At 53.3% G+C, this 229140-nt stretch overlaps 76 protein-coding genes across 76 annotated transcripts; 33 read left to right on the forward strand and 43 right to left on the reverse strand.

Annotated features, from left to right (window-relative positions):
• Positions 1-2136: 2136 nt before the first annotated feature.
• Positions 2137-4090, reverse strand: JN550_007978 (uncharacterized protein; the record flags this gene model as incomplete). The annotated part of the gene is made up of 3 exons (XM_049319889.1): positions 2137-2328; positions 2389-3781; positions 4032-4090. 3 exons carry the CDS (start codon positions 4088-4090, stop codon positions 2137-2139), a joined length of 1644 nt encoding a protein of 547 aa, XP_049170045.1.
• An 889-nt stretch (positions 4091-4979) lies between these two features.
• JN550_007979 (uncharacterized protein) lies at positions 4980-6399 on the forward strand (the record flags this gene model as incomplete). Its single annotated transcript, XM_049319891.1, has 2 exons — positions 4980-4995; positions 5384-6399. The coding sequence occupies 2 exons, from the start codon at positions 4980-4982 to the stop codon at positions 6397-6399; spliced, it is 1032 nt and encodes a 343-aa protein (XP_049170046.1).
• A 1117-nt stretch (positions 6400-7516) lies between these two features.
• JN550_007980 (uncharacterized protein) lies at positions 7517-8851 on the reverse strand (the record flags this gene model as incomplete). The annotated part of the gene is made up of 3 exons (XM_049319892.1): positions 7517-8415; positions 8468-8606; positions 8657-8851. 3 exons carry the CDS (start codon positions 8849-8851, stop codon positions 7517-7519), a joined length of 1233 nt encoding a protein of 410 aa, XP_049170047.1.
• A 580-nt stretch (positions 8852-9431) lies between these two features.
• On the reverse strand, positions 9432-11148 carry JN550_007981 (uncharacterized protein; the record flags this gene model as incomplete). The annotated part of the gene is made up of 5 exons (XM_049319893.1): positions 9432-10075; positions 10162-10291; positions 10366-10606; positions 10682-10916; positions 10968-11148. 5 exons carry the CDS (start codon positions 11146-11148, stop codon positions 9432-9434), a joined length of 1431 nt encoding a protein of 476 aa, XP_049170048.1.
• Positions 11149-13218: 2070 nt separating this feature from the next.
• On the forward strand, positions 13219-13964 carry JN550_007982 (uncharacterized protein; the record flags this gene model as incomplete). The annotated part of the gene is made up of 2 exons (XM_049319894.1): positions 13219-13255; positions 13324-13964. 2 exons carry the CDS (start codon positions 13219-13221, stop codon positions 13962-13964), a joined length of 678 nt encoding a protein of 225 aa, XP_049170049.1.
• A 1822-nt stretch (positions 13965-15786) lies between these two features.
• JN550_007983 (uncharacterized protein) lies at positions 15787-17666 on the reverse strand (the record flags this gene model as incomplete). Its single annotated transcript, XM_049319895.1, has 6 exons — positions 15787-16167; positions 16228-16331; positions 16414-16909; positions 16969-17283; positions 17345-17502; positions 17579-17666. The coding sequence occupies 6 exons, from the start codon at positions 17664-17666 to the stop codon at positions 15787-15789; spliced, it is 1542 nt and encodes a 513-aa protein (XP_049170050.1).
• A 2006-nt stretch (positions 17667-19672) lies between these two features.
• On the forward strand, positions 19673-20543 carry JN550_007984 (uncharacterized protein; the record flags this gene model as incomplete). The annotated part of the gene is made up of 3 exons (XM_049319896.1): positions 19673-20176; positions 20237-20375; positions 20428-20543. The coding sequence occupies 3 exons, from the start codon at positions 19673-19675 to the stop codon at positions 20541-20543; spliced, it is 759 nt and encodes a 252-aa protein (XP_049170051.1).
• A 721-nt stretch (positions 20544-21264) lies between these two features.
• On the reverse strand, positions 21265-22110 carry JN550_007985 (uncharacterized protein; the record flags this gene model as incomplete). Its single annotated transcript, XM_049319897.1, has 2 exons — positions 21265-21732; positions 21799-22110. 2 exons carry the CDS (start codon positions 22108-22110, stop codon positions 21265-21267), a joined length of 780 nt encoding a protein of 259 aa, XP_049170052.1.
• Positions 22111-23670: 1560 nt separating this feature from the next.
• Positions 23671-25501, reverse strand: JN550_007986 (uncharacterized protein; the record flags this gene model as incomplete). Its single annotated transcript, XM_049319898.1, has 2 exons — positions 23671-25290; positions 25364-25501. 2 exons carry the CDS (start codon positions 25499-25501, stop codon positions 23671-23673), a joined length of 1758 nt encoding a protein of 585 aa, XP_049170053.1.
• An 848-nt stretch (positions 25502-26349) lies between these two features.
• On the forward strand, positions 26350-27837 carry JN550_007987 (uncharacterized protein; the record flags this gene model as incomplete). The annotated part of the gene is made up of 1 exon (XM_049319899.1): positions 26350-27837. One exon carries the CDS (start codon positions 26350-26352, stop codon positions 27835-27837), a length of 1488 nt encoding a protein of 495 aa, XP_049170054.1.
• A 1629-nt stretch (positions 27838-29466) lies between these two features.
• Positions 29467-31836, forward strand: JN550_007988 (uncharacterized protein; the record flags this gene model as incomplete). Its single annotated transcript, XM_049319900.1, has 1 exon — positions 29467-31836. The coding sequence occupies one exon, from the start codon at positions 29467-29469 to the stop codon at positions 31834-31836; it is 2370 nt and encodes a 789-aa protein (XP_049170055.1).
• A 2058-nt stretch (positions 31837-33894) lies between these two features.
• Positions 33895-34413, forward strand: JN550_007989 (uncharacterized protein; the record flags this gene model as incomplete). The annotated part of the gene is made up of 3 exons (XM_049319902.1): positions 33895-34025; positions 34092-34207; positions 34271-34413. The coding sequence occupies 3 exons, from the start codon at positions 33895-33897 to the stop codon at positions 34411-34413; spliced, it is 390 nt and encodes a 129-aa protein (XP_049170056.1).
• A 1315-nt stretch (positions 34414-35728) lies between these two features.
• On the forward strand, positions 35729-36516 carry JN550_007990 (uncharacterized protein; the record flags this gene model as incomplete). Its single annotated transcript, XM_049319903.1, has 2 exons — positions 35729-35948; positions 36032-36516. 2 exons carry the CDS (start codon positions 35729-35731, stop codon positions 36514-36516), a joined length of 705 nt encoding a protein of 234 aa, XP_049170057.1.
• A 1154-nt stretch (positions 36517-37670) lies between these two features.
• JN550_007991 (uncharacterized protein) lies at positions 37671-38537 on the forward strand (the record flags this gene model as incomplete). The annotated part of the gene is made up of 1 exon (XM_049319904.1): positions 37671-38537. The coding sequence occupies one exon, from the start codon at positions 37671-37673 to the stop codon at positions 38535-38537; it is 867 nt and encodes a 288-aa protein (XP_049170058.1).
• A 241-nt stretch (positions 38538-38778) lies between these two features.
• On the reverse strand, positions 38779-40770 carry JN550_007992 (uncharacterized protein; the record flags this gene model as incomplete). The annotated part of the gene is made up of 1 exon (XM_049319905.1): positions 38779-40770. The coding sequence occupies one exon, from the start codon at positions 40768-40770 to the stop codon at positions 38779-38781; it is 1992 nt and encodes a 663-aa protein (XP_049170059.1).
• Positions 40771-41152: 382 nt separating this feature from the next.
• On the reverse strand, positions 41153-56164 carry JN550_007993 (uncharacterized protein; the record flags this gene model as incomplete). Its single annotated transcript, XM_049319906.1, has 2 exons — positions 41153-51155; positions 51243-56164. The coding sequence occupies 2 exons, from the start codon at positions 56162-56164 to the stop codon at positions 41153-41155; spliced, it is 14925 nt and encodes a 4974-aa protein (XP_049170060.1).
• Positions 56165-56557: 393 nt separating this feature from the next.
• JN550_007994 (uncharacterized protein) lies at positions 56558-57252 on the forward strand (the record flags this gene model as incomplete). The annotated part of the gene is made up of 2 exons (XM_049319907.1): positions 56558-56764; positions 56929-57252. The coding sequence occupies 2 exons, from the start codon at positions 56558-56560 to the stop codon at positions 57250-57252; spliced, it is 531 nt and encodes a 176-aa protein (XP_049170061.1).
• A 1000-nt stretch (positions 57253-58252) lies between these two features.
• On the reverse strand, positions 58253-59922 carry JN550_007995 (uncharacterized protein; the record flags this gene model as incomplete). Its single annotated transcript, XM_049319908.1, has 3 exons — positions 58253-59029; positions 59210-59667; positions 59748-59922. The coding sequence occupies 3 exons, from the start codon at positions 59920-59922 to the stop codon at positions 58253-58255; spliced, it is 1410 nt and encodes a 469-aa protein (XP_049170062.1).
• Positions 59923-60275: 353 nt separating this feature from the next.
• Positions 60276-61812, forward strand: JN550_007996 (uncharacterized protein; the record flags this gene model as incomplete). Its single annotated transcript, XM_049319909.1, has 4 exons — positions 60276-60339; positions 60449-60686; positions 60888-61454; positions 61584-61812. The coding sequence occupies 4 exons, from the start codon at positions 60276-60278 to the stop codon at positions 61810-61812; spliced, it is 1098 nt and encodes a 365-aa protein (XP_049170063.1).
• Positions 61813-64030: 2218 nt separating this feature from the next.
• On the reverse strand, positions 64031-65666 carry JN550_007997 (uncharacterized protein; the record flags this gene model as incomplete). Its single annotated transcript, XM_049319910.1, has 3 exons — positions 64031-65253; positions 65307-65582; positions 65648-65666. The coding sequence occupies 3 exons, from the start codon at positions 65664-65666 to the stop codon at positions 64031-64033; spliced, it is 1518 nt and encodes a 505-aa protein (XP_049170064.1).
• A 958-nt stretch (positions 65667-66624) lies between these two features.
• Positions 66625-68050, forward strand: JN550_007998 (uncharacterized protein; the record flags this gene model as incomplete). The annotated part of the gene is made up of 4 exons (XM_049319911.1): positions 66625-66657; positions 66717-66733; positions 66790-67782; positions 67855-68050. 4 exons carry the CDS (start codon positions 66625-66627, stop codon positions 68048-68050), a joined length of 1239 nt encoding a protein of 412 aa, XP_049170065.1.
• An 851-nt stretch (positions 68051-68901) lies between these two features.
• JN550_007999 (uncharacterized protein) lies at positions 68902-69763 on the reverse strand (the record flags this gene model as incomplete). The annotated part of the gene is made up of 2 exons (XM_049319913.1): positions 68902-69440; positions 69625-69763. The coding sequence occupies 2 exons, from the start codon at positions 69761-69763 to the stop codon at positions 68902-68904; spliced, it is 678 nt and encodes a 225-aa protein (XP_049170066.1).
• A 1138-nt stretch (positions 69764-70901) lies between these two features.
• JN550_008000 (uncharacterized protein) lies at positions 70902-73068 on the reverse strand (the record flags this gene model as incomplete). Its single annotated transcript, XM_049319914.1, has 3 exons — positions 70902-71138; positions 71189-71268; positions 71379-73068. 3 exons carry the CDS (start codon positions 73066-73068, stop codon positions 70902-70904), a joined length of 2007 nt encoding a protein of 668 aa, XP_049170067.1.
• Positions 73069-73382: 314 nt separating this feature from the next.
• On the reverse strand, positions 73383-73889 carry JN550_008001 (uncharacterized protein; the record flags this gene model as incomplete). The annotated part of the gene is made up of 1 exon (XM_049319915.1): positions 73383-73889. One exon carries the CDS (start codon positions 73887-73889, stop codon positions 73383-73385), a length of 507 nt encoding a protein of 168 aa, XP_049170068.1.
• A 6139-nt stretch (positions 73890-80028) lies between these two features.
• JN550_008002 (uncharacterized protein) lies at positions 80029-80424 on the forward strand (the record flags this gene model as incomplete). Its single annotated transcript, XM_049319916.1, has 1 exon — positions 80029-80424. The coding sequence occupies one exon, from the start codon at positions 80029-80031 to the stop codon at positions 80422-80424; it is 396 nt and encodes a 131-aa protein (XP_049170069.1).
• Positions 80425-81953: 1529 nt separating this feature from the next.
• JN550_008003 (uncharacterized protein) lies at positions 81954-83933 on the forward strand (the record flags this gene model as incomplete). Its single annotated transcript, XM_049319917.1, has 4 exons — positions 81954-82842; positions 83002-83299; positions 83354-83496; positions 83557-83933. 4 exons carry the CDS (start codon positions 81954-81956, stop codon positions 83931-83933), a joined length of 1707 nt encoding a protein of 568 aa, XP_049170070.1.
• Positions 83934-84225: 292 nt separating this feature from the next.
• JN550_008004 (uncharacterized protein) lies at positions 84226-87525 on the reverse strand (the record flags this gene model as incomplete). Its single annotated transcript, XM_049319918.1, has 7 exons — positions 84226-84904; positions 84966-85235; positions 85950-86646; positions 86709-86879; positions 86936-87050; positions 87106-87287; positions 87345-87525. The coding sequence occupies 7 exons, from the start codon at positions 87523-87525 to the stop codon at positions 84226-84228; spliced, it is 2295 nt and encodes a 764-aa protein (XP_049170071.1).
• Positions 87526-88252: 727 nt separating this feature from the next.
• JN550_008005 (uncharacterized protein) lies at positions 88253-89558 on the reverse strand (the record flags this gene model as incomplete). The annotated part of the gene is made up of 5 exons (XM_049319919.1): positions 88253-88361; positions 88415-88591; positions 88657-88742; positions 88793-89367; positions 89435-89558. The coding sequence occupies 5 exons, from the start codon at positions 89556-89558 to the stop codon at positions 88253-88255; spliced, it is 1071 nt and encodes a 356-aa protein (XP_049170072.1).
• A 526-nt stretch (positions 89559-90084) lies between these two features.
• Positions 90085-92411, reverse strand: JN550_008006 (uncharacterized protein; the record flags this gene model as incomplete). Its single annotated transcript, XM_049319920.1, has 3 exons — positions 90085-90234; positions 90314-91827; positions 91886-92411. The coding sequence occupies 3 exons, from the start codon at positions 92409-92411 to the stop codon at positions 90085-90087; spliced, it is 2190 nt and encodes a 729-aa protein (XP_049170073.1).
• A 6081-nt stretch (positions 92412-98492) lies between these two features.
• JN550_008007 (uncharacterized protein) lies at positions 98493-99632 on the forward strand (the record flags this gene model as incomplete). The annotated part of the gene is made up of 1 exon (XM_049319921.1): positions 98493-99632. The coding sequence occupies one exon, from the start codon at positions 98493-98495 to the stop codon at positions 99630-99632; it is 1140 nt and encodes a 379-aa protein (XP_049170074.1).
• Positions 99633-100270: 638 nt separating this feature from the next.
• Positions 100271-101423, reverse strand: JN550_008008 (uncharacterized protein; the record flags this gene model as incomplete). Its single annotated transcript, XM_049319922.1, has 3 exons — positions 100271-100293; positions 100356-101001; positions 101226-101423. The coding sequence occupies 3 exons, from the start codon at positions 101421-101423 to the stop codon at positions 100271-100273; spliced, it is 867 nt and encodes a 288-aa protein (XP_049170075.1).
• Positions 101424-102089: 666 nt separating this feature from the next.
• On the reverse strand, positions 102090-106464 carry JN550_008009 (uncharacterized protein; the record flags this gene model as incomplete). The annotated part of the gene is made up of 4 exons (XM_049319924.1): positions 102090-104055; positions 104118-104281; positions 104651-105274; positions 105325-106464. The coding sequence occupies 4 exons, from the start codon at positions 106462-106464 to the stop codon at positions 102090-102092; spliced, it is 3894 nt and encodes a 1297-aa protein (XP_049170076.1).
• Positions 106465-107139: 675 nt separating this feature from the next.
• Positions 107140-108487, forward strand: JN550_008010 (uncharacterized protein; the record flags this gene model as incomplete). The annotated part of the gene is made up of 2 exons (XM_049319925.1): positions 107140-107180; positions 107245-108487. 2 exons carry the CDS (start codon positions 107140-107142, stop codon positions 108485-108487), a joined length of 1284 nt encoding a protein of 427 aa, XP_049170077.1.
• Positions 108488-108904: 417 nt separating this feature from the next.
• JN550_008011 (uncharacterized protein) lies at positions 108905-109538 on the forward strand (the record flags this gene model as incomplete). Its single annotated transcript, XM_049319926.1, has 2 exons — positions 108905-109379; positions 109438-109538. The coding sequence occupies 2 exons, from the start codon at positions 108905-108907 to the stop codon at positions 109536-109538; spliced, it is 576 nt and encodes a 191-aa protein (XP_049170078.1).
• Positions 109539-109742: 204 nt separating this feature from the next.
• JN550_008012 (uncharacterized protein) lies at positions 109743-110570 on the reverse strand (the record flags this gene model as incomplete). The annotated part of the gene is made up of 2 exons (XM_049319927.1): positions 109743-109851; positions 110164-110570. The coding sequence occupies 2 exons, from the start codon at positions 110568-110570 to the stop codon at positions 109743-109745; spliced, it is 516 nt and encodes a 171-aa protein (XP_049170079.1).
• Positions 110571-112665: 2095 nt separating this feature from the next.
• Positions 112666-113264, forward strand: JN550_008013 (uncharacterized protein; the record flags this gene model as incomplete). Its single annotated transcript, XM_049319928.1, has 2 exons — positions 112666-112894; positions 113005-113264. The coding sequence occupies 2 exons, from the start codon at positions 112666-112668 to the stop codon at positions 113262-113264; spliced, it is 489 nt and encodes a 162-aa protein (XP_049170080.1).
• A 192-nt stretch (positions 113265-113456) lies between these two features.
• Positions 113457-114287, reverse strand: JN550_008014 (uncharacterized protein; the record flags this gene model as incomplete). The annotated part of the gene is made up of 1 exon (XM_049319929.1): positions 113457-114287. One exon carries the CDS (start codon positions 114285-114287, stop codon positions 113457-113459), a length of 831 nt encoding a protein of 276 aa, XP_049170081.1.
• Positions 114288-114931: 644 nt separating this feature from the next.
• JN550_008015 (uncharacterized protein) lies at positions 114932-115960 on the forward strand (the record flags this gene model as incomplete). The annotated part of the gene is made up of 1 exon (XM_049319930.1): positions 114932-115960. One exon carries the CDS (start codon positions 114932-114934, stop codon positions 115958-115960), a length of 1029 nt encoding a protein of 342 aa, XP_049170082.1.
• Positions 115961-116716: 756 nt separating this feature from the next.
• Positions 116717-119114, reverse strand: JN550_008016 (uncharacterized protein; the record flags this gene model as incomplete). Its single annotated transcript, XM_049319931.1, has 4 exons — positions 116717-117304; positions 117360-117445; positions 117505-118712; positions 118762-119114. 4 exons carry the CDS (start codon positions 119112-119114, stop codon positions 116717-116719), a joined length of 2235 nt encoding a protein of 744 aa, XP_049170083.1.
• A 932-nt stretch (positions 119115-120046) lies between these two features.
• On the forward strand, positions 120047-120536 carry JN550_008017 (uncharacterized protein; the record flags this gene model as incomplete). Its single annotated transcript, XM_049319932.1, has 2 exons — positions 120047-120066; positions 120119-120536. 2 exons carry the CDS (start codon positions 120047-120049, stop codon positions 120534-120536), a joined length of 438 nt encoding a protein of 145 aa, XP_049170084.1.
• A 181-nt stretch (positions 120537-120717) lies between these two features.
• JN550_008018 (uncharacterized protein) lies at positions 120718-124029 on the reverse strand (the record flags this gene model as incomplete). Its single annotated transcript, XM_049319933.1, has 6 exons — positions 120718-120802; positions 120872-121152; positions 121201-121385; positions 121442-121682; positions 121754-123931; positions 123985-124029. 6 exons carry the CDS (start codon positions 124027-124029, stop codon positions 120718-120720), a joined length of 3015 nt encoding a protein of 1004 aa, XP_049170085.1.
• Positions 124030-124918: 889 nt separating this feature from the next.
• Positions 124919-127112, forward strand: JN550_008019 (uncharacterized protein; the record flags this gene model as incomplete). Its single annotated transcript, XM_049319935.1, has 4 exons — positions 124919-125162; positions 125229-126318; positions 126373-126634; positions 126690-127112. The coding sequence occupies 4 exons, from the start codon at positions 124919-124921 to the stop codon at positions 127110-127112; spliced, it is 2019 nt and encodes a 672-aa protein (XP_049170086.1).
• A 98-nt stretch (positions 127113-127210) lies between these two features.
• JN550_008020 (uncharacterized protein) lies at positions 127211-127797 on the reverse strand (the record flags this gene model as incomplete). The annotated part of the gene is made up of 3 exons (XM_049319936.1): positions 127211-127372; positions 127426-127505; positions 127578-127797. 3 exons carry the CDS (start codon positions 127795-127797, stop codon positions 127211-127213), a joined length of 462 nt encoding a protein of 153 aa, XP_049170087.1.
• A 965-nt stretch (positions 127798-128762) lies between these two features.
• JN550_008021 (uncharacterized protein) lies at positions 128763-129307 on the reverse strand (the record flags this gene model as incomplete). Its single annotated transcript, XM_049319937.1, has 2 exons — positions 128763-128914; positions 128974-129307. The coding sequence occupies 2 exons, from the start codon at positions 129305-129307 to the stop codon at positions 128763-128765; spliced, it is 486 nt and encodes a 161-aa protein (XP_049170088.1).
• Positions 129308-132152: 2845 nt separating this feature from the next.
• JN550_008022 (uncharacterized protein) lies at positions 132153-133326 on the reverse strand (the record flags this gene model as incomplete). Its single annotated transcript, XM_049319938.1, has 4 exons — positions 132153-132434; positions 132505-132699; positions 132786-133063; positions 133125-133326. 4 exons carry the CDS (start codon positions 133324-133326, stop codon positions 132153-132155), a joined length of 957 nt encoding a protein of 318 aa, XP_049170089.1.
• Positions 133327-133828: 502 nt separating this feature from the next.
• On the forward strand, positions 133829-136413 carry JN550_008023 (uncharacterized protein; the record flags this gene model as incomplete). The annotated part of the gene is made up of 8 exons (XM_049319939.1): positions 133829-134236; positions 134291-134436; positions 134498-134643; positions 134694-134891; positions 134938-135299; positions 135347-135643; positions 135693-135814; positions 135870-136413. The coding sequence occupies 8 exons, from the start codon at positions 133829-133831 to the stop codon at positions 136411-136413; spliced, it is 2223 nt and encodes a 740-aa protein (XP_049170090.1).
• A 1049-nt stretch (positions 136414-137462) lies between these two features.
• On the reverse strand, positions 137463-138133 carry JN550_008024 (uncharacterized protein; the record flags this gene model as incomplete). Its single annotated transcript, XM_049319940.1, has 3 exons — positions 137463-137817; positions 137879-137980; positions 138030-138133. 3 exons carry the CDS (start codon positions 138131-138133, stop codon positions 137463-137465), a joined length of 561 nt encoding a protein of 186 aa, XP_049170091.1.
• Positions 138134-138842: 709 nt separating this feature from the next.
• JN550_008025 (uncharacterized protein) lies at positions 138843-141578 on the reverse strand (the record flags this gene model as incomplete). The annotated part of the gene is made up of 6 exons (XM_049319941.1): positions 138843-139402; positions 139462-139478; positions 139678-140620; positions 140668-140989; positions 141056-141090; positions 141176-141578. 6 exons carry the CDS (start codon positions 141576-141578, stop codon positions 138843-138845), a joined length of 2280 nt encoding a protein of 759 aa, XP_049170092.1.
• A 693-nt stretch (positions 141579-142271) lies between these two features.
• JN550_008026 (uncharacterized protein) lies at positions 142272-147277 on the reverse strand (the record flags this gene model as incomplete). Its single annotated transcript, XM_049319942.1, has 12 exons — positions 142272-143644; positions 143696-143811; positions 143864-143935; positions 144001-144124; positions 144185-144411; positions 144466-144541; positions 144590-144752; positions 144817-145550; positions 145610-145846; positions 145909-146191; positions 146251-147009; positions 147068-147277. The coding sequence occupies 12 exons, from the start codon at positions 147275-147277 to the stop codon at positions 142272-142274; spliced, it is 4374 nt and encodes a 1457-aa protein (XP_049170093.1).
• A 1175-nt stretch (positions 147278-148452) lies between these two features.
• On the reverse strand, positions 148453-150234 carry JN550_008027 (uncharacterized protein; the record flags this gene model as incomplete). Its single annotated transcript, XM_049319943.1, has 2 exons — positions 148453-148979; positions 149046-150234. 2 exons carry the CDS (start codon positions 150232-150234, stop codon positions 148453-148455), a joined length of 1716 nt encoding a protein of 571 aa, XP_049170094.1.
• Positions 150235-151871: 1637 nt separating this feature from the next.
• Positions 151872-153198, reverse strand: JN550_008028 (uncharacterized protein; the record flags this gene model as incomplete). Its single annotated transcript, XM_049319944.1, has 3 exons — positions 151872-152311; positions 152376-152835; positions 152917-153198. 3 exons carry the CDS (start codon positions 153196-153198, stop codon positions 151872-151874), a joined length of 1182 nt encoding a protein of 393 aa, XP_049170095.1.
• A 1792-nt stretch (positions 153199-154990) lies between these two features.
• Positions 154991-156279, reverse strand: JN550_008029 (uncharacterized protein; the record flags this gene model as incomplete). Its single annotated transcript, XM_049319946.1, has 2 exons — positions 154991-156034; positions 156142-156279. The coding sequence occupies 2 exons, from the start codon at positions 156277-156279 to the stop codon at positions 154991-154993; spliced, it is 1182 nt and encodes a 393-aa protein (XP_049170096.1).
• Positions 156280-156874: 595 nt separating this feature from the next.
• On the reverse strand, positions 156875-157810 carry JN550_008030 (uncharacterized protein; the record flags this gene model as incomplete). Its single annotated transcript, XM_049319947.1, has 4 exons — positions 156875-156991; positions 157050-157109; positions 157263-157574; positions 157643-157810. The coding sequence occupies 4 exons, from the start codon at positions 157808-157810 to the stop codon at positions 156875-156877; spliced, it is 657 nt and encodes a 218-aa protein (XP_049170097.1).
• Positions 157811-158971: 1161 nt separating this feature from the next.
• Positions 158972-159786, reverse strand: JN550_008031 (uncharacterized protein; the record flags this gene model as incomplete). Its single annotated transcript, XM_049319948.1, has 2 exons — positions 158972-159532; positions 159604-159786. 2 exons carry the CDS (start codon positions 159784-159786, stop codon positions 158972-158974), a joined length of 744 nt encoding a protein of 247 aa, XP_049170098.1.
• A 1212-nt stretch (positions 159787-160998) lies between these two features.
• On the forward strand, positions 160999-161563 carry JN550_008032 (uncharacterized protein; the record flags this gene model as incomplete). The annotated part of the gene is made up of 2 exons (XM_049319949.1): positions 160999-161116; positions 161223-161563. 2 exons carry the CDS (start codon positions 160999-161001, stop codon positions 161561-161563), a joined length of 459 nt encoding a protein of 152 aa, XP_049170099.1.
• A 1878-nt stretch (positions 161564-163441) lies between these two features.
• Positions 163442-166275, reverse strand: JN550_008033 (uncharacterized protein; the record flags this gene model as incomplete). The annotated part of the gene is made up of 2 exons (XM_049319950.1): positions 163442-164108; positions 164168-166275. 2 exons carry the CDS (start codon positions 166273-166275, stop codon positions 163442-163444), a joined length of 2775 nt encoding a protein of 924 aa, XP_049170100.1.
• Positions 166276-169122: 2847 nt separating this feature from the next.
• JN550_008034 (uncharacterized protein) lies at positions 169123-170245 on the forward strand (the record flags this gene model as incomplete). Its single annotated transcript, XM_049319951.1, has 4 exons — positions 169123-169171; positions 169221-169264; positions 169328-169708; positions 169766-170245. The coding sequence occupies 4 exons, from the start codon at positions 169123-169125 to the stop codon at positions 170243-170245; spliced, it is 954 nt and encodes a 317-aa protein (XP_049170101.1).
• Positions 170246-171443: 1198 nt separating this feature from the next.
• On the reverse strand, positions 171444-172569 carry JN550_008035 (uncharacterized protein; the record flags this gene model as incomplete). Its single annotated transcript, XM_049319952.1, has 4 exons — positions 171444-171821; positions 171888-171957; positions 172018-172301; positions 172354-172569. The coding sequence occupies 4 exons, from the start codon at positions 172567-172569 to the stop codon at positions 171444-171446; spliced, it is 948 nt and encodes a 315-aa protein (XP_049170102.1).
• An 870-nt stretch (positions 172570-173439) lies between these two features.
• On the forward strand, positions 173440-175407 carry JN550_008036 (uncharacterized protein; the record flags this gene model as incomplete). The annotated part of the gene is made up of 1 exon (XM_049319953.1): positions 173440-175407. One exon carries the CDS (start codon positions 173440-173442, stop codon positions 175405-175407), a length of 1968 nt encoding a protein of 655 aa, XP_049170103.1.
• A 1611-nt stretch (positions 175408-177018) lies between these two features.
• On the forward strand, positions 177019-178409 carry JN550_008037 (uncharacterized protein; the record flags this gene model as incomplete). Its single annotated transcript, XM_049319954.1, has 2 exons — positions 177019-177389; positions 177464-178409. 2 exons carry the CDS (start codon positions 177019-177021, stop codon positions 178407-178409), a joined length of 1317 nt encoding a protein of 438 aa, XP_049170104.1.
• A 1283-nt stretch (positions 178410-179692) lies between these two features.
• JN550_008038 (uncharacterized protein) lies at positions 179693-181573 on the forward strand (the record flags this gene model as incomplete). Its single annotated transcript, XM_049319955.1, has 1 exon — positions 179693-181573. The coding sequence occupies one exon, from the start codon at positions 179693-179695 to the stop codon at positions 181571-181573; it is 1881 nt and encodes a 626-aa protein (XP_049170105.1).
• Positions 181574-183837: 2264 nt separating this feature from the next.
• Positions 183838-184396, reverse strand: JN550_008039 (uncharacterized protein; the record flags this gene model as incomplete). Its single annotated transcript, XM_049319957.1, has 3 exons — positions 183838-184083; positions 184138-184278; positions 184328-184396. The coding sequence occupies 3 exons, from the start codon at positions 184394-184396 to the stop codon at positions 183838-183840; spliced, it is 456 nt and encodes a 151-aa protein (XP_049170106.1).
• A 1965-nt stretch (positions 184397-186361) lies between these two features.
• On the reverse strand, positions 186362-187859 carry JN550_008040 (uncharacterized protein; the record flags this gene model as incomplete). The annotated part of the gene is made up of 3 exons (XM_049319958.1): positions 186362-186855; positions 186944-187184; positions 187323-187859. The coding sequence occupies 3 exons, from the start codon at positions 187857-187859 to the stop codon at positions 186362-186364; spliced, it is 1272 nt and encodes a 423-aa protein (XP_049170107.1).
• A 693-nt stretch (positions 187860-188552) lies between these two features.
• JN550_008041 (uncharacterized protein) lies at positions 188553-189586 on the reverse strand (the record flags this gene model as incomplete). Its single annotated transcript, XM_049319959.1, has 5 exons — positions 188553-188701; positions 188766-189202; positions 189276-189344; positions 189411-189472; positions 189533-189586. The coding sequence occupies 5 exons, from the start codon at positions 189584-189586 to the stop codon at positions 188553-188555; spliced, it is 771 nt and encodes a 256-aa protein (XP_049170108.1).
• A 453-nt stretch (positions 189587-190039) lies between these two features.
• JN550_008042 (uncharacterized protein) lies at positions 190040-191306 on the forward strand (the record flags this gene model as incomplete). Its single annotated transcript, XM_049319960.1, has 2 exons — positions 190040-190064; positions 190288-191306. The coding sequence occupies 2 exons, from the start codon at positions 190040-190042 to the stop codon at positions 191304-191306; spliced, it is 1044 nt and encodes a 347-aa protein (XP_049170109.1).
• A 3840-nt stretch (positions 191307-195146) lies between these two features.
• JN550_008043 (uncharacterized protein) lies at positions 195147-196665 on the forward strand (the record flags this gene model as incomplete). The annotated part of the gene is made up of 3 exons (XM_049319961.1): positions 195147-195329; positions 195403-196491; positions 196576-196665. The coding sequence occupies 3 exons, from the start codon at positions 195147-195149 to the stop codon at positions 196663-196665; spliced, it is 1362 nt and encodes a 453-aa protein (XP_049170110.1).
• Positions 196666-197810: 1145 nt separating this feature from the next.
• On the forward strand, positions 197811-198703 carry JN550_008044 (uncharacterized protein; the record flags this gene model as incomplete). The annotated part of the gene is made up of 4 exons (XM_049319962.1): positions 197811-197850; positions 198140-198264; positions 198336-198457; positions 198595-198703. The coding sequence occupies 4 exons, from the start codon at positions 197811-197813 to the stop codon at positions 198701-198703; spliced, it is 396 nt and encodes a 131-aa protein (XP_049170111.1).
• Positions 198704-201101: 2398 nt separating this feature from the next.
• On the forward strand, positions 201102-202496 carry JN550_008045 (uncharacterized protein; the record flags this gene model as incomplete). The annotated part of the gene is made up of 1 exon (XM_049319963.1): positions 201102-202496. The coding sequence occupies one exon, from the start codon at positions 201102-201104 to the stop codon at positions 202494-202496; it is 1395 nt and encodes a 464-aa protein (XP_049170112.1).
• A 1253-nt stretch (positions 202497-203749) lies between these two features.
• Positions 203750-204891, reverse strand: JN550_008046 (uncharacterized protein; the record flags this gene model as incomplete). Its single annotated transcript, XM_049319964.1, has 3 exons — positions 203750-203944; positions 204009-204106; positions 204156-204891. 3 exons carry the CDS (start codon positions 204889-204891, stop codon positions 203750-203752), a joined length of 1029 nt encoding a protein of 342 aa, XP_049170113.1.
• Positions 204892-205931: 1040 nt separating this feature from the next.
• On the reverse strand, positions 205932-207608 carry JN550_008047 (uncharacterized protein; the record flags this gene model as incomplete). The annotated part of the gene is made up of 3 exons (XM_049319965.1): positions 205932-207322; positions 207405-207409; positions 207478-207608. 3 exons carry the CDS (start codon positions 207606-207608, stop codon positions 205932-205934), a joined length of 1527 nt encoding a protein of 508 aa, XP_049170114.1.
• Positions 207609-208415: 807 nt separating this feature from the next.
• Positions 208416-209695, forward strand: JN550_008048 (uncharacterized protein; the record flags this gene model as incomplete). The annotated part of the gene is made up of 5 exons (XM_049319967.1): positions 208416-208657; positions 208728-208770; positions 208823-208870; positions 208954-209021; positions 209080-209695. The coding sequence occupies 5 exons, from the start codon at positions 208416-208418 to the stop codon at positions 209693-209695; spliced, it is 1017 nt and encodes a 338-aa protein (XP_049170115.1).
• Positions 209696-210687: 992 nt separating this feature from the next.
• JN550_008049 (uncharacterized protein) lies at positions 210688-213003 on the reverse strand (the record flags this gene model as incomplete). The annotated part of the gene is made up of 4 exons (XM_049319968.1): positions 210688-211902; positions 212016-212159; positions 212235-212786; positions 212944-213003. The coding sequence occupies 4 exons, from the start codon at positions 213001-213003 to the stop codon at positions 210688-210690; spliced, it is 1971 nt and encodes a 656-aa protein (XP_049170116.1).
• Positions 213004-216274: 3271 nt separating this feature from the next.
• Positions 216275-218131, reverse strand: JN550_008050 (uncharacterized protein; the record flags this gene model as incomplete). The annotated part of the gene is made up of 1 exon (XM_049319969.1): positions 216275-218131. The coding sequence occupies one exon, from the start codon at positions 218129-218131 to the stop codon at positions 216275-216277; it is 1857 nt and encodes a 618-aa protein (XP_049170117.1).
• Positions 218132-220528: 2397 nt separating this feature from the next.
• JN550_008051 (uncharacterized protein) lies at positions 220529-221041 on the forward strand (the record flags this gene model as incomplete). The annotated part of the gene is made up of 3 exons (XM_049319970.1): positions 220529-220579; positions 220644-220703; positions 220817-221041. The coding sequence occupies 3 exons, from the start codon at positions 220529-220531 to the stop codon at positions 221039-221041; spliced, it is 336 nt and encodes a 111-aa protein (XP_049170118.1).
• Positions 221042-221396: 355 nt separating this feature from the next.
• JN550_008052 (uncharacterized protein) lies at positions 221397-222471 on the reverse strand (the record flags this gene model as incomplete). Its single annotated transcript, XM_049319971.1, has 4 exons — positions 221397-221495; positions 221584-221733; positions 221842-222412; positions 222461-222471. The coding sequence occupies 4 exons, from the start codon at positions 222469-222471 to the stop codon at positions 221397-221399; spliced, it is 831 nt and encodes a 276-aa protein (XP_049170119.1).
• Positions 222472-224096: 1625 nt separating this feature from the next.
• Positions 224097-225293, forward strand: JN550_008053 (uncharacterized protein; the record flags this gene model as incomplete). The annotated part of the gene is made up of 1 exon (XM_049319972.1): positions 224097-225293. One exon carries the CDS (start codon positions 224097-224099, stop codon positions 225291-225293), a length of 1197 nt encoding a protein of 398 aa, XP_049170120.1.
• Between the last annotated feature and the right edge of the window lie 3847 nt (positions 225294-229140).

The following is a 229140-nucleotide window of genomic DNA, read 5'->3' on the forward strand; positions in this document are numbered from 1 at the left end:
ATATAGGATGGTTGCACTGGGTTGTGATTGGCGAATCACTTATAGTGCAGCAAGCGCTACCAATGTACCACCTGAGGAAGGCTATCTAAGGCAAACTTTGTGGTTCGCATCAAGCTTCCCGAATGCCTTTTTACTTTTTTATTCCCGTTTCACAAGGGATAAAGCGATTTCGTCGATGAATTAGCTTCATCCACCTCATTCTAAGGCAACATGATTGACGACGCCAGATACCGGCATCATGAGACCTCGACGGCTCGTTCCCATGATTCCCTGCAAAATATATAGTCGTAAGTCTTAGTAGTCCAGCGACGCGAGCTCATACCGATCGCTGGTCCAGTAGCCTGCATTATTTGGGCCTTTGACGACAACGAAGATAGACATCGCCAAATGCATAGAGCGAATGAGTCGGCAATAATTCAGAACGCACATATCCGTGAACAATGCCAGTCATGTGCAAGGATGGTCCCTATACCATCTGGTCACATGTACGCCTGCCATGTTAGGAGTAAATTTGCCAAGGATCGAGAGGCCGAATATCGCAAGTACAATGACCTCTGAGGTCATATCCAGGAGCGCACTTGCGATGAATGCCAGCACATCCCATTATTTCCCAACGAGGGGAAAGTGACGCGATTCCGTATCCGCAGGGTAGAATCGTCGGACATCGGGACTTCACACACTTATATAAATCGGCTTTAGTATTCACGTGCAGCTACGTGTTATAGGGACACGAAATCTATGGCATATAACTCAGTTAAGAATCCAATCTCGCTATGGAAGCAGTCTTGCGTCTGATTTTGCAATCATGCAGTGTAGCATGGCCAGTATCCTTCTGCCCTCATAGGGGCACGGTGACAAATTACGAACGTTTATCAGTGAGAAAGTATTACGTATATGGCCTGGCTCTCCAGTTGCGGGAGAACATCTTACATTGCTGTCCCCAAACAAACCTGGCACTTTCTCACCGCTGTCCTCCACTGCGATTTTCGGTGCTCATCAAGGCATGTCTCTTCCGCAAGAGTAGATACAGCTGTGGTAAACAGTTAACAAGACAAGTTACCGCGGCCCTATCTGAGTTTAATTGGCTTAGTGCTTACCTGTGTTGGGTTCTGTTCGTGCTGCGCAACTAATTTTCACTGCAATTTTAACCCCCACGAAGTGTCTGAGGTTAGGGTACATGGGCTGCGCAAATACTTGTCACTGCAATTTTAACCCCACGAAGGGTCTGAGGGAACTGCACCTCTCTGGCCTAATGCATAACTAGATCCTGGTCCCAGGTGGGTGCGACTTGGTTTGGTCGTCCACTTTGCGTGCAACAACAACGGTTGGTGCACTTCCCATTGAAAGATTTCGAGGTACACTGTCAGAGCCACGGCCGATGGACCTGGCGAGGATCTCGAGGTCTTATGGCCTTCTCGGAGCGCAAAGGCACAACATCGATACACGTTGCCTCATACCGACAGGCCACGCACCAAGAAGCAGAGCTTAGTGGTGCGCGAAGTCTATTGTCTTCAACTTGCCGGGGGTCCCCGGAGCTCCATCGAGGTTCGCCACTTTGGGGACTGCAACTGCGCCTTCCAAGATATTGGCCAAGGTTAATTCTTCCACCCCTTTCCCGTTTTCACTGCGATTTTAACCCACGCGAAGGGGAGAGTATGGAAGCGAGGCTGAGCATATAGCGGGCCAACCAAAGTCCGCCAATCGATGCACTCCCAAAGCTGTGCTACAAACACACAGTCTTTGCGTACAGCGTCGTAATCAGGTATATGGCTGTCGTAGGTGCAGACTTCAGCTTTGCACTCAAAAGATCGATATACAGCAGTGCTCCCGCACGTTTTAAGTAAAGGGTGCGAGGTTGAGAACGAAGCAACTCGTGGCATAGTGTCAGTCAGTCGATGTAACCCAGAACTTACTATCACCGCGGCGTTGCTCAAATACAGGAGGCCCGGGGGCCAGTATACATGGAATGCCACTGCAGAGCTCCGAATATAAAGATGACGAGAAAATGTGGCAATAGGGACAAGTGGTATTCCATGACCATCTATCTATCAGGTGGTATAACGCCGACCAATTTTTGTTTGCCGCCTGCATGACATTACTTTCTCTAAATCCCATGAACCATCACATATGCTTCCTTCAGTCATCATCCCAGTTGGGGTTGGGGCCCGGGGGCTTGGGCCCGCCGGCTTGTCTTGCTACAATGATCTGGTCGACCGAGAGCACGGTCCGCGCGGCGTCTGTGGCCAGCTTGATGGCCCATGCCTTGGTAACCATGAGGTCGAGGATGCCGTCGTCATTGGCATCGAGGAGACCGGTGCCATCGTCGTTCTGGAGAGGCAGCGTTAGTTTTGTATCACTTTTATGGAGTTTCGAGAGAGAAAGACATACCTCGATATCCACACCGGTCTTCCAGTCGTCCTTCTTGTAGTGTGCCGTGTAGAGTTTGCTGAGAACCTCGGTGGCATCCAGGCCAGCACTCTCGGCCAGTGTCCTGGGAACAACCTCGAAGGCCTCACCAAACTTGCGGATAGAGTATTGCGGCAGACCCGAAGTCTTGTCGCCAAAGGCCTGTATCCGTGCCACCAGCTGGGTCTCTGTTGCACCAGCGCCGGGCACTAACCTGGGATCTCTGGTGATGGCCTTGACGACGTTGACACCGTCATCCACCGCCCGCTCGACGTCGTCCAAGTGGTTCTGGGTGGCGCCTCTCAGGACAATGGTGGCGGTCCGCGTAACCTCGTCCTCCTGTCTGAACACCGTCACACGGTCTCCTCCAATCTCGAGGGTCTCGACGACATCGACGGATCCCATCTCGTCGGGCATGGGGGCTCCCAGCCGGGCCAGGGGCGTGGCGCCGACGACGCGGCATATTCTCCGTAACTCGAACTTGCTCAGGATCTTGATGACCAGGATGCCGTAGCGGTTCAGGTAGTGCATGGCGAGCTCGCCGACGGTGGAGCCGGCAATGACGACGCGCAGGCCGGCGTCGTACAGCTCCTTGATGGCGATGTCGAGCTGGTCCTCCTCGCCCTTGGTGAAGTCCATCATCTCCTTGGCGTTGTGCAGCAGCACGGTGCCCTTGGTCTCGGTCTGGCTGGTGTCGAGGGGGCACGAGAAGACACCGACCTTGGCCTTCTGGACCTTCTTGACGGAACCGTCGGGCTCCTTGGGGAAGACCATGCCCTTGACGACGCGGCTCTGCTCGAGGGCGCCGCCCATGATCTTGACGACGCGGATGTTGTCGACGTTGAAGTTGGCGGGGTTCTTGGGCAGGACGGCCAGGACGGCCTCGGCGACCAGGTCGGCGAGGAAGTCCTCGTTACCGTTCTGCTTGCTGGCAACGACGGTGCGGATGGCCTTGCTCAGCTCCTCCTGATCGCGGATGTTCTCCACCTTGTCGACGACGAGCTGCTCGAGGGCCTCGAGGGCGAACTGGGCGGCGCGCTCGTAGCCGGTGACGATGTCGGCGGTCTTGAGGCCCATGCGCAGCAGGTCCTCGGCCTTGCGCAACAGCTCGCCGGCCAGGACGATGACGAGGTTGGTAGCGTCGCCCATCTCGGCCTCCTGCTGCTGGCTGGCCATGACGAGCAGCTTGGCGGCGGGGTGGACGACGTCGAGCTCCTTGAGGATGGTGGCGGCGTCCGAGGTGAGGATCATCTTCTGCAGGTGGTTGATGACGATCTTGTTGCGGCCGTAGGGGCCGAGCGAGGTCTGGACGGTGGAGGCGATGGCGCGGCAGGCGTCAATGTTGCGCAGGACGGCGCCATCCTCGGAGTCGTAGCTGTGTGGTTCACATGACGGGTCAGCGCTTCTTCTGTCTGTCTCTGCCTGTCTGTCTGCCCGCCTGTCTGTCTGTCTGTCTGTCTGCCTGTCTGTCTGTCTGTCTGTCTGTCTGTCTGTCTGTCTGTCTGTCTGTCTGTCTGTCTGTCTGTCTGTCTGTCTGTCTGGTGTGGTGTGCTTGTGCTGCTGTTCTGCCCGGTGCCGAGAGCGAGGGATGGAAGATATGGCGGGGTGGATGGGATGCAACTTACTTGTTGTAGCCCCCCTTGAACAGGCCCGCGTTCGGGGCGTTGGGGATGTTCAACGACATGCTGGGTCCGTGGCTGCGAAGGCTCTCGCGGTCGGGACGGGGAGAGGGAGCGGGCTGGGGGAGATGTTGGCGACGTTCCTGGAGGGAGGAGGATGTCGTCGCGGCGGGATGGTGGGAGATATCTCGAGCAGCAGAGCAGCCTAGGGGAAAGGCCCAGCGCCTATGGAGCTTCCCCCCTGCCCGCAGGCCGAAGAAAAAAAGTTGGGCAGCTGCCAGGGTCGGCCGGCCCCAGTGTGCGGTAGCGAATAGGTGGGGGCACCACGGCTGGCCGCCAGGTTGCCAGGTACATTGGCTGGTGGTGCCACCCAGGGATTGAACACTGGATCAACATCTTCTGCAGCAGACTGGTATTTCCCGAGGTACGCCGTAGTATTATACCAGACTGTGCACACATTTATCTTGTTTGTTTGTTTGTTGTTTGTAGCTTGTCGTCAGTGGGATGCGGTTCAGTCTCCCTTTCACTTCCAATAGCCAGGTACCTGCCTAGGTGCTTGCAGCGGTGGTTTACTGTACTTACAGCCGGAGCCATCAGCTAACTTGACTTGGTTAGCCAACGTGCTGCTTATCGATAACCGCCCATCAGCCTCGCGGCTGGCTGGCCGTTCCCCCCGGCCCCCAGTCCAGCCCAGCCAATCCATGCGTGGGACCTGCGGCTCCCTGAAGCTATCACCAGATTGCTGACCTGCACTTGCATTCCTCCACTCCAACCGAACACCATCTATTCTTCTCAATTCCCGCGACGGCCATCTCTCGCCATCTCTCGCCGCCTCGCGCCATACCACATCCCTCTACCACACGTCAAACTCACACCCGTGTTCAATCAGCCGCGTGTTCTCTTCCACATCTCCAGTCTTCTGTCGCGACCTCACCCCGGTCGCGCGCGCACACCATGGCGCCATCCAACTGTACGTCTGCTCCCCTGACCGCGCATCATTTGGCCCTGCGAATCCGCCAGTCACACTCGGGCATGTATGAGCATTGCTGCAGTCTCCAGAGTCTTCGTCATACACCGAGTCGAGCTCAGCAGAGGCCAGGTGCTGCCAGTGCAGTCCAGAGAGCCACAGCACACATGCCTCCCTTCCTTCGTCGCTCGTGTCCGCCTTGGCCCATCTCAGCCGTCGCAATACCGCAGAAGTGGCATTGCACGCCTTCATGATCACCCAAGCTACCCAAGCTCGCATTCTAGTTCCCTACCACTCCCCAGCCGCAAATGCGAGCGAGGCCAAGCCCAGGCCGCCGCTGCTGCTCCTGTTGCTGCTAAACCAGTGGACTGACATATCCCCGCCCCGACAGCAAACCCGCCCTCGCTCCCTCCCACGGTAGAGGAGGCTTACCGACGCAAATGCATCCAGCTCAAGCAGAGGTCCAAGGAGATCGAGGATGAGAACGACGCCTACCGCCTGCGCCTGAAGAGGCTCGAGCGCCAGATCCAGAAGGCCCGCCTCGAGCGCGCCTTTCTCCTCGAGCAGATTGCCAAGCGCACGAGCACAAACGTAGAGGATTCAGAGGGCAGCCCAAGCCCCCCGCCCACGGTAAGTGTGTCTGGGTCACCACATCTCGGAGCTCTCGACCAACGTTTCGCCACGCAGCCCGATGACAAGCCCATGAGGCTCAAGCGCGGCCACAAGTCCTCGCACCTCCCCTCGGACCTGGCGTCATCTGGCCCGACCTTCATCAGCGACAACCCCCGCGGCTTCTCCCCGGCCTCCGACACCTACTCCCACGATCAGTACTCCTCCCGCAACGGCGCCAACGTCCTGCCCAAACCCCCCAAGCGGCCCAGCAACGGCTTTGAGATCTACTGCAACGACACCCGCCCCAAGCTGCAGGAGGAGCACAAGGACGAGATCGCCGCCGGCGAGTACCAGCTCGAGCAGGAGCTGGCCAAGGGCTGGAAGGACCTAACCCAGGACGAGCAGGCCGTCTACCAGAAGCGCTACGAGGAGGCCCTCAAGCAGTGGAAGGAGGACCGCGACGCCTACCGCCGCAGCCTCAAGGAGGCCAACAAGCGCGGCCGGAACGGCGGCCGCGACTACGACTCGTACCCCTCCTTCCGCCGCGGCCGTGGCTCCGCCGCCGCCCGCCATCGGTCCCAGCTCGCGCGGGATGACACCGAGGATGTCAGCGTGGCCGACGACCAGGGCGAGGACCAGGATGTGGAGATGGGCGACGCCGACGCTCAGGAGGCAGAGGCGGAAGCAGAAGCAGAAGCTGAAGCGGAGGCAGAGGCCGAGGCCGAGGCCGACCGCACGGCCTACGACCAGGAGACGGAACCCGAGGAGGACGGGCAGGATCAGGTGTCCGACTAGGGGGCGGACGGGCACCCTCGGACGGGCGCGGTGGAACTTCTAGTTGTGTAATATCTTAAGGGCGATGAGGTAATGACTACGGATCATGGGGGATTCACGTTGTTTGGTATTTGGGCGCGCTTTGACTCCTAGCTCTTTCACGGTAGACGGGGAAAAGATGAAGCATTTCTTTCTTAGCTGGTTTGTAAGGAGAGAAAGAATCTGGCGTCGATCGAGCGAGATCCAGCCATGTATACTGTCTGGTCTCTTTGATTGTGTGCTGTTTGACACCAGACCGTTCATTTCACAGTCGCCTTTACCTGTGCAGCATGAAGCACGTACGACGCGTTGAGCTTGAGCTTCTTGAACATTTATCTATCGACTGTGGCTGGACGCCGTGCCGTATCTGATAGGGACCAGATACCACACGAAGCCAATCCATGCGGGGTTCATTCGTCTCAATAAGCACGGACCGGTCTTCAGCTTGACCACAACGTTCTTGCACCGTCCAGCCTCTCTTGAACTCTCAACTCAGTCCCCTTTCCTAACCGACGGCGGTTGGGCTTGATGAGTTTCCTCATAGTTACAGATAAAGGCCCCAATGAACAATTACGTAATACCGTCTCTAGGCTGAGTGGCGCAATTGGCTAGCGTGTGAGATTCCAGTCCCCTGGAGTATCCTCAAGGTTATGTGTTCAAGTCACATCTCGGTCAAGATTTTTTTGTGTCTTTGACTATCTAGGTAGGTAGCCTATCTGTTTCCATTCAGACGGTTCCTTCTCGATCGATCATCACGATCTAGGATACACCTGTAGAAAACTGTCAGGGAGACTGAAATCAACTTTTTGCACTGGAAGATGAGGCGGCTCCTCGTCGCCGACCCGGGGATTGGACAGTACTTCCCCCCCAAGCCAGCAGCCGTGAGCAGATAGGAAGGAAGGCTGTTTCTCGGCTCTAGTTCCTATAAGCACTACCCAAGCTTGGACCAAGATGGGGAGCATCTTCCCTCCCGGACAACTATATCCTGTTGACTAGTCATCTCAGATGCTCCATCATTCCGTTTCTGTCTATCTGCTCCGGCCGCTGTCATTGGTCCCGGGAGGTTGACTGGTATTAGCCATGCAACATGTTTGCTTCGTCACATGCGCGACTTCAACATGCCCATCCACTTATCCTGCACCGTGATCTGGACCCTGCGCGGGCTGGCCTGCCGCCACCTCGAGAAGGCCTCCTGATCCTTCCTCCACCGTTGGATCTCCGAGCCCAGAAACCCAACCGCGGCCTCCGCACACTCGCCCACCATCTCCATCGGCATGAGGTGGCCGCAGTCCAGGTCAATTCGCTCCACCCGGGCCGCCTCCACACCCCCGCTGCCTCCGTGCCCGGACCCCGTACGCCGTACCTTGGCCTCGCACTCTTCGGGGATCGCAAAGGGCGACTTGCGCCCGAAGATGTACAAGACGCTTGATCTCACCTCGGGGAGCCGCTCGTACACTTGCAGCGGCTCAGGGCGATAGAAGGGGTGTTTGGGAAGTGTCTGTGCCGGGTATGCACCATTTAGACCGGAGGTGAGCTCGTTGCGCTCCATAGGCCGCTGGAATGCCACAATCTCCTGGTGCTTGGAGGTAGCGAGTGTGACTGGACGGGAGGCTGGCTCTCCCCCTTTCAAGCCAGACTCCAGGGGATATAGCTCCGTGGGCGCCTCCCTGAGGGCGTGCTCCATCCACCGCTCAAAGACACGAGGGTCCCACGACCGATAGTACGGGTTCCGGCGGAACGCATCCACGGCCGCTTGGCGCGCTGGCCACAGGTCGCGCCGTCGGGCGGACATAGCGGCCGGCATGGCACCGGCGTTGCCCTTTGTGATCACCGGGTCGATGAGCACGAGGGAGCGCAGCAGCCGCGGGTGCATCAAGGCCAGCTGGACCAGCTCCGTGCCGCCCATGCTGTGTCCCACCCCGACGATGGGCTGGGGCATCTCGTCTTGCTTCTGGTTGATGAGACTGAGCAAGTCTCTCGAGTGGTCTGCCCAGCTGGCTGCGCGGGTTCTCAGCACTCCAACGTTGACACTTGCAGGGAAGTGACTTACGATCAAGCCCTAGTATGCCTTCGTTGGCTATTCCGGATTTCCCTTGCGTCCAGGCATCGGCTACCCAGATGCTTCGGATGCGAAGACCCTCTTTCTTGGTTCTTACGTATATGTCTTCCCATAATGGTTCGTATACCTCCTGCGATATGTTATTTCGGAGCCTCCCAAACGAATCTCTCACATGCCTACCTTTGGAAACCCGTTGGCATGTGTGCCGATGATAGTAACATCTCCGGTCTGTGGATTCGCGTTGTCCTTTGGGATGTACTGCTTGACTGCCAACAGAGGGGTGTCCAAGTCGCCGTTCGCAGTGGCCGCAATGTACTCGCGTGTATGCTGGCAGCGGACGGTGTGCTCCACGATGCGGAAGTACTCGCTCGACATACTGACCGATACTTTGAAGATAAGAAAGGAGACAGCTAGATTATGGTGTTCTTGTTCACGTATTTGACATCGCTCGACCGTACGTAAGCTGGAGCCAAGGAAGGTAAGCCGAGGCTGGCTTACAGCTACGCCTCTTCTAAGCAAGGGATAGAGTAATCACGTCACAGCGAGTGGATTAAATTGCACTCGTGCCCCACCTACTTCGAAGGATCTCGAGGTCTAGTGCCAACCAGCCCATCTTATGACTAGTTCGAGCTCATGGATGACAATCTTCTGCTGAGAAGCCAGAAGCCTGAAGTCTGCCGCGGTCAAGACTGGGATGTAATAGTAACAGCATCGCTTGGCCATCAGGAGCTAGTGCAGTGCTAACGCAGTGGATATAGACATGTCACTCCTATGCTCCGATTCGCCCTTGGTAAAAGCTGCTTGTGTACAAGTGACAATAGGAGTGTTTTTTTTTTTTTTTTTTTTTTTTTTTTTTTTTTTTTTTTTTTTTTTTTTACCGATCAACAGTTTCAGAGCCATTGGGAATTTCTCATCCGTGTGTCTCCAATAAGCTAGTTCAGGAAAAGTACCATTTTCAATACTGCTTTTGCATAGCCTTCCGTATTTCAGGAAACTCCGCATCGGGGACAATGACATGCCGATTCCCGTCCTGTCCAGCAACAGGAGGCGGGACGTACTCCTTGTGACTAGCTTTGTGAACCCTACCATTGATGCAGATGACGTTGAGCTTATCGTGGTCCTGGAGCACGCTGATATCGTCCAGCGGATTCCCATCTACCAGGATGCAGTCCGCATAGTATCCCGGCTGGATCTTCCCGAGCTCCGCCGGCCGCCTCATGAGCTTAGCCACGCCCGCCGTGGCGGCGATGACAGCCTCGTGCGGCGTGAAGCCGAGCAGCTTGACAAAGTGCTCGAGGTCCCGCGCGTACGTGCCGTGCGGTGTCCACGCGAAGCCGTAGTCCCCACCAGGTAGGACCACGATGCCGCGGCGGTGCATCTCCCGCAGGGCTGCCACGGCCGCATCGAGCTCCCGCCCGTAGCCCACCTTTTCTGCCTTCTCGTGCGTGTAGCCGAACGCTTCGGCCTCGTTCAGTGTGGTGATCAGCCAGTTGATTCCTGGTACGACGACGTGGTGCGTCTTGGCCTTTTCAAGCATGTCCATGCCTTCCTCGTCAATATATGAGGCGTGATATATGGCCTCAACGCCATGGCGTATACCTGCAATATCCTTAAATATGAGTATTATCATTGTTCGGTACTATACTCGTCGTGCAAAGGTAAAAAGGGGCGTCGTTCAGTCTTACACATTTTGACCGAGTCCCGCGCCCGTGCATGGGCACAGAGCATCCTCCCGTGCTTATGTGCCTCATCTACACAAGCTGCCGTTTCCTCGTCGGTGAAATAGCAATCCTGCGCGGATCTGATCTCAGTCATCTGTAATTCAAGCGATTTGTTAGTGAACGTCACAACGCTTGCAGTACAGCGCGGTGCAGGATGGACCAACACACCTCCTCGCCAGACATGCTCAGTTTCACATTATCGACACCAACGTTTACGTGCTGCCGGATCACTTGCCGCATTTCTTCCGGCCCATCGGCAAAGGTCGTGATGCCACCGACTAGTTCCCCGCCTCGGCGGGCCATCTCTTGTCCGTTGGCTAGGTACCGCGGGCCGGGGATGTCGCCTGCGTTGATGGCGTTGCGGATGACAACATCCAATCTCTCTTTCGCTGATGCAGCACCAAAACACCTACAAATTGTCAGACATATTAGATTTCATAGCATTATCAGTAGGCTGTAGTGCGGAGGTGCAAGTCAGACTTACATCGTATAACCCGAGTCCAGGAAACACTGAGCACTGCGCATCGTGAGAAGCGTATGCTCTTCAATCTTGAGTTCTCCCAGGCGATCGAGATCACCACCATTCCAGCTGAAATGCGCATGGCCATCGCCCAAGCCGGACATGAGGGTCCTGCCCCGGCCTCGGAAGACTCGCACCTTAGGATCACTCTTCAACTCCTCAACATTCGGCACTGTACCAACCGCAGAGATGCGTTCTCCTAAGTATAGTTAGAATGAAATGTATTCTCGACAATATCTTCTTAACCGACCTTCAATGAATACATCTCCACGGTATGGCAGTGCACCAGTTGAATCCAAAATGTTGACATTCAGAAAGATGATCCTGGACTCCGGGTGGGTACCATATATTTCATGCTCGTTACGCATCAAAGAGGTGCTCCATTGCAGCTCGTCTATGTGTTTAATATTGCGCGGGGCGTCGAGCTCCATTCTAGCAACTTGAAAGTCGATCTCCTACAGAATTCAAACTGCTATCTCTGATACGAAACGGGAAGCAATCAGTCTTGGCCCGGCTGAGACTTCAACCAGCAAGTGCCGGTGGTAGAGTACGATATCCAAAAATAGCACTTCGGCGTCGATTGAGATTCCGGAAGCCATTTGAGTGCCCCCAAGCGTCGCAAACTGTTGCTTCTATCTACATTGCCGTGTGGGGAACTTGGGGTCGTATCAAAGATGTTGCTTCTGCAGGTATTGGGAGCAGATGATTCGCAGGCGTGATGGAGAAGCGATCTCGATCTCCGCAGAAATGGCACAGTGAGATCTTACCGTTATAAGTCTGCATTAGCTTACACAGCGTTGTACTTAAGCAGTGGCTTGTCGGCAACGACCTCGCTCTCCTCGGCGGTTCTTTGAGTGGCCACATCAACTTTCAACATCACAGTAAATTTCTAGATAGCTGCCCTTGTAGCAGTTTGGTACACACCATGTCGTACATGCGAAGGTAATATCGCAGACATTACCAGTGGCGCTGGCAGTAATCAACTACCAGCGCTTGGTAACGAATGACCGACGCACAAACATCGGAACCCGCATAACGTCTAAAGGGAACCTGAACACACATAGTAAAGACAGCAGCTCGGGTGGCAGTTTGATTGCATACACCGAAAGTCAGTTTCCTCAGACATTAGCAAGACTTGAACTTCGCACATAGCCCTTGGGACCCCTGTCCTCCTTCACAGACTTTCTGGCTTATTCGTGGAACCATTGCCGGTTGGATGGATATTGTCCTTTCATTCGCTATCAGTACGCTAGATTACTGAAAAGGTCCAATTTCCGCCTCAACCTTCTCATCAAATTTCTAAACACAACCTCCAACTTGCAAGACTCGAGATAAAGTCTAGGGCGCGCTTCCTCTACAACGAGCATCAGTACTATATCTATGAGCAACCCAAACATTGTCTTAGACCCATGCACGACGACTGGTGCCACCGTTGGCTAATTTGAACAAGCCTGAGAATTCAAATATCAGTCGCTATGAAAGTGGCAGTGGGCGTTCACTGCCCTACTTCAACATTGCAACACTGACCTGCGCTGCTTTATTTCTTAAGGCCGCACATTGGACAACAGCCGGCACCGCTGCGAAGGCATGCTTCAGTCTCGGCAGGAGTTCTTTTGTCCTCCATTGGGGCTGCGTTGACACTCATGGCAAGCATGAGGGTGGAAAGAAGGAGCTGCTTCAACTGCATTTTGAATAACTGTCGAAAGACTTTAAGGAGAGAGTTTGAAAGTGGTAAAGATAAAAACTGTGTGGAATTGATAGTGTTCAATGACGATGAGGTGTAGAGCTGGTCGTCAGAAGGAGCTGGCTTTATACTTTTCGTCTCTGCCATTCAACGCAGAGAATCTCTCTGGTGGTTCCCCCCGTATATCAGCTCGCCTGTGCTTGATAGCCTGTTGCGATGATATGATCCAAGACCGAGATGATCAAGGGGTTGAAGCCATCGTGCAGCGTGCCAGGACAAATCTGGACCAGAATCCGTAGGGCGCAGTGAAAGGATAGCAGAAAGTAGCAGTCTAGACCGTCCGTGAAGCTGAAATTCTGTCCTGCCAAGCAATATACCCACCTGCTGTGCCATGAGCTAAGAATTTGTGCCCCAATCGCACATTGATTGTTCCAAATTCCGGCTGGATGACCATGGGTTCTGTTTGGGCAATCTTGATCGCTCTCTTTCCCATCTCCTCTTTGGATCCTCCTGTTTCAATATAAGTTGTAATACTTTCAAGGCTTGTCACATGAGGGAAGTCGTTACAACTTGAATTCTTACTTAGTTACTTAAGGCTCATCATACAATGGCAGCGAACGACCACAATAGATATTCACTTATTCCAGCGGGAGACGGGCCTTCTGGCCATATCGTGACGTGCCACAGCCAAGCTCAATTTGAAACCCCAGGCTTAAAACACAAACTCGCGAAATGGGGGTTGGTCGCGTTTATCAGTGCTTCGAACTTGACAGTGTTTATGTTAAGTGTCGCAGCGTTCCGTGGCTGTCGCAACTCGATGATAGACGAATGGATTCAGAGTACATCGACTTATTGTAAGTGCCTCAGATATGGACGGCAACGTGATAAAAATACTGTGAACTGCTAACATTGTGGATCGCAGCACCAATTCTGAGGGACATGGACATGAAGATTTCTTCGCAGACTTTCAACGGTGCGTTGCGTGACAATACAACAATCTGGAGAAAGCCACCCTCACGAGAAGTTGACGCTGCGTGGGATTTCCTCTCCGCTGAAGACATGCAGCTCATCACAGTGTCGGCGGACGATATTCTTCTGGCGGGCAAAGATCCCTCGAGATCAGTCAAGGCGCCCGCTTCTTGGGGGTTTGGCGATGACGCTTATATCGCTCAAGTCGAGGTCTTCCATCAGATCCATTGCTTGAATGAGCTTCGAAAAGAGATGCACTACGATTACTACTATAGCTCGCCACGAACCGAGCTTCACCTCAGCCACAAGAGCCACTGCGTTCACATGCTGCTTCAAACTCTGATGTGCAACGCGGACGTGGGGATCGTGACTCATCAGTGGGTGCACGATGATGCATACAGCGACCCGAAGACGCGGCCCTTTCCCGACTTTGACGTTGTGAAAAAGTGTAGAGATTTCGACGGCGTGATGCATTGGCTGAGGCATGGCGGTGGCGTCGAAAATTTGGCAGAGAAATTGCCAATGGATTATCCTGGAGGGACACCTGTGATTAACGCACAGGGCTACACACAAAAGCAAGGCAGCAAGGTGTAGAGACAAGGCGAATCTAGACCTCGGGAAGAATTCCGAAAACAACTGCTTGGGCGCCTCCTTGAACTGAACAACAGTGTATTATTGGAAAACGGTCGAGGCTCTGCGATTGGGGAGTGGGGTCATTGCGGCTGCATGTGAATAGTATGCCGGGGTCCACCTGTGGCTGATTTAGCTCATCCGTTAATTGGATCAATCCCCTTCAAAGTTTACTGTGCCAGGCCATTGCATGAGAACCTCGCGTTGAGATTAGGGCCCTGATCTTTCTATTGAACCTCCCGTGAGCTGGGGTAAGCTATTTAGCAGAGGCACAGTCATGTCAGATCATAATCGCAACTAGCTTCGTCTGAGACTTATATTGCCAAGTTGCTTAAGCGCTGGTTCCGCCTCTTCACTAGCCATGGTAGGAAGGACCACGCCAAGTATACTTGGCAGTCATTGGATTCAGATGTCGGTTCCCCCATGCATTCAGCTTCTGATATTGATAACGCTTCAATTGTCTTCTTTCTGTGTAGTCGAGGGCTAGACCCAAGTCCTAAGCTGTGCCTCACATGCCAAGGCGATAGCCAAGACGAACAACGGACCCAAGCTTGGTCGCATCATCATTCACGTGTGGTCGTCCTTATTTGGACGATGTCCCATAATGGAATTTTTGTTCTTGATCCTTCCAATTACTTTCATCAAACCAAAAAAAATCTCGTCTCAATATTATATGGTCAAGCAATTGACCGTCGGGCAGGATGACGGTTCACGAGATTCATTCGTATGTCAATACAAACACTGCGCCGTGTTTCCAATGCCATTGAGACTTTCGGCCATCCTCAGGCTGCTGAGTAACACCCATAGGCTAATATAGTTGGAAATAGGAACGAAGAGTTCGAGCTGGTGATCGCCCAGCACAAGTCAGTGCTGGTAGATTTTTTTGCAACTTGGTGCGGGCCGTGCAAAGTGATTGCACCGATATACGCAGGGTTAGTACCGTTGATCAAGGCTAGAAAGGTTGCTCGTAAGTAAAATAAAGTTGACAATTGTTCTTCGCTAGGCATTCGGAAGACGAGAAATACAAGGATATCTACTTCACTAAGATCGACGTGGATAAGCTCTCGTCCTTAGCAGATGACCTGGATATTCAAGCTATGCCAACCCTCTTATTATTCAAGGGTGGAGAAAAGTCAGAAGTACTTGTTGACCCTAACCCGAAAGCACTGGTTGAACTTGTTGAGAAGGGCGTTTGAAACTTCAGCAGGTTGTGAGCAAAGTGGATGCAAGAGATCCACCGATTTTTATAGTGATGTGCCAAAATACCTTCTATGTGGCCAGTTCATCTGAACGTATAAATGGGGAAAATACATATCATTACAATATTTGAATTTTTTTCTTTAGACATTAGATTCATGGAAATACTCTTAGGTAAACTAGCCACGAATCCAAGTCTTCATCATTCCAACTTCACTCTGCACGTCGCTCGACCTCGTCAGTGGCCACTTATAGGGAACGTGACGGTGGGCAGAGAGTCTGCGGAAGGCACACCCCTGTTGATATCTATCGGTGTGCTATAGTAGTTCCCTCTACTAAGGGAGCAATCGCCGTCGTTTACATAGCACGGGCTCTTCGTTGTTGATACGTTTTCTCCCTTGATAAATCGATATATAGGCCTGTACGTGGCGAATGATACGGTAAGGAAACCAATCATACATTCGACGGGGGTCAGTTAACGAGGGCCAGGGAACACCGCTAAGGGAATTGACAAATTAAGAATATCGATACTGTAAATATCAATTATGGTGCCACTAATCTATTAGAAAGGCTGAACTTCTCTTCAGGCTTAGACGTTTATTGCCCAGTCCGGGTCTTGCCCATCTCTGGGCCTGAGTTGATATGCAGTTGTGTATTGGGGTCCTTCGAACTCCACCAAATATCCAGCTTTGCATTCATCGAAAGAAATTCTTGGAATCTCTCCGTTGAAGAACTCGTCGTATTCAGGGGAAAGTGCAGCCAAGAGTGAAGTAATCCGGCCTGTAGGGTCCAAAGTGCCCCACGGGTCACGGCAAGAAATACCGGAACATGACTTCAACACCATTAAGAGACCATCGAGTCGACTTGCTAGCCTGCTCACCGGTACTGAAGTACCGCGAACCACGATATTAGAGGAGGAATTCGAATTGAAACCATCTTTGAAGACGTTGTTGAGTTGGTAAGGGTCCGACTTAGCAACTGTGTTAGCTAATTACTTGAGAGAGGGTCGCGTTCGATGTGGAGTTCTCACGGTCATATCGTAAAGCTCGTGCTCGTTAGTACACCATACAGAGTAATAGAAACTATAGTCTGTAGAGACTATCCGAAGGCTCTTGTAAGTATTGGCTACTTGGGCTAATGCAACGCGTCAGTACTTTCCCTGCATGAAATTGTTCTGTGGGCTTCCTGCGGAAGAACAGTAGGTTTGATCACATACTTGTGTTTCTTACACCACCTTCTCCAGGTTGAGACAGTCTCCAAAACTCAATGTTAACGTGCTCATGCCTGGTGTTTGTCTTCATTGCGACCTCAGTAAGAGGAATGGCTACCCCGTCAAAATCGACCTGCGGCTGTTTCCCGGCAATTTTGACAAAAGTTGGGGCAAGGTCAGTCATGGACGTTGGGGATTTGAAGCGAGCACCGGCCGGAACACCGGGCCCACGAACGATCAGTGGCACATTGGTATCTTCTTCATATCCACAAGTCTTGCCAGGAGCCATGCGATGGTGGCCGATATGATAACCGTTGTCCGACGTGAAAAAGACATATGTGTTGTCTATAATTCCGTGTTGTTCCAAGCGCAAGAAAAGCTGGTCGACCATTGAGTCAACAGATTGCAATGACTGCAAACGAGACCGATGCCACTTGTCATTGTTTTCAACCTGAGTGGCATTGAGCCGTGGGAGGGTCTTCACCCAGCTGGCCCCCGACGACTATCACAGTTAGTTTCATCAGGCAATATGCCTGGAATGCAGCCAAGAACTAAACTTACAAACTCAGGGTTGAAGTTTGGCGCACGAGGCACCTTGGCGTCTAGAAATAGGTTGGCATGTTCTGGCTTTGGCTGTGGGGCGCTGGTAGAGGATAGTAGAGTAGTGAGATTGGTATCGACTTGTGAATGGGGAGCGATAGGCGCCATTGTTAGGAAGAACGGCTTTCCAGCAGTGACAGCATCATCCAAGAAACCAAACGACTTTTCCGCCAAAAGGTCAGTAACATAACTGCCGTTGTGAAGGACAGGAGCATCCTCGTTCCGTTGAAACATAGGCGAAAAGTAAGAGTATTGATAAGGGTCCAGCAAAAAGTCCTGGTTGTCACAACTCATCAGCTTGAGATGAAGAAGTGGTTGAGTTGGGAAAGAAGCATACAGATCCGTTCCACGCTGCAGGAAATGGTTTGTTGTAGTTCTGTGGATTGTGCGAGTTGAAGAGCTTGCCGATATACCAAGTACTGTATCCTGCATCTTGCAACCAGACAGGTAAGTACCGATCATTGAAACCTTCAGCTACGAACTTGTCATAACCGCCTAGGCTTACAGTCAGCAAATGCGTTTTCTAGATTTTGATGGATCGCGGCCGCTGCAGCTAGAAACCGAAACTCACCATACGGCCCTTTCACGTCGGTTACATTAGTGTTGTGACCCGCCTTTCCAGTGAGTAGACTGGCTCTTGAAGGACAACATAAAGCCATGGTAGCATAATGACTCAGGTATGATGTTCCTTTGTTCACCAAGTGTTTCTGTACTGCTCCCATGTAGTCCAAGCTGCCCATTCGAGAATCCAAGTCGTCTAGAAGGATGAACACTATGTTTGGCCGGCTGGGATTACCTCCGCAAGAGGCCTGTACCACGGTGGAAATGCATGCTGCCCAAAACCCCAAGTAAAGGAGTAAATGCGAAAATACCGGCATCTTGTCAAGGAACAGGACTGTGCGACATGAGATGCGTAAACTTGCAGTCGTAAACCTCATTGTCCTTCTATCAGAGAGGTATCTCTGGTAACCAGTAATATATTCGACAAGACGACTCAACGAATAAAAGGATGCCGATGAAATTTACCTAGCGCGATGGTGTGATCATTGTAACGACGGACTAGCAAATGATGTGATGGTGATTGAAGCTAAGCCGAGAAGGGCCCAGGATGAACTTCCGTTTTGGGTACGCTGTCGTGGGTCAATGTCGTTGACTGCCGCAGAATCAAGCATAAATGGCGCGGGGACGAGCAAACCCGAAGTTTACGAAATAGTACGAGATTCCCGACAAGAAAGTGGGCTGGTAACAATCGACATCTTCTCAACCCTGGCCCTATGTGAAAGAAATTAGGGGCCAGAATGCGCTATAGTTGAGAGCAATGGGGAATGTTCCGTCTTTGTGTGTTGAAATATGTAATAACAACGTGCTATCTCCTAGTAAGAGCGATTCAAGTGCTAGTCCTCCGTATGTGATTGGAAGGAAGCGAATATGGTAGCAATGCCAAGGTGGTCTGTGATTGATCTTGAAAATCTCGATTATTGATCGAGCTGAGTGCGCAATTGATTATCCCGATTTATTTGCAAGCGATCTTGAATTATATTGTCTTTAATAGCATGGAGTATAATGCAACTTCTGTTCAACGACCCGACATGTGGGGCGGGTTGGGCGTGCCACGCCCTAGCTGCCACACTGTGACGTATAGCGCATGAGCATTAGTTACACGGGATGCTAACAATTGCGTTGCCACTAGTTGAGCCTAATAAGTAATGCATTGTATAGAGACGCGCAAATGTAGCGATCCAAGCTACTCGGTTGATATAGGTTGACATTGCAAAAGCTAAGGCTGGAGGGTAGGAGCAAACGATTCAGACCTATGGCTGCGATACCGCAAAGCGATTGTCGAGAAGGAATATCACTTCTTAGGCCAGGCTCACGCGGGACGGGCTGACGACAGTTTCCGTCACTGCCAAGCCTCGTTCTGCTTCGCAATCTTGCCAAAGAAAGCAGAAGGTCAGTTCACGAGCTCACAACCTATGTAATATAGTTATTAGAGAAACAAAGGAAATTCTCGCATTCCGTTCTTAAATACACACAATTGCACTACGCGATTTGTTACTAGGTCTTGGACGATGCAGGAGTAAGCCCAAGCAAGGTGCAGACCCACCGTGGCCAACAGCGCTACCGCGTCAAGACCAACAGTTCGATGTTCTCCGACATGAGCCCAAAGTGGCATGGCTTTATGTGCATTTGCTTTGATGGAGGGAGAGAAGACGTCAAGTGTCATAGATGCAGGCCTTCACATCTAGCCTCCTAATAAACACAGTAAGCAAACATCCTGTAGTCAACGCAGTGGGGCCATCCAATGGGGACAGAGCGTCGAAAGAAGCACAGCCATCTTTTGTACAGCATATGCAGGATTAAGATTCGGGGCCAAACCCGTCTGGTCTTCCCACCGATCCACTACCCCTGCCAACATGAGGTGTGTGGGCGACCGCGTCTGCTGTGGCCAATCACGTCGCTGAGTATCTCGATGCCTAACTGATCTGCGACTTGGAAATCCTTCGACCACGGACCCCATCCACCATCCGCCCCGAAAATGGCAAAGGCTTATATATAATGGCAGGACCGAATGCTGCTGCCTCGCGGCAGCTTAGTTTGATGACTATTCTCAGCTTACTATAAAAATTCCTCAAACAGCCTTCAGTGAGGCTCAAGAGCTAGCACAATGCCTCTTCACAAACCTGAACCCGCGCGCCCGGTCAACACCACGGTGGAGACTCAAACCGACTCCAGCCGACCGCTCTCTGCCACCCCTTCGAAACTGTCAATTTCCGGAACGCGCGACTTCGGTATGAAGTTCATGCCTGGTGTAGAGGACATGCCAGTCAGCACGACTGGCAGTCAGCGATCTCCCGACACCAACACGGAAGCGACTTGGACCAATAGCCCGGTCAACGCACCGCCGACTTACTGGGAAGCACCACACTCGGAAGCCTCGACCGAGCTTGATGACGAAGATGAGGACGAACACCATCCGTATCTGTTGTCCTGGTGGTGGATATTAAAAGGGACAGGCCTCATTCTATTCGGTGTCTTCGCCAACGCTCTGGTTCTTGCGGATGCGATTGCGAAGTTGCTGCATCACACGCCTGTTTTATACGGTGATACAACGGTTCGGAAATGGCCAAGAGTCACCGGCGTTGTGGATGGCTGTGCCGTAGGCGGCAAGGTAAACACCCGTGGACTAACGCCTGTTTTAATGACATTGACTAACACTGCATCTCAACAGTACCTGGGGCTTGGGATCTACGATGGCCTTGCCGACTGGGTCGTCCTGCCATGTAAAGGAGCCAAGGAAGAGGGCGCGTTTGGTGCTTTCAAGGGATTTCTGAGAGCGCCAGGTTCCACGATGTTTAAGATGGCTGCCGGTTAGTAATATGCTCTCTACTGCGTGCATCCCCTGTTTAACATCAATTACAGGCATTGCGGGCATCGTGGGCCATCCTTTCTTTGGTATCTACAAAGACAGCAAGAAAATCCGAATTACGATCAAGCACAAGCGTACTAAGCACAGGAAGGATACCTCTCAAGTGTGATTGTGGAGCATGCTATTACCAGCGAGCATATTGGATTAGGACGCAGGGTTGCAGGTACGGGTATCGGCGAGTGTTCGCTGCTACGGGCCCGCATCCCTTGTATGAAACTTTTACTAGACGAGATATGCAGCGACAGCTTCCTCCTTGTATGAACATGCCGAGACAGGGAGAGAGAAAACCGAAATGAAGATTGCTTCATCTACTGTTATAGCCTTCCCATTCTCGACCTGGGATATTTCTTGGCGTGAATATTTGAGAAAGCTATGTGTGCTCTGAATATAGGTTGCTTTTTTTCACTGGTCGGCCTTTGCAAATATAGTTGGCTCTTCTTGTCAATTTGACATTTCTTGACCTAACAATCGAACGCAGACATAACACAAGTCGAGTGAGAAGAGCATCGACGAAGGAGGAAAGCATCGCGGTACATGCATTACTGTACCATAATACCAAAGTACTCTAGACTATGTACAACCAGCTTCGGTTCATTCTGAATCATGATCATAGCACTTTTAGGTATGGGTCGTGTGAATGGGAGGAGATCTTAGCTCTGTATAGTCAAAGAACCGCTTATATTTGTCTATATACAAGTCTGGCATCTTACATATCAAAACCCAGAGGGAAGAATTTACAAGAATGAAAAGCGGAGGAAAGGCCACAAGCCGTAGTCATCCTCGCATCTGGAGACCATTTCGCTGGAAATCCCATCATACGCTCCAGCACTCTAGGACTGAGTGACGTCGCTCTCGTCGTAGATGCAGTAGGTGCCGTCGGGGCCGGAGCCGTTCTTCACAGGCTCCTCGTCATTGTTGTCGGTGCCGGTGTACGTGACACAGATGTCGTCGACGTTGCTGGCGGTGATGTCGCTGAGGGTTGCGGAGTCGCCGTAGTTGGAGTTGATGCCGGCAAGCTGCGAGCCGGACGAGGCAGTGATGCCGCTCATGATGACATGGCGCTCGTGCATGGTATCGCAGTTTCCACAGCTGCGGTACAGCTTGCCAAAATCGTCGACGGTGAAGTCGCTGATGGACACGGTGCCGGCGCCGTTGTGCTGCACCACCTTGTCCGAGGCGCCAAAGGCACCACCGCCCTTGACGTAAGTTGTGGCACCGCTACTCTGCTCTTTGATGCTGAAGGCATCCTCGCAGACTGCCGACCACCAGACGTTGGTGAGCGTGCAAGCGCCGTTGCACTATCATTGTGAGTTAGCATCATTCTGAGTCAGGGCTGGCCCCGACTGTGCCCAGTATGGACTTACGTGAACACCCTCAATCTGGTTAGGTCCGATGATGACATTGGAAAGAGAAGCACCCTCCTCAAGAAGGAAGACAGCATCGCTACCGCCACCCTCGCCGGAGGTGCAGGATACACCACGGTCGATCATATACATGCCGCCATCGTAAGACTCGCCTGCTGCGATGGTCTGGACGGCGGACAGCTTGGAGGTACCTGACGAGGCCGGAAGGCTGGCGCGAGCTGCGAGCTTCTTGGGAGCCGCGGTGATCTGCGGGCTCGGGGCAGCGGAGACGCCAAGGGCGAGGGAGGCAGCGATGAGGACTTTGTACTGCATTTTGCTGGTTGACGATGTCCAAGAGAGAAAGGACAAAAGTTTCTAGACCTGCTTGAAAGGGGAACAAGGACGAAATTCAAGCACTGCTTGATGAAAGGCAAGAAGCAAGGTAAGTCAGGTTGGCGATGATAGTGAATAGAGAAGCGGTGGATTCCAGGTGAATAACACGAGATTATATAGATCTCAACGCACTAACAGTGCGCCGTCTTCGGTAGTTGGGTGGATAGGGGCATGCACGCTTCCCGTTAGTCGACCAAGAAGCATGGTCACTGGTTGCAGTGGAACTGGGTAAACATGCCATGGTTGGGGATTGAATGACATCGAGGAGTGTTTCTCGCCAAATTGGAACAGGGAAGTAAAAGTCCACCAAACAATAGCTGTGATGAAGTAGTTCTCTCTTGGCAGGAACACCCATGGGGAACATCCACCACGTTCATCGCCAAAGTCGACCAATGAGTTGGACTGCCACGGCAGACCTAGCGGCTAGCTTGGGAGGAGCCTCATCTGATGTCCATATAGCGGCATCGCTTTGATTGCGGACGACTTCGACCGGGGAATGGTAAATCACAATCCCCGGAGAACCTGCTAATCTTTGCCCGAACGACTACCGGGTTGAATACCGGCGGCTGTGCTGGTGAAGATTCACGCATGTAGATGGAACTTCCAAGACAACGTGGGCCGATGTGGTGTGCGGCTTATGGGGGCCTTGGGGTCTTGGGAGCCGTAGCGAGGTACCAGGAACTCGATCAACTCGATTTGGACTTTTCCAGACGCTGAACGGTGGAGAATTATGAATTGTCGTCGGCCAGCGCTGCCAGAACCAGTGTCTGAGGCCGCCTTACCCCATATTTCAGGGAACGATGAAGCACCGCCAAGGATGATCACCAGCTTGGCGCACTACTTGCAGCCCGCGCCATCGGGTACAGCCCGGCAGAGCTACCCTGGTCTTCTTTCGAATATATTAAAGCATTCGTCATGCATTAGCTGGGATCCGGGCTGGTGAGGCTCAAGAATTCTGTTTTCGGTTGCAGCGTGGACATGACTCGCATTGCTATACTTCATGCGCACAGCTCGATGCCCAAGACACCGTTGGTGGCGTCCAATTTCTCCAGCCTTCAACGCTGCTTTGCATGGGGTTAAGAAATATCGGACCATTACATTCATCGGACCATGTGAGACTCCGCTTGTCGACGTAGTGCTGGCAAAATACTTCGATTGTAAACCCTCCTTGACTAGGCAGGGATGGGGCGATATAGTGATGTGCGAAGTAAGCGACTAATTTAGTCTCATCAACAAGTCGCTCCGGAGCGTTGAACATTTGTGAATCAGTAGAATGTGTTTCATGATACGATCTGTCACGTAAGTGTATGTAAGAAGTGATGGCATGTGGAAATCCTCGCTCTTTGAACCGTATGTTCACTGTACAATTCTCTGTATTCTACATCCATGGCTTCATTAGTGTATAGTGTACATGCGGAAGGATATGGTGACTCAAGTATTCTGTTTTTACAGAGACCTCGCCATTCTCCTCATTGAGGCTCTTCAACGGCGACTTTATGTTCATCGTCTTCCAAGTCCCCATCTGTAGATTCTATCCTGAATCTCTTCCCAGCTCAAAGACTTTGCTGATGAGCCGGGCTGCTGAGCCTCTTGTAGAACAACAGTGGGCTGGCCACTGCCGTTGCCAGGGTTCTGCACTAGACCACCTGTGACCTGCTGAGCCACGCGGCGGAGATCCTCGACAGTAAGGGACTCGATCTTGCGGCACATCTCATGGACTGGTACTTTGCGACCGTGGACCTGAACTTGCCGTCCGAGGTCCTCCAATTCGACCATGCGGCTCTCCAAGTTCATAAGGAGGCTTGATCTCAATTGGTTCTTGGCTCGGCTGACTTCGACCTGGCCCAAAGCGGCGAAGCCTGTGCTTAGAGTCAGTGCACGTAGCTCCTGGCACATGACATCAAGCATGGGCTGTGTCCGTCCTGGAATACACATGGCCGAAATTCCAAAAAGGCCGGAATCGGTGTAAGAATGGTTGAACGCAATGCAGGACTCAACCCAGGCGTGCTGGTTGAGAACATTCGTGTACAGTCTCGAGTACATACCCTTGCCAGGGCCACCGGCGGAGAATGAACCGCCACCGCCGAGCAAAGTGTTTAGAGTGGCCAAGGCATAGATATCGTCCGAGGCGATCGGTAAACCTTCAAATGCAAGGTGGATATGAGTGAAAACAGGCTGCAGAGGGTTATATGATGGCGGTTGGGAGGGAAGCGAGACAAATCCACCGGTATAGTGTGCAGGGGCAGTCATTTCCTGCTGCGTGGGGTAGAGTTTGGCCGGATCGGTGATGACGGCTGCGTTGGATGATGCAGAGGTGGAGAGGTTCTTGAAAAGGGGTAGCTTTGATAATATGCTGGGAGATTGCTGAGATGGTGTTGATGACGCGGATGATGCGCTGGACGCAGTGGAATCGTCGGTGCTCGCTGAAACGTTGGACCCAATCGACGTCTCTGAACCCGTTCGCGACAAGGCGGGTTGGTCTGAACCTTCCATGTCACCGAAGAACTGAGTGGCCAGCTGGACAGCCTCATCGTGAGCGACGCCAGCAAAGGCGACCACAGTTCTTTCCGGTCGGTAGAAAGCCTTTCTATACGCCTCGACGACTGACTTGTTGATCTCGGGAATGCGCTCTGCCGGGCACAACAGCGGGTTACCGAGCGTGTTGTCCTTAAAAGCAGCCATGTGCACCAGTTCAGGGAGGATAAGCTCGGGCTTCTTCCAGATCTCTGTAATCTCGTACTCAGCCGTCGCCAGCTCCTGACTGACTTCTTCTTCCGAAATTTGTGGATTTCGTATCGTTTCTGCCAACAGTTCTGTGGCCGTAGGGACGGCAGAGTTGAACGTGGCAGCCTGGTACATCATGGACTCTCTGCTTGAAACGCACTGGATGTTCCCACCCAGCGACTCGACCGTCTCCTGGATCTGTTCGCCGCTTCGCTTGGTCGTCGACGCGAAAGCGAGACGGTCCACGATGTGGCTGACACCACTGAGGTAGGCATTCTCGAAGCGCGACCCGCCTTCGATGTAGACACCAACGCCAGAGAAGGAGCCTGGGAGGGCCTCCGAAGCGACACGGACACCGTTCGGCAGAGTCGTGATGTTATCGAGGTCGGTCGGTTCCTGGTACTGGATATCAGCCTCGGCTGTGGACAGACGGATGGACAAACCGTGAGCGCCGGGACGGGTTGCTTACCTGGGGCGTCGGCACGCTGACAGATGCTAACGTTCTGACTGGTGTGCGGTTGACATGGCGTTTTGCAAGGGAGGCCGTCCGTCTCGCCGGTGACGCCACACCCCTCGTAAAAAGTCTGGAGGAGCTGGCCCGGAACATGGTGAATGCAGCTTGTCTTGGTACCAACCACGGGGGGAGCCACGGTCAATGGGCGTGTCTGTCGTCTGGCGCGTCTCGGTACGGGGATGGGAAAAAGTCGTTATCGGCTTATCGTGGTCGGCTGCTGCGGCATGACCTCATCCGGCAAAACACCGGACCCGCCCTCCGCTCCGTCCGGGCCACCCCCGAAGGCTCCGAGAGCAGCTCGACAGCATCGCGTTGTCGCCTACACATGTGCTGCGATCCTGGGTAGTGGGAGTTGTGAGTCTTTCCAGCCATGATTGAACTGCTGCTGGCTCATTGAACATGCACTGCACGCGTGCGTTCTAAGAGGCTTGTCGCAATTCGGCGATCGCTCTGGACAGGGTCCACTGGCACTGGGTCTTCGTCTTGTTGTCACAACGCTATCGGGGTCTTACTGCCAAACCTCTCCCCGATGGCGGTCTTTGTGACACTCCGAATGGCAAATCTGTGACATGTCTATCTCTCAGCTGGAAATAAGGCTGAGATCCGCCTGACGCTTTTGCTCCCGTCCATTGGTCCTTGGCGGCACAGTTGCTGACCCCAGCTAGCACTAACGAAAACAGAACGCTCCGTTGAATTACCGTCTTAGTCATTCCCTCAATTTGACATCATTCCAATAAAGTCTGCTTCGAGATTGACTTAAATGTACTGTCGATAGGTCGTCAAGGCCAAAATCCCATCAAACCCTCCTCATCACTTTGCTACCATGGCAGGCCGACGCCTCATCAACCGTCAGCTGCTGAGTTTATGCCCACCCTCAGCGAGACACAGTGCTCCGACACATCCTATAAGCTTGGCTCGCTTTGCAAGCGTAGACTCTAGCAATGGAAATGACAGTATGCGTTCGATTCCTCTCCTTTTGTCGAAAAGGCCATTCTCACAGCAAGCAAGAAGACAGGAAAGAGCGCGTCGTCATTCTTGGGTCCGGATGGGCCGGATACGGCTTTGCACGGACACTAGACCCAAAGAAGTACGAGCGTATTATGATATCGCCTCGTTCGTACTTTGTGTTCACCCCATTGCTGGCAGGCACAGCAGTTGGCACTCTCGAGTTCCGGGCAACACTAGAATCCGTCAGGCGGCTAGGACTGGACAGCTTCCACCAGGGTTGGGCCGATGACATTGATTTCACCAAAAAGACGATTAGAGTTGAAGCAAACACCTCTGATGATCTGGCCTCACGGACACATCTCTTACCTACCAAGTCTTCGAAGGTGCAGGCTGAGAAAGGGGTGATGTTCGATGTGCCGTATGACAAGCTCGTCATCGCTGTCGGCTCATACAGCCAGACTTTTGGAATCGAGGGTGTCAAGGAACACGCAAACTTCTTGCGAGATGTCGGCGACGCTAGGAAAATCCGGCTAAGGGTTCTGCAATGCTTCGAAAAAGCAGCGCTTCCTACCACGACCGATGAGGAGAGGAAGAAACTGCTGCACTTCGCTGTGGTAGGCGGCGGCCCAACTGGTATTGAATTCGCTGCCGAGCTTCATGACCTGATTCAGGATGATCTCAAGAAGCTCTACCCAGACGTGATGAAGTATGTGGGCATCACTGTGTATGACGTGGCGCCGAAGGTTCTGCCCATGTTTGACCAGACCCTGGCCAATTATGCCATGGAAACCTTCCACCGCGAGGGAATCAAGGTCAAGACTCAGCATCACCTTACGCGCATCAGACCCGACGACGACACAGCAGGCTGCTTGAAGCTGAAAATTGAAGAACTTGGCGACGAGGAAGTCGATGCGGGGATCGTGGTTTGGAGCACTGGCCTCATGCAGAACCCTTTGGTGCAAAAGTTGGAAGAGAAAGTCTTCCGTCCATCGTTGATAGCTGGTAGCGCTGACCCTGCCCCGGAAGTAAGGCTCCACAAAGACGCGAAGACGGGCAGCTTGCTCACCAACACTCACCTTAATCTCACGGTCGTTCCTAGCAGACTGGAGCAGGCTAAGGATACCTCATCTTCGATCCTCCCCGATGTGTACGCCATTGGAGACTGCGCTATCATTGACGGCCAGGTCCTTCCTGCCACTGCACAAGTTGCCAGTCAAAAGGCAAGTTACTTGGCAAAGCAACTCAACAAGGGCACCGCCGGGACGACAGACTTCAAGTTTCGCAACTGGGGCACCATGACCTACCTTGGAGGGTGGAAAGCGATCCATCAGAGTAGTGCTGATGACCTCAAAGGGTGGGCCGCCTGGGTCTTGTGGCGCACTGCGTATCTCACAAAGAGCATGAGCATTCGGAACAAGATTATGGTCCCTATATACTGGTTCATTTCCTGGGTTTTTGGCCGGGATATCTCAAGGTTCTAGACAAAAGGTTTGTATAATAGACATGGAGGTTGGCCTCGGGGGCGGAACGACGCGAATACCCAATATATAGAGAACGTATGGAATACGATAAGATGTTATTTGTCTTGGACATTGCTCAGTGCTCATTATAATCTTGATTGCTACTGTTTACACAATGAATGTGCTACATGCCAAGCTTTGCCCATAGTACATCGCCTCGTAAGCGGGCATGTCGAAAATGGTTGACTTTGAAAACTTTAAAGAAGCCCTCGCCGCATTCGAGGCGCTCTGGTCTTTACTACATCCTCACGGCGTTTCATAATCAATACTGACCATCTAGTGGACAGCCTAATTTCGATTAATAGTTATGTCTCCTTATTGAGTCTTTCTTCATTGTAGGATCTTGGTCGAAACTACACTGGCTCCAAAATGAGGCTGATTCGAGTCTTGGCTGCATATCGCACCGACTTGAATTCAGATTGGTCCGGCCAATTGAGAGTCACATTCATGCGGTGCCGTTCAAAAGTACCCGGCCCGTAGCAGCGAAATTAAATGTAGACATTGAAGTGGCATCGCGATGCGATCAGCTATATCGGCTTGGCGTGCACTTTTGCAAGAGCCGACATTGCTTGTATTGCTTATGTTGCACAAAGACGGTGCCAAGGTCGGGTTGCATCCGTAGCGGTCTCGGTAAAGCTTGTTCACACGCAGTCTGCCGCCCGAAAGCGCCGGCTCCCTGTCTGCATCGCGCGACATACCAAAACAAGTAGGTCGTAATTTTGTTCACTTCCAAAGGGCTGATGGAGCAGATACAGACACGATAGAGACAAGCGGGGTAAAGTGGGCTCTTGACAGCCCAGGAAGACTATGTAAGTAGTATCCACTAAGTATTGGCTGTCAGCTATATCGAGTACCGTAAGATTTTCTGCGCTGAGTGTGGAGCTGGGACCGTTGTTATCCCCTTATCAACAGTGCGCCAGACCGTCATCGAACAGAGCTGTTTCTGCAGCGAAAAGAGGCGCGCTCGCCGCCTACATGTGGCTTTCCTCATAATGGCTTAAGCATAGCAATCCTTGCAGGTTTTGCATTAGTTGATAGGCACGGCTTCTTGTCCCGGAATCATGGGCAAAGTGTCATTGCTAGGTCGACCGAGATCCGACGCTGTCAAAATAGATGAGGGCCCCACGACCCATGTCCCATCTAGCCCCAGCCATAAGTGATGCCAGACTCGGGTCGCATTGGACCAACGCCGTTACGTGATGATTGGCTACATATCATACTTGAGGACTAACTGCTAGGAAACATGCAACGCTACGTCAAATTATTGAAAAGCTGAATGCAGCAACCCCTGCTTTGCGTAATGGCCAGTCGAGAGATCAATGACAGAATTGTCCAGTAGATGGTGATCAGCAGTCCCGCGTTAGCTCGCATTGGGTATCGTGGGAGTTTACCGTCATTGGGCAATTGAAGACTCTACTGAGGTGTCACAGCAGCTCAGGGGTCATCGCAAGTCAGCGTGTACGGACGCTGGGTTGCAAATCTGCAAAGCTGCCCATCTATAAAGCTCTTGCCGTCGCACCGCTTTGCCTCGGTCTGGCGTGAAAGCAGGCCCAAGCACTTTAAGTGACCACTCTCCTTCTTCAATTAAAGATGAAGTCATTATATTTCCTAGTATTGTCTTTATACACGGCCAGAGGTGTAGAGTCGTCGACTACTCCACCGCTCGGCTTCGAGAGGAGAGCCCTTTTTCGAGATTTCACCAGGCGCGCGGCTGCAGGCTCCAGTGCTTCGACCTCTGGGACTTGTTCTCTCGATGAGAGTGCGCCAACCATTTCTGCCCCCAAGACCAATGTCTGGAGGACGCTTTCGCCGGAAGACAACATTGCAGTCTATAATCTGCTGCATGACCCGGCGTCTGGGTTGAACCTGACTGATGTTTCAACTGCTGGGATCAATGACAACTACCTATTTTATATCGACACGGTCCCGCTGAACAAGTCCGACGTCCTGCCATATTTGGATGCATCGGGGCCAAAGCCAGCACAATACGCGAGAGCTATCATCTTCGAGGGTGGCAAGGAGGAGCCTGTCTCCCAAGAATACATGGTTGGTCCTCTGCCAGTCGACAGTAAGACGACGATCCAGAAGCTGGATTATCTCTACAATGGTGGTAGCGGTGGATCAATCCCGTTCAACGGCAGAACGTTTGACGCTTTGCGGGCTGCAGCGTCGGATACTCTCTTGTTAGAGATCATGGCAAATGTCAGCGATATCACGACTGCACTTCTTGGCGGTGCTTGGTATGGAGACTTCCTGCCAGAGTCCACACTTGAGTCGTCGATTTCTGCTCCTTCCTCATACGATGGAACACAAGCCTTCCGTATTGTGGCGTTCAAGCGCCCCGGTCCTGCGTCGTACTTGCGGCCAGTGGACTTCTATGTTATCTTGGACTGCACCGGAACCGATGCCTCACTTTACAAGCTGAAATCGATTGTTACGAACACTCGAGTGTTCCCGTCGATCGCTGAGCTAAGGGCAGCATTCGAGGCAGGCGAACTGACAGAAGAGAACAAACAACCCGAAGACTACGACTGGGCACTAGTGAAGCCCGATCAGGAGATGGGCAAGCGGGATCTGGAGGAGAAGTTCGCGCCTCAGAGCATTGAGATCGGTGGAAAGAGATACAAGCTTGACAATGAGCAGAAATACGTCGAGTACATGGGTTGGTCCTTCTATGTCTCTCACACCATTAGTCTTGGCGTCATGTTCTTCGACATCAAGTTTAAAGGGGAGCGAATCCTATACGAACTATCAATGCAGGAAGCTGCGGCTCAGTATGGAGGATTCCAGCCGAAGTCTGCTTCGACGCTCTATCACGATACGTATTACCAGATGGGTACGAATTTGTACCCCCTGGTGGACGGATTTGATTGCCCTTTCGGTTCCTCTTTTTGGAATGTTACCTACCACGATACAAACACGACGGTCGTGAGCCCAAACGCCATCTGTATCTTCGAGTCCGATGCTGGTTTTCCGCTCTCTCGACATCGCGCTCCTGGAGGGAACGCGTACGGGTTGACAAACATCGGTGTTGTCAAGGCATCTATGCTGACCCTTCGCTCGATTGCTACAGTGGGCAACTATGATTATCTTTTCGACTACGCCTTTCATGTTGATGGGTCTTTGGAGGTAACAGTCCGGGCATCAGGATACCTACAGTCCTCCTTCTACTATCCGGACCAAGGTAAATGGGGACCACGGATTCAACAGGCAACTCAGGGCTCGCTCCACGACCACGTTCTGACGTGGAAGGCGGATTTTGATATCCTTGATACTAACAACGATTTGGAGGTCACCGAGGTCCGCGCCGCGCCCACGGAACAGCCGTGGTTCCCCGAGTTGGGTGTCTTTGAGCAGCTCGAGTTGAACCAATACAAGATGGACACTGAACAGCGCTTTGACTGGGCCGCTAATGGGCAGACGATGTATTGCGTTAATCATGCGAGTGAGACAAACAAGTGGGGCACCAAGCGCGGATATCGCATCATTCCAGGCCGGTCTAACATCCGGTTGAGCACTCTCGACTCGCCATTTAGCCGACGTAACTCGGAGTTATCCAAGTCACAGCTGGCCGTGACTCGGCAACATGACACGGAGCCGTGGGGAAACAGTGTGCAAAACCTCAACATGCCGTGGAAGCCACAACAGGACTTTGGCAAGTTCTTCAACAACGAGAGTATCGAAGGGGAAGACTTGGTGGTCTGGTTCACCCTTGGGATGCATCACTTCACGCGTGCCGAAGACGTGCCAGTGACGCTGTACTCGGAGGCCGTAAGCAGCATCATGTTTGCACCGCAGAACTTCTTCGATAGAGCGCAGGACGGCGACATCCAGAATCGTAGGTGGATTACTCCTGCGCCGAACTCGACTTCTCTGGTGTATGAGACCTTTGGTATTGAACTGCCGCAGTGCAAGGTTGAGTTGAAGGAGAGGGTGATACAACCCTTTGATTTGTACTAAAAGGGACTTTGGATTGAATTAATGAATTGATCTTAAACTTGATTCACCTCGACAGCATTGTTTGCTAGCATTGCATGATAGCGGACACAATTGGGCTAGATCTTTTGCTCACTTGCATACAGGCTGAAGGGGTACAGCGGCAGTCTTCGCTGTGACCTACAACCATGTTCCCCAAAATATCGATAGAAAAAGGGAGACGGAAATAAGTCCAAACAAACGTATTATAAGACTGTGAAAGCAATAAACCCAGACCGCCTGTTATACAGAACTGCTGTGACAGTTGCTGCGTGAGTGATTAGTCGGTCAATGAACGCATCGGAGGTCTAAAGGTGCAGTTATTATCTTGATTCTCTTTACTTAAGCACGATGCGATCCATGGCAAAGAAACGATGCGAGGAAAATCCCTAGTATGGTAGCTTTCTAATCTTGGATCATATGACGTCAGAGGAATTAAATTGCAAGTGTTGGTGAAGTCATTGGGGCAGAGCAATCCTTTTTGACGAAGCTATTCATTCGTTCCTTCGCGTGTGCTGTAGAGTAGAATGGATGCAAGGATTCGGGCGACTATAACAACTGGCGGGTGTCATGTTCTTCAGTGTACCAGTTCGCAGTAGTACACTCGACGACAACTATGCCGAGTTACCCACAGGACACGTGCATGCGTTGACGATCATATAGATAATGAGGCTGTAAAATCCTGTAGGCTGGTAGAGTTTATGGTAAGCAGCTAAGCGGCTTTGGTGCCGCATTTTCTAGGCGTTATATGCAATCTTCGTTTGTACAACAGATCTTCTCTTACACCTTTGAGGCAGCGATTCAAGATTTGATTGGCAGCCTCAGACCAGTGCTGATCCCCGGATGCACGATTCGTTTACATATGGCATTCCCTGCTCCGAGGAAGAAAAGAACGAGGGTTGCGTGATTCTCACCTAGCTACCACAAATATGGTGTGTTTTACTGTTGCCTAGTTACTTTGCACACACCTTTATTCAGAGCTATTGCCATAGTGTGGCACATCGGGTAACGTAGCTTTGACGTTATAAAGAGACGGCTCAGATGCCCGCGATGTGATCGGTGTAATTGCATTGTGCACTGCAATATTATCATCACAGTTTCCAACTTCTCTCTATTGAATTTCATTGAGTAATGCTTCTTTCTTGTTCTTTTATCAATTTAGCTATCAGTTGAAAGTCCCGAGTGTTGGGCTCCTAATGAATGCGGCCTAGGCGGCGCCAAAGCCAATAATTCCCCATTGAACAAATAAAGTACCCAATCCTATCATACTTCTAGTTGCAAATCCTGCGTGGCGAGGAACTAGGCTACAGTGAAAATGAACTGTCAAAAAGTGAGCCCTCAGTTGATCTCTCCTTGCACAGGTTGTGCTAGCGAGGAGCCGGCTGGCAAAGCCCCATCTTGGCACCCAGCTGAAATTACAGGCATAGGCCAAGAGCGTTGTTGTCGCACCAAAATATACCCAATTAGGCGCTAGGCCAAGTGGAGTTTCATGGATCTTCATTTTGGCACTGCTAGCGCAGTGGTTATTTTGTGACAGTTGTCTTGGTCGATCTCTCAGAAGTTGTACATGTAGACGCCAAGCCCAAATCAGCATGTACATATGCTTCCCAGTCCTCATTTCTTTGGTGGGATTAGTGTGACGTATGAACAACTTACCAAGCCCACATATAATCCAATAGGGTGGGCTTAATTGCATGAGTGACGGTACCTTGGGATATCGTATAATCCAATCAAGGAGAAATTCTTCAATAACGGCATGTATTAATGTAGATCATATGCCATAGAAGAGTGCAACACATTGATAATGCAGATCATTTGATCTTTAGGAGCTGTGGTGTATTCGAAAACTGATCTCGATATAAAAATAGCTCTGAGTGGTTTGGACTGATTATAAAAGGGCAGTTCAATCTCGAGGAAAATGAGCTTGAATCAATAACTAAAGTCATTCCAACTCAGCCCAGCTTCACTACAGCGTCTCTTGCACTTGCCCTAGCTCAATATCACGGTTTTTGCTTCTCAAAACCTCGGCTCTCTCTTTCCAACATGAAGACTTCCTGCGTCATCTTTATCGCTGCTTTCTTGCAGTCTGCGACTGCTCTGCCGTCCGAAGGGGCTGCCAAACTGGAAGCCCGAGCTAAGCCAAAGCTCAACCAATACGCCAGTGTTGAAGATTGGTACGCTGAGCTCTCCGCAAATAGATTCATATGAGATAATACGATTAGCTCGCTAACATTTGGTAGCCAAGCTGACAAAAACATCTTGTATCACGCCGCGCCCGTCACAGGTCGATGCTACGATCTGGACGACAAGACTGGCGCCTTCTTCTCTAACGCTGGAGGTCGATGGTTCCCGACGGGTACGTAGACATCATTCACAATACTGCCTCATACTATGCTCCGCTAATAAGTCATCCTGCCAGTGTACACGGAGAAGGGTTGTGGCGGAGAGAGTTATGTTCTTACAACCATGGGAGAATGCCCCAAGGCAGACCATTGCATGAAAGATGCTACTTGCATCAGCTCGAGCTACTACAGGAACTGGAAGTCTTACAAGGCGGCGTAAGGCAGAGTCACAGTTAAAGGTCTTCAATAATTCCTGGCTGTGACCACATCCATACTCGGATTGATGAATACCGCGCAGTTGAGCGGACTCACGGAGAACCGGCGGTAGGGGTTGGTGGATATTCTGATTTTGGGGGATTTTTCCTATCACGCTCATTATTGCACGCATATTGGCGAGAAATTCTTTGATTTCTTTTTTGGCTTAGTCGTTCGTTCGCTAGATATCTTTCAATTTACCGGATATTTGCAGTAAAAGGTATTGACCAACTTCTGGTCGTTTTCTTGCGTCAGCTTTATCGAAACACCTTTAGGTCGTGGCTGGGTTCAGATGAAGCCACAAGCAGGTGCTCTTGTAGCCTCATGTGGGCGCTCCTGAATGGCTAGCTGTAGTAAGCTCATAAAAGAGCGATCCAACAATCCGCGGCTAACAGTTTGGCTAGCTAAAATAATTTTACTAGCCTGATGATTCTTGCATCTGCTGCAGGTTGCTGCCTATATACAAACATGGCAGCAAATGCAGCTCACCTCACCCACCTCTCCCCCAATTGTTGTGATTGGGAGAAACTAGCTAGAAAGCAGGCTTTCATAGCAATCAAGGTCTGGGTTGCGGCATTGCCATATGCTCATGAAGAAGACTCGAGCGTATCTCTCCCTTAAATCGGGCACCTGACTTTGCCGTTCTGTTCGTACTCGGAGAAGTCGTGTCCACCGCCACTCATCCGCTGCTCTTCACATATCTTCTTCCACAATTCCCAACGAAATTGGTGAGAAGAGGGTTCTGAGCTGGTATTGGATTGTTTGACTCCTTTCTCTACCACATTTTTGACGCTGAGTTGTACTGCATCATTATGGATACCAAAACTTAACCTCTCTTTCACTACGGCCGTGAGAACAAGAACATCCAAGGAGACCAGGTGGCTGGAAGATGAAGGAGTGCGGCGACATTTGCCACTGGACCAGCCGCGAAAGACACTTGGTGAGTGACCACATACTACCAAGCCCCAGAATGTGACTCATGTGTTTCAGCAATTCCCGCAATTCTCAGACGCCGACTATCAGACTCGTAATGATCCCACTATTGAGATTCTGATGAAGTTGTTGCGGTAGCTCGGTGCTGGTGAGATCGCCTCGATCATAACACGTACCACAAGAATGATATGACAGATCTAGTCCTCGAATACGACGTAACAGGCTCGATAAGAGCTCGGGTCATTCAACTCAGGTATCTGTCTTGCAAAAAGAAGGGAAAATAGAAATACCGCGAGATCGAGAAATATGGAAAGAAAACCCAAAGCCAAGATTGAAAAGACTGAGCCATGCATGAGCAGAGAAGTCGAAAACCTACTGATGGCATCCCGAATGGCCAGAGAAGAAGCACCCATAATGCCGAGAACCGCCCCACCACCGAGAGCCCCGAAGGCGAAGACAACAAGGCTAAGTGGTACAAGGAGATGCGGGCAGAATCTAATCGCGAGTTGTGGGTTGGCACGAACCGGAAGGCCCGTGATGAATTACGAGAAGGGGCCTTGAACCAGGGTATTGACTGTCACCTCTGTTGATTCAAATCAAGAAGGAAGACAGAAGTAGATCGCACGACTACTTTTATCAGCACCAAAAAGATGAGGCTACCAACAAGGATCTTTCCACTTACAACACCACCAGCCATGATGTGGTAAATCTTCCCGACAGAGACTCGGAGATTTTGCTCTGCAAGGTCTCCACATTCTTTCAGTTGCTGTTCGGAGATGCCACAGCCACAAATGTCTGCAATGCAATCCGGCGATGGTCGGCAATGCCATCTCTTCCCGTTCCAAAGACGAAGCGCCACATGGTAGACGACTTCACTCGCCAGGAGATGCCGCAGCTTGATCTAGAAAAAGCAAGGTCTCTCAAAGAACTTGAGAAACGGTACCAGTGTGTTGTCCACTATGGAACGTGGGCAATGAAAGGCCATACTCACCCAGATGAAGTATGGCTTACTGAAAATACTGTTCTGGGCAGAGGCCGACCTCGAGCTGTCCATGAAAACTATGTCGGCTTATTGTTCCTTCGATTCAAGCGATACGTGCTGGGATTGGCTCAGAGACGGTACGGCTACTCTTGAGCTCGCTAGCTCCAGTCGAATATCAGGAATTATTGACGTTTTCGATGCGCTGCCTGATGTGCAGAAAGATGGAGATGTCTGAGCCAAACTTTGCCACCCTATTTATACTGGGCTAGAATTCATTCACTGGCCTACAGGGTCAATTTGAGTCTATCACCTCTACACTCTCCATATTTAACATCCACTGATACTGAACAGGACGCTTGCTGTGCTTCCCGGATTTGGCCTCATAGACTTGGTGACTCCTCCAAACAGCTTGAGTAGTGCCTCAGGGATCTGAGCCGATCTCCTATAGTTGGGTTGTTGATTTTGTCTGCGGATTGACCTGACGCAAACAGCTGAAGATATATAGTTCATTGCCTTGAAGTTGCCATATGGTACTTTGATGAGTTACCTATGCGATGCATTCCAGAAGCGGCCAGTATTTGAACGAGTCATTGTTTACTCTATGGGGTATTAAGCAGGATTGTCTAGCCTTGGGCTGTACTACCGAGGTTGAGATTGCTCCGCACCTAAAATTTCAGCGCATGGCAGACCGTTGCTAATTAACATCACCCCTACGGCCATACAGGATATGTGCTAGCTAAGTTTGACTGTGCCATTGAAAACTCTTAGTCACACCGGCGCGCTGCTTCATATTCGCGAGTTGTTGCCGCTGGCAAGGGCTGCTTATACCCGCCGGCTGAATCCAGAGTGGGATCCGCCAGGTACTTACGACGACGGCATCTCAATATACCTTGATAGCTCTCGAAAGTGACTCCAACCCGGCACTTGATATCCTGCTCAGCATAGTCATTAAATACGCAACGTATGCCATGCAACAGCTCAGCTGGAATTCATGCTCCTTATAAGTATTCGTGCTTGGCATGCAACCTTTGAGAACTCTTGGTTACTATTTGCACGAGGGATTCGCAATAACAATGCCCTCCATACTAATTTGGCTGTTTTTGTCAATCTTGTGTTTAGCTTACGCATCCGACATATTTCCAAACCCTGGAAACTTTCGAACCCCAATTGTCCTGGATCGTTCGGGCGGGTTTCAGATTGGCGGAAAGATAATACACAACCCTGTCTTCCCTAGCCAGACTCTCTCCTGCGATCATGGTTATATGGAATACTTCATCCCTCGCACACCGCGTAAGACCTCGCTAGTCATGTGGCACAGCGCCAGTACCCAAATATGGCAGAACCGTTGGGACGGAGGCGAAGGGTTCAAGGACAAATACCTGCGACGGAACTATCCCGTATACCTATGGGATGGACCAAGAGTAGGCCGAGCAAACTGGGCTTGTGAGCCCATGACCTATGTTCCTGAATACCGTGATCAGGGTAATTGGGTGGCGTGGAAGTTCGGACCTAAATTTGGAGTGTGGTACCCGGGGGTCCAGTTCCCGACCTGGAGCCAAGAGGCGTGGCAGCAGGCCACTTCCGCCCGCTACGTGGAAATCGACACTGTAGAGAATGTCGAGTTGCAAAGCGAAGTTGCAGCAATTGCTGCCGATTCGGGCAAGGTTGGGAACAGTATTGTGTACCTCACAAACTCGGCTGGTGGATTAAGAGCAATGATGATGGCTACTAAGGCCAATGGAACTAATATCAAGGGCATAGTGATGTATGAAAGCATCGGATACGTGTATCCCGATAACGCCAACATCACGGCAGGGTCAGGGCCTGGACCGGCTTTCGGCCCATTTGTGGTCCCTCTTGAGCGTTTCAAGAAATTGGCCAAGATACCAGCGATACAGTTCGTCTGGGGCGACAACAGACCGGAAACAGATCCCTGGGTTCAGCAATCGAGACTAACTGCGAAGCTGATCAATCTATATGGAGGCAATGCTCAGGTACTGAATCTCGCCAACGACGCCGGGCTGAAAGGAAGCACCCATAGCGCGTTCGCAGATCTGGATAATGAGAAGGTTGCTGGGGTTCTGGACAGATTTCTAAGGAAAAACAATCTCAATGGCTATCTCTACTCGTCCGGCAATGACTGGGATGATGATGACGACGATGACGACGAGTAGAGAATAAACATTGGGTTGGTCTAGGTACGACAGGTTAGGTATAACAAATTAGTGATCCAGGTAATTCCTATCAACTGATTGTACTTTTATATGAACTACTAAAATTGAGGAATGAACAGACTACTAAAGTCTAATGACAGAAAGCTCTTCCAATTCAACGAAATTAGGGATGAAAATGCTTCATAATAACATACTAATTCGTTTTTATGTGATATGCCCAGACCGTTGATTCTGAGTCCCATTAAGAGCAGTTGATAACATGTTTCAGGCTTGAAGCAAATAAACAAACAACAACGAATGCTCGAATCCCAATCCTCAAGGTAAAAGAGTTAAGGCTGGAGACATTACCCTTGAACATGCTCACTAATGCGATGAACAGAAACGCGTCATTTTGCACCCCGAGGAGTCGCAATAGGGACCACACCAAGAAGAATATCGGACCGAATGTATCTACTAATCTCCACATGAACACGGTATCGTAAGGAGATAACCGAAGGAAGTGGAATGGCCATGAATCTTGGGCGTGCCCCTCTCCCGACACAAGGAGGAAAACGAGCGTTTCCGGAACAGACCGGATAACCCTGGTTGTAATGACTTGACCATTGACTACAATCGCGTCCTTGCCACAACTCCTGGTGGGTTGACGAATACGACCCCCAGGCCAACTCACCGGCCTGGAGTCCGAGGCCAAAGCGAGCTTACATGTCACCTGAGGTGCTTTGGATCCTAACCAATGTAATGATAACATGAGAAGAAATGCATGCCCGTGACCTTTCTCGGAAGATCCAGGACTGCTTTTGACATATATGTAGGCGGACTGTCTGCCAGTCATGGTCATCGTTCGAGGGCCTATGAAGGTAATACTATTTGGCCCCATCGTAAGATCATTTTGCCAACCATCGGAGCCCCCAATGTTCCAGTCAAAGCCTGGTGGGAATGTGATCGACACACTGGGAACCACATGAGGGGTGTTGTGGCGATTAAGGTAGACACCTCGTCTGAAGGACTTGAATTCGATGAAAAGCTTCATATATGCCAAGAGGTTTCGCCGTCCTGGACGATAGCTCGGCAATGGGGTATACTCCTTGATAGAAAACGGATTGGTAATAGCTACGATGGACCGCCCTTGCCGTGACAGAAGACTGCCATCTAAGGGAGGAGAATAGATTGCGAATGGTGTTGATAAGTCCTTTGAGTTGGCGACGCGCAAGTACAGCGACTTCGCGGGATTATTCCTGTCGTAGCACTCGAGCATGGCAAGACCCTTTAAGTTGAAATACAAGTCGATTCGAAGGCCCTTGTTCGTCATCTCGAAGGGGCTGTCTCCGTTTGGGATGATTTCTCGTCGGGGTAATAGAGTGCCTGAGTGAGCGAAGTCTCTTGGAGATCGCGCAAGAATTCCCACACTATCGATATAGGATGGAGCAGGCTCAGTTTCGTCAACAAAGTTGCCCCATGCCAGAATAGTATGGTCGTCATAGTTCTTGATGATTTCCTCTTGCAATCGAGTGAATGCCTTGTCTCCCTCGCCGTAGAGGAGCGCCATATGGACGTCGAAAATCCCAAGCAGACAGTACGCCATATCTTCCTTACGCGTCGTTTCCCTCCAAGCAGCCCACGACATCCTCTGCGAGATGCTCGCATACCTGAGGTCTTGACCATGGAGATATGCACGCGGTATGCCGGTGATAGACGAGATAGTATCAGAGAAAGCAATATCGCTGCCCAGCTTCCCGATAGGCTGCCAGGAAGCATTGAACATTTGCAAATCAGTCGGTGCCAGCAGTTCCTGGAGCGTCCAACCCCTTTGAAACCACCTGCTCTTCCGGAGGCTCTCATTGAAGTTCTCCGAGCCCCCAGGTACTTCGGAAACATCCGTAAGCACAGCATAACATACTGCTGACTGCTTGTACCACTGGAACATGGAGTTAATGGCTTCGGACAGCTCTGCGCTGCTACTTTTGTCGATGCAGCATGTGTCAACCCAAACCCACTCTTGTCCATTTCGCAATGCCTGGTTGCAGCATCTTTCGATCTTCCGGAAACCCGACCGTGATCGGATTGAGTCCGCAGAAGCGTCACCGCTCTCTTTGGGGTGGGCTTGGGTTAGTTGCATATCCCGGAAGCTCACCTCTTCGCCTTCGGTCCATGTGTGCGAGAGTATGGCGTAGACTGGGATTGACGGGCCAGAGAACTCCACCAACTCTTTGGTTTTCGAGTTGATGAGCCGCATTCCGACAGACGAAATACTGCATGCAATTGGTGGGGTGGGAGTCGTCAAACTTGGTAGTAGAAAGATGAAAAGAGCCTGTTGAGGACAGCTGAGATCGAACAGCTGAACTTTGAATCAGGGCTTGCGCTACGCCCCGAATCAACCAATGGAGAATCAAGAATTGAGGGGTCACGGGGACGCTACATAGCACTCGCTGTGGCTTGCACACACGGCACAATCCATTTTGCAATCACTCGTCCATAAGGCGGGCGTCCAAATATAAGGCAAGAAAACTGTCAATTGTGGTATAATCCATCTATATGCAATCAATCACTATGCAACAACTCCTGAAACGCCACCTATGCTTCTTAGCTGCTTCTACTCTGTCTATCTTTCTCCCCTTTTACGCATTGACCTCAGCGAACCAGGATCTCAGCAGTCCTGCCAACGCACCGGGGAGGTCCTCCAGGTTGTGCACGATCAGGTAGTACTGAAAGGGGAAGCTGTCGAGGTAGTACTCCCAGCTGATCTCGCCCGTGGTGTTGCCGAGAGCGTCCTTGACGAATTGCACCGTGCGCAGGTTGAGCACGCTATCGCGCTTCTTGGACGCTGTGTCGTCCATGACGATGAAGACGACCATGATGCGCTCCTCGTGTGCCTCTCTCAGGAGGCGGCGGATGTCCTCGTGCTCCGCAGACGGGGTCAGGCCGTCCGAGAGGACGAGGGCAAGCTGCCAGAGGTCCTCGGAGCCTCGGCCGGGGTTTTGGAGGCGCGCTGTTCGGAAGCGCGAGATCGTGTCACGCACGAGCTGGCGGATGTCGGTGTGGTCCTGGTTGAAGGAGAACTTCTGCAAAACCTTGGCGCCAGCGTCGTGGGAAGCAAATGGCTCGGCGAACTCATGGGCCATGAAAGTGTTGGCACCAAAGCCCAGGACACCGACTTGACCAACCTCAAGCATGGTCAATGCACGCGAGACCATGACAAGGGACTCAAGAGCCAGGGTACCGGACGATGACTCGCCCATGGATTTACTGTCATCGACGCAGAGGAGGATCTGGTAAGATCGCTTTGTGGGGATGGCGCGGCGCATCCAGATCTTGTCGCGTTTGTAGCTCGATGCGATATATGGAATGATGCGCTTGATGTTGAGGCGCTTACCGGTACGGTAAGATCCAGAAAGCTTGGTTGACTGAGACGGAGTGAGGATGAGGCGAAGCTGCGAAGTAAGCGACAGAGACAGCGGGTTCGTCTTGGTCTGGAAGGTGGTCCACTGCTGCATTGACTCGTCAAAGTCTCTCAAGTCCTGCGCAGGACCTGACAAGTGAGTTGACTCAAGCTGGACTGATGCTTCTTCAACGTCTTCTTCGTCGTCATCCTCTTCTAGCTCAACTGCTCCATCCATAGGCGGCGTATCCTCTCGGTCATAAGCACCCTGTCGAGTCGACACTCCCGTCCGAGGTTCATCGGTCTGTGGTTCTTGTTTTGTGCTGGACTCCAACGGTTCAGAAGTGTCCATCTTGTCAGCACTGTCCTCGTCTCGGCCAGCTTGTTCCTCGTCCGGCTGCTGAACTCTACTATCTTGAGCTTGAGTTTCATCGTCAATCGCCATGGTGTCGTCGAAAGGGCGGGACTCCTCTTCGGTAGCAGTCCCGATTGCCTGAGTGTCAGCAGCCGTTTCATCGTCCTGGAGATGTTGGAACTCCCGAGATGCCATCTCTTGTTCGTTCATATCTGGCATAGGCTGCTGCTGTTGTTGTTGCTCAGCCGGATCCTTTCGCGACTCCTTGATATCCCGCTGCTGGCGGTAGAACTTCTCTAACGCGTCACCCAAAGCCTTGAATGGCTGCTCAATAGCCGAGTCCCTGGCATCCTCCATTTCTGACTGGGCTGGTTGTTCCTGGGCTTGGGAGACGCTGCCCTTGTTGCCGCTAGACGTTTCTTGATCCGCAGCACTCTCTCCCATCTCGCCACTCTCGCGCTGAGCGCTATTGTCTTGAGAACCATCCTGATCTTGATCCTCAGTCTGGTTGGCGTCTTGGTCTTGGCCGCCGTTCTGGGCATCGCTTGGCGCCACGTTGTCGGCGTTGCTTTCGTCGTTCATCGGTGCGTTGTCGGCCTTCTCGCGATCCTCAGCCTCGTCATCTTGATCCCGATCCTGGTCCACCTCCTCGTTCTCCTTGATATTGGCGTTCTCCTCGTCCTGCTGTTCTTCTGTCTCCGCATCTTCCTTCTCCTCGTCCGCAGGCACATTCATGTCTGCATCATCGCCATGTTCACTCTCCTTGTCGCTCAGCTCTCCTTGCTCATTCGTATCTTGCTCCTCCACATCAGACAGCTTGTCCAAATCGTCGTCGCTAATTGATGACATATCATCATCGTCATTTCCGTCAATGTCCATATCGTCCGGCAAGGCCAGGGTCTCTTGCTCCTGGACATTCTGGTCCTGATGGTTCATCTCGTCGAACTGCACATCCTCATCCTGCTCGGCGCCGAGATCTTCGTTCTCATCTTCATCACCCTGCTGCTCGCCATCTTCCTCAGGCTGGGCGTCCTTGTCGTCTGGCTTCTGATCGGCAGCCATCTGTTCATCCTTCTTCTGTTGACCCTTGGACTTGTCGCCTTGTTGATCTTTCTCCGCCTCTTCTTCGTTGTCGCCATCCCACATCTTTTCATCAACGGCGTCGGGGTCCAGGTCATCGACATCTCCGGTCTCTTCGTCCATGTCGTTCTCTTCATCCTCTTCGTCACCTGATTTGGACCCCTTTTCGTCGTCGTCTTCACCAGCAACGCTGCCAACTTCGCCCTCAAGGTCCTCGTCGGCCATATCGACGGCATCTTTCTCATCTTCAAGCTCTTCGCCGTCCTTGGACTCCTTGTTCTTCTCCTGAGCTAGTTCAGAAAGGTCTTCGTCAGGTTGGATGTCCTTGCTGATATCGTCTGCGCCTTCTCCTTCGCCGAGGCCTGTGCCGCTTTCTAGCTTGCCGCTGTCACCGGATTCTTCGTCAGACTTTTCTTGAGGCGTGCAGAAGCCTTGGCCGGCGAGTTGAACAAAGCTCTTGCTCAGAGTGTGGGCCATCTTAGAAGTGCTATGATTGAGATGCGCGTAGCTCAAGACGTGAGACCTGCAGATGATATGGTACTGCTCAATGATAGGGCAAGTCACAGCCATGAGCGATGATGCCAGGCTGTTAATTTCAACATCCTCAAGGTTGACTTCGACGAATGAGGACAAGGCATGCTCAAGGGTCTTGATGATCTTATCCATGTGGAGAGCCTTTGTAGCAGTCATCAGAGTTTCATCGTACTTCATCAGCCAACCTGACTCCTCGGACGAAGTGGGTAGGTTCGCCATAGACTTGTTGAATTGCTCGACAGCGACGAGAATGCTGTCACAGAGTTTCTTGATAGCGTTGAGCAGTTTGGTCTGGTTGTCTTTGCCTGAAACAGAGAGCGGAACTTCCTGTTCGTCAAACAAAGTCCACAGTTGTATCTTGTCGAGTATGAAGGCTAGGTCGGGCCTTGATTCGCTCTGAATCTGCAAATCTGCATCCAGGTCCTGAATCAGTCTAGCGAACTCAGTCTCAGCCTTCAAGCGGTCAGCTGAGACGAGCCCACGAGGTAATGTGCCAGATGTCGCAAATCTCCCAGGGATACTCGAGAGTTTGTGACGCCACTCGCTGAGACTACTGAGAATTGAGCTGTTGTCAATCGCTCCAAATTTGCCGTGTATTGCGATCAACTGCGCAGCAACTTCCAGAATGGGCACAATCCAGGCGGATGCCTTCGGGGCATTCGACTTCCTCTTTTCTCTTGCATGGATCTCACCGTGGGTAGCGGCTGCAAGTGTCTGAGCCTGTTGAACCTTGACCGTAAGACTCTCTGTAGTAAGGAGCGTCGCCGAGAGAGTCTGGCGCTGGTTGATGATGATTTGTAGTATGCCCTCGAGAAATCCAATACTTCTGCCAACCTCAGCAGCCGTGAGGTCTTCGTTGTGATCGTGAGCGGCGTTGCGGAATCGTGGGGCCAGGTCGAGGATCTTGTGGAAGTAGTATTCTGAGGCACTGTTGGCGGGAACAAGTTCTGAGATAATTGGGCTCGACCTTGAAAGGACCGCGGCAAGAGAGTCCTGCTTTTCCAGCGCGTCGGTTCCGAGGTTGTAGTTGAATCCCATCTCTCTGACAGCCTTGAATGTCTCGGCATAGAGCTTGCGCTTCCGGGACTTGAGATGCTTCACCAGGTTCTTGTTCTCCTCAGTTAGAGTACCAGGGGTTTCCTTGCGCAATTCGGCTGACAGAGTGTGAAGACTGGTTAAGAAAGACGAAATGCTATCAACAGCGTCGACACCGGAAGCGGGAATGCTGCCCATCTTGACCATAATGTCCACAGTTCGCTGTACGTTGGCAAGTCTCTTGTACTCTGTGGACCAGCCTGAGACATTCTGCTCGCATTGGGCCAGAGCAGCTGCATTTACGGAGACAACATTCTGTGCTTGATTGGGTGGATTATCTGAATGAGTCTCGTCTGGGAGTCCCTGGTCGATAATAGTCTTCATGGGCTGTCCGAGTACATCACGGAACTTCTTGATCAGTCTGAATAGCTTCAGATGGGATTTGCGGGCGCTCTCTCGCAGCGCAGCAATATTGGTGTCCTTCCAGCTCGCAAACAGTAGGACATCTTTCATCTGCTTTTCAATCGGAGTACGACCTCTTTGTAGCGATTCCTGTGCGGCTTTTTCGAAATGAGCGTAGAATCCAATGAAGTTCTGGACTGCGTCGCGGATAACTGATATGGATGGCCAGTCAAGGACCAGAAGCTCAAGTTGCTTGTGCAGTTGTCTCATTAGATCCAAACGAGTGACGAATTGACCGACAGTGGCTGAAGAAAAGTACGTTTCGAGCTCTTTCAACAGGTTCGCAGCATGAGCATGGAGGTCCTCGTCGGATTGGGCCAGGGCCATGGGTCCAGCAACGACTGCTTGATAGGCAACGAACCACCAGGAGTTGGCGTCGTCTTGGGATTTCTTGAACTCCATGTCGAATAGCCGGCCCCAGGTGGATAGCTCCAGTCGGCGCCATGAGACGAGCATGTCTGTCAACCGGTTGTACAATGGCAGGACGGCATAGACCTTGCTTGCCCAGCCTCCAAACTGCCATTCATAGACGAATCCATGTAGTTTCTCGACAACCGTGATAATCTTGGCTAAAGGCTCGGAATGTGGGAGCTCCATGACCTTGTCGCAAGCATTAATGACATCCTGAAGCGGTACCATGTGTCCAATCTCGTCTACTTGTTGCAACTGGCGGAAGCGAATTCGGGTCTCGTTGACAAGCTTGACGAGCTTGCGCACCTCAGGAAGGTTGGAATCCGCGTAGAAGTTATAATTTGGTGAGGTCGTCGTAGCAGTGAGCTCCGCCAACTTTTCATCTAGTACCAAAAGAGTGGCAGGAAGCAGAGTTCCATCTGGTACCCACTCTTTGGTATTCTTTGAAATTTTGCGAATGGCTAGCTTGCAAAAGGCCCTGATACTACCAGAAGCATCGTGAGGCGCCAAGAAGATAGATCGGTGAACTTCAGCCAGTTTGATGGCGAAGGTACGTGCATCCTGTATCTGGGGCTTATGAAAACCGATCGCCTCGGCCTCTTGGTCGTCGTAGCTGGGAAAGAGCTGGTCAAACTCCTCCTTCTCTGCAGCCTCATGTTCGTCGAAGCCACCTCGGTACCGATACATGCTCTTCCTTTGCTCTTCTGCCTTGCGATCGGCTTCGAGTTTCTGGCTCCACTGATCGTAGAAAGAGTGAATCGTCTGGGAGAGCGTGCGGCGCATGGATGCGTTCAGACTTGCGATGCCCTCCACAGAAACAACATTGGAGAAGTAAGACATGAGCTCGAATCCGTCAATATCGATCTGCTTCTTGAGATTGTGACCCGTACCTGCTCCGATGAATGGAACGATATTCAGGAGCGTATTCGAACTGTGGGTATTGACACGTTGAGCTGAAGCAACTTCAGCCAAAGAAAGTCCAACCTCAAGGCAGTGGATGATATTGATCGCAGGAACCCTCAAGTCCTCGTATGCAGAGGGGTCGGAGTATGCTCCCATCCTATAGACGACGAGTGAAATATTCTGACGGATCAGCTGCAGCTGCTGAGTAGCCAGCTCAGAGCCAAAGCAGTGCTGGAAGAAGACTGATGTGATATCAGCGCCAAGAACTGTCTTCAAAAGACTGTTGAAATGTCCCTGTAGATCCTGTAACTTTGTGCTGTGGGTATCTCTGTAAACAGCCACAGGGAATTCAGGGGTAGCGCCGACATGAACGACCTCTTCTTGCACCAAATCGGATCGTAAGCTGGTGGATTGACCTGTGAAGAAGTTCGCAAATTGCTGAAGTGATTTCAGTTGTTCGTTGAGTTGCTGCAGTCGTTCTTCATGGCTTTGTGCCACCATCTGGGGCTTCAGCTGTGGGTCAAACATTTTATCAGGAATATAGAGCTTGACGAGATACAGCCCGAATTGAGTCCATGCGTTGGCTAAGTATGTGCGTCTAGGCTCGATTTCCTTGTTGGCAGCTGATAGGGAGACCATCGCTGGAATAAGATGGTCTGATGTCAGTGTTGTCAGGTGAGGCTGGCCGTGTAGCGCAAAATGTTGCAGAGCGCTCATGCCGTACAAGAGACCACTTTCACTTATGCTGAGTGAAGAGCTTTCGAGGGTCTTCAGAAGCTCAAGCTGAACTTCCCTGAAGGCTGATGCGTACTCGGGGCCCAAAGTCTGAACTACGTCTTGCATCAAAAGTCGCAGCACGTCGGCAAGCTTGTCAAGCGTATCATCAGTGATAGCTTCTGAAGATACTGCCACTTGTCTGGCCAGAATCGGTAGCTCAGCTTCCAGCATATGCAGGGATTTCAGGTCAATTGAGTTCACAGATTCAAGCTTCGACACAATGCTTGCCGAAATGCTCTTGGTCCAAGGGTGATCGACGGGCTTCGAGTGTTCATCCAGGTTATCCGATTGGCGTAGTGCATGGGCGCCCATGAGATATGCGACAGACTGCAAAGGCTGACACGTTGAAGTCGCGGTTTGAAGGCGCAAGTGAGCCTTCATTGGGAGATCCGAGAGAACCACCAAGTCATCGGTTATGATGTCGGCGAGAGACTTCCTAGTTGCGCTGGCCTCAAGAACTATGGCTTGACGGAGAACCTCGAATTCGGCCGACATGTTTGGTCGTGCGCCAGCATCGCGCGCCTCTGCAGTGCTAAGCTTTTCCATCTCTGCACGATAAGTCTGGATGATTTCATCGGCGTTAGGTATGTCGTCTCGCAGGAGGCGGTAGGTCTTAGATAGAGATGCCACGAGATTTCCGATATCAGCAATAGACGCCCCTTTATGCCATTTGACGTTGTCAAACTGGGGTGCGTAGAACTCAAGGGCGTCGGCTCTCTGGCCTATCGAGGCAGTAGTTATTGGCACAGGTCTATAGGCGTGCCACAGCGCTTCCATACTCAACCCTGTAGTGAGTCTGAAACCTGCAATGAAGCTCTCCTCGAGGCCAGTTAGAAGGTACGCTGCGAGTTCGCGAGCAGTGTCATCCTTGGCCCCAGATAAAAATGACATCAAGACTTCGCCTCCTTGGCCAAGATGAGCTTGGAAACGGGCCTCATTGTACTTTCCGAGGGTCTCGTCATTTGTAAGGAGCCTGTACGTCCTCCACCAGAAGTGCATCAAACCGTTTATGAGGAAGCGGCGCTCTTTCCAGTTGCTCGCAGATGTAAGCTGAGCACATATGTAAGTTTCGATTGCATCAAGACTGCCTTCGAGAAACTTGGCAGCTCCGACAGTCGAGTCTTTCGAGACAGCGGGAGCTCTGTTCGCCATGCACGACCGCTGAAGACGGTTGCAGTCTGATGGATTTCTGCCGTTCGAAGAAGTAGCTTGTCCATGTAGAGCAGATCGAGCCTTGGCAACACCCATATAGGTCTCATAGCATGTAGCAACCCAGCCAGGGAGTCCAGTGTTGTACCCTAGTAGCAACGGCAAGATGGTGGTGTTTTGCAAAGGGTGGAAGGGCTGCACATCTCCAAGTCCTGGGAGAGCGGCCGATGTCAATGTACTGCTCATCTCATGTATGGCCGCCAGAATCTTGCCGGGAGTGTTAGAGGTTGTCTGAGTGAACTGAAGTAGTTGATCCAGTGCTGCTTGTCGCGTTTTCTCTGTTCGGTCGAGCGAGTCCCACAGCTTGCGTTTGATCAACTTCCTTCTCGTGTGGCTCGAATACCTCACGAGGTTGGACAAATCGGACCTGCCGAGGTTTTCGGCAGCCAGGTAAGCGAATTGTGTGCTCTTATTAGCATCATCCAATGCAGCAGCACCTAGCATTTCGTATCTTGCCAAGCTCGGTTCGACCTGTGCCATTCTTTGCAGATAAGACGGTCTGCTAGACTCGTGGAAGTCAATGTGAATCTCAATACCACGGTTTCGCATTGCCCTTGAAAGCTCTCCATATCGAGGGTCCATGGTCAGGAAAATCCTGAAGTTGGGATGCGGCGTGATAATTCTAGGCTCGCCATTGGGTCCGCAGTGCTCGTTAATGATTAGGAAGCCATTAGGTTCAAGCAGCGAGTTGAGTCTGTCTAGCACGGAGGCATTGCACAGATTTGCGTTATCGAGGACGAGCCACTGCCCCTTCTGCAGAGCTTGGACGATGATACCATCAAGCCACTCAAAAGTAGGATCGCGAATTCCATTCGACCGAGAAAGCAACGACTGAGACCTATCCAGAAGCTTGGCAAGCTGGGAATCTGAAGAGATTTGGGCTTGAAGTTTCTGAATTTTGCCAAGCAACTGTGATGGCTTGTCAGTCTGGTCACTGATGTTCTCGAGATGGTTGAGCAGGTCAACAGCAGCTTCTGGCGCCGCTTGCGGCAGTAGGCTTAAAACAGAGACTTGTAGAGCCTCTTGGAGTTCCCGCAGGGCAACATTGACTTCCCGAAGGGGGTCACGCTGCTCAAAACCTCCGACGAGATCCATAGTATCGATATCCGCATTCATCGGGAAAGTGATCAGCTCCTTCCCACAGAGTGCCGCTACATGCTGGAGAAGAGCCGACTTGCCACTTCCTGATGGACCTGCCAAGATACAAGGCAGGTTCTGCTTTATGCAAATAAGCAATGATTCGATCTCAGTGAGGCGAACAACCTCACTGATGCAGGGGAACTTTGAAGGCTGAACAAGCTTCTCTCGTTGAATCATGGCAAGTCCCACTTCGGCAACTTGAGAACTTTTGCTGTGAAATAGCTGGTGTTCTTTTGGTGCTGACTGGAAGGCCTCAGCAAAGATACGATCCACATGCTTTCTGTCTCCCGCATTCCGGAATCGTTGACGGATCACGATATCCAGGAAGTCATCAACTTTTCCAGTGCTGAGAAGCGGATCGCCAGACGTGAGCAGTTGCAGCCATCGGAGAGTATCTCGGAGGTTGAACTCCCAAGGTGAGCCCTGGGTACCGAAGGATCTCTCCACAACTACCTGATCATCAAGCTTGGAAATGAAGGAGATCAGATTCTTAACCGTATCGAGGGGAACTGCAGGGAAATTATGCTGAGCAATCAGGAGAAGATCCTCCTCGGTGAACACGTCGGCATAGACCACAATAAAACGATTGACGAAGGAGCTAGGGAGACCCTTTCTGCCGCCACCCTGATGGTGAGGATTTTGTGCGGCAAAGAGACGGAAGTTTGGGTGACGCTTGAAGGTCTGGTCCAGCTCGGAGATGTAAACCTCACCACGATGATCAAGACAAGCATTAAGACCTTCAAGGACCGACTGCGAGGCCAAATTCATCTCATCAAGAAGAACCCACTCTCCGTTCTGCATGGCGCGCAGGAACGGGGCATCTCTCCACGCGAAGTTGCCAGCTCCCGCGCCCTCAACAGGGACATCAGTACCAAAGAGGTCCATCAAATCGGTTTGATCTGACAAGTTGATCCTGGTCAAAGGTTGTCCACAGGCACGAGCGAGCGCGCTGACTAGAGTCGTTTTGCCAACACCGGGACTTCCTTCCAAAAGAATCGGCTTCTGGACTTGAAGAGCACGGATAACGCGCATCGCATTGAGCTTCGTGGTCGGAGCGTGCAACGCAAAACCAGCCTCGAAGTCATCGGTGGCAGCCCGAGCTACTGCGAAATCACCAATTCTCAACTCTTGTAGATTCACGACAAGCTCAAGAGGGGCCCTGTATATGGAGGTAGCATCGGCCTTCAGTAGCTGACTGAGCTTGTCAAGGCACTGTTGGCGTTGCGAGTCCATACTCTTCGGGTCAAGGGCAATGAGTGCAGAAGGGTTGGCGCCGAGAGTATCGATGAAAACCGTTGCTGCACCATGAATGACAGCTGCTGCCGGGCTGATGTGCCTGGTTTCGTTGATAAACTTGACCCAAACCAAGATATCACGGATTGAAAAAGCGCTTGCCGCAGTGGATCTGAACTTCTGCCCAAACCAGAAGGAGAAGTCGACAATGGCTGGTGCACAGGCGTGGAATTCCGACCTCAGTTTGGACCGAATAATTTGGAGGATATCTTCGGTTCCAGATAGCGGCGGGACCCATATCTCGGTGAAACGGTTTCTCAGCGCTGGTGAAAGCTCCTTCTTACCAAAGTCGCCACCGGGGTTCATAGTAGCAAAGAACTTGAAGCTATCGTCAGCCCTGACGAAGGAGTTATCGATACCCTTCTCAGCCAGGAGCAAGGTTCGTGAAGGCTCCAGCACGGAGTTGAGTCGTTCCAGCACGGAATCGTCGGCCAAGGATATCTCGTCGAGAAGGAAGAACTGCCCATTCCGCATGGCATGCACGAGACTTCCATCGGCCCACTCGAACAACGCTTTGCTCTTGACTTCATTCGCGCTGATCCATTGTTGTAAATCGTGAGGCACTAAAGCCAATTGTGAAGAGTCTAGCTGGTGGTATCGTTGCAGCAACTGGTCGGCTTCGCCTTCGATTGCCTGGCCGAGTGAGGCAAATGCCTTGGCAAGATCCTGCTGCAATGTTTCCATGACTGCACCTCTGTTTCGCACAGGGCGTTGGGATCCGATCAAATCACCAGTCTCAGTATTCTGATGTGCATTGACGATATGTAGCTCCTTTCCAAGCGCTTCGGCGAGTAGCTGACACACTGTGGTTTTGCCACAACCAGTCTCACCGACCAGCAGAACAGGCTCGTTATTGGCCATAGCCTGTGCTACTAGGACGTAGAGACGGCGCATGGCACTGTTCCACACCACCCCTTGGGCATTCTCTTGTGACTTCATCTGCGTCAAGTAGGGCGATTTTTGTGCGTCATAGAGCTGGTCGGGATCGATCTTGACTTTGAATACCGTCTCAATAACCTGCTTAACGGCGATACGTTCCTCTTCGTTACGGACTCGTTCGGCAAGAAGCATGAACCCTTGATTGGCAATCTCTTCTCTCGGTGATGCGCCCGGCAACGTGAGAACTCGGGTCTCGGCGCCACGAAGGGCCCATCGAAACAGGTCACGAAGAGTTGCAAAGCTGTCCTTGTTCTCAAATAACCTGCTTGACTGTCGAAGCCGCGCCAGTTCCTTGTACACATCCACGATCCTCTTGCAGTCAGATGGAGCGGTAAACTTGCTGCGATTTTGCAGAATAGTCTGCAGCTCATTTTCCGGGATGTCATCAAAGTGAAGCTCCAAGAAACGATTCCTGAAAGCACGTGATAGTACTTTTCGTCCACCATATAGGCCAGGGGGGTTTTGCGTTGCGAACAGCATAAAGTTCTCATGGGGACGCACAACTTCCTGTGTCTCAGGAATGAGCAATTCTCTATTGTCATCGAGCAAACGGTTGAGGGCTTCAAGAACATCCGTAGGCGCAAGGTTCAGCTCATCAAGTACAATCCAGTGTCCTTCTCGGAGGGCTTGAACCAGAATACCTTCCTGAAAGCGTAGTTTTCCATCGGAACCAGACACGTAAGTACCAAGGTACTCTTGAAGATCGGTGTGTTCGTGGTTGTTGATTCTGACGAACTTGTTGCCGCTGAAGTTTGCAAGATATTCAATCATACTCGTCTTTCCAGCAGATGTCGGACCTTGGATAAGAACAGGGAAGCGCCTCGTGGAAGTAGCCCTCACCAAGTTCAGGAGATTTCTCTCGACTGACTTTGTGATAACGTAATCCTCGTTCTTCCTTGGGGTTTCGACTCCCTGAAGGAGCCAGTAGTGGCGATCCTTATCCTCGTTCTGAAAGCGTACGTACTGCTTGCCATCGCTAGGATGCTTCGGTGGCTGAGATAAGATAGACTTGGCACTGCCACGCTTCTCTAGAAGATGTCGGCGAATCTCAGGTACCAGAATGTCTTCAGAAGCTTTGCTCAATAATGTCAGGAAACCCATGGAGAAGCCTTCATATAGGGATCTGCGTAGACCGTAGAATGGCGAAATATCGTTCACATAGCTGAGCACTCGTGTCAGAGTTCTCAAACTGAAATGTGGCACTTCATTCGCTCCATCGACAAGGCGCTTCTGATCTGCGAGCTCCTTCGTTTTGAGGTATAACCTCGCGATGTCATCCGCCGCCTGCTCGTCTTTGGCGGTATTTCCTTGCAGATATGCCTTGATGATGGTAAGAAGGTCTTTGAGATCTTTGTCCGGGCTGCTGACATATAACTCTGTAAAGCGCGATCGCAGACCAATCGGCAAATCTCGTTTGCCAATATCAGTTGCCGGGTTCATGGCGCCGAAAATTCTGAACTCAGGATGGGCTTTCACTCGCTCGATTTCGCCCGTTTCCGACAAGAGAATCGATGGCTCATCATTTGGACCAGAAGCGAGCAGATCTGCAATGCTCTCCAATGTGTCAGGCGAGGCAAGATTGATCTCATCTAGAAGTACCCAGTCGCCATTTCTGGCGGCCTTGACGATGTTTCCCTCCACGAACGCGAATGCGAAGCTACCAGAGCCTCCTGAGATTTGCACGTCGAACTGGTCAAGGCTTCTATCGAACGCATCCCAACGAGGCCTGAGGTCAAGCAGGGACAGGAGTCTAGACTCTGTTTTCCTCCGTTTCACGGGAGGACGATCTCCAGAATCATCACCATTCGCCGTCCTTGCCTGCCTCTGGAGCTCTTCGACAATCTTGTTGAACATCTTCGGGGCTTCTCGCCATAGCTTAGATACCCTCGTCCACTGGGCCTTCGCAATGCATTTTCCGATAGAGTCGAGATACTTCTGATTCTTTGCGGCGGAGATACCTGTTGAGGCGAAGAGATCCTCGAACTCTTCCTTCAATGGGACGGCGAGAGTGCGTACGTTGACTGGCTTGAACCCTCCAAGAAGATCACTGACCTCGCTCTGCTGGGACAAGTTCACAGCGACAAGCTTGTGGCCCAGCGACTCGGCGAGTTGCTGTACCACCGTCGTTTTACCAATACCAGTCTCACCCACCAGCAAAGTCGGCTCCCGGAGTTTGACTGCTACAGCAATCTGTTCCAGAAGCCGCTTCGCATGGCTAGTGCTTGCAAATGGTTTCTTGGACTTGGTAACCCTATTGCCCCTCATCTTACGACCCAGCACCGTCCGGCCAACTCTGAGACTACTCGGAGCCTCTTCCAGCTGTGGAACATATGCCTGTATATAATGGTCTACCCGTTGTGGGGGCAAATGCATTTGCTGAGCAATGCTACTCACGAGAGCAGCCTTGGCCTCCATATTTGGCACACTACCGCAGAAGCAATCGACTGCCTCCAGGAACATCCAGTCCCTTGTCGTCTCGCTGATGGGCTCATCGCCAGTCTTACATCCGGAAGCAATCAGCAGCTCATGGAGTCGCCTACACCACTTCAGAAGATCTCGAGGCGTGACTGGGCGGTCAGCGATACCTCGTCCTGCCCCAGCTGACCTAGACGGCAGGCTGCACAGTCTGTTGTAAACAGAGATGATGTCGGGTATGAACTTGTGGAGTAGAGGATATGTGCCCAGAATAATTTCCTGGAGTTCGGTGGGCGGGGCCATCCTGGTAGGAACTGAATGCCAGAAACGCTGACCGAGGAGAGTCGGTAGGTTTTCCTGCCCATGCATGCCCCGCGAAGTCCGGACAGTCGCGAACAGGCGGAAACTGCTGGGCGCTACTATCTTCTCTCCTCGGCTGGGAATCAAAAGTTCGCCGCGCTCTACTAGAGGAAGTAGCGTGCTCATGACTTCGTTGGGGGCCCGATCGAGGTCCTCAATCAATACCCATCGCCCTTCTCTCACTGCGGTGGTCAAGACACCGGGCCTCCAGGAGAATGACCCGGGTTTTGAGTCCGTCGAGTAAAGACCAATGAGCATCTTCGCGTCTGTCTGTTCATTCAGGTGGAGAGTCACCATACCGGAGTCCATGCCAAGCTCACGAGCCAGCTCATGCACAACCGAGGTCTTGCCAGACCCAGGTAGACCATGGAGCAAGATCGGTCCAGACATCTGCAGAGACCGAGAGAGCGCTTCTAGATTGACAAGGGTTGTCGATGTGTGAACAAGAGCGGAGGAGGAGGTGGGTGGGCCATGAGGTCGGGGGAGAAGGGTTGTGCCATAACGAATGACACGAGGAGTGAGAAGCTGCAGGGGAAAGCTTGCGGCCGGAACATCAGGAATAGTTCTCAATTCTTGTCGAAGCTCTTCTATCTCCCTGGCCCGCTGCTGCTCAAATAGTGAAAGAAAGGTGAGGTCGAGGGTTTGGCCATCGAAGTCGCCGTCGAGGTTCTTCCCCTTTTCCTCGGCATCGGCTAACGCTTTGCGCTGGGCTTGGTAGTCAAAACCAGGCGCATCTTCGACTGAGACGTGCTCTCGTATCAACTCTTCCAACTTGAGGTCCGACGCCGATAGAAGTAGACAGAAAACTCTGATGGCCACATATCTCACCGGCAGCCGTTCGTGCTTGAACAAAGCCTGCATCTGGGAGGGAAGAACCAACTGGCGATAGGTCCGCCTGTCAAAATTGAGTAAGCGCCACACTGCAATCAGGATTGGCACCAGATCGCCTGCGTGGAGTGAGTCCAAGGAGTTGACCATGAAAATTCGGGAGCCATCTCCATGACATGTCGAGGTTTCTCTCAAGTACTGCTCAAGAAAAACGGAGAGGGAAGGCGCAAATGGGAGGATTCTTGCAAAGGCGGCAATAATTCGGTCCTCCTGGCCTTCGCGGCGAGGCTTGAGAAGCCATCTTGCGCAAATGTCGGCGAAGACGTTCTCAAAGTAGACATAAATCGAGCTGGTCGCCTCGGGGACCAGGGCCGCAGCAGCAACGGCATCAAGAAAGTTCGTGGGGTCGTGACTGCGGATAATCTGCAGTATCTCGGGCGGCAGTTGACTCATGAGATTCTCGTCACTGAGGAGGAACCTCCGGTGCGAGCTCAGGTCGATGGTCGCCATGGCTGCTGTAGGAAACACATGAAAAAAAACTACGTTTTTTTTTCCGTGTGGTGGAATGAGATGTTCAGTCCTGGTGTCGCGCGCGAGTCTTTGCTCTCTGGCGATGGGAAAAGCGACTGGACGGGCTATCGATAAGCAAAAGTTCACGAACTTTTAAGTGGGGCGGCGTCTTTTCTCGGGCCAGCCAATGAGACGCCCCAGGGTGGGACGGCCAATGGGGCCCGGGGGCAGCTTGGGAACTACGGGGCCCCTGCGCTCGCTCCAAAAATCTTTGGAGAGGGCGACCCGAAGATCGCGAGAAGCCTCAACCCCAAGACGTGACCAGTCGCGAACCCTCCACCCGTCTCTCCGCCCGCCGCACACCCGCACACCTGCACACCCGCACCTCTCACCATGTCGTCTCCCTGCAGAATAGCAGCTCGCAGCTGCGCCCGCTCCATCCGCGCCCGCTCCGCCTTCAGACCCTCGACCGCCTTCGTCCAGCGCCGGTGCGAGTCCACGGACGCCGCCGTTAGCACCAACCCCAAGATTGTCGGCATCGTCGACCAGATCAGCCAATTGACCCTGCTCGAGACCGCCGACCTGGTCACAAGCTTGAAGGTAGGTCGCCTATACCAATGTACCGCTCAGCTGCGCCCCGGACGGGCCTCAAGCCTGCTCTGGGCCGGAGCTGTGCCTGGCCCCTGATCAAACCGCCACCCACGGAGAGACCCCTTTTACGACCGCACCATATCGACAAGATACTAACGTCTCCCCCCGTGCAGCAACGTCTCAACATCCCAGACCTGCCCGTCGGCGGATTCGCCGCCGCCGCCCCGGCCGCCGCGCCCGCGGCAGCGGAGGAGGAGGAGGCGGCGCCGGCCGCGCAGGAGAAGACGCTGTTCAGCGTCAAGCTGCAGTCGTTCGAGGCCGGGTCCAAGCCCAAGGTGATCAAGGAGATCAAGAACCTGCTGGGCCTGTCGCTGGTGGACAGCAAGAAGTTCGTCGAGAGCGCGCCCAAGATGATGAAGGAGAGCGTGCCCAAGGACGAGGCCGAGAAGATCATGGCCACCCTGAAGGAGCTCGGCGCCGTCGTCACCATGGAGTAAGACGGACCCGCGGCACGCGAAAGGGGGAGGGAGAGAAGCCGAGCGCCGCTTGCATTGGCCGGCCCCGGAATCGAGAAACACCGTGGACGGCAGGGGACGGCAGCGGCTGGGTTCAGAATCCAGCTTGGCTACTACTGTATCAGACTCGGGCTGGACATGCTAGAGAAAAAGACGCATTTACAGTTCTGAGATGTAAGAACAGGCATTTTAGACAGGACAAGGAAAGGAAGATGGCAAATGTGTATACATGTACCCTACCTTTGTAACAATACACACAAAACTATCAATCATCTCACTCACTCACTCCATTGCGAGGGGGGGCCTTCATCTGGGCCAAAACTAGCCGTGACCATTCACTACTATGTGGTATCTTCAAACCAAACCTATTGTGACCATTCCATCCGTGTCTGTGAGGTATCTCCTGCCTCCTCACGGAGATCACCACCGAAACGGGGTGGTGGTAGGTCAGACTCAAGCTTTTCCCAAGCCATGCTATGCAGAGAACCAACCAGCAAAACGCCCGCAGCTATCCTCAAAGCTGCATGCAGAACAGGCGAATTCATCAGATCCGCAGTATGATGTGCCATGTCGTCCCTCGGCTCGTGCTGCTACCTGCTGAAAGCAGGATTGTCACGCAGCAAGCGCTCCTGCAGCCTGAAGCAGAGCAAACTCTCTATACATCGACCACTTCCGGATCTGACCCATCTCGAAAACGAGAGAGCATGACACTCCCGCAGACGAGAGTCCAAAGGTCGAATACAGCCAGGCTATGCTCGACGACGGCCATGGCTATCTCCACCTATTCCGAGCGCCCGAACTTCTCCGTCGAGGGGGCGGTCCTTTCAGCACTGAGGGGGAAAATCACACCCCTCGACGTGTTGCAAACTTGCAGATCTGGCGAAGGAACCCAAATCCGAGGAAACTCGCAATGTGGCTCGCGCAGCTAGTGCGATAGCGAGTACGGATCATGATGAGAAGAGGAATCCATTCTCTGCTGTCCCTAGCGCGTCGAGTGTCCACGGCGCTCGTACCCGTGGCCGTTCATCCTGAGGTCGCCATCGGGGTCTCTGTCGCGGTCGCGGGCGGTACTGCCACCGCCGTTCCTCTCGGCGTGTTTCTTGCGGTCATCAGTCCGTGCTTCGCGCTCCCGTTCGCGCTCCTCCTGGCCGTCTCCGGTCCCCGTAAGATCCAGATCCTCGCTCTCGTCCTCGTCGCCCTCACGGGTGTCGTCCTCGCCGGCGTCGCTGAGGTCCTCCCAGACCTTGCCGCGGCGGACTTTCAAGGGGCCCTTGGGCATGACCCACATGTTCTCGCGCATCTTCTTGTGTCTCTCTCTGTCCTCCTCGATCCGCTGCTCGATCTGGCGCTTCTCGAGCTTCAGGCGGCCTTTGCTTCCGTCTACAGTGCTCTTGCTTGTTGTCGTAGTTGTAGTGCGGCCGTTCGTACCGCTCGCGGGCGCGGTCGTATCGCCGTTGACAGGGCTCGAGAGCACGTCGGCGTGCGAGGCGGCGGCGCGGTCTCTTAGACATTCCTCGATCTCGGTCGAAGTTTGCTCGAGCAGGAAGCCTTTGGTGACAAGCCCCAGCAAGACTTTGCGCACCACTTTGGTGTTGGCGGCCCCGGAGCCGTCCTCCGGACACACAGCATCTACAACCCTCATAATGTCGCGTTGCATGCGCCTGATGTAGTCGGTACAGCTGCGGTCGCCCTCCTTCTCGGCCATCTCAAGGAAAGGTTCGATGAAGTACATGATGTTGGCGCGTGTGTTCATGGAATTCTGCTCGAGAGGTTGTGTGTCAGCCTCGCATCTCGTCTTCGTTGGTTTTCCTCTGATGGACAGCTTCGCCTGGAATGTAGGGTGCACGACAACCAAAAGTGACAGTACAGGATCCCAGAAGTCCCGTAGCCGATCCCATGGGAATGTCATGAACAAAACTTTGGTACGAAATTAACTTACCCTCTCCAACTGCTCCAGGATACAGCTGTGCAGATCCTCGCTCATGTCGCGATACTTGAGCGCATACTGCGCGGCCTTCTGGGCGCTAACGACGCTGGCGTTGAGGGTCTTCAGCTGGTTGCTAAACCGCATGCGCACCTCGAACGGGTCCGCCATCTTGGCCTCCTCCTGCTCCCTACGCGCCTTGATCTTGCGGTCGCGCCAGACGATGTAAGGGTCCGCGGTCGCCCAGTTGTGCGCGTTCAAGATGCTGTAGAATACCGGTTCCTTGGGTGTGACGAGTGCGAGGAAGTCGAGTAGAGATGACTGGGTTCCACTTGGCTCTGGGAAGTGCGGGCCTCGGTGGCTGATACGGTCGTTGCGGCTGCTGTGGCCGGGGTTGGTGCCGGGTCGAGGTGAATCGGGACGCGGGTCTCGAGCTGTTCGGTGGTTGTCCGCTTTTCTCGCTGCGACCGAAGCTATGTGAACCCTTTTGGTCGTGTGGACTCGGTCCGGACTACGGCGGTCTCGGCGGTCGTGCTCGTCGTAGGTTCTATACCGGTATCTATCGCGGCTGTAGCTGCGACGGCGGCGCGGCGGGCTTCTGTCACGCTGCGATGGCCTCGGACGTGAACGGCGGGATCCTCGTCGAGGCGAGTGGAGCCGAGCCGGCGCCCGTTCTTCACGGCGCGGTCGGTGATGCATTGGTTGGTGGGGGCGGCCGTTGCTCTCATGTAATGGACTAGGCCAAATTAGGGCAGCGGGTGCCCAGAACAGGTTTAGCGACCTCCGGTTTACCTGTGTCGTGGGGGGATCGTCGCAATGCGATCTCGGAAATGCAGAATGTGAAAATGTACTGATGTGACGAGAACAAATCACGAGACCGATAGCGACGTGACAGTCTTGGGCTTCTCCTTTGTCCAGACGTGTATTTACAATTACTGTCCTGTGATTAGAGCCGAATTTCAGCCTTACAAGGCATCGAGTGCTGGCCTATCTTCACTCCTGTCCAAATCCGATACTCTGCCCACCTCCTGATACCCAGCCAACCAGTATAACGTTTAGTACATTGGTATACACTTTCAAGATGCTGGCCCTGCCTTCACGACCCAACGAGGGCGAAGACCTCACCATGGCCGTCCTAGGATGCGGTACGCCTCCATTTCACTCTGCACGCTCACGACGGTTTCAAGACTGCACCTCAGAGAAACGTTATCTTCATGTTCACCGCCACCTAACATGAGATATTTTTCAACGCAGGCAACATGGGCATCGCCATCCTCTCCGGGATTCTCTCCTCAATCAGCGCCCTCAGCGGCCCCAAGCCTCTCCAGACGGACCCGTCTCAACCGGCAGAGGAAATCCCGTCCCGTCTGCCCACCAAGTTCATTGCCTGCGTACGGCGGCCCGAATCTGCCAAGAAGGTGAAGAAGGCCCTCTGGCAGCACACCTCGTTCGTCAAGGTCGTACAGAATGAGAATGTGGCTGCTGTTTCTCGGTACGTATAGGTCGACTCCCATAGGTCTCCTGCCAAATGATGCTCGTTGCTACTGTCACTCCTGGAAGAAAATCCGGTCTCATCCACCTATAAGACCTACGTCGATAAGGATGCCCCCTTCTCCCCCTTTCCCAATAACAGCTTCTCACAGTCCCACAATACCGCATATCATCTTGGACGACTCACTGACACCCATGACAGCTCGGACGTGGTACTGCTGAGCTGCAAGCCCTCGCACATCCAGAGCATCCTGGCGCAGCCGGGCATGGCCGAGGCCATGGAGGGCAAGCTCCTGATCTCGATCGCGGCGGGCGTGACGGTGGAGCACATCCGGGCGACGCTGCATGAGGCGGCCGTGGCCGCAGCCAAGGGCGATGTCAACGGCGCCGGCGGCGACTGCGACTGCCGCATCGTGCGCGCCCTGCCCAACACGGCCAGTCTGATCCGCGAGGGCATGACCGTCATCGCCGACTCGGAGCCCGCCCTGCCGCCCCAGACCAACGCCCTGGTGACGTGGATCTTCCGCCGCATCGGCGACGTCGTTGTGAGTCTCGCCCTTGGGTCGCTCCTTATTGCGGCTTGGAAATCGTACCGGACCCCCCTGGCTTACAGAATGACGCAGTACCTCCCCACCCACCAGATGGATGCTAGCACCGCGCTCATCGGCAGCGGTCCGGCCTTCTTCTCCCTGGTTCTCGAAGCCGCCATCGACGGCGCCGTAGCCATGGGACTTCCCCGCGCACATGCAACACGCATGGCCGCCCAGAGGTAAGTCTAGCCAGCCCAGCCCGGGGCCACCTTGCTCCCCAAAGAGCGACCCCCTCTCCCCTCTATCCTCCCATTGCCTCCATTCAACTCGCATCAAGTGGAGATGAGCTCACGGACCATCGAAAACAGCATGCACGGCACCGCCAGTCTAGTCCTCGACGGCGAGCACCCGGCCCTGCTGCGCGACAAGGTCAGCACCCCCGGCGGCTGCACCATCGGCGGGCTGCTGGTGTTGGAGGAGGGTGGCGTGCGCGGCACCGTCAGCCGTGCCGTCCGCGAGGCCGCCTGTGTCGCTGCCGAGCTGGGCCGCGGCAAGGGCGCCGGCGTCAACGGGACGCGGTTTGTCGGGCGCCCGTAGAGCGCCCGCCCTTTGTCCTTTGATAGCGGGAGAGGAGAGTCGTGAGTTTTGAGAGCCCAGATGGGAAGTGGAAATCTTGCATACAGAAGCTGTCTATTAGTCATAGAGTCGTACAAAGCTTGAAGCTTTTGGTGGAGGAACACGAAGGCTCGTATGCCAAGTGTCACTCAAAAAGAAAGTCTTTTCTCGCTCCTACACCAGATGGCTGCCCACGTCACTGATCAATTGGATGATCAAACCATATTGAAGTGTCTTTTGATGCAGTTCACCTGAAATCCTGCCGGGCTTGCTGAAGATATGTATCCATGGCTGATCCAACACATTCACGAACAACCTTATGGGCCTGGGTTTTGCCCGTGGAATCTCCACACCCCTCCCACTCTCTCTAGCCAAATCTCGTCGTGGTGCCCCTATCTTCTCGCTCATATGGAAGTTCAGCGGACTTGCTAACCGGAAAGAAGGCGCCAATAATGAACAATTACAACAACTCGAATCGCCAACCCTGAACTGGAAATTCACGAGGCCAACTGAGCCCAACGTGGGTCTGAACATCAACATGGAGATCAACATACATCACCGGTCCAATTTCCCTCGTCAGACGTTGGGGACCACTTGGGTTCCGGCCTGAGCTTTCTTATCAGAGACTATTACGATACCGCTCCGTGGCTATGGCCTTGCATGGTTCAGTCCTATCTCACGCTCTTTGCTCTGGTTGGCGTGTGTTTCGCGTACACAAATGCACAAATGTAGGGCTTTTTGTCACAATGGTCGAGTTCTGAATATCCAAATTCCATATATTGTCGTATCTATTGCTGGGCTTTCCCGCGGGCTGCGCAGTTACAATGATAGCCGATCTCAAACAAGACCATTGGTATAACCATTCATCCGGCTGGAAATGGAATCTGTTATTTTGGAGTGGTCTTTGAATCCATGGTGGTTATTTCCTGTCATTTTTTTTTATCTGAGCACTGTATTCCCGCAAGGATCCATGGCGCGATACATAATCCTGCCCTTCTTACTGTATGCTTTCTATGTTCTCTGTGGCTGTTTCGTTCTCCTTGAGGAACGAAATTAGGAGCTATTTGCTTATTCATGGAAGGCGCTAATAGAACACTTTTATGATCATATTCACAAGTGACGCCACTTTGTTAATTTGTATGGGTCATTACTGGTGAATACATGTTTCGAAATGATCTTGTGGCAGTTTCAACTCGCTGAGTCACCTCACCGAATCTAAATGACTACTTGGTTTCTGTAAAGATTCTTTCCAGCTCAATAGTAACGATTAGGATGAGTCAAAACCACCTGAAATACCCCATTATAAAAATATGAGTCTGAAGATTATGTTTCTCGGGCGACAACCATTTTCGTTAATAATTTGTTCGTATAGATGCGATTCCTAGGGTGAGAGTTACAGCGTAATCTCATCTGGCACGAGGTTTTATTATAGATTGCCAACCACTTTCTAAAGGGGGTTTCGCTGCCTTCGAATGGATTCTCACCATATTGCATCCCTCGTACCAGATTCGCCCCTTCAAGTTCGGCGCTACCCACAGCTTGGGACGAAGTAGCTACAGGTTGCTTTGTTTGGTCATCGATTCGGCCAGCGAGCTTTCATGAGCACATAAGTCTCATCTCGGCCACTCGGTTCCAAAAAATGACGCCACGGACAAAGCCCTGCAGGACAAGCGAGACTGTGCACGTTGTCTAGATTTACCGTACGGCCCCGGCCACGAACATCATTAGATGATTGCCAATTCTGTTCGGAGCTTTCGAAACTGGCTTAGTGAGATTCACCCTCAAAATGCAAGGCTTCGCACTTGATGAACCAACGCTGCCTTACCAGCCCACTCAACCGCTCAGCCATAGCACTGCCGAGTGATTCAATAATTTGCCATCAATTACAACATATCATGCAAAAACACGGCCAGCACTATCACAGCGTCCAACGCGGTTCCATTGCAAATTCCCTATAACTATACACTCGATTTTTTGGCGACCCAGCCAACAAAAACGACTCTGGTATCAAATCTCCCTCGGTCCATAAGCATGCAGTACGCCGCGACTGCCCCTCACATGTCATGTACAATAGAAGAGATCAGCGCGTGTCTCTCCTAGCCCCTTTTGATCAAAGCTCCCAGTCCAGATTAGATAGCCTGGAGTTTCGACGAAATCAATGTGGATATCAAAATATCATCCGGCTACCCTCGTGCGTAGCTCAGGCATCCTCCACTCTCGCCTTCTTGCTGCTGCCGCCCGCGCCATTGGTCTCGTCCTCCAGTTTTCTCTTCCCGCTTGCCACGGCGTCGCCGTTCTCCAGGGCGCCGGGTCGAGGCGCATCCAGCCGCTCCAGGATACGGGCGTACTCCCACTCGACGTTCTCCAGGGTCTCGTTGAGCTTGATGATGCGCTCTGTCACCTCGAACTCACCTAGGATGGTGGCGTTGCGGCGGTAAAGCCGTTGCTTCAAAATCAAGCGCCACAGGGTGTACATGGTCTGGTCGGCCGCCGAGGGCTTTCCTTTCGGCGGGCCCATATCCGAGGTGTCAGGTAGGGGGCGCACGGAGAGGGGCAGTTTAGACATGAGATGCATCTCCACCAGACGGGAGAACTGGCGCGGCGCGATCTTGGTGCGTACTCGGAGGGCTTCGAGAGCATCGATATCGAGGATACTCTTGGCCGAAGTGGCACTGTTGGCGTGTGTAATCTGGAGGTTGTGGTGTAGAATTCCGCCCTTCTGCGGGACGGAAATATCCGGGGTGATGGAAAGCTCGGCAAACTCGGGGACGTTCTTGCGCAAGTACTTCATGTCACAAAGGTCACGCAGGAGGTCAAAGGCCTCGTTGGGATCTTCGACTGTGACTTCTTTTGTAGCTGCATCTTTGGACTGGAGTTGGAAGATGGTGTTGTACAGCATGGCACCAGCACCCCTGCCCTGGAAGGGAGGAAGGATGACGAACTGTGATATCCTCGAGCGGTGGGACATCTGCTTGTAGGGCAAGTCCTCTTGGGGGAGCTCCCAGGTGTCGTCCACCTTGGGCTCGATGGGTTTGTTGGTGGGCGACGCAGGGGGCGTCAGAGGCTCAAACAGCCAGAAGTGGTAGACTGTCGAGTAGCCTTGGAAGATGTACTGGGATTGACCCTCTGCCGCAGACTGCTTCTTGTAGAGGAAGTAGACGGACCACCTGGCCAGCGAATAGTCCGGCTCGTCCTGGCCTTCGGGGTCCTGCCCGACGTACGAGCCTCCCTCGATGAAGAAGAGGACGAGGATCTGAATGCGATTCACCAGCTGCTTGACGGCAGCATCCGCCAGGCTGCCCTTCCAGACTTCGTATGTGTCGCCATCGCGTTGTATGGTCTCAATGAGCTCGCCCGGCGGGGTCCAGTCCTTGGGTGTCTGCTTGAGGGCGAGATCGTAGTCGGACTTCTTCTGGAAGGCGACTGGGACCAAGTCAGCGCTGAACGTGGGGGGTCAGGGAGCTTATGCGCCAAACCTTCGGGGAGGAACTCCTTCAGAGTGCCGACGACATCGTCAGCCTGCACCTCGCTGACAGTCTGGAATTTCCTGGCCGACGACACGGCCAGGTTCGGGCGCATGTCACTGGCATTGTAGGAGAGGTTGACCCGGAGACCCTTGTATCCGAAAATGCGCTCCTCCTCGCCGAAGATGGCGTAGGTGAACTTGGGGTTGAAGGACTCGATCTTCTTGGGGCCGGACTCGGTGGGCTGCACCAAGGAGATGGTGACTGCGTCGTTGGCGTCGGCGGTCCCTGGTTTTCTAGAGTTAGCATGCGGCGGGCAATGCGACTAGAGATGGATGGGATGGGTTGCATACACTCTTCGCCGGTCGACATGGTGATGACGGGTGGCGCGCGACCGAGATGGGAAGCAACAGGCAGGTGTATCTCGGGGCGAGGCGGGCGGAAGCAGGCAGACGTCGCCGGTTCTGTGGAAGTGTTGATGCTGCAGAGGCTGACGACTTCGCTCCAGCGGGTCCGAGGTGATGACGAGTCCGGGATGAAGGCTGGGATTGGGAATTGGGGTTGGAATCACATCAATTAACGCGCTGAGGCAGCTTCAAGCGCGTCGCAGTGGTCGACCCGTTGGCGATGCGCGTTTGTGCACTTTGGGACCTTGGACCCAGCGGGCTAGGCCCAGTCGGTACCTGAGGTAAGGGAAAAAAAGCTATGGGGGCCCAGCCAAGGTGAGCAGGACTCCAGCCCCACTGAGGACGACCCCTGCTCCTCCCCTGCAGGTGGCCTGGGTCGCTAGCTACCTACCTAGGTACCTAGGTAAGGCACTGGGCTACTGCTGGCAAGCTGGAATGGGTGCTGGGTTGGAAAAAGCGGCTGACTGTGACGTGAATCGGCAGAGGTACCGGACAGTAGCAGGGGCAGGGATGGCGGTTCCAGGCGGGCAGGCCGCCTGCAAGCCTGGATGCTCGATGCTCGATGCTCGATGCTCGATGCTCAGTGGCCCAGGCGCCGCTCTGGCGCTACTCCGTACTTGGCCAGCTAGACAACTAAACTGACGTTGGAATCGGGGAGGCGCAAGAGTCGACCGTCGAAAGAGTTTTGATCTCTCAGCTTCACGACTTTGACGGCGACGACGACGACGACGACGACGACGACCTCTCCTTACTGCCCTCCTTCCTCTCCTACTCCTGCCGACCCTCGCGACCGTGATTGGACCCGTTGCTGGCCTCGCCCTCGCCCCCGCCCCCCTCGCCCTGCAGTTGTGCCAGATGTATTCGTGACGGAACCGTGTCCTCCCCAAGCTACCGAACCACCGCTTCCCCCCCAAAAAGCCACCATGGCAGGAGTCCTGCTCCTGCTGGCCTTGACGGTACGATCGCAATGACCCTTGCTACACAAAGACCGAATGCTTGCTAATGCTCTGTACAGGCTGTCATGGCGCTGGCGTATGCGATCCCGCCCCGTCTCGAACTGACCACCTCCGACTGACACCCACATATAGCTCCTTCCTGGCCGGCGCCCTCCCGCTGTCCATGGCCCTGTCGCAGTCACAGCTGCGATTAATATCCAGTATCGGTATCGGCATACTCGTCGGCACCTCGCTCATAGTCATCATACCCGAAGGAATCTCGGCCGTGGCAGAGGCCTCTCTGGCGTCGGGCAGCGCACCTGGAGTGGGAGCCGTGAGGAGACATCTGTCTTCCCGAGGCGCCGCCGCCGTGCGTTGGGAACGGGGCACGAGGGACCTCCACACGGCACAGGTCGCCGCGGGGGATGCGCAGGGTGAGTCCCTCGAGCAGACGCTCCCCGTCATCCTCCCCGACCTGGACGCCCTCACCAGCGACGTCGCCCGCGTGGCCTCGCCCGTCGAGGACCCGCCGACCAAGACGCCCTCGGAGCACGCCCCCCACCCCCCGGAGCCCGTGCCCACCTTCTACGTCGGCCTGTCGCTGATCCTCGGCTTCGTGCTCATGTTCCTGATCGACCGCCTGCCGCGCCACGCCTCGGAGAACTTCCAGCCCCCGCCCGCCCCGCGCCACATCAGCCTGAGCAACCTGGGCGGCTCCGCCCTGCCCGGCGACGACCTCGAGGAGCAGGAGGGCTTCCTCGGCGGCCTGGCCCCGACCCCGCGCCAGACCCGCAGCCTGGCCACCACCACGGGGCTCGTCATCCACGCCGCCGCCGACGGCATCGCCATGGGCGCCAGCGCCTCGGGCAGCGACATGAAGCTCGGCTTCATCATCTTCATCGCCATCATGGTCCACAAGGCCCCCGCCGCCTTCGGGCTGACGTCGGTCTTGCTGAAGCAGGGCCTGTCGAAACGCGCGGCTAGGGGCCACCTGATCGTCTTCAGTCTTGCGTCGCCAACCGGCGCCTGGGCCACATTCATTCTCGTGAACCTTCTCGGGGGAGGCGGAGGCGGTGAGGGCGCAGACGGCGAGTGGAATCAGTGGTGGACGGGCATGTTGCTCCTGTTCTCGGCAGGCACCTTTCTGTGAGTATTCTCCTGCATTCACACGTTCGCAGGCTGTTCCTTCTGAGGGCTCTTGGGGCTAACATGAAATAGATACGTTGCCATGCACGCTATGCAAGAGGGCGACTCGGCGGCGCCACACGAGACGGCGCCCACCACCTCCAACGGCTACGCCGACAGCCCGACTCTCGGCCCGCGGAAACAGGCCAGGCCGCAGATGCGGGATACTATCGCCACGGTGGCCGGCATGCTGGTGCCTCTGCTTACGCAGTTTGGACATCACCACTAGAAGATTTGCAGGGCAATATGGGTCATGATGATTTTGTGGTTATTATGTTTTGCTTGTGTGGGCTCAATATATAGATAGGCAGGATGGGGAATGGGGGTAATCTCGAGCGTCTCTACGCCGGACGGGCTTTGCCTTTGCTTTGGGCCCCGCCCAGATCTATACTCAGATGTTCTATATGGATGATGGCGCACGACCTCGGGGGGCCAATCAGCTGGCGCTTGTATTCTTAACGCTGTATGAAACGACAACCACGAATGTCGGGACGAACTTGATCCAGGAATCGACACGACAAAGCGCAGGTTGGGGTGAAGTGCTGTGAAGTGAGCTGAGATAAGATGGGGGTTTGTGTATACATAGTACCATTATACCCCTTAATTGATTTTGACTGAATTTCAAGATGCCGTGCCGGTGCTTACTGTTCAAGCTCGCGCCCCTTTTTGGTTTCGTCCTACGGATGTGGGTGCTGGCACATGAAACTTGTCTTAGACATGACTTCGGTTACGCTGCATTTGCGTATACACATATACGGTAGTCATTGTCACATACTTTCCCGCTTTGGCTCTTGGACTTGAAGTCAAATTGTGAACTTCCTGCATTATATACGACTATATATAAAATAAATGTTACATGTGTAAATGCATATGCATGTTGTACGTCTGCATGTACGACCAGTGAGTTAACTCATGAATAATTGCATTTACATCGCCACGGGGTATCTATCATGCAACGCTGCCTATATCCTCGGTCCCCATGAACTCTATTTCCACTTTTCCCTCGCGTCTATACGGAGCCACCAATCCATCGCCCCACCTGTTATTATTCATCCTATACACATCCACACATACACACGTCTAGGCCAGCACGGCAGCACCGCCGACCACCAGTCCCGCGACCGCCATCCACGAGCCGCGCGGGACGCCACCCGCTGCCGCGTTGGCCGTCGGCGAGGGGGTGGAGCTGGCGTTGGCGCCGGATCCAGAACTAGAGCCCGAGCCCGAGCTGGAGCTGGCCGCGCCGTCGCTGCCGCTGCCGCTGCTGCTGCTCCCGATGGGCCGGCTGGTCGAGCCCTCGGGCGTGGGCGCCTGCGTGATGCCGGTGCCGGTGGTGCTGGTAGTGCCGGTGGTCCCTGTGGTGCTGGTGGTGCCCGTAGTCCCCGTGGTGCTGGTGGTCCCCGTGGTGGCCGTGGTGCTGGTTGTGCCCGTGGTCGACGGGGTCCCCGCGGTGGCGACCGTGGTGGGGGAGGTGGTGGTGGGCGCCGCCGTCGCCGTCGTGAAGCACGGCATGTAGGACGGGGCCGGGTTGGGGTCGCACGTCGCCGTGCCCTTGTACGCGCCGCAGCACGGGTTGGTGGTCTTGGGGGGCGCGCGGCCGCCGCCGCAGTCGAGCGGGTCTGTGAGAAGAGGGTCAGTCTCAGGGGCGGGCTTGGGAGTATGGTATTGTGTGGTATGGTATGGTATATATGAGATGAGATGTGTTGCAGATGTGGTGTATAGAGAGCATATTGCAAGATATACTAGTGAACGAAGAATGTCGGAGGGTTTCTCGTAGGAGTATGAGATATCTGAATAACTTACCACAGATCTGACCATCATCGGGATCGTACCAGTGCGTTATGCCATCCTCACAGTGGCCAAACGTGTGCGTCGCGCAACCCACGGCGTGGGCGCCCTTGGCTGCCGCGAGCAGGAGGATTGGGATGGTGGACACGAGCATGCTTTCTTGTTTTCCACGTCCTATTTTACTTCAAGAATGGTTTGGATGAAAACCCGTTGAACAACTGAAGTACCCGGACGAGCTGCTGAGGGGATCCCCAGTCTTCTTATGGCCGTTGAAATGAGTCTATCATCCTGCGAAGCACCGAGGAAGCTAGACCGACTTATATACGTGCTAATATAGACGCCAAGCTGGCCGGCCGCTCTGGGCTGCTGCCGGGTCCAAATTGCTGGTATGCGAACTGCGCCGCTAAGCTGCCTAAACGACATTGGCCATCCTGCGTAGCTTAATTTTCCCCGGACCGTCAATCCTTAAGCTATTCGTTCGTTCCACTGCCTAGCCTCGACTAAGCCCCCTTCGTGTTAAAGGTCGAAGGGGAAAAGTTGGCATTATACGAAACCAAAAGGGCCACCCAGAAATAGCATCGCCCGACTTGGTTCCATACTGGCCTTGTATATTGCCCTGTCGAGGCAAGCATCACACAGCCCCAAGAGTCGGGTTCCAAGAGCTTTAGCCCTTTTTGGACGGGATGTCGACTCACAACGTATACTGTGCTAGACCACGACTTCCTTAATTCGAGCGTCGCACAGCCGCCAAAACCCCAAGACCTATTCGTAGGTAAACGAATAAAAAATGCTCTAGGGGTCACGGCTCATGTATGAACATCAGTGTAGGATCAAATATATATTCCTCATATAGACACCTTGCTCCATCCTCTTTTGACGCCGCCCATTAACAATCAATACGCTCTCACCCGTCCCGTGTTCCACGCCAGCATATACACGTAATCATGTGCTTTGGTCTGGTACCCGTGCCCATGCCATTCTCGCAACCGTGCGGCAAAGTTCAGACCGCATCCAGATAGCCAAAAAAAGAAATAAAGAAGTCTAGCAATGAAGGGCAACCCAACCCCCTTCATCATGCAGTTCCCCGAGGTAGAAGAAAAATGCCAGTCTCGTAGGTATGTAGATGTTCGCCGACGCCAAGCCCATGCAGTTTGTGTAGTTAGATGCCCTTGTACCCCGCGCGTCAGGGAATAGTTGAATCGATAAACGCAGTTAGTCCGATGATGGTGAGAGTTGTGGCAATGCCATATCATAGCCCCGGCTTGAGCTCCATGGTCACTAAAACTATCTCATCAATGCTCTTCATCGTCGTCGAAGAATGTCGAGTTATTGGGAGGCGCCGTTGAGGGTGCATCTCTCATATCTACGTCCTGGTCTTCGACGGGAGTTGCCGCTGTCGGTATGCCCAACGTGGATCTTCGATAATCGACAGCCAAGAGCCGTCCGGCAGAAGATTTGTCCGTTGGCTGCGGTAGCGAGGCTGGCCTTTCCGGGTACGCATCTTCTTCTGGTGGTGAGAATGACCAAACCTGAATGACCGCATTAGACATAGTTCCCGATGGCTTGTAGACGCACTCACCTCCATCATCACACGGTTACCCCGGTTGGCGACGGCAACACATTTTTCATCCTCAAAGACCACGCGCCAGACAGACTCCGCTGGATATACAATTAGCACAACGCAAGTCAAACTGAGGGAGCCTAGCTTCACTGGACATGCCCCAGGGGGCAAGGATGTACAGTGCTACAGTGCAAGAACGGCAACTCACCTGTAATAAGTTCACGGACCAGGTGTCCGGTCTTGACGTCCCAGACTTTGACGCGGCCATCACTGCCTCCGCTCACGACTCTGGTGTCGTCGAATTGCAAACTCGTGACGCTGTTATCGTGCGCTGCAAGTCGGTGGATGGGACACATCTTCTCCAGGGACCAGACCCTGACGGAGCCATCTGAGCCTCCAGTGACGAGCGTGTTTCCGCGCAGCTGCAATTGACCGACTAACGAGGTGTGACCCTGTAGGACGGCGATGGCTTCACCAGTATGGGCATTCCAAACACGGACGCTGGTATCCAGACTTCCTGTGACCACCCTCTGACCGTCGAATGCGATGGCGTAAATCTGACTGAAGTGGCCGCTCAACGTATGAAGACAGCGGCCTTCCGATATGCTCCAGATCTTGGCCGTGGCGTCATAGCTGCCAGACACCACGATATCCCCCTTGATCTCGAGACACCTGACACTAGCCTGGTGTCCAACTAGCACATTACGGCACACGCCTTGTCTGATATCCCACACCCGCAGTGTGGTGTCTCGCGATCCCGATATTGCCGTGTTGGCATCAGACATCTTCAAGCACCTCACAGTCGACGTGTGGCCTCGGAGGGTGTGGAGGCAGTTTCCGGTCTTCATATCCCAAACGCGAACGTCACGATCGCAACCACCGCTGACTAGGATGTCCTCCCAGGGGACCATGGCCCAGACACCCATTACGTGGCCTTGTAGAGTTTTCAGCGCATTCCCCTCCCGGTCGAAGATGTGTATCCTGGCGTTATCAAGTGCCACAACGATGTACTGGGGGGTCAGGTGCAGACTGGTCACAACGCGACCATCCTGGGTGATCGTTCTCGTCGAGTGTGCGCCGCCAGTTCGCCATGCCGATTCCACCAGGTACCGTTGCTTGAAGTGAGATTTATAGGACCTGAGCTTCGGCCGGGAGCTTGACCAGTCGAAACTTCTCGAGGTCTGCAGGGTCGGTGGCGCGGTGGGCAACGCTCCGGGGAAGCTGTGGTTGGCATGGTCGGGATCCGTCAAGGGATATGCGCTCGGCCTGCTGGTCGCATACGCCGGCACCCCGTAGTAGACTTCGGACAGCCTGCGGCCGTAGTCGTGCTTGACGCACAGGTTCTTCCACGTAACATCGTCGCTGAGTAGATCGCGCCACCGCCTCGAGACCTGCGAAGACCGTGCTAGCACTTGGGGGTCGTCGATGAAGGACAGGATGCGTAGACACAGTTCGTCCGGCAAACTGGTGAAAGGGTCCTTCTTCAGGAGCGGACTGACGAACTGGTGCACAAAGCTGAGTTGCTGGGTGGTGCACATGTTCAGCAGGTCGGCGAGTAGGCGATTCCTCTGGGGCCTTGAGCACCGCTGGAAGTGCTGGCGGACGTGGGCCAAGAAGTAGTCCTCATCTTCAGCGGCCTCGCTCCAGTCGGCCTGGGGATGGGATGGGCCCGGCGAGGCAGCGGGCGTAGGGGGTGGTGGAGGGGAGCCGGTCAACGTCTGGTCGAAGTCGGGTGCGGGTGTGCTCATGCTGGGAGTAGGGGGGCCTCTCGGCCGGGGTTGTGCCATCTTCTCCATCCTGTGGTTCGTAGGACCGCCGTTGGTGTTCAGGCTCAGCTCCTCGCTGATGATGCTCCCCCTCCTTTCCGAGAAGCTGAGAGGGCGGCTGTATCCAGCCATGCCTCAGCTGGTGGACTGCGGCCTATGCGGTGAGTCGAAGTGGGAGTGCGGTGCGCTGCAGTGCGCAGGCGCTGGGTTTTGGACAAGAGGAGGCTCGTCTCATAAATCGGTTCGAGGCGACTGTCGGCGTTCCCCCGAGCAGCCCGGGCACTTGTGGTTGAGGGTGACCTGTGTACTCGCATCAGTAACCGCTGGAGATCAGACGAAATTGCACAGTCCGCCAAAGAACATCGACCACGAGGACATTCCAAGGACGTTTCCCCTCACTACGCGCTTGCGCCACTTGGGAGGAGAGAATAGACGGGTTCAGAGAGTCAAGACTCGCCGTAATGGCGATCGGGAGATGGTGTTGCAGGGCAGCAGGCGTCATGCCATACCTCGAGGTGGGTGCCAGCGGGAGCGGGAAGGGCGTCACGACGTGAGGTTGAGTGGCGGCCGCAGATGGGCTCGAGACATGGACGCTGGCCGGTCGGAAGGGGAGAGGCCGGGTCGTCGAGAGTACTTGGGGTACTATGTCTCTCCAGCGCTGGGTAGAAGGGAGTTGGGAGTCGGACGTTCAAAGGCGAGTCTGGCTCGTTGTCTGCCTCGAGGGTGGTGCCGAGCCCAATCGCATATGGAGGGCCGTCAGGATTGGCTACGAGAACGGAGGTCGAGAAAGAAGTGCAGGCGGGATTGAATGGAGACAAGACACCGGGACACAGACACAGACACCAACACGGACGCTGAGCAATGCGACTGGTGTGGTTTTGTCGAGCAGCGAATGAGACGGGATGGGGGCGAGAAGCGCAGGCAAAGCAGTAAGCGTCGCCGACGACTGACATGGAGGAGGACTAGTGGTAGGAGGAGGAGGAACCACACCTGGGCGACTGGGAGTCCGGGATTGGGGGGGCGCTGGGCAACTCGGGGCCTGCAGACTCGAGCTGGCACCACTCGGCGCCCGCTGGGCACCACTGGGAGCACCCGACTGGGGCCGCTGGGCCACTGGGCCGCCTGCACTTGGGGCACTGGCCTGACTGGGTCCAGCGGGCAGCAGTGGTGCGAACAGCGCACTGATCCGGTGGGGCGACACCCGAAACGTGCTAAACTCACTTGGACGGGGGGCACTTGGTTGGCTGGCTGGCTTTGGCTGGCTTTGACTGGCTTTGACCGGCTTGGGCAGGGTCAAGGTCAAGAACAACCTACAACCGTATCGTCTCGTCTGTCGTTCGTCAGATGTGCAGTCAATAAACGAGACAAGACATAATGTCGTGTGGTATAGAGGTGCCTTTCGTTCGTGCACTCATGGTACACAACTGCCTAGCCTAGAGTCCCGTTATATCCAGGAGGAGGAATTTCCCCCGTCATTTTTCCTCTCCGGTCAGATCTTAGTGCAGCGTCTGGCGTTGGATTGCATTCGCAGAACTCTATGCACGTCATCTCCATCTATGTATCCATCCAGCAAAAGGCCTTGAGCAAGTCTCGACTCGCCGTGCTTATTAGGCGCATGCGTTAGTGCGAGCTTCCAAGGTATACCCGCCCCAGGCCAGGCATTGCCAGGAAGGTTCCGTCAAAGGAGCATCCACAAAGTCTACGACCGCCCCCGGCGACTCTCCCCAACAGCAGACACACTATTCTCGTCGACTGCGCGCAACAAACGTGTCGATCGTGCCCTGCGTGCCTATGCGTCGTTGCTGCACGTGCTGCGCCGTCCTCTTAATTAAAGGAGGCCCCGTAGTGTAAAACCTCTGGGCTGTCTCAGAAGCAGAGATCAAGCGGCTCTCTTTCTTCAATCCTTGAAGGAACGCCGAAACCTTGTTTCCATGCCCTCAGGAACCCGCAGGCCATCAACGGCGGCCCCACGGAGAGGGGCCTCTCTCTCGTTGATGGCATCAGATCAGTGCATCCCAGTGCTTCCCGGTTTATTAAGTACCGTACCTACTTCACCTGTTGGAGCCTGTTTTTCATTTGGTTGCTGACGAGCGAAGCGCTGCTCAAATTGCTCAAATTGGCACGCTGGCGACGATTACATAAAACGTCCCGCAGGCTAGTCATGCCCCGGCGTCTCCCATTGCGCATCCGGCACCCTTTTTTCTAATCCCGTGCATTCCCACAAATGCCTGCCTCTAGCCATGCATGTCTTGGCGTTTAGACCCGTCACCTGCACCCGAATTTGCAGAGCCGCTCCTCATCACGCCGCCGCCTGCCACATCCGTGCGGACACGGAGTACCACCAGCAGAAACCCCCGTGGGCAGGCAATGTTGTAGACAGACAATCTATTTAGGCTGTCGGCTGACGAGAAGGATCGCCAACTCGTCTGCAGCACCATACAGAGACGGCCTTGGGCGCTTCATCCGAACCATTGATTGTCACTGCCAAAAGGGCGGCGCAGATCCCATCATGCATGCAGTGCAGACCGTGTGTAACGGGCCCTTTTTTCTCTTCATCAGCTTGCAACCTTAGCACAGTCAGCACCACGACTTGCTTGCAGTCCCCCTTGGACGCTGACACCTGCACACGCAGCATTGACGCACGCGGGAAAGCAAAGCTAAACCCAGCTTGCTTTGTCCGTCTCAGGAACCCGAGGGACAGCCACACCAGAAGAAACAACCTTAGTCCATGTGCAGCCAGCCTGGTCTGCCGCCCCCTTTCCACGTCAATTCATGGCCCGTGACTGCAAACTATAGTATGTAACGAGCAGAGACTCTCTCAATCGCCGTCACGAGATCAAGTCACCACCCAATCTGTCTGTCCAAACTCCAAACCCCGCGAAACCACTCGTCCATGTCGCCTCAGGTGTGCCCCGGATTGACTGCAGATCGGGCAGGGGGTCAGCTCGGGCCTGCTGCGTCCCATTCGCTACGTGAATTCGCACCTTGGTTCGTCAGAGGGCCCCCCTCCCAGCCTTACCACCATGCACAATGCTGCATATTAAGCGCTGCGAATCTACAGGAGGGTGTCCGGCCTCAACATACAGGCTCGCCTGGAGTATATGTCGCCTGCTAGGGCATTCGTGGTTTCCAAACGCGCATGCTGATTGGCTCAGCATCCTGGAGGGCCCAAGGCCGAGATGGATGTGAAGATGAGATGGCCATAGCCCTCGCCCACCTTCACCGGTGACTGACCTGGCGTTCACGGCAGCTCCCGTGCGTCGCCTGATTTCCAAGTCCAGACGGGACGAGCCTATCTAGCGGAATCCATGCTCGCTAGCAGATGCGCAAGGGTGGAACTGCAGTGACCGTTCCCAGTTCTTCCCGTGCGGGAAATGATCGAAGGTCCTCCAAAGTGAACCAGTAGAGATGTACCCACGTGACCACCTCCCGCATGCCGTCGTAGATCAACGACCTGAATGATCAGATTGGGGTGCACGGTTTACAATATGCACACGAAATTCTAAATAGGTCCATTCTCATCAGTTCCCCGACGCAGATGTGATGCGTACTGGCCCACGTGGTGAAATGTGGGAAGCTTGGGGTTCTCTGCGGAGGCCAGGGGTACGTGTTTGCACCAGGAAACAAGCACACAACCCACGTGCGAAGTCTCAATCGACTTGAGCACGGCCTTCGCAGATCCAGGCGAGTGCACAATACAGTGTACCTAACGCACGAACTGTCAGCTTGGTGCAATATATCAATTATGTATGTTGGCGTCTAGCGAAAAAGCCCATTGCCTGATCCAGTTCCTGACATGCTGCTCTGAGATACCCGCCAAGGATGCCAGTGATGGAGATACTGTGGCAGCAACGCTTGTGTCCAGTACTGCGAGGTCTCCAGTACTATCGATCAGGCTCTCAAAGAATTCCAACAGCTTCACAGCTAGGTTCTGCGATGTCGTTGTGATATCGTATACGTAGGAACAACAGTGACTTTGCTCAACAGAGTCCGATATATATGTCTGCGGGTCAAGATCAAATCTATGTTTTGACAGGTCCGCGTCGAGCAGTTCAATGTTTCTCAAGATAGCCCGAAACTTCTTTGCTGATCGGGATTCTTCCTGGCGTCTGCTACTGTCTCAGTCCTTGTTTGGTATAGTACAGAGCATCGATCTCGCCCTTGTACAGCTGCACTGTTGACTGACGCTGTATAGTGCCCTTACCCACTCTGAGCATCGGCTTACCAGGTACCACAAAGGTGATCATATTCCAATGGATGTGCGCGTGGGACGGGGCTTCCTTTGCCGCTTCCACAGCTAGGCTTCAACTAGAAGACTTGACTGGAAGCGTCCGACACCCGTAATTAAGGTGGTGCAGATAGAAGGGTTCGCGGAGATAATGCTTCCATGTCGATTGGGTTTAGCTTCTCGCCGGTTGAGAAGACGATGGTGTCGTCGGTCCTTCCCTGGTAGAACCATATACAATCCTTGGTTGGGTGTTTGGGATACAAATTCTTTATTGGCCATTTTTCCAGGTCGGGAAATGCCCCGAAAGCGCCCTGGTACATGTCATACTCAGGCTTGCGCACAACGAATTTCTCATGCAAGCCGCCAGAAATCTCACGGAACTTACTCCCAAGCGTAGGGCTGTAGTTATGATACTCCTGTCCTCGGGATCGAAAGACAAGGAGGGAAGAACTCCGCACTCCGTCGAACTAAGACAGTTCAGCAGTCGTGTCTTGGAGATGATTCTTCTCCCACCGCCCGCGGAAGAGACCCCCACCATATGTGACTTGCTTCAGCCTGGCGAGATCTTTTAGGTACTCGGGGTTCTTGACGGGGTCAACCAAGCTCGCCGGAATGAGGCAGCTGTGCTAGACATTGCCGTAGACACGGACTGCGTTGATCACCTCGGGCGAGGGCGGGAACAGCCCTAATACTGCGGTGAATCCTGTAAAGATGGAAGCCAGGAACATTAAGAGTCCAGCGCAGTGGAACAGCGGGAACGTAAGGTATACTCATGAACCTGCACACATTGCTGGATACCCCGGCTCTAAGCTTACTGGACAGGCCCGTGAGAGCATCTAGTGCTGCCACTGTGGCATGAGTCTGGATGATGGACTTTGGCATCCCTGTGGATCCAGCGGCGTGCAAGACCACGAACGGATCCAACTTGGCAGTTGCAAGATCCTTCGAATACGAAAACAGGTCGACGTTTCCGTCATGGATCCAGTATCGTATACCAGGAACATCCACCTAACGAATTTCCCCGGTCGCCAAAATTTATTTGATCACCAGCGAGGTTAAAGCCAGGAGGAAGCAGAGACGTGTCACATTGGGTCTTCTCACATAGAGATATCTGCCTCTAGTGTGTTGTGAGCCGAGTTCAGCAGCATCTTGTACCCACTCTTGATGCTTGCCAAGACCAAGATTGCATAATTGACATCTTGAGGTCTCAGGTATGTCAATGTGGGATGGCCTCGTCCACAACCGAGAATCCCCTATAGATACCACGTACAGCGATTGAGTATGCGGGCAAAAGTCTCCGCGGGGATATCTTGGAAGCCATCTTTGGGATCCTTGGTCTGCGGCACGGAAGAGGACACCCGTTTCGGATCTGCTGCCGCAAGCTCGTCTACAAGACAGGGTAACAGGCAATGTCCGAGAGTCTCCATATCGACGGACAACTGCCATGTGCTTAAAGAAGATGGCAAATCGACAACATCGAACGTCAATAAGATAGAAGCTGGGAAAGAAGTGGTATGATAAATGGTTTAAATGGTTCATAACAACCCCTGGAGACTGCTGATACTGTGAGGTGCCTCGACATGCTGCGGGTTTCTCTGAATCAAACGGGTGCCTTCTTTATGAATTGCCGGCAAGGGCTGACTGCCAGAGGGGAAGTGTGAGGTCAGGTATAATCAGAAGTCCAAGGTAGGGTTCAATTCATCGAGAGACTAAATCGTGTCCACTTTTAAGGAAGAGGGAAAAGATGGGTATTATATTGCGGACACTGTAGGGTGTCTCACCGGACCTCCTGTAAACCTAATGCATCGCCGTGACACTAACATAAGAAGTTCCAGACGCGTACTTTAATCATAGCTAACCACGTACCTACTCTTACATGATCAGTTCCATTAGAGATTTTCTCTCGGACTAACACCTTCGTACAGTTAGCAGCACGCGAATTCTTGTGTGTATGGAAGATCGCAACTAGTCTAATCCTGTGTGAGAGTGGGGACCCAGGGGGACAGCCTGGGAAGAACCATTTGGTACAAAAACGTGTTTCTCATCTGACATTGCCGAGATCATGCAATTGGCTTGCTATGCAATGTCCTTATCGTTCGGATCTGCACACGGGGATCTACACATGTGGATTGGAGCTAGCGGCCGATGTACGTTGACGATGGCCTTGTCGGTTTACACACGTCGCGGCCACGGCCGATATTTGTTTGGTACCCCTGATGAATTTGGGCATGCGATTTCTGATGCAGTGCAATTTTGATTAGTTCGCGTAAGTACGTGAGAGCAATCTTCATTAGACTTATAGTCTGAATATATGTAAATATGGACTATATGCCGCTGTGCGGTATTCACTGTTAGGTGTGAGTAGCGTTGCAAAGTTTCTCCGCAATAACGTCACGGGCCCGTTCCCCAAGACGTTGATTATAAACATCCTGACAAGGACCATTACTAATGCGGGAGAACTTATAATCGCTTTCAGACAAATCATCGGCTTGGAAACCTTTTGGCAAGTGGATTTAGTGGATCTGTTGCTCTTGGCTCCGGAAGCTAGTCCGAGCTATCCGGAGTTTGGGTAAAGCGCCCAGTCTGGGGTAAAGACTCAATATCCTTTAGTCAAACTCTAGCCCCCCGCAGCACACTCGATATATATATTCAAGCAATAGCTCCTCTTCCTGGGCGCAAGCCTCACCCGGCTCCATCCCCTATTCAGCCTCGCACTCTGTTAGCGCTCCCGCACAACCTTTTACCGAACCAATATATCGTCTCCACTGGTGTATACGTTGGTATATACCAGTGCAAACTCTCACAAGTGAATAAGGACTGCAAAGACGTCAAATTAACACACTACCCATTTCCTGAAAACCCAAATGTCCCCACAACCCCGTGTCCCCGTGGTTGCCGTAGGCGTGACCCGGCGTGTCGCCGTCTCTGTTGGGGCTACTGTCTTCGCTGACACGCCCTACGACATGGTGGCCGTGCTAGACTGGACCGAGTCGCCCAAGGAGCTGCAGTACTCACCCGCCAACCTAGCCGTGGTCCTCAACGCGCTGCAGCCACGCCCGCGGGCGCTGATCGCCGGCAACGCCGTCCCCGAAGAGCTGATGCCCGAGCTCAGCGCAGTCTGGGATGAATACGCGCGGCGGCACGAGATTGAGGGTGCGTTTGTGGGCCTAAGCCGCATCGTGGGCTGGCAGCCAGGCCCGCCACCGCAGGAGGTCTCGGACGAGTTGATGAGGAAATTGAAGGAGATCTTTGGGGTTTGAAGTTTCGTGTGAGGTGTACAAGGACAAGCGTCTATAAGAACGTGGCATGTGGTTAAAGTTACCCGAAAGGTTGCAGCCCAGGGTTACGTTTCAATAAACAGAGATGCTCCAAACTCTGATGGCCGCTGGTGTCTGTGTTTTCGCTTGCGAGTCATCGTCCCAGGTCGAATATTGGGCCACCAGAATCATATCCTTGACAAGGATAGGTAGTACATACTCTGCCAGTGTAGGCCGAGTCTGTCGTATATTGCTCATTTAGTGGACTTAACAAGCCTTTACTTGGTGCTCAGACAATCAGAGAGACTTAGGCTCACGCACATCTGGCTTTGTTTGAAAGCCCGTAGTTCGCGCATATCATTAATGACAACTCACGAGAGTTAGCAAAGAAACTGAAAACGTATCTTGAATCAATCCTTTCTGACACGAGAATTCTTTCTGTGAATGGAGATAATCTACCTCAAGTCGCAGCCCTTGCAGTGCTCCAAAAAAGCTTCAACACGGCGCTCGATTTGAAGACAAAACTCTTGATCTCAGGAAAGCAGTACACTACGATGTTTTTACCACCGGGAGCTGGTATCGACTCGATGTGGATGACCGAGAGTGCAAAATTCCACGAAGACCATGACAGGGGCCCGCGTACACCTCTCGCCAATGCCACGGTTGTGACACTCCAGGGACGCAACAAAATGGCGATTAGGCTGTCTCTTCCAAGCAGTCTGTGAGCACAAACGTGACAATCACGCTGACATGCAACATACGACTGATGTCAGAACGCTCTTGACCAACCATCGTAACTTTCTACGCATCAGGGGCCGACGCAACTGTAGAGACTCCCATTGGTGTGGAAGGATTTGGTACGTGAGTTAAATGCATCGCCACCAAGACAACAGCGTAGGAGATACGTGTCATTGATCTGCAGCGCCATCCTTTCTGGCACATGCGACGAATTGCATACACTTTGCCACACAGACACATCAGGAAAGACTGTATCTAGTGGACAAGTAGAGCAGTCCCGCTGATGCCAATGTCTGTATGCTTAACGAGTTTCTTGCCCCTGGTTGCCTCCGGACTCAGCCTGCCTGGCCTGAAATGCAGGCATCCTAATCCACCCATGCAATCTACTAAATCTGCGGCTGTCCCAGGTTGGTTGGCTGCCTTGTCAGCCAAGATGCGGCCCAATAGGCCGCGTTGCTGGATGTGTGGATTAGCGGCATTGACATGGGCATGGGCAGGGTAGGGCATTCCATGTTGCATGCTTAGCCAATCCGCTGGGGGCTGCAAGTCCGCATCGGGTGTGTAGGGGTGTACTGTGTACACCCCGCCCCATTTCTGTATCCAAGCTGAAATTGACATATGACGGCAAAAAGTAATGGGAAACTCGAATGAATATTTAAGACGCCAACTACTCTCCTGGCCTTTTTCTTCTTTTTTACATTTTTTTCAACAGATGATAAGAGATTCGAATTTCTACGTACAGTTCAAATATTCATCAATAGATCGAGGACTACCAACCCGACACCATATACAATATGAGCTCTTATAAGATCAATAGCGCCTCTGACTATGCTGTTGGTCAGAAGTGTGAACTTCAAGCATACCTCGAAATCTTTGATGGAGTACAACGTTCGAAGACTTCCGTTTCCGATCCTTTCGGTAAATTTTCGTCTCGTACCGATGACAGTCCTTATGCACTTGTTGTCAATAGGGCCGTTGAAAAAGACAGACCGGAGAAGGTTTCTCTACAAGTAAACTCTCCATTCATTTTGCAAACATTTCGGGAGGTTATAAAGTCATATTCTCCTGTTGCCTCCGACTTTACGAGCCCCTTTGAGCTCCAGAATCCGTCTCATATGCTCATTCACTATTGGGAAGAGCTGCAAGCATACCGTTCCTCAGCTGTTGGAGAACTGCGTGACCACGTTGACCTTCTCTTCGAATTCATGGACCATGAGCTTGGTGGGAAGCGCGAAGAGATACTTGCTATGATTCAGAAGAATCAAGTTGACTACCAGAGCGCATGGGCATTGTTTCGTCCCGGCGATGTGTTGTATACCGAGGTTGAGGGGGAACCGTGGCTCCTGATTTGCGACAAGGCTTCTTACGAGAAAGATGTACAATCCGGGCCATATTTTGAGGTCCGTTGTAAATATGCAAGTCATGATGGGAAAAAGTCCGGTGAAGCAGCCCACACGATTATCATGTGGCAAAAGGAACACTTCCCAGCTCAAAGCCTTGCGTCTATCACCAGCCTGCCAATATTTCCTCGACAATTCTTCAACATGGGCGAGGAGCTTGAGCACAGTTTGAGGCTGAGAGGACAGAGATTCCTGTCTTTCAGAGATTTCTCTGTCATGGCCTACGATGGCAAGGCGCAGTATCTCAAAGAACCCCCTTTTGGATTTTACTCCGAATCTAAGTGTAAGTGGGGCGGGGTTTGGCTGTCATACACCGAGTCAGGAAGGGTGATTCTTGATCGGAAGACGTTTGGCGAGGAACAGCCTCTTGGGCAGCCCAAAGTCAGAGTTTGTGATGTCGACCCTACTCTATGCCCCCCACACACGCTAGGGTATTCCCTAGGCAAGAAGCTGTGGTGCCAATTCTTTGTCGACCATATCCAAGACGTGCAGTGGGATCAGGATGCCTGGAATTCTCTCGTCACTGGTGAGAAAGAGAAGTTGGTTCTTCAGTCTCTAGTAACTTCACATCAGTTTTCTGCGAAAGCTCGGGACCAGACTCAACAGAAAGGAAAAGGCCTGGTCGTGTTGCTCCATGGAACCCCAGGGTCGGGCAAGACTCTCACCGCTGAGACCGCCGCCGAGGGCACACATAGAGCGCTGATTACTACTTCTGTTGGAGAGCTCAACAAGAACAATTAGTAAGCTCTTCCTCACGCTGGGAGCCAATGGCCTGATACTGATTTCTTCATAAGCCCAGCATCCTTTGAGTTGGATCTCAAAAAGATCCTTCGCTATGCAACAATCTGGAAGGCAATTGTTTTGCTTGACGAAGCGGATGTGTTCCTCGAAGCCCGTAATGAGGACTCAAGATCAGATCGAAATGCACTAGTAGCTGGTAAGCACTTACAATATACTGGTTGAGCCCCACGAAATAATCACTAACATAACTACGAAGTGTTCCTCAAAGAGCTGGAGTACTTCGGGGGTATCGTGTTCCTGACGACCAACCGAGTTGAGACCTTTGATCCAGCTATGAAATCCCGCATCCATCTTTCTTTAACCTACAGTCCTCCAGAGGTTGAAACTCGCCGTCAGATCTGGCTGCAATACTTGCATGCTATTCCTAAGGGAAAAAGCAATGTGGACCCCGAGCAGTCAATTCAGGATCTAGTGGCCAGTAAGTTGAACGGTCGGGAGATCGCAAATGCTATCACTACAGCCCAGACAATTGCAAGGTTTCAAAACAAGCCACTTGATATCTTCCATATTCACACTGTTCTTGATGTGGGAAGAAAGTTCGATGAGAGCTTGACAAATGGAGGAGCTATCTAGGCAGGCAATCTCATGGTTTTGATGGTGCACCATGTGAATATCGAGCCGATATGGGTTGCGAAAAGGCGTGATGTCTCCATTGAATCATTTTTCGCCAATAGTCTCCATTAATAGTCTTGAATTATCACCTCAAAACACTGAATCAAACACTGCACATGGCAGAAAGAAAGTATCCACCGTTGGAAGGGCTAGATAGTAACGATCGGCGGGGCAATAGTTGAACACATCCGTTCAGCCATGCTTATATCACACTTGGGTATACTTTGAATCACAGATGAATCTCCACTACACATCATGTAGGGCTTTGGATCCTAGCTGGCGCCTCATACCCCTGCCAACCCCCATAGAGTTCTGCTCTTGTGTTACTGTAATCTGCCTCCAATGGAACATCGGTAGCTGGCGCTTCTGCGAGAGCTAGGTGCCCTTGGTATAAGCTGGCATGATACTGAGCCAAATTTGTATCGTGGGCGGCGTCTTTGGCAGGTTCCAAGCTTGTGGATTGTGACTGCTGTTGGTCGCTATGGTCACTCCGCTTGGCGATACGGTAGTGTCTCCTAAACCACCAGATGACACCAACAATTGCAAAGACGCCAACGGTGGCGCCAACACCAATACCAGCTGCTGAAGCAGTGCTAATTCCGGAACCGGACGATGGTATCGGTGCTGCCGTGTCGGTACTTGAGGGCGAGCTGGAAGTAACTGAGGTGGTCCCGGTTGCAGACAGGGAGCTTGAGGTCGTTGTGCTATCGGGTGGGAACGTGATACCTTGGCTTCGCAAAGCTAGGATTGGAGCAGACGCGGGCGAAAAAAGTGAAAGATCACTTTGCTGCCACGCGACTGAAATCGGATTTGCAAAGGCAGTGGTGCCCGCAAGCGTTGTCTTCAGATCGTTGGAGAAGCTCAAATCGGAGACACTGCTGGTGAGGACCTGATAACAAGACCACCCAGTCAACGGGGCATTATGGACCCCCCTACAGAAACATGTCAGATATTCCTACTGGGAACGACGTGAATAGGACTTGGTGAGATTACGGTGGACAGCATATCGCAAGTGTGGTGGCCGGTCCAGATGTGGGTCGAATGATCGAGGTCGCGACGTAGTTGTAAGACAGAGGGCATACCCCGGGCGAATACCATAGGCCGGACTTATACTGATACGCGCTGTAAGAAGAAGGATAACAGGTTGCTTTGCTGATGCCGCTGTCGAGTTGATATGCCCATTGATTACCAGCCCAGGTCGTCGACGCATATGCTGATGCAGCTGTGCAGTCGCTCTTTGGCGTGAAGACAGTCGTCAACGCACTTGCACCTGTCTGAGTAAACGACGCTCCGTTCCCGGACTTCGAGATTTCAGTGACCGACATTCTCCCATAATCGCGTGTGGTTGGGGCATTAGCAGGATGGAAAGAAAGCGAAGATGAAGAGGCTCGAGCAAGAAAAGCTGAGAGTACCCCAAAAGCAAGCCGTATCTAGCCCCCAATCTAGTGATCAGGCTGGCGGCACGTAGTGGGCTATTTAATTGGCCTTGGACTATCTGCATGCGCTCCTTTGTTGATCCATTGAGTTAGTGTTGAGGGCTGAATTGGTGGTGTCGACAAGGGTCAGGGGTAGAAGGTCAAATCACATTCTTCATAACGTGCGTCATCTAATAATTTTACCCTACAGCAAAATGCAGTTTACCCTCCAAAGAAACCGCTTATGTCTTTCAGTATTGCGGAGGCTTAGAGGCCATCGAAATGCCACTGCCATTATGCAGTATTTCCCCGCATTGGTATTGAGACCAGATGCCATGGTCCGCCTCGCTAAGACTGCATTGCTTACTGCAAGTTAAATGTGCAGGTTAACAGTTATAGTGTGTATCTATAATTGGGATTGCACTGCCACCTTTCCCCTAAAGACAACGCCCGCGTGCCAATAGAGACCCCTTCAATCCGGGCATCTTGGTCAGACGCTTTCTGCAGCTGTCGATTCCGCCATTGTAAGTAATAGCGCAATATAGTTGCAATAATGATGCACATAGCTGAGAACGCAACATTTGCTACATTCGCTTGCCAGTATCTGGGACCTTGGCTGGAGGGATAAAAGTAGGAAGCGTATATGGCGGCGAAGTTAGATCCCGCGTTGACCACGGCATAGGAAATGGCACGCTTGGTGGAGGGCCTCGGAAGCGTAGTAGAGACCCAGGACAGAATGCACCCGAATGAGCCGTACACTGACATCATCATAAAGGTCGCGATGTAGCGCGCAACCGTGTTGAGGGTGACCGCTGAGATGACGAATCCGATGCTGCAGAAGACCTGCGGCCAGACAACATGGACCCATCGCTCGCGGACTTGATCACTGTGCCAGGAGTTGCATATTCCGAGAATAGCTGCAAATACGTAGGGCGGTGCTGAGAGAAGCAGAGTTTCACGTTGTGGATACCCAAGTGTTGCCACTATAGTCGGGAAGAAATTGATAAATGCTGCCGAGGTGTTGAGGCCCAGCTGCATAAACCAGATCATATATAAGGCTGGGTCGGTCAAAGCCATTTTTAGACCAAGGAGAGCAGGTGTCTCAGCGCGATCATCTTCTTCGTTGGCTTCCTCTGCGATCCGTAGGACAGCAATCTGACGTTCCTCCTCCGAGAGCCATTTGGTAGTGGCTGGGTAATCAGGGATAATCCACATGGTGACAAGGGCTACAGGGATTGTGGCGCAACCCTCGATGATGACTGCGTTAAGGGAAATCAGAATCGGCCAGAGGCATAGTATATGGTGTTTCTCTGTTACTCACACAGCCATCGCCAGTCCGCGAGACCAGCCTTTCCGTCCATGCCCCCCATGATGGTACTACCGAGAAGCCCGCCAAAGGCTCCAGCCATCTGGCCCGCGGCATAAAGAATAGAGATACGTGCCGCCAACTCTTTCTTCGTATACCAAGCGCTGAACAAAAAGAGAGCGCCCGCTTAATTTTCCTCATATCAGAGATTACGAATGGAAATTCATGTTGCCGACACTTACGAAAAAATGGGGCTTCAACAAACCCCAAGATAAACCGTAAAGCCACCATGCCGGCGTAGTTTTTAACAGCACCAGTAGCAGCACTGACAACTGCCCAAGCGCACATGACACCAGGCTATGCCGTCCAGTTAGTATTTCCGTCGAGGTTCAAATGTAACAACATTACGTACTAAGAAGATCGAAGGTCGCATTCTGTTGAGGATCATGTTGGTGGGGATCTGGGTCAAGATGTACCCAACGAAAAAGACTGATATAATGGTATTGTACTGTGTCCCCACCAGCCCAATGTCTCTCTCGAAGTTGCCGAGTCTCGCCATGGCGATGTTGTTTCTGTCGAGATAGTTGAGCACATCTGTGAATCAATGTCAGCCACCGGTCTCGTCATTCTCATTTGTGCATTATATCTAACATATGATCATCATTAGGGGCATCATGCGAAGGTCGATCTTCCGAAGTAAAGCACTCTCTTTCCCCGCGCGATTTTCTATATTGGGGATGCCATCGACGGTTTTGAAGTCGGCACGAAGGGTTCCCAGGTGTAGATGGGCGTTATCACCCTTTGCTTGAGGTGCAAATTCCGTATTTGCCATGGTAGTAATAACTTGTTACGATAAATGGGGTTGGAAACAAGAGATTGTGAGACTTCGGAAGGGCGCATAGTTCACGAAGCAGGGGCCGGGTCTTTTGTACGTCTCGTGGTGTCCGGTGCCCACTCCGCATTCTTGGGGAATAAGTGGTTCTCCCCGTGGCGACCCCCACAAACATGCAACTCAGGGTCAATGGTCCATATGGTCTGTCAGGCAGATGCAATGGACAGGGCCAGTTTAATCACCGTCCTCCCAACTCTGTCAAGGTTCTAGTTAGTCTTCAGACTGGAACCCAGGCCAGCCGCTTGATCATGCTGGAGTACTGTCTCAAATGCAACTGCTGTACTCGCGAGTTCTCCTCGCATTGCTATCTATGGCCAACTGTCCGAAATTCCAGTAGATCATTGCCTCAATCAGGCGGGCAACATGTAGCTCCTTCTAGCGTGACATATCCTTCATCGTTCAAACCCCTTGGTCAACGTAGCTAACTCTGAAGCTTATAGAGTGATAAGTTTGTTGTACTTCGATATTTCTTGAGCCGTTGCAAACAAAATTTCGGCTTGAGTCAAGGGGCCGTTGCACTCGAAATACCAATATCATCTCACGCACACCTGTTGTGGTGGAGTGTTGTAATGGTTCGGGGTGACTTTGCCGGCAGCCGATCATCTACGCTACAGCACTCGCTGGCATCCCGCTTTTAGAACCCTGCTCAACGGCATTCTCACCGATGTCAAGCTGCGGACTTCGCCCCGGCGATGGCTTTGATAGCACCCTCTCTCACTACGCGTACGATATCTGCCGCCGGGAGGACCTCCTTAATAAGGCCTACGCCCGTGCCACTTCAATCTGTTAGTTCGATGAAACGCGGCGAATTATAGACAGCACAACTTACGACCAGGTTATCATTCTTGAATTATCCCCTGCGTCTTTGGCAGACTTGAAGCGTTCAGTGTTGTCTTCTAGAGGAACTCCAGCTTTATCGTCCTGATACGATGGGTGGAGTATGGCCCTCCCATCATAGATGTCAGGCCATTCTTTATTGCCCTGGACATGGTCATGCAATTGAGACCTGCGCTCATATTTCATTAGCCAAACGTTGTCTTGTTAGAAAAGTACAGAAACTGCAATACTAACTTGACTGTGTTGGCGCCGCCATCCGAGGTCGACGTAATAGCGTTACGTTTGAAGTCCTGGGCTGACGACTCGACGGCGGCCACGAACTACTTTTTGTTAGTGAGACGCCAATCAAAGGGTAGGTTAGTTGGTATACCCGAGTTCCCAGTACAGCCGCTTCAGCTCCAAGGGCTATCGCAGCTGCGACACCACGACCGTCTGCCATTCCGCCGGCCGCCCAAACACTGATCTCTCGGTCAGAGAACTCCTCTGCCACCATGTCCGCGATCTCCGGCACGAGACTGATGAACGAAGCCCCATGCGCCCACTGGTGACCCCCTGCATCAGTGCCTTGAGCCACGATGATATCCGCCCCATCCTGAGCCGCTTCCCGAGCCGCAGCTACTGAGCCTACCTGAACGACGACCCGCAATCCCCATTCGTCTCCGAAGTTGCGGAGGGATTCAATGACACCGGCCACCGTGTTTGGGAGATGTGGAGATGGTGCAAATATCCATACTGCAGCTGGCCGATGGCGTCGAAGAATAGGGACTGCAGTCTCGGCGAACTGCGAAATAGAAGGGGAATATGCAACAAAACCCACGCCGATTGGAAGTGCGAGCTTCCAATCCTGAAAGCCTTCGAGTCCCTCATGTGCTGAAGTCAGTTCGCTATCAAGGTTCTTGAGATCCGCGGATCCCACCGAGAAGTCGCGGCCTCCTTGAATGAAGCCTGGGAGATTGCAGGTTAGCGCAACCTCAAAGGGCTTTAGGGCCAGTCATCATCATGAACTACTCACCCAAGCCGCCAGCCTTGGTGACTTCCGTAGCTAGTTGGACATTGGCTACGAATGCCATGGGAGCGCTAACTATGAGCGGCGACGAGGTCGTTGGGAACCAGCTCTTGGTCCTGGAAAGCGGCATCGTTGCGACTGGACGTGATGCAGATGCGACAGAGATGGTGAAATGTGCAGAAATCAATCTTGAACCATATGTACGAGGCTTCGAGGCTATTCTTGAGGCTCCAACGCGAAGAAAAGAAGGCGCCATGTTGCAGCATGTAGTGGTTGCATGCCAAGTAACCTCGGGTCGTCGCCGGAGAACATGTGGGCTGAGGCGGGGAGCTAAGTGGGATATTTCCGCGGACGCTTAGACATCATCCGTAGGTCCGCTTGACCCTCCGGGCCGGGCCGTCAGCAAATCTCCGATGAACAGCAATCGAGGAGGCGAATCGGGTTTGTCTCGATCTTGCGGCTCTGAGGAGTGAAGCATTGGAATGCGAAGAGAACTTGCCAAGCTAGTCAATGTTTGCGCCCAAAGGACGAATGCTGCCCATGAGGCATGTACAGTAATTAGCGGGGTGAACAAGTTGAATTCGAATGCCACCAATTGGGTATCTTCGATATAATCTATTTTGTCTCATCACATACTACAAGAACAACGAGTGCTCTCAGTCCTCAAAGTTCTTCACCTCTGCCGGAGTTTCGTCAAACCAGTCATCAACTGGTACCGGTCTATCGGGGCCCTTTTCACGCGCTGTGTTCTTGATTGTGTGAATCCACATTGGTGGAAAGCATAAGTGTCCATATCTCTCTTCATTCTGCACACGCACAGTTAGGACGTGTATTGGCAAGAAAGGAATGGAACAAGACTGGTCAGATAGACATTGATGTACTTACCAAGACCCCCTCGTCGTAAAAGTAGCGGCCCTTAGGGTCCTTGAATTTTTCGATCTTCTCATCCGTACGTTGACTCATGTCAGGCGGGTATCCGAGCCAACGCCTGTAAAGATCTTCCGCTGCTTGAGTAATGAACATGTACGAGAGGCGATACATGATATGATCAAGTTTGTGGTCCCAGTTGAAGAAGGAATCCGCCCCTCCGTTGACTGCCTCAGGCTCACCGGGGTTCACAACGCTCATGAGTTCTTTAGCGCTCCACTGCCCGTCTATCCAAATCGGCTGTGGCACATGTACGGCTTTCAATCCATGTAGCATCGCCCACGTGGGGCCAGACATTTCCGAGACCACTGCTGCTCCATCTGTTGTGTGCCGGTGCATTACATTCAATAGTTTCCGCGACAAGCGCCATTGAGCAATAGGCGATGTGCGACGAGGTAGGTCCCTGGAAACTCCCCATAGCTTGTCAGGGTATACCCATTTAGTCTTTCTGACATCGAATATCGGTAAAAATGTGATCAAATCAGCCTCTTCTCCAACTCCCCATTGGTAGCTGTCCTGGCTTGGATCCGCCACTGGGGGCTTTGGGCCCAATGGGTCTATTTCAAGCCCGTCGGTTGCTGCAACCGGACCCCAAATAGTATATTTCCCTTTTAACGAGCTGCCGACCATGTTCATAAAATCTTGCCAAGATCCATGCGCCGCCGGTGCGTAGAAATACGAGTTTCGTTCCCAAAGATACTTGCGCGGTTGGCGCTTTGCAAACGCAGCCGCTTGCTGCAAGAAATGATAAGCGTGTCCAGTCATACGAGTATCCATTTCGATTTGCCAGTAGAAATCGAAATGCGGGTACTGTTGTGCAAAGATTTGTGTGGCTTGTAGATGTTGAAACTTCGCATCGTGTTCTGGGACCTTGGGATACCACGCACGCAAGACCTCATCATTGAACAGGACCGTTATATTATGGAATTCCGGTGGTACGTACTTGTTCAGTAATTTTTGAGCAGACTGCTCGCTTGAAGGCTGAAAGTCACCATCCTTCACCTCAATGAGAAGGAAAATCTCATATTCACCCCTAGAATGGAGCGACAGTTCCATGATGAGCGATCGGAGATACAAATGGTGGTCGGGGGTCCATTTTATACCATACCAGGTGCGTACCAACATCGCCGACCGAGCTTGGAACTGTTGAATTTCCGGAGTTGACGAAGAAAGGCTCGACGAGTACTGAGCGGTCTCATCCCATGGCTGATGGGGTAATGCCTTTGAGGAGAGGCTATGCTTTGCACGTTGGTGCTTTCGTTCATAACGATTGCCATTTCGACGAGCACATTGAGACTGCAACTCTCCCCAGCCAACCTTCTCCCACAAACTGGTATGCGACTGTGTCCATGGCCCGCAGTCTTTGGTGCCTTCTCCATATCCGTATATACCTAGACGAGAACATCGGTCGGTGCAAATACTCGAATCCACTCCTAAGGCTTCGTGAGAACCGAAAATAGGAAACGGAAAGTCTGCAAATGGTGTCAGGCCTTGCCATTGAACGTGAAATGAGAGTCTACATCGGCTCACCTCGCTGGTTTCCCATATAGACAGAGACGGCGTCACGTGAATTAGTTCGGTCCAAGTCGGATCCTCCTGGACCACGGCAGGCTCGGAATTTCCCTTTCCATGCTTGATGCCAGGATGGATTGTTGTAAGATGGGTAGGGATCATAAACAACAGAGCGAAGAGTTGCCGAAGTAGCTTCATTATCTGCTGTTAGTGACAGAAGCCCCCCTTCATAGAATCTCGCATCTCTGTGGTCATGTAAAGATCCAACGCCCTTCAGATCATATAGTGCAGAGGCATCTCCACTGATTTCGGGAAGTTTTCTACGCCGACTGTTGTCAATAAAGTCTCCGGGCCGTAGAATTCTTCTCGTGGAGTGTGGATGCTGCTGCGGCTGCTGCGCAACAGGTATATACTCCTCGGAATTGTATGATGGACGGATGCTAATCGTAAAGAGAATGATGGTAGCCAGCGCAGCGTATATTAGCCACGCCGGAACAAGGCGCGTGAAAGCGCGCCTGATTAACCATGGGGGCATCTCAAGCATGGCTGCAGATTCCTGCGCCTAGCTTCCAAACTGAATTGGTGTGACAGTATGGTAAAGATAGATCATTTGAATCTGAACCCTAGAAAATGGGCCTGCATGGACGTGCGTGTTTCTTGATTATGCTGTAGAAAGAAGTTGAGAGTGAGACTCGACGGTCCGAGATTTGCATTCTACCAGACGGGTAACTGGCCCTTAACGCCACGAAATGAGCAGGCGGGAACGCAACAAGTCCGAACATGGGACAGCCGTGTTCCCTGGTCCTCGTCATGTTCAAACTCTTGTCTAGAGAGGAGCGCTGGAAGCATGGGTTGCAGATCTCTCATTCGTTCATGACTGCCTAACTTATGACGAGCCCCACTCGTAGATGCGGCAGCTGGGGCCGTATGTGGCATCCTTGCTCAAAACTCACTTGATTGGGACGAACCTGCATAGCGGCCCGGTGCCAACACCAGTGGATTATGAAAGAAACCCAGTTTCAAAGCATAGCTGCGTGACACTTGCCGGCAAGATTCAAGCTAACCATTGCCAATATTAGTACGGGAAGAATCAAAAAGTGAGCAAGATTTACCGTGTAGCGCTTTGGCTGTTTCCCTTGTGATTTAGCTGTGTTCTAGGGTTGGAAGTAGGTCAGGCTGTCAAAGGTACCTCCAGTATTTCCGTGGTCTTGTCACCAGCTCGCTAGGGTGCCCAGCTATGGGAAGTCGTTGATGCGTCGAGTCAAGGGAATGATCTGACATGACGGCGGTAAATGACAGGATCCACTCCTGGATAGGTGACCTGAAATATTATTGGTTGAAGACCCGGTTCAAAATGGGATCCGTACTGACCCGAGGAATCGAAACCAGCGCTTGATATAAGGGCTCCCACAACGGTGTGCTAAGTGCGAGGTAGATTTGCATGGTGTTGGGACGTGAACAACCATTTCCAGCGCTAAATCCATTTTCTTTGACCAAAGAGTTCAGGCGCCGAATAGCTGCACGAACAAATGGCGTAGCTTGTTCCCGAAATGTTCGGCTTACCGATCAATCTTCCCAACCGACTCGGGCCGCACTCTGATTTCTGAGTAGCGCTTGTGCCTGCCTCCTCTTCCACTCATGCGATGTTGTAACCGATAGTCCAGTGCCGACCAGATTGCAAGCCTCTGACAACACGTCGAACTGCAGTCCTGCAGCGCGCCAAGTGAAACTCTGATCGAGCTCTATAAGAGTAGTGACTTAGGATAGACTCACTCACTGGTGGAGCATGGATATCGTCGGGGCACTTGCTGAAAACAGAGAATGATAGGTTGCCTCAGGCAACTCTGCTTCCCATTTGCCTAACCAAGACCGGGGTCTCTGCAGTGTCGACCAACACAATTTGAAACCCCGTCAAGCCAATGGTGCCGTCATTGCCTGGCGTCTTCTCGCGCTCTGCATGTCGCTATAGATGGCGTGACAATCTCAAGTCCAACGACACCATGAGTCCTGATACTTCTTAATCAGTAAATAAGCTTCCGAGTTTGCAAGAGCAGTCGCCCTTGTGTTGCTCCATCACCTTTCCTGTTTGACGGATGTACTGCATAAATCACTGACCATGCCAGCATCATTGGTTCTTTCTCTTCGGAGCTTCATCCTCGCATTGTCGCTTTCCAATCTGTTTAGCACAGGCATGGTTCGCGCAGAGAATGCGAAATGCTACTTCCCGAACCGAGACCAAGCGTATGACGACACACCGTGTGGAACAGGAGCTGCCAGTGCTTGTTGTGGACCAGGCCAAATATGTCTGGACAGCAATTACTGCCTAAGCGTCAACCAACCTTTCACGTTATCGCGGGGAACATGTACAGACCAAAGTTGGAAAAGTGTAGCTTGTCCTCGTCAATGTCAAGACGGTCAGTGTTGCCATATTCAACGAGAATATTGCTTCCTGCATAGACTAATGGATTGGCCACTTAGTTCGACCTAATTCTGGTGTCACCATAATCCTTCAGAGTTACGAAAACGGTGTGAGTAAATACCGCTGCAACTCACTGGCCGTTATCCCTGGAAGTTCTATCCCGTTATGCTACAACGACACTCCAACATTCACCCTAGACGACGCCAATGTAATTCCGGGGAAACTGGAGCTAGCAAACTTCACAAACACTGCGGATGGTCAGTCGTCGAGTGCAACCAGCGCTGTCGTAGCAAGCTCTGGTGTACAAGATACGGGAGATACGGGTGATGCGGCACAATGCGCAGGAAAAAGCCATGAAACAGTGATTGGCGTAAGCATTGGGGTGCCTCTCGCAATTATTGCAATAGCTGCTATTACATGGGCCATTTGGGAGAGGCGAAAGAAAAGAGCATTAGAGCAGTCAGCTGCTCCGCCGGTGGACCAATCTGGTAGTTATCAGCACTACTACGCCCAGAGTCCTTACGACCAAAATCGTCAGTTGGACACTCAGAAGATAGCCCACAGCGGAACACCAAGCGAACTGCACAGCAGACAGGTTCCTGAGCTGGGATGATATTCCCTCTCAAGAGGCTATGGCAGCCGTTTCCATGCGAACACATTTTGTTCAGAGACAAGTAATATAAGGGCTTAGCTGGCACAACTTGGCTTCAACTCACTCTAGCATCAGTCGGTCGAAGTTCCTAGCTGAGGTATCCTTGCTTTCCTAGCAGAATACTTGCAGGACCTGCTGCTATAATCACAATAATACTTAATAACCAGGACTATGCCGTGTGTTATTATTATTCATAAAGTTTAATGGAATATCTGTTCCTACTCTGACATCTTGGTTTTTTTCTCTGGCATAGTTTTGTGCAATTCAGAATAGTATTGGCAGTCTGGCTTTGAGAATTGCAACATTCCTTGTGCCTCAACGATTACTACGCTTGCTCGGGCGCCGACGGGCGGAGAAGCTGTATGGTTTTACCTTACTTTGCGTCGGCTCCGGGTTGAAATAGGCTGCCCATATACTCAATGAGGTTGCAATTATGAGTGGAGGCGTTCCTGGCGCCTCGGAAGGGGGGCTAGACATGATTCCGAACAGAGACTTTGGTGGCAGTGGAGTAGCTGGTCATATCAGGACTGTTTGGGCTTATGATGGAGGGACTGGGAATGTAGCAATTCCAGATTCGGTAGAGAAATCCATCAGGTAATCCAATGAAACCTTAGTTTCAGATACAAATTAGATACAGACCATCTGAAGAGTTTTTACGGTAGCTATCTTGACTAAAACGAAAATGATATCTGTACGGGGTTCATCGGTCATATTCCGTCAATGAAACGATCTGCGTATATCAACATTCAATTTCCAGGCTGCCACGTACGCGCTTTTAAGCGAGTCAATGATCGCACACTCGCTGGAGGATCGGGCGAGCCTGCGTCCTTCTGCCTCTGCGACGCCGCACGCTGCTTTAACACATACACCTCATTGGCAAGATTATCAGATCATCTAGAGCACGGAATTGCCAACACGTTCACACGTACTGCAGCCATTCCAAATCCTACGTGTTTACCTGACTAGGCGCATTACGTATGTGGCGTAGCAGACACGTCCGAGACTCTACCACACTGTCGCACAGGTAGCTTCCCGTCTACTACCCCCCCGGTCTTTCAATTTCCGTCCCTCCCAACAATAGATCCCGTTGGCATATTACTGTCGTATTTAAAAAACCCTGAACGTTTCGGGGACACGCCGCATGAATACGGCCGTAGGATCGACCCAAGACCGTAGCACCTGCAGGTGCTGAATGCTGTTGGTCCCGTAGCTCGCAATGGGATACTTGCATGGCGCGGCGTAGTTGAGGTAGAGGTGAGGGTCGTAGGCGTCGAGGCTGCGCGCCATAGGCTAAGGCGGTCACCAGTGCCGCGACGGCTTTATAGACGCGACGCTCTCGTCATTGGCTGTGTCCTGCCAGCTCTCCATCAGCAGCACGACTGCACGCGTACCGTTGCGGCCCACCAGCGCCAGCATGTTCGACCGAGCCCCACGCTCGCATAGTCCTTGTGGCACCATCTCCATTGATTGTGACCATGTCAGCCTGCAGATGTCTTGTACCCCCGCCAAGCTTGAATTCCAGACCTCGAATGCGCCGCGGACTATAGCCTCGGTGGGCAAGATAGTTATCCTCGCGAACATGTACCTCCTTTTCGTCAGGCTTGACGACTTGAGCATATGAGGGTGAGTTACTTACTGGGCCGTTCCAGGACAAGTTAGGCTCTGCCCTTGTATCTCAAGGGTTGGTACGTTAGCTACTGACGTTTCGCTGCAGACGGGCAGTAACTTAAGGAGATCCTGATAGTACTGCGGAACCTGATCCTTAATCGGCTGCGTATATTGAACTGGAGTGGTGCTCCTGGGCCATATTCCCCAAGTAACACCACCTCAGCCAACGCAGTTCTCCTCGTCAGAGCCGACGAATTGAACGTACATTATTCGTGTGGTCAAAATAGACGTATAAATCGACGGTCGCCAAACCGAATAATCGTAAAATAAAGGCAAAAAGTGCGATGGTGTATTAAATTCTACAGAAAAGAAGGAAATTAAATAGATAAAGCGCGAAAAAGCACAGCCACTATTTCTCAGCCACAATTCTATACCACGTCTCACCAGCCCGAGCTCAATATGCAACCTGTCTAGTGAGTACCGAAGTACCTTGAGCCTTCGATTATCTCAACCCGGCCGTAGCCAGTGACCGTGGCAATTTCCGTGGATGTGCGCATAATCAGGATCCTGCTGTGCACGTTGCAGAACTTCAGTATAGAGAGACTGTAACAAGGGCATCTTTGGATAATCTAGAGACTCTAAGCAAGAAGGCCTTTCGATCTCTTCTAGCGGAACTCCTTGATCGCTCAGAACAACCAGGATTAGTACTGAAGCTCCCATGACTTATGATGGCTAGGCCTACAGAGTGGCCAGAAAGCTCGACCACCAGGTCATTGATTAACTGAAGAAACTCCATACTCAGCCCATTGTTTGTTGTACCTCCAAAAAAAGCACCTCCTGCTACAGAATTCCAATCCTCACACATGATTCGGTGAACTGACATCGATATCGTACCGTCTAGACTGAGATGATTTCATCGTAACAATCCTAGCCGTTACGCCAATTCGATCGACTTACCAGCACACTATAGGTGTCATAGAACGCAGTAATGTCACCCATTTCAGGAGGTATTTACACTGGTTTCAAAATAACTGGAATAGAATAAGGATTCCATAGATTTACACTGGTGTTATTAATGTTTGCAGATAGCATACACGTCTAGAGACAGTTTGGTGGGGTTTGTAGATAAATCCAAATTAGCTCATATTATATGCAACAAGAGTGGCTTTTTTTCCTTCTTCGCCCATCTCAATGCCAATATATGGGAGCAAGACTTATCATTAGACCGGTCATTGTGGTTTCACGACGTTGACTATCTTATTCCTGCAGAAGAAGAAAATCCCAAAAGAGCGGTTTCAATAAAAGTGGCAACTAGATTTGGCTCCATCGTTGACATTTCATCCGTGAATGAAATTAACTCTTTTATATCACATACCTCGCCTTTATAACTATTTCAAGCTCATTGCAACACTAGCAAATGGCGATGTTTTCTCTGTTCCTCTCTTCGGCCACGTTTTCACTCACAACTTCGCCCCTTTACTCTGACCATTCGGAAATGTAATGGTACTAAGGTGATGTATCTCGGGAAGTATCGAGCGAGGTTAAGTCTTGCATTAACACCGTTCTATAGTTCATACTCGATCGAAAGGTATGCTACGTGGTGGGCAATGCGTGGATTCACATCATGCTTCAGCGTCCTGCTTTTCAACTGATGTCAATATTGAGCTTGTCTTATTGTAAATATTGTGGGCTCTGCTGGCATCCTCATTGAATTCAAGGGGAGTATTGTAAGGTGAATTCACCTGTCTATCAAAAGGATCTGGAGTGAAATTACACTGCCTAAGCCACAGATTTCTCAATTGTATAAAGTGTTACCATGAGTTCGCTCTTCGTCATTTAGTTATCGTCATCAGCTACCAGCATCCATTGCACGATTGTGTTTGAGAATAACCGCCTTTTGACAGCGCAGCTCCATCGCCAAGTCAGAAACAACAAAGCCGGTCATGATGTTTTCATACGTTCTCGCTCTCATTGCCATGCTGGCATTCGGGCCTTTTGCTTCAGCTCGATGGGTTCCCCGAGCCGGTCTTACAGCTCTCAATCACTCAGGCGTCGACATTGGCCTGTCTAGTGAACTTCCGACCCCGGCCATTGCAAGGGATCAAACCAAAACACTCTCAACTTGCACCCCTTCCCAGTCGTTCGAGCTATTTCTCTGTGATTCTACCTTCCCCAACAGTTTCTGCTCCTTTCAACATAGCGGAGTTTCGGGCAAAGCGGCTGCGAACGATGCCGCACCCGACAGAGTATCCCAGCCTGCGAAAGGACACTGGGCAGAACCAAGCAACTATGAGGATGGCAGCAAAACGAAGTTCATGCGTGGGGAGGTTGCCTTGGCCGTTAAGCAGGGCAGATTTGTCGAGCTGCGCCACCCGGACTTCAACGCCGATAATGAGGCGATCAGTACATCTTCCTACGCAATCAAGTTCGAGAGTGAACCAATCGACATGGCCGTGACAGGCTTGCATGGTTGCACATCGGTCGTCATTGTCTCTCGGCGCGGTGCCTTAGCATTTCACATCTGGGAAATCCCTTCCATGAGAGGAAGGAGATTCAGCATCGATCCTCCCATCTATGAGCATCAAACAGAGGCAGATAACCGGTTCGAAAGAGATGTCCTAGATGGAATTCATGCTGGAGAAGGTTGGAACTCTCCCCACAAGGGTGGTATTGACAACATGCGCAACGACGAGAGCCCTGATTCTAGCCTCGAAAAATTCAGGAACATATTCAACGACGACGCAAACCCGAAGGCAATCATTCTCACGCCCGTCAGTTACAACAAGGATAGTTCTGACGTCTTCGAGTACCAAGCAAGAATCAACCAACTGACAGATGAAATCACTCAAATATTTCAAGGTTATGCCTTGAAGCTCGAAGTCCTTGGGTATAGAAAGGCAACACACAAACAGCTGCATGACGGGGCAACCTTGGCAGATCCAAGTTTTGCCAGCCATATGGGGAAGATTCTTGTGCAGTACCAGGCACCTCACCCCGCAGAGAGTAGTAAGAATGCGAAATACCGAATCTGGGTCGAGGGCGAGGCACTTGAGGGAGATTGGGCCACTGAATGGACTCCTCAGTAATCGACCAGTCGGGTCTTATCGTATGAGCTAGACGTATCGCTTTAGCTTGAGATAATGACACTGATGATCACATGAATTTCGCGTTTCGTACATATGCAAATGAATGAGCCTGTCCAGCACAAGGAACTGGTGGATCGTGAGTCATGGCTGTTGTGCCATGAACTTATTTTGATGCTGGGAGCATATAAGTTATAACTTCAAACCGCGAGACACGTACTAAACAAATAGCTTTATACCATTGTGTATTAGGTAGGGATATCAATGCTTGCTTTATGTGTCGACAATTACATCGCTTGCCGTATGCGTGTGCGTAGCAGGTGCACAAAGGAACAAGTGAGCATAAAATGACAGGAATCCCGGTTATCTTTGAAAGCCTAAAAACAAAGACGTACCTGCACTCCAAAAAGACTAGTAATATCTGACAGCCAGCCATCGAGCAAAGCCAGCGTGAATGATGGTTCGTAAAACTCATCCACAAAAGGAATGTCTTCATTCAACAGAGGATTCTGACTTACACAGACTATCCTTGTAAGAAACGTGCAGGTAGCCGGCTCACATCACTTAATATTATCACTGCATGTATGTGACACTGGTTGAGTACTGAAATGTTGTATTTCTAATGACACATTCTAGTGTAATTACGCATTCTCATTGACTATCCCTACACATCGTTAGCATTAGCATATCAGGAGTCAATAATGAATTTCAGCGACATCCGTCCACGCGTCACGGCACCGCTATCGTCGTCCATGGTCAAGTCGATGCTGTCTTGGCGCCGCGCCTCGACCTCGCTGTGTACAGAAGGCCTCGTCGGCGCCTCCCCGCCGTTTGACCGGCCTGACTGCTCCCGAATCTCATCCTGGGCCCCCTTGAAGTGGGGGACACAGAATGAGATATCTGGTCCATGTGGATCGCCACAGCTGGGGATGATGCACAAGCCAGCATCGTACTTTATTTTCTGCCGGCGGTGCTCCACGGTCTCCAAGGTGTCAGGGAGACCTAGAGGCTTCAGTGCGCCTTTACTGACCGTCTCTGCGCGTGATGTCTCTGCACGGTCGACGGATCCAGCTTTGTCAGCTTGCTTCAGGTTCTCATGGACGCGCGGGCGCTTGGCGAGGACGAAGTCTCGCCAGTCGCTTGGTTTCATTTGCGGCGTGTCGCTCTCTTCACGGATAGCCGCGGTCTTGTCACAGTCTTCTTGTTCGTTGAGGACCTCAAGCCTGCGCTTTCCGTTTGCCGATTCAACTTCCTGAAATCCTGCATCGTAGGCAAAATCAATTGCAGCCCTAGCGGCGGCATAGCGAACAGTGGTTAAGCAGTTCTGACACTTCCGGGTGCCAGGAGGGAGAACCCGCTCACAGTTTTTCCCCTACAGACGTTTTGATGCGATGCGCAGTAATGCTGTCTCCGTCTCTTAACCTTCTCGTCACATCCTGTTTTCCTACATGTCCACGGCGGTCCAAAGTGCGGTTCACAGAAGCTGCTTCCTTCTGTCTTGGGCAGAGCGCACCCTTCTTTTATGCAGCAGCCCTGGTGGCTTTGGCAATTCACACCTCCACCGGGCATGGGAACCGTCTGGTTACAGCCACTCACGCGGCACGTTGCCAGGGGCCTTTTTGTCAAGTAAGTTGCCGTATCTTGGGCATCTGGGACTGAAGAAGACCCACCTGCAGAATCAGGAACAGGTTCGGGAGAAACTGCGCCATCAACAGTATCCTGGCCCGCCGGGGCCGAACTAGCCGCAGGGTCGTCGAGCTTACTGGATGAAAACATTGAAGGATCTGCTGCCATGGTTCTTGCTAGACCTGGCACACAGTGAAGGATGGAAGCCCCTCTGTCGATGCGGAGACAAAACTATATAGAACAGCGCCGGCCGGGACAACTCGGAACATTAGCCATCTTCCACTTACATGTATAATGTACAGGAGGAGAATACATGTGATTGTGCCAATCTTACCCCTGCACAAGTATATGGCTGTATATCTAGACACCCATACATACCCTTAGTAGACAGGAAATAATAATCCCCAGCATCGCCACAAGGCTATTGTTTGACCACTCAAGGCTTAGTCATGTGGCTCCAGAACAAACAAGTCCTCTTTCTCACTACGTCATCCGCTCAAAGAGCTAACCTGCAGCGATCGGCATCAAGGAACTGGAAACTACCTGACCAAGACTCTCTAAGGGTGGCCATGATACCTCATGACGGCCGTGGGTGAAGCTTTGGAGTGCAGACGTTGCAAGTATATACATGTGGCACGGTGTAGTGAGTAAGATGATATCTCTGTTCACCTCGTACTACTCAGGCTCAAACGCACAAATATAGTATCTATGGGGAGCGCGGCTATGTTGGTGGGGTATATTGTACATTTATCGCATTTATACAAGGTTCTCTCCTTTACACATATCTTATCATCACATCACATTACACACTGCCACTTTCCTCGGTGAGCCAGCCTAGAGTTCCTGGCCCCGAGCATCTGCATCCAGGCCGTCGACCTCAGCTCCTAGGGGAGCCAGCTCGTCCCGTCCACCCATGGCCTCCTTGAACCGCTCGCTGCGGGTGACGAAGCTGAGAAGCCTGACGCAGCCCGAGGGCGTGACGCCTTCGATCCGCCTCGCCTGGCCGATGCTCTCAGGTCGCGTCGCGTTGAGGATAGCCTTCTCGTGGAACGACAGCCCGAACACGCTGTCATAGTCCAGGTCGGTAGGCAGCGTCAGGGACTCGTCCTTAGCGAAGAGCGCCTGCTCGGCTCGCTGCATGGCCACGTACGGCGCATAGACTGCTTCGATACCGACGCGGCCCTGGACATGGTCAGAATAGGAACGGACCTCGGGGATGCGCTCGTGCAAGTCGGCGAGCTTGACGCCGGCGAGGCGCAGGATCTCGAGCGCCGAGCGATGCTTGGCGTCAACACGTGCCTTGAAGCCCGCGGCGACCCAGTTCGGCGCTGTGAGGGTGAAGCGCTCCAGATGTCCCGTCAGCTCTTCCATTTGGGCCTTAGTGTCTGTGAAGTGGCTCCAGCGTTTGTCGCCCACGACGCCCCATGCGCGGCCTAGCTCCGTCAGGCGCATGTCTGCGTTATCGGCGCGATGTGACATGCGGTATTCAGATCGGCTAGTGAACATACGGTATGGCTCCGACACGCCCTTTGTGATGAGATCATCAATCATGATTCCAATGTAGCCGTCAGCCCGCGTCACGGAGACCTGGGGCTTGCCTTGAGCCGCGCGACCAGCGTTGATACCGGCAATGATACCTTGACCGGCAGCTTCTTCGTATCCCGTGGTGCCGTTGATTTGTCCGGCGAGGAACAGCCCGGAGATAGCCTTTGTCTCAAGGGTAGATTTCAAGCTGCGAGGGTCAACGTAGTCATACTCAACACCATAGCCGGGTTGTAGCATTTCTACATTCTCTAGACCCCGGATAGTCCGTAGAAGCTGTTCTTGCGCTTCTGCGGGAACGGTCATAGAGAGACCATTCGGGTAAATAACGTCGTTGTCGAACCCTTCGGGCTCAAGCCACACGATATGCCGTTCCTTTTCTGAGAAACGTATTATCTTTGATTCGAGCGATGGGCAATAGCGTGGGCCCTTAACGCTTTCACGGATATGTATCGTTTTGTCTAGATTGGCGCGCACCACGTCGTGTGTGGCGTGATTGGTATATGTTGCCCAGCATAGGAGCTGGTCTTGCACCGAAACCTTTTCGTTCAAGTAGCTGAATGGATGTGGCGGATCATCTCCCATCTGCTCTTCTAAGATGCCGAAGTCGATGCTCTTCTTCGACAGACGGGGTGGCGTTCCAGTCTTTAACCTGCCGAGTTGGAATCCCGCCTCTTTTAATGACTTGCTCAACCCGAAGGTGGCCTTCTCGCCGATTCGACCCGCTGGATACTTCTCAAGCCCGATGTGTATTTCTCCACCCAGGAAGGTTCCGGTTGTGATGATGATCTGTGTCGTCGGCAGTACCTCCCCAGATTCCAACCTGACGCCAGTTATCTTGCTCTTGGCCTTACCCCCAGCGTCACCCTCTTCCGCTGCACCAACGACAATATCGCTCACACTGCCCTCAATGATGCTCAAATTTTCATATCCCTGGAGCTCCTCGCGCATGTATCTGTTGTACAACGCCCGGTCGATCTGGGCGCGTGGTCCCCAAACGGCGGGGCCCTTCCGGCGGTTGAGAACTTTGAACTGAACACCCGCCTTGTCGATGATTCTACCAGCAACGCCATCGAGCGCATCGATCTCTCGTATTATAGTGCCCTTCCCGATGCCGCCAAAAGAGGGATTGCAGCTGCACACGCCGAGGTTGTCGAGTTTCGGGGTAATGAGGGCGGTACGGGCGCCCGAACGCGCTGCTGCGGCGCAAGCTTCGGTTCCGGCATGTCCGCCGCCTACGACGACGACATCAAAGGGCCTGCGGTTGTAACAATGTCAGCATGCGCAAGTGCGATCGCGAGGCGCTGCAGGTTGTCGAACCTGGTATCTTGCGTCACGGTGGCGAACGTCCTCCGCCTGTAGCACGGATTGGGGAAGCGCCGCCGTGCGATCACGATCGGCCTGCCGAGCCCTCGCGGGGTCCAGACCTTCTGCATCTCGTCGGGTCGATAGCAACTGTTGTGGCGAGTTACTTGAGCCTGTCCCTGTGCTAGGACCAGGAGATTGCACGTCCAAATTTCTCGACAAGGTTGAGTTAATGCCGGCATTTTGTATCATCCAAAACAGCAGGCGGTGAAGAGCCTCATGGGCCGCACTAGGCAAGCGGTAAGGGTCTGCTTTGTCTCTCAGAGGATGCATCCTACACAGACAGAGGAAATGAAGTGCAGCTCAGAATTATGCTTGGTATTGGATGCAATACTCATATCACCTTAACGCTCATTTTGGTAATAATCAGATCATCACATGGTCATTGGGCAGATCCCCATCAGTCTCCCCACGGATTGTACCAGTCCGCGATGCAACATTGTAGAATATTATATTTCAATGGTAAGTGCTAATCATCTCCTGCCTACTTCCTTCCGCAGTCTTCCGGCCACTGTAGTTGGCGGGGGCTCTGGCCACGATGATACAGCATCATCCACTTCCTCCAAAAATGTGGCAGCATTATGTATTGCAGTCCCCCCCAGAACCACTCTGACACCAGGTGATGACGCGTTGATACCGGCTACCATCTTCGACTCTTCGTAGGTCGCGCCTCCGATGATGAAGACTATGATGTCTTGAGGCTTATCTCTCGTTGTGCCTCCTCCTTCGACGAACGGGTACTGCTGCTCGCGGAGCCTGCCCTTGATCATGTTCTGTAGTGTAGTCTCGAGGTGCGGTGAATGTTGAGTGTACACGTTCTCTACACCCTTCAGCCCCTTTATACCTCTAGCGCCTGAGAATATGCCACCCGGCTCGAAGATATCGGTGATGCCTCCGGCAGCTTGGGATTGTTGGAGGGAGTTGTGATATATTAATAGTTTTGCGATCAGATCTGCTTGTCGAGGTGGCACGCCGCCTGCTGCCGTGAGCAGATCTACCAGCATAGGCAGCGAGTTTGAAGGGTGCTTTTCATAGCGCAGAGCATATAGCGCCACTAATCCAACCTTTGCGTCACCCGTGACCGATGGGTTTTGTATCAACCTTTGTACGTTCTGGGAGAGATTAGTCGCAGCTCAGCTATGGAATTCTCGGAAGCGCCTACCTTGAGATCTGTGGCATGGTTGTCATTACATGCTAAGCTTTGTTCTACTTCGCTGACCTCGAGTAGATTCTCCGATCCGACTCGGCGACTGAGCTCGGACACCAACGTGACGTGCTTGCTAACATTCCCGGAGAGTTTCCGGAACTCGGGGTATTCTTCGATGAATCGTTTCATGTCCGTGATGGATTCGATGTTTGCATTGTTCTTTGTCTTGGACTGGTACTGCTCCACGTAGTCTTTGATGTTCCCTCCAAGGTCGCCAAAGTTGAGGTACATGTTCTTCTTAAAGAAGGGGTCCTGGTCCTGTGACAAGACAATCTCTCTCAACTCGGGCCGGATCTCGGGGACATCGCCCAGATCGACTCTTCCGTTGTTGATGCCGAGCAGGTGATGCACCATTGCTTGATACGTCCATTGGTTCAACAGTGGTGTGGCTGGATCTTCCCTGCGGTCTAGAATAAGTAGTATGGGCGGGGTATCCACTCTGCGGAAGTCGAACAGTTGCTCCTCCTGAGTGATGTTATACCGGACCTCGGTAGCCAGCTTCTTGGCCAATAAGCTGTTCTTCTCATATCTGATAAGAGGCTTCTTTTTGAGCGACAGCAGTACTGCCATGAGGCCTTCTGTAGATCGCTGGAGGGCGTCTGTGTTCCACATGTCTGGGTTGCCGCTCCATATCCGCTGTTGGGGAAGCGTCAGGTTGAGGGAAAATAAGTCAGGGTTTATAACAAGGAAGTCTGCAAAGTGCTCCTGGACCAGCTTGACGATTTCGTGGTCATCTGCCTCGGCCAGTCTCTCCAGTGCCGACTTCTTGACGACATTGCTGAAGTATAGGTAGTACTCGCCGTACTTGGGATCCCTCAGCTCGTCTATCAAGAACTGAATAGAATCCGAGGAGGGGCGCACGAAACACAAGCACCGCAGGTGGCGCATCTTCTCACGGCTCTGGTTGTCGAGGCGATCGATGAGATAGACCTCGTGGTTGAGGAGCGATGACTGAGTGATGGCCGTGGACACGATAGACACGGTATCTTTGTCCAGCAAAAGTATCTTCATCTTGGCGGACGGACCGCCGGTTGCGCTGTCTCCGGCCGACACCATCTTGGAGATGTAGCCGGAGACTGCCTGGACGACATCCATGTTGACGGTGGGTGAGATGCGGCGTCCAGTGTTGACTTGCTTTTCGGTGCTGCGACCTCTAGAAACACGCCATAATCTATCCTCTGCCGGATACTATGAGTGGCCGATGAGAGAAACCTCAAATTGGGCGTGCGAGGCGCGGGTTATGAGTTGTCGCTCTGGTGTTGTTGACAGGTTGATCAGACGCCGGGCATTGGCATTGCGGCTCACCGAGTGCAGTAGTAGCGTAACTAGCGGCGTGAATGGTCTGTGCTTGCCGCCAACTGTGGCAGAACAGAGGGTACCTAGACGGTACGAGCGCCCAAGTGCGTGAACTTGCGACTTGCTATCTGTTTTGGGGGCCTCCTATTAGCATGATGAGCAGCGATAGATATCCCCCATAAAATCTACATAAATGTGAATTTGTACCGAGCGCATTTGCGCCACGGAAAAATGGCTGAATTCCATCATGTATCCCGACCGGCCTGCAGTACCAGGACCTGGTACACGCACACATATGCAAGGCGATAAGATAAGGCTCCCAAAGATCGTGGAGCTTCAAGTTTCGTCATTGGCAGTCCTGCCTCTCATAGCCCATCGCGCCCCATCTCCTACATGATGCTCTTCGTATACACCGGGACCGGATCCTAACCTCCTAATTTGCTCGGCTCTGATGCCAGCACCCCCTTCTGCACAATGGCCGCCTCGGACATGTGCCCCACGAAGCCAGAGCCAACGTGAGACGCCGCAATGCCATGCCATGCCCCGCCAACGCGCCCTCAGCTACTGACGTCCAGACAGCCTGTCCTTTACGCAGGGCCTCATAGTCGGCCAGATCTCCGTCGTGCTTCTCATAGCAGCCTTCATCAAGTTCTTCATATTCGGCGACCCGCCATCCCCCGAAGTCACCGCCTCGATACGAGCGACAGAGCGTCGGTCCCGGACCTTGGCCCACAAACACTCCCTCCTCACCCTCCGAACCGACAACCCCCGGCAGACCCAACCGACCCTCAACAAGAAGAAGTCGAGCATCCTACGGAATCCCCCCAGCCTCACGATCGGCTCGCTTCTGAACAAGACATACTACAATGTCGACAGCCACCAGCCCGAGTCTTTGGACTGGTTCAATGTCCTGATTGCCCAGGCGGTCGCGCAGTTCCGCAGCGATGCGCAGCATGACGATGCCATCCTGACGTCGCTGACGAAAGCCCTGAATGGCACGAGCCGCCCGGAGTTTCTGGATGAGATCAAGGTCACGGAGCTGACCCTGGGCGAGGACTTCCCCATCCTCAGCAACTGTCGGATCATCCCGGTGGACGAGGATGGGCTGAGCATGGAGGCAGGCCCTGGCGCGGGACAGCGTTTCAACCCCAACAGCTCAAGGGCTACAAGAGAAGGCGCGCGGCTACAGGCGCGTATGGACGTCGATCTGAGCGACATGATCACGCTCGCCCTGGAGACGAAGCTCTTGCTCAATTATCCCAAGCGGCTCACGGCCGTCCTGCCAGTCGCACTGGCTGTTAGTGTCGTCCGGTTCAGTGGGACACTGTGCATATCATTCATCCCCAGTAACCCGTCGCAATCTACTCCTACCATGATGGCCTTCAACTTCCTGGACGACTACCGGCTGGACCTGTCGATCCGCAGTCTGGTCGGCAGCCGCTCCCGGCTCCAAGATGTGCCCAAAATCGCACAGCTCATCGAGGCCAGGCTACACAAGTGGTTTGATGACAGATGCGTTGAGCCCAGGTTTCAGGAGATAGCACTGCCCAGCATGTGGCCACGCAAGAAGAACACGCGCGGTGGCGATGATGGTCTAGATAGTAACATGGCCAGCATAAGCAAGGGCAAAGGCCGCGAAGTAGCTCGAGACCTGCGGGAGGAGGCCAGAAAGGAGGTCCAGTCTGAGACCATCGGCATCAGAACAGAACGGAGCCCCGAGCCGGGGAGTCTGAGGTACAGGCGGAGAAGCAGGCTCAACAGCGCTGGCCAGATGAGCATGCCAGGCGGGTTGCCCGGCATGACCATGGATATGCCACATTAGCATGTTGTAAATCAATTCACCACTCAAATGAACACGTGAGCGTGAGCTCATTGTCCGGTTGTGTTGTCCCCGAGTTTGGCGCTCTTTGTTTGCTCGACCGAGTCCCTGCATTTAGCGAACCTGATCCCAACTTAGCTTGGTTGGTATCAAGTTTCGTGAGTCGTTGGTCATTCGCACATTCAATTCATTGTCACAATCAGACCAGATGACCAGCGATGCTATTCATGTTTGATGCGGATTTGGTGCCTGTCTTTTTGTTTTTGCTACCAGGCAGTTCTATAAGATACTGCCTGTGTCACGGATAGTCTTCCACTTATCTTGACTATCTTGTCATTCGCACTGCAATCTGACTTACCGCCTGATATCAAGCTTCAGCCTGTGCCGCGATACACTGTCCACATTCACCCTACTTCTGAAATGGCGGCCACCCAACCCACTCAACGGGGACAGCCGGTCGATGCGAAAGCAGCGGAGGCAGTCATGGAACAACTTCTTGAGCGAGACGATGTGCTAACAAGAGTTCAAGAACTCACACCCGAAAAGATGAAAGCTGCTATTCAGGATTGGTTTGATGGCAAGGCAGAGGGGGGACATATTTCGATCAAGTCGGGGATCAAGGCCAGGATCGAGGTTCAGGGGAAGGATGAGGCGGTGATAATCTTCAGCTCGCCGCTGAATACAGAATATCAAGAACCTCATGACACCGAGTGGCATGACTCATACTGTGCACGAGATTTCCTTGTGTTTGAATGTCGACCTCTTGGGGAGAACAAAGTAGTAGAGCGCCATTTTTCTACGAAGCCTTTCCAGGATTGGGTGAATGCGATTGCTGAAAAGAACGAATTTAATTCGTGGCAGCAAAACCAAAACCTCGAGTTCCGCTTTATAATAAGTAGGCATTCCTATTACCGACTTGCTCATCACTTGCTAATCATGCTTACAACTGATAGGAGATCGAAACAAGGATGGGGATGGGCCAAAGATGTATTCTTCTGGCTCTGATGATAATGGCTCTGAGGGAAATGGCTCTGGTAGTAGTGGCTCGGGGTGATGCATTAGAGCGTTTAGCGCCTTCTCTTCCTCATTCATTTCTCATCAAATCTCCTCTCCCTATAACTTTCGGGCTTTGGTGGCGTTTTCAACTTCCTACTCGGATCCAGTTCCTCTTTCGAACTCCTTTGCCGGCACAGGTTTCTGCCAGTAGAATCTATTCTATACCAGAAGCCCTAGTAGGCGCGAGGTCCGTGGTCATCTTCTATTCTGGTGCAGTCATACCCAATTGAAGGATTTTCTCTTCGTCGACAACCCTCTTGTGCATTCTCTTGAAGTGTAAGATGCCGACACCACCGATCTCGACATCAAGCCTAACTGCTTTAATCAGAAACCGTTGTCCCTAGTAGTTTTCCAAATGATGACGATCAACCAACACCGTTTCTCTCAACAATCCTGCTTCAGATGATGGCCTTTCCCGTCGATCCTAAAATGGATTCTTAGTCTATCCAGAGAACCCACAAAATCAGAAATGTCCGGCGCAACGGGGAAGCTACAAGTTTTGTAATTTCAGTGGTCCTTGGTGATTCCGGATCTCCGTATGGCTTTCTGCGTAGAAGAACTTTTAGGCTCGAGCTCATGCTAGTTGACCTCTTGAGGCCTCGATATACGATAAGCACACATACCCTTTCCTGTTCAATGTCTCAATTCCATCGATGCAGATGACTGCAACAGGCCGCGCAATATCTGCAGTGATCTGCCTTACAGGAGCGTTGACGAATGGCGAGAAGACAACCGACTCATCGTCCAGTTCTGCGAATCCCCCCGCGCCATACGTTCCTACGACTTCAAATAACCCGGTGTCGTGTAGAATCGACTCTGTCTCACCCACGTAAGCGGGATCTTGGGTTAGCAGTCTCACTCCCGGTCCTTTCGAGTCAGATCGGGATATGGCACGAGCCACATCGGTAATCGTTAATGCAATGGCATGGTGAATGAAGGCGCCCTCCAAGATGCTAGTTTCCGTTTCTCGCTCATTCTCGGGCCGTTCATCATTCTGTGCTGTCCACCAGAAGGGAGGTTTGCGGTTCATATCGCCTAGTCCGAAGCAGACAATTTTGGTAACCTTTGTGGATTTCCCATCGCTGGAGAGTAGCTGGCAAAGTTGTGATCTGAAAGCGTCACAGGTGGCACTAGCATCCCACTTCTCCCGCACCGCATTGAAAAGACATCGAGAATTAGGGACTGACCCTGATAGTTGCGCAAAGCCAGGTTGTCCCACTTGATGATGTACGAACAGTTATATGTCTCCGGTGGGCTATCGGGTTTGACCCGGACAAGATGCCAATATTCTTGAAAGTCAACGTATGGCTCCCTAGGGCGCGGTGTCTAGGTCAGCTTTGGTAGCCGGATCTGAGGGACAAGTAGCATAGGGAGAATGAGCAGTGGATTTTGTCCAGACGGACGCCATATACACCAAATCGGCCTCTGCAGCCCGCACATTGGGTTCTTGATCTGGACTACAGAGCCATCAATGCGGCGAATGGTGAATCTATCCAAAGTTTGCCATTGTGCGAGTTGTTGCTCAATGTCGTGAAGATCTTCTTTTTGCCATAGCCTGGCACCTGAGTCATACAAATCTGCTGCGCGCTGGCTGCTGGTAACCCACTGCGAGCAGGCGTAGTCAAGAAAATAGTCACTCAGGTGAGTTCTATCATAATGAGCTCTATCATAATGAGCGTATGAATCCAGGAGGAGCTGAAATCAAGAGAGGCAGATCTGGGTGTTGCCTGACTGACCCGGCAGCCTGGTCACTCAGGTGGTATTGGTCCAGTGAATTACCCCGCGAGGCTCTGGGTATCCAGCTCGTCCATTCCATGGGTTCGTGACAAAAAAAGGTGTTTGGACATGTCCAGCATTGAACAAGGCATATGTTGGATTCAACACCTCAAACTCCATATCAGCATAAATTAGTAACGAGAGGTGCTGGTAGAAGTTGCTCGTTGCTCTCGACCCCCATTATGCAGGTGATTTTCTCAGTAGCTTGTCATGTTGTCGAACCTCAATCTCCAGTTTCGGCTTCATGAAGCCTCAACACGTGGAGTTCGATACAGTTGAACCTGTTCTCAGAGAAAGCTCGTATAGGCGATGATAGTCAATGCTTACGACGCTTCGTTGAGAGCCTCAAAGGTTTGCGCGTTCCTTAAACACCAATGGCAAATACTGTATTTAGCAGACAAATCAAACGCGACGACTACTGCAGAAGAGCGGGCAAGTTGGCTGCATGCCAAGATGGAACTCCTCAATTGACAGCCAGTAGGTCTCTCCACGCTTTCAGATTTGAAACAAAACGGTTTGCCGTATTACCGTGGAGTCTAACCCCCCCTACTGCAAGCTGTGTCATCGATTGTGGCAGTGCAACTGGGCACAGCGACTGGGCGATGGTTTATGCCCGATCTAATTAGAATCGCCAAGGGACGAAAAACAACTCTCCAAGATGCTAGTTAGACATAAAGTTAAGGCTAAAAAACTTGGCTAAGGCAAGGTACAGCTCATCGCAAGGCTATGCATCTGTTTCCCCAGGGGAATACTTCTGGCCATCCAGCCGGGCCACGCGACCGAATTAAGTGGATCCGTGCCCTGCGATGATCAACTATCCATGCATGCCGTGGTACTATAATCCGATCAGCCATCGGCAGTTCTAGCGTCGCGACAACTCTTGGAGTCCCCACATCGAGGCTTTCCTAAGGCTCTTGTGACGACACATGCCTTGTCTCGTTGTCATACAAGCTTGGCTTCAGCTTACCTGCCAGGGCGGTGCATACATTTTCCTGCAACCGATGGGCAATGGGTGCCTCAAGAAGCTACGGGACGCTTTCGTCAGCCATGCATTCGGTCGTAAGGGACCTGTGGGAGCATCGAAGGGTGATTACGCGTTCGGCTTGGTAGTGAAGTTGATGACAAACTCGGATGAAGAGTATTGTCTAGGTGAAGGGCAACCACTGCCAAGCAGGCCAAGCACGATGGCCTTGCTATGGAGGCAAATCTAAACATATATATAACATCTAATAGATCCTTCCTAGAAAGAAGGTTTCAGAAGACACATTCGCTCCAGAGTCAACCGTTTACAAAAAGTTTACAAAGACACCAATTCACGACAACGACCCCCCTAAACTATCAAAGCAAAGATGCAGATTCAAAACCTCCTTACTGTGCTCAGCCTGTGCGCTGTCGCCTTCGCCGAGAACAAGGTCGAACCCGATGACGTGCCCCAGGCTTGCCGTACTACGGACAGCTGCCGTCAAGTCATTGACGTTTCGAGATCCTGTGATCAGACGACCGACAATGACAACACCTACCGCAGCTGTGTTTGCGGGACTACAAACATACAGACGTTGCTGAACGACTGTGCTACCTGTTCGTTTCAGAATGATGGTGACGATGATGACAATGATAATGGTATGCCGGTCTTTCGAACTTAAACCTTCTGACCTTTCGAAATGGATTGACTGACCTGTATCTTGCAGATGTCACTGATCTGATGCGCGACTGCGGCTGGGCTTATAACACTACCGCCACCACCACAAGCCTCAGTGGAACCGTGAGACCAACAGTCCTTCCCAGCCCAACTACGATTACAAGTGGAGGAACCACCATCACCACTACTCCCACTCCTACTCTGGGAACAGTGGCCTCAACCACTTCGACCCCTGCTGGAGCCCCCGCTGTCACCGCTGGTCTGGGAATGCTTGCCGGAGTCGCCCTTGCAATCCCGGCCCTCATCTGATCTCCAGATCAGAGTTATAATTCACGAGACATGAAGTAATATATGGACGTGGCCTGGCCGGGTGGCATACTCACCAGATAGTCACAGTCATTTTCGCGTATTGGGTTGGTTGGTAGCACTGGCTTGTAATTAGTTTGGAAATACTATGCCCACAACTTAGACCAGGCCTTAGGCACTCAATAGATCAAGGTCCTAACATAACTTCTCAAGGAATGGTGTCAAGTTTTCCACGATTCCGTGTACGTCCAATTCTGGCGAATATGCAGCCCCCTTTATTTCAATCATGGGAATATCATCCCTGATTCGTCTGATTTGCTGGAAATAGGGCCACACCACGTCATCTTTGGCGCAGAGAGCAATGACCGGGCACTTGATCGCTTGGAAGCACTTCTCTTTGTCCTGGTCCCAGATGGCCCCATACATCTGGTTCCGTCCCTTCCACGCTCGTATATGATCCAAAGCGGCCTGATGGTGCACCTCCAGGTCTCCGTCGGCGCCGAGCTTGGCCACGTAGTCCCACGTTTTCTGCAGATGGGAGCCGTCTGCGACGGGCTTGTTGAATGGGGCAAAGTATCGCGCTTTCATCTCGGCTCGTTCCGCAGCTGTCATGACCGACGTGCCAATGAGACACATTGACTTGACGACCTCCGGCTTGATGGCGGCCATTTCAGTGGCGAGTGAGGCGCCGGTATGATGACCAATGATATGAAACTTCTTGAGGCCCAGCTTCTCAAACACCCACAGGTACAAATCAACGTACCACCGTGTGCCCCGATTGCTGATCTCCTTGATTGCCTCTTCTGGTGGGTCGAAGCTGCCACCGAACCCGGGCATATCAGGCGCATAACACTCGTACCCTAAGGTTGAGTACTGGTCTATAAGTCGCGTCATAGAGGCACTCGAAGTTGCAGATTGATGCAGGAAGATGAGGACATCTTTGGATGCAGGCGGTTTCACGTAGCGATAGTGCAATTGCCCATACTGAGTGTCAATATACGCTTTTTTGATTGGCAGGGGCGCCATGGTGAGTTTTACGGGTGCAGGCTCTCAAAGGTACATTTGCAGCTAACGTTTTAGCAAGATACGGTGCGCAGTGACACTGGTTGAAGGAACAAGCCATTTATCTATCGCTCGGGAGTGGAGATAAATATAGTGGGTCACGACCGAGCACAAGTGCCGAAACCTACGAAATTGCCCTCGAAACCGATACCAGGCCAGGTCGGGAAGAAAACAGTATGCTATAGCCGGTTGAGCCAGACGCTAGTATGGTATCAAACTTTAATAATCATTCAGTAGCATGAATATGACCTACCGTAAAGCCGTATACAATGATCTCTCGAACTCCGTAGGCAATGGAATCCCTTCATAGAAACATTCAATTGAGAATAACCACAGACGTTACATATAGACTTGTGGAGCTCCATTTTAGGCACAGTCATGGTAACAATGTGTATGCACGCCTGTATAGGTCAGGTACTTCTGGAATGTGCTAGTCAAGTTGCGCATAGCACCATGCTTCGACATACCTCAAAGGGGTCGGAGCCTAGTGGATCTTCCGGGGCTCATCCCACCTCCGAAAGCCGAAATCAAAATCGTCCTGTCAGCGGCTGCCTAGGCCACTCTCCGTTCGCTGTATCCGCTCAAAACTCCAAAAAAGCACATCAAGCATGACGAAAACGAAGAGGCAATGGCTAAGGGGCCTTCCTAAAGCAGAGCTTCATCTTCATCTCGAAGGCACTGTCACCCCGGAGACGTTGGTCGTTTTGTCGCAACGCCATGACTCAACGCCGCTGACGCTCGAGGAGGCTCGGGCGCTGTACGAGTACAAGGACTTTGTGCACTTCCTGGACACCTTCAAGCTGGTTCTTGATCGCCTGCTGACGCCCAAGGACTATGCACTGATCACGCGGGAGATGATGCGCCATCTGCACGCGCAGGGTGTCGTCCACGCTGAGGTCTACATGTCGTGGGGCAACATCCTGCACTGGAAGGCCCCGCTGCAGGTCGAGGATGTCATGGCCGCGGTAGAGGACGCGAGGATTGAGGTCGAACGGGAACTCGGCGGCCCATCTGTGTATTGGATCGCTGATGCGAGCCGTCAGTGGGGCGCCGAAGAGGCCGGTAGGGTATTCCAGCTGGCCGGCAGCCTCAGACATCGGTTCCCCAATATCGTCGGCATTGGGATCGGAGGCGATGAAGTAGGTGGGCCCATTGAGTGGTTTCGTGATCTCTACCTAGAGGCCAAGAAGGCAGGTCTGCGACTCACGGCACATGCTGGAGAAGCCACCGGCTCCGTGCAAGGTCCCCTGGAGATGCGAAGCGCGCTGTCGATGGGAGTGGAACGCATCGGCCACGGGCTTGCAGCGCAGTATGATGATGACCTCATGGACATACTGGCGAAGCAACAAGTTCCATTGGAGATCAATGTGACTTCAAATATCAGGACTGGTTGTTGTCCGTCTGTGGAGGCTCACCCATTACCCAAATTCTTGGAGAAAGGAATGCTATGCACGGTGAACTCGGATGATCCTACCATGTTCGGTGCCGACTGCCTAGACGACTACGTCCTGATTAGTGACGCCTTCGGTCTCAGTCTTGACAAAATGAGAGAACTGGCTCGCAACTCGTTTAGTGCCAGCTTCCTTCCCGAGGATAAAGCGAAACGCTGGATTTCCGCGCTAGATGCGTATAGGTGATACAAATGCAAGCGTCCATCGAATTCAACAACACGGTTAGATTTATTCAGCCTCGTTTAACACGAGGTTTCAGGTTAGGAAAGTCAAATGTAGAGCAAGGGGATATTTAAATATTAAAGAATCCTATACATTCTCAAATTCATCATAGCTTAAAAAAATGGAGCTCTGTAGCAGTTCAGTAGCTATCGCTCGTTCTAGGCGCTGATGGTGTTGTCAAGTAGTTTTGTTTGACTTTCATCCTTCAAGACTGGTATAATGTGACAAGTCATCAGATTATACAGATTAAAATCAAGCGTTTATTTCAACATTACGGATTTGACGTTGTTGCGTAGTTGTTGATTTTTAAGCCACACGGAAGGGCAACGGCTTTTTGCATGTCTGTTTAACGGTCCTTTTTCTCCTCATTTCGATCCTAACGGTAAAGCAACGTTTCATCACCCAATACCAAACTTTACGTCTATCATCCCCTTGTATCGACGCAAGGGAGACTTTTAGTCAAGACGTGTTCGCCGCAGTAACAAAAACCGGTCCTTACGGAATGCAATTAGCCGACTCCCGCATGGTAGCGAGGATCCAACTACATTTGTGTGCGTTCCACCTTACATGAGTGACCACGGCGACCAGCAGCTTCTTGCCCCACACGTATGTACCTGGGCTATTGTTTTCCAAAAGATTCCAAGCACTGAATATCCTGCGCGTAATTGCGGAAGCGAGTCTTATTACCTTCAACACGCATAGATTTCGTGCCTCAAGCGGTCAGCGCCAAAACGCGACCAACGATCCTGCTATACGGTCCGCGATCGCCATTGTGGTGATCATAGGATTGACACCACTCGCGCTGGGAAAGACACTCGCATCGGCGACGTACACGTTGGTGGTCCCCCATACCTTACCACAATCGTCCACCACGCCATCTGTAGGACTAGTGCTCATTCGACACGAGCCCATTTGATGAGCGCAGGTGAATGTGTCCTTCGCTGGATTCAGATCCTCGCGTTCGAGACGTGCGAGCCACTGTACAAACTCCTGGTCTTCTAGAGTCCGTTCCTCTCTTGCCTTACGGCACTTGAAGGATGGTACATTCATGACACATGGGAAAAGCTCAGTGGCGCCTTGGACATAACAGATCTTGGCAATAGCCACGAGGCCAGAGACAATATGTATGCGGTCAAATCGTGATGGTGTGTACTTGATAATCGAACGGCCATCGGGGTCAGCAGACACGCTGCCGGTGTCACGGTCTCGAGCGATGGCACAGAAGGAGTTTATGTGGCGGTATTTGATGGCATCGGTCTTGTACTGAAGTGCGCTGTGCCACGGTAAGGTAAATGTTGTCATATGTGGCTACAATGTATAGCTTAGATTCATATTCGACTTTCAGAGATTTTATACCACTTACCAGGCCCGCGGACGCCACGATCTTAACTCCATGGCCTGTTCCATCAAGGTTCTCGAATTCAGATACGACGCTAGTTAGAATACTCCCTAAATAAATGCATCAGAATCTTTCACACAGTTGGTTCTGGGCAATGGCGAGATCATACCTTCCCAACTCCCTATAACGTCATCGAAAACGGCACCGAAGTTCCCTGTTGGATGCATGTAGAGGTTTTTTCCGATGTGAGGATTCTTCGAGGGAAGAAAAACGTCAGCAAGATTGGGGAAGATAACATTTGGGAGAAAACTGCCCACCTTGAGCCCACTCCGCATCAAGAGAAGTGGGCTGTGAAGTGCACCGCAGGCGATGATAATTTTCTTGGCCTTGATCTGGATCTGACGCCGGACTCTCTCGCCTGAAGTTGAGCCGACCATTCCTGAAGTCCAAGTACCCTTGACCCCGGTAGCAGTTTTCGTATGCTCATTCTCGAACAGTATCTGGGAGATATCAAGACCTTCGATAAACCGTGCTCCCGCCTTCTGAGCGGCTGGTAACCAGCTTACTGCCGGCCCTTGCTTCTCGGCCGAGCGACAGCCAAATGTACAATGTCCACATGAATGTTCAGTATTACCGCTGTTTTGAGGACACGGTTTCGCCTGCCACCCTAGCTTTTGGGCGCCATCCAAAAGGATTTTGTTACGATGATTATGTTGTATATATGCTGTGTTGACGCCCATGAAATCGCAGACGCGATTCAACCTCTCTTGATAATCAGCTGTAGTGAAGAAATGCAGTCCTTTATTCGCCCACTCTTGACGAACAAAACCTTGTGTTTCCAACGACGCGCTCCAGTTCACCGTACCTCCTCCTCCCCAGCAACTCCCTGCCAATATGGTGGTGGCACCATCATCGCTTTGAAGGCCAGCTTCGTACAGAACAGATGAGCGATCTACCGGGACAGGTAGAAGAGACGGTGGTGTGTAATAGCCCTTGTCGACCACAAGAACCTGTCGCCCAGCCTCAGCGATGATTTTGGCGCATACACTGCCACCGCACCCGGAGCCGATGATAACTACGTCAGTCTCCAGTAGGCAGGGCTCTTCCTGTGAATCAAACTCAAGGAAATCAAAATTCATCGTTTGGCCAGCAGGACCGTTCATGATATTACCAATGTCGTAGTTACCGAGTTTGGCGAAAAGCTGATCTGACTGGGACCAGCCGATTTTGGCCATAGCGAGAAACGATCTGCTCAAAGCAGGCCACAATGGAAGCCAGGCATTCTGCCATGACTGGAGTATATCATGTCGCCTTTGAAGAGACGTCTGATCCAGAGGCGTAAGGCTGTAGCCGCAGATGACACTGCCGATTCTTGTGCTGCAAAACTATTAGCATGACGCGATCAGACTAGGAAGCAGATACCAACGTCATAAAGTCTAGAATACCAGCCAGCTGTCGCTGGAGGCGAGGTGGTATCTGGCCTATAGTTTCCTTGATGATGGCCACAAACTTGGGATCATCGAGAGGCCTGGAGGCTAAATATTGATGGTAAGAAGCCATACTTGGAGAATCGTGTACCGTAGCCTGGATATTTTGGTGAGCCAAGAGCAACTCCTCCTGAGATATGGTAAGTTGATCTCCAACACTGCCTTGCGTCGGGGCATTGTCGAGGCTGATTGAGGGAATGGCAGCATCGAGCAACGCAAACAGCATACGCCAATGAGACTCGTTGAATACGCCCTTGGCCACCGATTGAGAGGATGTCACCTGTCCAGGCATGTTGGGCTAAAGAATAAGAGCGACAAAGAATGATGCTGTTAACGGACGGCAAATTCACGCGAAAAGTGGTAAATTGAAGTGCTGGTAAGGATCATTAAGCGTGGTAGTTGGCTGTGACAAGTCACATTGCCAGGTTTTATCCCGACAACCCATGGTGTAACGTAGCCAACAATCTGACAGCTCGACGTGCTGCCCGCCTGTTGGTTTCACACAAGCCATGCATTGTCCGCCAACTGCGGAACATCCTGGTTCATGGGACCACGTAATGTACACAAAGTTCTACAGAGAATCAACTCCATCAACGCTACCGTAAACAAACGGCAGGCATGGGGAAGATTGAGACAGAAGAGTTACCAGCTTTTTTTTTTTCGGTCTATATTGTGATCCCGAGAAGGACCTATTATCAACAACCAAGAGCCAGTTGCTAATGGGTGCCATTACCGGAGCAGATCTCGCCGCACTGGACCTACCTCTGAGTTCAGTTACCGACAGTGTAGCGCTCTCGCGATTCGCTCACAAGAAAGGTTGAAACTCGTTGGCTGTGGGGGAGAAGGATGTCCCAAACGCAGCCGAACTGTTTACACAGTCCAACAACTTGACGCAGCGTGCTAAGATTATGGCTCAAGCCTTAGCAGGTAAGCTGATCCGCGCTTTGTTGATAAGTCTCGAATTCATGGAGCTCAGCAACTGTCTTTGATATTGTGAGCAGTGCTTCTTCTATTAGAGATGTCCTGAGTATGGTCGCTGAGAAAAGTACAGTTGAGAACAGGCTATGCAAGGGCGGTGCATACTTATCTGATCCCAGCTAGAGGGCTACCCACTTTTATCGAAGATTTGTTATATAACGTTTCGTGTCTTTGACTGGCTGATGCAAGTCGTTGCTGTGGTGGGGGGCACCCATCCTGAGAAGCACCATCTCAACCACCCATAGTATGACGCCGCAGGCTGGTCAGTAGACTGACCCTTACGTCATGCGATCCCTTAACTGACTCTTGCTAAACCAGATTCATCCACTTCTATTCCGAGAAGGTCCCAACAGCGATCGATCGTTACACCAAGCAAGTGACACGTGTCCTCGGCGTTCTGAAGGGCTGTTCCGATGTCAAAGACTGGCTGGTGGGCGACAAGACGGCGCATGACAATATGGCCTGGGTCCCGTGGAACGACCGCGCCGACACGTCGTCGTGGGTGCCTGAGCCCGACAAGTTCCAACGGCTCCTCAATGTGAAGGTCTGGCATGAACGCTTGACGTCGCGGCCCTCGTGGAAGCGGGCAATGCAGATCAGGGCAGGGCTAATGGACGAGCAGGACCCCATGTGGAATGGTATACCCAAGGGTATCGAGTCTTTCAGCGAGTATGAGGCCAAGATCAAGGCCAGTGACGACGCAGCTACGAATGAATTTGGCGCCTGTAGTTTGTGAGTGATGAGCAACGGATTTCACGAAGAGTTGTATGATCTTAAATCTAAACTGGTGACACTGATCTATCCATTTTGGCCGGTCAGGGAAATTTTGATTACCCGGTGATGAATTGGAACGCCAGCCGGGCTTGTTGTATCTAAAGAATTCCCCTGAGTCTACTTCACACGCTTTTTACTCTCATTCACGAAGCATACGCGAAATTCGATCCTCTACATGCCAGCCAGAACTCCCGGACCACCTGGTTCGTTGCCCTGCTTCCCCGCAAGCTGTGATTACCAATCAATTAGCTGCTTTGATTCTTTGCCGGAGCACATCATAGACGGTTGAATGCTTACCTCACGATCTTCTTCAAGAACAGCGCCTTGTCATCATGGGACACCTTATCGCTGGGAAAGGAGGCGTCGTTCAGCGCGGCCTCCAGCCACTGCTTGGCGTGGACGTGCTGGACGACGAGCTTCTTGAGCGGGTCGCTCAGCTTGTCCAACTCACTGCGGGAGGCCTTGCCTCCGATGTTCTGCACGAGGGAGTGAGCCACCATAGGGCCCAGGTGGCCCATGGCGCTATCGATTGCGGATTGCGTATCCTGGTCCGAGGTCTTGAGTGTGATGAAGCTGGTCTGGAAGTTGTCAGCGCTGCTCTGGTTTAGATTTCACGGCGAACTTACCCAGAAGTCCGCTGCTGCCGCTTTCGGAAGTGGTTCACGGCCATTCAGCATCTTGATGGCGAACATGAATAGGTACTCCAACAGGGTAGTTGGCTGAAGTTGGATAAAGGTCCCAGGGGCCTTGATCATCGCCTTCTGGGTGAACTCAACACCATATTGTGCTAATTCGGGATCGTTTACAGGGTCTTTACAGATTAGCAAGGAATGGGCAGATGTAGTGTCAAATGCAGGGTCAACTCACCTTGAAGCTGGTGGAGCAGGCCCACAACCCATGGAAGTAGCTGGTGGATGATTCCCGGCAATTGGCGCTTGTTACTTCCGTTATAAATAGAGGTGACGAAGACACAGGCTGTGCTAATCGCTGAGGCAACACGGTTATGCCACGAACTCGTAAGAAACTCCGTTATGACCTGAGGTGAGAAGACAAATGGGCCCGGTTCGGTTTCCGAGAAGCCTGCCTTCAGTATTGAGCAGATGACGTCCTACATAGTTGGTTGTCAGTAAACCTCAATGGCTGTCAACAGTAGCATGATCGTAGAAACATTATACTAACCAAGGCCTCTGTGCTCTCACCAAAGACATCCTTCATGCGCGCTAATATGCCAATAATGTCTCGCTGCATTTGCTCAAGCTCTGGATTGGCGGTGAGCGAAGAGGTGCTTTCTTCGGCGTCGAGGTCGACAAATGACTCCGAGGGTGCTTGTAATCCCTTGGCGCAGCCCAAGAGACAGCGAAGTGCACGAATCGCCGTCAGAAGGGCGACTTCGCTTGAAGCTACAGGTGCGGATGGCCGCTGAGCCAAATCGTAAGCCCGGGCGATGACTGGATCGTTCGGGTCCACGTTGGAGTTGTAGTCCTTCAGCTGCAGTGATCTCTCCACATCTGTTCCAAGCGACACCATCAATCGTCGGAACGCGTGTAGTCTAGTGGCCTCATCCGGTACGGCTTGCACTATAGAAGCGATGGCACCAACTACTCTCTCCTCAGCTAAGGAATCAAGATTCGGTGCACTCCTGAGTGATTCGTATTGACTTAAGAAGGCATCCACTTCGGATGTCAGCAGTGCGCGACAAGAAGAGCAGAGCCGGTAGATTGATTTGGAAGAAGGGCCCGCCAGTGGATGATCACCAACGGCGCTGAAGAGAAGATTGAGTGCAGCTGGTAGGTATTCTGCGTGTCGGGTGAAGTAGTCTGAGTATCGTTCAATGAGAGAAAGGCAGGTCTGTCTTGCTCGAACAGGAACGACAGATTGACCTTGACGTAGGAGATCAAAGAGTTGCGATCCAAATACCTTGCTCAGGATATCATCGCAGCTTGTGCTGTCTGAGACGCAGTCCGATAGGGACCCCAGGCAGAAGGCAGCAGCTTCGAGTTCGGCCCATGCTGAATTAGAAACGCCCTGCAATGTCAAGTCCACGAAGAGGGAGATGAGAGGCTGGCCGGAGATCGTGAACACAGACTGAAGTAGATCGGAGACATCTTTGCGCGCATCACCGAACCCAACTCTTTCTGTGGAGTCCCAAGAGTTATAAACATCCAACGAGGGGTATTGGATCTTCTTCCAACAATGCGAAACCACTTGGGTAAGATAAGATAGGGGAGGGGTGTCCCAGCTCACACTCTCTTGTGGTTCAGAATACATGTTGTCCACTAAGTTTTCAACAAACTGAGACCAGAACTCAAGTGCTGGAACGAAGATCTTGTCCTCGGCGACAGGATGTCCCTCTGCGGTAAGTAGCCCGACGAGTCCGGCGAGGAAGCGCTGAGCCCGCTCGTTAGAAGCGTCCATCAGTTCAGTGATTTGGGCATCGCCAAAAGCGACCATGAGAAGACCAAACTGGACAGAGTCGAATTCAAAATCTCCCGACTGTAGATTTTGGTACTTCTCCTGAGACCAATTGCTGTCGAAAAGATTGTACAACAGGTCGTAGTCACCTCGAGTGAAGAAGTTCTGCCAGTTGCTGAGGGTATCGGTGAGGAGATCTATGGCGTTATCATAGAGCTCATCGATAACGAGACACTTGATCGTGGGCTGCAAGAGAGGGCGCAAAGCCGACTTCAGCTGCTCATTAGGCGCACGTTGTGCATACAGAAGCCATGCCTGTAGGCAGCGGATCGCTTCCTGCTGACCCTGCACCTCAGTGTCTCTGGACAACGAGTGCGCCAACAGCAACGCAATATCTTGAACGTTATTTACCAGGCGCTCGTGGAGGCTGATGTACTTGGTGGAACTTGGATCCGTCTTCTCAGCCTCTTCGGCGAGAGCTGCCGCAAACCACAACGCAGTCACAGACTTCTGTGGTGTCAGGCCCCGCAGAGCATTCTCGGGAGAAGGAGCGCTGGTACCATCGATGTCGGTACTATTTGTCTGCAAGCAATGTAGCATCCGGCGAACGCAAGAGGGCCAGAGGTGTGAGAAATGGATGAAATGTGTCGTCAGAGCAGAGCAGAGTTTCCGGATGACAATGACACCAGCTCCGCTCTCTAGGCTCTTCAGGAGCCAGCTGATCAGGTTCCGTAACACGGATCGTGCGTCACCGTCCTCGATAGAATCGGTATTCAACTTGACGATAAACGTCAAGGCGCCAAAGAACTTGACGTTGTCACTGGACCGGGAGAGCAGGCCTTCGGCTATCTGCCATCCCTCGGGTGACTTTTGGAGCCTCTGCAGTACCTCTTGGATATGAGATATTGCCGAGGCTGAGTTTGGCTCATAGAGCTTGATCACCAGCTGCCAGGTATGTCAGTCGATTTCCTCGGTTTGCTATGCCTTGTTGAACGCACCTGCTCAACCTCGTCGAGGCTACTTGGTATAGGTATCCGGTCCATTTTGATGTGTTGGTTGGAGGAAATCATCCATCATAACTCAGGCAGGTAGGCGGAATGCTGTCGTTATTGAGCTATATGCAGCTGAAGTCCCGACCACGCAAGCGGCTCTTCGATAGCAACCTGAGGACTGGCTAGGCTGGGCAGGGACGGGATGAAATGCCCTGAAGACCTGTGTCAAACCGCTGCAAAATGGACTTGAGGCTCATGCACCCGTAATAGGCCCCCGTGTCCAGGCTTCGTTAATATGCCGTGGGAGATGGAAGGCTCTCCAAAGTCCAAACTGGTTCAGCTTCACTAGGCACCGCTGCATGCGATGAGGCTCTTCGGTGCAGAGGGAGCCGCGATGTTGATAATTTGGAAGCTCTAGCCGTCCCGCTGTGGGGCTTCTGCCATGGAGGGGTAACAGACCCTCCAGGTACCTGGGTACTGCCAGGGTAACTGGCAGTCTGGCTTTGGGCACCCAAGAGCCCCCGTTTTGGGGACGGTGCGTTAGTGCCCCGTGTACCCGGCAGCCTGGAGCTTCCTGATCCAGCGGAGTGGGTAACTAAGGTAGCACCAGGATCCAGCTCGTCCGCCCTCTTGAAAGACCCCATACTCGCAGCTCACCCGTCTACGAAACATCTCGCCAGCTCAGTATTATTACAGCCATAGGCAGAGCCACAGTGGACGCTCGCTAGCAGAACAAGGCACTTCCAAGGACAGAGGGTCGGTTTAAAGACAGGACGACATCCACCCGAATAGAGCAGCGCATTGCTTCGGGAGCGCCTATTAGGAGCCGTCGCGTGTCACCTTCCTCTTTGCCTCAAGGCCGTCGCCGCTGGAACTAGAGGAGGACCTATTGCTGGCTTCAGCTCTCGGCGAGACATCCTGAAAGCCTGAAAACTTTCTCATGCGACACCTTCGGCCACTGTCGGCCTTGTCTACGAAAGCCCTTCGATTCGCCTTTCCTGCCCCGGTTCCGAAACCTCGACTTCTGTGTCGCGCGACGCAAGCCCAACGTTTGCTGCACCTCACGCCCCGACCGGTTCGTCGATTGTACACCACAAAGCCTACCGACATGGAGACGGTCAACACGTCGGCCCGGCTGGCCGAGCTTCGGAAGCTCATGAAGGAGAACAGTGTAGATGTGTACAGTAAGAAGGCCAATATACCTCATTTAGAGCACCTGTAGGCGGGGGGACTGATCCGTACATGTGAAGTTGTGCCGTCCGAGGATAGCCACTCGTCCGAATACATTGCGCCGTGTGATGCGCGGCGAGAGTTCATCTCCGGTTTCTCGGGCTCGGCAGGAATGGCCGTCATCACACACGAGAAGGCTGCGCTGGCGACAGACGGCCGCTACTTCAACCAGGCTGCGAGACAGCTTGATGATAACTGGCTGTTGCTCAAACAAGGAATCCAGGACGTGCCGACGTGGCAGGAGTGGACTGCCGAGCAGTCGGCCGGTGGGAAGGTTGTCGCTGTGGACCCTACCCTCTTTACGGCCGGTGCTGCGAAGAAACTGGCCGAGAAGATCAAGAAAAGTGGTGGTAAGGACCTGGTTGCTGTCGACGCCAACCTGGTGGACGGCGTATGGGCACAAGGGAAGCCTAGCCGACCCAACGAGCCAGCTATCGTGCTCGACGAGAAGTTTTCCGGCAAGGATGTGAAGGCCAAGTTGACTGACCTGCGCAAGGAGCTCGAGAAGAAGAAGTCGCTTGGTTTTGTGGTGTCTATGCTCGACGAGATCGCTTGGTTGTTCAACCTCCGCGGCAACGATATCCCGTATAACCCGGTCTTCTTTTCCTACGCCATAGTGACAGCCGACAAGGCCACGCTCTACATTGACTCATCCAAGCTGAGCGGGGAGTGCAAATCCTTCTTGACCGGCAATAACGTTGACATCAAGCCCTACGAGGCCATTTTCAATGATGCTACTGCTCTTGGTCAGTCCGCCAAGGCGAGCAGCACTGGATCTGCCGAGGAGGCCAAAAAGTTCTTGATCTCAAACCGGGCCTCTTGGGCGCTCAAGCGTGCGCTCGGTGGAGATGATCTAGTCGAGGAGGTACGAAGCCCTGTTGGAGACTCCAAGGCAGTGAAGAATGCGACGGAGCTGGAAGGTATGAGACAGTGCCACATTCGCGACGGTGCTGCTTTGATCGAGTACTTCGCTTGGCTCGAGGATCAGTTGATCACCAAGAAGGTGACTCTTGATGAGGTTCAGGCCGCAGACCAGCTAGAGGCTTTCCGTGCTAAGAAGGATCGTTTCGTTGGCCTGTCGTTTGACACCATCTCATCTACAGGGGCCAAGTAAGTGGCGGCCAAACCCTTTCGTACCTTTTATACTGACAAGGAAATCCCCAGTGCTGCTGTAATCCATTACAAGCCTGAACCAGGCAATTGCTCGACCATTGATCCCAATGCAATCTATTTGTGCGACTCTGGGGCGCAGTATTTGGACGGTACCACTGACACTACCCGCACTTTGCACTTTGGAACGCCCACAGCAGCTGAAATTGAGGCATATACATTGGTCCTGAAAGGCAACATTGCGCTGGATGTCGCCATCTTTCCCAAGGGCACTACTGGGTTCGCGATTGACTGCTTGGCTCGTCAGCATCTTTGGGTACGCATATGATCCATCTCCAATCTTTGACCCGTGAGACTAATAGACTTTCTAGCAACAAGGACTTGACTACCGTCATGGCACAGGCCATGGTGTTGGTTCCTACTTGAATGTGCATGAAGGCCCGATCGGTATTGGCACTAGAATACAGTACTCGGAGGTCGCGCTCGCTGAGGGCAACGTGATCTCCAATGAGCCTGGCTTCTACGAGGATGGCAAGTTTGGCATTCGTATTGAGAATATCATCATGATCAAGAAGGCCGAGACAAAGCACTCGTTTGGCGACAAGCCGTGGTTTGGCTTCGAGCACGTCACCATGGTGCCCTACTGCCGCAAGCTCATCGACACCAACCTCTTGTCGGAAGTGGAGAAGAAGTGGCTCAACGATTACAACGATGAGATATTCAAGAAGGTCAGCCCCCTGATTGAGGACCAACTCACCAAGGCATGGTTAGAAAGGGAGACACGGCACTTCTAAGCGCGGTTCATCTCTCCGGCAAGCGGCAAGCAGGAATCGGGTGGCTTGATGTCTTGAACTATGCATTATTAGATACCTGTATGCAGCTGTCCTCCAACTTAAAGGTCCTGGAACCTCATGAATGCCGACATGGCAAAGAAGAAGCCGAATGACAGCTTGAAGGCCGGGTCCCGCTCCAGAGCCGCCAAGACCCGCGAGTTCCCAATGCGCTCCTCGATCTTAAGCTGCTTCGTTACGTCTATACCGTACCTGGCAGCGATCTGTTCTCCGATGAGCACTCCGTCCGAGGTTCTACGTGTATTCCTTTGCTTACCTGGATCACCACAACCGAAACACCCAGCAGCAAGACCAGCGTCTTGGAGAAGATGCTGATGACCATCCCGGTGAGGAACCCTGAGTGCAGGCATCGTTAGCTTATGAAATCTCCCATTGACCCCTTCTCTTGGCCCTTTGGGGTGAACCCACCTGTGATGCTTCCACCAGACAGCTGCTTGATGATCTCCGGGTTCAGCCTCTCCTTGGTCGCGACCACAGGCTCCTCCCGAGTGGACGGCCGCGGCACCGCCCTGGCGTCCATGCGGATCCGCGGCTGCCGGAGCACCAGCATCGAGCCGATGGACAGCCCGATGCCCGCGCCCATGGCCTGGCGGCGGAGGGCGGTTCGTGAGAGGAGGAACGCTGACATCTTTGGATTCTGCCGAGCTGATGTTTTGGCCGTGATTTGGCGGACAAGGTGCTGCTCACGATGGGTGAGCTGGTATGGTATGCCGAGCTAAGGAGTGTAGACGGGTTGGTGCAGGTGTAATTGGCTGCTGGCCTTGACGTCACGGCGGCAGCGGCAGCGGCTAGCGTACCTGAAGGGGGCGCTAGCCGGTACGCTATCCCCGGATTCTGCAGTCTAGCGACTATCACAACTACCTTCATATGAGCGAAGTGCAGTAGACTCATCAGTGTGTACTGAGTCGCCACAAGCTCATTCCGTTATCCCTCTGCGATGAAAGCCAAGCGAAATCGCCAAGGCATGGACTACTTATGGAGCGCAAAACGGGGGTTTGGCGCCTCCCTAATCACATTTTGTCGACGCCTATGGGCAGATGTTCAGGCCGAATGGTCTCCAGAAACCTCTGCCACTGCATTTGACCAACTGAAAGTCCCCAACACTCTTAGACTTTGGAAACCCCTGGGTCTCGCCACCTGGTGTTGGCCTGCATCCCGTCCGTCTCAAGTGACCACTGCGAAAGCAAGGCGCATCTGAGTGACCTAGCCGGACGGTGGGCCTGTATGGGCAAAATATGCAGAACGACGCTGTGGGATGCCCATGTTGGACATCGATCTGAGTCACTGGCTTAATATTATCTTAGTTTCAAGTGTCATTAGCATAGTAGCGCTTATGCACCGCGATGCCTACAGCTGGTAGTCTGTGATCGTCATATTTCCAGGGGAACAGGTGCCGATATATATAGGTTTGAAACTTTGAATTATGCGCGGTGTGAATCACATCACAAACATCATGAGATCTCCCATGGAATACTATAAATAGGTACGTATCCACTTAAACGATCTCGTGCACTGGAGGCAGATGAGCCTCCGGGCTCGGGCGATCCAATTCTCTTCCTTCAGCTATTATTCCCCTCTACAGTCAGGCCCTGTTTATGCAGTGCTGGCGCTGAAGGTCAGAGCGGTCGACGGGTTGCCGGCCTCATCCTGGTCCTGCTTGATGTTGTTGTTCAACTTCTTCTGCTCCGCGGCGATCTTGTCCGCCACGTCGTCTCCCTGAGCCTGCTGGATCTTGAGTGCGAGCACTGCAATGAAGTTTAGCGATCAAATGGTCAAGATAGCTCGAATCATCGGGTGAGCTTACTGGTCGCCTCGAGCTTGAGGACCTTGTTCTTTATCTTGCCGCGCTGGAGGGCATCGGCCTCTTCGCCGCTGGCAGCCTCGATGGCCGGGTTGAACGCATCAGTCTCGGCATCGTTGGCGATGCTGTTGACCGACTTGAGGAAGTCGACGTCCGCCGGGTCGGCGTTGGCCAGGTCGCTCTGGTCGAGCGCCGAGAAGACAGCCAGCGCCTCCTCCTCGGCGTTGCCGGCTGTTCCGCCGGAGATGGAGATGTCATCGTACTGCTGCGTGGTGAAGACCGGTGCGGCAGTGGCATAAGCCGCAAACGCGACGACGGCGGCGAGGGAGTAACGCATTGTGATTGGGTTTGGGTATCAATAGAATGAATAATAAACTTGGAAACCAAAATTTGACCTGCCAAACGATTGGTTGGAATTGAATCGCTATAGAAGAGAATGGACAGCACAGCTGCGGGAGGGTGATCCGGGAGAGTAGAAAACCTGGCTAAATGATTGAATGGAATGCAGATCAAAAAATGCGAATCAATGCGCCCGCGCCGTTGTTTATATAGACTCACAGTTACGCGATGTCGTTGACGAACTCCCCTGCGGCTCTCAATCATGATACCAGAGATCATGAGGGTTCATCACAACTTGCCACAACTTGAGACGGCTTGGTGCTTGATGTGTGCCGCTTGGCACCTTGGCTTTCTTGGCTGGAGCCTCATCCACCCGAACACAGTGGCCTGCAACGGTTTCAAGACATCAAGACACAGAAGGGGGAACTTGGCAGTTACCTGTTTCAGAAATGGCAACATGGACGAGAAAAATACCACCAACCACATTGCAGCATAAATGCGTATAGCGATTGCAACGGCTAACCGGCCGTGTGTCGCAGTTGCATTCTAAGAACTTCCTAAGCCCTACCATTGCCCACTGTCCGAACTAAACTCAATCGAGATGATATACCCTGAACTGATAGATGCAGTACTCGTGAGGCTGAATGACAGTGCGTACTATTGCAGTGCTGGTGAATGGCGCTGCAGACCCGTCTGGTGGCATATGTAGCAATGTTGACTGTTGAGGCGATTCCACCAACAGAGATTTGCTATGTTGTGCCTTCAACGCGTTCTTATAGCGAATGAAGCACAATCCAGAAGCTCCGAGGCTTATGAATTGTATATTGACCGTCATTGCTACGGCATGCTGAGATTTGTTGGATGTGATCCGGAAGATCATCAGCGCTAAGTGACTTGGGAAGCCTGTGGGTACAGCGGTTTGGGAAGTGGGCCCTTTGCCTGCGCAGCTCAGACGCGTTGTTTCAAGGGAGCTCTGTAAGCGCGGTCCGCGACTTTGACCAATGGACAGTAGTTAATCTAGAGATGATGCACGTACTACGAATACTCCAGAGGGATAGCGATTGTGGTTCCACGTTTAGCAAAGGGAAAACTAAATCCGAATCGCCGCTTTGTCTGTAGCAACTGCAGAGCCTCGTCGATGCAGTCGGCCTCGGTCCTTCGGCAGGGATCTCTATTTGGCTCAAGTTTCAACTCTCAGCTGAACATGATATAAGGCGGCTAGTCTGGAAACCTTTTCACGCATTGTCTGGGTGGTTGGCAAGATGCCTTTGGGTTGAAAAAAAAAACCCCCCACAAATAGTACCACCGACAGCGCGGACATTGACACACTGCGTGAAGATGAGCACCGGTAGTCCAGTTGACAACTCAAGCGCAGCTAATAGTTCATTGCCCCCTGTATATGCGAAGCCGTCACTGAGTCCCTACGAGTTAACACATAGCAAGAAGTCTGCTGCATATCTTAATAGAAGCTCTAGTCTTTGGAGCTCGGCATATTCTACTCTGTCAAGCAATGAACAAGAGTACCACCTGTCGTTACAGTTGCTTGATCTCGATCCCCATTAGCAAGGGATTAGTATTCGAAACCTCAACCATGCCTTAAACGGATGTACTCACTACGGCTTATATGTGAACTTTCTACAAGTACCGCATCAGGCTACTCCAATCATCTATAAAACCACTAGTAAAAACATGTGGGAAGACGTACCGCGAGAAAGAAATTTTGATAAGTGTCTACCAAGATTGGGCGCTCGAATGAGTGTATACGACAGTCCTTGCAGATTTCTTTTGCATAGTTTGAGCTAGTGGCTGATTTCACGTCTTAGACCTAACTGTAGTAAGTAGAATAGTATACTGTGCGATCAGAGTAGTCAGCTGGGCAATAGCCAACACTTTAAACACCCTTCACCAAGAAAGGCCGTGCTTTGGCCATGGATCAACAGATTCTGACAATATTACCCTGCTGCTTTTCCAAGCTGGAGCTGACGATCTGTCTATCAAATGGATTCGTGGTATGATATGAAGGTCTTGGGCTCCGATACCAGTATGGTCGATATTCCAAGACACCCGTGGTAGTATATGTGATTTTGATTCAATAGTACCGTACTACAGCGAACTTTGAAAACATCGTATCGTACCTAGTAAGCTAGTGCCAAGCAAGGCCATTGCCAGATGTACTTTAGTTCCCAGAACATTAGCGGCAGCGGCACGAGCGCCGGAAAACGACTCGAAGCCCGGTTACTTGGCATTTATGGATCCAGGGACGACTTCTTACATGCTCGGGGCTTCCGAGCCGATATCTTTGCCCAATACCTTAGCAAAGTTGCAATCGAATTGTCGCCACAGGGACATGAGTCCAGGTCAGATCAGAAGGCAAATAGATTGCCCAGCGGTGGTGGTCAGTGGCCAAGCCATTACCCACTTCCCTGCGTTTGATGAATGGAGGTATACGTGTCAACCGATCCCGGGCATCGGCTCAACTGGCAATTGTGTTTCTCAATTTTGGCCGGCCAATTCTGAGCGAGTTCAGTCGGCTTTTTGACCGAATCCCGATCGTCATACCTCTCTCAACCTGCTACTAATTATCACCGCTATTCCGGGGGCACTGGTCCGCCAGAGCTAAGGCCAGACAGCAATCGGCCTTGGAGCCTCGCAGCCTTGTGGGTTCAATTACCAGAATTTATCATTCCAGACACGATGCTCTTTGGATACCATCGTTCTCGTGGCTTACAAAGTCCTTGAATTTCTTGAATCATTACTTTCAGAACAGCAGTGCTTAAATGCAGTCTCAACCTTCTACATCTACATACCACCTAGGCAAGTCCAGACTAGTGACCTATCCGTTTTCAACTCGTTCTGCCCTGGTCATTGACTTGTCCATCTATGTTCTGAAGTTCTGTCTCTGAGGCTGTTGAGATGGAGGATATAGATTTGACGTCTTGCGGTGCTGCATCCCCAATGCAGATCAAACCAGTAATGATGCAACCAGCACCAGCAAGTGACCAGACCGAGAATTTGGTTTTCCAGATCACAAGATCTGCACACAATGCCAGAACCGCTTGAAAATAAAGCATGTTGACTGCCCTAGGAGACGAGTCTATGGCAAACCCAGTGGTTTGCAGTATTTCCTTCAATATATCAGCGAGTCGGAGCTAGATACGCTGCCATTTGCGGAGTTGCGAGCATTGGGGAACCTACCATCAAAAAGGCGAACAGGCCAACACCAGCAAGTGTTATCCACTGTTCTGGCACCAGATCCCAAGAGTAACTTATGCTTTCTGAGGGAACCACGTACAAAATTACTGAAAGAAAGAGCATGGAGTATGCGAGGTAGTTCATTGTTATCAATGGGTGCGCTCTTGAGCCGATTCGGCGCACACATATGATTGTAATCTAGCGAGAACACAATTCAGTCACGATCTCAAACAAGGTGGAAAGTATATCAGCAGAGGTGGAAGAAAACGGAGGGTATAGCTTACTGAGCTTCCTACGACACCAGTGAGTGCAATCAGCACACCAAGCACTAGGCTTGAATTCCGGCGAGCTTCTTTGTTAGGGTCATCATAGTATCCATCGGCAGAGTCGAAAAGCTTGGATAAAGTGATGCAGAGGACGCCGATAAAGCAAACACAAGAAGCGCACAATTGACGCATGGACAGATTGGATCCAGTAAGCTTGCTCGTCAGAATCGTGGCGAGTAATGGGGAGATGAAGCTAATAACCGTCGCTTCAACAAGCGGAAGATAAATCATGGACGCTTTTCATCTCCGAGTATTATCAGTTGTCAGTTTTCCCAAGTTAAGGTGCAGTTCCTATACCGTAGAATGCGCCGACCCCTATAATACCGGCAACAGCCCGAACGAAGAGCAATCGTCGTACTTCTCGGTCCCCGAGAATGAAATCCGGTACGGACTTGAGATACAGGTAGATAATCCCCGGCGTCAGAGTAAGGATCATGCGGCATGTGATGATTTGTAGCGTCGGCACTGGGTGCTGTCCATTGCCTCCCGTCTGCAGCATCTTGGCTAGGCTATGGACAATGAGGGCTGGTATTTGAGCTAATAGCACGTAAAGGCACCCTTTAGGGTCGTAGGGTGCTTTTTCAATATCCATTGCGTATACTCGTCAGCCTGTGTCGGAAGGACAAATTGGGTATGGTGTAATACCAGAGACAGAGCGCAGAAAATGATTCCCAGGCAGAAGTTTCCGCTTAGAGGCGACGGCCAAAAGAGGGTGTTTTATTAATTGGAAGGCCGAACTGCGTGCGGGTCGAGTCATCCTGATTATATCCACAATTGGAACTGGAACGGCCCGATGTCCAAGGCTTGGCCTGTGGAGCTTTTGTATGCATCCTACTCGTAACCAGTAAATAAAAAGTCTTAATCATCTAACGGAAGTACGCTTCGGCAATTCAAATCTTAGATAAATATCCCTTAAACAAGACATACAAATGGGACATCATCGAAGGCTTGAAACTGAACGTTAAAACACCAAAGAGTGTTTCTGAACAGCAAAAGCAGTCATGAAGCTCCTGAAACTCCTGTTCGTCTATGCATTTCCCTTCAAAAATAACATTTTCGTACAAACACCCCACGGTGTAGAATTCGAAGAAAATCAGGTAACAACTGGCTCTCTGGATGTCATCAATGGATTCGAGCGACTTCAAATCCAGACATGGGGCCAGAATGCGATCCGTGTCAGATCTTCCGTGTTTCAACATGCTATGGGGAACGAGCCTGGAGCCTTGCTGGATGCACCAGTTGCACAAGACATCGGAAGGCATAGCGAAAGCCCGCAGCTGGTAACTTATTTTGACAATGCCACTTTGCGGAGTGGGCTTCTGGAAGTTACTGTGTCCAGAAACCGACTCAACTTCTGGCGCATAACAGACCGCGGTGACGAAAAGCTCTTTGGGGAGTTATGGCCGCAGGTACCGGAAAGACTTGCCGGTGGATTAGGTCTGGTATGCTGACCTCATTGGCAGCACGGCAGGATCGCCCGGGACTGGTCCTACGATCGGGCTGGGGTTTCCTCTCGTCCTTCAGCAACCTTTTCCTTCACTTCAGATGACGACGAACAAATTTTTGGTCTGGGGCAACACCAATACGATAATTTGGACAATAAAGGCCGGTATATGATTCCGACGCCACGAAATATGCAAAGCTGATAGTAGCAGGACTTTTGAATTCAGGCACTACCAGTCAGAAACAACAATTCCCTCCTATATTTCATCAAAAACATACGGCTTCTTGTGGAATGTCCCAAGTATGGGCCATGTCAGCATAGACCGTACGGCGATTCAATGGGTTTCTGAAGCTACAACGGTGGTTGATTATGGTATGTACCAACCTATGTAAGGTAGATGAAGATTAATTATGGAGTCTTAGTCGTCTCTGTCGCGGAACCTGGAGATTTTAACGCCTTGATTCAAACTCATACGTCTATCACCGGACGATCTCCTCGCTTTCCTGCACATGGTCGTGGATACATTCAGTCTAAAGCCCGTTATGCGAACCAAAGCGAACTGTTACGAGTGGCTCGAGGGTTCAATGTGCACGATGTCCCAGTTTCTATGATTCAGATCGGTATGAAATTCTCGTCAAATATCACTTTAGAGGCTTACATTCACAGATGCACCGCACTGGACCTCTTTTGGCGACTTCGCGTTCGATTCGGTCAAGTTTCCCAGCCCTGGCGAATTAGTGAAGGCTGTTGGTGCTTTGACTAAAGGAGCTCGAATCATTGTCAACCTCTGGCCTCTTATGGATTCATCATCTAGCAATTGGCTCGAATACTTTTCCTTGGGTTTTCTTGTCGGGTCTCCACATGGACTCGGAGTAGTAGAGTATTTTAACAGCTCATTTATGCACCTCATTGACTATACTAACCCTCTAGCGCGATTGTACACCTGGAAGCAGATCTACGATAATTACTACAGCATTGGAATCAAAGATTTTCTTCTGGATTGCACAGAAGGTGGTGGCGTTGGTGAAGTGGGTTTAACTGATGTCGACGCTTGTTGCATTGCTAACTGTCTTAGGGGTTTTCATACAAGTCCAGTTCAGTTTATGCTTTACAAGGCGTCCCGTTTCCTCGCCCAAATCTCATTTATTCCATTGGCACCCAGGCTGAAACCGGAGCTCTTTATCCGTTTTATGCTCAAAAAATGATAGCGGATGGCGTAGCTAGCGTGGATAATGATAATTCTCCTAGCTTGTCCTTCTCTAGAAGTGCATGGCTTGGATCCCAAAGGCTTCCCAGTGTCCTATGGGGTGGAGACGTCAACGGAAGTTGGGAAGCATTTCGTTCGACAATAGTCTCGGGTCTTAATATTCAGGTAAGCGAGTCATTTCTGTTCATCTGCACTGAGTCTGAGCTTTGTGTAGTTGTCTGGAATATCCTGGTGGGCGTCAGATATCGGCGGCTACTATGCCAATTTAGAATACCATGGAAATATATCTGACCCGGCATATCGAGAGCTATATACCCGCTGGTTTCAGTATGGCACGTATGTTAATCAAGGGAGAGATTTCATTAAAAAAAAACGCTGAGATGATTCACAGGTTAAGCCCCGTGATGCGAGCACACGGCCGTCGCAAATGTCTCCCAGAGGATTTGGACGGGTTTGAATCTTGTCCCAATGAGCCGTGGGCCTTCGGCAATACAACATTCACGTATCTGAGAAAGTTTATCCAGCTACGATACGCTTTGGATTCTTATCTCGAATTTATATTCGACACTGCTGCTCAATATGGTACTCCACTGCAGCGGCCCCTCTTGGTCGACTTTGGCAAAGTTGATCCATACACAATTCTTCACGCTGAAGATTTGAAATATCAATTCATGTTCGGGCCGAACCTACTAGTTGCCCCAGTAGTGATTCCAGGTACTACTGAGTGGACGGTGTATCTACCAAGTGATGAACAAGAAACTGACCCAGCCGGGAGTGTTCTTGACAATGCCACGGCTTGGAGGGATTGGTGGACAGACAAGGTTTTTGCTGGGGGAACCCATGTGGTTGTTGAGGCTTCCCTGGATATAATCCCACTTTTCTACAGAGGAACGAAGGATGATATCCTAAGTGGAAAGATGACCTATCGCAAGTAGTCAGCAAAAGAATTGGTCACTGCGTACTTCTCTGCTTTAAGAGTAACATGCTTCAACTACTTAGGCAACACTTTACATACGAATTCTACTCTCTTCACTTCAATTCAGAGAAGAAACACGTTTCACTCGCAGGATCCCTCAGTTAGCACCACATCCTCCACTTCTCAATCATTCGTATCCAGCGGATAATATCACCCAAACCCCAAGCAATTAGTAGCTTGCCATCGGCCGCTATACCTGGAGTCTTTAACGAACTTGGTTTGTTTGGTTACTCGGCGTTTACTCTGACTGGATAAGGTAGCCGGAGTAGTCGTATTACCTGCACTAGCGGCTAGAATAGCGACTCGGTCATTTTCCGCCACCAAGCGCTTGGGTCGCATTTCATTGGCGTTACACCAGATGCCTGTGATACCTTTGTCCGTGACCTCGATCCTTGAGGCCACCTTATCTGACTCTCGAAACCCCAGGCTGGAGCTGGACTGCGTCAACATCCTGCAGATCGTTTAATAAACCTTGGATGAGTGTGAACGTTGTCTCTTAGGTAGTATTGAAGATTGTTATCGTCCATGCGAACGAATGCATCTGGTGCGTTGATGCTGCTTCCAGGCGACTGTTCAGCTGGATCAGCAGTCTTTTGACGCGTGCCGCCCGCTCCGACTCCATCCGCAAATATTAAGTAGCAATTTTTGAATAGCATCAAGCGCGATTCTTATTTCCAGCCGTTACCTGCTCCGAACTAGCTAACGTTTCGACACGTTGTACCAGAGATTTACTTCGCTCACTTCTAGAAATGAGCGGAATCAGCCCTCGAAGAATGCAGCTAGAATGACGCCAGAGCCGTTTTTGAAAATTCGGCTATACCTCTTCCAGACTTATGATAATGCATTGATCTTTAAACCATTCGTATAATGACCAAGCTACGAGAAAAGTGGCCTCCGGTGCTTGAGAGTCCTTGCTTCCGTATATTTGCCAACAGCACGCAGGACAGAGCAGTTCTTGTTCCAAAACGGTCCCTATGAAGCCCATGATTGCAGTGCTGAAAGGTTCAGTCACACTGGACTTTGCCGCGGCTGGGCGTGGGTTTGCTGAAAGATACCGACCATTCGCATGATGGTGTTTTCTGAGTTGTTCATCGTGGGCAACACATCTCCGCTTGCTGTGCACCGAGACTTCAGCAGAGCAGACTCGCTGAGTTTGTAGTAAGGGTGCATCTTGGGCTCGGAAGACTCAAATGTTCGTGGGGGTGCAGGAGGATCGCTCGGGAAGGTTGAGGCGTCCTGTCTTTTGTTACTGAACCGAGGCAACAAGGCCTGGACGCTATCAGACTGCGCCACATGCAGTTTGAGGAAGGTGGAGAAGAAGGGCATAGAGCCGACGATGATGGGGACGTCAGTCTCGAAGATGCTTTACGATATGGTCAGGACTCTGCAATGTCGAAAGGTCAAAATATAGGGGCGGTACATACGTCGTAATGGAAACGCAAGCCTCTCTCCAGGTTCCGTCTTCCAAGTCCAAAAGCTCGACACAGTAGACGAGGTCCACAATACTAGCAACGACACCCCTGGAGCTATAAGCAATCTGTCCACTATATAGCGGGTGTAAAGTAATCTACTTACGCGATCGCTGTCGCAAATACAGCGATAAGTTGCAGTCTCTTTGAAACGACCAAGTGAAGCTTGAACAGGATTGGAAGAGGAAGAACGATAATGTACAAGTTCATTATGACAGACATGGCTACCTTCACCGTAGACATGTAGAGAGCACGCTGAGGACTCATCGATACGGCCAGCTCGCCCCAGGGGAGTCCCCCTCGTAGGGTGGAGCGCTTGCGACCAACGGGACATACGTGAAGAAATTGAAAACGAGGCCGAAACACACGGCAAACCGGACCCATCTCTTCGCTGCAAACAGCTGGAGATAGAGGACAAGAATGGCGGCCTTTGGGAAGAAAGATCCCACTGGGACAATCACCTGAATCGCGAAAAGGATCTGTCATAGTTATTTGCACACGTTCTCCACCATGTATCATTTGGGGACTTGTTCACTTTTGACTTCCTTACAAGGCAACAAATCTATGAAACGAGTAGGCTCAAATTAAGCGATTGAGTCTTTACCAAGATCAGTATTACTATAGGCGAAAGGAACAGTTGAGACGAGAAACAAACCAAGCGCTGATGAAACCCAAATTCGTGGCCTTTTTCATTGGGTGTCGCTGTCATCCGGCTATAGCTCGCAGGCCGTTCGTTTTCTTCAGATGCTGGTTACAGCCCAAAGCACTGCAGGTCAATTGACTCAAGATCTATGAGAACGATTACTACATCGTATGATCAAGTTGTAGCATGAGGAACTCTCTCATAATTGCACAACTGGGAATCATTCTGCTCCAATGGCCCGGCTCGTCTCTAATTCTGGCACTTTACTACCACTGCTCAGGTGCCCAGTGCCGCTTGAAATTTTCCCATGAAGCTGATCATACCCTGGCTGTCCAAGTAGGAGTCAAACTGCTTGACCTTCTTGCCGTCTTCCGTCAGAGTCAGCTTGTGGATGTACTCGTTCTTGTACTCCACCCCCGCCGCTTCGCCGTCCGACTTGAGATAGTAGACGACCTTGCGCTGGGTCTCATCCACGATAATGTCGAGCTCCGTTGTCTTGTAAGAGGAGAACATCTGGAAGGCCCCATTTTGGAATTGGGCGTATTCCTCGGCATTGCGATCTGGCGCGTGAAGCGAAGACGGGAAGGAGTGAGCGACGAAGCCGGGAGCTGCGAGAGCAGTCAGGCCGTCTTCGCCAAAGGCGTTTTTATCACTGTGGGCCTTGAACCACTTCTTGGCAGTCTCGATGTACTGCTCGCGAGGAGACATGGCGGTGACAGGCGTTTGGTGGTTGTAATTGGAGCTCGATGGACTGTTTCGTGTGGGATTGAAATTGAAGTCGCTGTTGGGTTCGAAGGGTTGGCTGGAAAGCACGTCGGACCAGGGAGGAAGGGGAACTGCGCCGCGGGATTCTATGAAAGAACAAGATTGACCCCTCATTACCCTGCCGCTATACCAAGAAAGTAAGGGAAACTGTCGATGTGTCAGATCATCGATGCGTTAGATCTAAGATAAGTCAGATCATAGTCAGCCTGCTAGGAACCGGTCCAAATGTATGTTCCAATTTGGTAGTATTACCTACAAGAACCTTTAACTAATGACAGGCAGCTAATCTTGACTTCAACCCTAATATGAGCTTACGGCACACGATCTTCCATGCTCCATAGATTACCTTTGGCTCCATACTAGGGGAGAATGTTCAGGATGCAGCATCTGCAACAAGAGTACTGGGGCAGAATCCGACTCAATCTGGTTAGACACCCTTTGCCGGGCTGCATCTGGTGTCTCGCCCTTCCTCGGCACTGGATCCACACGCCAGTCTCGGAACAGCGAGGCTATAGTAGCAACAGATTCAACTTGCGAAAACTTTCTACCAACACAATCCCGGGCACCTCCAGACCACGCGAGATACGTGCCCCGGGCTGGAGTCAGGAACTCCTCAGCGTCTAACAGGGGTCCTATACCCTTGCCCGTGCCTAAGCTAGGGGATCTGATAAAGCGTGACGGTCGCCATTCGAGAGAGTCATCACCCCAATACTTTGGGTCTGTCTGCAAGGATGCATAACTCGGCACGATAATAACCTTTGGCGGAAGGATCAGTGACTGAGCTCCGACCTTCAAAATTTGGGGCGTTTGCGTATCGACTATTTTTGACGTTGGCACTGGTGTATAGAGACGTAAAGTTTCGTATATAACAGCCAGACAACGTTTCAGACGACGGAAGTCGGAATAAAGCCACTCATCCGGTTTTCGGTTACCCATAACGTGACGAATTTCCTCGGAAATCCAATCTTGGGTAGCTGGGTTTGCGGCCAAGAAATATAGCGCAAATGTGAAGGTGTGCGCAGTTGTATCATGACCGGCAAAATTGAAAGTGAAGATATTGCCATAGATTTCGCTTTCAGTAAGGCCTCCTCCGAGCGTGGAATCTGCCTCCTGATCCTGAGATGCGCGGACTAGCGAGTTGATAAAGTTGCGATCGTAGGAATCTCCTTGAGCTAGGGAGGCCTGCTCGTCGTTATAGACTTGTGTCAAGTGCGTCTGAAATGAAGCGCAGGCAGCATGGACCTGCCGGAGTTTTCGGGGAAGCCAAGGATTCGCAAGAAACTTCCTGCCTAGAGATGAATCAGCATATCAATTTCCTATGTTTTTAGTCTCCTACCTAAAGCAAAAATGAGAATACAATTCTCGAGGATAATCTTCAATGAATCCTTGTAGTTCAATGGCAGTCCGTCCGGCGGGGAGGTTTCTCGTTCGTCGTGGCCTTGGAACTTGAATGATTTACCGAAACCAGCCCGAGACATGACGTGGAGGGACAAGGTGCGAAGATCATCGGCAGCAGTCTGTACAGAGCCTTTCGAGCACCAATAGCGGAGCATATCATTGGCCACGGTTATGCTCTCCGACCAAACTATTTGATTGGTGTGGTCGTTAAATGACGACGCCGTAATTCGACGATGCTTCTGCCATTGTGCACCCTGGGCCTGACAGTTGAATTGTTAAATTAGAAAGGAAATTGTTCTCTCAAACGAAAAGTGTGACCTCCTTACTGTAGATATATTTGGGCCAAAAATGTCGAGTACCGCTATCAATTATCAGCTATGAATGCACACAATGAAATACTTAGGGGTTAGGCAGAGAGAAATGCGATCCTGATCTCGGTTACGTACCTGTGACAGACGTATCACGGGGAAACTCCTTCCCTCGACGCCAGAGATCCATTACGGCATCCGGGTCAGCAATATATAGCCAGATATTGCGAGGTGAAACCAGGATATACGCGTCTCCCATCTCAAAATGTGAGTAATATCTGTCCGGAACCTCCCAGCCCCGATAGTTGTACCGGGTAAAGCTGTTGTTGCCGAGTCCAAAGGGGAGAAGCTTTACCATTGACAGGACTCGGCGATCGAGCACCAACCATAGTGGATTCACATGGTCGAATGGAATGATGCGAACTGGGACGCCGATCTTGCGAGCAACCAGATAATTGCGGAACAAGGAGAACACAGACTGCAAGACTGTGCCAACAATAAGAACCAGGACGCCTGCCAGCGGTACTAGTAGCGTCACCATCTTGTCGCCTGTGTGAGAGGGTGAGCAACGCTAGACCGCTTCTAAAGGAGGAAAGCGGGATTACAGGTCCAGACAATAGTTGCATGCCCAACCTGACTAGATTGCAGAGGGCGAGTCATAGGAGAGGGCGCGAAGTGACAGAAGAAGGGAGGAAGCTCGGTTGCTCGTGTTGGAAATTCGGCCACAGCGCTCATCCATGAGCCCTAAGCCAATCGTGTCGATTGGGTTGGTATTTGGGACCAATGGCATGGATGCAGAGCGTGGGGCAGGCAAACCGTGGAACGGCAGTCTAACCCGCTCGGCTCTATGCGACAAGATATATTTGCTTGTTTAACTATATCAATGCAAGGCTCGCTTCTTATCCGACGGTGTCGATTTACTTCACTTCAGTACAACCTACATCAAACAAGCCTAAGGCCTATCATTTTTAAGCGCACCAGGCCATGCTAATCATAGTCACTCAGACCTGATGGTTTCCCAAGGGATGCCTGGTTCTCACGGGATATCTTCTGACAGGTATCTATCTAGACGACGATTCCCCTCGATGGGCTGGTTAAGAGAAACCGCACTCCATTTTTTATCAACTACCCGCAGCTAGTTGCTGTAGAAGACCTTTGGAAAGCGTGGTGTTCACCTGTGCGGCACATTCCGAATTTCGTCTACCGAATGTTGAGTGAGTCCACCGCTTGACCGCTAGCTTTCCCAGAGCTCCCGATATTTCCCATCAGGCCTCTTCAACAGTTCTCCGGGCTCTCCTGTCTCGACTATCTCACCCTTTGCCATGACCACGACACGATCGAAGCGTTGGAGCGTGTCTAGGTGGTGCGCGACGCTCACGACGGTGTGCTCACTAAACTTCGTCTGGATGAGCTGCATCATCAGTTCTTCGGTGCTTCTGTCCACGGCACTTGTCGCTTCATCCAGTAGTAGGATCCGCGACTGACCACGCCGTAGCAGAGCGCGTGCAAAGCACATGAGTTGCTTTTGTCCCTGGGAGAGCGGTAGCTCGCTCACCTCGGCGTCCAGACCGTGGCCGGCAGTGCCCCGATGTGTGCTGACCAGACTCCAGAGACCGACTTTGGTCAACGCATCAACCAGTGCCTGGTCGTCGTGTATATACTTCTTGGCCTCCATTGTTGCGTCTTCGCTGCTTGATATCTGGTTGAGATACGACCTTACGCTTTCCGGGAATACTACGGACTGTTGAGGTACCGAAACCAGACCATTGCGCAGCGTAGCAAGATCCAAGGTTGAGATGTCAACTCCGTCTATCAAAATGCGTCCCTCGTCTAGCTCCAGCAGCCTCGGCAGTGTTGAGATCAATGAGGATTTGCCGCTTCCAGTTCGTCCACAGATACCAATCTTTTCACCAGGCTTGATGTCGAGTGTAATTTCCTTCAGGGCTGGTGCTGTTGCTGATGGCGACTCTTGAGCCTGGTTCATCCTTGGATACGAGGCACTGATATTGGTTATCGATATGGCGCCCGATCCTGGCCAGCCGTTGGGAATGCTACTACCCGGTGCCGGAACACATTCCGCTGGCGTAGTTTCTTCAAAGGTTCTCAGTCGCGAGATAGCCCCTAATGATGTCTCCAGCGAAGTCCAGGACGAGATGAGCTGCGCTAATGTTGAGTTGAAGCTCATGATGTTGTACAACGCAATAGCCACGTATGCTGGAGTCGTGGACTCAGTGAAAAGCACGGAAAATGTCACCAGGAGAAAGGCAGCGACCGCAACAAAAAGGTCTAGGACGACATTGAGCCAACGCTGGATGAGGAAAAGTAGGTAATAGGGGCCCAGCGATGCATCCAGGAGCTTTTTGCCAGCATCGCGCACATTCATTTGCCATCCAAAGGCGCGGATGGTCGCTAGCCCGTCAACGGTCTCAAGGAGGTGCGTGTAGAGCGGTGCTTTGGCCTGGAGGTCAAGAAACCGCACCTGGCGTGACGTTCGCAAGTAGAAGACACCAAGTACGTAGAGAGCGATAATAACAACTGGAATGATGGCAGCAAGGTATTTGGCACCGAGGAATACCAGGACTGCCTCAGCGATAGCCATGAAGCTGACTGAATGCGATGTGAGATATTGTGACGGTAGATTTTGATGATATCACTCACGTCTCACGGCCATGAAAAGCGCCGTCGGCAGGGCCTTGTCAATAAGGGACATGTCCTGACTGAACCTGTTGATAATGTCGCCAAGGTCCGTAGTGACGAAGAATGCCAACGGAGCTCTGGAAATATCAGCATGGCGTCCTAGGGATAAGGAAATAGGGCGTGAATTACTTCATCACAGCCTTTAGCAGTGCCCAATGCAGGTTGTTTGCTGATCGTGGGACAGCATTGACAAAGTAAGCCCTAAATAACTCCCGTAAGTTGATATTTTAGGCATCACGGGCCTTGGGGGTTGAATGGATACATACCAGATTGCAACCCCCTCAGTCACCAGCCCAAGGATGCAGATCATGACGAAGATCCCGAAATACCACCCATTATTGGTGCCTTGGTCCCTACTGTTTGCCTCGCTCCATGCTTTCAGCCATAGCTCTGCTCTAGATATTAGTTTGCACTCGCCTAACGTAGCAGTCCAGTGAGAATATCACTCACGTGGAGATATCACCCCAATTGTTGCCAGCATGTTACTACCAATGAATATAATGCTTGACGACCAACCAATGGACTTAAAATAGTAGCCATAAAGTGATATGTCTCCAGCTTTACGGAGCAGGTCTTGCTCCTCGTGATCGTCCTTTGGCATGTTAACAACTTTGTTGGGTAGTTTTTGTGCCCCGATCTCTGCTGAACGGTGTGTCTTGTCAAGATTCTCATCTTCTCTATTTGTGCGTAGAAGATGTTGAAGATAAGGTTCATGTTTAAGGTTAGAATACTTATCCTGCTTAAGGAATCGGATATCGTCATGAAAGTCAATCAGGATGATACTGTCAACTTCATGGAGATGCCTCACTGGCATACGTTAGTACCTTCATTGCTTGAGTAGGCCGTGGCTCTCACATGAGTGTGTAGCGAGCACGACGGTGGCCTGTTGCTGTCTAAGTATGCCCTTTGGACCAAAGGTTCTCGCCCATACTTCAGCTTTAGTAGTGCTATCTAGGCCACTGAGCACATCATCAAGTATCAATACCTGTTGCCTGGAGTACAGTGCTCGTGCTAGTGACTGCGTCGGGTTAGCTGGTCGATAAATACTGTCAGAAGGGCAGCCTTCTAAGGGTGCAACTTACAATACGCTGCTGCTGGCCACCGCTGAGTGATATGCCTTTGCTCCCAATAATTGTCTGATCTCCAGAAGACAGCTGATCCAGATCATTGTCAAGAGCTGACGCGTGAAGTACGATGCGATACCACGCCTCGTCAAATTCATTGTAAGACACAATATTGCGCCGAATGCTGGCATTGGTAAGCCATGGATTTTGGGCGCAGTATGCAGCTCTGATGGGCGACTGGTCAGAAGAACCAGCCACTGGGAAGTCTCCAAGCAGGGCTTTTAAGAGGGTGGTCTTTCCAGAGCCTACGGGGCCTGTGACTAAGGTGATTGTAGATTTCTGTATCGACACATTGACGTCTTGGAGCAGAGGACTACCTGTGGTTGATGAAGGGCCAAAGGAGGCATTCTTAAAGGTAATAATGGGATTTTCAGGTGGTCTGTCGCGGTCTGAGACTTGCGATCTCTTTTCTGTCTGACGGGAATCCAAATTCCGCAGCCCCTGTTGAACAGACATTTTGCCAACTTGACTGTCCACCTCATCCAGGAACTTTTGAATCCTCTCAAAAGACCCGAACGACGAGGCGAAATTCGGAATGGCCGAGAGAAGAGAAGCCAAAGGCGAGACAATCATACTAATAATTGAGATTGAAGTGAAAACATTGGCGACAGTCAGCAGTTGTGCATCAGCAGTCGAGATGGCAATGGCCAGGCCGAAGGTTAGCAGAGGCGCGAGAAAAGGAGGCATATTAGCTGCAGATCATCAGCGTTCGAGGCCCAAGGGACCTGGGACCATCGAACTGCATACTCACCCACAACATTCATGACAACAATCCATCCTCGAAATCTTTTTGACTGTTCAAGCTCGGTCTTGCGAAGCCCCTGGATGATGTTGGACCACTTCGCAGTCGCGCCGAGCAACTTGACCTCCTTTATGGCCCCTACAATGTCCGATGTGACGGAAACACGTTTCTGTATCGCAGCATTCCATAACTTCATTGCAGGCCCCATTCTTTTGGCTACCGGAGGCATGAGTATGAATGTGCACACTGATAGTGATGTCAGCACATGAGCCAATTCGAATGGTACTCGACGTCAAAACGCAGCATACCAAGAAAGGGGACGGCAGGGCCAATAGCCCCAACACCAAGAATCCTAGCCAGCAGCCAGATGGCTACTGCTATCTCTATCGGATTGGCCCAGATCTCGTGGAAGTCCTCGAACGACTGAACAATTTGCTCCGCGTCGCTGCTCATGAGACTCAGGGTTCCTGAACCCAGATCTTGGGACGGATTGTTCAGATCCACAGCCCGATCCAGGATCATGATGACGAGACAGGCTCTGATCATGGTCATGGAGCGGAAAGCCCTGTATTTATACAGACTCCTAGAAAACTGTGGCAGTCAATGTTAGATTTCCGCAGAGCTTGTGTCAGGACGAACGGATAACCCACAGCCAAGCCGAGGTACGCGAGGGCAGTGGCGCCCATGAGCCCGTATGCGTAGCTTCGTGGATCGGGCCCTTTATCCCCTTCCACATACTTGATCACGCGGTTGATCAGAAATGGCTGGGCGAATGTAAACCCCATCAGACAGAGGCGAGGAATTACGGCCAGCAAGAGTGCCGTCTTGTGGCAGCCAAGGACAAGAACCAGAAGGCGATACTTGTGACGATCTCGAAAGGTTGGTCTTTGTTGAAAATCCCGAGTCTTATCCAGAGCGGCCTTCGCCTGCAACTCCTCGTCGAGCTGGTGGAGCGACGCCATGGACAGCGTTGCCTGGAACCCCCTGATCATCAGCTCGTTGAGCCACCAAAACAGGGCCCGGCTGACGATCCCAGCAGTGGCCTCCGGGCCCAGATTCTTCCACGCGCCGATCAGATGGTTGCGCTTATCCTGTAGTTCCACGGCGAGCACGGCCACCTCGGCGGCCAGAGTCCCGGTGGAAACGGACGCCAGGACGCGTGCGTCGGGGAGCAGCCACAGGGTTCGGCAGATGGTGGCGTCGAACCCGATGGACAGCATCAGGTAGACACATATCAGCGTCGATGGCCTGTGTGATCGCACGTGCTCGGCTTGGCTCGCCAAGGCCATGAACAGAGTGACGAGGACGCTGAGGCTGGAGGCTGCGATGGGAGCACCCCGGGTTGGGGTTCTGTTGGCCCACAAGGCCAGCACCGTGAGGTGCATGGCTGCAAATACGAAACATATTATCTTCAAAGCTGTCAGAGAACTTGCACTTGATGTACCGGTAGATGAGAGTGCGACTTACAAGCTTGGCTCGGCCAAGAGCCCTGCCGAGAACTCTCGGCCTCCGCCGGCGGAGATAGAACAGGCGCAGGGGAACGAGAAGCAGCAGTAGGACGGAGAGGACAACACGCAGAAAGGCCTGCTCGAAGAGTAACGTGAAGTCGAACCTCTCCGTGGATGCAGGGCCGAAGGAATCCTCACCCGGCCAAGCGGCGGTGCTGTTGGCTGCCATGGTGTTACGAGACTTCACGGCGCCAACAGCGGCAATACCACGTTGAGAGGCAGATTCACAACTAGTGAAAGTTTGGATTAGGAGACGATGTTTGGTTTAGAGGTTGAAAACCCATCATCTTCGCGGTCGTCAAGAAGCCATTGATCCGGGGCACCTTCCCCATTCGGGGTTTACGCACTCCCTCGAGGTGGCCAGCAACTCGAAGTCATGTTATATATATTCCAAGACAGCCATTGCAATACCACGTTCTCATTCCGTCGTGGGTTTCGGACGTCACAGTACACGAAACTCTACGTGAATTCACCAACGTCTGCGATAGTGTAGCCAGGTCATCTCACACAGCGAACAATTGCATTGCCTATGCAGTTGATGTACGAGAGAGCTCCGATAGCCACTGTGCTCCGATGGACTGCCTCTCGCGCCCCCCCTCTTCCCCTTCCAAGGTTGTCCTGGGAATCCAATCATGGATGCGCAGCATATACAATTACATATCCCAAGGGGATCCAACTGCATACTTGGCATGCTTGGCGCCTCTGTTCCGCCCCTCCCCCAAACTCCCTTGACCGAAGGATAGGCAAGCCGGTGACGAGAGCTCAAACTCATATCGAATCTCACGCCGCGCCATTGAGTAGGTAGGGTAGGCGCATGTAGGCTTGCTCCAACTGAGCGTCGCCTGACTCGGCGAAGACGCTTGCTATACTCGCTGTGGGTCCGTTGCGTATAGCCGGCGAACGGCGGATACGAGGAACTACATGTATCTAGGATTTGGCATCCGAACTCCGAAATGGCACACCGAATCTAAAGTATCTAAATCGTACTCCGGGGACTGGATATCGGAGACCTGGAAATATCTCATTATTACACACATACAGCCCATCTACAAGTGTCACCGTGTAACACCACATATACCCATGATATTGAGATATTCAAAGACACATTCATACCAGCACAATCCAAGCTAATTATAATGTGGTATATCTCCAGCACGCGTAGACAAAAACTTCTCACGAGCAATCCGACGCCAGGCTATGTATGTATGTAAACAGGTATGCAATAATCCTCCTTCTCCTTCTCCCGCCACGTCTCATTCATTCCGTCTACTTTGGTTTTCACCTGCAGCACGCCCCACGAACTTCTAGAACAATGGCGAATGCATCCCCGGAAACCGGGGCGCCTTAGGCGTTCTTTCGCGCCTCGATGACCTGCTGCTTAGCCTTCTCGACAATCTCGCCGATGTTGGCGCTGGCACTGCCCGCGCGCCTCCGTGGGCCTTCGCGCTTGACGCGCTCGACCTCGGCGCGGATCTCGTCGACCATCTCGTTGACGTCGCGGATGGGGTCCTGGCTGAGGCCGAGGATGGGCGGGCGGCTGGTGCCCGACGCGACCAGGCTCTCGGTGCTCAGGTTGCGGACCAGCTTGACGCCGGCGTCCTTGGTGCGCTGCTCCTGGCGGGCGCGGAGCCACTGCTTGCCGGGGGACGAGAAGAAGGCGAGCGAGGCGCCCGTCGCGACGATGGCGTAGAAGTAGACGCGCGACCACACGGTGAAGGAGTCGGCAAAGTCGAGGATCACAAAGGGTGCCACCACGAAGGAGAAGATGGCCTGGGTGGCGAACCACGAGGCGATGTCGTAGTAGCGCTTGGACGGGAGGGGGTTCTGGGTGACGGGGTCGAGGAAGAAGGGGCGGATGTTGCGACGGTAGTCTGGAAAACGTGTGTTAGTCATTAGATTAGGGCTGAATAGGGGGTAGACTCAGAAGGTCCACTCACGCTTAGCAGCAGTCTGGACGAAACTCGCCAGCACAAAGGTTAGATAGTAGCCCGGGTAGAAACCGTGCCAGAAGGCACTGGTGGTAAAAGTGGCCAGGCTGGCGCGGAAGCCGGGCTTCTTGTTGCGCGGGGTGACGCGGAGGTAGATGTAGTAGCGCAGCCACTTGTTGGTGTTCATGTTCCAGTTCTCGAGGTAGGCGCGGCTGTTCTGGGCCGTCTCGACGCCCCAGGGGTTGATGTTCTGCAGGCGGTCCCAGCTGACCTTGCCGGTGACGGGGTCGATGCCCTTGTAGCCCAGGCCGGCGAGGATGCAGGCGCCCTCGGTCAGGGTCCAGACGCCGTAGTACTTGAGGCGGGCGGTGAAGCCGACCATGTGGACGTAGAAGACGCGGCGCAGGAACGAGTAGGCCAGGAACCTGTCGTCGAGCATGAAGGCCCAGTCAAACCAGCGGCTGAAGTTGAGGAAGGCCAAGATCCAGACGAGGCCGCCGCCCAGCTTCCACATGGCGGGGGTGCCGCTGCGGGGGATCTTGCGCTTCTTGCGGGTCGGGGGCTTCTTGGAGGGGTCGACGGTGGTCGGGACGTCGAACATGGTGCAGTCGATCCAGCCCTTGTACTCGTTGTAGTCGAACGAGGGCCCGGCCATGAGTGAGGGGAAGAAGAGCACGTAGCCGGCGTAGTCGAGCAGGCCGGGCAGCCTGACGATGCGGCGCGTCTTCTGGAAGTCGGACAGGTGGTCCTCGGGCAGGGTGCCGTCGGCGACGTTCCAGCAGAAGGCCGACAGCTTCATGACCAGGACCATCTGGGCGCCGGTGATGTCGACGGCGGCGGGGTTGTTGGCGAACTGGCGGGCCAGCTGGTTGACGGCCATGTGGCCCATGAGGAAGACGAAGCCGAGCCAGGGCATGTAGGGGCTGCCGCGCAGGTAGTAGGCGAGGCCGTAGGTGCCGCCGGCGGCGATGACGAGGGTGCGCAGGCCGTCCCACAGGTCGAACAGGCCGACGAGGTAGAAGAGCGAGCAGGCGATGATGAAGGCATTCTTGTACTCGGGGCGGGCGTCGGGCACGCGCTTGAGGAGGCCGGCCAGGGGGTAGGAGAGCAGGAAGGAGAAGATCAGCTTCAGCTCGTCGGGCGAGGCGCCGATGGTGCCCGCGAGCAGCTCAAAGGGCTTGTGTATGAAGGGTATCATGCTGGCCGTGGTGTCTGCCGATTCTACCGATTCATGAGGGAGGGAGAGGGGTTCAAGTCAAGGTGTAAGGGAGGAGGGCCGGTCGTCCCAAGTCTCCAAGCTAAGATGAAGTGCCGGGAAAGGGGTCCAGGAAAGAATGCTGCACAACAGGCTTCGTCAGGTCAATACATAATCGTCGGCAAGATATATCCTGGGCCAGTCGGGGGGAGGCCTGAGAAGCAAAAGGGAATGGCCCGAGGCAGGCTCACGGCGATTTTGTTGAGGAGTTGATACACCAGACAAGACGCCTTCTTTTTTTCTACTTCTTTTTGTCCGGCGGTGATGTCACCTGCCAGCCGGGAGCCGCATGGGCATGGGGTTACTGTCGGTGGATTGGGCCGGGGGGCCAGGGCGCCAGGGGTCCAGTGTGGATGGCATTTGTGAGAAATGATGCACTACCTGGGCAACTAATAACTTCACCACACCACCCACCCACCCACTCAATCCAACTGTACCTATGCCAGGCATTCCATGCCGTACCGTACCATGCGCGCGCGCATATGCCCACATGTGCCCAGGCCCTGGCCGCCGGTTGGCGTACCGCCTTCTAGCGCTCCTCTCCCCAGCCCTGCCAGCTTACTGGCCAAGGTTCCTAGGTAGCCTGGCAGCCTGGAAGAAACCCCCCCCCCGCCCTTGTCAGCCGGACAATTGATCGATGGCATTTCCAAGGTGTCGGCTGACAGAACGCTCGCATCCGCCTGACGACGTGCCCGTTCCTGTACCTCGGGTTTGCAAGGAGCTGGTCTCCGACTATGGCAGGTTGCCCACCTCATACTTTGCCTAGTACCTGATCTGTTCCTGAAAGTATATGCGTGTAGGGTCTCCATTTGCGCTGCACCGAGTGCTGTAGCGTGCTTTGTGAACTCAGATTGTAACTTACTTACCACCAAGTCGTGAATCTTATCCACAGCCGTCACCAGGAACCAGGTACTGCTTCTTGTTCGTTGCTAATTTCATCGCTCAGAACTATGCAGACGAACATCCTCTCGTCACGTTGGGGATAGTACATGGACGGATGATGATGATCATTATGATGTTCTATTGTAACTCCCTGTCCGCGGGAGACCGCGCGTGCCAACGTAGCACGGCCACGGCCTCCATCGCTCCGTAATCAATCAAAGATGTGTGTCGCCGTTCTTGAGGGCCGACTTTTTTCTTCGTCATGCCTCATTAGGTGACCTATTCGTACTGTGCTTCTTTCCAGTGCTCATTTTGCGCCGTCCCATGTATCGATGACAATGAGTATGACCTCGCCTCCGAGAAGGCCTCCCCCCATCCGTACACAAACAGACAAAAACAGAAAACCACGAACAATAAAATATGTCTATACCAGAATGGCGCCGAGACGCAAGCCCCCGTCTCTTCGGCCGTGAGAATTTTTGGAAGAGATCAAGCATTATACAGATATTGGTAAATCTAGAGGGCGCAAAATAAAATGGGGAAGGCCCTGCAGACGGGGTCGACTGTCTGGCAGTCTATCCCGCACCCTGGTCGCTCCTCGTCGTCCCGAGCCGCAGGGGGCTCGATACGCGAGGCCTGGGTTGTGGTGATGATGGCGGTGGCTGCTCGACGCCTACAGAACCGCTGGCCGATACGCTCTATGAGTTGGCAGCATCGCGGCTGCTCTTGGCGCTGGCGCTCTGGATCGGCTGCGACGTGGGCAGCACCATCTTGCCAATCTGGCTCTGTCGCACCTTGGCCCACGCGTAGACGATGCCCGATACGAATCCGATGAAAATGGCCGAGACGCTGCCCAGCGTGACGGGGGCCGAGAAGAAGACCAGACCGCTGACGGCGATGGGCAGCTTGTTGAGCGCACCAACCATGGAGTACGTGGTCGACGACGTGACACGGATGCACCAGGCCGAGCAGTACGAGATGAAGATGGCGGCCATGCCCGAGTAGATCATGCCAATCATCAGCGAGTTTCGCGATTCGACCGGGAAGTTCTTCTGGAAGTTGAGGGTCGACCAGTCCTCGACGAGCAGGGAGCCGACCAGGAGGACGGGGATGGTCAGGAGGTTGTTGTAGAACATGGCTGTCCCGGCGTTAGCACAATGTGATGACGGCACTGATGGGCCAAACGGAATGCAAAAACTCACTGTCCCAGTCCTTGAAGTTCATGTTCTTGATGACCTTGCGCATGCCCAGCACGTACGAGGCGGTGCAGAAGACGTTGAGACCCATCCAGGCGTAGCCGGCGTTGAGGGTAGCCAAGGCGGCAGCGGCCTCGGCGGTCTGGCTGGCGTGGCCCAGGTCGGCCCAAGCGGCGACGACGGAGCTCAGAACCATGAGACCGAACGAGAGCAGGGCGAGCGGGGTGACGCTGCCGCCGAACCATAGAACCTCACCGTAGGCAATGACGATGATGGTCAAGTTCTTGAAGATGGTGTAGACGGGGACGGACAGGAACTGCAGCGCCTTGGTGCTGGTGTAGATCATGCCGACGAGCAGCAGCGAGACGGGGAACCACCGCTTGCCCTTGTTCATGTCGAAGGGGGCGAGGTTCTTGATCATGCCCATCTGCTTGCAGGCCTCGATGGTAGCAATGCAGACGATCGACTGTCACGGCCGTTAGTAAGAAGAAGGACGCGCGCGCGTGTGTGTGTGCCACTGTGGCATCTGGGGCCTGGTGCTTCTTACCTGAACCGCGAGGTAGAACAGGTTCAAGTTCCACTCGGTACCGGAGACGACATACTTGTTGACCACGGTCATGGAGATGGACGAGAGACAGTACGCCAGGATGGACAGCGGCGGGCTGTTCTCGACCTTGTTCAACGGGGACGCCATGTTGTGCTGCGACGGGGCTCGGGACGGGTGCGCTGGGATGAAGGGGTCCTTTTCCTCGCGATACGGGGACGACGGGCTGCGCAGGCTCTGTTCGGGCACGCGGACGCTGAAGTCTTCGTACTTCTTGTCAGACATTGTCGCTCTCCTGAAAGATTGAGGTGTGGTATTGAAGGGGGGGATAGGAGGGAAATGGGGGAAGTAAGTACTTGTTGGCGGACTCGTCGAGATGTCGAGAGAGAGAGAGAGAGGCTGTGTCGTTGTACCGGGTCTTCGTTCTATTCGTGAAGGGGCACGCCGACGCTTTTTTTTTTTTCCTCTCGTCTGTCAGAAAGGAGAGAGAGAAGAGGCCAGGCCGTTGGGGATCGATCGACAAAGCGCAGTGGAGTTCCTGGCTGGGTTGGGAAGGGGACACACGACCCTGGATTCAGCCTTGAGGCGCACGCGCAAAAGGAGACCAGCGAGATGCAAGAAGGGGATCTGTTCCTTGTCGCGAGGGAGGTAAGTCCGGGCCCGGGAGGTGTTAACTTATGGTTCAGCGGAGAGAAAAGCACAAGAGTCCAACGGATGCAGCCAAGCACGAGACCGAGTGTCGATAAGATGGGGCGGAGGAGAGGGAAGAACACACGACGACGAAAAGCGAGCGTTTGGTCGGACGGAGTAGAGGGAGAGGGAGAGCAGCAGATAAGATTGGGCCCAGGAGACCGAGAAAAACGCGTGTCCAAGTCGGACGGGCTTTTTTTCTTTTTTTCCCCTTTCCCCAGACCCAGGATCCAACTCAGAACCAGAACCAAAGGGAGGAAGGGGGGAGGATTCAGTAAACGGGGCGGCGACGGGGAGCCAGGCCCTGGCCCTGCCCCGGGACCTGCCTGGAGCCCCCTGCACCTGGCGATGCGTTGTCTGGTCTAGTGGCACTACGCTACGCCTCTGCGGCACGGTAAAATTAGAAACATACGCCCCCGTAGTATAGTTATGCTCAACTCGGGGCTTTCCCAAAGCGGTCTACAAGCATACTAGTCAGCCATCCCGCCTCCGACGACGGGGACTAACTGATGGGTGATCGCTGCGGACCGCTTGTGGAGCGAGGAAGCGCATTGGACGGACTTGGCTCCATGGCTGTGAGGTGAGGCTCTCCAAGTTAGGCATTATGTAACTTATGTAGCTAGATACCAGGTAGTGCCACGCTCTCCAGCTCTTCCCCCCCGACGAGCCTCGCCGATATACAGATGCGCCTCGTACGCTTAGATTCAAAGTGGCCAGCTAAGACCCGCCCAGGGTCCAGGCTGGGAATCCTTCGATGGGCCCTATCTGTCCGTTCTTAACTTTGTCTCAAACGCGCGAGGCGACCCCTATCTTGGTGGCTGCCTATCTGCTTGATTAGTGCCAAGCCGAGCAGCAAAAAGATAGCTGAGACGGACACTAAAGCTAAACAGTTGCACTTTCTGCTCCTTTGAAATGGCGTTTGGGTCAGCTGAGAGTTGCAATCGATGGATGCATGAGGGCTGTCATTTCTAAGCGCCAAGCAATATACCAGTGGGACTTTCTTAGCATGGGAACTCGCGCGTGTCATTTTGTCAGATAATCATATACGACAAGTAGACAATGCCCACAGACGAAGGTATACCTAGATCGAGAAGATTCGCAATTCTGCTTCCATCAAGTGCATTTCCGTTTGCTCTCAGTGGTCCATGCAAAGTGTAATCCAGCAGCCAGACCCCTTAAATCCAGATCAGTATGAACATCTCGTGTCTATGATATGATGCCCGGACGTCGGGGTCCTGACTGGACATTCATGATTGCGTATAGCTGATCCATTCAGCCGACTTGCAGCTCATGTGCCTCACCGCACCTACCACCTTGATGATGCTCCTTATTCGTATACAAAACCTGCAGTATTCACATAAAATATCAGCCCGCATAAACCTCATCGTCACCCCATCGCCGTATCCCCATCATCGCCCTCGCCCTCCCCGTCGCCAGCCCCCTCATCCTCGCCCCTCTCGGACACCGCGGCGCCTCCCGCTCCCCCTCCTCCCGCGGCCGCCGTGGTCGCGACGTTGATGCTGCTCATCTCGGCGGCCGGGGGCGCGTCGGACGCCGCGGGGAAGTTGAGGTGCTTCCAGTCCTCGAGCTCCTCGGTGACGCTGCGCAGGCGGTCGCGGATGCTCTCGATGGCGTAGCTGCCCAGCACCAGGCGCAGCGGCGGGTAGCTGCAGTGGCCCAGCTGCCAGACCAGCTCGGCGCACTTGACGGCGCTCGTCGGCTGCCGGTCCCCGAGCCACTGCACCATGCGCTTGGCGTGCAGCGCCGGGCTGGCCGCGTGCGCGTACGCCTCGGACGCCGGCTTGATCAGGAAGTGGCCCCAGGTCGGCAGCGGGCTGACGACCGCCGCGCCCCCGCCCCCGGCGCCGCCCAGGGCCGGCTCGTCCGGCTCGTCGCGCCGCACAAGGCCCGGCTCGACCAGCGTCGCCTTGATGCCGAAGCCGTCGATCTCGTACAGCATGGCCTCGATGAGGCCCTCGACGGCGTACTTGGTGGCGCAGTAGGGGCCGAGGCCCGGAACGCCGAGGGCGCCGCTGGTGGAGCTGAAGATGAGGTAGCGGCCGGCCTGCTGGCGGCGGAAGTAGGGGAGGGCGGCCTGGATGATGTGCAGGGTGCCCATGAAGTTGGTCTCGAACTGGTTGCGGATCTCGTGCTCGTCCTGGTCCTCGCACGCCCCGATGACGCCGTACCCGCTGCAGTTGGCCACCACGTCCAGCCGCCCGAAGTGCGCCAGCGTCCGCTCCACCGCCCGCGCCACGCTGTCGCGCGCCCGCACGTCGCAGAGCAGCCCCAGCGAGTTGGGTCCCGCGTGCTGCTCCGTCATGGCCTCGGGCGTCGTCTCAAAGGTCCGGCCTACGGCGCAGACGAGGTCGCCTCGGCTGAGGGCGCACTTGACGAGCGACCGACCCATGTGGCCGGTGCCGCCGAATACCTAGAATTAGGGTGTGAGCCATTGAGTCTCTTTTCATCAGGCGAGACGGATGTGCCAGTCGGAAGGGGGAAGATGAGAGGTAGCCATGCGGCTTTGGGGTGACTTACAATCCATACGAGCTGTCGCCGCGGTGCATTGGGCATGGGCGGATCGCAACTCGCCGGCAAGAGGAGTCTGGGTCTGGGAATGTCTCTCGTGCTTCCGGGCGAGGTTTGCCCTACCTCGGAAGAGCTCCTTGCGTCCATAGTCGCATCTCAACTAAGAACCCCTGGTGAATATCACAACTGTATAGCATGTGGCATGTTCCCAGGTAAAGAGGATTGTCACATAGTGAGTGGTCCGGGTGCAAGTTTGTGAGGTGTTGCTCAATTGCGGATTGTCGTTACGATTGGGATGCAATAGCCCCGCTTATTGGGCCTTGAACCTTGCAGCCACCCGCGGTTGGACCCCTGTAGTATGTCCGGCACTTGGGTATATGTGTTTCGTAAATGCGATGACTTACAACACATGGAAAAGACAAAGTAGTGAGAATATGGCGCACGGTCTGAGACGTGGCAGAGCGAACTCGTGAGTGAGCGATCCTTCTCCTCTACTTTGAACAGCGCTCGGAGCAAGATTGTAGATTGTAAATCACATGATTGCGAAGAAGAAAAGTCGAGACTTCACATGATAAAGTGCAGTAGATCAAGGCTCATGCACCTTCAGTGATCAAGTTTACTTCAGTTTCATTTTGCTTGCTATGTTGTCAAAAACAAATTCGTGTTGTCCCTTTTGGTCGGCTCGCTTGGGTGTCAAGTCAACCGCATCTATGTCTTCCAAGTCCGCAGGTCCCAAGCCCAGCTACTTCAGGAATTGAGAAACGTAAACCTGGCGGTGCTCGTTGGAGTCAAGCTCGGGTGCCCTGTTCAGAGGCGTCCACTTGGGCTCGTCCTTGAAAAGGCGCATGGCCTGGATATACTTCACGGTATGTCAGCGAGAAAGGGAAAACTCCAACTGCATAGGAGGGGGAACCTACGTTGTCTGCATCCGTGGTGAAGCGGTGGTAAATGCCCGCGGGCAGGATAATCAGGTCGTCCTAGAAGTTCGTCAACATCTGTCTCCCATCCCTATCGTTACGCCCGCCATTTCCGTCCCCGTTCCACGCACCATCCCCTGTGTTTCCCTCATGGCCAAGGACCGGGGTCGAACATCGTAAACAGCAGCAGGAAAAAGAAGAATGCAAACCCACCTTCTCGAGCTGGATGCGCACCCAGTCGTCGCCCTTGCTGCGGACATCGAAGTAGCCGCGGCCGTCGCGGATGTAGCGGATCTCCTCGTCCTCGTGCAGGTGCTCGTGGAAGAAGGACTTGACCTTGTCCTCGTAGACAGCGCCCATCTTCTCGGGGCTGACGGTGATCTCGTCGCGGTTGCGGTAGCCGCGCTGCGACGCCAGCTCGTCGACCCCGGACACGTCCGGCAGCCGGTAGTACAGCACGCCCAGCTTCTCGAGGTCGGCCGCGGCCAGGTCGCGGCCCGAGTCGTGTGGGAGGCGCTGGTCGCCCTAGAGGGGTCGGGAAGACCCTGTGTCAGTGTCTCGTGGTCGAAGGGGGTATGAGGTGGTTCGATGACGATGCTAGCGGTGGCTTTCGAGGGTGTTGGGATTGCTACTACGTCTGCCGCTGCCGCTGCTCGTCCGCGATGCCTTTGCACGGAGGGAGCGACATTTGCTGTGGTGGATTGCGTGATAGCGGGGGGAGTCTGGCTCACCTCGACGTTGTCGTAGTAGTATGCCCTCATTTTCGATTGATGAATACGTCTGTTTTTCGGGCCGGTTCTATGCTGAGGTAGATATGAATATGACTTAAAATGAATGTAGTGCTAAAGTCGTGCTCAAACTCTCTCAGATCGTCAACGGGAAAGAAGCGGGCGTTGGAATTGTATTCCTGTCGGGTAGCTGTCGCATGGAAACTGAGCAAACTGCCCCACCAAAAAGTTGCGACTTTAGCGCTGACGACTTCAGCAGCCCACCATGACGAGTGACGTCGGGTCGCACTGGACGCACAGGGGGGGCCGCTGCAGGGCCGAAGGTGGGGGGGGGGACTGGACTACTGCCAGAACACTGCGTCGGGCGTGCTCAGATCAGTGGCTCTGAGCGGCCCGGAGGCCAGTGATAGGCTGGAGTTAGGTCAGCAGCTTGCAGCACCTTTCAGTCTTCAATTAGATTCCCGGTCTGCAACTTCAAATCACTGGCAGGCCTTCTTGAGTGTGGGCACATGTGTTGAGCATAGCAGCCTGGCCATTCTCTACGGTTTCGGGGCGTGTTAACATCATACTCTTCATGACTTCAGGTGGCAATCTCTCGCAAGCTACAGTACATGTAGCAAGCACTCGAGTCCCGCTGAGGAGGCGCTGCTGTTCTTAGTACCAAAACTAGGATGGCTAGTGGTCAGCTATGATGATTGAAGAATTCCTAGTCTTGGGACTACACGGCGTTGGAAATCATTTGCAGCGTTGATGTGCTTCAGAAGAGTGAAGACGACCGAGCAAAGTGTAAGTAAGGTTTAAGCATGACCCGTCAAGTAGACTATAAGCCGATGACAACACACGTCGAATGCTGGTTGTGAGCTAATACCGCTCATCGAGGCAGTCGATTACACGAGTGTACCGGATTTGGATCCTTTTGTTTGTCACAAGTTCTCTGTCTTGCAAAGGGCTAATTGTAAAGTCATGTATTCACGATGGTCGAATGCTGTCTAGCTTCCCATGACTTGGATAAGGGCACGCATGCCTGCCCGGATTTCTAGAATCCTCGGTCCATTGTAACGCCGTGTGTAGTCGTGAATTCCCTGTCCTAATAATACTACGCAATGACCTTAACGCCTCTAAGAGCTCATGACGGGGAAGAATAACAAAGCATCGATATGGGAGCACGCTCAAGCTCCAAAAGCACAGCTTCGCTCATCGAACATCGGCGGCCGCCAATTCGGGGCCCCCGCCGACAGCGAACTCGTTCTCAATCGCCGTGGCATCCTCCTCTCTTCTCCTCCCCTCAAACAGCCTGCGCCACCAGTTGGGGGGGTCAAAGGGCCGCGATCCATAGTGCATCGGCGGGTAGACGTCGGTGAAGAAATACCAGACGTGGCCGATGACGACGCCCATGATCTCGTCCTTGGGGACGGTCCCGTGCATAACGAGGCTGAAGCCCATCAGGACCCAGGGCAGGTAGGGCGCCGTGAAGACCAGAAGCCCGAGGAAGCTCAGGCGGGTCTCGGGGTTGCGCCGCGACCAGATGTAGACCAGGATGGACGACAGCGGGTGGCCCAGGAAGGGCATGGACACGAGCGGCGACAGGCAGAGCAGCGACACCATGGCGTAGAGGAGCAGCCACGAAAAGTGGGCGGGGGAGCGGCCGGACGACTCCTCGAGGAGGCGGGCATAGCGCTGCAGGAAGTAGACGTGGAACAGGAGGTCGATCGAGAAGGGGCCGAAGTAGAGGAAGGTCGTAATCATGCGCCAATACTATACACGGGAGACAGAGTCGGTTAGCCGGTGAAGGTAGATTATAAGTGCAATCGTAGGTGTGTGCTTACCTCTCCCTTGCCGAACACGGTGCGCACGCTGTAGAAGAGTTGGAAGGCTGTGACAACCTGGCACTGGACCAGCGCGCTGACCAGGACGGTCGCCGTAGTCCACCATCTGGTGCATATGGGCATCTCCCAAAACCAGGCCTCCAGCGGGTTTCGGCCGCCATCGCCGGGCATCAGTTGATCCATGGTGGCGGCACTTGGCTGTCGTGGGTTGCGGGCGACGGCGCGGCTGAGGGCGGAACGGGCACGTGTGCGATGGAGGCGGGAGGTTGATCAAGACAACCGGCTGGATAAAGCTGCTGGAGAAGTCGGCAGGGTACAAGTTGTCGCAGCCCGGGGTAAAGGTGTATTTAATTCAATGCGCAGGACAATGAATACAGCGAAGCCTTGGGAACCACGTCTGGGGCAGCGGTCGTGAACGTGGACGGTGGATCGCAGCCTCGTGCCAAGTGGTTATCTGGCTTCAAGGTGGATGACGAGAGTATGGCCCGTATGGGTATGGAGAGGCGAGGTGACGCCAGTTCAGGGTCGCCCCATCCCACCAAGCCGACCGGCCCGCCGCGGCTCCAGGCCAGCATCAATCTCCAAGGGCCACTACAGTCGCAAACCCCTCGCTAGATGCATCTGGCCATCATGGGCGAATCCGCACTCGGGAAATTCCAGGAGCCACTGCTATTGGCGGTAAATGTATGCCACGACGCTGGACAAATAGCCAGCCAATCATCAAGACGGTGGACACGAACGACACGAACGACAAGGAGGGCCACTGATTGGAGCAGTGTGTGGAGTGGGCGCGCGGTGTGCCACGGCTTCCAGGAGCGGGTAAGCAGGTTGTGGCTGGAAATCAATTAAACAATTTTTCCAATTCGGCATAACGGTGGCTGGGGCCCCTTGAGTCTTACGCGCTTTCGTGACCCGTTGGTTTCGCGTTGTCGCGATGCCAGCCAGCCCCTCGAATTTCGAGCGGCTCTCTGCCTAGTGCCTGCTACCCATTTCCCTCCCTTTGCTTAATTCTTCACGCAACCGGGGCTTGGAATGCATCGCAACCCTTTTCGCAAACTCTAATCCCAATTGCCAATTGATTCCCGTCGTCTCATATACCTTCATCTCCGCCGCCGCTGCTGCTGCTGCTGCTGCTGCTATATAATATTCCGAGGCACACACGGTTTGGCGCTACCAACCTTCGCGCAACAGACGAAAGCTACACGGAACTCCTGTCGCATCGATCGCAGCGCAAAGCGGCGCACACGTCGCATCGAGACTTCGACACATACTATTGCCGAGCTGTCAGAAGCCGATCACTTTTTTGGCTGCAGACAACCAGAGCGTTTGGCAATTTCGCCTCACACCACACAGAGCCCTCAGTGGCATAGCTCCTGAGAGGCTACATACAGCTCGATGAGGCGGTCGTCAGCCGGCACCGCCGGCAGCGGCCGAGGCCGTGGCCGCGGTGGTGCTCGAGGTGGCCGTGGGGGAGGCAGAGGAGGCAGAGGCGGAGCCGTCTTAGCAGCACTACGTAAGCACATCCCCATCACGTCCCTCTTCATCGTGTCGGAGCGCCAAGTACGCCGGACTACGATTACCTGGTGAGCGCCCCCCCAAGCTGACGTGGGCCAAAACAGCCGGAGACCCAGTACCGGCGGGCCGCAAGCGGCGGTACCGGCCGGGGACGCTGGCGCTGCGCGAGATCCGGCGGCTGCAGAACGGCACGGACCTGCTGATCCGCAAGCTGCCGTTCGCGCGGCTGGTGCGCGAGATCGCCATGGGCTTCCGCCCGCGCGACGACGGCCTGCGCTGGCAGTCCCAGGCCATCCAGGCCATCCAGGAGGCCGCCGAGGCCTTCCTCGTCCACCTGTTCGAGGACACCAACCTGTGCGCCATCCACGCCAAGCGCGTCACCATCATGCAGAAGGACATCCAGCTCGCGCGGCGCATCCGCGGCATCTGGGGCGGCATCGGCTAAGCGGGAGATGGGCGAGAGAGAGAGAGAGGGAAAAAAAACATCAGGGGTAGCACCAGCAGGATGGATGCCAGGGAGCTTCACGGTAATTCTTACTACCACTGCAAAAAGGGGGGGTCTATAGGGCTGTGTTTTCCCCCGGGAGCCAGCACGGGCGGCTGTCTGCATTTCAAGGGAAGGGGTTTTCCTGAGCCGGCGTTAAAGGGAAAGGGACTGATTGCACCGCGTCGCATGGCGGCGGTCTACGGATGGGTCTCGGCACATGTCTTCGTACCGCCCACACTTTTTTGATACCATTATTTGTTCTTTGTTTTTTTTTTTTCACACGCTGTGTAGTTATTTATTGTACACATAGCCAGAGTCAGAATCAGAGCCGAGTCTGCGGAGTGGAAACAGCTGAAGGGGCAATTAAGCATAATTGACATACGGTTTTTTGAAACTTGCCATTCGTCTTCGCTGCTTTCTCTGGAGCTTAGTTAGGATTGTGACGCTACACTACATATTATCCCGGGATATAGCAGAGCCCTACTTGCTTACCGGGCGGCTCGGATGCCGCATGCGAGACCCTCGTTCTCGGTGAACTGTAGGGGCGTGCACAGGGCGTCCAAGGATGGCATTGGAAGACGACTGCCAGATCCGAATCTCTCAGCGCGATAAGTTAAGTAGGCAGGGAACCGTGCGGCTGAACCTGATCGGTTGGGCTGTGGTGCGCTCAGGGGCAACGAATGATAGGTGTGATGTTTTCTGCAAACTTTGACAGACAAGTTGGATATATTCGCCATGTGGCATCACAGCCTACGAGCATCAATTCCTCACTGCGGGATGTTTCAGTTGGCTGAGCATTCATGGTCATTAATGGACTATATTTGGGTTCCTGGATTTCCACTGCCCGTTGAACTGTGTTATGTAAGAAGACTGCAATCGTAGCGGTTGCATGCCCAGAAAGCCGTGCAGCCAGCTCCCTTCCCCGTCGCTCTCTCCTTCTTCCAACCGGGGGCGTCGCGGGGTCGGTCTGCGGAATCGAGACCAGTCCTTCATTAGCTATTGAACCCAGTGTCTCGTCTTCCTCTCGGCCTCCACTGTGTCTTCTGGGTCTTTCTCCCAACTCCATTCTATACAACACCCAAGCTGCTCCCAAAAAGTAAAACCCCGGGTATCTATTTTGCGCAATTGGGTTCTGGGTTGGCAAAACGGCGGAAGTCAAGGGCGGAAAAAACGAGTAATATGACGATAAATATGAGGAAAATTCGTAAGTGCGTATGCGTGTCTCCTCTTCAGTGCAGCTGCGGGAGAGATCCGTCTGGGGAAAAACATCTTTCTTTCCTGCGCCAGGTCCTGTGGGCTTCCCTCCCAGTATGATGATGATATAAGAAGATTGCAAAAAATGTCACAAAGATTGCTGTGATGGATGTCTCATCTATGTCGGTCGAGATAAACGTGTCGATGTGGTGGTGCGGTGCTGAGGCCCGGATAGGATTCAATAATAAAGGCGTATGGGGAAAGATAATGTACATTCTTCGAAGGCAATGTGTGGGCAGCGCCCCGGGTGGTGGATGGGCGCGAGTGATTTCGGTGTGGGGGGAGGAAAAGGCTCACCGCCAGCGTGCAGGTAGTTGAAGGTACGTGCGTGAGTTCGCTGGCATTGTGAGCGTGATGCGTAAAGCGTAAAGAAGCCTGCGGCGTCGCCCTGCGCTGTCTCCGTCGGCCACCGTGAGATCGGGTCTGGTCCGTCGTCTCTATATATAAAAAGGTCTTGCCGTGTGTGCCTCGTCATGTCGTGCATCATGGTATGTGATAACCAAGGAAAGTGCGGCTCTCGTCCATTAGAGCTGCAATCGGATGTTGTGTATGTATGAAGGCTTTCTTCAGCCATCGAAACGCTCATTGCTTCTTCATTCCCTGCCAAAATCCAACAATGGCAAGCGCAACAATGGCACCAACGACAAGCAATCCAATGATGCTCATGGCCCGGTTCACGTTGCGCCACCATTTAGCGCTCTGGTACTTGAAGTCGTCCACGGGGCGAAGCTGTCGCGCAAACGGCTCGGGCTTCTCGGGGATCCTGAACTGGGTCGTGCTGTGGTCGCGCTCCGGGAAGCCAAGCGCGGGCTTTGGCGGCAACGGCAGGAACGCCGCGATCATCCACGCAAAGGGGAAGACGAAGCCGACGGCAAAGAACAGGATCTGCACGTTGCGCCGCCCAAAGGCACCCTTGTCTGCTGACCAGGTCATCGACGGTGGCTGCCAGATGGACAGGCGGCTTGCCCGGCGATCGGGTGCCAAATGCGGCGACCAGATGCTTGAGGTCATCTTACGCACGCCGAGTCGCACTCCGGACAGGCGCGATGTCGAAACCTCGTGCGAAACGGGCCGATCGTCCGGGTGAACTTCCCGGGGCCGGCGACGGGGGCTAAAGATGTTGGGTGGGAACTGCTCGGTGGTTGGCGAGCCCGAGTGCCCAAAGGAGCTCTCGGGTCGGCTGTCGTCCGTGTACGACCTTATCGAGGGCGCCGCAAGCCATTTTCGCTCACCGCTTCCATAGTATATCCTGGGTCTGTTAGCATCGCAGGACAAACGGATGGCTTTTAGTCCAAAGGTTAAACTTACTTTGCCCATACCGGAAGCGTAGTCGACGAAAAGCTTCCGGCCCGCGAGCTAGCCGAGGAGTGCAAGTCTCTATCCGACGACTTGTGTGTGAGCAGGTGGGCAAGGCGCGGCCGTGAGCCCTTGTGGTGCAATTCATGCAGGTCAGCCAGTCCGTCACCATGTTCATCGACATCGCGGACCGTGCGGGCTGGGGGCTGAGGAAGCTCCCGAGCACTACGCATCATAAAGTTGCCCGAGTCTCCCCGCGAGTTGGATCTCGAATGAGAGCGCGGCGATTCGATCGACAACTCCTCTGCACCAGCCAAAGATGACGATATACTCAGCATCTGCCTGCTGTGCCTGCTGCCGGACCGCATGCTGCGGTAGTCCGGCCCCGAACCCGAGGACATGGACAATTGGCGGGAGTTCCTGTCGCTCCCTTCATCTTCAGACATGACCGTCGAAAGCTGGGAACTCCATACGTGGGAGTTGGGGTCCATCAGCCGCCTCGGAGCAATGGGGTTGAGCGGCGGTGCCCATGAAGGTTGTTGCTGCTGTTGCTGCTGCTGCAGAGACGAAGCCGAGGGGGTCCTCGCCAGAAGAACAATGTTCGGGGTGCTGCCGTTGAATATCGATCCGGTGTCCTGGCTAATTACACTCGATATCGACGAGAAGGAATGCGCCCGCCGGAGTGATTCCCGAGATCTCTGCTTGAAATAACCGAAACGTTCGTCCGAAGACTTCCTCCGAACCGGGTTGAGTGGTGGGACCACCAGGCTCTCTTGCGAATACTTCCCCCTCAGGAAAAGACTATCATCGGAAAATTGTGGTCTCGGTCTTCGGACGGTAGTCGGCACTGATGATGTGGCAGGTGAAGTGCCTGCGTGGACGATGAAATTCCTGCTTCCAGGTGTGTCTAGCACGGCCTGCTGCTGTGATGGGCTGGAAGGCTCAGGTGGTGACGACTGGCCAATTACCCTATAGTTGGCCTCGCTGCCGGATGAAGCCTCAGGATTGCTGTCGGAATCGGTCGCCGGCGGAGAACTGCGGTCGATGACTTTGTAGTTGGCGGTGTCTTCGATCGTGGACTCGGTCTGTTCGGAGGAATCTGTCTGTTCAGAGGTTTCTGAGCTGAAGGAAGCCTTCTTTATTCCCAATGGCGAGGTGGGTTCCGGCTGTGGTGGTGACGAAGGTACCTCCTGCAACGTGGGCAGCGCTGAAGACGGGCCAGAGTGGTCAACCACTGCTCGGTCTTTTCCCTTGTCACGCGGATCAGGTGTCTTTGCAACCTTGCGCAGACCACCCACCATGCGGTAATTCCAGGGTGATGAGGTGAACGGATCTTCGACAGCTTCCGTCGAGGCGACCGAACCAGGTGTTGCCGTACCGGGTGTGTAGGGGGACACGCTGCGGTCGGGCTGGGAGCTTAATGCAGAGCTGGGCCGATCGTCGTCGGTTGCGTCAAATGAGACGGCTTCATGCGAGCTGACGGTCGAGTAATTTGAGACCGGAGGGGACCTAATGCTCGATTCTGTGTCGGATATTCGCTTCGAAGTCGGCTTTAGTACAACTGAGAAGGTCTTGTCGGGATGCACCGAAATGACGTTTTGACGCCTCGACTTGGGTGTCTTTTTGGAGAGTGGTGAGGTTGGCCCATCATTGAACAGATTCGCGGATGCATTAGAACCGCTCATATTGCTCCCATACGACGACCTAGTATGAGCAGGGGTGGTAGTGGAGGGTCCTGCACCAGACAAGTCTGCGCCGAGTTTCGTGCCTGAAACGCCTCTGCTGTGACCCCTTGCCAATGAAGATGTCGAAGAAGAAAAAGAGGTGGGCGAAGACAGCGGCGAGCTGGGATAACCAGTATGATGGCCATCGTGGGCCAGAGAGGCTTTTTTCCTCGTCGGACTGGAGATCGCTGGGTCCTCGCTAGTCGCATGGCCGTCACCGTGCCCGTGTTCCGCAAAAGTTCCATGGGAGCTCCCTGCAGATTCCCTTTCCGGCCGAGGAGGAGAGTACGGGACTACTCGGATGGCCGCCAACTTGTTCTTCTCCGAGTTTGATCTCTCGTGCAGCGGCGCCCTCCTCGAGCCGGACGATGAGGACGAAGATGTCGTGGAGGACATCCTCCCTCGGCGGGCCGGGCCCGGGGGTTAGCTAATGTGTCGCACTTTTTCCTGTCCTTTAGATCGATGTCATACGTCTTTCCATGCCGGTCAAATCGGAAAACGCCGTGATCCAGAGACGCCCAATTCATGGATTGGCCGTAAGATTGCTCTAGCCCGCTTGTTGCTTCTTGCCGCTGTGGTCCAGGAGGATCTCGTGCGCTCTCGTCCAGTCCCGTCAGCCGTGTCGTGAATCCCGTTAATCCCGGTGCCGTCGAGTATTAAGATATAGGTGTAATCTAAGAAAGAGGAAGAAGCAAAAAGAGAGGAAAGGATTCCAGCAGGGTAGGCGAGCTGGGGGAGGTTGGAATTATTATAGCTAAGTATAGCAGAGAGAGCGATGACAAGGTTTGCCGGTCAAGTCCGCATAACCAGATATAGGCGTTGCGGAATTAAAAGGTCAGAGGGCAATTGGAACGAGTGTGAGGCAATAGAAGGCCTAGTAAAGGATTGGATGAAAGCGAACGGCAAACCCCCTTTGTCATGTACTACACTCCTCACACAAGGCCGGCGAAGGGGGGGAAGGAGGTCGACCAGAACAAGGCCAGAACGAGGCCCAGAGAAGAGATGGGAGGATACTGGTTCTTGAATTACCCTGAGCAACGGCCCATGAACGATTGGCTGGGAACCAGAGCGACGGCGCCTGTTGAGCTATGCGACCTAACGGAGGAGCAGGGTTCGATCGAGCAGGCCCAGAGATGAGCTAAATTGATCAAGGAGCTCTGGGGTACCAACCACGAGAGAGGAATGGTACTACCGTGGCTTGCGTGGAACCTGGCAAGACGACCCCAGCGGGCGCGCGACTGGACTGACAGGGCAAACCATCCGGCCCAGTTTGGTCGTTTGTTAGTCGTTTCTGCGATGTATTCGTGCCTCACTGTTTTGATGAGAGGGTGTTAGGTACTGCCACCGTCTGCCAACCTGCTAGTGCCGCTCTGAAGAATCGCGCTGCATGCAGCACCTCAATAATGATGGACGGCCGGCCCACCGAGGTCTCTGTTGTTCGACGCTGAGAGGCTCACCAGCGCCCGAAGCCCACTGAGGATGCAAGCCGCCTGCAGCTCCTCCTGCAGGCCTGCTGTACGCTGAAATGAGCGTGCCAGACAAGCCGACGGCGAAGAATCTGGTACGCGTTGCAGGTGCAGACTTTGTTGTGACCTGTGAGATCGCAGGCCAGGCCGGCCAAAGCTATTCGTCCCTAATGGCTGTTAGCCAGAGCTTCTTTTTGTCTCGCAAAGCGCCACTCGACGGCTTCACTACCCCTAGAAGACAGCTGCTAGACAAGTACCATAATACCGTGGTACTACGCGTAGCTGTAGGCAGGCCCCCCGAACCGTTGTCCCGTGGAATGCCTGCGCCATATCGCCGTGACCTTGGGGCTATGTACGTATCAAAGGGGGAGGCTCCATGAGATCGTACAATAGACTCCATATGATCGTCTATTCCCCTGCCTGCAACCACTTTACTGGGGGGAAACTCTGGCCATCTGGAGTTTCGCAGCCCCAGCGGTGAAGGCCTGTCGACTGGAAGCGAGGGATAGAATAGGAGCAGTACTGCACGCATCCGTCCAGGCCAGTCCGAGAGGGAAAGGTGCGGTCCGGCAGCGGTTCCCAGGGCGCCCTGCGCGTCCAGGGCCCCCCCTCGCTAGTGCCTGGCTAGCAGGTCGACAGGGGTTGATTGGCTGATTGGCTCGGCTGGGAGCGACGCTGACGATTTTTTGCTCACTTTTTAATTTCCAGGCCAGCTTGGTTCGCGAGGGGATTCGATGGCGGTGCAGTCCCCGCGTAAATTTCGTGTTTATGCACTATTTTAGCTATTTATGCAGGATAAAAGCTCCCAATCCATGTCGTTGATCCGCAAGATGCCCGCGGGTTGTGAATCTGGAAGGCATCCCAAGGTTGATCTGAGGCCTCTGGACACATGCTTCTGCCATATGCTTTGGCAATTGATTCATCCAATGTGCACAGTTTAGACTTTGACGAGGACGTCGCCGGAATTCACGACAATTTGCACTTTCAGACCGTGGTTTCAGTTGTCTCAACGGAGGGCATTGGCCAGTCAACTGTGGTTTTGACTTGGAGCTGGGGCCAGGCCACGGACCAGCCAGTCCAGCTAGTTGTTGCTGGAAGACCCGCAAGCCCACAAGCCCGCAAGCCCGGCACGGACATGAACTTGAAGCTCACGACATGACGCAGCTGGAACAAGTTGCTTCAATGGGCATTGCTTTTCGACCGAGCTGACGTCCTCATTCGCCCACTACTTCCAGACGGCGTCTGTTTTGTTCTGGAGCTGTGAAACCTGACAGCGGCTCGCGCTTAAGCAGGCGCCTCCTGTCCACGCCTCGCCTGTCAATCACATCGTCAGATCAGGCGCTGAGGTCACGTCACCCACTACGGCGGTTGGCCCTAAAGAGCTTCAGAGCCAACCCGTCAGAGGGTTGCAAGCTCCCTTGACTTAGCATTCTCCATTATCGAACGGGCTGCCTGTCGACCACGTTGCCGGACGGCCTTGACATCCCATGATTGCCGTCATCTTAGCCCAAGAATTAATAATAACAGCACCGTTAATATCCCGGCAGAAAGTCGATCTCGGACGCTAGAATCTGGCAGCCACCCTTCTCCACTCTTCACACGCGGGCATCCCGGAGCTCGCCCAGACTGCCGGGCCCTGATTCCTGGGACTGGGACGTGAACAACCAACTCCAGCTTCGACACGAGGCTATCTCGCCTTCTCATCTCGTTTTTGGATCATAACACCCGCCTCCGCACCCCTCACGGACCAGTCCGTGAAATTGCACCGTCTCTCACGATGCCCTCCATCACGGGCTACCTGTCCCGCTATTTCAGCCACGAGAAGCGTCAGTCCCCGTCGCACGCGTTTCTTGTTTATGTCCTGACCCGTTCCAGCCAAGCCCCCTCCAATCACGACCGGTACGGCCTCGGCCTTGCTTGTAAGTGATCCACGAGGCCGTCTCGCCGGCCAAGACATGTGCTCTTGATTGACTTTTTCCGAGGTGATCTACACGCTGGTCTACGTCCTGCCGTTTTACCTGTCGTCCACCACCAGGCCGTCCAGGACCCTCTCCCGGGATGCGCCCTCTGTCATCCGGGCCCGCATAACCTCTGTGACCCTCACATGCGTCTTCTGCTCCGTGTCGACCTTTGTGATCCTCACTTCCCAAGGTCATGCAACCAGGCCGGATGCGCTCCGCTCCATGGGCTACTGGCCCGTGGGCCTGGCCGAGGCGGCCAGGTCGCTCCTGCTGACGGCCATCCTGTTCGTGGGGCCCTTGTATGAGACCTTCATTGTCCATGGCGCCTGGCGTGACTGGCTGAGCTTGCAGCCGGTCTCTGAGCTGTTCAACGAATGGACTACGTGGCGTAACATTGTCGCTGTAAGTATCATGCACTTGCACATCTCGTATTGGTGGCCGTCTGACCTGCAGCTATAGGGCCCGTTCACGGAGGAGGTGCTCTTCCGGTCAGCATCGGTGCCTTTGATGCTCTTGGCCCAAACCTCAGTGACCAAGACTATCTTCCTGTCGCCAGTCATATTCGGTCTGGCACACTTGCACCATTTCTACGAGTTCAGGCTCTCGCATCCCCAGGTTCCAGTCTCGGTATCAGTGCTGCGCTCGTTGGTCCAGCTAACGTACACTTCCTTGTTCGGCGCATATGCCACCTTCCTGTTTCTCCGTACCGGTAGCCTGCTAGCCATTTTTGTCGTGCATGCGTTCTGCAACTGTATGGGCTTCCCTCGCTTCTGGGGACGCGTCGAGCCACTCAACGAGAACGAGGATTCCAAGTCCAAGCCGTCGATCATGTGGTCGGTGATCTACTACGTCCTGTTGTTCGTTGGGGCCGGCCTGTGGTGGAAGAACCTAGGACCGTTGACCCAGAGCGCCAATGAGTTAGTGCCGGTCAAGATCTGATTTGGGAACAGAGCCAATTTCTCACCACTGAAATTGGCACATGACGATCATGAGGAGTTGACAAAAGGAAATGGGTCAGGTAATATAATTATTATTGGATTGACGTTTCTCGAATCTCACATCGCCCACGTCCACGGGCCCTGGGTTGGTCTATGTTTTCGGCGCCATCGTTACGCTAGTATAGAATCCAGACTAGGCACCGGCCCTCTAGTTAATGAGAGATTGTTCGGCCATTCCGCCTTCAATGCAGTGGGCTTTCTCGGTCATGTTCCCTCTGAAACCCGGTTCTGCATGTTGGAGCGGCCCGCGCTTGCATGGCCCGCCGGGGCATCCTGTCGGTTCGTCACTGACAATCAACGGCCCTACGTGCGGCACTCGATGCTTATTTCTAGTGCATAGACTGCAATAAATCTCGATACGACAGCGCCCAACCCGTGTTCCGCCGCGGCGTCCGTGTACCGTTGGTTTGTCATGAATATGTTGCTCATTGGGATCCTTCATCATGTGTCTCGTGTTTCTCTCCGTGCGCCTCCAGACATGGCACTAGATAGACGAGAGACTATCTTGTGTATTAACCGGCGTAAATCGATAGTCGACTCAAGTTAAGCTCCCTACACCAGCGGCTGTGCGACTACCGGATCTATGCCGCACCTACTTGTATATTCGTTCCGTGAACGCAAGCTGCGCGGAATCCTAGTTGAATATATATAACCAAGCACAGTCAATGGAAGTCCTCCTTGAGACTGCCACCATAAATGATAGACGCTACCAGCGTGCCTCTGTGATAATGTGACTGCGGTGATAGAGGTTCCCTGAAAAGATTGCCGATCATTCTTCATTCTGAGTTGGCGTTGACATAATGTCGCTTCGACGAATCGGACGTAGCCTATACGGACAATTCGGCCCAATTGATCTCAAGATATCTACCATCCGCCTACTTCTCCTACGTTACCGCATGTAAGCGTCGAATACCCGGTCCGAGGTAGGAGGAACGGGATGTACATATCGCGAGGAACAGCTCCGAAGGCGCCCCGGCTATTGTACGTTTTCCACATACGAAGCATTTTGTTCAATCCCACGATCATCTATGTTCGCGGCGGCAGTTTGAGAATGACCTATTGTTTTCTCCAGGGATCATGCCATGGGCATGCAGTAAATGGAATAGTTAAACATGCAATACTTGCGTTATTCCGTTGAATTACTGAAGGGGCTTGATTATACTTAAGGTGTCGTCGGTCCACTCGTGAAACCTCTTGAAAAGATCCTCGTCCTTTGCGTGAGAGGATAGCTTTCCAGGGACTCCCAAAGGCTCGTAGTACGTGCCAGTGACTACATCCGTACTCGTGGCGGCCCACAAGTGGTTCCTGACCCCAACGGTTACAGGGACGCAGAACAATGGTGCAATAGGAAAAGTCAGACGAGTCAAGAGACTCTCATTCCGCAGCGACTCAGCCATGCCCGTCAATATCCTCCCAGGATGAACCGCAGCGACTCTGACTTGGGGACACTCGCGAGAAAGCTCCTTCGTCAAGCCGATCAGGGCCACCTTACTCTGTCCGTACCGTTTTGCGTAGTGCTAGATGAGGACCCACAGTCAGCCATCTGGTGTCGTAATATAGAAGCAATGCCAGCAGAAGCTTACCATGTTGGCACCATCACTCTTGAGAGAATCAAAGTCAATGCCATTCGTCGGTGCCATCAGCTGTCCCTCGCTTAAGACAACCACCACACGCACGTCGGCGCCGTGCTACTCGGCAGTACGTCGAAGCAACGGTGTTAGCAGCCTAGCAAGAAGCGCGTGGCCGAGATAGTTAATACCAAAATGAGCCTCGTAGCCTTCCTTAGTGGTCGCAGCCGAGACGCGGATAATACCTGCATTCAAAAACAGAATGTCTAGCCGCTTTTCTCGGGTAACGAAGTTGGCCGCGCATTCGCGGACGGCATCCAACGACGAGAGGTCCAAGTCCACAAAACAAATCTCGGTGCGAGGCTTGGCAGCTTCGCCGTGATCTCCGTAGGCCTCCTGGACTATCTGCTGGGCCAAGGCTTCCTTGGCCTTTTCGTCACAAGGCAGGTCCGCGATGTAGATGCGCGCGGGCCAGCCCAACTGCTGTCTGGCGGCCGAGGAAACCCGCCGCCCCCGTGATCAGGACGACCTTGCCGGCCAATGATTGAATATCACGGGCAGGGTCATAGCCCGCGGCGCTACTCGACGCGCCGTTGCCCGACCCAAACAGGACCACGCGGAACAGGCCCCGAACATCAGTCATGGCGGCGGCGAGCAGCGCGATGACTGCAAGGCCGAGGATGATGGTGAAGAGCATAGTCTGCAATTGCGTCTAGAGTCCGAGGTCGACGTAAAGAAAGAAAGAGCTCTTATGTACGGGTTATCCACCGATACACCCACCAGCCAACAGGCACGACGGCACTTTTAACAGGCCTCTATACGATATCAGCAGCGCACTACCGAATCAGGGCCCCACTCAGCAGTATACTGCGCCTCCGCTGCTATCACATCGCGGGCCCGTCCAGACTACTGACTTACCATTTGCGGGGCCGCAAGGCCAAAAATGCGTTGCAACCCTGACAGCCCTTGCGCCTCTGTCGATCTCGTATGTATCTGAGGAGTTATGGTAGATACTCTCTAACGCGCGCAGCCATGACTGCGGTCTATGCCATCACCGCTTGGGGGGGGGGGGGTGCTACTGACTTCATGCAATCCACCGGCGTTAGCTATGTATGTATTCTTCCCTTCACGATACTCGACGTGAACGATAACTGGCTAATTATGCGACTCTCTCCGCCCTTCGAACTGTGAAGATGGGAATCTTGGGAGTGTTTCGGGAAGCAGAGGATGTAGTTGCCTTGTCGTATCTGCGACGAAACTTGTAAATTGGAAGATATCGCTCGTATACTGCTCCTGGGTCTCACGCATCTAGGAGTCGCTTGATCGGCCCGGAAAAGGGGAAACGGGACGCAATCACCCTCAAACCGGCGACGTGCATATGATCATGTGATACTTTTCGAAGAATCGCTATATTGTATCCCCGCTCTTGCGGACCTTGTGTGAACCATTGACGTGCGCAATATCTTGTTCGAAATCCATTGCCATCTGTGTCCACGGTGGCATTTCATAAACATATACTTCATTGGAAGAACCAGTTGCTGGACTGTTGTCTTGCTCCTATTTCAGAATGCCTCTGCCCGTTTTTGAATACACTCCCTTGTCACCAGGGGTAGATACTCGCGTCCTGGAGCTCCAGCCTTCACTGGATATAGACGCCCCTTTGCGCTGCAATCTGCGGGATCTTACGCTCGGGTTTGAGGCCGACAGTGCACAAGGATCCTATGAGTGCATATCATACACATGGGGAGAACCACTGCTCGCCAAGCCTTTAGTCATGAACGATACTGCTGTGTCCATGGCCACTGAAAGTCTTCACAAAGCTTTGTCAAGATTCCGGCTGCCGACAAAAATTCGCAGACTTTGGGCAGATGCTGTGTGTATCGACCAGAATGACCCCGAGGACAAGGCTAGGCAGATCTCTCGCATGGCAGATGTCTTTCGATCTGCTTCCTCTGTCTTGATATGGCTTGGTGATTCCGAAGAAGGGTCCATGGCGCTTGAAATCATTGATCGGCATGCACGGTACAAGAATCATCGCACTCACGATGGTTCTGCTGAAGTCTCAAAAGCCTCGGATATTTTGTTCTCCCTGCCCTGGTGGAGCCGACGTTGGGTGATACAAGAGGCGCTCCTTAATGCAAACGTTTTCTTGGTCTGTCGGTCGGTAGAAATGCCTTGGGTTCGAATGGTTCCCCTCTTTGCCAGAGACAGAGGCTGCTTTGATTATTTACATCAACGCGTGGTCACTCATGGGCGGATTGCCCCTCGACCTATGGTAACAATCATGTTTACTCTTTGGAAGACCCATGGCCTTGGTTTAGATGATATCAACAGACCTACCCTCATGGGTCTTCTGAACGCATTTTCCGGATCTGAATGCTCAAATGGCCATGATCGAATTTATGCACTGGCAGGCTTTGCCGAAGATATGATCCTATACGCACCAGGAGGGAAACCCGTGCGGGACCTTCCACAACAGATATATTACAGGGGAAAGATTGAGGTGGACTATATGCAGTCCACCGAAGAGCTTTACATGAAGTTCGCTTGGGAGTATCTTCACGAATTGAAAGGTTCTTCCTGGATGGGATGTTTAGTCGACCACGCTCTGCGAAGATCCGACGGGGTTGATAGAAATGGACTTCCATCGTGGGTACCGGATTGGAGGCTTCCAGTAACACGAATACCTTTGTTCTTACAAGGACAATGTCGAGTGCGAAGTGTTGAGGCTCATTCCGGTCATAAACGAGCCACACTGCATGGCATGGTCCAGGGCACGGTAGACGCTATTATCGGGGTATTTCCGTCTAAAAACGACTTAGACCTGGATTCATGGGTTCCAGAAATGTGGGAAAAGCTCGTCCAATGGAGCAATGAAAAACACCTAGAGCTCTCTCAAATGCTCGGGCCAGATGCCGACCTCACAATCTGGCACATTCTTGGGTCGGTGTTGTTAGCCGAGCCCCATGGACAGCATAGGAATGAATGTTGCCTTGTTAAATTGACAAACTATCTAGATCTTAGGCCTATTCATAGCCTGCCTGGCTATACGAGGCAGGTGGACCTGCGCATGTTACAGACACCGGAGAGCAGGGAAAAGATCTGCTCAAATATGACTGGGCGTTTGCTTTTCACCTCGGTCGGCCAAACGGATCTTAGGATGCCAGGTGAAAGTAGACTGATTGTCGGCATCGGGCCTGGCCACACCCAGTGTGGCGACATTGTTGTCAGCCCGGGCTATAGCAACCATAGACATACCTTGTCTGACAGTAGGGATGTGTATTTCGGAGGTCCTTGGACGACTGAAGACCCTTACTGGGTGGCTTCGTATCTCCTTCGATATGGCGAGCCTTTAGGGAGCGAAACGAGCTTCAAACTGGTGGGTGAATGCTTTTGGCAGCTTCACCTTACGAAGGAGGACTGCGAAGATGAGCAATATGAAGAAGGCTCCAGATCCCATCGTGTGACGGTGAGCCACCCTCATGAGGACAACTTTCGAATGTTGCTTCCAAAGAGAGATTTCAATATATCATAGGATCACTTTGAGTTTTGATTGAGGAGTCTCTCGTAGAAGAGATCACGGATGTTATGAATGGCCCACCTTAATTACTATCATGTCTACCACGGCCACAAATAAATTGAAGCGACATGAAAATACCTGTGATCACATACAGACTATAACCACGCTGGTCTGTATTTGTTTTGTGCACGCCCGAAGGTATAAGATAATTTTCGTAGCAGTTGACGGAGCGCGCCCAATAGCGTCCTTCCGAATCACCATCCGTGACAGCTGAGTTATCGTGTTCTTGGAAACATAATATGATACGTCGGTCATAGGCCTATACGGAATATTCTAAAATAATGGTATGCTCCACATGTTCATAGGCTGAGATGACGCTTCGTATATCTGATACAAGGATAATGATCTGCACGATCTTATTGGCTAATTGACTGATGCACAATGCAAACATGTACCGGTAGACCTGCAGGCCCCTCGTTGCAACTGTGCTGCACCGCCACAAATGTCTGCCTTAACTTGGAGGACAGGAGCTGCTTCGCACATACCCGGCCCAAACAAAACACTATTTTCTCTACCAGGCTGCGAAAATCAACTTTTCAGATAACTATCCAAACGCCACAATGGACGTAATAACAGGTGAGACGGGCAGCACAGCAGCATCTCGCTTAGGCCAAGAAATAGTGCGCTTGAAGCGCGAACTGGTGCGCGAAGACCTGCAGGGCCATTCTTGTGAACAATGCAAGCATCTTACACTCAAACCTATCCCCGAAACTGTTACGCACTATAAAGATCGGATGTTGAATCGACTCCCTTCGTTCCAAATCGACACGACAGCAACAGAAGTACGTGGTCACGCGGCGTCTGGGCCATGATTCGAAACAAGCTAGCACTCATCGACTTGGAGGAGATGATAGAACAAGAAAGCAATAAACTGCCGTACGACCCGGATAAATATGGGCAGCGGCGGTCGTCGTGGCCAGATATCCTTTACAAAAGAGACCTTGCCAAGTCTCTTGGAAGAGAGCCGGAGAAGGAATTCTTGCGTCTCAGTCAAAGTCCCATCCAGTGGCGAGTCTCCGAGAAAGAAAATCACACCACGAAGTCCCCTGAACCGAAGGAGCTTGTTCGAGTCATCTTACTGTACACGACGTTTAATTTCGTTGAGGAATGGTGCGTGTGCATAGACGTGGTTCTGGCTCTGCCTGGAGGACCAGCCAGTTCCTTAATTTATCGAGAGCCTAGAGAAGCGAAGCTGCCGATGATAAGTTGGTTGACTACGTTGTGGGCGTTGGCAAGTCCAGGTGAAAAGTCTATCTCAAACCGGCCGCAGCGAAACTTGGCTAAGATGTGTTCCAGGTGATCTTGCGCACTCAAAACGAACTTACGTGGGAGCACCGAAAAACTTGAATCCGGGAAATTCTGCATCGATGGAGCTGTACCGAAACTGGTTGAAAAAATGCGATACAGTGCACAGCTGTGGAATTAACGATCTGCCAGATTCGATGCCGTCCTTGGTCCTCGACGTATCCGATAGAAGCAGAATCAGATTACTCGATGTTGCTGAGCCTATGAAACAGCGTTATGTCGCGCTTTCCTACTGCTGGGGGGAGCGCCGTGCAAAATACTATGTTGACACAGGACAGTAAAACATGCCTGTTCTCCGGCATCGACCCGCAAGATCTAGATCCTACCATCAGGGACAGTGTGAAGGTAACGCAAGAGCTGGGATTTCGGTTTCTCTGGGTCGATGCCCTCTGTATCTTTCAAGACGACGATACGTGGAAAACGAGAGAGCTGGAAATCATGGGGCAAATCTATCGGAACGCGACATTCACGATTGTGGCATCCTGGGCCGAAGATGTCAAAAACGGTTTTTGCATAGCCGCATATCAACACAAGACTTGGTTGGTCGTTGCTACAGACAACCCGAACCCGCCTTCAGGTTCCGAGTGGAAGAGAGTGGTGAGAAGTGCGAGAAACCGGTACTACTCAGGCCGGTGCTGCCGAATCCCGTAGAGCCCTGGTATGAGAGGGCCTGGACACTGCAAGAGATGATCTTCTGTGGACGTAGGCTCCAGTTTGCACACGACCAGACGACTTGGATATGCTATTGTAGCGAGCCACCAGCGCAAGAATGTGATGGCTGGCTGGCTGGTACGTGGTACGGCCACGATATCTACTCTGACGATTATTTCGAAGATATCATGACAATGGTACGAAGCAAGAAGGACTCTTTTCAGACCAAAAAGGTTCTATGGAATTGGTATGCCCTCGTGAAGGTATACTCCAACCGGAAGCTACGATACTGCGATGACAGACTGCCTGCTATATCTGCACTAGCGAGGGAATTTGCATCGATCCTAGGGGATCGATACATATGTGGCTTGTGGAAGTCTGACTTGCCATTCGGTTTGATGTGGCTCCCAAGGAAGCTACACTACTCTGTTTCTGGCGGGACGTCGGGACCGTCGTGGAGCTGGGCATCTTACGATGGCGAAACACGTTGGTGGGTTCGGAAGCACCAAGGGTGGCGACCGGATCAGGACTTCGAAATTCTTGGCAGTGTAATCGAGCTAACGTCGCCTGGAAACCCGTTTGGCAAGGTCAAAGCGGCTGAGCTCCATGTTCGCGGCTTGCTCTTGCCGCCAATCCAGTATATTGAGATCGACCCGAACGAATTCGACGGCAGGGACGCAGGAGAAGCTCTGCAAACATTCGTGTCATTTGACTACAATGACGATCCCAGAGTGCAGCCAGATTCTGGATTCAGTCTGAGCTTTCTGGTGGTTGGAAATAGGGAATGGTCGAGAATAGATGGCCTTGTAGTTTTGGAAGAAGCGGAGAACCGGTACTCTCGGGTGGGATGCTTTCGTATCATGGACCTATCACCAATGACCCCAGAGAATATATCGCCGGAGGTGGGTGGCAGACTGGCGAAGTCGCACGAGGAGCTTCGAGCCTGCTTGCGCATTCTCTGGGGGGTTGAACACAACGTTCGCCAGTTTGTATTGATTTGAAACCCCGCGTTGATTTTTGGGCTCAGAAAGCAGTCATATCACTCACTTTGCGTGATATCGCATATCAGCAAAGACCCGGTGCAATCAGACCGTCAACAGGGAATCAAGCCGTGTATAGGAAGCAGACACGCGGGTTTGACCTCTTTGCACTCGGTGATGAATGCTGAAGAACTCATTATGAAGCGGCCGATGGCACATTGAGACCACCTCGAATATGGAGAATCTGCCACTTATACCATGGAGTGTCATAACTTCACTTGCTGAGCTTCCTTACGCGACAATGGCCCGAATTGAGCAGATTCAGTTCCCAACATAGTCCCAAGGAGTCACTCATTTGCCGCCAGATACTCGATAGCGTTTCACTCCAGGGCCTGACCAAGAAGCTGTTCAACCCCCCTTTCTTTATCAACTTCGAAAAGCCTACCAGTCCAGTAGTGATAAGTCAGCCCGCCACTACGTAAAGGTTGAGCTCATCATTCGTGTGGGACAGGGGATTGTTCTGGAATCGCCGCCGCACTCCTGCGACTAATAGAAGCGCACTGCTTGTTATATCGACCAAGGCTTCACGGGTGAAATATAACGATTGGGCTGTGCACGGGCCACATATATATATATATATATATATACCCCGAATTTAGCTTGACCATCTTGGTTCGACGTAGCCCACTCTGCAGACTTGTGTCCTGAGTAGCTACTGTAGGTACAGCAGCTTATCCGGCGAAGAGACGCATTGATTAGCTCTAGCAGCACGATTGGCTGATTATAAGGTGAGAGGACCGTGCAGCTGTATCACTAGTGCTAGCGCGGGGATACCAATAGGAGTTAGTTGATTTCCAGACAAAGTGGGGCGAGACGTAATCGCTTAAAGTAGGAAACGACATACCTGCAGCATGACAGGCGGCGTTCAGCCACTGCAGAAGTTCAATTTCGGCTACTGTCAGAACGAGGCATATTGCCGAAATCTCAGACAAGGTCCAGAGATGAAGCTGTGCAGGAATAGGTGAGCCCGACGAACAAGCAGCGGGATCCCAATGTCGGCGATTCTGATCACGTGCGGTTTTGTTGCCCGTTCCTGGCCTGGAACAGCGGCCCGGTAAGGTCTTTCTTTGCCCGAGCAGTACGTAGGTGTGGGGTGCTATACCCCGTACCCGGCAAGCGGGAAGATTGCCACACCCAGTCGCGAATCTTCGCGCTTGCGACTCCCACTCTCCAAATCTTAAAAAATCTCAACTTCCTGCGCCCCCGTTCCCAAGCTGCAGAAAGGCCGCACCCCCGTCGCCATCATGCTACGGAGACCGGGCCTTCTCGCGTTTATCGCGACTGTAGGCGTCTTCTATCTGATTGTCTGGCACCTTCTTCTCCGGGAGGAGCATGCAGACGTTTCTGCTTGTGGCACTTCGCGTCATCCGTGGTCGAAAGGGGGTCTGAAGGGTATCCTTGGCATAGGGACGAAAAAGCGACCAGATCATGATGATCATCCCATCTCCGAATTGATCGATGGGGCATTTACAAGTCTGTCGCATCTTCTCTGCGAGCGCTCGTTCAGTCTTGAGCAGGCAGCCGACAGATACCGCAAACGTCGTGGCCGACATCCGCCTCCGGGGTTCGATAAGTGGTTCGAAGCAGCTAAAGCGGCCGACGCTATTGTCGTTGAGGAGTTTTTCGACCGTATTCACCATGATATCAATCCATTCTGGGCGGTTGATCCGCTTGAACTGCGGCGACAGGCTCACTCTCAACCGCAATTAATTCGGGTCCGCCACGGAGAGGCTTTCTTCGAGACGGACACACTCAATCGCCCCGAGTTTATACAGCTGTGGACCAAGCTTGTGCAGGAGATAATGCCACACCTTCCGGATCTAGACATGGTCGTTAATGTGATGGATGAAACTCGAGTTCTGGTACCGTGGGAAGACATGACACGCCATTTCGCAGCCGAGCAGGAGTCCCGGAATCTTTTCCCCATTTCCGAAGCCGTGAACGAATATACTGACTACGCAGAGTTCGACAAGCCAGGATATTCCGGAGCATCTGAACCGCATTGGATTGGCGGCAGGCAGCATGAATACTGGGACTTCCTGGCTGCAGCATGCCCGCCAGATAGCCCAGCTCGGAAATTCACGCGCCTATCCAATTTCTCTTCACCCATTGACGAAATATTTCCCACAGATACTCAGCCCTATACATACAAAGGCTTCGTAAATAACGTCACGGCGGCCAGCGACCCGTGCCAGCAGCCTCATCTGCGTGGAATGCACGGGACGTTCGTGGAAAGCATTAGCATGTCAACAACGACCACCTTGTTTCCTATGTTCGGCGGCTCGAAGCTGCCGCAGAATAACGAGATCCTGATCCCGGGTGGTATGTACTTGACTGATAGAGAGTTCTATTCCGGCGGCGACACACATGGTCCGCCGTGGAGGCAAAAGATGGACAAGGTTGTATGGCGCGGCGTGGCCAGCGGCGGTAGAAACAAGGAGGATAACTGGTGGCACTACCAGCGACATCGCTTTGTGCAGATGATGAACGGTACAACAGTGGGGCGAGTCGAAAATGGGGAGCCAGAAGCAGCACCGTCTTTCATCCTCCCACCTCCCACCTATTCCTCTGGTTTACAGCAACCGAAGGGCACTCTTGGGCCCTGGCTGTCTACATTCACCAATGTCAGCTTCGTCCATATGGAGTGCTTTCCGCCTATATACGACGCCGAAGGGCGATACCTCCCAGACTGCCAGCACACGGACCCTTACATGAGGGTCAATGCACCGGTACCTATGAAAGAGCAGTACAAGTTCAAGTTCTTGCCAGATGTTGACGGAAACTCCTATTCTGCACGTTGGCGCGGGTTTCTGCTGAGCACAAGCTGCCCACTCAAGGCAACGATATACGCTGAATGGCATGATGACCGCTTATTCCCATGGCTCCACTACGTGCCGTTCGATAACACATTTACGGACATTTACGCAATTATGGACTACTTTTTGAACGGGCATGACGCCGAAGCTAGATTCATTGCTGAGGAAGGTAAGAAGTGGGCTGAAAAGGTGTTACGGAGGGAAGATATGAGGCTTTACGTCTGGAGATTATTATTAGAATATGCAAGAGTGGTTGATCCTCAAAGAGACAGACTGGGCTTTGTTACGGACATGGTAGGTAGATCATAGCCATCGCTATTATAAGCGCATTAGGTGTGACAGCTAGTTTATATTAATTACTGCAATAATGTTTCTGTTATCTCCTGCGCCGCCCGGTCATGAATTGTCCCCGTAGTATGTTGAACTCATACCCGTCGTTTGAAAACAGCAGAGCAGCTCCTGCATTCGTAAGATGGAGCTTAGGGTCCTCGGGAACGAAGATGGTGCGCTACCTCACTAGCTGTCAAACAGCTAGGTGGAAGGTCATGCACAGCTAACTCGCAGCTAAGTAGTTGATTGGGTCGCGCAAATCCTGTATGTATTGTTTCTGCTTGTGTGCGTGTGTGTATCTCCGTGACCTGTTCTTGTGTTCTGCGTCGCTCCACTCCCAGGTATGCAGCATATCCCGCAGTGCATGTGGAAGATTCATAACCTACGTTACCAACCACCTTCCACCAGATCCACCAGCTTGACCTTGATTGACAAAAAATACTGGCGCTAGGAACGTGGACCTCACCGGGACGGGTCACTCAATTCATGACGGGGAACTAGGTAGCTGGAACTTTGCCGGCACTTTGAGGTAGTTCACGGTATGGCTAGACTACTCTTAACTCCTGCCACAAAGAAGTTTTTATACCATACACGACTATGTTGCCACAGAAGGTGTACGTATTCCATGATAAGCAACTGCCGTTTTGTGAAAATGCTATAACCACTACTAGTATCTATTGTGGCGACATTGGAGATGCGATAAGAACCATTGCATATGGATATTTGCTTTGCCCGCCAACCTGTAAGTAAGCTGCGTCAACTCTATTGAACCAACTGGAAGACCTGCTTCTGACCCGGCCCCTAGTCATACCATGGCTGAAAGTATGTATTAATCCCCTAGATTCTGCAGCGGGCCGAATCGGGTGATGAACAATCTCGGGTCAAGTTGACGGTTGAGCAGTGCCCAGACTACGTTTATACTGTGCCTTTCAGTTCGACCCACTCGCCGGTTACTAACATATCCTTGTCTAACAATTGTAGACGCCACTTCCTCAATAGACGATATGTTTTTCGTAAGAAGAAACGCTTGGGGAACGGACCATCAGAAAGGATCCATTTCCAAAGTGGTAGCACTTTCTCTGTTTCCTGTTTCCTGTGACCCGAACCCACCCCAGCCTTGCGAAAGAGCAGAGAGATTATGTATCCTTTGTTCTTATTATTCAATGCACTCAGGTTGTATCAGACAGTTCAACTAATGTTGTCCTTCGCAAAACCCCCGCCATGGTTGATACGGTTCCGTCCCAGCTCGCTAGCTATATGTCTGGAGGCTTGTTCTAGAATTTGTAAGGGTATGCGATGAGAATCGACACCAGATGGGCTTCGTGGACGATCTTTTATGATGAGAGTCTAGCTCTATCTTAGGAGTTGAAGGGTCTCATAGAGCAACGCAATCGATATTTTGTTCTTGCTTATACAGTGGAAAGGTGGAACTCGGTGGTATCATTGAGTCGATTGAGGATAGAGTATGTCCGTATAGTTGCAGCAGCCACGCCAAGGTTCGAGTTTGTGACGACGTACAACCGCGACGCAACCTGACATATCCGCAGTAGATATCCCACGTTGCTGGTAGTCCACTTATTGGATTTTGATTGTCTGCACCATCGTCTTGCGCCTACTTGTCACATTTCGGCAGCTTATATTCAACCTATAGAGTAACATCGCAGGTTTCATCTCAATAACCAGGGTGAGTGGGCTCCTCCTAAACTGTGGAGCGACCCAGCTGTGGCTAGTCACTTTATAGAACCTGTACTAGATTGACATAAGATATAGTAAAGATGCTCTCCCTAACACCATGCCAATTGACCGTTACATAACCCCCTCACGAACCCGACATCAAGGACCCTCCTCAACTGGAAGAACGCTGCCAATGGTGCTCAGCTCATCAACGCCTGCGCGCCTCAGACCAATGCAGTCTTCAGCCTCGGTAGTTTCCACAGCGAAGAATGGGTTTTCGGGGTTGCGCTCTGCCTCTGAGACATAATGTTCATCGCCTTCATTGGAAAGTAGGAGGGCCCCCAATTGTAATCGTTACTGTTTCCTGTGAGTGCGTAGTACTTCTCCTCAACTTCTTTTTATATGGACCCGAGGGCTTCCATATCTGACTTCGAGAGGACCCAGCCAAACGAGCCCGGATTCTACAGCGTCTGCACCATCTTTATACCCCACCCATAATTATGAAACACCATCTGTCAGGCAGACGCAGCCCTCACTGCGTCAATCAGCGACCGCTGACTAGCCTTGATCTAAGAAGAGGAACTCTCGACTTTCTTCTTCAGATCTGCATTGAATTGATTCCAGTTGCTCAAGGTGGAGCCGCTGAGACCGAGTTGTGGTGCCATAAGGAACGCAAAGACGCCTCGAAACTCCTCCTTCTGAAGGAACGTGGTCCCGCCCGCATGCTTCGTGCTCGGGTTGAACATGAATTCATGCTTTCCCGCGAGGAGGCCGTAGAAGTTCCCGTCCCATGAAAAGGAGTCGGCAGGTGATTTCTAAAAGGTCAGATACGACTTCAAGGAGAGTGCAGCCAGCTCGAGGATACACACCACAATGGATGCTTCAAACTTCATAGCACCGAGGTCGATCTTCATACGGTCGCCTTCCTGCAATTCCGTGGGGCTCTTGGTGGCTTCGACAGGCTCAAAGTACCACTGGCTCCATTCTTTGTATCGGCCAAAGTCCATGAACTAGAATGTATTAGTAAACTTGAATGACAAGGACAGCGTCGAAAAGTACCACTGATCGAACTGCATCAGGCGATGCCTGGATTTCGATTTCCGCGGTGATGCTTGGAGATTGACCCATGATGGAACTTCTGTAAACCACGATCAGGGCCAAACTTTCGAACTACTCATTGCAGCATCCTCTTCTGGGTGACGTCTACCCGGGCCCTTTTATACATTCTGCAAGACGTGCTATAACCTGGTCATGCCGGCTCAGCCAGTACCAGCGTAGTCTGTGCCCCAGCCACGCCGCCGTAACCCATTGGCGCTGACGGGTAATCACGCTACTGTGTTAGCTCGACCAACCCGCCGGAAACCGTGCTGCTGTGCCGCAGGTCTGGCCAATACCTATACAGAGCTAGAACAGAAAAGGTATTTGTAGGTCTTGGCGCCGAACACCCACCTGCCGGAGTTCTGATGACTCCGTATTCTGCAACAGTCCCCCTCCCTGCATACGACACCGTCCTTGGTGGATAGCATTCATACATGTAAGCCTCCCATAGAACATGTCACCGCGAGGATCCAACCGCAACAAATCAGCACCGGGAAACTGGGGGTTTGTCCAGATCGGCAATCCGTCCGATAAGTCCTGGCGAAGCGAGGTCCGCTCCCACGTGGCAAGTACTCGGCACGCAACGGCACGACAAAGGCAGGTCCTCAGCCATCAGAGGAAGGATAATGAAGGGCAGCAGGCAGAAAATGGCGGTACACAAGTGTGCATGGTGCCAATCGCTAGTATTTGCTGTTCGACATGGATCCTGGATCCCTTCGATAGCTTAGCACGGCCGACATCACGCTTCGAAAACTTCCTCCTTGATCACTGTAGGGCCCCCATTCCAAACTGACGAAGCTATGCAACGCGTCTCGTTTCGTTCCTCACAGACCCATGGCAGATCTTAAATACGTCGTGGTAAACGCTGGCATATGCAACAATGCCGCAGCCAAGACGCTGGCCCACACTGGAGTCCCACTGCATTGGGCCCAACATAGCTTGACGTATACACTGGGTGGCGTGTTCCTGTCGACCTGCAGGCACCTTGCCAGGCTACAGGCTGCCGGGAACTTTCGCCAGAGAGCTTTGGCATACAGGGGGGAATGCATCCGAGCGATCAACGGCGCCATCTCCCGAGAAGGATCCTCGCCCAGTAGCAACACCATTTATACAACTTTGGCCCTGGGCCTAGACGCTGTGAGTTCACCCTGCCCTTCTTCTGATCGGCGGGGACTTATCCCATGGGACAGTTCTTGACCGGGGACATCTACGCGGCTCAAGAACACTGTAAAGCTGTGCATCTCATGCTGCGTATGATGGATGACGCGGGCGTGCACGACGAGTCAACAAGAGCATTCGCATCATACGTGGGATTTATGACTGAGCATATAGAGACGAGGTTGGCTCACCGGGACAATCACGGGGGACTTGAAATCATAAAATGAAAGGGAGGAATAACACTTCTACCATCAAACTCTGAGTTCTCAGAACTTGAACCCGCTCGCAACTGGCCGCTCTTACCACTCTCATGCACCCGGCTGCCAATATGCAACTTTATACTGAGCCTGCGGGTAGGTCATCCCAATGGGACACGCATAAGAGATACGGCTTCTAGTGTCCCTGAGGGGAGTCTAGCTGGCTATTGTTAAATAGAAGGCGTCTCATGTCGAAGAAGTAGGCCTGTTAGTAGGGCGCTAAAGGAGATGAGGAACACAATTTGCTGGGTTAATCCATGGTCTCTTCAACGATGATGGTAACTTTTCATCTGGAGGTGGGGAGTAATGTCTTTGGCACTGCATGGGAACATTCTGACGAACCTGGTCGGTATCGATTCAGACGGATAATATGGGCGATGAAGCTTTCTTGTATACCCTATTAGCACAGATGCTGGATAGTATAGTACACGGGGCCCAACAACCCCCTTGGCCATGGCGATCTATCTATCTACTACTACAACGTAAAGATTATTCTTACATATCCGCAGCAAGCATCATGCCGCATACACTATCTCTAGCAACCTGCCAACCCGACGCCATTCCCGCACGATCCGCGTTCTCACTTGACCTGCGTCATCGGCCCACGCCTGCGGTATGACAACCCAACGACATCGCGCACCATGAGCATGGTCCGGCGGGCGCTTTGGCGGGCGCGGAACGCGCCCTCGTGGGCGACCTCGTCGAGCCACTTGCCGCCCTTGCGCTGCAGGGCCTCGCGGTAGCGGTCGCGCACGCCGTCGAGCTCGGCGATGATGGCTTCGGCGGCCTGGCGCTTGAGCGCGCCCAGGGTGGCGCCGTGCAGGTCCTCGGCCAGCGCGGCCGGCGACCGCCGCGCCGGGTCGCACTGCGCCCACAGCTCGAGCAGGTTGGCGACCCCCGGGCGCCGCGCCGGGTCGTACGTCACCCAGTTGTCCGAGTCGGTCACGGCGCAGCGCAGGCGCGCCCGGATCTCGGCCGGCTCCGACGTGATCTCGATCCGCGACTTGTGGCTCGGCGACGACTTGGACATCTTGCTTAGCGGGTTCTGCAGCGACATGACGCGTGGGGTCTCGGCTGTGGGGTGGTGGATGGTGTTAGTGAGTAGCGAAACCTGGAGGGCAGGAAGGCGGGATGGACGGATGGATGGAAAAAAGAAACTCACTCGTGATGGTCTCCGGGGCCAAGAGGCGCCCATTTTTGAACGCGGCGTTGAAGTTGGTGGCGCACTCGCGGGCGAACTCGAGGTGCTGCCGCTGGTCGTCACCGACGGGCACGTGGGTTGCGCGGTGCACCAGGATATCGGCCGCCTGCAGCACCGGGTACGAGAACAAGCCCAGCTTGAGCTTGGACGCGAGGGCGTCATCATCGAGCGACATGCGGTTGTTGTTTTCCGTTAGCTTGCTCTGTTTGGGTGCGCCTATGGTCAGCTTTTCTTTCTTCTACCCTGTCTTTCCCCCTTCTGGGCTGGCTGCCCGTCTCTGAGGAATACATATGTCTTCGCAAGCGCCCATGAACCAAGATCTGAGAGATGAGCGACAAACCTTCCACTGGGTCATGCGCCCGAGGTAGCCCATGCTGGAGGTGCAGCTGAGGATCCACAGGAGCTCGGAGTGGGCGGGCACGGCGCTCTGGTAGAAGAGGGTGCAGCGTTTCGGGTCGAGGCCGATGGCGATGAGGGCGGCCAGCATCTCACGACTGCGCTGGCGCAGCTGCCGCGCGTCCTGCGGCATCGTGATGGCGTGCAGGTCGACGATGGAGAACAGCAGCCGGTCCTCCGGGTGCGCCTCCGCCTGCAGCTCCCGCCACTGCCGCATCGCGCCCAGGTAGTTGCCCAGGTGCGGCACGCCTGTCGGCTGGATCCCCGAGAAGATGGTCCGTGGTTCGCGCTCGGGTTGATCTGTTGTGGTGCTAGCTTCCGTGGCACTGGCGTCTGTCGCGCTGGCTTCCGATGGTGACGACGATGACGACTGAGACCTCCTTTGCCATGGGCTCAACGAAGACCTAGGACCGCGCAGCAGGCGGCGTAGATGCCCCGACGCCGCCGAGGGCCGGCAGCGCGCGCAGGGCGGGACGCTCATCGAAACTGCTGGAACGATGTCCAAGAGCCACTGGCGCAGGTATAGGTGCGCAAGATGTGTATCACTCGGCTCCCAATTGCTGATGGCCTCGCGTGAGATTTTCAGCGCAACGTGTATTTATCTACTTCTGTTTCCTATTAGCGCGTGTATGACAACTTCGCATTGAGACCGATAGAGTTTGCTTACGAGTCTTGTCCTTCTTTTCATTTGTACGACTTTGACGCCCATCCCCTATTCCAACTGCATGACTTCTCTCACTGTTGAGAAGAAAAGCCTTGGCGGTCGTCGAATTTGAGATGAGAGCACGGGCCACTCAGACGCATCGCGCGCGCGGCCACATCACAGGAGCAACAGGGGCAACGGGTCAGGCCACGCTCAAGTTTCCAATTTACGATTCTTGCATAAGGAGGGTTTTTATTTTTTATTTTTTTTATTTTTGTAAATCAGGTCTCAATCCATGATTCCTTTACGTGCAGGTTGACGGTGCATTCAGCGAATGTTTCATGAAGAAACCAGCATGCAGGATATGTGATGTCTACTCCACGCTGCAATACAACGGGTCAAGAGATTATGGTGGTACACATGTGATATATAGTACATCTAAGTACAGGCCTTTGTACATCGTAGCCATGGCCGAGAGCTCTATTGGTATGCTCTGGGCCTATGCCACCTAGGTCCCTTCCTCCAACCTACTCATTGGTGTCGGAATCTCTCGCTCTCCAGCAGCTCCTGAACCTTCTGAACCGTGCCTGCCGTCTTGTCACGCCCCAAGTGCTGCATCATCTTGGCCTCGACAATCTCCTGCATGGACTTGGCATTGCCATCCAACTGACCGGCCACGTCTGTTTGTTCTCTGTTAGCCAACTGCCCCGCCTGCGTCTTGCTCTCCACGACGAGGTGACTTACCGAGCTTGCTGTACTCCCAGACGTTGGCCTTCATACCGATGCCGTAGTAGGCGTGCTTCTGCAGGAAGGCCAGCCAGATCTGGACCGTCTCCGGGTGGCCGTCGCGGATCTGGATGAGGCGGCGGCGGGTGATGCGCTCCCAGTTCTCCTGGCTCTTCTTGAAGATGAAGTGGGACTTGGGGACGGTCCAGCGCTCGGTGATCTTGGGCAGGGGCACGGGGCCGAAGGCGGGCAGGTTGAGGTAGTAGGCGGCGCGCAGGGCAAAGTCGCAGAAGAACTCGAGGTTGGGCACGCTGTAGGAGCGCAGCTGCAGGTCGCACGTCGGCACGCCGTACGTCTGCTCGCGACGCAGCGGCTGCAGGTAGAGAGACTGTACGGCGCGGGGGAGGCGGACGGCGCCCTCGTCGGTCTTGCCGGTGAGATGGTTGAACTCGGGCCTGTGAAGGTTTGTGTGAGCCATTGGGATTGGGAGCCAAGGGGTGGCATGTTGGTTCGGGGGGCTGCGCTTACTGGAGAAGCAGTGCTGCGGGCGGCGGAATCTCCTCGGGCTTGGCTGCCTCTGACGGAGCCGAGTCGTCTCTGTGCGGGCTGTTGTCAGAAAACTGTGCGGTTGATCTCGTAGACTGGACTGCGGGCGGAACTCACACCGAAGCCATGGACCGGCGGGCAACTACGGAGCCAGAGAAGGCATTTCGGGACGGCTGGGCCTAGCAGCGAATGGTTAGAACTGGGGGGATGCGGGTGGGCAGACAAGCTGGCTGGCTCACCAGAGGCCTTGCTATCGATTGCCGCAGGGGCTGTAATATCCGTGATCTCGTCATGGTGGCTGCGATTGAAGCTCTTCAACACGCCCCCTGTAGCGAAGGTCGCGATGCTCTCAACTCGCTGGGTACGTACGGCGGATGGAAACTTTGAGAGGCCCGGCTCGGGTAGATGCATATCTCTTATCGATAGACATAAGTTGGAGGTGAGCCGACCAGGGCGTCAATTGTGCGCTGCATAAGTGCGCCAAGCCCACGCCATGTACTATGTACGAGGTAGGCCTGCTAGGCCTGCCTGGGGGCCTGCAGCGCCTGGAATTACACTGGACAGGGGACCGGAGTTAGTGGGCGGCAGGCGGCAGCCTGGGATAGCTCCAGCTCCCCACCTCCACCAACGGCGCCAGCTCACATCGTCCCGCTCCAGCCAACGAGTCGAGTTACATCGACGCCAACCGCCTTCAGGAAACATCCCTCCGTCTGTGAAGTCTCAGCTCCAGGAGCACACAGGTCAAGATGGATGTGGCAATGAAGTCATGGGGTAAGTGATACTCCCCTCCCAACTCTCGAGGTTCCTCATAGACGAATCGAGCCACCAAGAGCTGCCTACCTCGTCTGCCCCTCCACGTCTCGTGCCGCGTACTTTCTTCTGTTATATGTTGTACACGTATATATATACACACATGTATTGTGTGTATGTACGGACATACAGGCCACTTTCGGATCGTATGAATGCCTGGCTGACTCTCTTCTGTTCGTCCCAGAGCTCGACAACGACGTCAAGCTCGTCGACCCCACCCGCGATGCCCTCTTCAAGCTCGACAAGGAGAAGCAGAAGGACATTGACAACCGCAAGCCCTGGCGCGAGAACCCCAACCACTTCCAGCACGTGCGCATCAGCGCCGTCGCCCTCATCAAGATGGTCATGCACGCCCGCTCCGGCGGCGAGATCGAGGTCATGGGCCTGATGCAGGGCTACGTCGCCGAGGACACCTTCATCGTCACCGACGCCTTCGGCCTGCCCGTCGAGGGCACCGAGACCCGCGTCAACGCCCAGGACGACGCCAACGAGTACATGATCGAGTACCTGCGCCTCAGCCGCGAGCAGGGCGCCCGCCAGGAGAACGTCGTCGGCTGGTACCACAGCCACCCCGGCTACGGCTGCTGGCTGTCCGGCATCGACGTCGGCACCCAGGAGCTGCAGCAGAAATTCCAGGAGCCCTTCTGCGCCGTCGTCATCGACCCGGACCGCACCATCAGCGCCGGCCGCGTCGAGATCGGCGCCTTCAGGACCTACCCCGAGAACTACAAGCCCGAGTCGTCCTCTTCTGCGGGCAACAAGGACGGATCGAGCACGGGCGGCAGATCGGTGCCTCTGGCCAAGGCCGAGGACTTTGGCGCCCACGCCAGCCGCTACTACAGCCTCGAGGTGTCGCACTACAAGTCCACCCTGGACACGAGCCTGCTCGAGCTGCTGTGGAACAAGTACTGGGTGCAGACGCTGTCGCAGAGCCCGCTGTTCACGAACCGCGACTACGGCAACAAGCAGATCCTCGACCTGGGCTCCAAGATCCGGGAGGCCACGACGGCGCTGCAGCGGCACTCAAAGGGGGGCGGCCAGATGTTCGTCTCGGGCAAGACGGTCGACACGGAGCTGCAGAAGGTCGCCAGGGACAGCCAGGCCGTAGCCGGCAAGGAGGTCCAGGGCCTCGTGGCCACCGAGGTCAAGGCCAAGATCTTCAACGGACTTGGTAGTGCTGCTGCGCCGCCCGCGAGCACGTAGGCACGGGCTTGTACAATGCACCGATGTGACGCATTCCGGTAGAGGACGGTAGAGATGTACATAAGCCTCGGCACTTGTCGCTGAGCGATTGGGGTTGTCCCATCATCCACCCAGCCTACGCACGACAGTCTCGCGGTGACACCCATCGAAGCTCATGAAGAGCGGGTGTGGAGAGGGTTTAGGGAATGCCCGATACGAGCATCCTGGGCTACACGTGAGTCCTGATTGACCGGAGGCTCGACCCATGAAAGATCATGAGACACGAAGCATTAGATGGCGTTTTGTTTGAGGGATGAGGCTGAGTTTTCGCCCGAGAGTCTAAGGGGGCTTGTCTATGCTACAATACAGGGAGCTAGAATTACACAATTGATACAGGACCATTTCCCCCACCAACTCGATGTTCCGCAACCTTTCCCTTCCATATGATACAAAGCACGCCTTGGTGACATATACTCGTCCTCCTGCCTGCCTGCCTGCCGGCCGGCCGGCCTGCTTGCTTCACTGCGCATCTCCCCCCTCATCCGTCTCCCGCGCAACGTCCACCGCCAGATCCACCCGCCGCAGCACCTCCTCGCGCCCCAGCACCACCAGGCTCGGCACCAGCGCGGGGCCCGGCTCCCCCGCGAACAGGATCCAGCGCAGCACGTGGTACCCCCAGACCTCGGTCCGGCCCGCCCCCGCCTCTACGTCCCCCTCCGCGGGGACCGCGATGCTCCGGCACAGCGCCGTCACGGGGCCCTCGAGCGCGTCGAGCGTCCAGCGGTCCGCGGGCAGCTCGTCCCGCAGCAGGGCCCGGAACCGCGCGGCCGACTCGGCGGTGCGCAGCGCCGGGTGCCGCACCGACGGCGAGGCGGCGGCGGCGGCCAGGACGCCGCGCGAAGGCGAACACAGCAGGTAGCGTGCGCGCCGCACCAGCTTGGCCATGTCGCCGTCGTAGGCCTTCTTGTCCAGGGCGAAGACGGCGTGCAGGTAGGCCGGGTCGCGGGCGCGGGGCGGCAGGGTGGGTGTCCGGGGGATCGGTGTTGGAGAGGGAGGCAGAGATGGGGACGTTGAGGATTCCTCGGTTAGCATGGCCGCGATCTCGCGCTGCATGGTCGGCAGGAACATGGTCGTGAAGGTTTCGGGCGTCAGCGAGGCCAGCAGGCGAGCCGTGTGCTTGGACTGCAGGAACGGCAGCTTGGACGAGATCTTGATGTTGCCCCTTGTGAACCGTAGGTGGAACTGCCAGGTAGGAGATGTTAGATTTGGTCAAACGGTGGATTTATCTCTTCGCCGGTTTTGGCGCGTGTTTTGGTGGTTATATTGGGAGAAGATAGGGGGTGGAATAAAAATAAAAAGGCAGTGGGGGTATAGATAGCCTGTGTACATGAACACAGAACAACAGCTACAACAAGCATAAAGAAAGCACATACCTTCTCGACCATCTCATCCAGGTCCATGATCTCGCTGGTGCCCTTCTGACCGCGGCCGGGGCTCCAACCCAGCAGCACGGCGTAGTTGAGCAGTGCGGCGGGTAGGACGCCGCGGCCGCGGTACGACGAAATGTCGATGTCGCCGGACCGCTTGCTGAGCTTCTGGCCCTGGCTGTTGCACAGCAGGCCGACGTGCGCGAACGTCGGCGCCCGCCACTGGAAGGCGTCGTACAGCAGCATGTGCCGGGGCGTCGAGGTCAGCCATTCCTGGGAGGAGATTTGATGTCAGCTTTGTCTGGGTTTGCATAGCCGATGGAAACTCGGTCTCCCTTTAGAGCTCCATGTGTTGATGAGGATTTTGCTCTTCTCTGTGCTTCTACAGAAAAAAAGGGAAAAGGCAGGACCACAAGGCAGCTAGCATAGAAACTTACAGCACCTCGGACAACATGTGTCACCTCCATCAGGTGGTCGTCGACGACGTTGGCAAAGTGGTAGGTCGGGAAGCCGTCGCGCTTGACAAGGATGAAGTCGTCCTCGCGCTCGGGGCGGCGGTAGCGGCCGTAGACCAGGTCCAGCACGGGGGCGGTGCCGGCGGGCGAGTCGTTGCGGAAGCGCACGACGTGCGGCTCGCCGGCGGCGGCGCGGCGCTCCGCCTCGGGCACGGGCACGTGCCGGCACCGCCCGCTGTAGTGGTGTACCGACGCCGGATCTGACGCGCTGTGGTGCTCCATGTTGTGCAGCTTCAGCGCATCCAGCTCCTCGGCGCTGCAGAAGCACCGGTACGCCTGCCCCGTCGACAGCAGCTGGTTGGCGTGCTGGTTGTAGATCTCCAGTCTGGCGGACTACGAGAAGTGATGGCGGGTTAGTACATGATCTGTCATATCTAAACGTTTGGCGGGAGTTGGGATCACTGGGCTGGCTGGCTATACCTGCTTGTATGGCCCGAATGGCCCCCCTATATCCGGTCCTATCACCAGTCTCAGTCTCACAGCTTCACGCATGCACAGAATGTGAACCAACCCTCATCCCAACTGAGCCCGGCCCATTTCAGATCCTCGTACAATCTCGACTCGGCATCCTTCACAAGTCGTGACTGTCTTTGGTTAGTACCTAGGTCATTCAACCTCTGATTTTCATCTCATCTCATCTCATCTCACCTGATCCGTATCCTCAAGCCTGAGGAGAAACTGGCCGCCCGTGGCCTTGGCAAGCAGGTAATTATACAGCGCCGTCCTCAACGAGCCCAGGTGCAGGTAGCCCGTGGGCGAGGGGGCAAATCGCGTCCGCGCCGGCGTCGCGGGCAGAAGCGTCTCCTTCGGCGCTGCCCCTTCGCCGGCCCCTGACTTGCCTATGTGCTCCGGCCTGCCCTTGAAGGCGAAGCGGCGCTTGCAGATGAGAACCTGCTGACGAGCCGCCAGTGCGCGCCGCAGCGGCCCCTCTCGGATGTACAGGCTCCTCATGATCCGCGGCTTTTCATTGCCTCATTTCGGTGCTTTTTACGCGTAGTGTTTGGTTGTGAGATCCAATGCTATGAGCAATGCACTGTCTGTCGTTCTCAATGAGATAGCAGTTCAAGACGTGAATTGAAGATTCGCCAATCGAGGCTTATGCGTCTATCAGGTATTTATGCGGCGCTTTGGCCCAAGCAAATTTTAGCGCTTCTTGATTGGACAGCCCTATGGACTCGTTTCTCTGTACTAAGTTATGGTACACACCCAAACGACGGGAAAAGTCTGATAGTGACAAAGATAGACTTTTGCCGTTCTGTTGTTGCTGTCAGTTGATGCCGGGACGCTGCGAATCAGTTCCTGGGGTCTGACTCGCCCGTAATAGTCACTGTACATTCCGTAGCGACTCGATTCTGGAAACCCGCATCGTTGAATGAGCCACTACTATTCAAATTGCACGTGCAGAATGAATCAACCCCGCCAAAGGCCGTGTCTTCTACATGCAGAGGTAGCCTAGGGCGGCTGCAATCTCTGACCTCACAGGTTGCTGCATTGCATAGATGAACGGCGGCGCTCGGTGGGAAATTCTGGTATATTCGCGCGTCTTCTGGTGGTGTAGAGGCTGCATGGGGACCCTGGTGCCTTGACACGCACCGCCCCGTCACCGCTGCGGCGAGCCCAGGACAACCCCCGGAAGCGCTGGGTAAGCAGGTAGTTAGACACGGGCGGACGTCACTGGGCTAACTACCTACTTAGAGGTACCCGACCTACCTAGGTGCCGGTTGCCCCGCTAAATATTTTCTTGACCCCAAACCCGACAAACCGCCTCTTCACTGCCAGTCCGCTGCATACTAGAATTTCTGCGTGCCGATCCAGAGCGCAGCACCTGTGCATCGCAACATTACCGCCTGAAGATTTGTTGTCTTTTCGTTGCCAAGTTCTACGAGTCCCTTCCACGATAGAACACCAGACCCGTCAAGATGGACGGCGCCGGTCAAGAAGATATTGATTTGTATGGTGAGTCTGCCCCCGGACTTATCGATACCGGCCCTCTCTCTCTTCCTTCCCCCGTCTCTCACCAGGCCGCTGACAATGTCTCCCCAGAGCTGCTCGGTGTAGACAAGAGCGCCACCCCGGACCAGATCAAGAAGGCTTACCGCAAGGTGCGTATTTTCCACTGCGGCTACACGCTCTGCACCACCTCCGCCCGGTCAGGACGCTGACTATTCGCTATAGCTTGCTCTGCAACACCACCCCGACAAGGTGCCCGAGGACCGCCGAGAAGAGTCCGAAGCCAAGTTCAAGTCCGTAACACAAGCCTACGAGATCCTGCGCGATGAGGACAAGCGGGAGATGTACGACCGCCACGGCATGGCCGCCTTCGACCCCAGCCGGGGCGGCGGCATGGGCCAGGAGGCCGATATCAACGACATCCTGGCACAGATGTTCGGCATGGGCATGGGCGGCGGCGGCATGCCCGGCATGCCCGGCGGCGGCCGACGCGGGCCCATGAAGGGCCCCGACGAGCAGACGACGTACAGCGTCTCGCTGGAGGATCTGTACAAGGGCAAGACGGTCAAGTTCGCCGCCGACAAGCAGGTCGTCTGCGGCACCTGCAAGGGCTCCGGCGCCAAGGAGAAGGTCCACGTCAACACGTGCGACCGCTGCAAGGGCCGCGGCCGCGTCGAGGCCTTCCGCCAGGTCGGCCCCGGCATGGTGACCCGCGAGGCCGCCGTGTGTGACCGCTGCGAGGGCTCCGGCAAGTCCATCAAGGAGAAGGACCGGTGCAAGAAGTGCAAGGGCAAGCGCGTCGTCAAGGAGAGGAAGCCGCTCGAGATCTACATCCCCCGCGGCTCCATGCAGGGCGAGCGCATCGTCCTGGAGGGCGAGGCCGACCAGGAGCCCGACATGAAGCCCGGCGACTTTGTCTTTGTGCTGGAGGAGGAGCCGCACGACGTCTTCCACCGCATCGGCGCCGACCTGTCGGCGGACCTCGAGGTCACCCTCGCCGAGGCCCTCGGCGGCTTCTCGCGCGTCGTCCTGACCCACCTCGACGGCCGCGGCATCCAGATCACCCACCCCCGCGGCAAGATCCTGCGGCCCGGCCAGGTGCTCAAGGTCGAGGGCGAGGGCATGCCGCAGAAGCGCGGCGAGGACAAGGGCGACCTGTACCTGATGGTCAAGGTCAACTTCCCCGAGGACGGGTGGCTGAAGGGCGACAGCCAGTACGACAGCCTGCTCAAGATCCTGCCCGGCCCCGCCGAGCCGATCAAGGCGGACGAGGTTGACGACGTGGAATACGACGATGATGCGGACATTGAAGAGGTGAGTTACAAGACAAAACCCCAGAGCGGCCTGGGAAGTTTCCCCTCGAGAAAGGACTCTTCTTACTGACTTGCAACCCCGCAGATGGGCGCTCAATCGGGAGACCCGCGATACCAGAACGAGTGGGCGGACGACGACGACGAGCCTGGCCAGGCCCAGTGTGCGCAGCAGTAATGAATGAGACATGAGATAATGAAGCATCCATCACGTCATTGGGTTTTCAAGGGTGGTGGGAAATAGACGAGCGTCGTTGGGGGAAAACATGCTGGTTGTGGCATTTGTTTTTTTTTTTTTACCATCGTCTCATGAACTTTTTTTTGAGTTGATGCACATAGACGGACGACGATGGCGACGAGGCGAGACTTTTGCTGATCATGTGTGAGAAGGAGGAACATGAAGTCCTGTTTCCCCCGTGTTTTTGGGTCCCTTGAGGGGCGCCGTGATAGAGAGAGGAAACATGGCCCTGTGGATACCCTGCTTTGACATAAAGAATCTCAATTCCCCCTCCCGACGACTGACTGATGGTCGTTCCCCTTGACTGAGGCCCGAGTGAACGAATACTGTCTTTCTTTGACACTTGTCTTGAGCTCAGATAATGCCTTTCTCATACCTGTAGTGTTGGAAGTGTTGAAGCGCATCCAGTGGAGCCAGCCAGATCCTGGTTGTGGTTGGTATTGTATCTAACATATCAGTCTTGGGGAAACGGTCGGAGCAATGATGGCATTTGGTTAGAGAGGAGAGACGAGACAGTTGGCTCAAATAACGGCCACCGAGTATTGACTTGTTTCTTGGGACAAAACGCACAAGAGCTATGCTATGCAAAGCGGATGCAAGACGTGATTGGTTGTCTTGGGGTTCGAATACTTCTGACCCATCAAAGTCCCTCCCGTCCTGTTTGCCTATGACCAAGGTGCGCCCCACCAACTCAGCCTCAGATCCCTCCCGCTAGTTAGCCCCCAGCAGCACCAGCCACACCCCGCCAAGGGGGGCCCCCCTCCCTCCCAAAAGACCAATCCGAGATTTCGAGGCCCCACGTGACCTGGGCAGCCCTAAGCGAAAATGCGGTCCGCCCACCAAAATTTTTAGCGAGTCTCGCAACTTCGGCGAAAGGAAATTTCGCTGCGTGTAGCGACCGCTCCCTCACGACAACCCACGCCCAACGACCACCGACCACTCCACCAACGGTAAGGATAAAATCAGTCAAGGTAAATAACAGACCAGCCTCCCCCCCTCTGAAGAGATTGCTGCTTCCCGTCTTCTCTCTCTGTCCCGGCCGACGCAAAGCATCGCAGTTACTGACTTGAGTCCTCCTCGTCAAGATGGTCTCCGCCAAGAAGCACGTTCCCATCGTCAAGAAGCGTACGTTTTGAACCTCTCCCCCCGATTCCGCGATCTATCTATCTATCCCCATCTCCTCTCCCGTGGTGTACGGCGCGCGAAGGATGGAAAGAGGAAGGACAAATCGATTGATGAATGCATGGATGGATGGACGGACGGATGGACGGGCGACTGGACGGGCGAACGAATGATGGGAAGCACACCACGATGGACGCCTTGACGGGAGGGGCGGGGATGGATGGATGGCGATCGCGAGCACCTTTGTTTTGACCAGGAGAACGCATCTGTTGACACGTTCTGCTTCCCACAGGCACCAAGGCCTTCAACCGCCACCAGAGCGACCGCTTCAAGTGCCTCGACTCAGCATGGCGCAAGCCCAAGGGTATCGACAACCGTGTCCGCAGACGGTTCAGAGGTAGCATGGTCATGCCCTCGGTACGTTTAAACCCCCCAACCACGAAAGACAAATGGAGGAGGAAATGCTCATGCGCAATTGTTCTGTCCAGATCGGCTTCGGTTCCAACAAGAAGACCCGCCACATGATGCCCTCCGGCCACAAGGCTTTCCTCGTCAGCAACGCCAAGGACGTCGAGCTTTTGATGATGCACAACCGAACCTACGCCGCAGAGTACGTCGCACTCCACCGCACCCACCCACCCACGCGCCGCGCGCCGTCTGGTGCCTGGATTCTCCCGTCTCGAGGGAGAAATTGGGCACACCACCCCTCTTGTTGTTTTTCCCCCTCTACTGACACTTGGCCGACAGGATCGCCCACAACGTCTCGTCGAGAAAGCGAGTCGACATCATTGCCCGCGCAAAGCAACTCGGCGTCAAGGTCACGAACCCGAAGGCGAAGGTCACTACCGAGATCTAAGGAACGGATCACTGATGAACACGGCGACTTTGGGGTGTACGGTTTCTCGATTTTCGGCAATCATTGCATTGATGCATGGGAATGGATTTGCTCTCTGGTCAAGGATGGTCACGAGCCTAGCATGTATTTCGTGCTAGAAAAATGAAATACATCTACGATGACACAACACCACCACCACCCTCTTGTCTTGTTTCTTGCGTGACGATGGCTTCTGGCGGGAATTGGTGTGGCAGCTGACAGAAGAAAGGACTGACGGATGCAGGAACCCGATATGGTCACGTTGGTTCTGGTTCTGGTTCTGGGCATCGCGTTACGACTCGACTTCAGGGCACAAAATCCGGCGTGGCAGTCGGCTGAGCTAGCAAAATGTGCATCATTCGACGACCACACCAGGAACACCAGGTGGCAGCGTGTGTGCGAGCGATTTGAGTAGTCCCATGCCGACTGTCTCGTTCGCCATCCCCATTTCCTCAACGTGTACCTCTACGCACGCTCGACACGTGATTGCCCCGACGGCAGGCAAGCAACTTGCGAATGCCGATCGATCATTTTTTTTTCTCCGCGCCGCCTGCTGATTGTTACAAAACGCCCACACGCCGGTTAGCAAAACCCGCGCGCTGATGAGCGCCCTGGCAAATGGCTCCAGGCTGCGGGCTTATCCATGGGCGACCAGCAAGCGACCGAGTTGTCATGGTAAGAGCCCGCTCTCAAGTGATATCTAAATTCCGATTCTCTCTGGCCCGTGTCCTGCGTTCACTCGTGTAACTTGGGCTTTTTGTGTCTGCTCCTTCGTTGCCCGACTTTGGACTCGACTCTCGTCTCGTGTGCGGGCTGGTGTCGGACCAGAGCAGAGCAGAGCCAAGACCTAGGCTTGATTCGCGCATTTGTCCACGCCGTAGCGCTGTAGTTTCGTTGTAGTACCTCTTACACACCGTCTGAATGCCATGTATGGCGTAGATATCCTGTTTACAAGTCTCTCGCTCTCTCTCTCTCGCGGTTGGACCTGAACTGGGGCTGCCCGATTATCAGGAGTCATGAGATATACATGATCTAGAACATCCATGTATATCATTTTCTATCATGATTGATTGATCATGTTTCAACGTCGCGGTAAACATCTGTTTCGTGCAGGCGCAGCGCGCGTACACGGACAGCCGTAGTATATAGGGGGACTCAGCAAGCTCTATATCTAGGATAAATATAACATGCCGAATATTTTGCCTCGAGGACTAGCTACATACATGTATTGGCCACGTCTGCTTCCTTTGGTGTGTCGATTTGGCGGCGATGGCTAATCAATACACTATGTAGCCACTCCTAGAGTTGGCCAATACAGGTTTCCCTCCCCATTGCCAGATTGTGCCTCTGCGGATGAGTGTATCACGAGCACATGAGTCATCTCTTGCGTTGTAGATACTTTATAGGTAATCGGTAAGTTGGACTGCGGGGGATCATATGTGTGGGAAACATACTCTTGAACAAAAGTTTAAAGTCTAAACTCGGAGAACGCTCCGCCCATCATGGGATCCCAAGAGCTTGACGCGCCTACAGGACCTCGAGACCGGTCCGGGTTGTTTGGTCGCAACTGTGGCCAGAATCTGACTGTTCGTTGAAGTATCTGGAAAGATAGGGCGGGAGAAGGCAAGAGGCTGTAGTGACCGAAGTCGTCTCCAGGCATTGTGATTATCCATTGGCATACAATTTACTTCGTATGGTACAGACCTCTCTCTTAAAATAGCTGCTCGGGCATAGCTTACAGTTACTCGGGACTTGTGTCCCAACTGAAGAGACTCGATTTGCAGGGAGGGCCATGGCAGGTTAGAAATCACTACCTGAACTGACAGAAGCCCGAATCTGCTCATGTTGAGTTTACATGCTTTCCAGATAGAGTTCAGTGACCCATATACAAGACTCAAGTAGCATGACCTGAATGGCTGAAAAGCCCGAAAGCCCTCAGTTGCGGCGGCCACGTTGGTCTGATAGAGTTTACAGATGCCAGTACACCTATCTCCGACGTCTAGATTCGACATGCCAGAGGCCCGAACTTTGTTGTATAGTGCTTTTGCTCCAAAATGTCCGCAAGAAAGCAACAGAGTTTTCAAGACCTCATAGAGTCTGAGAACATTTCTTGCTCCCAATGAGAGAGCCCGGGTACTTATTTCAGTCCTGGCTGCCTTCCTCCTGCATTTCTTTCCTTTCCCTCAAACCACCGCCCCAAATTTCCTGGTCTCAAAGTAGCCCATTGCAATCGTATGACCATTCGCTTACTTACCGGCAGGCCCTATACCCTCTGCGCCTCAAGAAAATGACTCCTGTTGTTTCACTTGCAGGCCAACCCAACCCACAACACAACTCAACCACTCATACCACCTTTGAGTCATCCATCAACCCCTTCACCATGACTTGCCTAAACAACATGGCCGGGTGTCCTGGTGTCCCCCACGCACCTGTCTCAATCGTGGACGCCACTCTAACTCGCGACAACAACGGTCCCTTCACTGCAGTCTACCTTAGCGACACCAAGCTGGCTGCCACCATTGACTTCCCAGAGGAGGGTATCTACATCATCTACAACAACCGCGCCATCCAGATAGCCGGCGCGCCCTGTGAGCACAGAGCCTGTGAGCGTTCTGTCCTCTGCCAGTGCAAGGACAACAACCCAGATGACGACGCCGCCAAGGCCCCCTTCTTCGCCAACGACTGGGACCAGATGGAGGACTTCAGGCCCTGTACCGGCTGTCTGCTCATCTGGTTCCGCCTGGCCAACATCAAGTACCAGGTCCAGGCCCGTAGCCTCAAGTTCTACGCGAGGCCCAGGACGCTCACCTGTGTCCCCTATCTCGGAAGCCTCGTCCTCTCCTACGAGGGGGACTCAGAACTCGACCCCTCGCTGGACCTTGCTCCTCAGGAGGGAACCAAAAACGACGACAACAATGCTCCTCCCTACCTCCTGCCCTGGATGCTCGAGGCTTGGGATACCTTCATCCAGGATGGCGGCGCCGTGGCCTCCTTGTCCGGCAACGATTTCGCTCCCCTCACCAGCGCCCACCGCAGCAACCCCAGCGACTCGGACTGGGACTGGCACGATGCCAATGATAGGAACACCACCGAATCAAGCAACGGAACCAGACGTTCCATCGCTACCGCTGGCGAGCATATCAACGGCTCCCAAGATTCAGTCGACAACAACATCAATGGCAACAACGATGGTGCCATGACTGGCGTCGTCCACTATGGCAACGGGGACATCATCCAAGCCCCCAGCCAGGATCCGCACAGCTACGACGCCTCCTCCCACGTCAACGCGCAAGGCGCCTCTGTCGAAGACTTCGACATGGCCGTCGACGACGAGGGAGAGGAAACCGACGAGGAAGACGAGTTCGAGGATGATGCCGACTACCTCGCCGTACTAATGGACCCCATCGACCCCAAGCCTGGCGACCCCGTCGGCCACGCCATCAAGAAGACCAAGTACTACAACCACATGGCCGTCATCAAGCGCGCCTTGGTGGGCCGGGCTCCCACCGGCGCCTACTACGTCCCGGACTTTGCCGACTTTGAGGACTTCGTGACGATTTACTCCGACGAGGAGGAGGAGGAGGTCCAGCAAGTCCCACAAGAGGTCCCACAAGAGGTCCCGGAGGAGGAAGACGGCGACGCTGATGAATGTGTTGCTAACTACGACATCATCGACAACGAAGACACCCCCGGCCTGCCCTTCAGCATCCAGCGCTTCCTCTCTGAGCCCGCGACGCGCCGATCTCGCAGGCTGCTGCGTCTTCACGCTCACTAAGCTACGACTATGCTGACACTACTCGTCGGCCGTCTGCTGTCCGGAAAAGGAGACCTCGTGGGAAATGGGAGGTTAGGCGGAACTAGCGCAGACCGGGACGAACAGGATGGAAGGATGGAAGGGTGGGTAATCGGGTCATCTCCTCGTGTTGGGATGGTCTAGAGCGTAGTGGAATCTCCCCGTGTTGAGATAATTGTTGGACACCTTCAGAATGTGTGGCCCGGGTTGGCCGCTGTTGCTGTTGTGGCACGTGAAGTTGGTCATTGAAAGACTCGATTGGCTACCTGGTCGGTTGGGCACAGCGGTTTTGGTTTTGATTTGGCGCTGGAGCATTACTATACCCCTGGATTTGCTGTTGGTGAGAGAATACAATAGATGGAAACCCCCCTGTTCCATCGCTTCAGCTCGTTCCCGTGATATGTCGTACTTGACTTGCCTAGCCCAAAAATTCCGGTTCATGACTTCACCAAGGAATTGGCTTGAAGGACTACTAGTAATACTAGAGTAGTGTTGAGAGCCTGTTGCCAAAGTCTCCGACTCACTCTTTAAACTTTGTAACACAAGTCTCAGCAGACTAAGTTCGCGAATGCAATCACTGATCTGATCTGCTATCAAGAATATCATGACAAAAGTCCTTCGAGACAATGTGATTAGTCTATTTCTAAGACTGCCTCCATTTTCTTGACATGATCCAAGATCTCAACCGCTTAGTCTAAGTGTATGCCACCGGTAAAGATGCCGACTATCGAGCTACGGAAGAGGGTAGATCGAGAACTGGGCAGTCGCCCAAATTTGATCCATGTCTTGACCTCCATCGCAATATACATGCCACAGCCTTCGCCCAGCTTGACAAAGGAGGACATGTTATGCATGACCTGCGCTAAGGCCCTAAGTGGGTAATCCCCCCTTCGCAAAATTGGACTCAGGGGTAAGCCCCCACTTCCACAATTTGCAGGTGGTCCAGAGAGCTTATTTCGACTTCAACTAGGTGCCAAAATCCACCAACCAGAACACACTGCTCGGGCATGCCCCAAGACCTTTGGCATTGGGGTCCAACGCATGTGAGATCTTCAAGTGTCGCCCACGCGAAAGGCGACATGCCGACGTACCGGGGCCCTCGCAACGCTCTTGATGGCGGAGCGTTGTCAGTCTGTGAGAACATTCTGGTGACCGCTTCGCCTCGCAACAAGTGACCATACCTTGTTGTGTGAAGTCGAAATTCCTCGCTAAGAACGTGCTACTGGCTCAGCCGATCACAGCGGCATTTCCATAGACGAGTAGGTGTAGCAGAGAGGGCCGGATTGAATGTCCATGTAGTCCTTAACAATTGGCTTGGTATCACCAAGCTCTAGGATAGGCATGGTGTCGGTGATCGAGGCCGGGATAGTCTTGCCGGTGTTTTGGAATCCGGTATAATCAGCCAGGCGGGTAGCGTTGCGGCCTTGCCACTGTGGTGTGCGTCAGTAATGATCCACTTCCATCAGTCAAGAACGACGAAAGGAGGAGGCGTACCCTGGCCCAGGCACGATCAACGTTGGCGTGGTGCAAGAAAAAGAGAGGCTCGTTGGGCGACGTGGCCGGGCCCATATCGCCAAAGATGATGCTATGGACTGCAGGGCATGTCAGTATATTTCGTAAGAAGGGTGAAGGAAGACATACTCTGCGCGTGTGGCAATCCCTCGAGCATGTCGGACATATCGGCATAGGTGTCGAAGGAGTTGACGGCCTTCATGACCTTGGAGTTGTACGCGCTTGCCTGCATGTCGCCAATAATGGGCTCGCCGTTCCCATCATTGCCCAAACCGCCGTTAAACTCGCGCGTGAAACAGTGCAGGCGGTTGCCGGCGTCGTTCATGTTAGGCCAGCCCTTAGCCAGGGTCAGGTTTGTGTTAGCGAAGGGCCCATCAACCACACAACGCTGGAAGCCAGGCTCGTTGCTCCCGGTGTGCTTGCCGTCGCCACCGAAGCCGGTGACGGGGTCAAAGATAGGAGAGTTGGGCGTGTTCTTGGCGTCCGCGTCAATGCTCCAGTCCCAGTACGGCTGGGTACCGGTGAAACCACATTCGGTGCGCAGCAGGTCCTCGTGCAGCTGCACGAACCAACGGTGCCACGGGAGGAAGTTGGCCACGAAGTGGATGTCTGAGTTGAGAGTAAAGTGGGTGAAGACCAAGTCGTCCATGCGCGTGGTGACGGCCCCCATGTCAGCGTATTTCTCTTTGGGCAGCCCGCGCAGACACACTGCGGCACGAATGTACTCAGCCTTTTCGGCGTCGTCAAGTTCGCGCCACTCCTTGCGGACGGCCGGGTTGGTGCAGCTGGCATCTGCACGCGGAATGGCAGTCGCAGCAGCCTCTGCCGCGAGGGCGAATATGGCAAGAAACGAGCGTGAAAGCATTGCGAAAACAGTTGATGCTGAACGAGCGACGAATGGGCAAGTCTATAGCGAAGGACAACTTAGGTAATGAGCTACACTCAAATGAAAGACTCCGTGGTAAAATGGCGACGACCAAGACTTTATAAGTGTAGTCATGTAAGGCATCCTGGTCTAAGGTGCCTCGGCTGCGTACGGCATCGCCTAATCTAATTAAGGGACAACTCGCAGTTGCACTCACCAGCGTTGGTATATTAGACAATGCAACTAACTCAATGCCGTGAAAAGTGGAATACGGAAAATACCCGATTTGTCTGGCGTCTCCGTCAGGAGTGGAGAGTGCCCGCACGCATTACGGCAATGTTACCGTACTACCTAAAAAAAGCTCTGATCAAAACTCACGGACCAGTCTCTGGGCTCGTATCCAATCAGCTTTCCAGTTTCACGAAACCACAACGGCCACTTTTGGACCTGTTGCTATTTCAGATGAGATCTTACCAAGTTCAAGGACTTAAAGTGTGGTCTGTGTGCAATGACCTGTGAGGCTTGGTTCAGAATTTTCTTAGGTAATTCGGATCGCCGACTCGCCAATGCTTCTAGAAGACAGGTGTGGATCCACTCTGCTCTTTTGGCGCGTTCGTATCCGAGAGGCCTTGGTTTCCCCCCTGCGAAACCGACGGGATCCATTCTGTTCTCTTGGCACGTTCGTATTCAGGACCCGTATGCTTTAAAAAGTCCCCTCCCTCCCCCCTTACAAGTTACCAGATGACGGCATACATTTCACTCGTTCCAAATCATAGAAGTGGGTGGCGGAGGCACACTCAAACGCCATAGCTAACCTATAACAGTTTGCTAAGCCAATCAAATATAAATGTACATTGAGTCTCGTTTGGAACTCTTGCATGATTCCGCTCTTCGCTGTGGTGGTAATCGGAGTGGTATATTCTAGCGTATAATTTTGTTCAGGCTTTATACCGTTACGCCGCGCCAAGAACGCGGAGGGCTTGACCCATGATTGGCCATGAAACATACGAAGCCGTCATACTATAAAGATAATTTCCGAGTTAGTCCTGTGTTGAGCATTGGGATCGAACACCATTTTTGGGGAACTTGTCTTCGGACGTGATCACCTCGCTCGCATCCTCCACTGCGACTTCACCGTGATTACCTTTCCAGTCAAGGCCGTAGTCTAGAATCTCCGCATACCTGCGGATGCAGTAACGCATTCCAAGCATTAGAACTATGCTCCCGACAGAGAATGCAGCAGCCATGGGAAAGCCGATGGGATATCTGGGAGAGTCACTGGTCTTCCAAGCACTCAGCGGTATCGTAGCGTGACCAACATAGACCAAAGTCACCGTGAAAGCAACGAGTATAGATCGTGCTTCTGGTTCCTTTCGCAGAATTATGGCAAGCCACGCTATCAGCGCATAGCCCCACGCCGATGTTGCGTAAGTGAGGAAGTAGAATGCCAATATCGTAGGATGAGAATCTGGCCACGCTGATAGAACCGCTGTCGCAACCAACTGCAAGCCGGCCGCTCCACACGCTACTTGCCAGCGCCACTCCTTCCAGTCGCTCAAGGCATTGAGTCCGATGTTGCAAACAATTGAAATGGAATAGCCGCCCAAGGGGATCAGGTTGACGGTGTATGTTGAGTACATTGGCTCCCCAGAAGCATCTTTGACACCCTTGAGATACAACAGAATGTACGAGTTTGCGCGTTGTGACCAGGCGAACTGAAGGTATGCCCCAAGGAATAGATAGGCGATTGGGCTTGCAATGAGAAGTCGGATTTTCTTGTAGACAAGTCTCCATGAGACAAGATCTGCGGTTTTGGCGCCATTGTGAGACATCCTGTCGTGAGCGAGTATACGTTCTTCTTTCGATAGATAGAGGGCCCGTGTATAGCCTGGAGCGTCCGGAATCGCGAAGAGTCCAACAAATCCCCAAGCGACTGTGATGATGCCAGAAACGATGAACAACCACTGCCAGCCTTCAAGCCCATTTACGCCATTAAGGTTTTTATATAACGCAGCTTGCAGGATACCCAAAAACATATTCCCAGCCACTCCGCTGACGCCGAAGATGGCAACCCGCTTTCCCAGTTCCCGAGGCGTGTACCAATTGAAAATCAAGCTGACTATTCCCGGCCAAGAGCTCGACTCGAAGACACCCAGAAAGAATCTCAAAGCGTAGATTGTCTGAGCGTTACGAGCCCTGTAGGTAACCAGGGTCAGGACTCCCCAGATGATCTCACAGAGGGGCAGGAACAGCGACGGGCGAACCCGTGTCTGCACCATTTGTGCTGGCACGAGAAAGATAGCATAGCCAATTGAGAAATATGTGGTGAACTCGACCAGCTCATTGCCATAGAGTGATAGTGCCTCTTTCATACCGGATACGTATGCCTGCGTGGTTCCCGACTGGTCCATGTCTTTAAGCAATCCCGCGACTAACACATGTCAGCAATTAGTTTAGGTTGTCATTGTTTATTTCCCCGGGAGAAATGGGTAGTTTGACAAGACGAAACTCACTAACACTATATTAGCGCAAGAACTTTTGACAGTGGAATGATCAAACTCCAAATGCGGGATTAGCCATACGTACCTAAAGGCCCATACTAGTAATAAAACGTCTAGTTTAAGTACTAGTACATGTTCCGGGTCCTTGAAGTAAGGATGAATCTTTCCCAACCACGATTGAGATGGTCGAGACAGGTGCGCCTCTTGAGATGACATTATGCCGTCCGACAGTCTCACCAGTTGGAAAAAAACACGCTTAACAAGGCCTGTTGGGCACACTGAGAGAAAGGTGACCGACCTATGGACCTCTGTGAAGAGCTAGGTAGCAAGCGAGTTGTCATGTTAAGATCCAAATAAGCATTTTGATCTATTGTTTACCTCCTTCCCGACGAGAAGGTTTCAACGTCGGGCAGTCCCCGACATGTCACAATCGCTAAAGAAGATGTCGTGATGATAGTTGAACAGGATTGTACTGGACCAAAACATCGGAAAAAACCGCCTTCAAATGTAACATTGTCTGAGTCATGCCTTCCCACATAAATCGCGCCGATTGCACCACGGGTTTGTAGGTTCAAAAAGACAAAGGGGACGTTTATACTGTTGAACCCCAGACTCGCGATTATATTCAATTCCTAACACACTGAACGCCTAAGACTGGCGTGGCTGACAGTCCAGAGACCTTGAGTGAGTTATTCCGTGATTAACCCTGTCGATGATGCTATCGTTGGTTGTGGGGTTTGAACTAAATCGCGACAATTGTCAGCCAACCAAAAAGTGTTGTATGCATAGACCTTCTCTAACTCCCTTGGCATCTTCGCCAAGACAAGTCGGGTCCGGTCGGCCGATCTCCGATGAATCGGCATCGGCATTGTATCTATGGTGTTGCTCAAGCCTTGATAGCTATAGAATCATTCATTCGACCACTTACCGCTCCAGCAAGTATAACTGTCCAGCACATGCGACCCAGTAGCTAAGTCGTTTCTCCGAGTTTAAGCCAGCACTTGTAGATTTACTGTGTTTACAATGCTCCCAAAGGCCAAATCAACGTCTGGACCGTTGTACCCAGCATATCTACCAACTAGACCTGATGGATTCACTGCGACGATAGACGTACCACCATTCGAAGGCGACGAACCAGGCGCTCGTGCAGATCCTTCTAAACCTAACCTTTTAAAGTCTGGAGTACAAGCAACGAATGTCACGCCTAGAATTGGTTCCGAAATCAGAGGAGTCCAGCTCAGCGAACTGACAAAGGAAGGACTGGAGTGCGTCACCTAAACGTGATGTCAACGTTATGCGGTCACTCTTGAATTACTGACTCTTAAAATCATATAGCGAAGTAGCTCTGCTGGCTGCGGAGAGGGGTGTACTCATATTTGTAAGCTTACATAATAAGAGGCAAAGATTTCTGCTGATTCACTGAGGTATAGAGAGACCAGGATTTTGCCGATATTGGGTTTGACAGGCAGCGAGACTTGGTTAGACATTATGGGCCTTTACATCAAGTATTTGTATTGTGAGTTTGGCAGTATGGCCCGATGAACTAATAATAGTCCTCTAGCATCCAACAATGGGATATCCCGAAGGCACCGGGCCAGAGTTTCATGTTGTATATGCGGATGAAAAGGCGTAAGTCTGTGCCAAAGTCTTCGTTCAACGACAGAATGCTGACGAGTATTACATATAGAGGCAATCTGAGGACACTCCTGGGCCAACGTACTTCTTATGACCTCTGGCACGTTGATCAGACGTTCACGAGTAATGTACCGTCCACAACCTTCTTCTGGGTTCTCGAGATGCCCGAGTCCGGAGGAGGCGATACGGCCTTTACGTCTCTTTCAGCGGCCTATGAGGCACTCTCGCCAACCTTCAAACACGTTCTCGCTCCCCTGAGTCTCCTTCATACCTCGGCATCCGTAGGAGAGGTTGCTAGGGTTGGGACGGAACGAGCGTTGAAGGAAGCGGTGTCGACGATTCATCCACTCGTGATCAGGCATCCTGTAACCGGGAAACCATCACTGTTTGTCAACCCGACAATCGCTCGCAAGATCGAGGGAATGCTACCGGAAGAGTCCGACTCCATATTGAAGTTCCTCCACGAGCATATCAGGAGCCTCGACTTCAGCTGCCGCCTTAAGTGGGAGAAAGGCTCCGTGGTGGTGTGGGATCAGAGGAGCGTTGCCCACAGTGCTGTTCCGGACTTTAGGGACGGTGAGCGACGGCATGTCGTAAGAATTATTCCTTATGGGTCTGTCTCTCAGCCTGCATTCCCAGACTTGTATAGCAAGACGGACGAGGTGTAACAAACATGGTCTATAGGCTAGATTTAATTCAGACTGCTTCCAGAATTGCATGAAGTTAATTTCCAGGTCTTCCAAGTGTGGCTTCTTTCCGGATCAGCTACGATCATGGCACCTGCTACTTGATTTGGCAAGATGGAGCAAAGATGGCAGCTAGGTACCTGGAGATTTCATTCCGGGAGGACCACCCGCCCAGATGGTTGTTACACAGCCACATTACATGGGACATGTCTCGATGTCTCAGTGTAACGTTTGTCGAGCGCCGGGATGAGCGGCCGGCACAGACCAGTGCCGACGAGCAACCGGCTTTACACTGACTAATGGATTTACTTTCCCACAAACTCCATACCTGAAATCGACCCATGCTGCAAGGCAAAGGCGGTGCCAGGCTACTAGTCGGAGTTTCCCAATCGAGAATTCCTGAACGACTTATGAAGACTGAATAATCTCACCCCTGGTCATCAAAGTCATGCGGAATGAAGAATATGATGGAAAAGAAAAGGTCGTGCTTTTGAGTTGTATCGTTCAGTTTGGAAATCGTGTACAATTAGAACATGGCCTCTCGTTATTAGACCTACTATCTTGGTATGCAGAGTTACCACTATGAGAGAGGGGCGGGCCCGTACTATAGACTTAGTAAGCACAATGCTATAGGGAGCAAAACTAGCGTAACTAAGACCCACAATCTAACGGGCACTACTTTCGACCACCCCATAGCTCAGTTCCTATTCTGATAGTAGTTACAGAGGCCTACTAGTCCTGAGCCCATATCAAAGTACCTCGCCGCATACATTGTCCAAGTCAGATGCTTCCGAGGATTTATGGTCGAGCCTCATTCTGCACAAGCTGCATACCCGGATCCACACCAGTGGAGACAGACACTCGGAATGATAACCCCGATCAACGGCAGCACTGTCATTCAAAAACATGATATCGGAAACTCCTTATGCTACGCTACGTGCCGGCAAAGTGACAAACCCACCCATGCACCCCTATCACCCACCAAACCGCCCAATCTCAATCCAGCCCCTGCCTCCCTGCGGAACCGCGAAGCCAGCGTCAGCCGGCCTGTTGTGCATGGCCACCTGCGGATCTTTCCCCCTTTTCGCCCCCGCAGCGCTCGTGGAGCCCGCACCGGCAACAGGGCCACCAGCAGCAGGGCTTGCACCTGCGGCGGGCAGGCCCAGCGCCATGTTCTCGACCTCGGCGCTCCGCAGCTCCAGGCGCTCGCGGAAGCCGCGGCACCACAGCCGCTCGAGCTCGCCGTCGCCCAGGGTGCAGCCGATGTCCTCGTAGAAGCGCTCGACGATGTGCAGCGGGGCGGCGACGAGGTCGGGCTGGCCGAGGGGCCCGAAGCCGTCGGCGGCGGCGCTCGAGGACCGGCCGACGGTCCAGTCGAGGCTGCGGCACACGTGCGCCGCCAGCCGCCGGATCTCGCGCGTCTGGTACTTGGCCGGATGGATGGACGGCGGCAGGGTGCTGGTGTTGCGGTTGTAGGCGCTGTTGGCGGCGACGGACGTGCCGGCGCTCGAGGCCGCGTGCGCGTAGTACGGCGAGTACCCGGAAGACGAGCCGGCGGTGCCTGTGGACGATGCGTAGCTATGGCTCGACGGGCTGGGGGAGCCGCCCTCGTAGACGTGGCCGTAGCCGTGCTGATAAGGCCTCGACCCCGGGGCGGCGGCGCCGGGCTGCGTGTTCGCGGCGGTGTGTATTGGAAATGAGGCAGGGGCAGGGATAGGGCTGCCGTCGACCAACACGACCTCGGCTAGGCGCGCCATGGCCCCGTACAATACGATGAGCCCTGTCCAGTAGTACACGTGTGCCAGACCCGACATGGAACTGGGAAAGTCATACGTGACCTCAAAGGGCATCTGGCCCTGTTCGGGCTGTCCGATGGTGGTGTCATGAGGCCAGAAGAGCAGCGGATTTTGCGGGTTCCTGCGTGCGGCCTCCTCGACACCGGCATACCAAGTCTCAAATTGCCGTTCGATAGAGGCGCAATTAGAGAGTAGGTCGTTTGCCTTTAGCCGCCGGCCGATGGAGGGAAGAAGCGACAGGATGCGGTCGGAGCGCGAGAGAATGGTAGGAATCTGTGCTATGGTGTCTAGCAGGCGGTCAAGGGCCGTCTTGGGAGATAGTTCCCAGGGTACCGAATGCCAATCTGGACTGGCCAGGGTCGTAGTCTGACGGTTGAGAAGAGATGCAAATATCTAGTGAGGACCCGAGCCATTAGTGAGTCTGACTTGAGAACGCGAGTGGTTTTGCCATTATGCTTGGATCTAGGCTGGCGATCATACGGATGGCAGGGTAAAAAGAAACTCACTGCATTGGGTCGATATATTCGTGTAAAGAAGTGATGGGCCGGAAATGACCTAAAGGCGCTAGGGCCCATCTGGCGAATTGGATCGCTGAGCGCGGCAGCGTCTTTCCAGTGCGGCCGGTTGTTATAGAATGCCGAGGAGTTGTGCTAACAGAGCGCTTCAGTATCAGCGGTTTGAAAGCTAGTGACTAAGCTCTAGCGAGCAGATTCGGTACAACATACCTCGTATAGGAAGAGACACAAACCCTCGGTCGTGCTGGGACTTTGGCCCTGGCGTTCACGGCCTCGCGGTAAGTGTATATAGCCATCGGCCGTCAACTTGAACTCCGCTTGCACGAATGTAGGTCTGACGTCTGCCCGCCTCGAGGGCGGCAGCCTCAGCCTGGTCTCTCCGTCATTGGGATCCTGCTGTTTCTGGATCTGTCCCAGCCGAGCATGTATGGCGACAAACCTCAACCTGTGAAGGCCGCCGACAGAGGCAACGCGCACGTGCGTGTCCCAGCTTTGCCCCGGCGGCTGGATCTCCTTCAACTCCAGCGTGGCTTTGGGTTGCGGACGCCTGCTCCTGGCGCTGCTTGGCCCGGCCTCGCCCTCGCTCAATGATGCCGCGCTCTCCGTCTTGATCTTCTTCTTGGAAATGTTCCTCGGGGGGTGCGAAGCGCAGCGCCCTTTGTCTTCTATCGTCCCCACGATAAACACAGTCTGCTGCTCGTAGCCCTCGCAGACGCGACCGTGGTCTGTGCATTTCTTGCAAAATGGCCGCGTATTGTCGCACTATAGTCCGGTCAGTGGATACTCAGCGGTTCACGTAAAGCATCGGGTAGTAGTATACAGAGGGCCCGTGTAGTCAATACTCAAAGGATTAGGAAGGCGCTTAGATGAACTCGTCCTGGGTAGGGAAGATGGGGAGCCAAAAAACCGTTACACTTACGGCAACCCGCCTGTTCCGACATGTATTGCAACCCTTGTATTTCCCCTTGACGCCAACCATGTTGTCTAGCAACAAATCGTCACTCTAATTACGTCTTCTAGTATAGATAGGGCTTGCGGTTGCTTGTTACCGTACCAACGGGTTTGATCAGCTCTGACCATGCGGTGACACTGTGTCGTGAGAGCTTCAGTCGGCTGATTGGGGTGTTTCCGAGGGGCCAGTCTCGCCATCAACATTTGCCACTCGGGTGGGCGTACGAAGTCCAATAAGAAGTCTGAGGCCCTCTGAGGATGGCGGTCCAGCGACCGAGCGTAGTAATAGGGGGCGAAGGGCTGTGGCATAGAGAGATTGTGTTCAGGAGGAAATAAGTGGGGGCGGTGTGAGCACTATATAGAAGCAGCCGGGGTGTGTCATCTCGCAGCCGTCCACTGACGTGCTGACATGCCGCTTCCAAGACCTGTGGTTTCCTGTTTCATGCTTAATCCTCCCCATTGGCAGATTATCACGAGATTGTGTGGCACTGGGTTATGTCCACTGAAGCCTAACAGCAACGAAGCCTGGGAGCCTACAAGTCCTTGAGGCTCGGCCTATTTATGGGACATAATGATTGACCGTAAGTTTGGAGGCATGAAAGGACACCATCCGGCCTCCCACCCAGGAGTCCGCATGGATGAATTAGCCTATTGCTCCCTATGCCGATACGCCAAAAAACCAACCGGACGTGCGTGCATATGCAGCCCTACGAGGCTGGCGGCCGATCCTACCGCACTATCATGCCATGCGTGGAGCGAATCGTGACTTCATTCTCCCACCCAGCTTACCACCATCCGCGTCTCTTGGACGAGTCGGACCCGATCCGGGAACGCAAGCCCGTTACAAAGCGAAGTTGCGTCCAGGCAGAGCAGCCACATGAACCCCATCTGCTGACCACTGGGGGAGGAGGACGGCCGCTCCTGTGCCCCCACTACGGCTTATTCACGACGCTCGCCGCCCAAGTCTCTCGGGGACGTCCTGCGGACGACTGCTGCATTGTCCTTCTGCACCAGGCGTGTAGACCAAGACGTGGACGCGTCCCCTCGTCCGGTCGGGGCCACCCCAGCTTCAGCCGCGCTGCACGAAAGCCCGCCTGTCACCCCCCTGTTTCTCGTCATGATATAAGATCTCAGGGGAGCGGTGTAATAGAGTGCCGGGGGTGGCTGTCGAGCCACTCCCATAGATGATGACGTCCCTCACTGGCCCGGGTCCCAAAGGACAGGCTCCCCTTCCCACCCACAGGCGCGCGAGCGGGTAAGAGAGGGAAAAAGCCGGGGTCCCGTCCGGCCAGGCCGATCGCGAGAATGCCACCCAAGACCCCTGGTGTGTCCGTCAGCAGAGAGGAGGGGGGACTTTGTACCAGACCGGCAAGTCCGCAGAATGATTCCATACATGCGGGCATGCATGCATGCAGGGCCCGTGCATACATGAGCGAGGGTCCGGTTAGCAGCAAGCAGGGTGGGAAGGGAACAGAAGAGAGAAAGACACGGGGATGGGACGAAACACCAGCCGGCGCCGCGCAAAGAGCAGCAGTCCCGCGAGTCGCTGCAGCGGGAGCGCCGTTGGGGCCAACTTAGCGACTCCACGTCTCTCGAGGCCACGGCATCGACGGGTTCGGACGATGGCAATTGGCGGGAGCCCTCGTAGGGCTGCAGGGATGCTTTGCACAGAGTTCCAACGCTCGTTCGTAAAACCGGCCCCACACGCCATCAGTCGAGCGTGTTGAAAGCGCGGGAACCAACAATACCAGAGCGTGATTCGACGAAAACGCTCAAAAAAGTGTCGAGCTGACCTCGGGCAGCCTTGGTCGGGTGTGTCGTATTGCAGCGAATGAGTGGCGTTCCACCCCCGGGTTGGGGGACCACAGGCAGGCCAGGTCACATAAGCCGACCGGGGTGGGACTACTACTATGCATGCATGTACTGTGGGCACCTTGGTGTTGGGAGAGCACCGTCATTTGGCGAACGAGATTTTCGGCTATCGCGAACTGTAACCCAGACTATGTGGAATGTCATGAGTAATTCTCCGCATTCCCTGATTACTAAACTTGAAATACTATTCTGGAGACGGATCTTGCAGGCTGTACAACCACACAAGAGCAAGAGCAAGAGCAAGAGCAAGAGCAGGAGCAAGAGCAAGATACCGACAACCGCTCGAGCTCTAATGAAGCCTTTCTACAAGCACACAGCGGGGTTGGTAACAATTCATTCTTGACGAGGTAGTATAAGCGGTCTATCAACTAGAAGTTCAGATGGGGAGGAGGGTCCTCAAGGAATTACCTGTCTCAATTGTCCAGACAGACAAGGAGCTGAGTTCTACCTAGGTACACAGTAATTCCACATAGATCTCTCAGCATACCAGAGGCGGAGCCAATAGCAGGACTCAAGTTAGTAATTCCAGCGCAGCCAGAAACCGCGAGCACGGGAGATGGGGTGAGACTGCAGGACTATATCGGGATTTCTGCATCTCGCATCTGGGCTCTCTCATCCACCGTCATCCGTCCCCCAACGGCGTCACCTCGTGGTAGCACCAGGACCTGCATGCTCACACGCATCACGCATACGCATCACGCAGCGAGCGGTATGAAACCTTCTCTGCGCCTTCTTCTCGATCGGCAAGACAACGAGGGGCTGGCTGGCTGACCAGGCATTGGATCCCGAGCCCGACGAGGAGGTAGGTGGAGGAGGAGGAGCGGGGTCCTTTTCCCAGGGGTCCATCTCATCATATCACAATAACATCACCCACGACGAGGCTCTGCTGAGAAAATTTTTGCCCTTTTTTATTTTGATTTCCAATCTCTGTGATCAAGGACGGGCGGACGGGCGAACGAAACCGGAAACCAGGTTCACACACGTCACGCCATCGTGAAGCCCGGTCGGGCGTTATGCCATGAGCCAACAGAAAGTGCCAGCAGGCCGGAGCCGGCCCAGTGTTGCCTGCCGGGTGCGCGCGAGAGGGAGAGGTTGGACTGGTTGGTTACGTTACATTTACACGACAGCAACAGGGCCAGGTGCCGACGGCGCATCGTCGTCCAAGGGGGAGGCGAGGCTGCGGTCACGAGAATGGACACACAGAAAAGTATCTGCCGGTGTCGTGTGCACACGAGATCGGGAATTGGGGGGGTTATAAACCTGCTCGTTCTATTGTTGTTTGTGACTATCAGGAAGATGTGTTTGACGCTGACCACCCTCCAACTGCGCCTGTCGCTCTATGGAAAGAAAAATAAAACAAGCCAGGGCCATTACCATTACTCAAGGAAAACAAGAAAATGTAAGAAATCCACACGCCACGGCTCCATCTATATGTATCGGCATCTCTTCGCAATGAGTAATGCTAACAAGGAAAAGGTGATCAAGCAAGCCACGATTCCTCCAAAGGGAGCCAGGCTCGTGTTGTTGTCAGATTGCCAGGGCACGGCCACGTTCATGCCAAAAAGACCGGTGACGACGTTCAGGGGAACAATGACCGATGCCAAGAAGGTGATCTTGGCCAGGCCCTCGTTGGTCTTGGTGCCCTGGGTGATGCTGTCGATGGTCAACTGGGCGAGGTAGTTGCTGTGTGCGCGCGAGAGAATCTTCTCAAAGTGCGTCAGGTTCGTCATCATGGTGACGACGTGATCCTGGATGTCGCCCAGATACATGCCAATGTCCATCCGCGGCGTGACCCTGTAGTTCTCGTTGCACCGCTTCGCGAAACCCTTCAACACGTCGGCCTTGCCGCCCAGGATGCGCATGAGGCCAAGTGTGTTCTTGCGCACCGCTCCGATCTTGCGCAGAAATGTATGCATGTCCTCGGCTCGGGCGATGAAGACCGAGTCTTCAATAGACTCTGTAATCAATTCGATCCTGTGGATGGCAGGAGCGAAGCCATCGACGATGTTGTCAATCAGGGCGTAACAGATCCAGTCGCTGCTCAGCGAGAGGTAGTCCTTCAGCATGGCAATTCTCCCACGTACATGCGACGCATGCTCGTTGGGTTGAAAGCTGAAGCTGAGGGTACCCTCGCGGAAGACAATGACATATATGTTGTATGGTTCGTAGTCGGGCCCATCCTCCTCCTGGACGACGGTGAACGAGCGGAAACAAGCAAAGTAGTACGACGGGAAGAGCTCGATCTTCTCTCGGGTCTCTTGGACCGTAACGTCCTCGATGGTCAGGGGGTGGACGCCAAAAGCCTTGCAGATAGTCCTAACTTCCTCCTCCGTCGGACAGTTTACGTTCAGCCACCACACACCGTCAGACTCGTCTTGCGGGAACGAGAATAGTCCGCGAACGGACTCGCCAGGCAGTACCAGGTCACCGAAGGAGGGAGCATGGATGGTGGATTCCCAGGTGGACGAGAAGAAGCTGAATCGGTTCGGGTCCACGTGTTGCTGGGTCGCTGGCGCCTCAGCGGCAGTAGAAGATCCAGAAACCTCGGCCTTCTCATCCACTGAACCCGCGGGAGGGTGGATGATGTCCCCGTCAAGGGTCACCATTGGCGAGGCGCTGGGGATGGTCGGGTCGGGCTGCAAGTTTGGGAAAACTCGTTGGGCGCCCTGGATACCCATCTCGCGCTCGGCGTTCTCTGCCGCAATAAAGTTCTCCAGGTAGTCATAATCGATGTACAACTGGTCACGGCGATGCTCTTCTGGCATGGGGAAGCAGACATCCTCCTCGGCAGACTTGTTGGTGGCCAAGCTGGCCGTATCGTTCTCTACCGTCCCAGGACGGCTGCGAGTAGATCGAAGAGTTCCCGCGCTGCGGCGACTGAGGGTGGAAATGGCCCTCTGCAGCTTGTCGCCCACATCGTCCCCCTGACCAGACGAGACAGAGTACAGCCGTTCACGGCGACGGGCCTCAGCAAATGCCTTGACAGAGTTGGGGGGAGAGATAGATCGGCGATCCATTGTCTCAACCGTCGGGCGGCGGCTCCGTGGCGCAAGGGGGGAGGCATCGCCCGCATCCTCGTCAATTACAGCCTCCTCGAAGTCGCGGACACGAATGTCAGATGGCGAAGGAAGGTCGAGGAGACGAGAACCGTAGAGAGTATCGACGGTGCCCCGACGCGGCCGGTCCAACCTGGCAACAGAGGAGGACTGGTGGCGGTGGTCGTCCAACTCAGGGACGGGGGTGTCATAGCCGCCCCTGACAGAGACTTCCTCGTGGTCAGACATTGTGACGGTGGTTTCACACACACACAGTTCGTCCTTGGCTTCGTCGCCTATTTGGCGTGCTGGGAGCTTGTGGCTGCCAGGGTTGATTCGACCCAAGAAAGGTGTCTATGGTTATATCGAAGAAAAAATCGGATGCTTTCAATCTGTCGATTGTGATCTTGTGAATGTGTGTCGTGATGTAGAACCAGACCAAGTTGGAAACCGGAGATATATCCTAGAAAAAGCCTTCCGCTCTTAAGTCAAGGGAAGGCGCACATGCTGGATGGCGAACTCAAGGGGAGCGCATCCGTCGAGCTGCAGCAGGCGTAGGCAGCACGCCGACTGCTGGATGAAGGTTGAGTCGTGACCTCAAGCCCAGGCGTGAGGGCGAAGCGCAAGGATCAAAGATCAAAGGCAGGCGAAGGCCTTGTGGTTGCGGGGTTGTACGTGGTGGATCGTGATGGATTCAAAATGGCTAGGGTTGTCCGAGGCCCAATTAGGGGGGCTTTGTATCGAGGCCGCTGTATACCCAGCAGAGCGGGGCACGCAACGGTCGGAAGGAGGGGAACGTGATGCTATCGAGGACCGCCAATTTGGTGACTTGTATGTATCTGCGGTGTCGACCGCTGGGTTAGGGCTCTGAAGAGCGGGAGCGTGTGCTGAAGCTGGAGCTGGAGCTGGGGTAAATGGCGCAGAGGGAGACCTCAAGCGTTGCGATTGAGTGCAAGATATCGGGTCGGTGGTCGAGAGCAAAAGAGCGGGAAAATAGCTCTGGGTCTGCGTGGATGGCGGATTCGGGGCCTGAGTTGCACAAGCGATGTGGAACGGTGAGGATGAGAAGAGGAGTTGTGCGACCAAGGATCCAGATGACGTTGAGCGAGGCGGGAGGATGTTGTCGTCTTAGATGATGGGTTTTTTATCCTCTTGTCCAAATTTGGCACTGCGAAAAGGGACCGGGCCTATCGGGGCCTAGAACGGAGAGACCTGTAGTTGAGGGGCGTGCGAGCCTGAGCCTGGGCAGAGTCACGCAGGAGCAACGCGCATCGGTTGGACGTTGGAGAGGGAATTCCGACTTGATCGAGAGACAGCCGGTCGGGTTTTGTTCTGGGCAATGGTTCGGGTGGTGGTATTGTTGTTGTTATTGTGATGAAGGGAGGAAAAGAGTCCAGGTCCGGGCGCTGGGTTCCAGTGGGTCAAGGTGGAAAAAAAAAAGTTGCAACGCTCGACGAGTGGGCGAACAGCCTTACCACCGCGGCGGCTTGGGGGGCGCCATCCTTGCAGGGAGCGAGATCCCTTGTCCGTAGCCGCAAGCCCCAGCTGCAAGCATCCCAAGATCCCTGGATCCGCCACGAACTTGCCGGATTTTCGGGAATAGGCGCCCTGCCATTGGCTGCTTCGCACCTGGGAGCTTCTAGTGCCCCTACGGGCCCAGGGCCACATGGTCTCTCCAGCACGGCTCATTTGCCTCGAGCCATGAGCCATGAGCCATGAGCGAGCGTCGGTCAATCCTGAGGAGTCTATTGAATTCAGCACCCAACTAGGCGAGAGGGAGCGCAGTTGCTGTTTCCCTCCTATGCATGCTGGCTGCCGTCTCGAGGTTCTCCTTTCAAATGGACATCAGATATTGGGACAATGCCATGAAACATTCTGCCCAGGAGTTGGCAGGTCGCCCTTCCATGCCATGATACCGTAAGAGATCTCGCGTCATCTGCCGATCTGTCATCTGTCTGTCTGACTCAAGTCTGATGTAACTTTCTGGCAAGCCGGAGTAGTTGTATTGAAGAAAAGTCCCGGACTATTGAGCTCGGAGGCACTGGGAGTCATTGCCTGTCAGTTGTCGGTGTATGGACAGGGCATAGTACTGTAACAAATGGGCGTGTCTACGGGTATGTGTGCGCAAGTGTTCCTGTTCCTCTCCCCGACGATCGGGTCTGGTTGCCAAGCTGGGTCCATCGGTAAGCGTCCGCTTACTTAGTCCGACCTTCCGCCCTGCGGTTGTGCGGAGGAGGTGGATCGCCAGCCAGCCAAGCTCGGGCTACGATTCCCAGGCCCCACCACTAACAAAAAGCCGTCCGGCGGAAGTGGAACAACGCTTTCCCAGGTCCCTGCGCCAAAGCTGTGGCGCCCGACGTACCGGGAGCTGCCACTGCCTGCCCAGGTGAGGCTGAATGTACCACGTAGCCGGATAAGCAGTACGCTGGTACCTGCGACTTGTGGACACCATAGCTGCAAGTTGCTCCCCCAGGCGAGACGAGACAAGACAAGACATACGGAGTACATCAACCGACCTGGTTCCAGCACGACACAGAGAGGAGGAAGCAAAAGCGAAACCACACGAGACAGCCCGCCGGCCGAGGAGACGAGAACCACCCTCAATCTATTCCCCATTCTACGCAACGCAGCACAGCACAAGCAGCCATGGCCGAGCAACTCCTGGATCAGGCCCGGGACCTGGTCGACGGCCAGATCGTAAGCTACACGCCCCGAACCCGAACTTGGAACCGTCCCGCTGACGAATTGCTCTCCTACGTAGGACTTTGAGGGACAGAAGCTGGCCGAGATCCTGACCACGGTGTTGCTTTCTGTCGTCGGCGTACGTATACGTTACCCTAGTTTATTTGACGGGGCTCGCACGTCCTGTTGCTGTCCCCGTCTACGCTGAAGACAAGAGGACAGAAAAGCTGACAAAGTGTCTCCCCCCAACAGGCCATCGCGTTCTTCGTCGGCTTCTTCCTGCAGGACATTGCGCTCGCGCTCAAGGTCGGCCTCGCCGGCACGGCCCTCACCTTCCTCGTCATCGTGCCGCCGTGGCCCTTCTTCAACCGACACCCCGTCAAGTGGCTGCCGGTGGGCGGAGGCAGGACGGCGGGCGGCGCCGCGGCGGCGCACCAGAATGTGGTGATTGACGACAAGATGTTTGCACAGAACTAGGGGCCTGGGGCTGGCCGGGTCATCTAGGCAGCGAAGCAAGAATGAATGAAATAGCATGGGCATGAAATTGGTCTACGAACCGGGCTTCGTTCTGATCGGTGTTTCCATTTTGCAGTGGATGCAGTGAATGCATTGCAGAGAATGTGAAACCAGCTCTATACGACCATGGCTGCGCTACATGTGCCTCTCTCGCTGTAGAGAGTGCTCTGTCCCTCCTGTCCGATTCTAAGTGCAGCCCAAGATGCAGGACGGCGGGTAACCAACCCCCCTCTTCGCGATAGTTGTGAACAGGCTGCCTGAGCCGCGAAGACTGTAGTGTTCATTGTATGCCGCACATAACCCTCCGTGTCATCTCTTATCGACCATACTTCTGGAATTCCCAATCTCTGTTGTCCAGCGGGCACACCTGTCTTGCCTTCAACCATCGGGAGATGCAGTGAAAGTGGAAAGCATGCTGTAGTCGCGGAGCCAGGTGTCAGCCAATCTTGCATCCGCCGAGCTATACAATACGTGAAAGAAAGGGCAGAAGGGGGCAATCTTACATTGCAGATACCCCAAGCGACAGTGCACTCCTCGCTGGTGGCCGAGGCCTGGTTGGCTTGGCACTCGATGCAGAGGTCCATGATGTGGTTTCGGCAGATGGCGCAGTTGTCGACGACAATGTCCCAAGCCCACAGGGCCACGGCATTCCACTGTATCGGGGGAAAAGTAAAATGGTCAGCACAGGCGCCTGGGCTTCATTCATCGCCCGTGGCCGAGCTGCTGCGGGCAATACGGGCAAGGCAGCCGGGATAACCCACCTTCTTGACCTCGAAGCGCTTCTTCTCGCCCTTGGCATCGGCGTCGCCGCCCTTGGCGACCTTCTTCTTCTCGACGGCACCAGCACCGGCGGTGGGGGCGTCGGTCATGTCAACGTCGGCCATGTTCGGGGCGGTCGGGTGGTTTGGTTGGGTCTCGTCTACGGAGAGCGGCCGGTGGGTGGGGGGGTTGAGAGGGAGGAATATCGGAACCGGAGAAGACGGAGCGCCGGTGGGATGAGCCGCTGATGTGGTTGGTATCGCGTGACGGGTGCCCAAGTTGCCGATCAGACTGCGAGCTGAGCTTTGCGCCGGGCCGGTGATGTCAGTGGTGACCTCGACTGGGTGGATCTTTGCGCCGGAGGATGGACGTCGTCGGTTGGAGAGGGGGACCGTTTGGGTGGACAAGGCAGACAGACGGACTGGACGGGGCGGCCGAACAAGATGGCCAACGATAATAAAAAAAAGTGGACAATGTGCAAATGGGAGAACAACACCAAACGCCGCGGGCAGGATGGGAATTCCGAGTGTCTTTATTTCTTGGAGCAGTGTCGCCGGCTCGACGCTTGCAGACCTGTTTTTGTGTGTTTGTTGCCTTCAAGGTTCTTGAATCACATCCTACGCTCGGAGCATGGCGGATGGCGGATGGTGGCACGCAGCAGCCTGAGGTCGGTCTTCCCACCTTACCTCAGGCACCTGGCAATCGATAAACCATGGCGGTGCTGGAGGGTGGAGGGTGGAGGGGCGAGCACTGAGAGCTTGGGTGGCCTGGGTGGTTACCTAGGTACCTAGGGGTTAGCGCCCGAGAGTGAGTGCAAGCTGGGCCTGCTGGGCTGGCTGGCTGGCTGGCTGGCTGGCAAGGCATTTGCCCCTCCTTCTGGTGGCGGTGGATCCGCTAACGTGCTTACAGTCACGCCTGAACTCGATGACAGGGCCGCATAGGGATGGAAGTGCATAGAGAGAGGTCCAAGTCAGGTTTGTGTCTACACTCACCGCCATCCACATGCTTGCCGTCCTGGCTGCTTGCCGAGCTTACGGGATCTTGATAACATTATTCCCTTGAGACCACACGGTTCAGCGATGGATGCCGACGGCAACGTGGCCGGGTCAACTACTTCTTGCGTACACTATGGCCGCTTCTTGTGCTGCGTGCCTTGTGCTGTCAGCGCCCCGTGCCCGCCGGAGAAAATCGTCATCTTTCATCCCAAGATCCAGAAACTCAGCCCCCAAAGGCTCACCTGCACAGACAAACCCTGGCAGGCATTTGGCAGGTTGACGGACGCTTGACAAGCTTGACACTTTTTTGATTACATACGGAACTCGTAGTCTTGGTAGCTCGTAGCCCTTCATGCCTGTCTCCTTGAACAAAGTGGCCGGCAGACAAGATGCAGCCAGACATTCATTGGCCGCGAAACCTATAATCCCCCATTCATGTGCCAGCCCCTGCCCCTGGCCTTTCAGCCCTCAGCCCTTTCTCAGCCCGACATGCCATCCCATAGGCCCATTCAAATCGGAAGACTCGAGCTTCTTATTCTTCTGCTTCTTCATGTCAGGCTCTCCTCGTGAGGCGACAACAGGGGCCCCATAATTCCTGGCCGATCCTCTGTTCTGATTCGGCCCTGTCCGCGCCACCCCTGCCGCCCTCCGCTGGCCGGCCTTGCCCGCTTAGTGCCTGGTGCTTGGTTTTGGGCCTTGGGCCTTGGGTCTTGGGTCTTGGGTCTGACTGCGCGCAATCCCATCGATCCCATTTGCCATCCTCCTCCTCCTCCTTTGCCCTCTTCTGCCCTGCTTCTTTCCCCCCCATCGTCACAGCCTGCCCTTCTCCCTCCCCCCGACCCCCAAGGCAGGTTCTCTTTCTTCCCTGACCATCACCACCACAACCCGCGACAACAAATATGACACACGCACTTTCACAACCGCCAAACCCCACATCGCCATCTCGACTTTTCACTACTGCTTCGACACCCAGACCCGCTACCCAGCGACCGCCGACCTAGTCCGCCCAAGCCCAATCCCAATCCAGATATCGCAACCCACTGTATCTGCGACGCCAACTCGGCTTCCCCAACCGCTTCCAGTCGTGTCTCCTCGCCTCTGTGCGCCGCCATCATCTCCCCGCATTGACGATCGCCCCCTGGGTCTGCGTTTCCCGTCGCACCGCCCGTCTGGTCTGGCTCAACGACGGCCTCGGCTCCATTTTCCTGGCCTTCTTCCACTTCTTCACATCGCAGCGTACATGCTGCCACAGATCCGACGACATGAATCAATCACCTCATCCCAAGGGCAGCGGCCGCCGACGCAACGGCCGCAACGGCACCCCTCACAAGACGTATGCTTCCGAGAATGACGCTGCCAGTTACCGTCACCATCAGCAGCAGCACCTCTCCGACAGCCCCTTCACCCCGCAGAAGGGCGCATCCAACGGCAACCCGCCGAATCAGCCGCACCCTCAGTCCACCGCCCAGAAGCAGCGCCCGCGGAACTCGTCGTCCAAGAAACCCCGCAACAAGCAGGACCGTCACAGTCCTTCCGAGCACCCGCCAGCTCCGCTGGCATTCGCCGGCGCCTCCTTCCACGCCTCGCCCGCCCCCGGCTCTCTGCCCATGCCAAGCTTCCTCGCCAGGGCCACTTCGGCTCCCGACTCTCCCAGCCTGAAGTCTCCTCACGGCCCAAGCCAAGAGCCCTCCCCGCCAACTACTGATTCTGAGGAGAATGGCTCCCCCACGCCGCCTCTGGGTCCCGAGCCCAGCCGCGCCTTTGAATCCCCCTTGGAGTTCTTCTTCAAGGCTGATCGTGCCGAGAAGGCGCGAACACGACGGGCAAGCTCGGCCAACATTGCTGCCGTCGCGCCAGGGCCCTTTTCCCCTCCCCACGATTCGCATTCCCCTCGGGAATGCCGCACCTTGCCCAAGGCGAATGGATTCTCTCAGCAGCCCGCGCGCCCCGCGGTGCAACGAAATCCATCCTCAGGCATCCCCTCGAGTGAACTTGATGGAACTCCGGGCAGGCCCGTTGGTCATGCCTTTTCCACCCCCTACTCCGAACGTATCAAGGCCGCTCGTTCCAAGAATGGCTCCGCCCTGGCCACACCCTCGGCACCGCAGAACGACGATACTGACCGAAGTGAGGCTCTGAAGCGTTTTCTCGGCGTTGGCGCTGCTTCGCCCCAGCAGATCCAGCAGCCGCGTGGGCAGCAGCACCATGCTTTCAGCCCCGGCTACCCGCAGGCTAAGACGCCTCGCGGCGTATTCCCTGCCTCTGTTCTGAACGGCTCGTCGAGCCCTCAGCATGCCGGAGCTGCTCACTCTGCCCCGGTCGCGGCCATGGGCAGCCCGGGTCATTACGGCCAGGTTCATGTTATGCAGAGCGCCCAAGCCCAATTTGATCCAGAAGCCGATAATGTCCGTAAGATGGAGGATAGCTTGCGGAGGGTTTTGAAGTTGGGCCCGGCTTAGATGTTCATCTACGTTGAGACTCATTTCATATTTCATTTTGTCACATTGGAGTCTGGCATGGCGTAACGGGCGTTTCGGTTTTCATCCAGTAAAGCTGGCCTCTGGCACCCTGTGGGATTTGTTTGCCAAAGCCAGGCTCGGCCTAGGGGTCTCTGTCTGGTTATGGTCTACCGGTCATAGTCTACTAGGACTAAGGCCCCCACCCTTTTTTGCACCTTATAGAGGAAAGAGTCGGTCGCGGTACGGCATTCATGACCTGTCGACGGTTTTCACTTTGGAACATCTACGCTCCTCCAGCATGGGATATCTTCAGACGTACTCTCGACGAGTTTTCCACTACGATTCAATAATGTGTTACAGCATACATTCGGCCTCACCGTCCATGTTTTTGGCGGTATAGGATCCCTACGACTGTTTTCGGACATGGTTCAGGGCACCGGCGTTTTCCTTCCGGATACCCCCCTGTTGCAGGTTTCGAGACTGCAATTCTCAAGTTTCTGGTTGATCAGGCATGGTTAGATTCGGCATTCGGACCTGGATTTTTTGAGGGCTACAAGGCAATGTAGCAGTGCATCGGAACGGTGTTTATAGGCGACATTGAAAGGCCTGGTAAAGGGGCGTACTCAACACCATGGAGTACTGTGGCTCGTTCTCACCACGAGATTACAACTCTCGGATGTGGAGTGTTTGTCATTTTGGTTTGGCATACAGCAGCCCGATGATGCCAGCCAGCAATGGAGGCGGGTCGACCGGGGAAGGATCTTATTTGTCGTGGCAGCATCTACACGGAGGTGCCCGGCACAGATCAGATCGGATCATTCGACGTCGACGGAACGGACGACGCAAGAGAGAAAAACACAAAAAACCTGGTGAAATTTTTTCTGGTGATATATCAGTGCATTCTGGTCCGACACTCGCGCATCATACCTTTTATTATCAGAGTCTAGACCGTGTGCCATCAATACAGTGGACTGGCCCTTCTTCAGGGGGCTGGTCTCATATATCATCAATTCGCTGGTTCTTCGCTGAAATGAGATGAGTTAGAGATGAAGTGAGTGACGTGTGACGTGGGTTGTATGCTTCAGATTCTTCCCGGGCGGTTGACGTGTACAGTATCGATATTTCGACCTTAAAGGCAACTTTGCTACCGCACCCTGACATAGAGGGTCGTTGACAGATGCATGCGGGAAACCAACCTCAGTCTGCTTCAGGCACTTGAGTGACGCGGCCATCGACGACGCTTCGGCGATATTCTTAATATTGCCAATACTAAAGGAGGCAGTGCTGCTCCGGCTCCTGCTAGTCGGATACACCACTGAGAAAAGAGACACGCCACAAATTGCATGGTAATCGTAGTGTATAGACTGCCAGAAACAGCATTGCTGTTAACTCATTGGGCGGCGGAATTCAACCACGTGCTGAATGGTCACCACATCTCGGTATGATGGGCGTGCAACGATCAAGTCGAGTGAGTCTTGACGAGGCAGAGGCAAGCACGAGCTACAGCATCGTTCGATTGTGGCGAAAAAAGAACGGACGCCTTGGGTGCCTCATAAGTATACGCGCCATGGAGGACCCAATCGAGACCAAGAGGCGAGGTCTTGCAGCTGCAGCTTAGAGAATCCGGGTTCCTGGGCCCATGCGAGGCAGACGTACTAGAAAACTGGACACAGCCAAATCTGGTTGCATCTTGCGATGCGGCGTACGGCTGATTTCGCTGTGTCCGGTTTTCTAATACGGTCTGTCTGTCTGGATGCTCAGACACTGACACTCCCAGCCTCGTCTATAGTTCCCTCACTCCTCGTGGGGGGGTCTCACTCCAGCGCGGGCTCTTCCAACCTGCCGGGAAATCTCAGGACGAGAAAAAGAAAAACTGCCCTCCGACGGTTACGCACTCCAAGCACTGCCCAGGCAGCCGGAGGCGCTAGGCTTTGGGGGCTGGCGAGCCCACTGAGACCTGTGGGCGAGACAAGAAGCTCGGTTCCCCAGAAGGCGCGGAATAAAAGGCGAAAGGTGAGACACACGCACGATATATGCGAAGATCGGGCACTGTCTGCTTCCAGTCGCAGTAGCCAACTCCGACAATAAACGCCGTGCAGGCCCGACTAATGCAGGTACCGCACACTCCCCCTCTCCCTCCCCATCCCGTGTCTCGCCGGCCGCCAAGTCCATCGTGTGTCAATGTGGCTTGCTTTGGGTACAGGAGATCTGAGCACACAGATTTGGAACTAGCTTTACCGGCTTTTTAGGCCGGGTGGGAAAAGACAGATGGACAAATAGCGTGATAGACGGATGGGTAGACATGATGCAGGGACCTCGGCCGAGCTATTTCTTTTCGAGACACCTTGTCGGGGACCGAGACTTGTAGGGCGAGGCGAGGCGCCGGCTTCATTGATCGATTCGCCTATAGTCCTATACCATATATCTTGATTATGTGATCATGTGATACACGTGAGTCATGGGAGAGAACCAATAGGCTGGGTTTCAAGAGGGCCGGAGAAGGGGCTGCCCTGTGTCGTTGACAGTCGCCTTTGTCTGTTTGCCCGCGGCAGGCAGACAGGAAGACAATCCAGGTAGGGCTATGCCAAGCTTGGACGCATCGTTATCTCATGTATGTCATGTCCAGAGACCCTTTATCATGCGGACTACTGCAGGTCGGGAGGATCTGAGACATTCGACTCGAGACTTGCGCAGAGGGCCCCCCGACATGGTGCCGACTGGGCAATGCAGCGGAAACAGCCATCGTGCATGAGGCAGTCCCACGAGCAGAATGCCGTTCTCGGCGGCTGGGTGTCTGACTTGGAATGAGTGGCTAATCCACTCGATTTGGGGGGACTTGGTACTTTGGAATGGCTGGCAGCCTGTGGTGTGACATTCAGCTTGTGCAGAGGAAGTGTTGATGCTGTGGTACTCACTTCTCTGATAGCTCTAGAGAAGGACGGACATTCGGGTTCGACAATTTTGCCAAACCCCTTATTTCTCCTTAGCGGACTGTGGAAGATATGGTGCCAATGGGACGCAACATTGTTAAAGCAAACAAACATATATTTTCGTCATGTCTGGCACTGCCTCGTATACTCCGCCTAATAATGTATGAGGTCGATCCTCGATGGAAAGCACTAATCAAGAGACACTAAGCTTACGGGGGGGTTTTCACCTTTTTTTTTTTTTCCCCCTTCTGTGGATTGGTCTATGGATGGATGGTCTTTTCATATGGACACTGTCCGGTTTCATGTGCCACGACTTGGTACCATGACCACGTTACACCTTTGTGTAAGCTGAGGTCTTCGTAAGAAAGTATCAACTTATATCTCTACTTCAGAAGGCTACAGGCACCAATCTTCGACTGTGTGGCTCAGCATCTCAAAGTGCAAGCACAGTGTCCAAGAAATACGCGGGTGTCCAACTGCCGCACTACGCATTACCTTCGAACCATGAATACATGATGTTGCCTGGCGCGTTGCGAAGGGACGTAATCTGATAGAACCGGGCGATGGGCCTTAGTGGAGCTTGATATACTTTGCAAGAACTTTTACACGGTACAGTTTCGCCTCGTTTCCAAGATGTGTAGATCGCTAGGTCACTATAATAAAAGTTCAATGCACTGGGGATCTTCTGTGAAGAACGCTGATTTTATCATTTCGCGGGTGCTTCTATAGCGAGTTTCCTGCATATAGCTTTGACCTCCCTGCTTTCCTCGGATTCAACGGCGAACTTTGTTAAGTCGGAGCACCCACATATGGGCCCCCCCTACATTTGGGCCCCCGGTAATTAATAGGTCTCAAAACTCAACACCACAACTCAACAATTATTATTAAATTAATTGACCTCTACCACGATACAGGAT

This window comes from Neoarthrinium moseri (genome assembly GCF_022829205.1).
Source record: "Neoarthrinium moseri strain CBS 164.80 chromosome Unknown scaffold32_Wmoseri_CBS_16480, whole genome shotgun sequence".
NCBI classification, from domain to species: domain Eukaryota; kingdom Fungi; phylum Ascomycota; class Sordariomycetes; order Amphisphaeriales; family Apiosporaceae; genus Neoarthrinium; species Neoarthrinium moseri.